The sequence below is a fragment of the Dendrobates tinctorius genome, unplaced genomic scaffold (assembly GCF_039654945.1).
Source record: "Dendrobates tinctorius isolate UK_male_01 unplaced genomic scaffold, ASM3965494v1 ptg000214l, whole genome shotgun sequence".
NCBI lineage: Eukaryota > Metazoa > Chordata > Amphibia > Anura > Dendrobatidae > Dendrobates > Dendrobates tinctorius.
Window position 1 is genome coordinate 10,619,437 of NW_027361881.1, and position 240,965 is coordinate 10,860,401.

The 240,965-nt window shown below is 44.8% G+C and overlaps 6 protein-coding genes and 1 long non-coding RNA gene across 8 annotated transcripts in view; 1 reads left to right on the plus strand and 6 right to left on the minus strand.

Annotated features, from left to right (window-relative positions):
* Positions 1 to 994, minus strand: part of POP4 (POP4 homolog, ribonuclease P/MRP subunit) — a 14,373-nt gene extending 13,379 nt beyond the window's left edge. The window contains exon 1 of the mRNA XM_073555033.1: positions 882 to 994. Coding sequence (XP_073411134.1) covers positions 882 to 888 — 7 coding nt within the window. The 5' untranslated portion in view covers positions 889 to 994. The remainder of the gene's footprint in view (positions 1 to 881) is intronic.
* Positions 995 to 71,288: 70,294 nt separating this feature from the next.
* On the minus strand, positions 71,289 to 71,534 carry LOC141058809 (small ribosomal subunit protein uS14). The gene has a single exon (XM_073555034.1). The coding sequence runs from the start codon at positions 71,481 to 71,483 to the stop codon at positions 71,313 to 71,315; it is 171 nt and encodes a 56-aa protein (XP_073411135.1). The 5' UTR covers positions 71,484 to 71,534; the 3' UTR covers positions 71,289 to 71,312.
* A 31,251-nt stretch (positions 71,535 to 102,785) lies between these two features.
* VSTM2B (V-set and transmembrane domain containing 2B) lies at positions 102,786 to 177,241 on the minus strand. Of its 2 annotated transcripts, XM_073555035.1 has the most exons (6): positions 176,683 to 177,241; positions 173,814 to 174,308; positions 173,143 to 173,327; positions 163,561 to 163,593; positions 157,507 to 157,882; positions 102,786 to 103,652 (listed from the first exon to the last, which is right to left on the minus strand). In XM_073555035.1, exons 2-6 carry the CDS (start codon positions 173,893 to 173,895, stop codon positions 103,564 to 103,566), a joined length of 765 nt encoding a protein of 254 aa, XP_073411136.1. In that variant the 5' UTR covers positions 173,896 to 174,308; positions 176,683 to 177,241; the 3' UTR covers positions 102,786 to 103,563. The 2 variants fall into 2 exon arrangements, with proteins under 2 accessions (XP_073411136.1, XP_073411137.1); XM_073555036.1 differs by lacking the exon at positions 176,683 to 177,241 and having other exon boundaries at positions 173,814 to 174,581.
* Positions 163,600 to 165,525, minus strand: LOC141058816 (uncharacterized; the record flags this gene model as incomplete). The annotated part of the gene is made up of 1 exon (XM_073555040.1): positions 163,600 to 165,525. A coding segment is annotated over one exon (1,656 nt), but the record flags the coding sequence as incomplete, so codon positions are not given.
* LOC141058811 (uncharacterized) lies at positions 167,284 to 168,475 on the minus strand (the record flags this gene model as incomplete). The annotated part of the gene is made up of 1 exon (XM_073555037.1): positions 167,284 to 168,475. A coding segment is annotated over one exon (1,068 nt), but the record flags the coding sequence as incomplete, so codon positions are not given.
* On the minus strand, positions 168,728 to 169,753 carry LOC141058812 (uncharacterized; the record flags this gene model as incomplete). Its single annotated transcript, XM_073555038.1, has 1 exon — positions 168,728 to 169,753. A coding segment is annotated over one exon (918 nt), but the record flags the coding sequence as incomplete, so codon positions are not given.
* A 29,511-nt stretch (positions 177,242 to 206,752) lies between the features above and the next one.
* On the plus strand, positions 206,753 to 239,646 carry LOC141058814 (uncharacterized). Its single transcript, XR_012222323.1, has 3 exons — positions 206,753 to 206,951; positions 238,551 to 238,604; positions 238,760 to 239,646. It is a non-coding gene; the product is annotated as an uncharacterized lncRNA (long non-coding RNA).
* The last annotated feature ends 1,319 nt before the right edge of the window (positions 239,647 to 240,965 follow it).

The window sequence follows — 240,965 nt, forward strand, 5'->3', positions numbered from 1 at the left end:
AGCAGAATAGTGAGCGCAGCTCTGGAGTATAATACAGGATGTAACTCAGGATCAGTAATGTAATGTATGTACACAGTGACTGCACCAGCAGAATAGTGAGTGCAGCTCTGGAGTATAATACAGGATGTAACTCAGGATCAGTAATGTAATGTATGTACACAGTGACTGCACCAGCAGAATAGTGAGTGCAGCTTTGGAGTATAATACAGGACGTAACTCAGGATCAGTAATGTAATGTATGTGCACAGTGACTGCACCAGCAGAATAGTGAGTGCAGCTCTGGGGTATAATACAGGACGTAACTCAGGATCAGTAATGTATGTACACAGTGACTGCACCAGCAGAATAGTGAGTGCAGCTCTGGAGTATAATAGAGGATGTAACTCAGGATTAGTAATGTAATGTATGTACACAGTGACTGCACCAGCAGTATAGTGAGTGCAGCTCTGGGGTATAATACAGGATGTAACTCAGGATTAGTAATGTAATGTATGTACACAGTGACTGCACCAGCAGAATAGTGAGCGCAGCTCTGGGGTATAATACAGGATGTAACTCAGGATCAGTAATGTATGTACACAGTGACTGCACCAGCAGAATAGTGAGTGCAGCTCTGGAGTATAATAGAGGATGTAACTCAAAATCAATGCAAACACTGGAGACTACAACTCCCAGCATGTGTAACCCTGCAGTGAAGGACTTGTAGGTAGTTTTCTCTATCGCTATGCCTTCTATGAAGCAGGAGTGGAAGAACTACAAGTCTGAGTTTTCCAAATGGCAAAAACGTTGATTGGTATGAAGTTAAACTGTCATTGTGTGGTGGTAAAGAACCACAAGTCCCAGCAGGCTGGTGGCGGCGCACCCCGCGGTCAGAAACTCACGCTCCATCTCTGCGGGTCACGTGCGGCAGAATTCTCCTGACTTCCGGGCGCACGACTGTGACGTCACGGGGAAAGTCGCGCGCTTTTTACCTCACCGCGTTGCCATGGAGACAGATTTCTTCATTATTTATGAGGCAATGTGGTAACAAGAACAATTCACAGAAAAGGGAATCACTGAGAAAGATGATGGGGGTGATAGTGCCCGGAGCACCCGCTGAGCGGCTCCAGGGAGGGGTAAAGAGGAGGTGAGGACTGCGCCATGTACAGAGGTGGCCTGTGACCTGAGGAGTTGTCATAGGATCTGTGCACCGAATATCCCATAACAGATCCCCCATAACAGAGCGTCACCCACAGATCCCCCATAACAGAGCGTCACCCACAGATCCCCCATAACAGAGCGTCACCCACAGATCCCCCATAACAGCATCACCCACAGATCCCCCATAACAGAGCGTCACCCGCAGATCCCCCATAACAGCGTCACCCACAGATCCCCCATAACAGTGCGTCACCCACAGATCCCCCATAACAGAGCGTCACCCACAGATCCCCCATAACAGCGTCACCCACAGATCCCCCATAACAGCGTCACCCACAGATCCCCCATAACAGCGTCACCCGCAGATCCCCCATAACAGCGTCACCCGCAGATCCCCCATAACAGAGCGTCACCCACAGATCCCCCATAACAGAGCGTCACCCACAGATCCCCCATAACAGAGCGTCACCCACAGATCCCCCATAACAGCGTCATCGACAGATCCCCCATAACAGCGTCATCGACAGATCCCCCATAACACAGCGTCATCCACAGATCCCCCATAACAGCGTCATCCACAGATCCCCCATACAGCGTCATCCACAGATCCCCCATAACCGCTTCATCCACAGATCCCCCATAACAGAGCATCACCCACAGATACCCCTTAACAACGTCACCCACAGATCCCCATAACAGCGTCATCCACAGATCCCCCATAACAGCTTCATCCACAGATCCCCCATAACAGAGCGTCACCCACAGATACCCCCTAACAGCGTCATCCACAGATCACCCATAACAGCGTCATCCACAGATCCCCCATAACAGCGTCATCCACAGATCCCCCATAACAGCGTCATCCACAGATCCCCCATAACAGCGTCATCCACAGATCCCCCTAACAGCGTCATCCACAGATCCCCCATAACAGCGTCATCCACAGATCCCCCATAACAGCATCATCCACAGATCTCTCATAACAGCGTCATCCACAGATCCCCATAACAGCGTCATCCACAGATCCCCCATAACAGGTTCATCCACAGATCCCCCATAACAGAGCGTCACCCACAGATACCCCCTAACAGCGTCATCCACAGATCACCCATAACAGTGCCTCACCCACAGATCCCCCATAACAGCATCATCCACAGGTCTCCCATACAGCGTCATCCACAGATCCCCATAACAGCGTCGTCCATAGATCCCCCATAACAGCATCATCCACAGATCCTACCCCTTTACGGATTGTAATGACCTTTTCTCTGGTCCTCGGGCAGATTCTTGGCGAGCCAGAGTGCTCAGGCCAGCAGCTGTGTTTTGATGGCTATATATAGCAGTCTCAGTGTCTCCTATGTTATGTATACAGCAGTAGAATAAGAGTTTAGCGTGCACTCTTGTCCAATAGCGAGGTGCAGGTGTAATGGATCAATAGGTCCTAATCCTAGATAAATCTGATTCACTACACACTCAAATAGGTTTCATCCGAATAAATGCCCATTTTATTAAAAATGGAATATGTGGGAGCCAAACAAGAATATATAGCATATAGCAGAAGCGGTATAAACAAGTCGTTTCGGCTCAGCCAGAGCCTTTATCACTTTATCGCTGATAATATGCTGTGTGTCTCCTATGTTATGTATACAGCAGTCTCAGTGTCTCCTATGTTATGTATACAGCAGTCTCAGTGTCTCCTATGTCATGTTTACAGCAGTCTCAGTGTCTCCTATGTTATGTTTACAGCAGTCTCAGTGTCTCCTATGTTATGTATACAGCAGTCTCAGTGTCTCCTATGTTATGTTTACAGCAGTCTCAGTGTCTCTTATGTTTACAGCAGTCTCAGTGTCTCCTATGTTATGTCTACAGCAGTCTCAGTGTCTCCTATGTTATGTCTACAGCAGTCTCAGTGGCTCCTATGTTATGTATACAGCAGTCTCAGTGTCTCCTATGATATGTTTACAGCAGTCTCAGTGTCTCCTATGTTATGTTTACAGCAGTCTCAGTGTCTCCTATGTTATGTCTACAGCAGTCTCAGTGTCTTCTATGTTATGTATACAGCAGTCTCAGTGTCTCCTATGTTATGTATACAGCAATCTCAGTGTCTCCTATGTTATGTATACAGCAGTCTCAGTGTCTCCTATGTTATGTTTACAGCAGTCTCAGTGTCTCCTATGTTATGTCTACAGCAGTCTCAGTGGCTCCTATGTTATGTTTACAGCAGTCTCAGTGTCTCCTATGTTATGTCTACAGCAGTCTCAGTGTCTCCTATGTTATGTATACAGCAGTCTCAGTATCTCCTATGTTATGTTTCCAGCAGTCTCAGGGTCTCCTATGTTATGTTTACAGCAGTCTCAGTATCTCCTATGTTATGTATACAGCAGTCTCAGTGTCTCCTATGTTATGTCTACAGCAGTCTCAGTGTCTCCTATGTTATGTTTCCAGCAGTCTCAGTATCTCCTATGTTATGTTTCCAGCAGTCTCAGGATCTCCTATGTTATGTATACCACAGTCTTGGTGTGTCAGGAGACCTGCAGTGTAATACAAATCCACCATTACATCAGGGGGCGGTAATGAAATGTTTGACCAAATACAGCAGGGTCATTTTTTAAGTTGATAATTTTGTGCTCCCCCCGAAGGATGGAAGAAATATCCAAATGGCAGAAAAAAGGGTCCTCATCCCTTCTGAATAGCAGGCATCCTGCCCATGGAGTCCTGCTCATGGAGCCCTGCCCATGAGGTCCTGCCCATGAGGTCCTGCCCATGGAGCCCTGCCCATGAAGTCCTGCCCATGGAGTCCTGCCCATGCTTTATTTGGGCTGCGCCCCTGCTCAGGTAGGACACACCTCTTATATACCATGGGAGTGGGAGGAAATTTGGACAGTTGAATTGGCATGCTGTTACCTGTAGTCCCACAACGTCTTTGCCTCTTGACCTGTAGTTATTTCTGGTATCGGCCGTCATGCTTATTAACCCTGTCCATTCCTTATTTGGGCTACACCCCTGCTTAAGGCGGAGACAGAATGCCAGTTCCTATGAACTGTCATGGTCACTGTGTGTCTGGGCGCAGGTGTTACCGCAAGGCGAACCCATAACACACGTGACCCTAGATACAGCGCCTCCACCTGGCGAATTTAGGTATTACACGTTAATAAACATTCTGGAAACCCCGCCTCCAGTATGGCGAATTTAAATAATAAGGGGGACCTGGGAAACATTAACAGTGGTGGGCCCTGCGATAGGGAAAAGGGAATTGGAGACCTCCTGAGCTCCCCTGAGCCAGTGTCCCTGCACTCCTGACATTCCCTATGCCGGTTTCGCACCGGGCGCCGCACGCGTACCTCAACGCCCTAGCTCACCCTGACCCTAAACCCTCACTAGGGAATAGGTCGGTGCGGAGACTAATCCCACCACTGCACTAATAACACACATGAGGGAAAGAGACAATACAGGGGGACACCACTTAGCTTTATGCTCTGTGCTTATGCTCCTGCAACAGAGCCCTCCACCTGTGTGCATCTTCTCCTCCACCCGGATCCATCACCATAACAGGATCCTGCACCATAGTGCAGCCTTGGAGCAGAGTCCACCACCAGTTGCTGCAGCTTAATAACAGAGTCCCAAAGATGAGTTCAGCTTCTGCCACGAAGGCAAGCATGCTTGAGTCCAGCTCAGCAGCCAAGTCCCACATGGTGAGTGCCACTCTCCATAGTAGCCACTCCACCAGACCATGCAGACACTTCCCGCTGACACCATCACTGCGACTCCACCACGCCATGCCAGCCCTTCGTCCAGACACCATCGCTGACACACGTCCCCCCTGGCTAAGCTGCGCCGGACTCCTCCTCAGCTCCATCCTTTCACCAGGCTCTCCAACAACTAAGCAAGGAATGAATCAGTATCACCAGCAGTGATTACACACCCTGAAACTCATTTATAGCGCCCCACACCTGGTTCCTAATTACGTGCACATTAAACTGAAACCTAAGGTGTGATACCACTAACCACCACCTGGGACAGTCAAAACACCTTTGAACTTAACCAAAGTAAAAAAAGTTCACTCTGTGCTATGTAGTAATTGGAGAAGCCACGAGTCACACACAGAGCTGTCACCCCTTTTTTGAGATATCATATAATGATATAATTCAATTGTGCGTCACATAAGGATTCTCTTAGTACTTTTGCTTCCCGCTGACTCCGCACCTTTCATGCATAAATACCTCTTTTATATTGGTTCAGATGTATGTAAACTGCCACGGTCCGGTCCAATGGGCGGGGCTTATTCACCTGCTCCCCCCCCCTGTCTTGCTCTACACAAGAAGAAATGCAGAGCAAGAAAGGAGGGGGGAGCAGGTGAATAAGCCCCGCCCAGCGGACTGGACAGCGGCAGTTTACATACATCTGAACCAATATAAAAAAGGTATTTATGCATGAAAGGTGCGGGGTCAGGAGGAAGCAAAAGTACTAAGAGAATCCTTATGTGACACACAATTGAATGATATCATTATATGATATCTCAAAAAAGGGGTGACAGATTCCGTTTAAGTTGTCCTGCTGTTGGTGACTAATTACAAGGATGCACTGCAAGCAGCCATGGGTGTTCTGCTGTTGTAGAACTACAACTCCAAGCATGCCATGACCCCTACAGACTGTATTGCACAGCATGATTGTCAAGTGATTGATCACTGCACGTCTACAGGACAGTTTTTGCTTCCTTGTGTCTTCATTTGCTGCTGGGGACTGCTCTGGACAGAATCAGTCTTCTTCTCCTTCTGGCAGCTAACTATATAGTCCCTGTAAGAGGAGTCGTCTCTGCTATATTGTCATGCTATTGTACAGCCTCTGCTCACTGCCTGACAAGCTACTTCTACTGGTTGTGAAAAACAGAGAATCACCATGTATAATCCTAGCTGTGGGGAGTGACTTAGCATGTGTGTCCTCCAGCACTCGGCGCATTAGGTGGAGGTGACTGAGTGTGTGTGTCCACCAGCAATCAGCCTATTAGATGGAGATGACTGAGCTTTTTTGTCCACCAGCACTCAGCTCATTAGGTGGAGATGACTGAGCTTTTGTGTCCTCTAGCACTCCACTCATTAGATGGAGGTGACCTGAGCATGTGTGTCCACCAGCACACGGCTTATTAGGTGGAGGTGACTGAATGTATGTGTGACCACCAGCACTACCACTCATTAGGTGGAGCTGACTGAGCGTGTGTGACCACAGCACTTGGCTCTTTAGATGGAGTGACTGAGCGTGTGTTGTTATGATTGGGTCACCGAGGAGGAAAACAAGACCAAGCTAAGCTACAGAAAACCAGAGAGGTTGGTAACTAAGCGGATTGCAGACCCCTGATCCTATCCACACAACTAGCAGCAGCCGTGGAGCATACCTACGATGATCCTAGACGCCTCGACACAGCCGGAGAACTAAATAAGCCTAAAGCAAGAAAAGGGGAAATCTAAACTGCCCCAGGGCAGACCCCAAAGGAATAGACAGCCCTCAAACATATATTGTCGGTGAGACAAGATGAAAACACAAACACAGGTAGGAAAATAGGCTGAGCAAACGATGGGGCCCACACTGACTAGAAAGGACAGGAAAGGAAAGACACTGTCTGCAATCACACAAAAAACCCTGCAAAAATGTCCAACACTTCTGATAGCAAAAACTCTGAAGTCACTAGACTACTCCCTGTTATGAATGAGTCACCGAGGAGGAAAAAACAAAAAGCAAGCTAAGCCCAGAAAACCGGAGAGGTTGGTAACTAGCGGATTGCAGACCCCTGATCCTATACACACAACTAGCAGTAGCCGTGGAGCGTGCCTATGGTGGTCCTAGATGCCTCGTCACGGCCGGAGAACTAAATAAGCCTAAAGAAAAAAAGGGAAAATCTAAACTGCCCCAGAGCAGATCCCAAAGCAATAGACAGCCCCCAACATGTATTGTCGGTGAAACAAGATGAAAACACAGACACAGGTAGAAAGATAGGCTGAGCAAACGATGGGGCCCTCACTAACTAGAAAGGACAGGAAAGAAAAGCTACTGTCTGCAATCACGCAAAAAACCCTGCCAAAAAATGTCCAACACGTCTTATAGTAAAAGGCCCTGAAGTCGCTAGACCTCAATTCCCTATATCAGCACTCAGGTATATTCTGAAGACAAAGCAAAAGAGATCAACTGATCAGAGACAGAATGGGGATTCAGCCCAGTCCCAGCCAGGGCTGGCTGAACACAAAAACTAAGTAAACCAGATGAAAACTCATATGAACAATAGCAGAGAAAACTTAGCTTTAAGAAGGCAGGAACCAAACTGGAACCCAGGAGCCAGAGTCAGGAGAAATCACCAGCAAGAAACTAGGGAGTCGGCTGCTGTAAATCCAATCAGAAATTCCTGATATCCGATCACAGTCCTCTTCCTCAGGTGGCCGGTCTCTGCCATTTAGATCAGCTTCATTACCTCCCTTCACCAACAGAGGGAGTCCAGATAGAGAACTCACTACTCCTCTGTCAGCACAGCCAGCTCCTTAACCCTCACCAGAGGCCAGAGGCAAACCCGAAAATGAGCTCACAACAACTCCCACTATATCAGCACTCTGGCATATTCTGAAAACAGAGCAAAAAGAGGCCAATCTAATAAGGGACAAAAAACAAACTGACACAAACAGTAACATAAGGATGGAAATTCAGCACAGCCCCAGCCGGAGCTGGCTGACCACACAATACTGAATAGACAAAACCAAATCAAATGTGAGCAATAGCAAAGAACACTTAGCTTGAGCATGCAGGGACTGAACTGGAAACTAAGACCTCAGGAGGCAGGAAAAATCACCAGCAGGGATAGAGGGAGTCGACTGTCTTAAATCCAGTCAGAGACTTCAGATGTCCAATCGTCGTCCTCATTATCAGGTGGCAGGCCTCTGTCAATTAGATCAGCTCCATTACCTCCTGTAACCACCAGAGGGAGCCCAGAAAGAGAACTCGCGACTCCTCTGTCAATACAACCAGCTCCACTACCTTCACTAGGAACCAGAGGCAGGCAAGAAAGTGAATTCACAACAGTGTGTGTCCACCAGCACTCGGCTCATTAGATTGAGGTGACTGAGCGTGTGTGACCACCAGCACTCAGCTCATTAGATGGAGGTGACTGAGTGTGTGTGACCACCAGCACTCGGCTCATTAGATGGAGGTGACTGAGTGTGTGTGACCACCAGCACTCAGCTCATTAACTGGAGGTGACTGAGTGTGTGTGACCACCAGCACTCGGCTCATTAGATCGAGGTGACTGAGCATGTGTGACCGCCAGCATTCAGCTCGTTAGATGGAGGTGACTGAGCGTGTGTGTCTACCAGCACTCGGCTCATTAGATCGAGGTGACTGAGCATGTGTGGCCGCCAGCACTCAGCTCGTTAGATGGAGGTGACTGAGCGTGTATGACCACCAGCACTTGGCTCATTAGATTGAGGTGACTGAGCGTGTGTGACCACCAGCACTTGGCTCATTAGATTGAGGTGACTGAGCATGTGTGACCACCAGCACTCAGCTCATTAGATGGAGGTGACTGAGTGTGTGTGACCACCAGCACTCAGCTCATTAGATTGAGGTGACTGAGCGTGTGTGACCACCAGCACTCAGCTCATTAGATTGAGGTGACTGAGCGTGTGTGACCACCAGCACTCAGCTCATTAGATGGAGGTGACTGAGTGTGTGTGTGACCACCAGCACTCGGCTCGTTAGATGGAGGTGACTGAGCATGTGTGACCACCAGCACTCGGCTCATTAGATCGAGATGACTGAGCATGTGTGACCGCCAGCACTCAGCTCATTAGATTGAGGTGACTGAGCGTGTGTGACCGCCAGCACTCAGCTCGTTAGATGGAGGTGACTGAGCGTGTGTGACCACCAGCACTCAGCTCATTAGATTGAAGTGACTGAGCATGTGTGACCGCCAGCTCTCAGCTCGTTAGATGGAGGTGACTGAGCGTGTGTGTCTACCAGCACTCGGCTCATTAGATCGAGGTGACTGAGCATGTGTGTCCACCAGTACTTGGCTCATTAGATTGAGGTGACTGAGCGTGTGTGTCCACCAGTACTTGGCTCATTAGATTGAGGTGACTGAGCATGTGTGACCACCAGCACTCGGCTCATTAGATTGAGGTGACTGAGCATGTGTGACCGCCAGCACTCAGCTCGTTAGATGGAGGTGACTGAGCGTGTGTGACCACCAGCACTCGGCTCATTAGATTGAGGTGACTGAGCATGTGTGACCGCTAGCACTCAGCTCGTTAGATGGAGGTGACTGAGCGTGTGCGACCACCAGCACTCGGCTCATTAGATCGAGGTGACTGAGCATGTGTGTCCACCAGTACTTGGCTCATTAGATTGAGGTGACTGAGCGTGTGTGTCCACCAGTACTTGGCTCATTAGATTGAGGTGACTGAGCATGTGTGACCACCAGCACTCGGCTCATTAGATTGAGGTGACTGAGCATGTGTGACCGCCAGCACTCAGCTCGTTAGATGGAGGTGACTGAGCGTGTGTGACCACCAGCACTCGGCTCATTAGATTGAGGTGACTGAGCATGTGTGACCGCCAGCACTCAGCTCGTTAGATGGAGGTGACTGAGCGTGTGCGACCACCAGCACTCGGCTCATTAGATCGAGGTGACTGAGCATGTGTGTCCACCAGTACTTGGCTCATTAGATTGAGGTGACTGAGCGTGTGTGTCCACCAGTACTTGGCTCATTAGATTGAGGTGACTGAGCATGTGTGACCACCAGCACTCGGCTCATTAGATTGAGGTGACTGAGCATGTGTGACCGCCAGCACTCAGCTCGTTAGATGGAGGTGACTGAGCGTGTGGGACCACCAGCACTCGGCTCATTAGATTGAGGTGACTGAGCATGTGTGTCCACCAGTACTTGGCTCATTAGATTGAGGTGACTGAGCGTGTGTGTCCACCAGTACTTGGCTCATTAGATTGAGGTGACTGAGCATGTGTGACCACCAGCACTCGGCTCATTAGATTGAGGTGACTGAGCATGTGTGACCGCCAGCACTCAGCTCGTTAGATGGAGGTGACTGAGCGTGTGTGACCACCAGCACTCGGCTCATTAGATTGAGGTGACTGAGCATGTGTGACCGCCAGCACTCAGCTCGTTAGATGGAGGTGACTGAGCGTGTGTGACCACCAGCACTCGGCTCATTAGATTGAGGTGACTGAGCATGTGTGACCGCCAGCACTCAGCTCGTTAGATGGAGGTGACTGAGCGTGTGTGACCACCAGCACTCGGCTCATTAGATTGAGGTGACTGAGCATGTGTGTCCACCAGTACTTGGCTCATTAGATTGAGGTGACTGAGCGTGTGTGTCCACCAGTACTTGGCTCATTAGATTGAGGTGACTGAGCATGTGTGACCACCAGCACTCGGATCATTAGATTGAGGTGACAGAGCATGTGTGTCCACCAGTACTTGGCTCATTAGATTGAGGTGACTGAGCGTGTGTGTCCACCAGTACTTGGCTCATTAGATTGAGGTGACTGAGCATGTGTGACCACCAGCACTCGGATCATTAGATTGAGGTGACTGAGCATGTGTGACCGCCAGCACTCAGCTTGTTAGATGGAGGTGACTGAGCGTGTGTGACCGCCAGCACTCAGCTCGTTAGATGGAGGTGACTGAGCGTGTGTGACCACCAGCACTCGGCTCATTAGATTGAGGTGACTGAGCATGTGTGACCGCCAGCACTCAGCTCGTTAGATGGAGGTGACTGAGCGTGTGTGACCACCAGCACTCGGCTCATTAGATTGAGGTGACTGAGCATGTGTGTCCACCAGTACTTGGCTCATTAGATTGAGGTGACTGAGCGTGTGTGTCCACCAGTACTTGGCTCATTAGATTGAGGTGACTGAGCATGTGTGACCACCAGCACTCGGATCATTAGATTGAGGTGACAGAGCATGTGTGTCCACCAGTACTTGGCTCATTAGATTGAGGTGACTGAGCGTGTGTGTCCACCAGTACTTGGCTCATTAGATTGAGGTGACTGAGCATGTGTGACCACCAGCACTCGGATCATTAGATTGAGGTGACTGAGCATGTGTGACCGCCAGCACTCAGCTTGTTAGATGGAGGTGACTGAGCGTGTGTGACCACCAGCACTCGGCTCATTAGATTGAGGTGACTGAGCATGTGTGACCGCCAGCACTCAGCTAGTTAGATGGAGGTGACTGAGCGTGTGTGACCACCAGCACTCGGCTCATTAGATTGAGGTGACTGAGCATGTGTGACCGCCAGCACTCAGCTCGTTAGATGGAGGTGACTGAGCATGTGTGACCGCCAGCACTCAGCTCGTTAGATGGAGGTGACTGAGCGTGTGTGACCGCCAGTACTCAGCTCATTAGATTGAGGTGACTGAGCGTGTGTGTCCACCAGTACTTGGCTCATTAGATTGAGGTGACTGAGCATGTGTGACCACCAGCACTCAGCTCGTTAGATGGAGGTGACTGAGCGTGTGTGACCACCAGCACTCGGCTCATTAGATTGAGGTGACTGAGCATGTGTGTCCACCAGTACTTGGCTCATTAGATTGAGGTGACTGAGCGTGTGTGTCCACCAGTACTTGGCTCATTAGATTGAGGTGACTGAGCATGTGTGACCACCAGCACTCGGATCATTAGATTGAGGTGACAGAGCATGTGTGTCCACCAGTACTTGGCTCATTAGATTGAGGTGACTGAGCGTGTGTGTCCACCAGTACTTGGCTCATTAGATTGAGGTGACTGAGCATGTGTGACCACCAGCACTCGGATCATTAGATTGAGGTGACTGAGCATGTGTGACCGCCAGCACTCAGCTTGTTAGATGGAGGTGACTGAGCGTGTGTGACCACCAGCACTCGGCTCATTAGATTGAGGTGACTGAGCATGTGTGACCGCCAGCACTCAGCTAGTTAGATGGAGGTGACTGAGCGTGTGTGACCACCAGCACTCGGCTCATTAGATTGAGGTGACTGAGCATGTGTGACCGCCAGCACTCAGCTCGTTAGATGGAGGTGACTGAGCATGTGTGACCGCCAGCACTCAGCTCGTTAGATGGAGGTGACTGAGCGTGTGTGACCGCCAGTACTCAGCTCATTAGATTGAGGTGACTGAGCGTGTGTGTCCACCAGTACTTGGCTCATTAGATTGAGGTGACTGAGCATGTGTGACCACCAGCACTCGGCTCGTTAGATGGAGGTGACTGAGCGTGTGTGACCGCCAGTACTCAGCTCATTAGGTGTGCACCCCGACCTGCGGCTCAGTGGATCCATCTCACCAGCCTGAACCCCTGGAGACATAGGAGTGATCTGCGCTGAGCCTCCTCTTGGGGGATGGATGATGAGACCCCTCCACCTCCCTCCAGACCGGGGCGAGTCGTATGTGAATCCTCTTTCTCGCCTTGGGCTGGCACCGCTCCAGAACGGCCATTAATTCCATCGCTCCCTGTCACTTTGGCGATATTCTCTGTGACAAAACACCAATACAATTTCTAGATTTCTTTTTCTCGGCTGAGTTTTTCCTGGGTGAAATATCTGCAGCTGATGTCCGGAGAGAAGCGAGTGTGAGGCATTTATAGCCTCAGACTATACATTAGTATGGGGGCCGCTGCCAGGCTAGTGGACTGGTTTAGCAGAGCCAAAAGTTGCATTGAAAGAGCGCCACCTCGTGGCTGACCCTATGAATGATCATTCATCAGTACTGCACTCAGCTGCTGTCAAAGTGATTGTGATCTCGGCTGCAGTACCAAGAACGGCCATTATATAGAGTGCGGTGCTGTGCTGCTCCGACTCCATGTGCTCTGCCATAGCTGACCCGTGGGGGTGCTGGGTGTCGGACCACCACCGATCTGATACTGATGACCTATCCTAAGGCAAGGTCATCATCATTATCAGTCGTGAGCAGCCCCTTTAGGTCCATTCCCCAGGCATGTGGCTTGCAGGTTGCGGTGTATCCCCACATACTGATATCTGGCGCTGTGCATTAGATATTCTCCGGATGGCGCTGTGACGGCGTTCAGCGATAAATCTCCGATTACTCACCGCTTCAGCAGTGGGTGCGGATCAGGACGCGATGCTACGTACGGAGGATTTATGATTTCTCCCTGGACTTGTCAAACAGGAGATGAGAACTGGAGATCGGGGAAAGCGGCAGCGCAAAACCAGAGAAGATATCAACCTCACATCCTCGGGGAAGCCCAAAAAAGAAGGAAAACAAGCGTACATTAACCATTGAGATGAGCGGTGCTTAGGATGGCCCAATCTATCTTCTACTCGTAGAAGCAGAAAATCATTGTATACTGAGGGGGATTCACCATTTCCAAATCCACCTTCAATAGCCTTTTAGAAAGATGTGAAAAAGAAGCATTTTGCACCACCACAGATTACCACCAGGTGGCACTGCAAAAAAACTTTGCCTTTAAATAATAAAAAGGTAGCAATATTTAGGGCAAAAACATAGGCCTTCTATAGCGGTCTTGGATGGTAGACCAGTGCCGATCAATTGTATAAAGCCTGTGCATTGGCTGAAATTAGGTCTAGTGCGCCAGCACTTTGCCGGGGGAGACGTGATGGCTAGAGTTGAGCGACTTTGGTCGGATCGGGTTTCGTGAAACCCGAATGAAACAAAATAAGTTTCAGATGAAACTCGTCCGACTAGAGCAAAACAAAGTCGGAGTTTCGTCCGAAACCCGACCCCAATGCAAGTCAATGGGAAATAAAAGTCGGACGAAACTCCGACTTTTTTTGCTCGAGTCGGACGAGTTTCATCTGAAACTTATTTTGTTTCATTCGGGTTTCACGAAACCCGATCCGACCAAAGTCGCTCAACTCTAGTGATGGCTACCGCCAATTAGAGGTCGGAGTTGGTCACCGCTGCGCAGACATGATGTCCGCCTCTGTGACTACTGATTGAAGATGGTCCAGTGATGGAGGAGCGGCAGGGGATCAGTAAGTGGTTAGATCAAGATGGTTCTAGTATTACAAAAAAAAAGAGGCAAAATAACCCCTCTAAACTGGTCATACGCATCAGCACGAATGGTCAACCGTCTGTGTATAGGATCTCCCGACTCATCCACCTTCCTGATAGGAAATGTCGGAAAAAAGAATTAGGCAGTTGGATATTAAGATTTCCATCTGGTGCCAGAGGAGGTGTCTGAGGAGGAGGTGGGCTACCAGAGGAGGCGTCTGGGGAGAAGGTGGGCTTCCAGAGGAGGTGCCTGAGGAGGAGATGGGCTACCAGAGGAGGCGGCTGGGGAGGAGGTGGTCTTCCAGAGGAGGTGCCTGAGGAGGAGGTGGGCTACCAGAGGAGGCGTCTGAGGAGGAGGTGGGCTACCAGAGGAGGCGGCTGGGGAGGAGGTGGTCTTCCAGAGGAGGTGCCTGAGGAGGAGGTGGGCTACCAGAGGAGGCGTCTGAGGAGGAGGTGGGCTACCAGAGGAGGCGGCTGGGGAGGAGGTGGGCTTCCAGAGGAGGTGCCTGAGGAGGAGGTGGGCTACCAGAGGAGGTGCCTGAGGAGGGGGTGGGCTACCAGAGGAGGTGTCTGAGGAAGAGTTGGGCTGCCAGAGGAGGTATCTGAGGAGGAGGTGGGCTACCAGAGGAGGCGTCTGAGGAGGAAGTGGGCTACCAGAGGATCTGTCTGAGAAGGGCTACCAGAGGAGGTGCCTGAGGAGAAGGTGGGCTACCAGAGGAGGTGTCTGAGGAGGAGGTGGGCTACCAGAGGGGCTACCAGAGGAGGCGTCTGAGGAGGAAGTGGGCTACCAGAGGAGGCATCTGAGGAGGAGATGTGCTACCAGAGGATGTGTCTGAGGAGGAGGTGGGCTTATAGGAAGAGGCTTCTGAGGAGAAGGTGGGCTACCAGAGGAGGCCTCTGAGTAAGATCCAGGTTGCCGTAGGAGGTATCTGAGGGAGAGGTGGGCTTCTGGAGGAGGCATCCGAGGAGCATAGCAGGAGGTGGTGTCTGAGGGGGAGGCAATCTCCTGTAGTAGGCATCTGAGGGGAAGGCGGGCTGCCAGAGGAGGTGTCTGAGGAGTAGTTGGGCTGCTGGAGGAAGCATGTAAGGGGGAGGCAAGCCTGCAAAGGAGGCAATTGAGATAGATTTGTACTGACAGGTATCTAAAGGGGAGGTGGACTGCCGGATGAGGAATCTGAGGGGGAGGCAGGCTGTCAGATGAGGCGTCTGAGGGGGAGGCGGACTGCTGGATGAGGTGTCTTAAGGGGAGGCGGGCTGCCAGATGAGGCATCTGAGGAAGAGTTGGGCTGCCAGATGAGGTGTCTGAAAGGGAGGCAGGCAGCTGGATGAGGCATCAGAGGGGGATGCGGGCTGCCAGATGAGGTGTCGGAAGGGGAGGAGGACTGCCGGACGAGGCGTCTGAAAGGGAGGCGGGCTCCTGGATGAGGCATCTGAAGGGGGGTGGGCTGCTGGATGAGGCGTCTGAAGGGGGCAGGCTGCTGTTTGAGGCGTCTGAAGGGGAGGTGGGCTGCTGGATGAGGCATCTGAAGGGGAGGCAAGCTGCCAGATGAGGCATCTGAAGGGGAGGCGAGCTGATGGATGAGGCTACTGATGGGGAATTGGGCTGCCAGAGGAGGTGTCTGAGGAAGAGTTGGGCTGCCAGAGGAGGCGTCCGTGGAAGAGTTGGGCTGCCAGAGGAGGCGTCTGAGGAAGAGTTGGGCTGCCAGAGGAGGAGTCCGTGGAAGAGTTGGGCTGCCAGAGGAGGAGTCCGTGGAAGAGTTGGGCTGCCAGAGGAGGAGTCCGTGGAAGAGTTGGCCTGCCAGAGGAGGAGTCCGTGGAAGAGTTGGGCTGCCAGAGGAGGTGTCCGTGGAAGAGTTGGGCTGTCAGAGGAGGCGTCCGTGGAAGAGTTGGGCTGCCAGAGGAGGCGTCTGACAGCTGCTTACTTCTCACTGTAAATACAAGCATTCTTGGTGGAGCTACGGATGCATCTGTACGGGGTCATTGGGGGGAGAGCTAGCTGTTGATGGAGCCAGTGGCTGCCGGCTATCTGTGGCCAGTGAGGGTCTGCCTTGGGCTGCCGTGTTTGCGACTTGGTGGGGTTTTGTAGCGCCTTTTTGTTGCACCTTTTAGCTCCTCTCGTCACTATCCCCTATTATTCAGGAGGATGCGGAGAGTCCTGCCGCCTGCCACCGCTGTGCACTTCTGTGATGTCATCCATTTTTGGTGGTCTCTTCCCCTTCCTCGTAAGCGGCAATACACTGCGACCATTAAGTAGAATTGTTTCAGTTCAGACAGTGGAGATCATGGAGTTAGTCTGCTCACAATTTCATTAAATGATGAAAGCACATGACACGGGACAATAAGTATGATAAATGGGCAATATTTCTGCATTTTGCCGGAAATAATGCGGAGACTGAATTGCCAGTGAATTAATTCTGTTATCTTTGGGTTTCGGGGAACAATTAAGCAGATACATCATCTATCACTGCAGCCGCATGAAAGCATCGCGGGGAAAACCGAATTTGTGGACAGCGGGAAGAGGTCACACGGTTTTAAGGAATTTTATTTCAATTGTGTAAAGATTAACCCCGAAGACCGTCGAGGGGGACAGCAGAAGATGGGGGCGGCGAAAATAAAAGAGGAGTTTCCACGAGTTGTCAGATGACAGATGTCAGTCCATCTACAGTGCCGATCACCGGGAATGGACGCTCGGTTCATGATAATCTTGGAGTCTAGACAAGCTGCCGATTACCCGATGAGCAAGCAAGACGCTCATTCGTTGGGTGTAATGATATTTTGTAATGGTCTTCTTTCTTGACAGCACATTGTCTTGTGTAAACAGGACCTGTGCTGCCGAGTTTAAGCGCAGTCTAAGGGCCCCGAACAGCTTATTAAATGGCCGCTGATCGGTATATATTTCTTGGTTATCTAGTGTCTCATGTTGACTTTGGTAGATCCACCGTTAGACTGCGTCAGTTGTCAGAAGTTGTCAAAGCAGCAGGCAACAATAATTGTCAGATGTTTTAGGATGGCACATGTTGTCGGTGGTTGTCAAACTCTAAGCTAGGAATCAAAAGTTGTCAGTGGTCGTCCATCTGAGTCAAACGTCAGATGTCCTCAGTGACTCAATCTCTGACTTTAAAGGGATTCTCCGGTGAAAACATTTTATCTCTGATCGGTGGGAGTCTGGCCGCTGGGAACTGCACCGATTGGCAGTATGGCAAGCTTTTATCTCCGTTACTCTAGAGCGGCAGCGTGTGTGCTCAACCTGCGCTGCATTTGTTCTACGTGGGGCTGACGAGTGAGGCGCTCGGCTTTTTCGGCTATAGAGAATGAAGGGAGCGGCGGTCAGGAGGCCGACCTGCTACTCCATTCTCTAACGGGGATATAAGTTTCACTTTTTATAATTTCCCCGCTGCAGGTCCTGGCTGTCGGACCTCCACCGATCAGCAAGTTATCACCTCTATCACGAAGAGTTGGTGACTTGTTTTCAATGGACAACGCCTTTAAGCCGGACATGAAAAGGTTTTAGTGATTGTCCATTTCTGATAATCACAGAGCGTCGTTCTCCAGGATTGTCAAGCTGTAAGCCAAATATCACAAGTTGTCAGAGATGGTTAAACATTAAGCCAGGCATCGAGAGTTCAAGGGTTTTTAATCTGTGTGTAAGACTTGGGAAGATGACTGGTTGACCATCTTTGGCTTAGAGATTGTTAAACTCTAAACCAGACATCAGAGGTTGGTAGACGGTATGTCAGACGCCAGAACTATTCAGAAGTTGTCAGTCTCTTAGATGCTAGAGGTTTCGGTGATCATCAGTCGTAAGCATCTGGAATACTGTGTCCAGTTCTGGTCACCACATTTTAAAAAATACATTGAAAAACTGGAGCAAGTTCAGAGAAAAGCTACCAGGTTGGTGAGCGGACTGCAAACTATGTCCTGCGAGCAACGGTTAAAGGATCTGGGAATGTTTAGCTTGCAAAAAAGAAGACTGAGAGGAGACTTAATAGCTGTCTACAAATATCTGAAGAGCTGTCACATTGTCGAAGGGTCATCATTATTCTCATTTACACATGGAAACACAAGAAGCAATGGGATGAAACTGAAAGGGAGAAGATACAGATTAGATATTAGAAAAAACTTTTTGACAGTGAAGGTGATCATGTCACGTGTACCTGTCCTGTGTGACATGACCCGCAGGTTGGTAACTGAAACAACAAGACTGTCACGTATTCCTGTCCTGGGTGACACGACCCGCAGGTCGGTAACTGAAACAGCAAGACAAAAAGGGGAACACCGGGGAAACAGTTACAACGGTGGGCCCTGCAATAGGGAACGGGGATGTGGAGACCTTCTGCACTCCCCTGAGGCAGTGTCCCTGAACACTCCTAACATTCCCTATACAGGCTCTTCACCTGTTGCCGACCAGGATATCTGAATCCCTCACTAGTCCTGCACTTATCCCTTACTAGGGAACTGGATAGTGTGGACACTGGTCCCACTGCTGCACTAGGAAAATACACCAAACGGGGGAAAACAACAAAACACTTATCTTTCTCTGTTGCAGTCACCGAGCAGCAGAGTTCATCACTGGATTAGCTTTCAGCAGTGGCTCGACACCTAAGAGCCAGCTGCTAGCTTCACCATGTTCAGCAGTGGCTCGACACCTAAGAGTCAGCTGCTACCTTCACCATCTTTCTCTGCTGCAAACACCGGGCAGCAGAGTTCAGCACCAGATCAGCTTTCAGCAGTGGCTAAACACCTCAGCGAGCTGCTAACTTCACCGTGGTTGAAATCCACCAAGGACCTGCTATAACCAACACCAGCTGATGCACCAGGTGACCTTATATAGGAAAGGAGGAGTGGTCACCATCAGCAGAAAAATCAAAGACATGTAATAACCCCAGTGACCACCGGGGGCAAAAAACCATATTAAGACCCCAAAGGCCTGAAAGGAAAAAAAAGGTTTAAATGAGGGAATCCAGAATCTGACACAGATCCAAGAATTGGACTATGACAGATCAATGAGCGGAACAGGCGGCCACGAGAGGTGGGGAGTTCTCCTTCAATGGAAGTCTTCAAATAGAGGCTGGACAGACATCTGTCTGAGATGGTTTAGTGAGTCCTGCATTGAGCAGGGGGTTTGACATGATGACTCTGGAGGTCCCGTCCAACTCTAACATTCTAGGATTCTATGAAGCCTGATGTTATATTTCCCCCATAGAGAGGATGGTTCGTACGGTCAGCCACCACTCCGGCCCAGCAGGGCATTTCACAGATTGGGATTGGTGGTGGTCATAGTAGTCGGACCTCTAGTGATCAGTAGATTTAGGTGATAAGTTGCCCACCTGGGACAACCACAAGTATATGGCAGTTCTAAGCTGGATGTCACGGACATTTAGAAGGGCCAGATCTGGGATTGAAGGACTATTTGTGAAGTTATATTTTCACGTTTTTGTCATTTCACGTCCAAATCAATTACAAGATGCTATATAGAATTGACCTTTAGAGGGCGCTCTAACATCAGCCACAGAGCACTGGGCACAGCAGCTCCACAGCTCCAGACGCCATTGCCCGCACCTCTCGCTTCTCTGTGTTTTTTGGTGCTTGCTCTTTATTTAAAAACCCGAACATTTGTTGCTGTTGATTGGTACATTGCATTAATCCGGTGCCCGCCGCTAACAGCCCGCGCTCTTCTGTTGCCTGCCTGATTGGCATTCATGGCTCTTATTCCTAATAAATGCGCAGATAAAAGCTCTGTTCTCCTCGTCGTAGGATCACCCACCTCCTGTGATGTCGGCGCCGGGCGTGGAGATGTTTCATTGAGATTCAGGGGGCTTCTCTTGTTACAGAGTCATGAACGCTTCTTACCGGCTGACAATACCGCCGAGATGAAAGGCGCCAGCTCACAAAGCACCGCGGCATCTGCATCCCGCGTCAGGGAAAGTGACAGCAAACAGCAGCCAATTGGCCCGGGCCGGCGGGTGCTCCTTCTTGTTGTCAGACTTCAGACACTTACTTCCCTCTCATACCCGAGATATTGCTCTTTACACCGAGGCTTTCATGTTTCCTTACAGTATTTTCTTGGTAACATCACATAAATCATCATCTCCATGAGGTCACAGCTAACCTACCAGCACTACAGGCAGGCTTGGACTGGCCATCAGGAGAATTCTCCGGTGGGCCCCTGTGCAAGAGTGAGCCACCACTGGGCACAATATGCATGAATCACTACAGACACAGGCGGCATCTTATTCATTTATCAATCTACCCAGTTCAGTGTTATAGAAATGTATGATTGAGGATAATGTCACATTTGTGGGTAGCTGAAAAGTGGGACCCTGGGGTTGGTTACTGGTGGGCCCTTGGCACCCCAGTCCGATACTGACTACAGGGGCAGAGACTATAGAACTGGACATGTCCGAACAACAGCCCAAGTGATATCACTGCCATCTGGATACGGAAAAGTGTAAAGCCACTATAGAAAAGGATAAATCCACTGTAATCCTGCCCCCTATGTACAAGAATATAACTACTATAATACTGCTCCTATATACAAGAATATAACTACTATAATACTGCCCCTATGTACAAGAATATAACTACTATAATACTGCTCCTATATACAAGAATATAACTACTATAATACTGCTCCTATATACAAGAATATAACTACTATAATACTGCTCCTATGTACAAGAATATAACTGCTATAATACTGCCCCCTATATACAAGAATATAACTACTATAATACTGCCCCCATGTACAACAATATAACTACTATAATACTGCCCCTATGTACAAGAATATAACTACTATAATACTGCTCCTATATACAAGAATATAACTACTATAATACTGCCCCCTATGTACAAGAATATAACTACTATAATACTGCTCCTATATACAAGAATATAACTACTATAATACTGCTCCTATATACAAGAATATAACTACTATAATACTGCTCCTATGTACAAGAATATAACTGCTATAATACTGCCCCTATATACAAGAATATAACTACTATAATACTGCCCCCATGTACAACAATATAACTACTATAATACTGCCCCTATGTACAAGAATATAACTACTATAATACTGCTCCTATATACAAGAATATAACTACTATAATACTGCTCCTATATACAAGAATATAACTACTATAATACTGCTCCTATGTACAAGAATATAACTGCTATAATACTGCCCCCTATATACAAGAATATAACTACTATAATACTGCCCCCATGTACAACAATATAACTACTATAATACTGCTCCTATATACAAGAATATAACTACTATAATACTGCTCCTATATACAAGAATATAACTACTATAATACTGCTCCTATATACAAGAATATAACTACTATAATACTGCCCCCTATGTACAAGAATATCACTACTATAATACTGCCCCTATGTATAAGACTATAGCTACTATAATACTGCCCCCATGTACAACAATATAACTAATATAATACTGCTCCTATATACAAGAATATAACTACTATAATACTGCCCCTATGTATAAGACTATAACTACTATAATACTGCCCCCATGTACAACAATATAACTACTATAATACTGCTCCTATATACAAGAATATAACTACTATAATACTGCCCCTATGTACAAGAATATAACTACTATAATACTGCCCCCTATGTACAAGAATATAACTACTATAATACTGCTCCTATATACAAGAATATAACTACTATAATACTGCCCCTATGTACAAGAATATAACTACTATAATACTGCTCCTATGTACAAGAATATAACTACTATAATACTGCCCCTATGTATAAGACTATAACTACTATAATACTGCCCCCATGTACAACAATATAACTACTATAATACTGCTCCTATATACAAGAATATAACTACTATAATACTGCTCCCTATGTACAAGAATATAACTACTATAATACTGCTCCTAAATACAAGAATATAACTACTATAATACTGCTCCTATGTACAAGAATATAACTACTATAATACTGCTCCTTATGTACAAGAATATAACTACTATAATACTGCCCCCTATGTACAAGAATATAACTACTATAATACTGCCCCCTATGTACAAGAATATAACTACTATAATACTGCTCCTATGTACAAGAATATAACTACTATAATACTGCTCCTATGTACAAGAATATAACTACTATAATACTGCTCCCTATGTACAAGACTATAACTACTATAATACTGCTCCTATATACAAGAATATAACTACTATAATACTGCCCCCTATGTACAAGAATATAACTACTACAATACTGCCCCTATGTACAAGAATATAACAACTATAATACTACTCCTATGTACAAGAATATAACTACTATAATACTGCCCCTATGTACAAGAATATAACTACTATAATACTGCTCCTATGTACAAGAATACAACTACTATAATACTGCCCCTATGTACAAGAATATAATTACTATAATACTGCTCCTATGTATAAGAATATAACTACTATAATACTGCTCCTATGTACAAGAATATAACTACTATAATACTGCCCCTATGTACAAGAATATTGGGGATATGTCAAAAGTAAAAGAAAAGTCAAAGATGCTATAGGATTTTTACAGGATGAAAATGATGAAATGGTAAGACAGGATGTTGAGAAGGCTGAACTTTTAAATTCCTATTTTGCATCTGTTTTCTCTCAGAAAGGAAATGTAACATCAACTGTTATTCACTGTCCTATTAAGGGAATAGAAGAATCCAGGATATCTATAAACAGAAAGATAGTGAGGAAACACTTAGCTAACCTAAATGAATTCAAGTCTCCAGGTCCAGATGAATTACACCCCAGAGTACTGAAGGAGATAGCAGAAGAAATTTTCGAACCCCTCTCCATAATCTTTGAAAATTCTTGGAGAACAGGAGAAGTGCCAGAAGACTGGAGAAGAGCAAATGTTGTTCCTATCTTCAAAAAGGGGAAGAAGGTGGACCCAGGCAACTATAGGCCGGTGAGTCTGACTTCTATACCAGGAAAGATCTTTGAACAAATTATTAAACATGTATGTCAGTACCTGGATAAGAATGAAGTGATTAAACAGAGTCAGCATGGGTTTGTAACTAATAAGTCATGTCAGACTAACTTAATTTCCTTCTATGATGGTATCACTGATTGGGTGGATCAAGGAAATGCTGTAGATATAGTATATCTTGACTTCAGCAAAGCATTTGACAAAGTCTCTCATACAATCCTTATTGAAAAAATGACTAAGTATGGAATGGACAAGGCAACTGTCAGGTGGATTCATAACTGGCTTAGTGATCGGACACAAAGAGTGGTCGTAAATGGCTGCACATCCAGTTGGAAGAATCTCTCAAGTGGGGTACCACAGGGCTCTGTCCTGGGCCCTGTATTGTTCAACATCTTTATCAACGATTTAGATGAAGGAATTGAGGGTAAACTGATTAAATTTGCTGATGACACAAAGCTAGGAGGGATAGCTAATACTAGAGAAGAGAGAGAGAGGATTCAAAAAGATTTAAATAAACTGGAGAAGTGGGCAGCAACTAACAGAATGGTTTTTAACAGGGAGAAATGCAAAGTACTACATCTGGGCAATAAAAATGAAAAAAGCATATATAGAATGGGAGGAATAGGGCTAAGTGACAGCACATGTGAAAAAGACTTGGGTATACTAATAGATAACAGACTGAATATGAGTCAACAGTGTGATGCAGCAGCAAAAAAGGCAAATGCAATTCTAGGATGTATTAACAGAAGCATACAGTCTAGATCACGTGAAGTCATTATTTCCCTCTACTCCTCTTTGGTCAGACCTCATCTGGAATATTGTGTCCAGTTTTGGGCACCACATTTTAAAAAAGACATCAACAAACTGGAGCAAGTTCAGAAAAGAGCGACCAGAATGGTGACCGGTCTGCAAACCCTGTCTTATGAGGAAAGGTTGCAGGATTTGGGAATGTTTAGTTTGCAAAAGAGAAGACTGAGAGGAGACTTAATAGCTGTCTACAAATATCTAAAGGGCTGTCACATTGTAGAAGGATCAACTTTATTCTCATTTGCACAAGGAAAGACTAGAAGCAATGGGATGAAACTGAATGGGAGGAGACACAGATTAGATATTAGAAAAAACTTTTTGACAATTAGAGTGATCAATGAGTGGAACAGGCTGCCACGAGAAGTGGTGAGTTCTCCTTCAATGGAAGTCTTCAAACAGAGGCTGGACAGACATCTGACTGAGATGATTTAGCGAATCCTGCTTTGAGCAGGGGGTTGGACCAGATGGCCCAGGAGGTCCCTTCCAACTCTACGATTCTATGATTCTAATATAACTACTATAATACTGCCCCCTATGTACAAGAATATAACTACTATAATACTGCCCCCTATGTACAAGAATATAACTACTATAAAACTGCCCATTTACCCAACTCCTTCTTTATTGGGAGGGAGAGGGGTGTGTGTTTCTATCCTGGGCAGCCTCGTAAGTGCTTTAAATGTGGCAAGGCAGGTCACCTGGCAAATACCTGTACTGTGGTGAAGTGCAACCTGTGTGGGGAGGTCGGCCATCTAGCTGCAGACTGCCAGAACATCAGGTGCAACCTCTGTGGGAAGATCGGTCACCCTCACAGGGACTGTCCAGACGCCTGGCACAATATCTGTAAGGACTTTCCTGACGAGGACTTGGTGGCAGGGGCAGAGATTCTGGAGGAGGCAGCATTACTGTCAGGGGAAATACTGTCCAGACCAGAGGTCCACCAGGGGTCTACTCAGCTAACACCAGAGCAGCAGGGTTCAGAGAGAGAACAGGGGAGTATGGAGGTTGTACCTCAGGAGCAGCAGTCACAGGAAGGCATTACTTCACTGCTACCATCTGTGTCTGACGAGTATAGCAATAATCAGAAAAGGAAGAAAAAGGACAAGGCCTCCCGTAAACCTGAGGGGTATGACACTGGCCAAGGAGCCGGGAAGAAATTCCAGAGTTCTGCAGGTGTAATGGTTGTATCTAACAGGTTTGATGTTCTGTCTGAGTCTGACGGCGATTTTGAAGATGACCTTAAAAGAATTGACGCAGAGTGTGATAGGGACGTAGAGGACTGTCCTCCCCCAAAGCGGAAGCCCTTACCTGAGGGCACTCGGGTAGAGTCTGAGATGGAGACCGGTGGTGAACAGAATAACTCCGACTCAGATCTGTGACGCTGTCAACCAGATAATGTCTGAACTCAGATAGGAAAATCATTAGGAGAAATTAGGAAATGAAGGATGAGTCACTGGGTAGGAACATGATGAGCTCTGTTTGCAAAGTGTTTTTTTTTTTTTTGTTTTTTTTTTTCCCTCCTCAAACTAGGAGTATGGACTCTAAGTTAATTTGATATGTATAACCTGGATATGTAATGAATGTATGTACAATCCTAGTGAATTCAGTTTTGTATTATTGGAGGAATGTTATTTGTATTTGTTTGGTTTTTACAATAAAAATTGCCCCTATGTACAAGAATATAACTACTATAATACTCCCCCTATGTACAAGAATATAACTACTATAATACTGCCCCTATGTACAAGAATATAACTACTATAATACTGCCCCCTATGTACAAGAATATAACTACTATATTACTGCCCCTATGTACAAGAATATAACTACTATAATACTGCCCCTATGTACAAGAATATAACTACTATAATACTGCCCCTATGTACAAGAATATAACTACTATAATACTGCCCCTATGTACAGGAATATAACTACTATAATACTGCCCCTATGTACAAGAATATAACTACTATAATACTGCTCCCTATGTACAAGAATATAACTACTATAATACTGCCCCTATGTACAAGAATATAACTACTATAATTCCGCCCCTATGTACAGGAATATAACTACTATAATACTGCCCCTATATACAAGAATATAGCTACTATAATACTGCCCTCTATGTACAAGAATATAACTACTATAATACTGCCCCTATGTACAGGAATATAACTACTATAATACTGCCCCTATGTACAAGAATATAACTACTATAATACTGCCCCTATGTACAAGAATATAACTACTATAATACTTCCCCTATGTACAAGAATATAACTACTATAATACTGCTCCCTATGTACAAGAATATAACTACTATAATACTGCCCCTATGTACAAGAATAGAACTACTATAATACTGCCCCTATGTACAGGAATATAACTACTATAATACTGCCCCTATGTACAAGAATACAACTACTATAATACTGCCTCCTATGTACAAGAATATAACTACTATAATACTGCCCCTATGTACAGGAATATAACTACTATAATACTGCTCCCTATGTACAGGAATATAACTACTATAATACTGCCCCTATGTACAAGAATACAACTACTATAATACTGCCTCCTATGTACAGGAATATAACTACTATAATACTGCCCCTATGTACAAGAATATAACTACTATAATACTGCCCCTATGTACAAGAATATAACTACTATAATACTGCTCCTATGTACAGGAATATAACTGCTATAATACTGCCCCTATGTACAAGAATATAACTACTATAATACTGCCCCCTATGTACAAGAATATAACTACTATAATACTGCTCCTATGTACAGGAATATAACTGCTATAATACTGCCCTATATATGGGTATGAGCAGGTTGGAGAATTTCCTGATCAGGAATTCTATCTTTCTTTGTACCTGACCTGACGCTGTATATGTATGTGTGTATATATTATATATATATAATTTCAGCCTTTGGCGTGGTGCGCTCCTTATCGCTCGGTGGGCAGTGTATAGACAGCGAGGTTCCCCTGAAATCTAAGTGTCTCCTTCCCGTCGTCATCTCCCAGGGGTGACATGGAAGTCTCTATCTATAAACACATTAAACGATTCAGCGCTCAACAAGTCGCCTGTTGTGCGGGCTGATTTGCATATGAAGAAGTCTTCTCCCTAATGATCCAATCAAGGTGAGGTCTAGCTGAGCCCTCAATTCTCATGTCTCATTAAGAAAGCCACGTGGAGAGGACCGAGGACACGACGCCATGCGCTCTAAATGGCTTATTGTTTAATGCAGCGCTGCTGTGGGTACAGGGCCTGATGTTCACACCGTGGGAGCGCTGAGAAAATGAGCGCTTTTAACCAGATAATAACACTATGTGTGAAACCTCGTTCTTCTCAAGCACTTACCACAGAGACTTGGTTATTTCTGGTTTCCTTTTTCCCTTGTGAACTGAATTAGTTAAGAAGAAGAACATTTCTTTAATTCTGCACCTGAAATACTGAAAATGCATGTAGAATCCTTGCAGTAGTCACAAAGCCACCATTCAATCATTTATTCTCGGACAGCGATGCACAGATCAGCTCTTGACCCCAAACACGACGGCCTCATATTTACAGAATTCATGTCGGCCCATGCGTCAGAGTCCATGAAACACAAGTGTGAATATGGCCTTATTCTTACTAAAAGGTATAATATTCTCATGCCGGCCTCCTCATAGCAGCTGGTAATTGTGCCGAGCTGTGCCGGTAGTCCTTGTGACGACACTGTGTCACCCTGGCCACTTGGGAGAGATAAATTGCTCTTAATTATGCCAGACATATTGTTCCTTGGTTCAGTAGGTCCAGGAACATGAGCCATTGTTGCATATGAGCCTGTGCATTGACTTGTTGTATGCTAATCTGCTGCATGCCTACTGATGACATATTGTATCAGGACAAATATTCAGGATCTAGTCTACACAACATGGAAGACAAATATGCAGGTTCTCGTCTACACACCTTGGAGGACAAATATGCAGGTTCTTGTCTGCACAACTTGGAAGACAAATATGCAGGTTCTCGTCTACACACCTTGGAAGACAAATATGCAGGTTCTCGTCTACACACCTTGGAGAACAAATATGCAGGTTCTAGTCAACACACCTTGGAGAACAAATATGCAGGTTCTAGTCAACACACCTTGGAGGACAAATATGCTGGTTCCAGTCACACCTTGGAGGAAAAATGTGCAGATTAATTGAACACTTGAACAATGAGGGATGTCCTCCCCTCACCTTTCCCCAATTCTATGGGAGAATGCCCTGAATATGAGCTGTGGAATATAAAAGGGGGCTACCTCTGTTTCCAGAGAAATTCTACAGGACAAATACGGATCTTCCTTACTGCCCATCACTGAACCCATGAAGACGCTTGGAGAATCCAGGTTGGGACGGTCAGGTCACCTGGCCACCTATAGTACCTCACTGTACTCGGTCAGTTTTCTAAGTTTTCCGATACCTCCTCTCTGTAGGTATCTGCCAAAAGCAAGGTGCTATTGGTGGGGGTAGTTGGCCCTGGAAGCCTCGGTCACAGAGGTTTTACTCCTTGGTGAGCCAGGAGAGGTGTTGTGAGTTCATTTTCCCCTTCACCGTCGATGTCTGATGAACTCTCCTGGTGAAGGAAGGTAGTGAGGCTGATTACCAAACACCTGATCTGGTAGATGATGACTGGGTAACAGGAAATTCTGACTGGATATAAGGCAGCCGACGCCCTTCTGAGTCGCTGGTGATTTCTCTGCTGGATTCTTGGAGACCAGTCTGATTCCTGCTTCCCAAAGATAAGTTTTTGCTCTGCTTTTGAACTTATTAGTTTTGTTTTGTTTACCTTGTTTTTTGGAGTTCAGCCATCCCTGGTCGGGGGTGTGCTGAGTTCCATTTTTGTCTCTGATCAGTTTGTCTCTTTGCTCTGTCTTCAGAATTTACCTGAGTGCTGATATAGTCTTTTTGAAGTCCTAGCGACTTCAGGGCATGTTTTTCCTATCAGTCAGTTGGGACATTTTTTGGTAGGGTTTTTTACGGATTGCAGACAGCAGCTTTTCTATCCTGTCCTTTTTAGTTAGCTTGGACCCCATCGTTTGCTCAACCTATCTTTCTATCTGTGTTAGTGTTTTCATCTTGCTTCACCGTCATTATATGTTGGGGGCTGCCTATTGCTTTGGGGTCTGCTCTGGGGCAGTTTAGATTTCCCCTTTCTTTCTTTAGGCCTATTTAGTTCTCCGGCTGTGATCGAGGGGTCTAGGGCATCATAGGAACCCCCCACGGTTACTGTTAGTTGTGATAGGATCAGGGGTCTGCAATCCGATAGCTACCAACCTCTCCGGTTTTCTGGACTTAGCTTGTATTTTTGTTTTCTCCTCTTTCGGTGACTCATTCATAACAAAATCACCAGCCATACCGCAGATCCTAGGGTACTCAATAGCAGGAAGGAATTGTAAAAAAAAAAAAAAAAAAGAGTTTATTAGAATTTTTTTTTTTTGTGTATATTTTCTCCTCTATGTCTCTGAGGCCGTAGGGAGAATTTTTTTTTTCTTTCTCAATGGAGATTGAGCAATTGTCTGATCATGTGGAGCAGGTCACTGCTGAAGTGCGGGGAATTTCCGCCTATCTTGCTCATTCACATGCTGCTGAACCAAAGATCCCTACTCCTGATGTGTTTTTTGGGGATTGGTCTAAATTTTTGAATTTTAAGAATAATTGTAAATTATTTTTTGCCTTGAAGCCTAACTTGTCGGGGAGCTCCGCGCAGCAGGTTAAAATTGTCATCTCTTTGCTGTGCGGCGATCCCCAGGATTGGGCGTTTTCTTTGAAACCTGATGATCCTATTCTTACTAATGTGAACGCATTTTTTCAAGCCTTGGGGTTGTTGTATGATGAACCTAATGCTATTGATCAGGCTGAAAAGGCCCTGTTGGCATTGAGCCAGGGTCGGGATTCTGCAGAGTTGTACTGTCATAAATTCCGAAAGTGGTCAGTCCTTACTACCTGGAATGATGGTGCCTTGGCAGCTCTCTTTCGGAAGGGTTTGTCAGAAACCGTAAAAGATACTATGGTGGGATTTCCTGTTCCCTCTGGTCTTGACGATTCTATGTCATTAGCCATTCAGGTTGATCGGCGTTTGCGTGAACGCAAAACCGCACGTTGCCACCTGTTGAACAAATGTCTGAACCTATGCAATGTGATAGAGTTTTGTCTAGGGCTCAACGTCAGGAGTTCAGAAGGCGTAATAAGCTGTGTTTCTTCTGTGGTGATGCCTCGCATATTATTTCTGTCTGCCCTAAACGAGAGAAACGTTTTGCACACAAATTTGCTGTGGGTGGTGTTCAACCTAAGTTTCTTCTGGCAATTACTCTGATCTGCTCCCTGTCCACATTTTCCGCTAAGGCTTTTGTGGATTCGGGAGCAGCTCTGAACCTGATGGACTTGGATTTTGCTAAACGTTGTGGATTTCCTATGACACCTCTGCGGACGCCTATCCCTTTGAGGGGTATTGATGCTACTCCTTTGGCAAAGAATAAACCTCAGTTTTGGACCCAGGTGGTAATGCGGGTCGCCCCAGACCATCAAGAGAATTGCAGATTTTTGGTGTTGCATAATTTGCATGATACCATTGTTCTGGGGTTTCCCAGGTTGCAAATCCATAATCCAGTTTTGGATTGGAAATCTGTGTCTGTGGTGAGTTGGGGTTGTCGGTGTGCCCTTAGTGACGCTCCTGTTTTCTCCACCTCTCCCCAGTCGCATGATGTTCCTGACTATTTGGCTGATTTTTATGATGTATTTAGTGAGAATGAGTCTGCGTCTTTGCCTCCTCATAGGAGTTATGACTGTGCAATTGAGCTGAGCCCTGGGTGTAAATTTCCCAAAGGTCGACTTTTCAATTTATCTGTACCCGAGCACGAGGCTATGCGATCCTATATTAAGGAGTCGTTGGAGAAGGGTCATATTAGACCATCCTCTTCACCCTTAGGTGCTGGGGTTTTTTTCGTGGCCAAAAAGGATGGTTCATTAAGGCCTTGTATTGACTATCGTGCCCTCAACAAAATTACTATTAAATATCAGTATCCGTTACCCCTGATTTCTGATCTATTCTCCAGAGTTAAAGGTGCTTGCTGGTTTACAAAGCTTGACCTCAGGGGGCGTATAATCTTATTCGCATTAAGCATGGGGATGAATGGAAGATGGCGTTTAATACTCCAGAGGGACATTTTGAGTACCTGGTGATGCCTTTTGGGCTCACTAATGCCCCTTCTGTCTTCCAGTGCTTCATGAATGATATTTTCCGAGACTTGGTGGATAAATTTTTGATCATCTATCTGGATGATATTTTGATCTTTTCCAAGGATTGGGACTCTCATGTGGAACATGTTCGGACTGTGTTCCGGATTTTGAGGGAGAATTCCCTGTATGTCAAGGGATCGAATGCCTTTTTGGTGTACAGAGGATATCATTTTTGGGATTTATTTTGTCTCCGTCAACTATTGAAATGGACCCGGCCAAGGTACAGGCCATTTATGATTGGGTTCAGCCCACTTCTTTGAAGGCCCTCCAGAAGTTTTTGGGTTTTGCTAATTTTTATCATAAATTTATAGCTAATTTTTCTGGTATTGCCAAACCATTGACTGATTTGACTAAGAAGGGTGCTGATGTGCTGAATTGGTCTCCGGAGGCTGTTTCTTCTTTTCAGGAGCTGAAGTGAAGGTTCACTTCTGCTCCGGTTTTGCGGCAACCTGATGTCTCACTCCCGTTTCAGGTAGAGTTGGACGCTTCTGAGATTGGTGCAGGAGCTGTTTTGTCCCAAAAAGATCCTGTAACATCTAAAATGAATCCCTGTGCTTTCTTTTCCCGAAAGTTCTCCCCATCCGAACGTAACTATGATGTGGGGAATCGGGAACTGTTAGCCATGAAATGGGCATTTGAGGAGTGGAGACATTGGTTGGAGGGAGCTAAACATCAAGTCGTGGTCCTTACTGACCACAAGAATTTGATTTACCTGGAGTCGGCCAAACGCTTGAATCCTAGACAGGCTAGGTGGGCCTTGTTTTTCACACGTTTTGATTTTGTGGTCTCTTTTCTTCTGGGCACTAAGAATGTCAAGGCAGACGCCCTCTCTATGAGTTTCTTTGCTGATTCTCCTGTTGTGACCAAGCCTGCTACCATCTTAGGTGAGTGGGTAGTTCTTTCTGCCATCTCGCCCGATTTGAGATGTGCTCTGGAAGAGTTTCAGGAGGACAAACCTGAGCGTTGTCCCATTGGAAAATTGTATGTTCCTGACCAGTGGAGGAAGAGAGTAATGTCTGAAGTTCATTGCTCTGCATTGGCTGGTCATCCAGGTATTTTTGGTACTAAAGATTTGGTGAGTCGGTCTTTTTCTGGTGGCCCGCCTTGTCTCGTGATGTCAGGAATTTTGTGCAGTCCTGTGGGACTTGCTCTCGGTCTAAACCTTGTTCTCGCTCTAGTGGTGTCACGGGGGCTTAGTTCAACTAAGGCTGAAATACCCGGGGCCCCTGTGGTGTCCCTTTACTAGGGGAAACCCTGTCTGACCCTCAACCCAGGGATTTTGCTGAAGGTGCAAATGCCTGAGCCTCCGACCTTTCCTTATCTCCTGCTCAGCCCTGCACTTAACCCTCCACCCTCCACCCAGTGAGAAGTCACCACCAAAGCTCCCACACAAATAATGACAGACAGGGAGAACTTAAGCTGCACTGCGCCGCACACACACGGGAATAAACAGTAATGTGAACAGGGCACAACTAAACACAAATATGGGAAGGAGAAAGGATAACGACGGATCATACGACACCAGATATGAATCTCTCTCTCTTGAACACCTCCACTCCAGACCGGAACCACTTGGTATGAAACACAAGCTATAATCGGCGACGCCCATAGGCCAGCATGACTATTTAAAGACCGTGGGCGTGACTAACCATCCAACCTGGTCTCCAGCAGGATTAACCCCCGAGAGCCTGAAGATCAGGCCGGCGCCACTGAGGCTATAGTGGCTGGAGGTGGAACTACCTCTGCCTGCCGGATGCTGTGGTGTGAACAGCGTCCGACATGACAGTACCCCGTCTTCTACGAGGGACCCCAGGGCCCTCAAGACTCATAGGACCCGGCTTGTCCGGATGACGACGGTGAAAAGAACTGACCAGCCGATCCGCATGTATGTCTGAGGCTGGAACCCAAGACCTCTCCTCTGGACCCTACCCCCGCCAGTGCACCAAATACTGAAGAGTACGGCGTACTACTCGAGAGTCCACTACCTTGGCGACCTCGAACTCTAACTCGCCATCCACCTTGACTGGAGGTGGCATCGGCGTCGTGTCCACCAAGCCTACCACCTTTTTCAATAAAGCCCTGTGAAACACGTTGTGTATCTTGTACACCGCGGGAAGTTCCAACCGATAAGCTACTGGGTTAATGATGGCAGAAATCCTAAAAGGCCCAATAAACCTTGGACCCAGTTTTAAAGAAGGGATTTTGAGTTTTATGTTCTTCGTAGCTAACCACACCCATTCACCCACACACAGGTCCGGACCTGGCACGCGTCTACTGTCAGCCACCCGTTTGTACCTGGCACTCATGCTCAACAAACGCTGTTTCACCCGCCTCCAGACTGATGACAATTGGGCTCCTAGCTGATCCTCCTCCGGGACACCCCCGGAGTCACCCTGACGTAAGGTACAAAACTGAGGATGTTGACCGTACACACAAAAGAATGGAGACTCTCCTGATGACTCTTGGCGGTGATTATTTAATGCGAATTCGGCCAGAGGAAGGAAAGTAGACCACTCCTCCTGGTTGTCGGACACAAAGCATCGTAAATACTGTTCTAGATTTTGGTTCATGCGCTCAGTTTGTCCATTAGACTGTGGATGAAACGCCGATGAATGTGACAACTTGATCCCCAACCTTGAGCAAAAAGCTTTCCAAAACCTCGCCACAAATTGCGTACCCCTATCAGATACTATGTCAGACGGTACTCCGTGGAGTCTGACCACCTCCTTCACAAATACCTGAGCCAACGTCTTAGCATTGGGCAAAGAGGACAACGCCACAAAATGCGCCATCTTTGAAAAACGGTCAACCACCACCAGGATGACCGTGTTCCCTGCCGAGGCTGGCAAGTCAGTGATAAAATCCATGGAGATTTCTGTCCATGGCCTATTGGGTACCCCCAGAGGCTGTAGCGTGCCAGCAGGACGGGTTCGGGGTGACTTAGCCCTAGCGCACGTGATGCAAGCTGCCACGTACGAGACCACGTCCTGCCGGATTTTGGGCCACCAGAAACGACGCGATACCAGCTCTAAGGTGCCCTTCACCCCTGGGTGACCAGCCAGTACCGAATTGTGGTGTTCCTTCAACACCTTAGGCCGAAGATGCAGGGGTACAAATGATTTGTTGGCGGGAAGTCCTGGTGGTACCTCCTCTTGGGCCTCGGCAATCTCCGCCTCTACCTCAGTCGTGAGAGCCGAGACCACTACCCCTTTCTGGAGGATGGGTACCGGCTCTTCCCGAGGTTCTCCCCCCGGAAAACACCTAGACAAAGCATCCGCCTTGGTGTTTTTAGCCCCGGGACGGTACGTCACAAGAAAATTGAAACGAGTAAAAAAACAATGCCCAGCGAGCCTGCCTAGGAGACAGACGCTTGGCCGACTCCAGGTAGAGCAGATTCTTATGGTCGGTGATAACTGTGACCTGGTGAGCCGCCCCCTCCAAGAAGTGTCGCCATTCCTCAAAAGCCAGTTTGATGGCCAACAACTCCCTGTTGCCGATATCATAATTCCGTTCGACCGGCGACAACTTCTTGGAGAAGTAGGCGCATGGATGCATCTCGCTCAAGGACGAGCCTTGAGACAGTACTGCCCCCACTCCCACCTCCGACGCATCAACCTCTACCACAAAAGGTTTAGACACGTCTGGTTGCACCAGAATGGGGGCTGAAGCAAAACTATTCTTCAGACGCTCAAATGCACGTATAGCCACCTCAGGCCAGTTCGCCAGATCGGCACCCTTTTTTGTCATGTCCGTGAGCGGTTTGGCGACAGTCGAAAAGTGTTTTATAAATTTCCTATAATAATTTGCAAACCCAAGGAACCGCTGGAGTGCTTTCAGACTCTCCGGCCTCTCCCATTGCAACACCGCTTGCACCTTAGCGGTGTCCATTTTAAAACCAGCTGCGGACACAATATATCCCAAAAAGGGCAACTCCTGGACAAAAAATAAACATTTTTCCAGCTTAGCATAGAGCTGGTTCTCCCGGAGCAACTGTAACACCTGCCTAACATGCTGCAAATGAGTGTCCCGATCGCTAGAATAAATGAGGATATCATCCAGGTATACAATCACAAATCTCCCCAGGACATGAGCAAAGACATCATTAATAAAATGTTGGAAAACGGCAGGCGCGGTGGTCAACCCAAACGGCATAACCAGACTCTCAAAATGACCCTCAGGAGTGTTAAACGCCGTCTTCCACTCATCCCCCTGACGGACCCTTATGAGGTTATACGCCCCCCTGAGGTCCAGCTTGGAAAACCATTTTGCCCCCGCTACCTGGTTGAACAAATCCGGGATCAACGGCATTGGGTAGGGATCACGGATAGTAATCTGGTTTAACTCTCGGAAATCCAGACACGGGCGTAACCCCCCATCTTTCTTCTTAATGAAGAAAAACCCCGCGGCTACAGGCGAGGACGAAGGCCGGATGTGACCTTTGCTCAGACTCTCCGCGATGTAGTCTTTCAGAGCTTGTCTCTCAGGACCAGAAATATTAAACATCCTGGCCTTAGGTAATTTGGCCCCGGGTTTTAACCTAATAGCACAGTCATAGGCTCTATGTGGAGGCAGTTCTGAGCAACCCTTCTCAGAGAAAACATCCGCGAAATCCTGCAAAGCCTCCGGCAGGCTGGGCGTCACGGCGGACACACATGTGGCCAAGCAATTGTCTTGGCAGAAACCACTCCATTGTACTATGTCCTGAGTTTTCCAATCAATTACCGGGTTGTGCCTGGACAGCCATGGAAAACCCAGGACCATTTGTGCTGGGAGATTACGGAGGACCCTACATGTAACCGACTCAGAATGTAGGACCCCAATGTGGAGTTTCACCTCTGCCACAAACTCAGTAATCTCCCCTTGAGGGAGGGGAACAGCATTAATGGTCACCACCTGTATGGGGTGAGGAAGTTTTTCAATCTTAAACCCGGCGGTGTGTGCAAACTCCTCATCTATGAGATTGGTGGCGGAACCGCTATCCACAAACACTGATATAGGTAGCTCTCTGCCGGCGACAATAACCTTGGCAGGGAGCATACATTGAGATACCATCATGGAGGATATGCATACGCTCAGTTGGGTCTCCTCCATACCCTCTGAGCTTAACAGTTTTCCGCCGGTGTGACCCTCTTAGGTAGTACCGGGCAAACGTTAACATAATGACCTCCTTTACCACAGTAGAAACATGCTCCGGACTTCCGGACTCCCGGAGCGCGAGGCTGAACCTGTGCCACGCCAGCAATCTGCATAGGTTCAGGGGACTCATCTACTTCAACCACACCTGCACCTCTGTTTTCCCCCAGAGGTAGCGTCTCCTGTGCCCCCTGACGAAAACGGCGATCAATACGTATCACCAAACTCATGGCAGACTCCAATGATGCCGGAGTCTCATACATCAGGAGGGCTTGTTTCACCCTCCCTGATACCCCATGAATAAACTGGCTCCGCAGTGCTGGGTCATTCCACTGTGTGTCTACAGCCCAGCGGCGAAATTCCGAACAATAGTCTTCTGCCAAGCGCTCCCCCTGGCGGAGGGCGCGGATTTTAGATTCCGCTAGAGCCAGTCGGTCAGGGTCATCGTAAATGAGCCCGAGGGCAGAAAAAACATTATCGACCGAATGAAATGTAGCAGAGTCAGGTGGTAAGGAAAATGCCCATGCTTGGGGGTCACCACTCAGTAATGACAACACCAGCCCTACTCGCTGGGCCTCATTACCTGAGGATATTGGCCGCATGCGGAAGTATAATTTGCAGGCCTCCCGAAATACGACAAATTTGCTGCGATCGCCTGAAAATCGTTCTGGCAGCGGAAACTTCGGCTCTGCACCGATACCTGCAGATGCCGTTTGCACCTTTGCTACTACCAGGCCCTGCTGCTGAACTGCCCCATTCAACTCGGAGACCTGTATGGACAGCGCCGCCAACTGGCGGGTTATGGAATCTAATGGATCCATGGACTCCTGAAAAAATGTGGGCCGATTATAATGTCACGGGGGCTTAGTTCAACTAAGGCTGAAATACCCGGGGCCCCTGTGGTGTCCCTTTACTAGGGGAAACCCTGTCTGACCCTCAACCCAGGGATTTTGCTGAAGGTGCAAATGCCTGAGCCTCCGACCTTTCCTTATCTCCTGCTCAGCCCTGCACTTAACCCTCCACCCAGTGAGAAGTCACCACCAAAGCTCCCACACAAATAATGACAGACAGGGAGAACTTAAACTGCACTGCGCCGCACACACACGGGAATAAACAGTAATGTGAACAGGGCACAACTAAACACAAATATGGGAAGGAGAAAGGATAACGACGGATCATACGACACCAGATATGAATCTCTCTCTCTTGAACACCTCCACTCCAGGCCGGAACCACTTGGTATGAAACACAAGCTATAATCGGCGACGCCCATAGGCCAGCATGACTATTTAAAGACCGTGGGCGTGACTAACCATCCAACCTGGTCTCCAGCAGGATTAACCCCCGAGAGCCTGAAGATCAGGCCGGCGCCACTGAGGCTATAGTGGCTGGAGGTGGAACTACCTCTGCCTGCCGGATGCTGTGGTGTGAACAGCGTCCGACATGACAAGTGGGTTGTTGATGCCTTTGCCGGTGCCCAGGAGGCCATGGACCCATATTTCAATGGATTTTATCTCTGATATGCCTGTCTCTCAGAGAATGACTGTTATTTGGGTGATTTGTGATAGATTCTCTAAGATGGTCCATCTTGTAGCACTCCCTAAGTTGCCTTCTTCCTCAGAGTTGGTGCCCTTGTTTTTGCAACAGGTGGTTCGCTTGCACGGTATTCCTGAGAACATTGTATCTGACAGAGGAGTTCAGTTTGTGTCTAGATTTTGGAGGACTTTCTGTTCCAAGCTGGGAATTCAGTTGTCCTTCTCCTCTGCGTTTCACCCTCAGACCAATGGGCAGACGGAGAGAACAAACCAGACTTTGGAGTCGTATTTGAGATGTTTTATTTCTGCTGATCAGGATGATTGGGTTTCATTTTTGCCCTTGGCCTAATTTGCTTTAAATAATAGAGCTAGTTCTGCCACTTTGATGTCACCTTTTTTTTGTAACTTTGGGTTTCATCCTCGATTCTCTTCAGGGCAGGTGGAGCCTTCTGCCTGCCCAGGTGTTGACACGGTGGTGGAGAGAATGCACCAGATCTGGGACCAAGTGGTGGATAAGTTGTCTCTCTCCCAGGAAAAGGCCCAGCGGTTTTCCAACCGACATAGGACCATTGGTCCCCAGTTTAAGGTGGGTGATATGGTTTGGTTGTCATCAAAGAATATCGCTATGAAGGTGGCTTCTCCAAAGTTTAAACCTAGATTTATTGGACCTTACAAGATTTTGGAGATTCTTAATCCAGTCTCTTTTCGATTGGCTCTTCCTGTTAAATTTAAGATCCATAACGTGTTTCATAAGTCTCTGTTAAAGAGGTTTGTTGAGCCAGTAGTTCCTGTGGTGGCACCTCCTGACCCGGTATTGGTTGAAGGTAATGTGGAATATGAGGTTGAGAAGATACTGGATTCTCGCCTGGCTAGACGGAGACTCCAGTATTTGGTTAAATGGAAGGGTTATGGCCAGGAGGACAATTCTTGGGTCCCTGCATCCGATATTCATGCCGAAAGATTGGTTCGTGCCTTTCATCGGGCCCATCCTGATCGCCCTGGTGGCATGGATGAGGGTTCGGTGACCCCTCTTCAAGGGGGAAGTACTGTTGTGAGTTCATTTTCCCCTTCACCGTCGATGTCTGATGAACTCCCTCTTCTGGTGAAGGAAGGTAGTGAGGCTGATTACCAAACACCTGATCTGGTAGATGATGACTGGGTAACAGGAAATTCTGACTGGATATAAGGCAGCCTACGCCCTTCTGAGTCGCTGGTGATTTCTCTGCTGGATTCTTGGAGACCAGTCTGACTCCTGCTTCCCAAAGATAAGTTTTTGCTCTGCTTTTGAACTTATTAGTTTTGTTTTGTTTACCTTGTTTTTTGGAGTTCAGCCATCCCCGGTCGGGGGTGTGCTGAGTTCCATTTTTGTCTCTGATCAGTTTGTCTCTTTGCTCTGTCTTCAGAATTTACCTGAGTGCTGATATAGTCTTTTTGAAGTCCTAGCGACTTCAGGGCCTGTTTTTCCTATCAGTCGGTTGGGACATTTTTTGGTAGGGTTTTTTACGGATTGCAGACAGCAGCTTTTCTATCCTGTCCTTTTTAGTTAGCTTGGACCCCATCATTTGCTCAACCTATCTTTCTATCTTTGTTAGTGTTTTCATCTTGCTTCACCGTCATTATATGTTGGGGGCTGCCTATTGCTTTGGGGTCTGCTCTGGGGCAGTTTAGATTTCCCCTTTCTTTCTTTAGGCCTATTTAGTTCTCCGGCTGTGATCGAGGGGTCTAGGGCATCGTAGGAACCCCCCATGGCTACTGTTATTGTTGTGGATAGGATCAGGGGTCTGCAATCCGATAGCTACCAACCTCTCCGGTTTTCTGGACTTAGCTTGAATTTTTGTTTTTTCCTCCTTCGGTGACTAATTCATAACAGAGAGGGGTGAGACTCTGTAATTTGCACTATCTTTTGCTATATGTTATTGTCTGTTGGTGGTCCAATAAAGTATTGCTCTTACCCTCACCCTGTGTTGTCTGAGTAGTATTCTTCCCACGAGGAAGGAGTGCGGGCGTTCAGTGGTATGAGCACTGGTCCATGTGGTCTTTCTAAAAAGCACCCACTGACCCACGAGAGCTCCCATTGACCCTCGTTTCTCCACAGTGCTTATGACAGGGGATTAGCCAATAAATATAGTGACAGGATGTTTCGCCTCCGTACACCAGGAAAGTGAATCTAGAACAAAGCTGTTGAAATGTGATCAGTGTGAGGGATTTCATAAAAATATCTTAATGCTATTTCGAAATTTACAGCCATTTTTAATATATCAGCTCCAAAAGATGGTAAAGGTGCCACTCACCAGAAAATATCCCTTTCGTTTAGCAGTGGCCATTTTGCAGCTTCATAGACCAGGAGATTTTGGAATCAATGTAATTGAAAACTGATGGATCACTGAGCAGCGTAGGGAGTATACACGATTGATGGTAGCTGAAGGAACGGAGACTGAAGATGCTGGATGGAGGAAATGAGACTGAAGATGCTGGATGGCAGCTGGAGGAACGGAGACTGAAGATGCTGGATGGAGGAATGGAGGCTTAAGATGCTGGATGGCAGCTGGAGGAACTGAGACTGAAGAGGCTGGATGGAGGAATGGAGGCATAAGATGCTGGATGGCAGCTGGAGGAACTGAGACTGAAGAGGCTGGATGGAGGAATGGAGGCTTAAGATGCTGGATGGCAGCTGGAGGAACTGAGACTGAAGAGGCTGGATGGCAGCTGGAGGAACTGAGACTGAAGATTCTGGATGGCAGCTGCAGGAACTGGGACTGAAGAGGCTAGATGGCAGCTGGAGGGACTGAGACTGAAGAGGCTAGATGGAAGCTGGAGGAACTTAGACTGAAGAGGCTAGATGGAAGCTGAAGGATCTGAGATTGAAGAGTCTGGATGGCAGCATTCTATTATGCTGTATTTCTGCCCCCAATCCGGCCCTGATGACAAGATAAAGTCCTTTTATTATACTCACCTGCGGGGTGGTCTGGTCCGGGGGGTGTCGCTGTCTCGGTCCAGCGCCTCCCTTCTTCTTGCGATGCCGTCCTCCTTCTGTGCTTCATGTGGATGACACTTAACACATCATCCAGACAGTCTCCCTGACATCGTGCTCCTGCGCATGAGTACTGCTCTGCCCTAAAGTTCTGCAGTGCGCATGCGCCAGGGCCCTTTGACCTTTACCAGAGCATGCGCACTACGGTACTTTACTCTGCCCTAGTCAGGGCAGAGAAGTACTCATGTGCAGGAGCACAATGTCAGGGAGACTGTTTGGATGATGTATGACGTGTCATCCACATGAAGCAAGAAGGAGGACGTCATCGCAAAAAGAAGTGACTCTGGAGGGCCCTTGCTTTGTGCTCTGGTTATCGATGGGTGCTCATCGGATTTGGGTCATTCTGTTGACAGACAGGTCCTCCTGGTCGCCCACCCGGTGGGGTGTCGCACTCTCACGGGCGAGTGAGCCCTACGTTTGTTGACAGCGATTACACTTTCTTTTTTCCGCCATTGATTCCTGGAGCGGAGAGCAGGATCTTTATACCGCGCCGTTTCGCTTATTGGTTACAGTGAAATAGGACATAAAGATTTATTGTCTGTGGAGGTAAATATTGAGTCACAAGACGGCCCTGCCAATATTTTCATTGCTACAATACAATATGTGCTCTGCTGATCCATCATTAAATCTCCCCGGAGTGAATTTCCTGTTATAAGGAGACACCGGTATTAACCATCTCATCTCAGGCCAACAAACATTGTTATTTGGGGAAGGGTTTTGATGTAGCGGGAATGAACCGGATGAGCATAGACCAACAGCATCACAGAGGATTCTATGGAGCATTAGATCAGATGTACTTTACAAGGTAAAATTGCCGCCTGCAACGCAAAAAAAGTGGCGCAAATTTACTAATCCTAATATGCCGTCATGGTGACACTCTTAAAATTGTTCCAGAACATCAAGGTTCTCAAGTCCTCAGACAGTTCTCTTCTCCTCTCTCTGTTCTCCATGCTTAGTGTGGCACACACAGACACAATGCAAAGATTGAGACAACTTTTTTTTTTATCTTGTATCAGGTGTGATTTTCATATTGGCCACACCTGTTACTTGCCACAGGTGAGTGTGAATGAGCATCACATGCTTGAAGCAAAGTTGTTTACCAACAATGTTGAAAACACGTCAACAATTTTATCCTGCACATTTTTGGGGGTTTGGTGTGAAATTATGTCCAATTTGCTTTTTTTTGTGTGTGTTGTTCCAACATATACAAGGGAAATAAACGTGTATAACAAAAACTGTGTAATCGTAGTAATGTTATAGGAGAAATGCATCATTTTCTGGAACAATTTCAAGGGTGCCAACACTTTCAGCCATGACTGTATAGACAGCGTAAACTTGCGGCCAATCTATCATAGCGGATGGATGTGAAATTTTCTGCATAGAGAGGACATTGGCGCATTTGAAGCTAAGCCATGCCCCTCTCCGCAAAGCCAGACCCATTTCCGAATGAGTCTCAACCGATAAGTAAAGTGTAAAACTGGATACAATTAGTTCTAAAATGCACCGGAATAGTCCATCTGCCCCCATCAGCCTACAGGTTGCAGAGCGCTTACTCCGCTGATCGCTTCTCTCCATTATCCGCTCATTACACAAACAGACAAAGGTTATTATAATAAACAAATAATTGGAAACAATCTGCATTTCCATTTTCGTGCTTTGCTTCCCGGCCTCACTTCTATAGACGAACATGGTTAATTGATGAGTAGCTACAAGGTGTAACGATCGGACTCTTGTAGCCTGCGGCTAGGATTAACCTTTCACGAGTCCTTTTTCATAGAAGATCCCCATTCATTAACTATTGATCAATGTGAACTTTATAATACATAATGATTCATTAGCGCGCTGGGGCTGCGGAGCGCTCCCCGAATAGCCAGACACACAAGCAGCAGCCATAGTTTACATCCATTAGTGACTGAGGTTTCGGGTAAATATGGCTGCAGCGCAACTAAAATACCGTAATAAGGAGGCGAACAAAGGTTTCATTTGGCTGAATGCTCACAGAGCACGGACACGGCAGGAGATAACCTGCAAAATGCCAGGTACAAGGCGAATTCAGCGAGCGCCAGGTGCAGACACCGGACTCCCCGCGTGCTGCCGAGCGTCAATCCGTCATTATATGCCTACAGAAAAGCCAAGCCAGAAAGAAAAACAGCCCTGCAAATTGTAAAGGGTAATTCCAACCACGATTAGCTGTTCGCACCAATGGTGTAAATATGGTAAACACGCTGTAAAGAAAGAGGATTTACTAAATGCCTTTTTTATTGCTCTAAATGTCACTGCCACAAAACCGCAGGATAAAACTGAGATTCCATGTTGTCGTCGTAAAGGGAGGAGCATTTCTGAGCGTAATGTCGCCTCCCAGCTTTATGGAAGGGAAACATGATAATTTTTAAGCTGATGAATATCATGTATTAAATTATAGTTATATTATAACACATAACTTTTATTTACAAAGAATAGCTGTCACAATACTGCCCCTATGTACAATGATATAACTACTATAATACTTCTCCTATCTACAAGAATATAACTACTATAATACTGCTCCAATGTACAAGAATATAACTACTATAATACTGCTCCCTATGTACAAGAATATAACTACTATAATACTGCCTCTATGTACAAGAATATAACTACTATAATACTGCTCCAATGTACAAGAATATACCTACTCTAATACTGCCCCTATGTACAAGAATATAACTACTATAATAGTGCCCCTATGTACAAGAATATAACTACTATAATACTGCCCCCTATGTACAAGAATATAACTACTATAATACTGCCCCTATGTACAAGAATATAACTACTATAATACTGCCCCTATATACAAGAATATAACTACTATAATACTGCCTCTATGTACAAGAATATAACTACTATAATACTGCCCCTATGTACAAGAATATAACTACTATAATACTGCTCCCATGTACAAGAATATAACTACTCTAATACTGCCCCTATGTACAAGAATATAACTACTATAATAGTGCCCCTATGTACAAGAATATAACTACTATAATACTTCCCCCTATGTACAAGAATATAACTACTCTAATACTGCCCCTATGTACAAGAATATAACTACTATAATAGTGCCCCTATGTACAAGAATATAACTACTATAATACTGCCCCTATGTACAAGAATATAACTACTATAATACTGCTCCCATGTACAAGAATATAACTACTCTAATACTGCCCCTATGTACAAGAATATAATTACTATAATACTGCCCCCTATGTACAAGAATATAACTACTATAATACTGCCCCTATGTACAAGAATATAACTACTATAATACTGCCCCTATGTACAAGAATATAACTACTATAATACTGCCCCTATGTACAAGAATATAACTACTATAATACTGCCCTTATGTACAAGAATATAACTACTATAATACTGCTCCCATGTACAAGAATATAACTACTCTAATACTGCACCTATGTACAAGAATATAATTACTATAATACTGCCCCCTATGTACAAGAATATAACTACTATAATACTGCCCCCTATGTACAAGAATATAACTACTATAATAGTGCCCCTATGTACAATAATAATAATAATAATCTTTATTTATATAGCGCCAACATATTCCGCAGCGCTTTACAGTTTAACAGTTTCAAAACACAAGTCATAAGTAACAACGCTAACAATACAATAATTAAAGCAAAATAAGACGAAATAAGACGACCCTGCTCGTGAGAGCTTACAATCTACAATGAGGTGAGGGAGATACAGAGTACAGGTGTGTATTTACAATGGTGTATTTTCAATGAAGGTCCAGCCATCTTGCGGGAGTGAAGGATGGATGGAGATAGTGAATGGGCTACACACGCACACTTACACAGAGAATGACTTTGATTAGTGAATGTGATAGGCCGCTCTGAACAGGTGTGTTTTGAGGGAGCGCCTAAAACTATGCAAATTGTGGATAGTCCTGATTTCTTGGGGTAGAGCATTCCAGAGGATAGGAGCAGCACGGGAGAAGTCTTGGAGTCGGGAGTGGGAGGTACGGATTAGTGCAGAGGTTAGTCGAAAGTCGTTTGCAGAGCGCAGCGATCGGCTAGGCCGATAGACAGAAATGAGAGAAGAGATGAAAGGGGGTGCCGCACTGTGGAGAGCTTTGTGGGTAAGAACAAGTACTTTGAATTGGATCCTATAATGAATGGGCAGCCAATGTAAGGACTGGCGAAGAGCGGACGCGTCCGAGTACCGATTACCCAGATGGACGATCCTGGCCGCTGCATTAAGTATGGACTGGAGAGGGGATAGTCGAGTGACGGGGAGGTCAATTAATAGAGCGTTGCAGTAATCCAGGCGAGAGTGGATCAATGCAACAGTGAGGGTTTTTGTTGTTTCCATAGTGAGAAAAGGGCGGATTCTAGAGATGTTCTTTAGGTGTAAGCGGCAAGAGCGGGCAAGGGATTGTATATGGGATGTGAAGGAGAGATTGGTGTCAAACATAACACCCAGACAGCGCACCTGCTGCCGGGGTGTTATTGTGGTAACACCCACGGAGAGGGAAATGTCAGATTTAGGGGGTTAGTAGACGGCGGGAGCAGAAGAAGTTCAGTTTTGGAGAGGTTGAGTTTCAGATAGAGAGCGGACATGATATTGGAGACTGTGGAGAGACATTCACTGGTGTTCTGTAGTACAGCGGGGGTAAGGTCAGGGAAGACGTGTATAGTTGTGTGTCATCAGCATAAAGATGGTACTGAAAGCCAAATCTGCTGATGGTCTGTCCAATTGGGGCCGTGTAGAGAGAGAAAAGAAGGGGGCCAAGGACTGAGCCCTGAGGTACCCCGACAGCAAGAGGAAGAGGAGATGACGTGGAGCCAGAGAACAAAACACTGAAGGAGCGGTCAGAGAGATAGGAAGAGAACCAGGAGAGTGCAGTGTCCTTAATGCCTAGTGACTGGAGCCTAGAGAATAGGAGATGGTGGTCAACAGTATCGAAAGCTGCAGATAGGTCAAGAAGAATGAGCAGAGAGTGGTCACCGTTACGTTTTGCTGTCAGAAGGTCATTGGTCACTTTGATGAGTGCAGTTTCAGTCGAATGTAGGGGGCGGAAGCCGGACTGTGAAGGGTCTAGAAGGGAGTGAATGGAGAGGTAACGGGTAAGGCGGGAGTAAACTAGGCGTTCCAAAAGTTTAGAGATGAAGGGGAGATTGGAGACTGGTCTGTAGTTGTTTGTGCAGGATGGGTTGAGAGCAGGTTTCTTTAGTAATGGAGTAACGATGGCGTGTTTGAAGGAGGATGGGAAAATGCCCGAGGAGAGGGAGAGATTAAAGATTGTAGTTAGGTGGGTTGTGACGACTGGAGAGAGAGACTGGAGGAGATGTGAGGGAATGGGGTCGGTAGTGCATGTAGTCGGACGAGAAGAAGAGAGGAGTCTGGAGACTTCTTCTTCTGTGATGGGATCAAATGTGGAGAGTGAGCCAGGGGAGATGTAGGAAGGGATGGGAGTCACAGCACTTGGTGGTTGGGAGCAGATTTCTTGACGGATATTATCTATTTTTTCTGTAAAGTGGGAGGCCAGGTCATCAGCACAAATGTCTGTGATAGGGGCTTGTGCTTTTGGCCTGAGGAGGGAGTGAAAAGTGTCAAAAAGTTTCTTGGGGTTGTTGGCTAGTGAGGAGATCAGGGTGGTGAAGTAGGTCTGTTTGGCAAGGTGAAGGGCAGCGTTATAGGTTCTTAACATAAATTTGAAGTGGATGAAGTCTTCTGGTGTGCGGGTTTTTCTCCATAGGCGTTCAGCACTCCTGGAGCATCGCTGGAGAAGTTGAGTTTGCGATGTGAGCCAGGGCTGTTTTACTCTGTGTTTGGAGGTTCTGAGGGTGAGGGGAGCTACTTGGTCAAGGGTGCTTCTAAGATTGTCATTGTAGTGATGAACAGCCAGATTAGGACAGGAAAGAGAGGAGATTGGGGACAGAGATGAGTGTAGGGAATCTGAAAGTGTCTGAGGGTTAATAGCTTGTAGATTTCTGACTGTGTGGTAGGTAGGAATGAGCTGGGGTGGGCGAGGATTTGTGAGCGTGAAGGAGAGAATGTTGTGGTCAGAGAGTGGAAGCGGTGAGTTGTTTAGGTGGGAGATTGAACAGAGCCGGCAGAAGACCAGATCAAGGGTGTTACCGTCCTTATGTGTCTCAGAGGTTGAAAGCTGTGAGAGGCCTAGAGAGGTGGTTAGTGATAGAAGCTGGGATGCAGATGTGGAATTAGGGCTGTTAATGGGGATGTTGAAGTCTCCCAGGATGAGGGTTGGTAGTTCTGAGGACATGAAGTGTGGCAGCCAGGCTGAAAAGTGGTCAAGGAAGTGGGTGGGTGAGCCTGGGGGCCGGTATATGACCACTACCCTGAGGGAGAGGGGACGGAAGAGCCTGATGGTGTGGACCTCAAAAGAAGGGAATAAGAGTGATGGGACTGGGGGGATGACCTGGAAAGTGCATTGTGGGGACAGGAGTATGCCAACTCCACCACCAGGTCTGTTTGTGGGTCTCGGGGAGTGAGAGAATTGTAAGCCACCGTAGGAAATGGCAGCAGGAGAGACAGTGTCAGAATCCTGAATCCAGGTTTCAGTGAGGGCCAACAGATTAAGAGAGTTGTTCAGAAAGTAGTTGTGTAGGAAAGGAAGCTTGTTACAAGCAGACCGTGGATTCCAGAGGGCACAATTAAAAGATTGAGATGAGGGAGTGCAAGTAATGTTAATCAGATTATTGTGGTTTCGATATGAGGTAGGGTAGGGGTTGAGGTTGGGGGATGGTGGACCAGGGTTGGGGGAGATGTCCCCAGAAATCAGTAGGAGAAGGAAGATAAAGAGCCAATAGTTGTTGGAATTGTAAGTAGTTTTTTTCTGCGATGTGTTTGGGCAAGATGGGCTGAGGTTTCTCAGGAAGGTGAGGAGTGTGTGGGAGCTGTACATGGGAGAAGGAAGTATAGAGGGGCTGATGTGCATGAGTCGTGATGGAGGGGGGATAGGGTGATGAATGTGGATGGCAAGGGAACACAGGAGGATAAAAATAAAGCACATGGTTAAAGGGGATGGCAAAGTGTGGGTTACCTGACTCCTGCCCTGACTAACTGCCATGTATAACTGCCGTTTTGCTGGATGCTTATCTTCTGTGATGCTTTGCTTATGGGATGCTTGCGTGCTGTACCCCACACTGCGTGCTTCCCCTTAGCAACTACTACATATATAGGCCACACTACAGGGTCAGGAGAGAGGGATTGCAAGAATATAACTACTATAATACTGCCCCCTATGTACAAGAATATAACTACTATAATACTGCCCCTATGTACAAGAATATAACTACTATAATAGTGCCCCTATGTACAAGAATATAACTACTATAATACTGCTCCCATGTACAAGAATATAACTACTCTAATACTGCCCCTATGTACAAGAATATAATTACTATAATACTGCCCCCTATGTACAAGAATAGAACTACTATAATACTGCCCCCTATGTACAAGAATATAACTACTATAATAGTGCCCCTATGTACAAGAATAGAACTACTATAATACTGCCCCCTATGTACAAGAATATAACTACTATAATACTGCCCCCTATGTACAAGAATATAACTACTATAATACTGCCCCTATGTACAAGAATATAACTACTATAATACTGCCCCCTATGTACAAGAATATAACTACTATAATACTGCCCCTATGTACAAGAATATACTATAATACTGCCCCCTATGTACAAGAATATAACTACTATAATACTGCCCCTATGTACAAGAATATAACTACTATAATACTGCCCCCTATGTACAAGAATATAACTACTATAATACTGCCCCTATGTACAATGATATAACTACTATAATACTGCTCCTATGTACAAGAATATAACTACTATAATACTGCCCCCTATGTACAAGAATATACCTACTATAATAATGCTCCTATGTACAAGAATATAACTACTATAATACTGCCCCCTATGTACAAGAATATGACTACTATAATACTGGCCCTATGTACAAGAATATAACTACCATAATACTGCACCCTATGTACAATATAACTACTACAATACTACCCCTATGTACAAGAATATAACTACTATAATACTGCCCCTATGTACAAGAATATAACTACTATAATACTGCCTCCTAGCTGTGAGGTTGTGTGTTTGTAGCTCTCCTGATGTCTGGAGCAAGCCCAGGGGGAGGCCACCCTGGGCGGGGTAACTCCCCAAGCAAGGCCCAGGCTTCCAGGCCTACACTTGGAAGTAACGCTCAAGTTGTGTCTAAGGCGGATGCAAGTCCCAAAGTTGTTTCTGAGGGAAAGAAAGCTCAGAATGGAAGTAGCAGCAGCAGCAGCAAGAAAGATGAAGCTGTGAAAGTGCAAAAAGTAACGGAACAAGGAAAAGCCATGGCTGTGGGTAAGAAAGTTCCAGTTAAGCAGTCGGCCAGCCAAGGCAAACAGAGTGAAGGACAACTAGGAGAAATCCAAAAGAAATCTACTGGTGAGAAGCTGAATGGAGGAAAGCAGCCTGCAGCTCAGGAGGTGCCATCACCAACTTCAGGTGTGCAGCTGACTCCCAGCAGACAGAGGAGAACCTTACTGGAGAGACAGACGCTCCAGGAGAACCTGCAGCAGAAGCATGTGGTGGCCAGCATGGCGAGCTCTGGGCGCACAAGGTCGCAGTCAGGTGGCAGCAGTAAAAGTGCTGTGGAGCCTGGAACCACGAAACCAGCGTTGGTGAAAGTTAAGGAGACGTCTGGTTTCAAGCATCCAGGGACATTGCTGAAAGCAGGATCCCAGGAGGAGACGCCATGTGCACCTGGGCTTCAGGTCGCAGAGGAGATCCCAGGACTGGTCAAGAGGCTCGGTGAGTTACAGCAGCACAAAGACTTGCTGCAGAAACAGATAGACATGGGCTATAATGTAAAGGCTGCTAATCCTGGTGGAGATCACACCTTTTGTGATCAGACTCTGAACATGCTTGGTATACAGCTGGCAAAAGTGGTGACGGACATGGACTGTGTCCTAGAGAGGATGGGGCCCCTGGCAGAGACTTATAGGAACCAGGAACTGTTTATGTCACACAAGCAGGACTCTGCAGGTTCCAGCTCAGACATTGTCCCAGGTGGGCCCCAGAAGCCGGTGCGGCAAGTGCTGCAGCCTGCAAGTTTCTGCTTCCAAAAGGGTCAAATACTGCAGCCGCAGCAGCCTGCGGCAGACCCCAAGCAGCAGCATGTTATGCAGATTCCAGCAGGTGTACCACAAATCTCAGAATGCCCAGCACAGCAGCCTGCAGCAGATTCCAAGCAGCAGCATGGACTGCACTTTCCAGCAGAGGGACTACAAGTCTCAGAATGCCAAGCACAACAGTTGGGCAGTGGACATGTGCCGGTCATTACTGATGTTGCCCAGCAGGGCTCTGATGCTGGGGATAACTGCACTGTATCTGGGGGGCTTGGGGGAGCACAGTATCTTTGGTGGACGCTGCACAGTCTGATAATGACATTGATGTTGATGATAACAATGTGCATGATAATGTCTGTGATTTCCCCCCTTTAATTTCAAGCACACAAGGTGTGGCTGCCCCTCCTGCTGCAGATCTTCACCCCGTCAGTCAACCCAATGTGACCCCGCACGGTCCCCCCAGTAATGCCTGGAGTCGTGGTGCTCCGTCCTTTACCTCTGGTACCAACTATACAGGCCAGGTGTTTAAACGGAGAAACGTGGTGCGTTTCCGGCACAGAGGTGCCAAGGAGGACCTGCCAGACAGGAGGTTTGTCGTCAGGGAGCTCTTGTGCCACCAGATGGGGTTTGTGCCAGTCAGCATCCTGGCAGTGATTAATCTTCCAGACAGGCAGGGCTATGATGTCAGCTTTAAGCTCATGTCTGACCTGGACAGATTCTGGTCTAGTTTCCCCAAGTTTAGAGACTCGGAGGGATGGAGTAAGTTCAGCTTTATTCCTATCTCTAAGCCAGATACTGTCACTGTAAGTGTCATCTTCTGGAATGAGTCTGTTCCCCCGCAGGACATTGTGGTGTGGCTCCGGAGGCATTGTGACCTGGTCTCGGACCTCACCAAAAGCAGAGACAGTGATGGTATCTGGACGGGAGGGTGGCGGGTTTTGGTGAAGCTGCGCCAGTGCAATAACATCACTGCCCATTTACCCAACTCCTTCTTTATTGGGAGGGAGAGGGGTGTGTGTTTCTATCCTGGGCAGCCTCGTAAGTGCTTTAAATGTGGCAAGGCAGGTCACCTGGCAAATACCTGTACTGTGGTGAAGTGCAGCCTGTGTGGGGAGGTCGGCCATCTAGCTGCAGACTGCCAGAACATCAGGTGCAACCTCTGTGGGAAGATCGGTCACCCTCACAGGGACTGTCCAGACGCCTGGCACAATATCTGTAAGGACTTTCCTGACGAGGACTTGGTGGCAGGGGCAGAGATTCTGGAGGAGGCAGCTTTACTGTCAGGGGAAATACTGACCAGACCAGAGGTCCACCAGGGGTCTACTCAGCTAACACCAGAGCAGCAGGGTTCAGAGAGAGAACAGGGGAGTATGGAGGTTGTACCTCAGGGGCAGCGGTCACAGGAAGGCATTACTTCAGTGCTACCATCTGTGTCTGACGAGTATAGCAATAATCAGAAAAGGAAGAAAAAGGACAAGGCCTCCCGTAAACCTGAGGAGTATGACACTGGCCAAGGAGCCGGGAAGAAATTCCAGAGTTCTGCAGGTGTAATGGTCGTATCTAACAGGTTTCATGTTCTGTCTGAGTCTAACGGCGATTATGAAGATGACCTTAAGAGAATTGACGCAGAGTGTGATAGGGACATAGAGGACTGTCCTCCGCCAAAGCGGAAGCCCTTACCTGAGGGCACTCGGGAAGAGTCTGAGATGGAGACCGGTGGTGAACAGAATAACTCCGACTCAGATCTGTGACGCTGTTAACCAGATAATGTCTGAACTCAGATAGGAAAATCATTAGGAGAAATTAGGAAATGTTAAGATAGAGAAGGATGAGTCACTGGGTAGGAACATGATGAGCTCTGTTTGTAAAGTGTTTTTTTTTTTCTCTCCTCAAACTAGGAGTATGGACTCTAAGTTAATTTGATATGTATAAACTGGATATTTAATGAATGTATGTACAGTCCTAGTGAATTCAGTTTTGTATTATTGGAGGAATGTTATTTGTATTTGTTTTGTTTTTACAATAAAAATTGCCCCTATGTACAAGAATATAACTACTATAATACTGCCCCTATGTACAAGAATATAACTACTATAATACTGCCCCTATATACAAGAATATAACTACTATAATACTGCCCCTATGTACAAGAATATAACTGCTATAATACTGCCCCTATGTACAAGAATATAACTACAATAATACTGCCCCCTATGTACAAGAATATAACTACTATAATACTGCCCCCTATGTACAAGAATATAACTACTATAATACTGCCCCTATGTACAAGAATATAACTACTATAATACTGCCCCTATGTACAAGAATATAACTACTATAATACTGCCCCCTATGTACAAGAATATAACTACTATAATACTGCCCCTATGTACAAGAATATAACTACTATAATACTGCCCCCTATGTACAAGAATATAACTACTATAATAATGCTCCTTTGTACAAGAATATAACTACTATAATACTGCCCCTATGTACAAGAATATAACTACTATACTGCTCCTATGTACAAGAATATAACTACTATAATACTGCTCCTATGTACAAGAATATAACTACTATAATACTGCCCCTATGTACAAGAATATAACTACTATAATACTGCTCCCTATGTACAAGAATATAACTACTATAATACTGCTGCTATATACAAGAATATAACTACTATAATACTGCCCCTATGTACAAGAATATAACTACTATAATACTGCTCCTATATACAAGAATATAACTACTATAATACTGCCCCTATGTACAAGAATATAACTACTATAATACTGCCCCCTATGTACAAGAATATAACTACTATAATACTGCCCCCTATGTACAAGAATATAACTACTATAATACTGCCCCTATGTACAAGAATATAACTACTATAATACTGCCCCTATGTACAAGAATATAACTACTATAATACTGCCCCCTATGTACAAGAATATAACTACTATAATACTGCCCCCTATGTACAAGAATACAACTACTATAATACTGCCCCTATGTACAAGAATATAACTACTATAATACTGCCTCGCTGTGAGGTTGTGTGTCTGTGGTTCTCCTGATGTCTGGAGCAGGCCCAGGGAGGGGCCACCCTGGGCGGGGAAGCTCCCCAAGCAAGGCCCAGGCTTCCAGGCCTACACTGGGAGGAAACTCCCAACCTTCTCATGTGGATGGAAATCCCAGAGTTGCCTCTGGGGAAATTAAACCTCAGAATGGAAGTCCCAGCAGCATGGAGAAAGATCCTGTGTTGAAGTTCAGCACAGTAAAAAAAACAGGACAAAGCTTTGTCTGTGTGCAAGGATGTTTCTGTTAAACAGTCGGCCAGTCAAGGCAAACAGTGTCCAGAGCCTGGAAGGAAATCCCAGAAGGCATCTTCTGCTGAGAACCTGAGTGCTGGAGGGCAGGTGGCTGCACAGAAGGTGAGGCAGAGTCCATCACCAGCTTCAGGTGTGCAGCTCACTCCAGGCAGACACAGACGGACATCTCTGGAGAAGCAAACACTCCAGGAGAACCTTCAGCTGGGACATGTGGTGACCAGCATGGCGAGCTCTGGACGCACGAGTTTGCAGGCTGGTGGCAGTGGTAAAAGTGTTGTGGAGGCTGGAGTCACAAAACCAGCGACATTAAAAACCAAGGAGTCACCCCCTAAAACAAGACCCCAGAGGGAGCCGCCGCGTGCCCTGGAGCTACAGCTGGCAGAGGAGATACCAGGACTGGTCAGGAGGATGGGTGAGTTGCAGCAGCAGAGGAATCTTCTGCAAATGGAAATTGACTGCATTTACAAGGTGAAGGCTGCTAATCCTGGGGATCACTCTGTTTATGACCAGAGACTGAATGCACTGGGGGTAGAGCTGGCGACTGTGGTGCGGGACATAGACTGTGTGCTGGCGAGGATGGGGCCCCTGGCAGAGACATATAGGAACCAGGAGCGGTTTAGGTCCTGCTCGCAGGACTCTGCTGGTTCCCGCACAGACATTGTCCCAGGTGGGACCCGGCAGCAGGTACGGCCGGTGCTGCAGCCCGCTAGCTTCTGTTTTAAGGAGGGTCAGATACTGCACCAGCAGCCGCAACTACCTGCGGCAGACCCCAAGCAGGAGCAAGAGGCTCAGATCCCAGCAGTACCACAAGTCCCAGCATGCCCAGCACAACAGCAAGACTGGACATGAGACTGCATCTGCTGTTGGAGCCCAGGAGAGCACAAATTCTGGGGATATTGATACTGTTCATGTGGGGTGGGGGGCTGAAGGGGGTACAGAGACTGTGGTGGACATTGCGCATCCTGATGACGCTATTGAGATTGATGATGATGTTGATATTAATGTGCAAAATGTCTGTGATTTCCCCCCTTTGGTTTCCAGCACACAAGGTGCAACAGGCCCCTCCGCTGCAGACCCTCGCCCTGTCAGTCAGCCCAGTGTGGCCCCACAGGTCCCTCCCAGTAATGTTTGGAGCCGCGGCGCTCCGTCCTTTACCTCCGGCGCCAATTACACCGGGCAGGCTTTCAAAAGGAGGAATGTGGTGCGGTTCAGGCACAGAGGTGCCAAGGAGGATCTGCCGGAGAGGAGGCTGGTGGTCAGGGAGCTTCTGTGCCGCCAGATGGGGTTTGCGCCGGTTAATATCTTGGCGGTCATCAATCTGCCAGACAGACAGGGCTATGACATCAGCTTTAAGCTTATGTCTGATCTGGACAGATTCTGGGCCAATTTCCCCAAGTTCAGGGACGCTGATGGCTGGAACAAGTTCAGCTTCATTCCAATATCTAAGCCGGATACCGCCACGGTTAACATCATCTTTTGGAATGAGGCTGTTCCCCCGCAGGACATTGTGGTGTGGCTCCGGAGGCATTGTGACCTTGTCTCCGACCTCACCAAAAACAGGGATGAGGACGGTATATGGACTGGTGGATGGAAGGTGCTGGTGAAATTGCGCCAGTACAACAATATCACGGCTCACTTACCCAACTCCTTCTTTATCGGGAGGGAGAAGGGGGTTTGCTTCTACCCTGGGCAGCCACGAAAGTGTTTTAAGTGTGGTAAAGTGGGTCACCTGGCAAACACCTGTACCGTGGTAAAGTGCAGCCTGTGCGGGGAAGTCGGCCACTTAGCGGCAGATTGCCAGAACATCAAGTGCAACCTCTGAGGGGAGGTCGGCCACCCTCACAGGGACTGTCCTGATGCCTGGCACAATATATGCAAGCTCCTTCCTGATGAGGAGTTAGTGACAGGGACAGAGGCTCAGGAGGAGGAGGCTTTAATGTCAGGGACAGTACTGACCAGGTCAGAGGTCCACCAGGGGTCCGCTCAGGTAACATCAGAGCAGCTTTGCACAGAGGGGAGCATGGAGGTCGTCCCTCAGGTCCAGCAGCCACATGTAGCCACCACTTCAGTATCACCATCTCTAGCTGAAGAAAGTGGCTGTAATCAGGTTAAAAGGAAAAAAAAGGACAAGGCCTCCCGTAAACCTGAGGAGGAGTATGTCACTAGCCAGGGTGGCAGGAAAAAAGTCCAGAGTTCGGCAGGTGTGATGGTTGTGTCCAATAAGTTTGATGTTTTGTCTGAGTCTGATGGGGACTTGGAGGAAGAGATAAAAAGAATAGAGACTGAGTATGACAGGGACGTAGCGGACCATCCCCCTACAAAACGGAAGCCCGTACTTGCTGACACTGAGATACAGTCTGACATGGAGACCGGTGGTAGTCAGAACATCTGTGACCCAGACTTATGATGGCGGCTTTTACATCTCTGCTCCTCTGTTGTGGTATTGTGATGGCGGATTTCTCATTAAAAATAACATCCAGTAATGTGAACAGCATTAAGGTGAGGAGGACGAGGCACGCTGTCTATGACCATCTCCGATACCTGGACGCAGATGTCCTCTTTCTGCAGGAGACGCGGCTGACGACTCAGGGGCTCATGAGGGAGGCTGAGAGGGAATGGCGGTCTGGTCCCTCTTTTTGGTCACTGGCTATGGAGCCGTACGCCGGGGTCGCCATTCTGTTTAACACCGGGCATGTCACAGTACATAGGATGACGGAGGTGGTAATGGGAAGGTGTCTGGTCCTGGAAGTCACTGTCCATGGGAGGCGTCTCCGGCTTATTAACATCTATGGGCCACAGACAGTGACTGACAGGATACAGTTTAATGATGCCAAGCCTTATCTGTTCACCTCTCTTCCAGTGATAATGGCGGGGGACTTTAATGCCATACTGACATCAGGTGACAGCTCCTCAGGTAGAACCGTGACGAGGGATGGTAGGATCTTGAATAACATAGTCCTGCAGGCCGGATTAGGGGACGTCTTTAAACGGGGAGGACGAAAGCCAAAATTAACCTATTCCTGCTCCAATAGAGGCAGTAGAATAGATCTGACTTTTGTAAGTCTCATGGAAGTCATTGGTGCCATGAGTGAGAGAGTCGTCCCATACTCAGACCATCTTGCCCTGTATTTCTGCCTGGGGGCCACTAAGCGAGCTGATGTTGTTAGGGGGTTATGGAGACTCAATTCTAGCCTCCTCCATGATGTCTCTGTCCAGAGTTGTGTCCATTCCCTTTTGCAGGGTCATCTACAGAGAGTGGACTTCTATGACAACATGGCCGACTGGTGGGAGGACGTCAAGGATGATATCAGATACCTCGTGAAGAGACTGTCAGTTAAGAAAGGCAGGAGTAAGTATAGCCAGTACCTAAGGCTGCGCAAAGAATTGGAGTCACTCTATTCGGAGGGCGGGCGTAACAAAGAGAAGATCGACCGGTTGAAATCTGAGATAAGGCAGTATCAGTACAGCAGGTATACCTCCTTGGTTCTCGAGCGGGATTATGGGGTCTTGGGGGCACCTGATCCCTTTGAGAATTGCCGGGAGCGGGTGGCCAATAAATTGGTCACAGGTCTCATTGACTCCCAGGGTGTATTGCAGGAATCTCGGGAGGGTATCCTGGGGGTTGTGAAATCTTATTATACTGACTTGTTTCAGAGGAAGGCTTTGGATAAACATAAAATGACTCAATTCTTGGAGGCAACTCCAACACCTGATATTAATGATCTGGACTTTTCTCCTTTGACAGCAGAATTAACGGTGGAGGAGGTTAAGGAGGCCATTGATAAGTTACATCTGAAGAAGGCACCAGGTCCGGATGGTATAACAGCAGAATTTTATAAGAAATTCAGAGACCTCCTGGCTCCAATTCTTGTGGATGTTTACAAAAATTGTCTAGAAAATCACCTGATGCCTCCATCCATGAGAGTGTCCTCATTAATTCTGCTGTCTAAAGGTAAGGCGCCGAGCGACATCAAGAACTGGAGGCCAATTGCCCTCTTGAATGTTGACAGGAAGATTCTGGCAAAGATCCTGTTTTCTAGATTAGTCTGTTTGTCCCCGGCACTGTTGGTAGGCTCTCAGTTTGGCACGGTAAAAGGGCGGAACATCTCTGGAGCAGTCATCTCGATACTCGAGATGTTTGAGAGATGTAAAGCTCTGCGGTGTGGGAGATATGTTGTTAGTCTGGACCAGGCTAAAGCCTTTGACAGAGTTGATCATGACTATCTGTGGGCCACTTTGTCAAAGTACGGTATTCCAGGACAATTTGTGGATTGGCTGAAGACTTTGTACAGAGAGGCGGTGAGCTTTCCTCTGATTAATGGTTGGCAGGGTGGCACTTTTGGAGTTGAGGCGGGGGTGAGACAGGGCTGCCCGCTGAGTCCACTCCTGTATGTTTTTGCCATAGACCCGTTTTTGAGGTCACTGCAGGAGTGTAACTTTTGGGGGGTGCCGGTCCCCCACTGCTTGCCTCTGAAGGTGGTTGCCTACGCGGATGATGTGACGCTGGTGATATCTAATCCTCATGAGGTGCAGATGTTGTCTGCGGCCATCAGAAGTTACTCAGAGGCCTCCGGGTCTCTGGTCAACCTTGAGAAGAGTCAAGCTCTGTGGACATTGCAATCTGTCCCAGACTTTGATCTGCCGCAGTTTGTTAAGGCCTCCACCCATATTAAGATCTTAGGGGTTAAATTTGGGAGGGACGATAATGCCAGCCTAAATTGGGAGGAAAAATTGGAGACCGGAAATGCAAAGGTTCAGCGATGGAAGAACTGGAGGCTGACTTACAGAGAAAGGGTTGCTATGTTGAAGACTTACCTGGTCCCCGTCTTTTTGTATGTCTCTGTCGTTTTTCCTTTGCCAGAATCTTTCTCAGCGAGGCTCCTCAGCCTGTTCTTCCAGCTCTTGTGGGGGAAGAGGATGAACCTGATAAAGAGGGGAATAACGTACCTACGGCGGACTGAGGGCGGGCTGGATATGTTAAATCCAAGGGTTTTCTTTGACTCCTTGTTTCTGAAAGTAAATTTTGGGAGCATGGATTCAAACAGTAGCTCCCTGTGGGCGAATAGTATCAGGTATTGGATATTGCCTTTTGCAGAATCTTGGGTGCGAGGCGGCAGTCTCAAGAGGAGGAGATGGACAGGTGACCACCTCCCCCAGTATCTGGAATATGGTCTGAAGTGTGTCAGGAAGTGGGGACTGGAGAAGTCCTACATTGAGAGTAATACGAGGAAAGATCTGTGTGCTCATATATGTAGGACTTTCTTCCACTCTCCACTGGCCCTAAGAGATTGTGCCACCAGGACCCTTCAGGACAGTCTCCGATTCCTCAACGGGAGGTGACTTCCAGCAAAGTTTTTTGACATTGCTTGGCTGTCGCTACATGGGAAGCTCTTTGTGAGGGGGGACTTAAAATATTTAAGTGTTTCGGATCGGAACTGTCCCCTTGGTTGTCAGCAGGAGGAAACCATGGAGCATTTTATTTGTGATTGCTGGGGAGGTAGGGAAATATGGACTGAAGTATCGACCAAGCTGAAAATCCCCAGACTGCTGTCCCTGAAATACCCTGACATTATCTATGGAGTCCCATCCACTGATGGTAACATCGACAGGGGGACAATGTACCTGATCATTACCACCATTAAATATTACCACTGGCACATGAGAACCCGAGAGTCCCTCCACAGCGAGCCCTTCCATCCCGTCACCGCAGCCACAAAGATACTGTCCGAGCTCAGATGGATAAGAGCGATAGAGATAAAGAAAAGTCAGAGTAATGAGAAACTATGGAGGAATGTGTCTGTGGGATAATAACATGATCGTGTTACTAAAAGTGTTTATTTCATATTCTTCCTTCCACAGGAGTGAACTCTAAGTTACCTTTATTCCTAATGTATTAATTTAGTTCTATAATTATTGTCTGATGCATTCATGAGAATTTATGTTTTGTATTAAGGAAGAATTCTGTTTATTTTAATTGTATTTGTTGGTTTTATACAATAAAAATTGCCCCTATGTACAAGAATATAACTACTATAATACTGCCCCCCCTATGTACAAGAATATAACTACAATAATACTGCCCCTATGTACAACAATATAACTACTATAATACTGCCCCTATGTACAAGAATATAACTACGATAATAATGCTCCTATGTACAAGAATATAACTACTATAATACTGCCCCCTATGTACAAGAATATAACTACTATAATACTGCCCCTATGTACAAGAATATAACTACGATAATAATGCTCCTATGTACAAGAATATAACTACTATAATACAGCCCCCTATGTACAAGAATATAACTACTATAATACTGCCCCTATGTACAAGAATATAACTACTATAATACTGCCCCTATGTACAAGAATATAACTACTATAATACTGCCCCCTATGTACAAGAATATAACTACTATAATACTGCCCCTATGTACAAGAATATAACTACGATAATAATGCTCCTATGTACAAGAATATAACTACTATAATACTGCCCCCTATGTACAAGAATATAACTACTATAATACTGCCCCTATGTACAAGAATATAACTACTATAATAATGCTCCTATGTACAATAATATAACTACTATAATACTGCTCCCTATGTACAAGAATATAACTACTATAATACTGCCCCTATATACAAGAATATAACTACTATAATACTGCCCCCTATGTACAAGAATATAACTACTATAATACTGCTCCCATGTACAAGAATATAACTACTATAATACTGCCCCTATGTACAAGAATATAACTACTATAACACTGCCGCTATGTACAAGAATATAACTACTATAATACTGCTCCTATGTCCAAGAATATAACTACTATAATACTGCTATCTATGTACAAGAATATAACTACTATAATACTGCCCCTATATACAAGAATATAACTACTATAATACTGCCCCCTATGTACAAGAATATAACTACTATAATACTGCCCCTATGCACAAGAATATAACTACTATAATACTGCCCCTATGTACAAGAATATAACTACTATAATACTGCCCCCTATGTACAAGAATATAACTACTATAATACTGCCCCCTATGTACAAGAATATAACTACTATAATACTGCCCCTATGCACAAGAATATAACTACTATAATACTGCCCCTATGTACAAGAATATAACTACTATAATACTGCCCCTATGCACAAGAATATAACTACTATAATACTGCCCCTATGTACAAGAATATAACTACTATAATACTGCCCCTATGTACAAGAATATAACTACTATAATAATGCTCCTATGTACAATAATATAACTACTATAATACTGCTCCCTATGTACAAGAATATAACTACTATAATACTGCCCCTATATACAAGAATATAACTACTATAATACTGCCCCCTATGTACAAGAATATAACTACTATAATACTGCTCCCATGTACAAGAATATAACTACTATAATACTGCCCCTATGTACAAGAATATAACTACTATAACACTGCCCCTATGTACAAGAATATAACTACTATAATACTGCTCCTATGTCCAAGAATATAACTACTATAATGCTGCTATCTATGTACAAGAATATAACTACTATAATACTGCCCCTATATACAAGAATATAACTACTATAATACTGCCCCCTATGTACAAGAATATAACTACTATAATACTGCCCCTATGCACAAGAATATAACTACTATAATACTGCCCCTATGTACAAGAATATAACTACTATAATACTGCCCCCTATGTACAAGAATATAACTACTATAATACTGCCCCCTATGTACAAGAATATAACTACTATAATACTGCCCCTATGCACAAGAATATAACTACTATAATACTGCCCCTATGTACAAGAATATAACTACTATAATACTGCCCCTATGCACAAGAATATAACTACTATAATACTGCCCCTATGTACAAGAATATAACTACTATAATACTGCCCCTATGTACAAGAATATAACTACTATAATACTGCCCCTATGAACAAGAATATAACTACTATAATACTGCCCCTATGTACAAGAATATAACTACTATAATACTGCCCCTATGCACAAGAATATAACTACTGTAATGCTGGCGTTTTCTCCTGTTTATAGTATCCAGCATTATGAATATTTGTCATCAGTTTCTCCTCCGTTCCTTTCCTTCTGGTAAATGAGCAGAGGACGCAGTGAGTGAGGAGAGACAGGGAACAGCTAATACCACACTCCAGACACATATACCTCCTCACAAACAGCTAACCTAATGAAAACAAATCGCTGGCTTCCGAGCAGGGGAGTCACTGACTAATTTTATCCCTGTCATTCAAACATATTACAATGTGAGTGACACCGCGGCTCGCTCAATACTCCGCACTATAAATACTTTCCCTCCCCAATCGAACGAATGGAAAACGTCTTCTGCTGCACTGAGAAGAAGGAGCTGACGCCTTACAGATCTGCCGCACTCTTAATTGCTTTATGCTTTCCCCCAGACAATGCAGCCGTCCTATAGATTGTACAGGCAGCGCCATTCCTGTAGACATATGACTGATTCTGGGGTCTGAGCAGTCAGGGAATATTAATGCTTGTAGCTTCAATCCTATCATACATGGTTCTGCTGTAAATCTGTGGACCAGGTGTATGTGAGGAGCAAGAGACAAAATTGTGCCCCCTACTGGTGCTGATTCTATTAATCTAGATGCTTCCAACCACTCCCCAGGCTTTAGAGAATGTGAGTGTCTGTAAACTTCTCACCACTGCTCCTGCTGGTTCTCTATAGAGGATGCTCTATCAGAGGTGTGATGGAAAAACACCAGAGGAGTACCTGTAAAGTGTGGTCCATGAGAGGAGTACCTGTAAAGTGTGGTCCACGAGAGGAGTACCTGTAAAGCGTGGTCCACGAGAGGAGTACTTGTAAAGCGTGGTCCACGAGAGGAGTACCTGTAAAGCGTGGTCAACGAGAGGAGTACCTGTAAAGCGTGGTCCACGAGAGGAGTACCTGTAAAGCATGGTCCACGAGAGGAGTACCTGTAAAGCGTGGTCCACGAGAGGAGTACCTGTAAAGCGTGGTCCACGAGAAGAGTACCTGTAAAGCGTGGTCCACGAGAGGAGTACCTGTAAAGCGTGGTCCACGAGAGGAGCACCTGTAAAGCGTGGTCCACGAAAGGAGTACCTGTAAAGCGTGGTCCGCGAGAGGAGTACCTGTAAAGCGTGGTCCATGAGAGGAGTACCTGTAAAGCATCCTCCACGAGAGGAGTACCTGTAAAGCATGCTCCACGAGAGGAGTACCTGTAAAGCATGCTCCACGAGAGGAGTACCTGTAAAGCGTGGTCCACGAGAGGAGTACCTGTAAAGCGTGGTCCACGAGAGGAGTACCTGTAAAGCGTGGTCCATGAGAGGAGTACCTGTAAAGCGTGATCCGCGAGAGGAGTACCTGTAAAGCATGCTCCACGAGAGGAGTGCCTGTAAAGCATGCTCCACGAGAGGAGTACCTGTAAAGTGTGCTGTGCCAGAGTAGTGCCCGTAAAGCATGCTCCACCAGAGGAGTACTTGTAAAGCATGCCCCACCACAGGAGTACCTGTAAAGTGTGCTCCACCAGAGGAGTACTTGTACAGCGTGCCCCACCAAAGGAGTACCTGTAATGTGTGCTCCACCAGAGGAGTACTTGTACAGCGTGCGCGTGCTCCACCAGAGGAGTACCTGTAAACTATTATCCACTACAGGAGTACTTGTACAGCATGCCCCACCAGAGGAGTACCTGTAAAGCGTGCTCCACCAGAGGAGTACTTGTACAGCATTCCCCACCAAAGGAGTACCTGTAAAGCATGCTCCACCAGAGGAGTACTTGTACAGCGTGCGCGTGCTCCACCAGAGGAGTACCTATAAACCATAATCCACTAGAGTACTTGTACAGCATACCCCACCAGAGGAGTACTTGTACAGCGTGCTCCACCAGAGGAGTATCTGTAAACCATTATCCACTAGAGGAGTACTTGTACAGCATACCCCACCAGAGGAGTACCTGTAAAACGTGTTCCACCAGAGGAGTACTTGTACAGTGTGCTCCACCAGAGGAGTACTTGTACAGCGTGCACCACCAGAGGAGTACCTGTAAACCATTCTCCACTAGAGGAGTATCTGTGAAGCAATTTCCAGAGGCACAGTGACAAAGCTCTGAGAGGCATGACAGAGACATCTAACTAATTTTATTTGACTATATAGTGCCACCATATTCCATAGCCCTGTACAGACATTATCATCACTGTCCCCATTGGGGCTCAAAATCTATATTCCCTATCAGTGTTGTAATAGAAAACGTATGACTTTATGTCAGGATCCTGACAGCGCCGGCGTCCAGCCCTCGCTGAGCAGGGACTCACCAGTGCTGTAGGGGTCCCGGGGACAGTAACAGCTGGAAAGTACAGACGCACAGGACCTGAACGCTGAAGTATTAGCAAGCAGGCACCGGACCTACGGTCATGTGACCACAAGGGGGCGGGGCTTAGCGTCCTGCTTGCTAAGATGGAAGAACACTCAGAGTCGGGCAAACCAGAGATCATACACAATACGGGCGAACGAGGCACAGGAGGGACAAGCAGATGGGAGGTCAGACGAAGCCAAAGGTCATACACAAGAGGGCGGTGCGGTACCAAAGGGACGAGCAGAGAGCAGTCGCGTCACAAGCAGAGGGTCATACACGAGAGGACAGTGCGGTACAAGAGGGTCAGGCAGAACTCGTAACAGGGATAGAATCGGATCACAACCAAACAAGCAACAAGTTATCAGGCACAAGGCACATTTATACAAGAGGTCACTTAACTCAGCCGAGGGCAGGAGTATAACTGACACCGGACCCAGGTCCAGTGAGCATTAAATAGCCACCCTCTGCCAGAGAGAGGCAGAAACAATTAACCCCCTGTCTGACCAGGACGGGCCAAAGCGAAACCCCGTCCTGGATCATGACACTTTACAGTGAAAATGTAGGACTACTAGTGTTATGATTGAGTCACCGTAGGAGGCAAAAACAGAAATGCTAGCTAAGTCCAGAAAACCAGAGAAGTTGGCAGCTATTGGATTGCAGACCCCTGAACCTATCAACACAACTAGCAGTAGCCGTGGGGAGTTCCTACGATGCCCTAGACCCCTCGATCACAGCCAGAGAATTAAATAGGCCTAAAGAAAGAAAGGGGAAATCTAAACTGCCCCAGAGCAGACCCCAAAGCAATAGGCAGCCCCCAACATATAATGACGGTGAAGCAAGATGAAAATACTAACACAGACAGAAAGATAGACTGAGCAAAGAGGGGCCCAAGCTAACTAAATAGAAAAGGACAGGAAGGCTGCTGTCTGCAATCCGTGAAAAACCCTATGAAAATAAGAGCCAACAGACTGACAGTGAAAAAGGCCCTGAAGACGCTAGGCTTCAAAAAAGCTATGTCAGTACTCAGGAATATTCTGAAGACAGAGCTACAGGCAAAAGGAGATTCAGCACACCCCAGCAGGGAATGGCAGAATACAGAAAAGCAAGGAAAACAAAAAACAAAACAAAAAGCTAACAGGCAAAACAGAAACTTAGCTTTAGAGGAGCAGGAATCAGACTGGTGTCCTAGAAGTCCACAGAGAAATCACCCGCAGGGCAGAAGGGCGTCGGCAGCCTTATATCCAGTCCGTGACTCCACTCAGCCAGTCATCCTCAGACTCAGGTGCCTGATAATCAGGCTCATTACCTTCCTTTACCAGAATAGGGAGTTCACCAGACCCCAGTGACGAAGGGGAAAATGAACTCACAACAGTACCTCCCCCTTGAAGAGGGGTCACCGAACCCTCAACCACGCCACCAGGGCGATCAGGGTGAGCCCGATGAAATGCACGCACCAATCTCTTGGCATGAATATCAGAGGCAGAGACCCAGGAATTATCCTCCTGACCATAACCCTTCCACTGAACCAAATACTGGAGTCTCCGTCTAGCCAGACAGGAATCCAGTATTTTCTCTACCTCATATTCCATGTTACCTTCAACCAATACAGGGTCTGGAGGTGCCACCCCAGGAACAACTGGTTCAACAAACCTCTTCAACAAGGACTTATGGAACACATTATGGATTTTAAATGTGACAGGAAGAGCCAAACGAAAAGAGACCGGATTAATAATCTCCAAAATCTTGTAAGGTCCAATAAATCTAGGCTTAAACTTAGGAGAAGCCACCTTCATAGCAATATTTTTTGATGATAACCACACCATATCACCAACCTTAAACTGGGGACCAATGGTCCTATGTCGATTGGAAAACCGCTGGGCCTTTTCCTGGGAGATAGATAACTTATCCACCACTTAGTCCCAGATCTGGTGCATTCTCTCCACCACAGTGTCAACACCTGGGCAGGCAGAAAGCTCCACCTGCCCTGAAGAAAATCGAGGATGAAACCCAAAGTTACAAAAAAAGGTGACATCAAAGTGGCAGAACTAGCTCTATTATTTAAAGCAAATTCGGCCAAGGGCAAAAACGAAACCCAATCATCCTGATCAGCGGAAATAAAACATCTCAAATACGACTCCAAGGTCTGGTTTGATGGGGTCCTGGGTTCGAATCCCACCAAGGACAACATCTGCAAGGAGTTTGTATGTTCTCCCCGTGTTTGCGTGGGTTTCCTCCGGGTACTCCGGTTTCCTCCCACACTCCAAAGACATACTGATAGGGAATTTAGATTGTGAGCCTCATCGGGGACAGTGATGAAAAATGTATGCAAACTGTAAAGCGCTGCGGAATATGTTAGCGCTATATAAAAAAAATAAAAATAAAGATTATTATTATTGGTCTGAGGGTGAAAAGCAGAGGAGAAGGACAACTGAATTCCCTGCTTGGAACAAAAAGTCCTCCAAAATCTAGACACAAACTGAACTCCTCTGTCAGACACAATGTTCTCAGGAATCCCGTGTAAGCGAACCACCTGTTGCAAAAACAGGGGCACCAACTCAGAGGAAGATGGCAACTTAGGGAGTGGTACAAGATGAACCATCTTAGAGAACCTATCACAAATCACCCAAATAACAGTCATTCTTTGAGAGACCGGCATATCAGAGATGAAATCCATTGAAATATGGGTCCATGGCCTCCTGGGGACCGGCAAAGGCATCAACAACCCACTAGAGCGAGAACAAGCTTTAGACCGGGAGCAAGTCCCACAGGACTGCACAAAATTCCTGAGATCATGAGACAAGGTGGGCCACCAAAAAGAGCGACTCACCAGATCTCTAGTACCAAAAATACCTGGATGACCAGCCTATGCAGAGCAATGAACTTCAGACATCACTCTCTTCTTCCACTGGTCAGGAACATACAACTTTCCACTGGGACAACGCTCAGGTTTGTCCTCCTGGAACTCTTGCAGAGCACGTCTCAAATCGGGCGAGATGGCAGAAAGAACTACCCCTTCGCCTAAGATGGTGGCAGGCTTGGTCACCACAGGAGAATCAGCAAAGAAACTCCTAGAGAGGGCGTCTGCCTTGACATTCTTAGTTCCAGGAAGAAAAGAGACCACAAAATCAAAACGTGTAAAAAACAAGGCCCACCTAGCCTGTCTAGGGTTCAAGCGTTTAGCCGACTCTAGGTAAATCAAATTCTTGTGGTCAGTGAGGACCACAACTTGATGTTTAGCTCCCTCCAACCAATGTCTCCACTCCTCAAATGCCCATTTCATGGCCAACAGTTCCCGATTCCCCACATCATAGTTACGTTCAGATGGAGAGAACTTTCGGGAAAAGAAAGCACAGGGATTCATTTTAGATGTTTCAGGATCCTTTTGGGACAAAACAGCTCCTGCACCAATCTCAGAAGCATCCACCTCTACCTGGAACGGGAGTGAGACATCAGGTTGCCGCAAAACCGGGGCGGAGGTAAATCTTCGCTTCAGCTCCTGAAAGGAAGCAACAGCCTCAGGAGACCAATTCAAAACATCAGGACCCTTCTTAGTCAGATCAGTCAATGGCTTGGCAATACTAGAAAATTTTGCTATAAATTTCCGATAAAAATTAGCAAAACCCAAAAACTTCTGGAGGGCCTTCAAAGAAGTGGGCTGAACCCAATCATAAATGACCTGTACCTTGGCCGGGTCCTTTTCAATAGTTGACGGAGACAAAATAAATCCCAAAAATGAAATCCTCTGTACTCCAAAAAGGCATTTCGATCCTTTGACATACAGGGAATTCTCCCTCAAGATCCGGAACACAGTCCGAATATGTTCCACATGAGAATCCCAATCCTTGGAGAAGATCAAAATATCATCCAGATAGATAATCAAAAATTTATCGACAAAGTCTCGGAAAATATCGTTCATGAAGCACTGGAAGACAGAAGGGGCATTAGTGAGCCCAAAAGGCATCACCAGGTACTCAAAATGTCCCTCCGGAGTATTAAACGCCGTCTTCCATTCATCCCCCTGCTTAATGCGGATAAGATTATACGCCCCCCTGAGGTCAAGCTTGGTAAACCAGCAAGCACCTCTAACTCTAGAGAATAGATCCGAAATCAGGGGTAACGGATACTGATATTTAATAGTAATTTTATTGAGGGCACGATAATCAATACAAGGCCTTAAAGAACCATCCTTTTTGGCCACAAAAAAAAAAAAACGGCACCTAAGGGTGAAGAGGATGGTCTAATATGACCCTTCTCCAACGCCTCCTTAATATAGGACCGCATAGCCTCGTGCTCGGGTACAGATAAATTGAAGAGCCGACCCTTGGGAAATTTATACCAGTCAAAGACACAGACTCATTCTCACTAAATACATCATAAAAGTCCGCCAAATAGTCAGGAACATAATGCGACTGAGGAGAGGTGGAAAAAAACGGAGCCTCACTAAAGGCACACCGACAACCCCAACTCACCACAGACACAGATTTCCAATCCAAAACTGGATTATGAATTTGCAACCAGGGAAACCCCAGAACAACGGCATCATGCAGACCATGCAATACCAAAAATCTGCAATTTTCTTGATGGTCTGGGGCGACCCGCATGACCACCTGGGTCCAAAACTGAGGTTTATTTTTAGCCAAAGGAGTAGCATCAATCCCCCTCAAAGGGATAGGCGTCTGCAGAAGTGTCATCGGAAATCCACAACGTTTAGCAAAATATAAGTCCATTAGGTTTAGCGCTGCTCCCGAATCCACAAAAGCCTTGGCGGAAAATGTGGACAGGGAGCAGATCAGAGTAATTGCCAGAAGAAACTTAGGTTGAACACCACCAACAGAAAACGTGTGTGCAAAGCGTTTCTCTCGTTTAGGACAAACAGAAATAATATGCGAGGCATCTCCACAGAAAAAACAGCTTATTACACCTTCTGAACTCCTGACGTTGCGCCTTAGACAAAACTCTATCACATTGCATAGGTTCAGAAGTCTGTTCAACCGGTGGCAACACCTCTCGTGCAATCCTGCGTTCACGTAAACGCCGATCAACCTGAATGGCTAATGACATAGAATCGTCCAGACCAGAGGGAACAGGAAATCCCACCATAGTATCTTTTACGGCTTCTGACAAACCCTTCCGAAAGAGAGCAGCCAAGGCATTATCATTCCAGGTAGTAAGGACCGCCCACTTTCGGAACTTTTGACAGTACAACTCTGCAGAATCTCGACCCTGGTTCAATGCCAACAGGGTCTTTTCAGCCTGATCAATAGCATTAGGTTCGTCATACAACAACCCCAAAGCTTGAAAGAATGCGTTCACATTAGTCAGAATAGGATCATCTGGTTTCAAAGAAAATGCCCAATCCTGGGGATCGCCACGCAGCAAAGAGATGACAATTTTAACCTGCTGCGCGGAGCTCCCTGACGAGTTAGGCTTCAAGGCAAAAAATAATTTACAATTATTTTTGAAACTCAAAAATTTAGATCGATCCCCAAAAAATACATCAGGTGTAGGGATCTTTGGTTCAACAGCATGCGAACGAGCAAGGTAGGCGGAAATTCCCCGCACTTCCGCAGCGAGCTGCTCCACACGATCAGACAATTGCTTTATCTCCATTGAGAGAAAAAAAAATTCCCCCTACGGCCTCAGAGATATAGAGGAAAGAATATACACACACCTTTTTTTTTTTTTTTTTTTTTTTTAAACACAATTCTTTCCTGCTATTGAGTACCCTAGGATCTGTGGTATGGCGGGTGATTCTGTTATGATTGAGTCACCGTAGGAGGCAAAAACAGAAATGCTTGCTAAGTCCAGAAAACCAGAGAAGTTGGCAGCTATCGGATTGCAGACCCCTGAACCTATCAACACAACTAGCAGTAGCCGTGGGGGGTTCCTACGATGCCCTAGACCCCTCGATCACAGCCGGAGAATTAAATAGGCCGAAAGAAAGGGGAAATCTAAACTGCCCCAGAGCAGTTAGAAGCAAGATGAAAATACTAACACAGACAGAAAGATAGACTGAGCAAAGAGGGGCCCAAGCTAACTAAATAGAAAAGGACAGGAAGGCTGCTGTCTGCAATCTGTGAAAAACCCTATTAAAATAAGAGCCAACAAACTGACAGTGAAAAAGGCCCTGAAGACGCTAGGCTTCAAAAAAGCTATGTCAGTACTCAGGAATATACTAACGACAGAGCTACAGGCAAAAGGAGATTCAGCTCACCCCAGCAGGGAATGGCAGAATACAGAAAAGCAAGGAAAACAAAAAACAAAACAAAAAGCTAACAGGCAAAACAGAAACTTCGCTTTAGAGGAGCAGGAATCAGACTGGTGTCCTACAAGTCCACAGAGAAATCACCCGCAGGGCAGAAGGGCGTCGGCAGCCTTATATCCAGTCCGTGACTCCACTCAGCCAGTCATCCTCATTAGACTCAGGTGCCTGATAATCAGGCTCATTACCTTCCTTTACCAGAATAGGGAGTTCACCAGACCCCAGTGACGAAGGGGAAAATGAACTCACAACATACTAGCTACGGAAAAAGAAACATTATTAAAGGAGAAATGGGAGAGAGAGCTGACACTTCTGTCTCAATTGAAGTAGGGATCTCCTGAAGTGACCAGGTAATTACAGCAGGGGGATTTGCTGGAAAGAAGACACCAAGGCTGAGATTTGTTTATGCAGAGGCAGGGATGTACACTTCCAAATCAAAGAGCTTCCTCTGATCAAAGAATCTTTCTGAATCTTTTTGTCTCTGGTGTCCAAATATGAATATTGGGGTTTGCATTGATCTAAAATTTATGGGAGATATATTTTGGGTGTCATAGGAAAGGGACGAACAGAATGCATTCACTCACATCACCTTAAAACCATTCTAATCCCTCCAACTTAATATTGATTCGATAGATGATGATACATGCCATATTTCATCTCTATCGAAAGGTAAAATCGCGGTAGGAAACATGACGACGATATCTACCACCTGTGACCTCCAGCGGCGAACACATCCTGAAAGTTGGGGATCTCATAAAATTCTGAAGGACTTGGAACATCCCACGACCTGCCCCAACATGACCTCATCAAGGGGAGGTATGAGGGCGTAACTTTGTTCTAATAAAGAGCAGAGTTTGTGTGTTTGTCATTCTGGAAAACATAGTTCACCGTGAGAGTGGTCCACTTTCCTAATCAGAGCACTTCCCACCTCTAAGCTCTGAGCCACTCCTGCAAAATCAGGTTTAGTAATTCTCTTCGTTATTCCTTTTTATGCTTTGTGATTGTATATATCATGATTGATAGGAATATGGGATAGTGTATTTGGATTATAAAGCAATATTTGACTGCAACCAACACGTTGCATTGTAAAGCAATAAACTGTATTATCCTTTGCACTATACCCAGTGAAATGACGTAGTGTCGTGCTTAATCCAACTTAACAAAGCCGATGTCCTTCGCGTACTGCCTGAAGCACTGGCGGCACATGTTCAGTCCGTATTTGCGGATCAGTCCGTGTCTATTAGAGCAAACACGGCAGGAGCGGGAGCCCTGGCCGAATTTCCTCGGGTGACTCCAGTACAGCTGCTGGTGACCCATCTCGTCCGACTGTCTGCTGCTCGCGAAAAGGACTGCGCCGCAGATTGGTTTAGACCCAAACTCAACTACGGTATAAGGTGCAAGCTTATATCTGGTAACCAGCTTTTCCAATCTCTGCTCTGAATCCACTCCTGTGTCTCCATTCAATGTCAGCAAGCAGTTAATCCTGAATGCTATCTATGTGTTTTCAACTCTGCAAGCTTATATCTGGTATATAGTTTTTTCAACTTACTCTGCTTGTCCCCTTATGTTGTGAGGTCAAGAAACTTTTCAAAGTGCTTTATGATCCATGTAGTGCTGGACATGTGTTTATTTGACCACAACATTTTATTGGGTCCTGGTGTCTCAATTTAGTGTGATTGATTAACGAGCAGAGAGAGCCACAAAAAAAAACAAAAAAAAAACTTAGCCTTAACCTCCTATATATTCAGACCTAGCTAGGGGGAGCATTTATGCAGGGGTGGCATTTATGCACATGTAATCTAAGTACATGTATCAAAGTACTTCTGGCAGTTATAACATGGCAGTTGGGCAGGAGACAGGTAAGACATTTATATACATCTTCTCCCTGTACATTTGGAGTACAACAAATATATACCATATGCATTTGTGTAATTTTTATCCTGGCCGCTGCATTCACACACATCCACCGCCCTGGCATTAACTCTCCACACTCCATCCATATTGGCCCCTCGCTTCTTTCCTCTCCTATGTATAGCACTCATGCTCTTTTCACATTGTTAAATTGCACAGATCCAGCCAGTCCCACCATTCAACACCAGAGACGCTCTCACAAATCACTTAACCATCTGCTCACTCTTTCTATCCTCCTTCTCCTAGTTGCAGGAGACATTGCTCCCAACCCTGGTCCCCCATGTTATAGAAAGTCAAACCCCCCCACTGCTACACTCAGAAACCCCTCTAATCTTATTAATATTCCCTGCATGCCATCTGTCTCTCTTAATTGTGCACTTTGGAATTCTCGCTCAGTGTGTAACAAACTCTCCTTCATTCATGACTTCTTCCTTTCTAATTCTCTTAACCTCCTGGCTCTTACTGAAACCTGGATCCAGCAGTCAGACACTACCGCTGCTGCTGCTCTTTCATACGGGGGGCTACACTTCTCTCATACCCCAAGATCAGACAATAGAGCTGGTGGAGGTGTTGGTCTGCTCCTATCACCAAAATGTACCTTTCAGGTTATCCCTCAAGTACCCTCACTTGTCTTCCCTTCTTTTGAGGTCCATGCCGTCAGACTCTACACCCCCTTCTCCATGCGAGTGGCGGTGGTGTATCGTCCTCCCGGCCCCTCCCATCAGTTCCTGGATCATTTTGCCACTTGGCTTCCACATTTTCTCTCCTGTGACATCCCTACCCTCATCATGGGAGATTTCAACATCCCCATTGCTCTTCCCCTCTCACCATCTGCTACTCACCTTTTATCTCTAACCTCCTCATTTGGCCTTTCGCAGCTTACTAATTCTCCAACGCATGAAGACGGAAACTCCCTCGACTTGGTCTTTTCTCGGCTTTGTGCAGTGGATGATTTTGCAAACTCCCCTCTCCTGCTCTCTGACCACAATCTTCTTTCATTCTCTATAAAGAACTGCCAGGCTGCTCAGGTCACCCCCACTGTCCAGACTTATAGAAACATACAGGCCATTAACACCCAGAAACTTCTGAAGAACTTGCAGTCTTCATTGGCCCCTATCTCCTCCCTCTCATGTCCTGATTCTGCATTGAAGCATTACAATGAAACACTTCAAACTGCCCTGGATGAATTTGCACCCCCTATAAATAGAACACCACAACGCAGACGGCGACAACCCTGGCACACGGTGCAAACACGTTTCCTGCAGCGGTGCTCCAGGTGCGCCGAACGTCTGTGGAGAAAATCCAATCTACACGAAGATTTCATCCATTTTAAGTTTATGCTTAGAACATACAACACTGCCCTTCACCTCTCCAAACAAACCTATTTCAACACCCTCATCATCTCACTGTCCAATAACCCGAAACGTCTCTTTGACACTTTTCATTCTCTACTCAATCCAAGAGTACAGGCCCCAACCACGGAGCTCCGAGCTCACGATCTGGCCAATTACTTCAAAGAAAAAATTGACCAGATCCGACAGGAAATTATCTCCAAATCCCCTCATACCATGCACTGTCCTCCCTCCCCCACTGCATCTAACTCACTCTCTGATTTTGAACCAGTCACAGAAGAAGAAGTAAGCAGGCTCCTTGCATCTTCTCGCCCAACTACTTGCACCAGTGACCCATTTCCGTCACATCTCCTCCAGTCCCTTTCCCCTGCTGTCACCCCTCACCTAACTAAAATATTTAACCTCTCTCTCTCTTCTGGTATTTTTCCCTCCTCATTTAAGCATGCCATCATACATCCACTACTTAAAAAACCATCCCTCGACCAAAACTGTGCCGCTAACTATAGACCTGTCTCTAATCTTCCCTTCATCTCTAAACTCCTGGAACGCCTGGTCCACTCCCGTCTTATCGGCTATCTCTCAGAAAACTCTGTTCTCGAACCTCTCCAATCCGGTTTCCGCTCTTTACACTCCACTGAAACTGCCCTCACTAAAGTCTCTAATGATCTGCTAACAGCTAAATCAAATGGTCATTACTCCATGCTAATTCTCTTGGATCTCTCTGCAGCATTCGACACTGTGGATCATCAGCTCCTCCTCACTATGCTCCATTCCATTGGCCTCAAGGACACCGTTCTCTCCTGGTTCTCCTCCTATCTCTCCGACCGCTCCTTTACTGTTTCTTTTGCTGGTTCCTCCTCCTCTCACCTTCCCCTTACTGTTGGGGTTCCTCAAGGATCGGTTCTAGGCCCCCTCCTCTTCTCCTTGTACACTGCCCCTATTGGTCAAACAATCAGTAGATTTGGTTTCCAGTACCATCTCTATGCTGATGACACCCAATTATACGCTTCTTCTCCTGACATCACGCCAGCCTTTCTAGAAAACACTGGCGATTGTCTAAACGCTGTGTCTAATATCATGTCCTCATTATATCTGAAACTGAACCTGTCAAAGACTGAACTCCTTGTGTTTCCTCCCGCTACTAATGTACCTACACCCGACATTGCCATTTCCGTCTGTGGTTCCACTATTACTCCCCAGCAAGATGCCCGCTGTCTTGGGGTCATACTTGATTCTGAGCTTTCCTTTGCCCCCCACATTCGATCACTGGCTCGCTCTTGTCATCTGCACCTCAAAAACATTTCTAGAATTCGACCTTTTCTTACTTTTGACTCTGCAAAAACTCTTACTGTTTCTCTTATTCATTCTCGTCTCGACTATTGTAACTCTCTTCTAATCGGTCTCCCTCTTACAAAACTCTCCCCTCTCCAATCTGTCTTGAATGCTGCAGCCAGGATCATATTCCTCACCAATCGTTACACCGATGCCTCTACCTTGTGCCAGTCATTACACTGGCTACCTATCCACTCCAGAATTCAGTATAAACTTATTACCCTCACCCACAAAGCCCTCCATGGCTCAGCACCACCCTACATCTCCTCCCTTGTTTCAGTATACCACCCTACCCGCGCCCTCCGTTCTGCTGATGACCTGAGGTTAGTATCCTCAATAGTCAGAACCTCCCACTCCCGTCTCCAAGACTTTACACGTGCCGCGCCAATTCTTTGGAATGCACTTCCCAGGTCAATACGATTAGTCCCCAATCCCCACAATTTTAAGCGTGTCCTGAAAACGCATTTATTCAGACTGGCCTATCGCCTCAACACATTAACCTAACCTATCCCTGTGTGGCAGAGCCAAAAGTTTTACCATAACCAGGTTCCCAGCATCATGTTCCCACATGCTTTATGCATCCATTAGCCCTCTGTGTCTGTACTGTTACACACTTAACATTATGGCTGGTCCATACAATCAGGGCAACTGTTACCACCCACCTTTCGTGTCTACCTCTTTCCTCATAGACTGTAAGCTTGCGAGCAGGGCCCTCACTCCTCTTGGTATTTGTTATAATCTACTGTATGTGATTATTGTTATGCTGTAATGTCTATTGTCTGTACAAATCCCCTCTGAAATGTAAAGTGCTGCGGAATATGTCGGCGCTATAAAAATAAAATTTATTATTATTTATTATTGTTTTGCTCCCATTTTGTATTATCTTGTAATCTTGTATATTTCTTATAAACACTGCCTACCTCTCTGAATTAAATATATAAAATGTAATAGTTCTGTTCCTTTTGCTCTGTAAACCACACCCCTGAAGCCATACGCTACCTGTAACAGGTGTCCAGTCAGCCTGTATAAATGATTGGTGGTGGCAGCTAGCAGTTCCTTTATTGTAGAGCTGGCAGTGACTGTATCAGGGTATATATATATATATATATATATATATATATTTCATGTGTTGGTATCAGAGGTGTACATACCTTACTCTCACTGTGAGTTCCCCAATAACCGGCCTAGTAGTGGAAGCGGCCTCGTCCTTCACTCGTCACCCGATTGGGTAATTGTCCTGATGATTGGAAGCAGCAAAGGTGCGTTCCCATGACAAACTAGTGGCAGTGGAGGGATCTGTGTGATCTCTATGATGTCATCCGTGACATATTTGTGGCAGTGATGGGATCTGTGATCTCTCCAGTGTCATCCATGACATATTGGTGACAGCGGTGGGATCTGGGTGATCTCTCCGGTGTCATCCATGACATATTGATGGCCGCAGTGGGATCTGTTTGAGCTTTCCGGTGTCATCTATGACATTGGTGACAGCAGTGGGATCTGGGTGATCTCCCTGGTGTCATCCATGACGCATTGGTGACAGCGGTGAGATCTGTGTGATCTCTGGTGTCATCCATGACGTATTGGTGACAGCAGTTTGATCTGGGTAATCTCTGGTGTCATCCATAATGTGTTGGTGACAGTGGTGAGATCTGTGTGATCTCTCCAGTGTCATCCATGACGTATTGGTGACAGCGGTGGGATCTGTGTGATCTCTGGTGTCATCCATGACGTATTGGTGACAGTGTTGGGATCTGTATGATCTCTCCGGTGTAAACCATAACATATTGGTGGCAGCTGTGGGATCTGTTATGATTGAGTCACCGAGGAGGAAAAAACAAAACACAAGCTCAGCCCAGAAAATCAGAGAGGTTGGAAACTAGTGGATTGCAGACCCCTAATCCTATCACACAACTAGCAGTAGCCGTGGAGTGTTCCTACGGTGATCCTAGACACCTCGTCACAGCCGAAGATCTAAATAAGCCTAAAGAGAGAAAAGGGAAAAACTGACTGCCACAGAGCAGACCCCAAAGCAATAGGCAGCCCCCAACATATAATGACGGTGAAACGAGATGAAAACAATAACACAGATAGAAAGATAGGTTGAGCAAACAATGGGGCCCAAGCTAACTAAAAAGGACAGGACAGAAAAGCTGCTGTCTGCAATCCAAGAAAACACTGCTATAAATATTACCAACACAACTGATAAGCAAAAAGGACCCTGAAGTCACTAGACTTCAAACTCTATATCAGCACTCAGAATATTCTGAAAGCAGAGCAAAAGAGAACACTGATCAAGGAATAAGAATCCAGCACATCCCCGGCCAGGGATGGCTGAACTCAAAAAATAAGGTAAACAAAACCAAAACTAATAAGTTCAATAGCAGAGCAAAAACTTATCTTTGGGAAGCAGGAGTCAGACTGGTCTCCAAGAATCCAGCAGAGAAATCACAAGCCACTCAGAAGGGCGTCGGCTGCCTTATATCCAATCTGAAGTTCCTGTTACCCAGTCACAATCCACCTGATCAGATGTTTGATTTCTTTCATCCAAATCAGCCTCACTACCTTCCTTCACCAGAAGAGGGAGATCCTCGGACACAAAAGGTGAATGTACAGATGAGCTCACAACAGGGATCTATGTGATCTCTCCAGTGTCATCCATGATGTATTGGTGACAGCTGTGGGATCTGTGTGATCTCTCCAGTGTCATCCATGACGTATTGGTGACAGCGGTGGGATCTGTTTGATCTCTGGTGTCATCCATGACATTGGTGACAGTGTTGGGATCTGTATGATCTCTCCGGTGTAAACCATAACATATTGGTGGCAGCTGTGGGATCTATGTGATCTCTCCAGTGTCATCCATGATGTATTGGTGACAGCTGTGGGATCTGTTTGATCTTTCTGGTGTAATCCATGATGTATTGGTGACAGCAGTGGGATCTGGGATCTATGTGATCTCTCCGGTGTTATCCATGGCGTATTGGTGTCAGCGGTGGGATCTGTTTGATCTCTCCGGTTCAATCCATAACATATTGGTGACAGTGGTGGGATCAGCGTGACCCCCCGGTGTTATATGTGACAAGTACGTCTTGGAGTGCGGGGGGAAACCTTAATGTGTGTTTTAGACTTTTCTTTGTCGTTATACGTTACTCCTCGCATCCATTCCACCTTTAATCATTAATAAACATCTTTAATTAACACCACAAATATTAGTTCCACCAAAATATTTCACAGTTCCAAAGCCGAATGTGTCGTCTGAGGAGAAACAGATAAGTCAAGGTAATTTCGTTTTAAAAACAATCCTATCCAAACAAGAATAATGATGTTTTCAGCGGCGCCGAGCTCATTACTCTGCACATAGAAACACCAACACTCATCACTCAGACTTGAGGCGATTAAAGGCACAGTACACCCCTAAATAAGGTGTAACTTATTGGAGAGAATTTATGAAAATAGTGCTAATGCAAAACAAAGTCTGTAGGTAGGAAAGGAGAAAGTTTGTACAACAAAACTTTTTTGGTTACGCCTAACTCAACACCTCTCACCCACCCTTCAGATATCGGGGTGGTATCTTCCTTTTCGCTTTTTTGTGAATCCAAACTTCACTTTATGGTAGCTCATTTACAATACAATGCAATTTTAGGGGGTGACCCCCTTTCCCCTTTAGGATATGTTCACATGAGACAAATCCACTGCAAATTTCCTGTAGAATTTAATGGGTAACTCTATATGGGTCATTCTCTTTGCATATATCATCCAGGTGCTGATTTACTCATTTCTTGTGTCATAGAGAAGCAAAAAACTTCAAATTTGAAAGGGTCACTCAGCTTAGAAATGGATGAAAAGGAAACTGGCTATCTGTTAGTCTATAAGCCTATACAAGTCCTCCTAAAATTAATAAAATGGCTAAGAAAGAGTCCTCTTCCATCTTCAGATGTAGTCTGGTGGGTGAGTCTTATCTTTAGGAACGGTCTTCCATGATTTGATTAAAGACAGAATTTTAGTGGAAAAAGAGCCTGGTCTACCTTGATGACAGCAGTTGAGCAAGAGAAGGACTTTCCTAGTCTCAATTGAAGACATAACAGTGGCACAAGGGATTGACTTGACTTATCTACTGAAAGATAGAGCAGAAGACTTTTTTTCTCTGGAGAAGTGGAGAAGCTGTGGAGAAGACTTACTTGGTCTTCACTGAAGATAGAGCAGAAGACTTGTCTGCTTTGGAGATGCGGAGAAGCTGTGGAGAAGACTTACTTGGTCTTCAATGAAGATAGAGCAGAAGATGTGTCTGCTTTGGAGATGTGGAGAAGCTGTGGAGAAGACTTACTTGGTCTTCATTGAAGATAGAGCAGTGGGATATTTACCTAGTATCCATTGAAGGCATACCAGTGTAGCAATAAAAAGGACTTCCCTAGTCTGTATGTAAGCAAGAGCATTGGCGTAAGTGAAGAGAATTGCTTGTCCTACTTAAAAGTAATAGCAATGGAGGGAAAAGGGATTGGCTTGGTATATTCTAAAGCTTGAGTAGCAGAGCAAGCGAAGAGACTTTCCTGGACTCTATCGAGGTAGAGGACTTGCCTGTGCTCTATTGAAGACACAGCATTGGAACAAAAGAATGGACTTGATCTGCATTGGAGTGGAGGCCTTGCTATGTATCTATTGAAGACACAGTCATGGAGAAAGAGAAGAGACTTGTGTGCTTGGTCTCTATGAAAGTCATAGCAGTGGAGCAAGAGAAGGGACTTGTCTGTTCTCCATTGGAGTGAAGAGCTTGCTTGGTACACATTGAAGAAATATCAAGAAATCAAGAGAAGGGATTTGTCTGTTCCATAATGGAGTGGAGGTCTTGCTGGGTCTCCATTGAAGACCTAGGAGTGGAGCAAGAGAAGGGACTTGCATGGTCTTCATTTAGAGTGGAGGTCTTGCTGGATCTCCTTAGAAAACTTAACTGTCGAGCAACAGAAGAAACTTGCTTGGTCTACATTGAAGTCATTGTGTCAGGAACACCGCACTACACTTGCTCACTGAGCCAGTGCGCATGTCCTGAGTACAAAAACCGTGCTCAAAGATACCTGTGGAGCAGGGCAGCAGCGGTGACAATGCGTGCTTCAAACTATCAGGACCTGAAGCATGTGACTGCTGGGGGCGTGGCCTAAGCTCCACAGAGCTAGGAGCTGCAGGGAAACTCCTAGAAAGGTAACTACGGGACAAGTTATCAAGGGGCATAGACAGGGGCGGAAACCAGATCAAGCCGGGGTCAATGCTCGAGATAGCAGGACAGTACCAAAGGGTTAGACAGAGCGGATAGTCAGGACGTAGCAATAGATCAGAAAATCAGAATGGGCAATAGACGGTACAATAGGGGCAAATGGTAGCGGAGTAACAATAGCCAAGCCAGGAGGTCAGAACCAGAGAAGACAATAGTACCAAAACAAAAGACGGAGTACAGAGTGAGGGGACAGACTGGGTCATATATGGGAATCAAACAAGCAATGCAGTATAAACACACACCAGGGGGGTCAGACACACAGCCAGAATAACAGTATAGCTGACAGAGAATGCTAGTCTGGAGTGAGTATAAATACCCCTCCCAGATCCAAAGAGAGGCCGGCAAAAGTTAACCCTGTGAGAACAGGACATTAACCATGTCCTAACCATGACAGTACCCTCCTCTTAATGGGGGGGCCACTGGACCCCCAGGTTTCTCAAGGTATCTGGCATGAAAAGCCCGCACCAGTCGATCAGCGTGCACCGAACTGGCCGGAACCCACGACCGATCCTCAATGGAATATCCCTTCCAATGGATAAGGTACTGAAGTCTCCGGCTCACCCACCCTGAATCAATGATGCGCCCTATCTCCTACTCCAGTTGACCCTCTACCAACACTGGTGGAGCCACAGATGAGGGATCTTCTATAACTGTCCCCACAGGTTTTAATAGGGATCTGTGGAAGACGTTAGAGATTTTGAAGGAGGTGGGCAACTGTAATCTGTATGCCACCGGGTTGATCACCTCTACAATCTTGCTTGGGCCAATAAATTTGGGGCCCAACTTCATAGAGGGTATTTTAAGTTTGATGTTACGGGTGGACAACCAGACTTTTTCCCCCACTGTCAACGCAGGAACCTCCTCCTCCTGTCTGCAAAATGTTTGAACTTCTTCTGGGCTTTGGAGATGTTCCCCTGCACCTCCTTCCAGAGGGTTTTTAATTGTTGTACCATCCCCTCGGAACCAAGGCACTCCAAATCCATACAGGAAAATTCCCCAAACTGCGGAACAAACCCATAATTGACCTGAAAGGGAGACTTTCCGGTAGACTGATTAATCCGACAGTTGAATGCAAATTCTGCCATGGGTAATACCTCACACCAGTCTTCCTGTCTGGAGGAGGCCAGTCATCTCAGAATTTGCTCCAACGACTGGTTGGTGCGTTCAGTCTGTCCATTGGATTCCGGGTGATAGGCAAAGGAGAATGACAACATGACCCCCAACTTCATACAAAACGCTCTCCAAAACCTGGCCACAAATTGCACACCCCTGTCCGACACCACGTTCACAGGCACTCCATGCAGTCGAACAATGTCCTGTATAAACAAGCGGGCCAAGGTTTCAGCAGATGGTAATGCAGGTAATGGCACAATGTGGGCTTGCTTAGAAAATCTATCAACCACTACCCATACCACTGAGTTGCCCTTGGAAGGTTAGTGATAAAGTCCATGGACAGGTGTGTCCATGGTTTATCTGGAATTGGCAAAGGCACCAATTCCCTGGCCGGCCGGACCTGAGAGCTTTTAGAGCGCGCGCACACCCCACAAGTATTCACAAACCTTTTTATATCAGTACCCATAGAGGGCCACCAAAAACCCCTAGCTACTGCCCCCCGGATAGCTGCAATACCAGGGTGTGCATTTAACACAGAATCATGAAATTCTAGAAGGAGTGTGGGATGGAATTGTTCGGGTACAAACAATTTACCTGGGGGTTTATTCCTGGGAGCTTGTGATTCCAGAATCTCTCTCTGTAACTCAGAGGAGATTTCGGCTACAACCACTCCCGGTTGAAGAATGGAGGAAGGAGGTTCTGGAGGGGACACAAAATCAAAACTTCGGGAAAAGGCATCCGCCTTTACATTTTTAGACCCTTGTCGGAACGTGATGGTAAAATGAAATCGAGAAGAAAAAAGTGCCCATCGAGCCTGTCTGGGGGTCAATCTCTTAGCAGACTCGATATAGGCCAGGTTTTTATGATCAGTGATGACCGTAATGGGATGAGCGGCCCCCTCCAAAAAATGCCTCCATTCTTCGAAGGCCAATTTAACTGCTAACAATTCCCTGTTACCGACATCATAGTTTCTTTCGGCCGAAGAGAACTTCTTAGAGAAAAAGGCACAGGGCTTGAGGTTAGTCAGGGCAGAGGGGCCCTGTGACAATACTGCCCCCACCCCCACCTCCGAAGCATCGACCTCGACGATAAAAGGTCTTGACGAATCGGGTTGTATCAACACGGGCTGTAGTAAAACACTTCTTTAATGCCAGGAAGGAATTTTTTGTGGCCACGGACCAATTTTTTACATCTGACCCTTTAAGAGTTAGGTCCGTCAAGGGTTTCACCACCTGCGAGAACCCTTTAATGAACTTCCTATAATAATTAGCGAAGCCCAGAAATCGCTGCAACCCCTTCAAGTGATAAGGCTGCACCCAATCTGTAATGGGCTGAACCTTCCTTGGATCCATGCGGAATCCCTCCCCGGATACAATTACACCCAGAAAAGATAGTTCTTGCATAAAAAATTAGCACTTCTCCAGCTTAGCATACAAATGGTTCTCCCGGAGTCTCATAAGAACCGTACGCAGATAGTGCAAGTGTGACTGACTGTCCTCAGAGTAAATCAAGATGTCATCCAGGTAAATGACTACATAACGCCCAATCAAGTCAGAAAAAACAACAATGAAATTCTGAAAAACAGCAGGAGCGTTAGTGAGACCGAAGGGCATAACCAGGTTTTCAAACAGCCCCTCAGTTGTCAGGAACACTGTTTTCCATTCGTCCCCCTTCCGGATCCTTATAAGGTTATAAGCCCCTCGTAGATAGAGCTTAGAAAACCATTTGGCCCCCGTGATTTGGTGGCATAGATCAGGAATCAACGGGAGAGGGTACGTGTTCTTAACAGTAATTTTGTTCAGTTCTCGAAAGTCGATGCACGGTCGCAACCCACCATCTTTTTTTTTTTTACAAAGAAAAATCCCGCTGCCACGAGTGAGACCGAGGGCCGAATATGCCCCTTGCGAAGGCTTTCTTTAATGTACTCTTTCATAGCTTGGCGCTCAGGCCCGGACAAACTAAACAAACGAGCCTTGGGTAATTTGGCTCCAGGTATTAAATCGATAGCACAATCATATGGTCTATGTGGTGGGAGCGCCTCAGCCTCGCTTTCGGAAAACACATCTTTAACCCCTTTACCCCCAAGGGTGGTTTGCACGTTCATGACCGGGCCAATTTTTACAATTCTGACCACTGTACCTTTATGAGGTCATAACTCTGGAGCTTCCATGGATCCTGGTGATTCTGACGTTGTTTTCTCGTGACATATTGTACTTCATGTTAGTGGTAAAATTTAATTCAAATAACTTGAGTTTATTTGTGAAAAAAACGGAAATTTGGCGAAAATTTTTAAAATTTCGCAATTTTCCAACTTTGAATTTTTATGCCCTTAAATCACAGAGATACGGCACACAAAAAACATAATAAGTAACATTTCCCACATGTTTACTTTACATCAGCACAATTTTGGAACCAAAATTTTTTTTTTTTGGAAGTTATAAGGGTTAAAAGTTGACCATCGATTTCTCATTTTTGCAACACCATTTTATTTTTACGGACCACATCAGATTTGAAGCCACTTTGAGGGGTCTATATGATAGAAAATACCCCAAAGTGACACCATTCTAAAAACTGCACCCCTTAAGGTGCTCAAAACCACATTCAAGAAGTTTATTAACCCTTCAGGTGCGTCACAGGAATTTTTTGAATATTTTTAAAAAAATGAACATTTAACTTTTTTTCACAAAAAAATACTTCAGATTCAATTTTTTTATTTTACCAAGAGTAACAGGAGAAATTGGACTGCAAAAGTTATTGTGCAGTTTGTCCTGAGTACGCTGATAACTGATATGTGTGGGGGAACCACTATTTCGGCGCATGGCAGAGCTCAGAAGGGAAGGAGCAACTTTTGACTTTTTCAATGCAAAATTGGCTGGAATTCAAATCGGATGTCATGTCACGTTTGGAGAGCCCCTGATGTACCTAAACAGTGGAAACCCCCCACAAGTGACCCCATTTTGGAAACTAGACCCCCCAAGCAACTTGTCTACATATGTGGTGAGAACTTTGAACCCACAAGGGCTTCACAGAAGTTTATAACGTACAGCGGTACAATTAAAAAATCATATTTTTTCCACAAAAATGATCTTTTCACCCCCAATTTTTATTTTTTCAAGGGTAACAGGACCCTAAAAGTTATTGTGCAATTTGTCCTGAGTACGCTGATACCCCATATGTGGGTGTAAACGACAATTTGGGCGCATGGCAGAGCTCGGAAGGGAAGCAGCGCCATTTGACGTTTTTGGCTGGAATTGAGATCGGACACCATGTCGCGTTTGGAAAGCCCCTGATGTACCAAAACAGTGGAAACCCCCCACAAATGACACCATTTTGGAAACTAGACCTTATCTAGAACTTATCTAGATGTGTGGTGAGCACTTTGAGCCCCCTCAGTGCTTCACAGAAGTTTATAACGCCTGGGCGTGAAAATGAAAAAATCGTATTTTTTCCACAAACATGATCTTTTAGTCACCAATTTTTTATTTTCCCAAGGGTACCAGGAGAAATTGGACCCCAAAAGTTGTTGTCCAATTTGTCCTGAGTTTGCTGATACCCCATATGTGGGAGAAAACTACTGTATGGGCACATGTCAGGGCTCGGAAGGGAAGTAGTGACGTTTTGGAATGCAGACTGTTGTGAGTTCATTTTCCCCTTCATTACTGAGGCCCGAGGAACTCCCTCTTCTGGTAAAGAAAGGTAGTGAGCCTGATTGTCAAACACCTGAGGCTGATGATTGTGACTGGCTGAGTGGAGTTACAGACTGGATATAATGCTGCCGACGCCCTTCTGCCCTGCGGGTGATTTCTCTGTGGGATCCTTGGAGACCAGTCTGAATTCCTGCTCCTCCAAAGCTAAGTTTGCTGCTCGACCTTTTGCTTTTGTGCTTTGACTTTGTTTTTGCTTTGTTTTTCTGGATTTCTGCCATTCCCTGCTGGGGTGTGCTGAATTCATTTAGCTCTGTCTTCTGAAAATACCTGAGTGCTGATTCAGTTTTTGAAGCCTAGCTGCTTCAGGGCCTTTTTCATATCAGCTGGTTGGCTTATGTCTTTGATAGGGTTTTGGCAGATTGCAGACAGCAGCCTTCCTTTCCTTTCCTATCTAGGTAGTTTTGGGGCCCCGTCTTTGCTCAGTCTATCTTTCTGTCTGTGTTAGTATTTTCATCTTGCTTCACCGTCATTATATGTTGGGGGCTGCCTATTGCTTTGGGGTCTGCTCTGGGGCAGTTTAGATTTCCCCTTTTCTTTCTTTAGGCCTATGTATTTCTCCGGCTGTGATCGAGGGGTCTAGGGCATCGTAGGAACCCCCCATGGCTACTGCTAGTTGTGTTGATAGGTTCAGGGGTCTGCAATCTGATAGTTGCCAACTTCTCTGGTTTTCAGGACTTAGCTTGTATTTCTGTTTTTGCCTCCTACGGTGACTCATTCATAACAGAATCACCCGCCAAACCGCAGATTCTAGGGTACTCAATAGCAGGTGAGAATTGTAAAAAAAAAAAAAAAAAAAAAAAAAGTGTGTATATTCTTTCCTCTATATCTCTGAGGCCGTAGGGGGAATTTTTTTTCCTCTCAATGGAGATAAAGCAATTGTCTGATCGTGTGGAGCAGCTCGCTGCGGAAGTGCGGGGAATTTCCGCCTACCTTGCTCATTCACATGCTGCTGAACCAAAGATTCCTACACCTGATGTATTTTTTGGGGATCGGTCTAAATTTTTGAATTTCAAAAATAATTGTAAATTATTTTTTGCCTTGAAGCCTAACTCGTCAGGGAGCTCCGCGCAGCAGGTTAAAATTGTCATCTCATTGCTGCGTGGCGATCCCCAGGATTGGGCGTTTTCTTTGAAACCAGATGATCCTATTCTGACTAATGTGAACGCATTCTTTCAAGCTTTGGGGTTGTTGTATGACGAACCTAATGCCATTGATCAGGCTGAAAAGACCCTGCTGGCATTGAGCCAGGGTCGTGATTCTGCAGAATTGTACTGTCAAAAATTCCGAAAGTGGGCAGTACTTACTACCTGGAATGATAATGCCTTGGCTGCTCTCTTTCGGAAGGGGTTGTCAGAAGCTGTAAAAGATACTATGGTGGGATTTCCTGTTCCCTCTGGTCTTGACGATTCTATGTCATTAGCCATTCAGGTTGATCGGCGTTTGCGCGAACGCAAAGCTGCACGAGAGGTGTTGCCACCTGTTGAACAAATGTCTGAACCTATGCAATGTGATAGAGTTTTGTCCAGAGAGCAGCGTCAGGAGTTCAGAAGGCGTAATAAGTTGTGTTTTTTCTGTGGAGATGCCTCTCATATTATTTCTGTCTGTCCCAAACGAGAGAAACGCTTTGCACACACGTTTTCTGTTGGGGGTGTTCAACCTAAGTTTCTTCTGGCTATTACTCTGATCTGCTCCCTGTCCACATTTTCCGCCAAGGCGTTTGTGGATTCGGGAGCAGCCCTAAACCTAATTTGGATTTTGCTAAACGTTGTGGATTTCTGATGACACCTCTGCAGACGCCTATCCCTTTGAGGGGAATTGATGCTACTCCTTTGGCTAAAAATAAACCCCAGTTTTGGACCCAGGTGGTAATGCGGGTCGCCCCAGACCATCAAGAAAATTGCAGATTTCTGGTGTTGCATAATCTGCATGATACTGTTGTTCTGGGGTTTCCCTGGTTACAGATTCATAATCCAGTTTTGGATTGGAAATCTGTGTCTGTGGTGAGTTGGGGTTGTCGGTGTGCCTTTAGTGAGGCTCCGGTGTTTTCCACCTCTCCTCAGTCGCATGATGTTCCTGATTATTTGGCGGACTTTTATGATGTATTTAGTGAGAATGAGTCTGCGTCTCTGCCTCCTCATAGGAGTTATGACTGTGCAATTGAACTGAGCCTGGGGTGTAAATTTCCCAAGGGTCGGCTCTTCAATTTATCTGTACCCGAGCACGAGGCTATGCGATCCTATATTAAGGAGGCATTGGAGAAGGGTCATATTAGACCATCCTCGTCACCCTTGGGTGCCGGTTTTTTTTTTGTAGCCAAAAAGGATGGATCATTAAGACCTTGTATTGATTATCGTGCCCTCAGCAAAATTACTGTTAAATATCAATATCCGTTACCCCTGATTTCTGATCTATTTTCCAGAGTTAAAGGTGCTTGCTGGTTTACCAAGCTTGACCTCAGGGGGGCGTATAATCTTATTCGCATTAAGCATGGGGATGAATGGAAGACGGCATTTAATACTCCGGAGGGACATTTTGAGTACTTGGTGATGCCTTTTGGGCTCACTAATGCCCCTTCTGTCTTCCAGTGCTTCATGAAGGATATTTTCCGAGATTTTGTCGATAAATTTTTGATTATCTATCTGGATGATATTTTGATCTTCTCCAAGGATTGGGATTCTCATGTGGAACATATTCGGACTGTGTTCCGGATCTTGAGGGAGAATTCCCTGTATGTCAAGGGATCTAAATGCCTTTTTTGGAGTACAGAGGATTTCTTTTTTGGGATTTATTTTGTCCCCGTCAACTATTGAAATGGACCCGGCCAAGGTACAGGCCATTCACGATTGGGTTCAGCCCACTTCTTTGAAGGCCCTCCAGAAGTTTTTGGGTTTTGCTAATTCTTATCGGAAATTTATAGCAAAATTTTCTAGTATTGCCAAGCCATTGACTGATTTGACTAAAAAGGGTGCTAATGTGTTAAATTGGTCTCCGGAGGCTGTTTCTTCCTTTCAGGAGTTGAAGCGAAGATTCACCTCCGCCCCGGTTTTGCGGCAACCTGATGTCTCACTTCCATTCCAGGTAGAGGTGGATGCTTCTGAGATTGGTGCAGGAGCTGTTTTGTCCCAAAAGGATCCTGTAACATCTAAAATGAATCCCTGTGCTTTCTTTTCCCGAAAGTTCTCTCCATCTGAACGTAACTATGATGTGGGGAATCGGGAACTGTTGGCCATGAAATGGGCATTTGAGGAGTGGAGACATTGGTTGGAGGGAGCTAAGCATCAAGTCGTGGTCCTCACTGACCACAAGAATTTGATTTACCTAGAGTCGGCTAAGCGCTTGAACCCTAGACAGGCTAGGTGGGCCTTGTTTTTTACACGTTTTGATTTTGTGGTTTCTTTTCTTCCTGGAACAAAGAATGTCAAGGCAGACGCCCTATCTAGGAGCTTCCTTGCTGATTCTCCTGTGGTGACCAAGCCTGCTACCATCTTAGGCGAAGGGGTAGTTCTTTCTGCCATCTCGCCCGATTTGAGACGTGCTCTGGAAGAGTTCCAGGAGGACAAACCTGAGCGTTGTCCCAGTGGAAAGTTGTATGTTCCTGACCAGTGGAAGAAGAGAGTGATGTCTGAAGTTCATTGCTCTGCTTTGGCTGGTCATCCAGGTATTTTTGGTACTAGAGATCTGGTGAGTCGTTTTTTTTGGTGGCCCTCCTTGACTCGTGATGTCAGGAATTTTGTGCAGTCCTGTGGGATGTGCTCCCGGTCTAAATCGTGTTCTCGCTCTAGTGGGTTGTTGATGCCTTTGCCTGTCCCCAAGAGGCCATGGACCCATATTTCAATGGATTTCATCTCTGATATGCCTGTCTCTCAGAGGATGACTGTTATTTGGGTGATTTGTGATAGGTTCTCTAAGATGGTTCATCTTGTACCACTCCCTAAGTTGCCGTCTTCCTCTGAGTTGGTGCCCCTGTTTTTACAACAGGTGGTTCGTTTGCATGGGATTCCTGAGAACATTGTATCTGACAGAGGAGTGCAGTTTGTGTCTAGATTTTGGAGAACTTTCTGTTCCAGGCTGGGAATTCAGTTGTCCTTCTCCTCTGCTTTTCACCCTCAGACCAATGGGCAGACAGAGAGAACAAACCAGACCTTAGAGTCATATTTGAGATGTTTTATTTCTGCTGATCAGGATGATTGGGTTTCATTTTTGCCCTTGGCCGAATTTGCTTTGAATAATAGAGCTAGTTCTGCCACTTTGATGTCACCTTTTTTTGTAACTTTGGGTTTCATCCTCGATTTTCTTCAGGGCAGGTGTTGACACTGTGGTGGAGAGAATGCACCAGATCTGGGACCAAGTGGTGGATAAGTTATCTCTCTCCCAGGAGAAGGCCCAGCGGTTTTCCAACCGTCATAGGACCATTGGTCCCCAGTTTAAGGTTGGTGATATGGTGTGGTTATCATAAAAAAATATTGCTATGAAGGTGGCTTCTCCTAAGTTTAAGCCTAGATTTATTGGACCTTACAAGATTGTGGAGATTATTAATCCGGTCTCTTTTCGTTTGGCTCTTCCTGTCACATTTAAAATCCATAATGTGTTCCATAAATCTTTGTTGAAGAGGTTTGTTGAACCTGTTGTTCCGGGGGTGGCACCTCCAGACCCTGTATTGGTTGAAGGTAACATGGAGTATGAGGTAGAGAAAGTACTGGATTCCCGTCTGGCTAGACGGAGACTCCAGTATTTGGTTAAGTGGAAGGGTTATGGTCAGGAGGATAATTCCTGGGTCTCCGCCTCTGATATTCATGCCAAACGATTGGTGCGTGCCTTTCATCGGGCTCACCCTGATCGCCCTGGTGGCATAGTTGAGGGTTCGGTGACCCCTCCTCAAGGGGGAGGTACTGTTGTGAGTTCATTTTCCCCTTCATTACTGAGGCCCGAGGAACTCCCTCTTCTGGTAAAGAAAGGTAGTGAGCCTGATTGTCAAACACCTGAGGCTGATGATTGTGACTGGCTGAGTGGCGTTACGGACTGGATATAATGCTGCCGACGCCCTTCTGCCCTGCGGGTGATTTCTCTGTGGGATCCTTGGAGACCAGTCTGAATTCCTGCTCCTCCAAAGCTAAGTTTGCTGCTCGGCCTTTTGCTTTTGTGCTTTGACTTTGTTTTTGCTTTGTTTTTCTGGATTTCTGCCATTCCCTGCTGGGGTGTGCTGAATTCATTTAGCTCTGTCTTCTGAAAATACCTGAGTGCTGATTCAGTTTTTGAAGCCTAGCTGCTTCAGGGCCTTTTTCATATCAGCTGGTTGGCTTATGTCTTTGATAGGGTTTTGGCAGATTGCAGACAGCAGCCTTCCTTTCCTTTCCTATCTAGGTAGTTTTGGGGCCCCGTCTTTGCTCAGTCTATCTTTCTGTCTGTGTTAGTATTTTCATCTTGCTTCACCGTCATTATATGTTGGGGGCTGCCTATTGCTTTGGGGTCTGCTCTGGGGCAGTTTAGATTTCCCCTTTTCTTTCTTTAGGCCTATGTATTTCTCCGGCTGTGATCGAGGGGTCTAGGGCATCGTAGGAACCCCCCACGGCTACTGCTCGTTGTGTTGATAGGTTCAGGGGTCTGCAATCTGATAGTTGCCAACTTCTCTGGTTTTCAGGACTTAGCTTGTATTTCTGCTTTTGCCTCCTACGGTGACTCATTCATAACAGCAGACTTTGATGGAATGGTCTGCGGGTGTCATGTTGCTTTTGGAGAGCCCCTGATGTACCTAAACAGTGGAAACCCCCCACTAGTGACCCCATTTTGGAAACTAGACCCCCTAAGGAACTTATCTAGATGTGTGGTGAGCACTTTGAACCCCCAAGGGCTTCACAGAAGTTTATAACACCCGGGCGTGAAAATAAAAAAAATCATTTTTTTCCACAAAAATATTTTTGCCCCCAATTTTTTATTTTCCTAAGGGTAACAGGAGAAATTGGACCCCAAAAGTTGTTTTGTAATTTGTCCTGAGTAGGCTGATATCCCATATGTGGGGGTAAAACACTGTTTGGGCGCATGGCAGCACTTGGAAGGGAAGGAGCACCATTTGACTTTTTCAACGCAGAATTGGCTGGAATTGAGATCAGACGCCATGTTGCATTTGGAGAGCCCCTGATGTGCCCAAACAGTGGAAACCCCCAATTCTAACTCCAACCCTAACCTCAACACACCCCTAACCCTAATCTGAGCCCTAACCCTAGCCCTAACCCTAACCCTAGCCCTAACCTTAACCCTAATGGGAAAATGGAAATAAATACATTTTCTTTTAATTTTATTATTTTTCCCTAACTAAGGGGGTGATAACGGGGGGTTTTATTTACTATTTATGCCGGTTTTTATGTTTGGCAGCTGTCACACGCTAAAAGACGCTTTTTATTGTAAAAATAGTTTTTGCATCACTACATATTAAGAGCTATAATTTTTCCGTATTTTGACCCACCGAGTCATGTGAGGTCTTATTTTTTGTGGGACGAGTTGACGTTTTTATTGGTATCATTTTCGGGCATGTGACATCTTTTGATCGCTTTTTATTCCAATTTTTGGGACGCAGAATGAATAAAAACCAGCGTTTCATGAATTTCTTTTGGGGGGTGCGTTTACAACGTTCTGCGTGCGGTAAAATTGATAAGGCGGTTTTATTCTTCGGGTTGGTACGGTTACAGCGATACCTCATTTAGGTCTTTTTTTATGTTTTGGCGCTTTTATGCAATGAAAACAATTTTATATAAAAAATAATTATTTTTGCATCGCTTTATTCTGCGAGCTATAACTTTATTTTTTTGCTGATGATGCTGTGTGGCGGCTCGTTTTTTGTGGGACAAGAAGACGTTTTCAGCGGTACCATGGATATTTATATGCGTCTTTTTGATCGCGCGTTATTGCACTTTTTGTTTGGTGGTTTGATAATAAATCATTATTTTTTGCTTAGTTTTTATTTTTATTTTTTAAGGGGTTCACTAAAGGGGTTAACTAGCGGGACAGTTTTATAGGGCGGGTCGTTACTGACGCGGCGATACCAAATATGTGTACTTTTATTGTTTGTTTTTTTTTATTTCCAAAAAATGAATTTATTCGGGAATATATATTTTTTTTCTTTATTTAGCGATTTTTAAAAAAATTATTTTTACACCTTTTTTTTTAACTTTATTACATTGTCCCATCGCTGATTTGTCACATCACAGATCACTGTGACATTGCTTTGCAGGCACTGAGGAAGCCAGCTCCCTGCAGGCCCCCAAAGGTCCCGGTTGCCATCTTGGATTCGAGGACCTGCAGGGATGGAGCCCCCCGCAGCAGCGCTGCACATTGCGCTGCTGTGGGGGGCTCAGGGAAGCACGGAGGGAGCACCCTTCCTGCCGATGCTTCCCTTTAACCCCCGGTACACCGCGATCATTTTTGATTGCGGTATGCAAGGGGTTAACGTGTCGGGGGCGGTCCGTGGGCGCCGCTGATCACTGTGACGTACTATCCCGTCCCTGGGAATTAAGTCCCAGGGCACATGGACGGGATAGTACGTCACAATACAGAAAGGGGTTAAAGTCTCTCAGGTACTCCGGAATACCCTCCAGACTGACAGATGACACAGATACAGATTTTATCGGATTGGCAAAAGGAACCGGGTTACAACACAGACCATTATCATTACATCCCCATCGGATGATCTCCCCCTTCACCCAATCAATGAGAGGAGTGTGGCGTTGCAGCCAGGGCATCCCCAATACCAGTCCTGCAGGCAGATTATTCATAATGAAACAACTTAAATTTTCCACATGAGTGGAACCCACTTTCATAGAAAAAACTTCAGACATAAACATAAAACAAATTCTATCCCGGGTAAGAGGGGATGAATCCACAGCCACAATTTTAACAGGGTCTTTTAACCTGACTGTCCCTATCTTATTAAGAGTCACAACTTGGGCATCAATCAGATTAATGGAGGAACCACAGTCGACAAAGGCGGTGGTCATAACAGGACCGCCAGCAAGTTCTAATTCAACCTGGAGCACCATTTTTATACGTGAGAAAAAATGTACCTGGGAGTCTGGACAACCTCCTCGATTGTTGCCCAGACTCAGTCGTTTCTCTGATGGTTTCTCTGAAGAAGGGCAGGAGGGGCAATTCCTTTTCCAATGTCCAGAGGCTCCACAGTAAAAGCATAGTAGGTTGTCTCTACGGTGCCTTCTCTCTTTCTCCTTAACTGAGACTGACCCAACCTCCATGGGCTCAGATACAGGTGCAGTGTCACACAATTTGGGGTACAAGGGAGACTCTTGTTGCATCATTCCTCTAGCACGGAGTCTCCGGTCCATACGGACCGCCTGCATCATGGCGTCCTCCAGGGTATCAGGAGGCGGATGTAATGCCAGAGCGTCCTGCAGACCTTCAGACAGGCCCCTGCGGAACAACCCATTCAAGGCAGCGTCGTTCCAGGATACTTCGGACGTCCAACGTCTAAACTCTGAGCAGAACCATTCAGCAGAGTGCCTCCCCTGTGTCACACTCCTCACCATATCCTCAGCCAGACGCACTCTATCAGGCTCATCATAAATATGCCCCAGAGCCTCAAAAAACAAATTCACAGACATACGTTCAGGAGCAGAGGAAGAGAGAGAAAGCCCATGCCTGTGGAGCCCCCCAAAGTAGGGAAATAATGACCCCCACCCTCTGGAACTCATTCCCAGAGGAGCGGGGCCTTAGAGAAAAAAAAAGCTTGCATCCTTCTCTGAAAGACCTGAACTCCTTTTTATCCCCTGAGAAAAGGTCGGGCAATTTGACCAGAGATTCGGGGGACACTAATGACACATCTCTACCCCCAGAACTAGGAGCCCCTGCATCAACAGCCCCCTGCACAGTAACCAACTGTTGCTGGGTATGAGCCATCGTGCAATGTTCCACATTGAGTTTATGGAACATTTGTGTCAGGTGCTTGACCTGATCAGCCAAAGCTTGTATGGGATCCATGAGGATAACACACCTTTTTTTTTCTTCAGAGAAAAAAAACAAAAACTGAAGCGGTCAGCTATAATGTCAGGAACTCCGCACTGCACTTGCTCACAGAGCCAGTGCGCATGTCCTGAGTACAAAAACAGTGCTCAAAGATACCTGTGGAGCAGGGCAGCAGCGGTGATGATGCGTGCTTCAGACTATCATCACCTGAAGCACGTGACTGCTGGGCGTGTGGCCTAAACTCCACAGAGCTGCAGGGAAACTCCTAGAAAGGTAACTACGGGACAAGTTACCAAGGGGCATAGACAGAGACAGAAACCAGATCAAGCTGGGGTCAATGCACGAGATAGCAGGACAGTACCAAAGGGTTAACCAGAGCGGATAGTCAGGACGTAGCAATAGATCAGAAAACCAGAACAGGCAATAGACGGTACAATAGGGGCAAACGGTAACGGAGTAACAATAGCCAAGCCAGGAGGTCAGAACCAGAGAAGACAATAGTACCAAAACGTGAGACAGAGAACAGAGTGAGGGGACAGACCAGGTCATACATGGGAATCAAACAAGCAATGCAGTATACAGGCACACCAGGGGGTCAGACACACAGCCAGAATAACAGTATAGCTGACAGGGAATCCTAGTCTAGAGTGAGTATAAATACCCCTCCCAGATCCAAAGGGAGGCCAGCAAAATTAACCCTGAGAAACCAGGACATTAACCATGTCCTAACCATAACACATTGCAGTGGAGCAACTGAAGCTCCCTGGCCTTCCCTAAAGGAACACTTTAGTCAAAATGCATACATTGGAGCTGTCCAACGTTTAGACAGTGCAAACCTAGACTAGACAGTCCTACAGTGTGCCAGCTTTAGAATTAGTGACTCATGCTCTTTCATAAATGTAACTGAACTTTGGACGGTCCAGTTTACTCCTTTAGGTGTCTCACTTTCGTCAACGAAATTACTCCAAAATAAATTTGGTGTCTACGGGATTGCAAATTAGATCAAACAACTGTTTTCCGCCCACTTTCCCACTTGTTTAAGACACATAATAAAGGTGGGGTAGGGCATGAAATATAGGTTTTTTTGCTGTAATCAAGCCAGAATTTTGGAGGAAGAAGCCTAATTAGTCGGCCTTGCTGTGTTAGGCGTAGTGGACATGTTTGGAGGACGGTGCATGATGCAGTCAAACAATAGCAAAGAGAGAAGTCGGGCCCATTAAACCCCACCATACTCTTCCTGGGAAACATTTACCTTCATGGAGCCACATAGCAATCCTATAGAAACGGTTTTCTTTTTTCATCTCGTTCTCTTTTGTATCCGGCGTTTCTCGAGAAGCACATTTGCACATGAATTAGCACCGTCTACCTTTGTCTGCCCATGTATAAAGATGAAGATGAATCTTTTTGCTCCAACTCATCGGACCTGAAATACATTTTCGGGTTTTCTGTCTTCCTCCCACCACTGTTTAATGGGCAGTAGATGTCAGGTCTTCAAGGAATGATTTTTTTTTTTTTTTTTTTTAGTTGTTGAAATAATGAAATCGAAAAAAAAAGAAATGTTCACATTTTTGTGATTCCTAAAAATAAAAACCTCTGTGACACACTTCTGCCAAGTGGCAGTCGGAGCATGACAGGAAATTATTAGAACAGAAAATAATGGGGATGTAATCAGGAATTGTTCAGGAGAAGAAAGAAAAATATTCCTGCACCTATTTATATCTCCACTCGTAGCAAAACGTTCCGGCGTTTGTTAAAGCCGTGAATTTCAAAACCCTTCTTGACATTTTTTTTGGGTTGTCTTCTGCAGTTTTGGAAATTGCGGCCATATTCAGATATTTTTCAGGTGTATTTTCCTACTTATTTTATAGTAGGTGATCTCTAGGTGTTGGATTAGACCCATTGGGGCAGGCAAGCTGGAGCAAGTTCAGAGAAGAGCCATCAGGATGGTGAGCGGACTGCAAACTATGTCCTACAAGGAGCGATCAAAGGATTTGGGAATGTTTAGCTAAAAGAATAATAAGAGTTTAGCACCGGACACTAAGTGTATGGTATGAAACCCAAACGTTTCAGTTTGGGTTCGCTCCTCTCTACTTGCACAATCTGCTGAGACTCCATCTCTGCTCTCTACCACATATCCAATCTCCTGTACCCCCTGGGATCTATGCCTGTATATGCTATATGAACCGGTCTCTATAACAAAGTATTCCTGGAATACGAGAGAACTTCTTGCATTTTTCTATACTTTGCATCTGAATTCTTTACAAACTCGCATCTGCTATTCTTGGGCGCCGCTTCCCTTCCACTTTCCTGAGCCGGACCGTAACAAAACTAAGCTCTGACCGTCCGGAAGTCGTATTTATTATTGCCGAGAAGTGGAAAAGAAAAATTAAAATATTGAAACACCGTTTTCTTTATCTTCTTAGTGAAAAAAAAAACCCTGTTTATATTTACAGACGAAAACTCCATTACCTTTACCCAATATACAAAAGCCACCGGCAGGATTGTAATTACTGCTCAGAAACAAGACCCAAGTTCTCAGAGCGCAGTTGCCCCGCGAGATCTCTTATTATCCACTTCTTTGAAAGTAATATAATTATGTTGTCAGGAACGAGCAATTTTTCACAATAGATTGAGCCAGCGAGCCCCTCCGAAAGGCTTCTGAAATCCTGCGCTCTCCGCACAGCCGGCGCCCGACTCAACACGCTCCATTTTAATTTAAATCATTACTAGCCACCTGTATCCTCGGAAAATCAGATTTTTTTTTTTATTTCTTTCTTAAAAAAAAAAGGGATTTAAAGGTGTCGCATGTTTGCAAAAAGGAGATTTACGGGGCTTAAAATGGAATATATACCGTACATCTGTGTGTATATAATATATACCGTACATCTCTGTGTGTATATAATATATACCGTACATCTATGTATATAATACCATACATCTGTGTGTATATAATATATACCGTACATCTGTGTGTATATAATATATACCGTACATCTGTGTGTATATAATATATACCGTACATCTGTGTGTATATAATATATACCGTACATCTCTGTGTGTATATAATATATACCGTACATCTATGTATATAATACCATACATCTGTGTGTATATAATATATACCGTACATCTGTGTGTATATAATATATACCGTACATCAGTGTGTGTATAATATATACCGTACATCTGTGTGTATATAATATATACCGTGCATCTGTGTGTGTATATAATATATACCGTACATCTGTGTGTATAATATATACCATACATCTGTGTATATAATACCGTACATTTGTGTGTATATAATATATACCGTACATCTGTGTGTGTGTGTATAATATATACCGTACATCTGTGTGTATATAATATATACCGCACATCTGTGTGTGTATATAATATATACCGTACATCTGTGTGTATATAATATATACCGTACATCTGTGTGTATATAATATATACCGTACATCTCTGTGTGTATATAATATATACCGTACATCTATGTATATAATACCATACATCTGTGTGTATATAATATATACCGTACATCTGTGTGTATATAATATATACCGTGCATCTGTGTGTGTATATAATATATACCGTACATCTGTGTGTATAATATATACCATACATCTGTGTATATAATACCGTACATTTGTGTGTATATAATATATACCGTACATCTGTGTGTGTGTATAATATATACCGTACATCTGTGTGTATATAATATATACCGCACATCTGTGTGTGTGTGTATATAATATATACCGTACATCTGTGTGTATATAATATATACCGCACATCTGTGTGTGTGTATATAATATATACCGTACATCTGTGTGTGTATAATATATATACCGTACATCTGTGTGTGTATAATATATACCGTACATCTGTGTGTATAATATATACCATACATCTGTGTATATAATACCGTACATTTGTGTGTATATAATATATACCGTACATCTGTGTGTGTGTATAATATATACCGTACATCTGTGTGTATATAATATATACCGCACATCTGTGTGTGTATATAATATATACCGTACATCTGTGTGTATATAATATATACCGTACATCTGTGTGTATATAATATATACCGTACATCTCTGTGTGTATATAATATATACCGTACATCTATGTATATAATACCATACATCTGTGTGTATATAATATATACCGTACATCTGTGTGTATATAATATATACCGTGCATCTGTGTGTGTATATAATATATACCGTACATCTGTGTGTATAATATATACCATACATCTGTGTATATAATACCGTACATTTGTGTGTATATAATATATACCGTACATCTGTGTGTGTGTATAATATATACCGTACATCTGTGTGTATATAATATATACCGCACATCTGTGTGTGTGTGTATATAATATATACCGTACATCTGTGTGTATATAATATATACCGCACATCTGTGTGTGTGTATATAATATATACCGTACATCTGTGTGTGTATAATATATATACCGTACATCTGTGTGTGTATAATATATACCGTACATCTGTGTGTATATAATATATACCGTACATCTGTGTATATATAATATATACCGTACATCTGTGTGTGTATATAATATATACCGTACATCTGTGTGTATATAATATATACCGTACATCTGTGTGAGTGTATATAATATATACTGTACATCTGTGTATATAATATATACCGTACATCTGTGTATATAATATATACCGTACATCTGTGTGTGTATATAATATATACCGTACATCTGTGTGTATATAATATATACCGTACATCTGTGTGTGTATAATATATACCGTACATCTGCGTGTGTATATAATATATACCGTACATCTGTGTGTGTGTATAATATATACCGTACAACTATGAGTGTGTGTATATAATATATACCGTACATCTGTGTGTGTATAATATATACCGTACATCTGTGTGTATAATATATACCGTACATCTGTGTATATAATATATACCGTACATCTGTGTGTGTGTATAATATATACCGTACTTCTGTGTGTGTATATAATATATACCGTACATCTGTGTGTGTGTATAATATATACCGTACATCTGTGTATATAATATATACCGTACATCTGTGTGTGTGTATATAATATATACCGTACATCTGTGTGTGTGTATATAATATATACCGTACATCTGTGTGTGTATATAATATATACCGTACATCTGTGTGTGTGTATAATATATACCGTACATCTGTGAGTGTGTATAATATATACCGTACATCTGTGTGTGTGTATATAATATATACCGTACATCTGTGTGTATATAATATATACCGTACATCTGTGTGTGTGTATATAATATATACCGTACATCTGTGTGTGTGTATATAATATATACTGTATATCTGTGTGTATAATATATACCGTACATCTGTGTGTATAATATATACCGTACATCTGTGTGTATATAATATATACCGTACATCTGTGTGTATAATATATACCGTATATCTGTGTGTATAATATATACCGTACATCTGTGTGTGTATAATATATACCGTACATCTGTGTGTATATAATATATACCGTACATCTGTGAGTGTGTATAATATATACCGTACATCTGTGTGTGTATAATATATACCGTACATCTGTGTGTATATAATATATACCGTACATCTGTGAGTGTGTATAATATATACCGTACATCTGTGTGTATAATATATACCGTACATCTGTATGTGTATAATATATACCGTACATCTGTGTGTATATAATATATACCGTACATCTGTGTGTATATAATATATACCGTACATCTGTGTGTGTATAATATATACCGTACATCTGTGTGTATATAATATATACCGTACATCTGTGAGTGTGTATAATATATACCGTACATCTGTGTGTGTGTATATAATATATACCGTACATCTGTGTGTGTATATAATATATACCGTACATCTGTGTGTGTATAATATATACCGTACATCTGTGTATAATATATACCGTACATCTGTGTGTATAATATATAACGTACATCTGTGTGTGTATATAATATATACCGTACATCTGTGTGTATAATATATACCGTACATCAGTGTGTGTATAATATATACCGTACATCTGTGTGTGTATAATATATACCGTACATCTGTGTGTGTATATAATATATACCATACATCTGTGTGTATAATATATACCGTACATCTGTATGTATATAGTGTATACTGTATATGCACTAAGGGAGGGTTTTTTAATGAAAATATATTTACAAATATGATACTTGGACCAAATGCCGTATTTCTGCAGCCCTGGTCGATTTCCAAGACGTATCTGGAAGAAATGAATATAAATCGTGAAATCGCTGCACAAGATGCATCTGCATGGGGGAGAAGCACTGGATCAGCGGATGGCGCACCTGTGGCTTTACAGGGGTTGTCCGCTACTGGGTTAGTCCCAAAAATGATGATAAAAAAAATAATGATAAAAATTAAAAATCTTGTGAGGGGTTGACTCACTAAACCTGGCCTTTCTGGCATAACGGCAAAACAAAAAGAGGGGGATTCACCTGCTCAGACCACCATATCTCCACCTGGACCCCGGTCTGGAGTCTCTCCTCTCCAAACCACAATCCATCGCCACCTCTCAGGTCCAGCTATTTAAACCCAGACCATGTGACTGATCACATGACTGTGACATCACTCAGGTCCTGTCGGCTGTGCCAGCTCTGCAGGTGGAGATAAGGTGGACTCCTTCCCACCCACTCTTTAGATGTCCACATAAAACCAGCCCATGTATGCAACTTTAGTTTAATTCTCACAACTTGTAGTGGCGGAAATGAGTCTGGTTTCATATCACTGCCGCCATCATGCGCACACATCTCCCCTCATATACCGGGTCACAGTATATAGAGATTGTGCATTGCTCAGTGTCCAATGCGGCTGAGAAGGGTTTTCTGTAGTGATGGGCGAACATGCTCGGACAGGCACGGCCGGGTGCGTGATGTGAGGCCGCGGGGACCAGAAGCCGGTGATGTCACCTCTGCCGCCTCCTCTACCACTTGCTCCGTCTTCTCTACCCTTGTATGGCAGAGATAATACTTTGAAACGTCGGCTCATTGGCATCTGCATATATTTGCCATCCCTCCTTCCTCTCACTTTAATCCCCCGCTGCGCTCCCCGCTTGTTGTATTGTCATTCACTTCTGCAGAATGGGATTTCTTGCTTTTTTTTTTTCCAAATTCCCAGGTACGAAAATCTAAAAATACCCGGTAATGGTCCATGCTGAGAGCTCTTTTTTTCTTTTGGCATCTAGTGGTACAATATGCAATGTTTTCCTTAAGTGCCGCAAATCGCGGGGTGTCGGAAACTTGCTGCGAGCTCCAGCGTGTTCATACAGCGACGCTATCAGTCTGTTTACAGGTAACTTTATCGGAAAACGTTCCTCGGGGAGAAATGAAAGCATTACGGGGACCCCGTGAACATCCTACAGAGCAGAGAGCTCTTGGGTTTGGATTGGAAAAGACGTCCTGGGCCGGGAGGAGGACAAAAGAAAAGTCTGCAACTCTAGCAAAAATCCCTATAAACAACTGAAAATCTTCGGCAATTTATCAAGACTGGCATTTCATAGCCCCCCAGAATAGGACCACTACATCTATGCAAAGGGGCATGTTTTGGGTTGTCTGTGTAAAAGAAAATGAATTCTATACCAGCCTTGATCACAAGGCACCCCTCACCCTTCATGGGGTCCAGTCCTTCACTTAACCCCTATTTTGTAGTAATACGATGTGCCAGTGATGAGAATCTTTGAAGTCACATGCAGATTGGAAATTACACATCATAGTTGGGGGTCCTGTTGCAATTTTTCCTGGGGTACAAAAGCTTTAAACTGGATTTGTCACCAGATTTTGCAATATAAGCCATTTACATAGCAGATAGATCTGTTAGACCTGATGAGACTGGTGTACTTTCTGTGGTTATCCATATCAAAGTAAGTTGATTTTATGTGCATTTGATGAGACCAGTTAGAGTGAGAGAGCTCATGAGTCCAAGTGTGTTCAGTCTCTGCCAACTCCGCCTAACTGACAGCTTTACAGTCTCCACCCACCCAGACTGACAGCTATTCAGTATCCACCCACTGAGACAGATATACAATCTCTGCCCACCCAGACTGACATCTATTCAGTCTCCACCCTCTCAGGCTGACATCTATTCAGTCTTCACTTACCCAGCCTGACAGCTATTTAATCTCTGCCCACCCAGCTTGACAACTATACAGTCTCCACCCACCCAGACTGACAGCTATTCAGTCTCCACCCACCCAGACTAACAGCTATTCAGTCTCCACCCTCCCAGACTGACAGCTATTCAGTCTCCACCCACCCAGACTGACAGCTATTCAGTCTCCACCCAGCCTGACGGCTATTCAGTCTCCACCGACCCAGACTGACAGCTATTCAGTCTCCACCCACCCAGACTGACAGCTATTCAGTCTCCACCCACTCAGACTGACATCTATTCAGTGTCCGCCCAGACTGACAGCTATTCAGTCTCCACTCACCCAGACTGACAGCTATTCAGTCTCCACTCACCCAGAATGACAGCTATTCAGTCTCCACCCTCACACCCTGACAGCTTTTCAGTCTCCACCCTCACGCCCTGACAGCTATACGTTCCTGCCACCCAGCCTGACGGCTATTCAGTCTCCACCCACCCAGACTGACAGCTATTCAGTCTATGCCATCCCAGACTGATTGACAGGTATTTAATCTCTGCCTTCCCGGCCTGATGCTGCAGCTTGTACTGAACAGTGAGAGATTTCAGTAGTGGTTTAAAGAAGGGACACTGAGGATTTGTCAATTAAGCTGGGTGGGTGGCAATTCCGCTTGGTTACCCCTGTGGACAGATTCCCTTTATTTTTCTCGTTCTTTTGCATAAATTGTAGACAATTCCAAAGTTTTTACCAAATATAAAATATTGGTGTCTTATCTCAAAATCATTTTATTCAACTGTTATTCAGCATTATACAATACAGTATTTATTTTTTTTCGTTATAAACAAATTTTCTTTTCATGTTTCCAATCTTTATTTAAAAATAAATATTATCGATGGTGATTAATAACGATGGATCTGACATGTGCCTTCTGACCAAGAAAAAAAAAATTACTGAAATTAAATAATTTAATTAAAAAAAAAAAAAAAAGGTAAAAAAAATCCGGAACGTTCAGCACATTCTAATTAAAAATATTCTTTTTTTTTTTCTTCTTCCGGGAAAACGTCACTGGCAACTCAATAAGTTTACAGGTCATCGTAAAAATAACTGATCAACAGTTCGTGCAAAAAGAACGAAAAGAATGACAACAATTTTTTTTTTTTTTAATTATTATTATTATTTTTTTTTAAACAGAAATGCCTGATACGTTATGGATCTCAAAGTCATGATCAGAAATCATAACGGGCCGTGCGCGCAGCAAGGCAGAGACCAGACTTTCATTGGAAACTTGTGGCGTCTTTTTGGGAGGTCCATTTCTTATAAGTTTCTCCAAAAATATGTTTTTTTTTATTATTATTATTTTTTTAATTACATTTTATTTATTTTTTTCACCGTGAAGTATTTGCCATGCTTCATTCAGTCTTTTTTTTTATTTTTTGTTTCCTGTCCTTTCTAAATTTGCAGCTTTCATTAAAGGGGAGGGGGGATTTGGATAAAGTTCATATGGGCTTGTTTGGTTGGTTCAGGAATGATTCACAAAATGGTCCATCAGTGATTGAGTAGTAAGAAGACGAGCTGATGAAGTACCAACAGGAACGTGTAGAGGATTGGATCGCTGGCAAGATTTGGTCCCGTTCCTGCAAGACAAGAGATATTCGGATTAGAATTTCGCTTCTATCATGCGCAATACCAAGACTGACCCAATAGGTGGCAGCAGTGAGATAGTAGATAGTAGATTGCAGCTTTGGATGTGATTGGAGTATAACGACCGAGATTTGTGCAAGATAAGTAATTAAAAGTATGCGTCAATTTACAGGTTTTTTTTTCCATTTCAAAAGTGAATAATCCCTTTAAAGATCCCAGAAGGGGCTTCTTTAATGAAAGCTTCCTGATCACTACAGGTCCGACTGCTGGGACCGATACCAAGAATGGAGCTCTGAAGAGCTTCATCTGAACAGAGGCCAATTATGCGCTGCATAAGTTATGGATAGGGGATAGCTTGCAAACTTAGTTCAACCCCTGTAAGGTTAAACCAATGTTTACCCCGCATTAATACATTTCTCGATATAGTTTCATCTTGACAGCACCTTCATTGACATAGACTTTGAGAAGAACCAGTCACCAGGGAAACACGGGGCAGTTTTTGCTCTCATTTTATGCCCGTTGCGCCCCCTGAGTATTTAAAAAAAAAAATTCGCCATACGGTTCAATACATGTGAGCCCAATTTTTATGGTTTTTACAAGATGTTGCTCACAGGATCCTCAGGGGCGTGGCTTTGTGTTGTTCTGTATAATTACCCTGTAAGGATTGCCACCCTTGGTAAAGACCATAAAAATTTGCATATTGCGCACACTAAGTAAAAAGGCACAAATAGCTAAAACGGTATGGAGAGTTTTCTGTACCATAGGCATCTTAATAACTAATACTTCCACACTGTATCTCCAGTGCTTATTTTATATAATGTACTTTCTCTTCACCACCCTGCTGAGATGTAGAAATGGCTCCTGGTATACCTTGGTTTGCTCACACTTGGTCATGTCAAGGTTGGAAAACTATTTTCCTAGATGGCTTAAAGTCAATCATACTGATTGGGTGGGAGGGGCAAAAATGGGAGAAGCAGAAAGGAGACTGGAGGGACATAGTGAATTGGGAGGGCAGAGAGGAAAGTAGGAGGGGCATAGAAGAAGAGATGGAGCAAGAAGGAAAGTAGGAGGCACAGTGGGGAATAGATGGAGCAGAGAGGAAAGTAGGAGGAGTAGAGAGGAAAGTAGGAGGAGTAGAGGAGAAGAGATGGAGAAGAGAGGAAAATAGGAGCAGAGGAAAATGGAGCAGAGAGGAAAGTAGGAGGAGTAGAGGAGAATAGATGGAGCAGAGAGGAAAGTAGGAGGAGTAGAGGAGAATAGATGGAGCAGAGAGGAAAGTAGGAGGAGCAGAGAGGAAAGTAGGAGGAGCAGAGGAGAATAGATGGAGCAGAGAGGAAAGTAGGAGGAGCAGTGAAGAATAGATGGAACAGAGAGGAAAGATGGAGCAGAGAAGAAAGTAGGAGGAGCAGAGGAAAATAGATGGAGCAGAGAGGAAAGTAGGAGGAGTAGAGAAGAGATGGAGCAGAGAGGAAAGTAGGAGGAGTAGAGGAGAAGAGATGGAGAAGAGAGGAAAATACGAGGAGAATAGATGGAGCAGAGAGGAAAGTGGGAGGAGCAGTGAAGAATAGATGGAACAGAGAGGAAAGATGGAGCAGAGAGGAAAGTAGGAGGAGCAGAGGAGAATAGATGGAGCAGAGAGGAAAGTAGGAGGAGCAGTGAAGAATAGATGGAACAGAGAGGAAAGATGGAGCAGAGGAGAATAGATGGAGCAGAGAGGAAAGTAGGAGGAGCAGAGGAGAATAGATGGAGCAGAGAGGAAAGTAGGAGGAGTAGAGAAGAGATGGAGCAGAGAGGAAAGTAGGAGGAGTAGAGGAGAAGAGATTGAGAAGATAGGAAAATGCGAGGAACAGAGGAGAATAGATGGAGCAGAGAGGAAAGTAGGAGGAGCAGTGAAGAATAGATCGAACAGAGAGGAAAGATGGAGCAGAGAGGAAAGTAGGAGGAGCAGAGGAGAATAGATGGAACAGAGAGGAAAGATGGAGCAGAGAGGAAATTAGGAGGAGCAGAGGAGAATAGATGGAGCAGAGAGGAAAGTAGGAGGAGTAGAGGAGAAGAGATGGAGAAGAGAGGAAAATATGAGGAACAGTGAAGAATAGATGGAACAGAGAGGAAAGATGGAGCAGAGAGGAAAGTAGGAGGAGCAGAGAGGAAAGTAGGAGGAGCAGAGGAGAATAGATGGAGCAGAGAGGAAAGTAGGAGGAGCAGTGAAGAATAGATGGAACAGAGAGGAAAGATGGAGCAGAGAGGAAATTAGGAGGAGCAGAGGAGAATAGATGGAGCAGAGAGGAAAGCAGGAAGAGCAGTGAAGAATAGATGGAGCAGAGAGGAAAATAGGAGGAGCAGAGGAGAATAGATGGAGCAGAGAGGAAAGTAGGAGGAGCAGAGGAGAATAGATGGAGCAGAGAGGAAAGTAGGAGGAGCAGAGGAGAATAGATGGAGCAGAGAGGAAAGTAGGAGGAGCAGGGGAGAATAGATGGAGCAGAGAGGAAAGTAGGAGGAGCAGAGGAGAATAGATGGAGCAGAGAGGAAAGTAGAAGGAGCAGAGGAGAATAGATGGAGCAGAGAGGAAAGTAGGAGGAGCAGTGGAGAATAGATGGAGCAGAGAGGAAAGTAGGAGGAGCAGAGGAGAACAGATGGAGCAGAGAGGAAAGTAGGAAGAGCAGTGAAGAATAGATGGAGCAGAGAGGAAAGTAAGAGGAGCAGAGGAGAATAGATGGAGCAGAGAGGAAAGTAGGAAGAGCAGAGGAGAATAGATGGAGCAGAGTGATTAAAGGGAATGATGTAGAGGCGAGTGGGAGGGAAATTGAGGAGAGTGGAAGTGTTTGAAAGGGGAATGGGAAGACTATGAGGAGCAGAGAGGAAAATATGAGGAACAGGGAATGGGAGGAGAATAGGAGCAGCAGAGAGATGAAAAGGAAGCATACAGAGGAGTGGGAGCAGCTGAGGAGAATGGGAGGAGCTGAGATGAAAGTAGGCAGAACATAGGAGAATAGGAGGAGCAGAGAGGTGAAAGGGAAGAATAGAGAGGAAACTGGAATTATGGACTTGATATCGGGGGGTGGGAGTGGGAGGAGTTGAGCGAAGAATGAGTGGAATATGGAGGAGAGTGGGAGGGATATAAAGAATGAGAAGAGCAGGAGGAGAATGGGAGGAGCAGAGTGAGGTGGAGAGGGACTTGTTGCAGGACATGTCCTAATTTAGTTTGTGAGAAATCAGGGAAGCAGGAGGAGAATGACTTCTCACAAATCCAGTGACTGTTGTAACTGGTGATCGGTTACGTTACAAGTTACATTATGCAATAGGTGTAAATAAAAGATGTATAAAATAGAGGAGAAAATGAGCAACAGAAATACTATTTACACTCCCCAAACCGTACAAAAAAAACAACAGGAACAGAGAACTTTAAACAATCCTATTCCGTCTATGTGCAGCCACCACTAGGGGGAGCTCACTGCATACTTCTTATTATGTTTAATGCATAAGTAGGGAGCGCCCTCTAGTGGTGACTGCAGGCAGAAGAAATGTAACTAGGAGCTCTCAAGTTCTGCCTGACACAATCTGCGCTCCGATCGATATAACATAAACCTGCGGAGAAGATCAGTCCTGGAAATGTCTACAATCACTTTCGGGTTCATGTCCCTTTAACACCCCCCATTGTTTTATTTTAAGAGCGGTGATTACGGGAATAGACAGATGTAATGTATACCTGTGTCACGATGCGGCTTCCTATATATTTGTCACAACAGCTGTAACATATTGCGCCTACAGATGCAATTTCCATTTGTGCAGCCAGCCGGCCCATGTGTACTGGTTTGCGAAATCCCATTATATTCCATTCCCCTCCTCCACGTGCCCCCCGTATAGAGCGCTGTGTACACCGCCAGGCGGAATTACCCAGCTGAGCCTTGTAATGAGGAGTAAACGTGTCGCGATCCTTCCCCGCATCTGTGTATTCATGGAATTGCAGATGAGATGTGATCAGACTCCTGCAGACCCCGCTCCTCCGAGACCCTCGAGGCTGGAGAAATAGAAATGTGCGCATCTCCCCGGCCCCTTCGTTATAATAAAGGATCAATAGTAGGAACATCGTCTCTGGCCTCATTACAGGGGCTGGGGATGAAACCATCTGGAATGATACATTGTGGGGAAAGAGATCCAATTGATTGATAGGGCTTCTATGACTCAACTTAAAGGGGTTCTCCTCCTCTTAGCACAATCCCTGCTTCTTAGAAGGATCCTTTAATAATGAGCCGATCAAAAAAAAATACCCTAGTGATCGGCGGCGATCTCTGGGCAAAGTGTTGTATTTTCCTGCAATGCCACCAGTGGCGAAATGAAGTATTGCACAGTTTATATGTGCGACAGGACAGGACAGGTCCTCCAGAGCGAGAGAAGCTCTGGATCTCAAAAAGGGGACCCCTCGACTATTAAAATGGGGTTCCTAAATTGGGCAACCCCTGGCCCTTGCGACAATGTATTTGATAAATGTGACTTATAACTGTGGACTATTGATGTTAGAATCAATCCTCTTTGGAATTAGGCTTTAGATTGACGGTAAGTAAATTCACTGGGTTAAAGTTTGGGACAATCCGATATAGTGGATCCATCCCAAAACGCGCAGCGCAAATTTATTGTAAATAAACCGCTATTCCATAGACAGCCTCCAGAGGGCAGCGCTGCCTCCAACATGTCTATGATTGAAGCGGCATCGGTCACACTTGGTTGCTCGGACATTGAGCAAAGCAGAAATATCTACCATGGCCGGCCTGCTCTGTATTCTGCACGGATTCTCTGCTCAGAAGGGTTTCTTAATCTTGCATGTATTGTAACGTGCATGGAGGCATCCTGCTGTGCTGCTACAAACCCTCAATGCGGCAGTTTCCATGCAAAAAATCAATACAAATATATTCAGATAGCATTAAGGGCAAATCTAGGCGGAGGAGGAGTAAACAGGTGGAGACAGAAGTTTTATACTTGAAGGAGTTGCCTAGTATTATTTATTGATGATTCTTTAAATAGGGGTGGATCTGCAGTACCCGCCTGCGGCCACTATACAGTTGGCGGAGCTATGGAGTCCATCAGCAACAGCTGATTGGTGGAGGTTTCGGGTGTCGCACCCTCTCCCACCTGATATTGATGACCTATGCTAAGGATATTAGTACTGGACAACCCGTCATGTAAAATATTGGTGCCAAGGAATGTAACTTAAAAAAGTCACCGTGTAATAAATTCTGTAAAATATCACAATATTAATATAATCATTAAATTCTAAAAGATAATAAAAAAAGAAAAATAATAAAAGATAATACATGAAAAATAATAAAAGATAATCAAATATATAAATAATAAAAGATAATAAAAATCTAAATATTAATAAACAGTGATAATATAATAAAAATGAAAAATAATAAAAGATAATAAAAATATATAAATAGAAGATAAAATAATTAATAAGTAATAATAATAAAAATAATAACATAATACAAAATAAATGAAAATAAAATAATAATAAAAGATAACACAATAATGATAACAATTAAAAGCTAATAGAAAAATAAAAAAAATAAGAAGTAAATATAAAAAATAATAAGATAAAAATACATTAATAAAATATAATAAATATTGATAAACAATGATAATAAAAAATAGCAATAAAAAATAAATGATAATAAAAGATAATAATACAATAATCATACATAATAAAATATTATATAGAAATAAAAATAAATAATAATAAAATATAATAATAAAAAAATAATAAAAGATCATTTAAAAAAGTGCTTGCTACTTCCTTGATTCTTTCCCAGGTGTTTACAAAAAAATATAAAAGCGAAAAAACATTGGGTAATTTGGTAAACTGGAGGCCGCCTTTGTTAGCGCCCCTTCCTCCTGCGACTGTCAGGCACTTGATCCATGGTGTCTCCAGAAATGTCATCACTCCTTCAGGAAGAACGTGAGGAGCGCGGGGCAGAAGGGCAGCCGTGACACTGATGAACACACAGCCGCCGTCCGGGCTCGCCTGGCGCCTGCTCGCTCGCGCCTGTTGATTAGCGGCGGCTATTTTTTAAGAACCAATTGTCAGGAATGAATATTTGCAGCTTTTGATTTCAGTGACTTTTTGACGGCTTGATTTGATAAATTCTTTTTTAGCCGACCTGGGATAAGAGGAAGAACTTTCTGAAACTGAGAATGATCCGGAATATGTGATTTGCGCAGTTTCCTTCTAATATTTAAAAGTATTAGAAAAAGAGAATGTGCGATCTATCAGCGTATACCGTATATGGCAGGGATGATGGTGCAAATCTGGGCACTAGGTGGCAGTATGAGCCTTTATATCGGGTGGGCAAATCATTTTCCCGAGGGGCCACAGGAGAGACCATGACTGATGTGGAGGCCGAACCATTAAATATATTAATTCTAATTATTTTATCATATTAACGGTATCACATAATATTGAGCAGAATTAAGTATGCTGACATCCCCCATATACTGTGTGACCCTTCACACCATAAACAGTATGAGCCCCCACATAGCACCCTATACCGTGTGAGCCTCCACACAACCCCTCCGTAGACAATATGAGCCCCCACATAGCCCCCTATATACAGTGTGAGCTCCCACAAGACCACTGTCTACAATATGAGCCCCCACATAGCCCCCTATATACAGTATGAGCTCCCATAAGGCCACTATCTACAATATGAGCCCCCACATAGCCCCCTATATACAGTGTGAGCTCCCACAAGACCACTATCTACAATATGAGCCCCCCACATAGCCCCCTATATACAGTGTGAGCTCCCACAAGACCACTATCTACAATATGAGCCCCCACATAGCCCCCTATATACAGTGTGAGCTCCCACAAGACCACTATCTACAATATGAGCCCCCACATAGCCCCCTATATACAGTGTGAGCTCCCACAAGGCCACTATCTACAATATGAGCCCCCACATAGCCCCCTATATACAGTGTGAGCTCCCACAAGGCCACTATCTACAATATGAGCCCCCACATAGCCCCCTATATACAGTGTGAGCTCCCACAAGACCACTATCTACAATATGAGCCCCCACATAGCCCCCTATATACAGTGTGAGCTCCCACAAGGCCACTATCTACAATATGAGCCCCCACATAGCCCCCTATATACAGTGTGAGCTCCCACAAGGCCACTATCTACAATATGAGCCCCCACATAGCCCCCTATATACAGTGTGAGCTCCCACAAGGCCACTATCTACAATATGAGCCCCCACATAGCCCCCTATATACAGTGTGAGCTCCCACAAGGCCACTATCTACAATATGAGCCCCCACATAGCCCCCTATATACAGTGTGAGCTCCCACAAGGCCACTATCTACAATATGAGCCCCCACATAGCCCCCTATATACAGTGTGAGCTCCCACAAGGCCACTATCTACAATATGAGCCCCCACATAGCCCCCTATATACAGTGTGAGCTCCCACAAGGCCACTATCTACAATATGAGCCTCCACATAGCCCCCTATATACAGTGTGAGCTCCCACAAGACCACTGTCTACAATATGAGCCCCCACATATGCAGTATGAGCCCACATACAATATGTGGCCCCATACAGCCGCCCTCTATGCAGTATGAGCCATCACAGAGCCCCTATACACAGTCTGTGTCCCAGCATAGCCCTATATACATTATGAGCCCCTAAACAGCCCCCTTTATGGAGTATGATCCCCCACATACCATTCTATATGCAGTGTGAGCCCCTATATAGCCTCTTATATACAATATAAGCCCCCCGTATATGCAGTATGAGCCTCCACATAGCCTCTCTGTGTATAATACTTGGGAGATGTTCCAGCAACTTCGACCAAAGGATGGTTAAAATCAAAAGACTTTATTCCAAAAAAATGATTAAAAACAGAATAGATGCATAAAAAACATATGGTTCACCAATGTGACAGACGCTTACGCGTTTCGGACTAGAGGGTCCTTACTCATAGCTTAACATCTTACAAATAAGCATATACCTATATACACTTGCTGGCTGAAGTAAAGTGGGAGGGAAACAAAATGGGCGGAGGTCCACAATAGCAGGAAGGGAGGATTTTCTCCACAAAAAAAAAAAAAATAGCCTCCTATATACAATGTGAGCCCCTATATATGCCATATGAGCCCTGCATAGCCCCCTACATACACCCACATGCCTTGCTTCCATTCCCCTGGCGTTCTGCTCCAGTCTTTGTGGTGTACACTGACACATGGTGGCACAGCCAGCACAATGTAGTGACATCATCCAATCTGCTGTCTCAGTCATACACGCTGAATGGTGGAAGAAGGATCTGGCGGCCTCCTCCTCCTCCACCATCATAGTCACCCTGCAGATAGCGGTGATACTGGAATGTTGGGTGGTGCGGCCCGTGGACCGGTGTGTTTAGCCCTTCGGCTGCCTCGGCCTGGAACAGCCAGCGGACAGATGTGGCCCCGGTCTGCTTTATATCACTAGGTGGGCAACTGCTTAAAGGGATGCTCCACATTTCACTGCCATCTATTGCCTTCTATAGTCTCCAGAGTTCATTTTCCGCTCTCCTATGAAGAAGCCATCAACAAGCAGGGGAACCGCTGTTTATGGAACTTAAACTCCGCATAAGTAGTTTTTATTTATTACTATGAGTGCACCCAATGGGTCTGATGGAAAAAATGGGAACATTAGAGGAATGGAACTAAACATGTCTCGGTACAGCCCTGCCAGGGCCTTCTTCCCCACCAATAATACTATTCGTTGACCTCCTTGGTGTGAGGGATCGCAGCATCCTGTATCTCTAGCCTTCTGGATATGTCTCAATGCATTCAACGGAAGGGTTGTCCTAGGGGGACGTGCTGATACAGTCACACGGGCTTATAGGATGAGAGGGGGATGGGGAGACCAAAGGGAAACACAATGGTGAAGACTAGCTTCTCTCTATTAACTCTGCATTCAGACTCAACCAACTGTTCTGTTATCAGTAGAGATGAGGGAACCCCAACCTAAAAGTCCGGGGTCGCATCGGTCAGTTAGTGGCTGTGGTAAATGCCAAACACGGACTTCTCCCTGAAGCCCATTGCAATGTTCAGAGAAGTCTGGGAGGAGGAGGAGAAAGTGGAGGAGGAAGAAGAAGGTGGAAGCAGAAGAAGAAGGTGGAAGAAGAAGGAATAGAAGGAGGAAGAAGAAGAAGAAGAAGAAGAAGAAGAAGAAGAAGAAGGTGGAAGAAGAAGGAATAGAAGGAGGAAGAAGAAGAAGAAGAAGGTGGAAGAATAAGAAGAAGGTGGAAGAAGAAGAAGGTGGAAGCAGAAGGAATAGAAGAAGGTGGAAGAAGAAGAAGAAGGAATAGAAGAAAGTGGAAGAAGAAGAAGGTGGAAGAAGAAGAAGGAATAGAAAAAGGTGGAAGAAGGTGGAAGAAGAAGAAGGAATAGAAAAAGGTGGAAGAAGAAGGTGGAAGAAGAAGAAGGAATAGAAGAAGGTGGAAGAAGAAGAAGAAGGTGGAAGAAGAAGAAGAAGAATGAATAGAAGAAGGTGGAAGAAGAAGAAGGTGGAAGAAGAAGAAGGAATAGAAAAAGGTGGAAGAAGAAGAAGGTGGAAGAAGAAGGAATAGAAAAAGGTGGAAGAAGAAGAAGGTGGAAGAAGAAGAAGGAATAGAAGAAGGTGGAAGAAGAAGAAGGAATAGAAGAAGGTGGAAGAAGGTGGAAGAAGAAGAAGGTGGAAGAAGAAGAAGGAATAGAAGAAGAAGAAGGTGGAAGAAGAAGAAGGAATAGAAGAAGGTGGAAGAATAATAATAATAAGAAGGAATAGAAGAAGGTGGAAGAAGAAGGTGGAAGAAGAAGGAATAGAAGAAGGTGGAAGAAGAAGAAGGTGGAAGAAGAAGGAATAGAAGAAGGTGGAAGAAGAAGAAGGTGGAGGAAGAAGGAATAGAAGAAGGTGGAAGAAGAAGAAGGTGGAAGAAGAAGAAGGTGGAGGAAGAAGAATAGTATGAGGAACAGGAAAAAGAGAAGGAAGAGAAGGAGAAGGAGCAGAAAGAGGAGGGAGAGGGTGAGGGAGAAAGATTAAAAGTTTGGCTCTTCATTGTTTTTAATGAGGTTCGGGTTCTGGTTCAGGTAAAGTTGTGGCACTTTGGAATATAGTTTGGGTTGGAACCAGAACCTGAACTTCCACGGGTGGGCTCATCCCTAGCTATCTGCCATTATCCTAATCATTACCTTACCTCTGAGCTGCTGTTTTTTCAGTTATTGGATGCTGCTCGTCCATTGTATATCACTGTCAGAGAGGTCTTTGTGTAATGGGGGTCCTCTGGGTCAGCTCTGCAGCTTGAGCAGCGAATCCCCCCCGCCTTGAGATGCGGCCCACACTAGCGCTCTTCTATCTTGAAGCGACGCGCGCTCCACTTATAATATCTAATCAGGGCTATTTTGCTGGGCTGATTGGCCGCAGTCTGCAGCTTTCCGCGCTCGCATTGTGCGCTTTATGCAATCAGGGTTACATGGTGAATGTACAGAGGATGGAAATGAGCGGTGGCCTCAGGGGTTTCTATACCGGGCAGCTGCACGGGGGACGGTAATCAGCGATGAGCAGAGCGAAATCTAATCACAGACATTATCAGAAGCGCACAAAGAGCTGCAGATAGCGCCTGGTGGGCAACGACGTCCGGAACCCTGGCCCTGCAGGATGTGCGTCCGTGCAAGGACTGAATGCTGGCAGGGCTGCAGGATAAGGTGGCATTCACACCTCCATTTTCAAAAACATCTGGTGGAAAAAAAAAAGAAAATGATGTTTTTGGGGTGCAGACGTTTAGCCAGAGCAGCGGTGAGCTGGAGAAGAGGTTGGCTGTGACATCACCTATGTTCTGCACATGCTCTGTGACCTGTGCAGGAGTCCTTGTGCAGGGAGGGGGGAGGAGATGATGTAAAAGTTGATTTGTACAATGAGTCATTGTGTACTGATATCATTAATGACTGAATAGGCTACTAGAGCAGGGTGAGTGGTAAGCCGGCGTGCTGCCGTCTGCCCATGTTGTCTGTGCCACCTGCTATGGGCAATGCAACAGCAGGCACTGGGCAGATCCAGACATGCCAGGTCTGTGTCATTACCTGACTATTCCAGAGCTCCCCTCTGCGGGCAGATAACCTGGCACGCAAGAATCCTTGCACACAATGACGCCGACCACTTAGGGCCCAGGATTTGGCTGCTACTGTAAATGCACAAAGCTCTGGTGAGAAGACGGAAGTCTCAGCCTCTGACCCCATGAGACAGAAGATTTTTTACTTTAGGTGAAAAGAATGTGAAATGCGTTGGAGGAGGGTCAGACTCCGTAATTAAAGCGCACCTGTACCTTCAGAATAAGCTACTGCGGTACAATGCCATTTTAGGACTTGTAGCCTGCATTTTTTCTTGTTTTCCCTTCCTCTATCTTTAAATTTTCAGTTGCCTCTAAGCTAGTGGATGGAGACTAGATATCTGCCCTACAAAGCACAAACAGACATGAGGGATACTTTACCTCCTGTCTGTACCGTGCAAAAGTAGCAGCAGCAGCAGCAGAATGGGGGATATTATGCAGTAGTACTGAACAGTGCAGATTTGAATCCAGCTCTGGAGTGAGACAGAACACTTAGTAGAAAGCAGAAGTGAAGTTTCACATTTTACTACTTCTTTTCCTCCCAACTTCATATATTTTCATAGGCAGCTGTCCTCAGGGAGCTGGAAGTCCATTTTGTTTTGACCAAGATGGATTTTAGCAGTTTTTTAGCATGAAGGATGATGCAGATGTAGATGTGAATCCAGATCTGGAGTGAGATAAAACACTTAATAGAAAGCAGCAGCATCTGTATTAGAGTCCAGTCAGAATGCAGTATTGCTCGCACAAGGATCCAATAGTATGGCAGCCTGACTGCACCCTTACTTTTCCTCTGGCTCCCTCTCTTCTCTTACTGTGCTTCTCTCCCACTCTCAAGTCCATTGACTTTAATAGGCAGCTGTAATCTGATGCCACAGTGGGTTTAGAGTCAATTATTATCTCACAAGGACGCACAGCAGCTGATTTGAAGAGTTAATAATGACTTTGAGGAGTAGAAGTGGCTCATAAGAGGAGAAAGAAGCAGATATGTATTACAAAGTTTCTTAAGTTTACTATAAATACATGCGCATGGAGTTTTTTTTGGAACATCTGATTCAGGGAGATCCAGGTGGTAACAAGTATGGCAGTTATCGCCCCCAACAAGGTGGTCGGGTGGTCGGTAAATGTCCCTTGTTATGCAACGATACGGCTCCTGCTCCCATAATGTTAAAGGGGCTGTCACAGGGTCCTTCTCTGGTATCACACAATCAACAGATCAAGCGAAGAGTGAACGATTCCAAGACCTTTATTCAGGCAAAAATGCGAAAAGGTCCATATTCAGTCCACCACACAAAGGATAAGATAGTCCAGAATAAGAATGCAGTTCAGTATCAGGATAAAATGTCCAGGGAAACGAGATTCCAAAACTCTAGCATTCAGAGGATAAAAATGGGTCCTTCTCTCTGAAATGCAGCCTTTTCACCATCATGTCTATACCGGAACTGACCTGTCCAGCTGCCGTTCTTCCCCCCACCCCCTTCCTTGTCCAGGGGTAGTCCAACAAGTTGCCTCCCAGAGGAGAACAAAAGGCCTTAGGGATTAATGCACTACAGGGGGTCATCAAGAGATAGATACAGTGAGGCTGTAGACTTACATTGTAATAAGAAAAACACTATGAAAATAACTGGAATTGTTAAAAATAGGAATATACAAAAAATGACATCCACATAACATATCACACCATCACAACCTCTCCCCCCCATAATAAGTGAGCACGCCATGAGGTCTACACACACCTCTGGCCTGCTCACTTTAGTCCACATTGCTCAGTTATTTATAATTCCTTGTACAGTGGCAGGGGTAGGTCGGCCTGGGGAGCCTATGGCTCTTCTTGTCGAGACAGTCCATCGGCGTTCTGGTGTTGGCTTCCCCGCTTGTATTGGATGGAGAAGCTGTAGGGTTGTAAGGACAAGCTCCACCGCGGCAATCTTCCATTGTCCCCTGATACGCGGTTCAGCCATGTGAGGGGGTTGTGGTCTGTAACAATTGTAAAGTCTCTGCCATACAAGTAGGGCTGCAATTTTTTTAGTGCCCATAGGATGGCAAGGCACTCCTTTTCAATAGTGGCATAGGCAACTTCCCGATCCAGTAGTTTCCGACTGCCAAAAGCAACAGGATGTTCTTCTCTGGCGGCATTCACTTGGCTAAGTAATGCCCCAATCCCAAAGGTGGATGCATCTGTCTGCACGAGGAACCTGCGTTTATAATCCGGGGCAGCCAAGACAGGAGCAGTGACGAGGGCAGTCTTTAACGCTGAAAAGGCATTCTCACATGCCGTCATCCACGTCACATTCCTAGGCATGTTCTTGCGGGTCAGGTCGGTTAGGGGCTTGGCCAAGGTGCGACTCTGATGCGGTTCGTGGTGGTTGCTCCCCGGTGGGGTCCGGATGACGTAGTGCTTGAAGGGCCTGTAGTCGGGTGACTGCTCCCACAAATTGGCACTGTAACTCCCCAATGTCGTTCCCAAGGAGGATATCTGCAGGAAGTCCTCCCATAACTCCAATCCAACACAGTTTTTCTCCACAACCATAATCCAAACGCACAGAAGCTCGCTGTATATATTTGCGGGCACCCCCCGCCAGGACAATGGGAATTCCCGGACCCTGGTAAATTGCCTCGGGTCGAACCACACTGGGGTCAGCGATAGTCAAGAATGCCCCCGTGTCTCTAAATCCTGACACTTTGTATCCATCAATAAAGACATCCTGCAGGTGGCGCTGCCGTTGCTCTGAGTAGCTAAAGGACAGAGGCCGGAGTCCGTACACTCCAGGAGGGGTATCTATGGTGCTGTGGTCGGTGGTCCACTCAGGTGGGGGTGGTGGTAGCTCTTCCTCAGGTGTGGTGGAATGTACAAGATGCACTGGACGAGGTGGGGCTGCGTGGGGCTCCCTCTGAATCCTGGAGGGACAGCCAGACTGCAAATGTCCAGGTTGCCCACACCCATAACATCTCCTCTCTGTGATACCCCCAGGTCGTGGTCGGAACTGTTGGGGACTAGGATTGTGAGGTGTGATTGTCATCGGCTTGCGACTAGGTGGAAGGGCAGATATAATTGGAGGGGGACGGGGCGCGGGAGCAGGCCGTGGTTCATTGTCCAGAAGCCTCCTCCATTGCGGCCGGATAGTACGGGCTTCATCGGCCAGGACTGCAGCTCTATCCACGGTACACGGCGTGCGCTCCCGGACCCATTCCCGTACCTCTGCAGGGCACTTGGCAAGAAATTGTTCTATAAGGAACGCCTGTATAACATCTTCCACAGTAAAGGCGTTTTCTGCTTCCAGCCATCTCCGACATGCCTCGGACATCTTATGTGCATACATCCTAAACGATCCCCTCGTGGTGCATGGGAGGTCTCGGAACTTGGCCCTATATGAGTCTGGGGTGATAGCATGGTAATCCAGGATAGTCCGCTTTACAATGTTATAATCCCGATTCCGAGGTGCGTCAATGGTTCGGTAAGCCTCCGCCATGCTTCCGTTCTGGAGCCCCACTAACAAACGCATCCAGCTAAAGTGGGGCACCTCCATCACAGCACACTGCTGCTCAAAGTCTTTGAAGAACCCCTCCACATCTCCGGAAGCCTCATCAAATGGCATAAACTCTGTCCGGGTGATCCGTACAGGCTCCCGGATTGTTGGGGTTACACTCCACATTGCGTTACTCCCTTTATCAAGCTCCATTGCTTCCTGTCTCCGCTGTGCCCGGCGGGCAGCCTCCTCCTTGTGCTCCTGAGAGACGCCGGGGACCAGAACCGCCATCTCTTCTTCATACCACACCTTCAACTGGCTTTTCTGGATGGGGATACCGGTCTCCAGTGCTCGTCCTTCAGACATCTGGGAGGAGGTGGCCGGGCTAGCGCCCACCAGTAGATCGATTAAGGCCTCTTTAGTCAGTCCCTGGTAGTTCAGGCCCAGGTCTCTGGCTCTCTCCTGTAAACTGCATACAGTCCAATTTCTGCACTCACTCTGTGGGTGGTTCTCCATTGGGTGACGCTCTGTTGATCCCACTGCTGCCACCAGTTGTCACGGGGTCCTTCTCTGGTATCACACAATCAACAGAGCAAGCGAAGAGTGAACAATTCCAAGACCTTTATTCAGGCAAAAATACGAAAAGGTCCATATTCAGTCCACCACACAAAGGATAAGAGAGTCCAGAATAAGAATGCAGTCCAGTATCAGGATAAAATGTCCAGGGAAGCGAGATTCCACAACTCTAGCACCAGAGGATAAAATGGGTCCTTCTCTCTGAAATGCAGCCTTTTCACCATCATGTCTATACCGGAACTGACCTGTCCAGCTGCTGTTCCCCCACCCCCTTCCTCGTCCAGGGGTAGTCAAACAAGTTACCTCCCAGAGGAGAACAAAAGGCCTTAGGGATTAATGCACTACAGGGGGTCATCAAGAGTCAGATACAGTGAGGCTGTAGGCTTACATTGTAATAAGAAAAACACTATGAAAATAACTGGAATTGTTAAAAATAGGAATATACAAAAAATGACATCCACATAACATATCACACCATCACAGGGGCGTTCTGGGACTATGATAATACCATACCCATAACTGATAGTGGGGTCCACCGCACTGATGGTAGTGGTGGTCCTTGGCACCGAACTGCGCTGTCGGGTGAAATGATGTTGGAATGAAGGGTATTTATTTTTCTCATCAAAAGACAAAAAAAATGCAAATGGTCGTGGTAAAGAATGATCAGCAGGAGCCGCGGAGTGCTGGGGAGGCGCGGAGTGCTGGGGAGGCGCGGAGTGCTGGGGAGCCGCGGAGTGCTGGGGAGCCGCGGAGTGCTGGGGAGCCGCGGAGTGCTGGGGAGCCGCTCTGATCTCCGCATTCATTATCAGGAACACGACTTTCATTTCAGAGCATCATTTACTTTAGCAGAAATAAAATATTATGTCTACTCAAAATATGCCAAGTCCTCCACATCCTGCGGCACGGGAACAATCTGAGCATGTTATCTGATCACCGCCCAACGCGAGAAGGAGATTATACCCAGATTATACCAGAGGATGTATGACATACCAGCTGGACATGTATCAGGATATACAAGAGATGCCCAGGTTATATCAGCTGGACATGTATAATTAAATACAGGAGATGCCCAGGTTATACCAGATGTACATATATAATTACAGACAGGAGATGCCCAGGTTATACCAGCTGCACATATGTCATTATATACAGGAGATGCCTATGTTATAGCGGCTGTACACATATAGTTATATACAGGAGATGCCCAGGTTATACCAGCTGTACATATTGTAAGGATTCGGACTCGCTTAGGTGCGGCGGGAGTCAAACATGAGGCACGTTCCTTTAAAATTTCACAGGGTTTATTACTCCATAAACCAGAGACAGCACATAAACAGTCCTTAGCTGGGCTGTGTTCCCTCAGGTCCTGTGCACACAGGTCAGGGCAATGTCCAGAGCAGCGCTCTATCTGCAGCCGCAGACACAGGAAGGCTTCTCCTTCCTTGGAACACAGACCACTCTCTGTAGTGTCGCACCTGAACACATGGAAGTCTGTCCACACTCTGCCAGACTTCCTCACAGACTCCCTCACATGTGCCAAACACCTTAATTACATAGCCCTGTAACCACACCCATAGCTGAGGTATGGAGCACATGAGCTGGTCACATGGTCAGGACTTCACCACAGGTCCTGAACATACACATATCTTCAGGCAAAACGGAGAACATTCCGCACCCAGTGCACTAAATGACATCTTTAGTGCTCATGTACACTATAGGCAAAATACTCCGGGTTGCATCGCAGGGAGCATCCCTCCATGTGACATATCTCCCATTAACCACGCGATCACCTGTCACACCACAATATATAATTATATACATGAGATGCCCAGGTTATACCAGCTTCACATATATCATTATATACAGGAGATGCCCAGGTTATACCAGCTGTACATATATCATTATATACTAGAGATGCCCAGGTTATACCAGCTGTACATATATCATTATATACAGGAGATGCCCAGGTTATACCAGCTGTACATATATCATTATATACAGGAGATACCCAGGATATACCAGCTGTACATATATAATTATATACAGGAGATACCCAGGTTATACCAGCTGTACATATATAATTATATACAGGAGATGCCCAGGTTATACCAGCTGTACATATATCATTATATACTAGAGATTCCCAGGTTATACCATCTGTACATATATAATTATATACAGGAGATACCCAGGTTATACCAGCTGTACATATATCATTATATACAGGAGATGCCCAGGTTATACCAGCTGTACATATATCATTATATACAGGAGATACCCAGGTTATACCAGCTGTACATATATAATTATATACAGGAGATGCCCAGGTTATACCAGCTGTACATATATAATTATATACGGGAGATGCCCAGTTTATACCAGCTGCACATATATAATTATATACTAGAGATGCCCAGGTTATACCAGCTGTACATATATCATTATATACAGGAGATGCCCAGGTTATACCAGCTGTACATATATCATTATATACAGGAGATACCCAGGTTATACCAGCTGTACATATATAATTATATACAGGAGATACCCAGGTTATACCAGCTGTACATATATAATTATATACAGGAGATGCCCAGGTTATACCTGCTGTACATATATAATTATATACAGGAGATGCCCAGATTATACCAGCTGTACATATATAATTATATACAGGAGATGCCCAGGTTATACCAGCTGTACATATATAATTATATACAGGAGATGCCCAGGTTATACCAGCTGTACATATATAATTATATACGGGAGATGCCCAGATTATACCAGCTGTACATATATAATTATATACTGGAGATGCCCAGATTATACCACCTGTACATATATAATTATATACGGGAGATGCCCAGGTTATACCAGCTGTACATATATAATTATATACAGGAGATGCCAAGGTTATACCAGCTGTACATATATAATTATATACGGGAGATGCCCAGTTTATACCAGCTGCACATATATAATTATATACTAGAGATGCCCAGGTTATACCAGCTGTACATATATCATTATATACAGGAGATGCCCAGGTTATACCAGCTGTACATATATCATTATATACAGGAGATGCCCAGGTTATACCGGCTGTACATATATAATTATATACAGGAGATGCCAAGGTTATACCAGCTGTATATATAATTATATACAGGAGATGCCCAGGTTATACCAGCTGCACATATATCATTATATACAGGAGATGCCCAGGTTATGCCGGCTGTACATATATAATTATATACAGGAGATGCCCAGGTTATACCAGCTGTACATATATAATTATATACAGGAGATGCCAAGGTTATACCAGCTGTATATATAATTATATACAGGAGATGCCCAGGTTATACCAGCTGCACATATATCATTATATAAAGGAGATGCCCAGGTTATGCCGGCTGTACATATATAATTATATACAGGAGATGCCCAGGTTATACCAGCTGTACATATAAAATTATATACAGGAGATGCCCAGGTTATACCAGCTGTACATATATAATTATATATAGGAGATGCCAAGGTTATACCAGCTGTATATATAATTATATACAGGAGATGCCCAGGTTATACCAGCTGCACATATATAATTATATACAGGAGATGTCCAGATTATACCAGCTGCACATATATAGTTATATACAGGAGATGCCCAGGTTATACCAGCTGTACATATATAATTATATACAGGAGATGCCCAGGTTATACCAGCTGCACATATATCATTATATACAGGAGATACCCGGGTTATACCAGCTGTACATATATCATTATATACAGGAGATGCCCGGGTTATACCGGCTGTACATATATCATTATATACAGGAGATGCCCAGGTTATACCGGCTGTACATATATAATTATATACGGGAGATGCCCAGGTTACACCAGCTGCACATATATAATTATATACAGTAGATGCCCAGATTATACCAGCTGCACATATATACTTATATACAGGAGATGCCCAGGTTATACCAGCTGTACATATATAATTATATACAGGAGATGCCCAGGTTATACCAGCTGCACATATATCATTATATACAGGAGATGCCCGGGTTATACCAGCTGTACATATATCATTATATACAGGAGATGCCAAGGTTATACCAGCTGTACACATATATACAGGAGACGCCCAGGTTATACCGGCTGTACATATATAATTATATACAGGAGATGCCCAGGTTATACCGGCTGTACATATATAATTATATACAAGAGATGCCTAGGTTATACCAGCTGTATGTATATATATATATATATATATATAATTATAAACAGGAGATGCCCAGGTTATACCAGCTGTACATATAGAATAATTTACAGGAGATGCCCAGGTTATACCAGCTGCATATATATAATTATATACAGGAGATGCCCAGGTTATACCAGCTGTACATATATAATTATATACAGGAGATGCCCAGGTTATACCTGCTGTGCTTACATAATTATATACAGGAGATGCCCAGGTTATACCAGCTGTACATATATCATTATATACAGGAGATACCCAGGTTATACCAGCTGTACATATATCATTATATTCAGGAGATGCCCAGGTTATACCAGCTGTACATATATAATTATATACAGGAGATGCCCAGGTTATACCAGCTGTACATATATAATTATTTACAGGAGATGCCCAGGTTATACCAGCTGTATATATATAATTATATGCAGGAGATGCTCAGGTTATACCAGCTGTACATATAGAATAATTTACAGGAGATGCCCAGGTTATACCAGCTGTACATATAGAATTATATACAGGAGATGCCCAGGTTATACCAGCTGTACATATATCATTATATACAGGAGATACCCAGGTTATACCAGCTGTACATATATCATTATATTCTGGAGATGCCCAGGTTATACCAGCTGTACATATATAATTATATACAGGAGATACCCAGGTTATACCAGCTGTACATATATCATTATATACAGGAGATGCCCAGGTTATACCAGCTGTACATATATCAGTATATACAAGAGATGCCCAGGTTATACCAGCTGGACATACATCAGTATATACAAGAGATGCCCAGGTTATACCATCTATACATATATAATTATATACAGGAGATGCCCAGGTTATACTAGCTGGACATATATAATTATATACACGAGATGCCCAGGTTATACCAGCTGTACATATATAATTATATACAGGAGATGCCCAGGTTATACCAGCTGTACATATATAATTATATACAGGAGATGCCCAGGTTATACCAGCTGGACATATATAATTATATACACGAGATGCCCAGGTTATACCAGCTGTACATATATCATTATATTCAGGAGATGCCCAGGTTATACCAGCTGTACATATATAATTATATACAGGAGATGCCCAGGTTATACCAGCTGTACATATATCATTATATACTGGAGATACCCAGGTTATACCAGCTGTACATATATCATTATATTCAGGAGATGCCCAGGTTATACCAGCTGTACATATATAATTATATACAGGAGATGCCCAGGTTATACCAGCTGTACATATATAATTATTTACAGGAGATGCCCAGGTTATACCAGCTATATATATATAATTATATGCAGGAGATGCTCAGGTTATACCAGCTGTACATATAGAATAATTTACAGGAGATGCCCAGGTTATACCAGCTGTACATATAGAATTATATACAGGAGATGCCCAGGTTATACCAGCTGTGCTTATATAATTATATACAGGAGATGCCCAGGTTATACCAGCTGTAAATATATCATTATATACAGGAGATACCCAGGTTATACCAGCTGTACATATATCATTATATACAAGAGATGCCCAGGTTATACCAGATGTACATATATCAGTATATACAAGAGATGCCCAGGTTATACCAGCTGGACATATATCAGTATATACAAGAGATGCCCAGGTTATACCAGCTGGACATATATCATTATATACAAGAGATGCCCAGGTTATACCAGCTGGACATATATAATTATATACAGGAGATGCCCAGGTTATACCAGATGTACATATATCAATATATACAAGAGATGCCCAGGTTATACCAGCTGGACATATATCATTATATACAGGAGATGCCCAGGTTATACCAGCTGTATATATATCATTATATACAGGAGATGCCCAGGTTATACCAGCTGTACATTTATAATTATATACAGGAGATACCCAGGTTATACCAGCTGTACAAATATTATTATATACAGGAGATTCCCAGGTTATACCAGCTGTACATACATAATTATATACAGGAGATACCCATGTTATACCAGCTGTACATATATCATATACTGGAGATGCTCAGGTTATACCAGCTGTACATATATAATTATATAAAGGAGATGCCCAGGTTATACCAGCTGTACATATATAATTATATACAGAAGATGCCCAGGTTATACCAGCTGGACATAAATTGAAATTCAAAGAAGCTTTATTGGCAGGACTAAATGCACATTAGTTTTGCCAAAGCAAGTGTACAGAAGGAAATGGGGATAGGGTCTGTAGGGATGTTGGGTAGGGGTTATATCAAAGGTGGATGGGGGCAGAACCAGGATGGGGCTGTAGAAGTCCATGGCATATCATAGTTCTTTTTCTCGCAGTCTATGACATTATATACAGGAGATGCTCAGGTTATACCATCAATACATATATAATTATATACAGGAGATGCCCAGGTTATACCGGCTGGACATACACTCACTGGCCACTTTATTAGGTACACCATGCTAGTAAGGGGTTGGACCCCCTTTTGCCTTCAGAACTGCCTCAATTCTTCGTGGCAGAGATTCAACAAGGTGCTGGAAGCATTCCTCAGAGATTTTGGACCATATTGACATGATGGCATCACACAGTTGGCGCAGATTTGTCGGCTGCACATCCCTGATGCGAATCTCCCGTTCCACCACATCCCAAAGATGCTCTATTGGATTGAGATCTGGTGACTGAGGAGGCCATTTGAGTACAGTGAACTCATTGTCATGTTCAAGAAACCAATCTGAGATGATTCGAGCTTTATGACATGGCGCATTATCCTGCTGAAAGTAGCCATCAGATGCCTGTTCTTAGCTGAGAGGAGTGGTACCCAGTGTGGTCTTCTGCTGCTGTAGCCCATCTGCCTCAAAGTTCGACGCACTGTGCGTTCAGAGATGCTCTTCTGCCTACCTTGGTTGTAACGGGTGGCAATTTGAGTCACTGTTGCCTTTCTATCAGCTCGAACCAGTCTGCCCATTCTCCTCTGACCTCTGGCATCAACAAGGCATTTCCGGCCACAGAACTGCCGCTCACTGGATTTTTTTTCTTTTTCGGACCATTCTCTGTAAACCCTAGAGATGGTTGTGCGTGAAAATCCCAGTAGATCAGCAGTTTCTGAAATTCTCAGACCAGCCCTTCTGGCACCAACAATCATGCCACGTTCAAAGGCACTCAAATCACCTTTCTTCCCCATACTGATGCTCGGTTTGAACTGCAGGAGATTGTCTTGACCATGTCTACATGCCTAAATGCACTGAGTTGCCGCCATGTGATTGGCTGATTAGAAATTGAGTCTTAACACACAGTTGGACAGGTGTACCTAATAAAGTGGCCAGTGAGTGTATATAATTATATACACGGGATGCCCAGGTTATACCAGCTGTACATATATAATTATATACAGAAGATACCCAGCTTATACCAGCTGTACATACAGTATATAATTATATACAGTAGATCCCCAGGTTATACCAGCTGTACATATATAATTATATACAGGAGAGGCCCAGATTATACCAGCTGTACATATATAATTATATACAGAAGATGCCCATGTTATACCAGCTGGACATATATAATTATATACAGGAGATGCCCAGGTTATACCAGCTGTATATATATAATTATAAACAGGATATGCCCAGGTTATACCAGCTGTACATATATCATTATTTACAGTTTACAGGAGATGCCCAGGTTATACCAGCTGTATATATATAATTACATACAGGAGATGCCCAAGTTATACCACATGTACATATATAATTATATACAGGAGACGCACAGGTTATACCAGCTGTGCTTATATAATTATATACAGGAGATGCCCAGGTTATACCAGCTGTGCATATATAATTATATACAGGAGATGCCCAGGTTATACCAGCTGTATATATATAATTGTAAACAGGAGAAGCCCAGGTTAAACCAGCTGTATAAATATAATTATATACAGGAGATGCCCAAGTTATACCACATGTACACATATAATTATATACAGGAGACGCCCAGGTTATACCAGCTGTGCTTATATAATTATATACAGGAGATGCCCAGGTTATACCAGCTGTGCATATATAATTATATACAGGAGATGCCCAGGTTATACCAGCTGTATATATATATAATTGTAAACAGGAGAAGCCCAGGTTATACCAGCTGTACATATATAATTATATACAGATGTCCAGGTTATACCAGCTGTACATATATAATTATATACAGGAGATGCCCATGTTATACCAGCTGTACATATATAATTATATACAGGAGATGCCCAGGTTATACCAGCTGTACATATATAATTAAATACAGGAGATGCTCAGGTTATACCAGCTATACATATATCATTATATACAGGAGATGCCCAGGTTATACCATACCAACTGTACATATATCATTATATACAGGAGATACCTAGGTTATACCAGCTGTACATACATAATTATATACAGGAGATACCCATGTTATACCAGCTGTACATATATCATATACAGGAGATGCCCAGGGTATACATGCTGTACATATATAATTATATAAACGAGATGCCCAGGTTATATCAGCTGTACATATATAATTATATAATGGAGTTGCCCAGGTTATACCAGCTGGACATATATAATTATATAAAGGAGATGCCCAGGTTATACCAGCTGGACATATATCAGTATATACAAGAGATGCCAAGGTTATACCAGCTGTACATATATAATTATATACAGGAGATGCTCCGGTTATACCCGCTATACATATATAATTATATACAGGAGATGCTCAGGTTATACCAGCTGTAGATATATAATTATATACAGGAGATGCCCAGGTTATACCAGCTGTACATATATAATTATATACAGGAGATGCCCAGGTTATACCGGCTGTACATATATGATTATACGCAGGAGATGCCCAGGTTATACCGACTGTGCATATATAATTATATACAGAAGAGGCCCAGATTATACCAGCTGTACATATATAATTATATACAGGAGATGCTCAGGTTATACCAGCTGTACATATATAATTATATACAGGAGATGCCCAGGTTATTCCAGCTGTAAATATATAGTTATATACAGGAGGTGCCCAGATTATACCAGCTGTACATATATAATTATGTACAGGAGATGCCCAGGTTATACCAACTGCACATATATAATTATATACAGGAGGTGCCCTGGTTATACCAACTGCACATTTATAATTATATACAGGAGATACCCAGGTTATACCAGCTGTACATATATAATTATGTACAGGAGATGCCCGGGTTATACCAGCTGTACATATATAATTATATACAGGAGATGCCCATGTTATACCAGCTGTACATATATAATTATATACAGGAGATGCCCAGGTTATACCAGCTGTACATGTATAATTATATACAGGCGATGCCCAGGTTATACCAGCTGTACATATATAATTATATACAGGAGATACCCAGGTTATATCAGCTGTACATATATAATTATATACAGGAGATGCCCAGGTTATATCAGCTGTACATATATAATTATATACAGGAGATGCCCAGGTTATAGCAGCTGTACATATATAATTATATACAGGAGATGCCCAGGTTATACCACCTGTACATATATAATTATATACAGGAGATGCCCAGGTTATACCACCTGTACATATATAATTATATACAGGAGATGCCCAGGTTATACCGGCTGTACATATATAATTATATACGGGAGATGTCCAGGTTATACCGGCTGTACATATATAATTATATACAGGAGATGCCCAGGTTATATCAGCTGTACATATATAATTATATACAGGAGATGCCCAGGTTATAGCAGCTGTACATATATAATTATATACAGGAAATGCCCAGGTTATACCACCTATACATATATAATTATATACAGGAGATGCCCAGGTTATACCACCTGTACATAAATAATTATATACAGGAGATGCCCAGGTTATACCAGCTGTACATATATAATTATATACAGGAGATGCCCAGGTTATACCACCTGTACATATATAATTATATACAGGAGATGCCCAGGTTATACCACCTGTACATATATAATTATATACAGGAGATGCCCAGGTTATATCGGCTGTACATATATAATTATATACAGGAGATGCCCAGGTTATACCAGCTGTACATCTATAATTATATACAGGAGATGCCCAGGTTATACCACCTGTACATATATAATTATATACAGGAGATGCCCAGGTTATATCGGCTGTACATATATAATTATATACAGGAGATGCCCAGGTTATAGCAGCTGTACATATATAATTATATACAGGAGATGCTCAGGTTATACCAGCTGTACATATATAATTATATACAGGAGATGCCCAGGTTATATCGGCTGTACATATATCTTTTGTGGTGTAGTAACCACTGTGTCCACTAGGGGGCGCTGTGTGGCTGTCCCAAGAGAGAGGATGAGTGACAGATTCCTGAAGGACCGTTATGTGGGTGGCCTTGAGATGGAGACTTGTGTATGTATGTTGATCAGCAAGGACATCGCTTAGGTTTTGCTTCAAGGTGTCAGGGAGAAGTCTCCAGGTAACTAGAGAGATGGGTGGTCCTGGTTACCTACAAACCAACAAAGGGGGTGTGATTAAAGAACACTGTTGTAAAGAGTGTGAGTGGTTGAAGGACCTGTGATGAGGTCAGTCATGTGACCCGGTGGGCGTGGCTATGGACCATATAATGTGGCCAGGGTAGGTCACATGTGGGGAATGCTGGGACCTAGTTGTTCCAATGTGAAAGGTCCTGTTAGGAGAAGCATCTCTTGGCTAACAGCCTGTGTGTGGCTGTGTGTCATGGCTGCCAGCGTCTGAGTGTCCCAATGAAGAGAGTGGATGTCTGCAGCGTGGGGAAACAGCCATGAGGAAACCCTGACGTGGGTGAGATAATGATGAGGCTGAAGAGCCTGAGTATGGACATTGAGTAACCTGTGTGACCACAGGCATAACCAGAGTGAAGCTATAATGGACGCTATGCTGTAATGCTGTTTATGTTGCTTCTATGGGTTTATGAAGGAGGAATAAACCGCATGGACTGTGATTGTTTTGTGGAAAATCTGTGCCGGATCTGATTTTGTGGCTGCTGGGCGAGTATCCCCTACTTGAATGACAGCGCTACCTCACACATTATATACAGGAGATGCCCAGGTTATACCGGCTGTACATATATCATTATATACAGGAGATGTCCAGGTTATACCAGCTGTACATATATCATTATATACAGGAGATGTCCAGGTTATACCAGCTGTACATATATCATTATATACAGGAGATGCCCAGATTATACCAGCTGTACATATATCATTATACACAGGAGATACCCAGGTTATACCAGCAGTACATATATAATTATATACAGGAGATGCTTAGGTTATACCAGCTGTACATATATAATTATATACAGGAGATGCCCAGGTTATACCAGCTGTACATATATAATTATATACAGGAGATTCCCAGGTTATACCGGCTGTACATATATAATTATATACAGGAGATACCCAGGTTATACCGGCTGTACATATATAATTATATACACGAGATACCCAGGTTATACCGGCTGTACATATATAATTATATACAGGAGATGCCCAGGTTATATCGGCTGTACATATATCATTATATACAGGAGATGTCCAAGTTATACCAGGTGTACATATATAACTATATACAGGAGATGCCCAGGTTATACCAGCAGTACATGTATCATTATATACAGGAGATGCCCAGGTTATACCGGCTGTACATATATAATTATATACAGGAGATGCCCGGGTTATACCGGCTGTACATATATCATTATATACAGGAGATGCCCAGATTATACCGGCTGTACATACATCATTATATACAGGAGATGCCCAGATTATACCAGCTGTACATATATCTTTATACACAGGAGATACCCAGGTTATACCAGCTGTACATATATAATTATATACAGGAGATACCCAGGTTATACCAGCTGTACATATATCATTATATACAGGAGATGCCCAGGTTATACCAGCAGTACATATATCATTATATACAGGAGATGCCCAGGTTATACCAGCAGTACATATATAATTATATACAGGAGATGCTTAGGTTATACCAGCTGTACATATATAATTATATACAGGAGATGCCCAGGTTATACCAGCTGTACATATATAATTATATACAGGAGATTCCCAGGTTATACCGGCTGTACATATATAATTATATACAGGAGATACCCAGGTTATGCCGGCTGTACATATATAATTATATACAGGAGATACCCAGGTTATACCGGCTGTACATATATAATTATATACAGGAGATACCCAGGTTATACCGGCTGTACATATATAATTATATACAGGAAATGCCCAGGTTATACCGGCTGTACATATGTAATTATATACAGGAGATGCTCAGGTTATACCGGCTGTACATATATAATTATATACAGGAGATGCCCAGGTTATACCAGCTGTATATATATAATTATATACAGGAGATGCCCAGGTTATACCGGCTGTACATATATAATTATATACAAGCAATGCCCAGGTTATACCAGCTGTACATATATAATTATATACAGGAGATGCCCAGGTTATACCGGCTGTACATTCATTTTTCTACACTGTTATGACCAGGTGTTGCTTTGTATGATGAACACATTGGTTTCCCGGTAATATATCACTGGTCTCTGAATGGACCAATCAGTAGCAATCAGTTTTGCGCGCTGCTCCCTACTGCTAGAGTGAATGGACCCGCGGTTTCCTAAATCGGCCGGCAGCTCGTCTCGGGGTTGTGGAGACTAAGCGCATCTGACAAACTGGAAGATATTTGTCCTTGGAATCAGAATCATCAGGTTTATTTACTTGATGGTCAAATTAATAAAAGTATTAAAAAATGATCTGCCCCCCAATGCCATCCCTCACATCTCCCACAACCATCCCCCACCTCTCCCTGGGCCTCGGCAGAGAGTGCAGCAAATGTTTAATACCGGCTCAGGCTCCTAGATTGGAAAGATTTCTGACTACAAATCAGGGGGAGCCATTAAATCAGCGCTTAGTCACACTTTCTATTACTAGTATTTTTCCTTTTACCTGAGCTGACCTGTGAAGTGTTTCTTTTCCTTTCGTAAACGTACTGCAATTGTTTCTTTATCTCCTTTTTTCTTTATCAGTATCCGGAAAAGCTGGGTGACAACTCTGAGTCATATCAGAGCTGTACATAGAAATCATGGGGGCCCATAGCAGACGCTCTAATTGGGCCCCTCGCCCCTCAAAAACACATAATATTCGGCGGGGTCACAGAAGAACACGTCTCACAACTTTGCAGCCCTTACAAAGTCATTTTCCTCCTATTGAAGCCCCTAGATTGTCCTTTCACTGCCCCCATAAAGTATAATTCCAACTATAGTGTGCCCCCAAAACACAGTATAATGCCCCAACTGTGATTGCCACACAGCCCTCCATTCAGTATAATGGGCCTCCAAACAGCATAATGGCCACCACACCCCTCCACTCATCAACACTGTATAATGGCCCCCACTTGCCTTCCAAACAGTGTAATGGCACCCACCCTGCCTTCGAAGCAGCATACTGGCCCCTTCACAGTCCTCTACACAGTATTATGGACCCCACAAAAACCTTCATACTGTATACTTGCTTGCATACATTATAATGACCCTCACTTATCCCTCCAAACAATATAACAGCCCCCACATAGCCCTCTAAATAGTATAATAGACCCCACATAATCCTCCAGACAGTATAATAGACCCCACATAACCCTCCAGACAGTATTATAGACCCCACATAACCCTCCAAACAGTGTAATAGACCCCACATAACCCTCCAAACAGTGTAATAGACCCCACATAACCCTCCAGACAGTATAATAGACCCCACATAATCCTCCAGACAGCATAATAGACCCCACATAACCCTCCAGACAGTATAATAGACCCAACATAACCCTCCAGACAGTATAATAGACCCCACATAATGCTCCAAACAGTATAATAGACCCCACATAACCCTCCAAACAGTGTAATAGACCCCACATAACCCTCCAGACAGTATAATAGACCCCACATAATCCTGCAGACAGTATAATAGACCCCACATAACCCTCCAGACAGTATAATAGACCCAACATAACCCTCCAGACAGTATAATAGACCCCACATAATGCTCCAAACAGTGTAATAGACCCCACATAACCCTCCAAACAGTGTAATAGACCCCACATAACCCTCCAGACAGTGTAATAGACCCCACATAACCCTCCAAACAGTGTAATAGACCCCACATAACCCTCCAGACAGTATAATAGACCCCACATAATCCTCCAGACAGCATAATAGACCCCACATAACCCTCCAGACAGTATAATAGACCCCACATAACCCTCCAGACAGTATAATAGACCCCCATAACCCTCCAGACAGTATAATAGACCCCACATAATCCTCCAGACAGCATAATAGACCCCACATAACCCTCCAGACAGTATAATAGACCCCACATAACCCTCCAGACAGTATAACAGACCCAACATAACCCTCCAGACAGTATAATAGACCCCACATAATGCTCCAAACAGTATAATAGACCCCACATAACCCTCCAAACAGTGTAATAGACCCCACACAACCCTCCAGACAGTATAATAGACCCCACATAATCCTCCAGACAGTATAATAGACCCCACATAATCCTCCAGACAGTATAATAGACCCCACATAACCCTCCAGACAGTATAATAGACCCAACATAACCCTCCAGACAGTGTAATAGACCCCACATAATGCTCCAAACAGTGTAATAGACCCCACATAACCCTCCAAACAGTGTAATAGACCCCACATAACCCTCCAGACAGTATAATAGACCCCACATAATCCTCCAGACAGCATAATAGACCCCACATAACCCTCCAGACAGTATAATAGACTCCACATAACCCTCCAGACAGTATAATAGACCCCCATAACCCTCCAGACAGTATAATAGACCCCACATAATCCTCCAGACAGCATAATAGACCCCACATAACCCTCCAGACAGTATAATAGACCCCACATAACCCTCCAAACAGTGTAATAGACCCCACATAACCCTCCAGACAGTATAATAGACCCCACATAATCCTCCAGACAGCATAATAGACCCCACATAACCCTCCAGACAGTATAATAGACCCAACATAACCCTCCAGACAGTATAATAGACCCCACATAATGCTCCAAACAGTATAATAGACCCCACATAACCCTCCAGACAGTATAATAGACCCCATAACCCTCCAGACAGTATAATAGACCCAACATAACCCTCCAGACAGTATAATAGACCCCACATAATCCTCCAGACAGTGTAATAGACCCCCATAACCCTCCAGACAGTATAATAGACCCCCATAACCCTCCAAACAGTATAATAGACCCCACATAATCCTCCAGACAGTGTAATAGACCCCACATAACCCTCCAGACAGTATTATAGACCCCACATAACCCTCCAAACAGTATGAAAGACCCCACATAACCCTCCAGACAGTATAATAGACCCAACATAACCCTCCAGACAGTATAATAGACCCCACATAATCCTCCAAACATTATAATGGTCCACAAAGTAGCATTGCAAACAGTATAATCCCCTCCCACGTAGTCCTGCAAACAGTATAAGACTGGTTTTACACTTACCGTTTTTCTTGCGGTCCAGTATTGCGGCCCGTTTCTGCGGGCCGTATCGACACATTTTTTGTGGGTTGTACCACATTAACGGGCTGCAAAAAATGCTTGCGGATCGCCATTTTTTTTTCCAATACTATGGAAATAGTATTGGAGAAAACAAAACGGCGTTCCGCAAAACCGGGAGTGACGGCGGGCCACAAAAACAAACTTCCGATTTGTTTTTGCGGCCCCATTGATTTAAATGTGCGCCGTGTCCGTACGCCATGAAAAATGTCGAGCAAGCTCAATATTTTTTCACTGCCGTATATATGGCCCGTACGGCACACGGTGCACCATTGAATTTTTGCCGGCCGATTTTGCAGCCCCATAGAAAGCTATTGGGGCCGCAAAATCGGCCCGCAAAAATACGGTAAGTGTAAAACCACCTTAATGGGTCCCACATAGCCCTCAAAATAGTATAATGCCCCCACATAGCCCTCCAAAGGCTTGGAACAGCCCCTGATCCAAAGCATAGCCCATCCTCTGTAACACATGGTGGAGGCAATGTGATGGCGCGGACATGCATGGCTTCCTATGGCACCGAGTAACTAGTTAACTAGTGTTAATTGATGATGAGACTGAAGACCGAAGCAGCCGGATAAATCCTGTGTGTACAGGGCTGTACTTTTTCACAAGATCCTCACTAAATGAAAACTTTATAAAGTCGTTGCTCTAAGGGACACGGTGCATCAATCCCTTTGTTCCCCAGTGTTTGTCATCCGAGGACAGTGTATCACTCCACACCACAGACCTGACTGCGGATCACTCCTCATTCCCGAGTCACAACTTAGCCTTTAAGTTTAAGAAAAACAGATGAAAACACTAAAAATTAGACAAAATAAGGTGAAAATCTAATAACGATTCTGGACCATTATGTTTGTTTTACAGACTAATGACTATAGACCCATGCACAGTGGCCAAAATAAGACCGCCATAGAGAGCACTCAAAATACTGCAATATACTGCTCACATACCAATTTAAATGGCCATACCAGCGCAATTAAGAAACTTCATAACTTATCAGAAAGATCAACCTCTTCACTTAAGAGACACTTTTCCATTGCCTTCTAAATTCATCACACACTCTAAAACACTGCTAAAATCCATCTTGTTCAAAATAAAATAGACTTTCAGTTTACTGAGGACAGCTGCCTATGAAAATCTATGAAGATGGGAAGGGCAGAAGTAGCAAAACACGAGACAGTGCTTTTGCTTTCTAGTAAGTGATTATTTCGACACAGCGCTGGATTCACAGCTACACTGCACAGTTCTAGGTATAATGTCTTCCATGCTGCTGCTGCTGTTTCTGAACATTTTCTTCATGAAGACAGGAGAGCAGGAATCCATCATTTCCTTGACTTGTGCTGTGTATGGGAAAAATCATAGCAGCCAATTTCTACCCACCAGAGACAACTGAAAATTTGAGATGGAGCAAATAGTAAAACTGGTGAAAATGCTGGATACAGGTCATAAAATGTCCAGAAATAGTGTTATTCCTCATGTACACACAGGACGGCTTATTCTCAAAAGACAGATATGCCTTGAAGAGAATCCACCCGTGACGGGGTGTGTGACAGAGCAGGCCGATGAACAATCCAACTTTTATTGAGACCGGGAGACTATAACATCAAACGTAGATATGGTTCCTTAAGTTCTGCAAGATGGTCATGCAAAAAAGGACAAATCCGGGGGCGCCACCCGGTAATCCGACGCCAAGGAATATGCAACAACAGTCTTTAGGTTTGGTCCTCAAATCCAGCAGGGTGGAGAGACCTCACAAAGTGGCAAATGATCTCTGATCTCCATTCATGGCACCAGGATCTGGCCACAGCAGCAGATCCTCGCCCTTCCCAAGACACAACATCAACTAACTAACCAAACATGTGGCTTATTGGTCCTACCTCTCTTGGGATCAGCCCCCTTGTTGGGCAGAGATACTCACACTTACCCCCTTAAACATAGCTCAAATGATGAAGAATGTTCCAGAAGCGCTGTCTCGGCCTGTCTGCAGAGAGGAACAAAGACACACATGCCCCCACCAGATGCAGGACCAGGAATGCTAATGTAGGCTTGATTACAGTATGGTCCATGAAAACAGGTAGCGAGCGGCTGCAGGTAAGATATAACTTCATTTTGTCCCTCTAACTGCTGCTTCAGTAAGCCAGCTACACAGGAGTAAAATGCTATTTCCCTGCAGATCAACCCTATATCTGCAGGTACATAGAGTTTCTGGACATGACTGGTCCCCTTTAAATTACCTTGCAGACGTCCGGAATTGTCAGCTTCTCACATCTGGGACTTCAGCTTGAATCTTTGGATCCAGAAGATGGAATACCTCATGGCACAGATGAAGAGGATGATGGAGCAGCGCGGCCAGCAGTGGATGAAGGAACAGCTGCAGCGATGGTCTGGTGATGGCGACGGCGGAGAAGATGGGACCCCTCTGCCTCCGAAGCGGCAGCGACGATCACGGCCTCCTGAGCACCTCAGCCCGGAGTTAAGTTTGCAGCGGAGGATGAGCCCCATTAGCAGACCTGTTGCAGAAGACATCGCGGGGCCGGAGCCAGAAGTCGAGAAGCAGGCAGCAAGGTAACGGGGCGGTGAGTGACGTGGCCGGCCTCCCCTCCATTTCGGAACGAGTTATACAGTGGTGACGCGCACGTCACGGCCACGTTACCCGGCGTGGTCACCTGACCCGGCGCGGTCATCGGCATCAGTGGACGGCGGTGACGTGACGCGGCAAGGAGCCCGGTGGCGAGGTGGTGTGTGACTTCACCGGCCTCATTTCCTTTCTCGCGGCGCTGGGGGGAAGCGGGCGGTGGCTCGGTCATGTGGCCACCCTTCAGCTGCCAGGGGCCACAGGTCATGTGGTCCGGCGTCGCGTTCCCCCGGTGTTGGGTGCCAGATTCAGGAGGTGTTGCCTGCGGCTGGAGCGCCAACCTCCCCCCCCCCTGTTTGAGGCTCCGAGCCAATAACTTTTTGCCATGCGTTCCCGGACGGACAATCGGTCTGGGCGCTGGCGCTGCGGCCCAGGAGGGCTGCAGTCGGCGTAGATCCATGGAGAAGATCGCAGTTGCGGTGCTCGACGCGGAGGACACGTGACGGCTGTTCCGTGGGGTTCCACGGAGTCAGCCTAGTAAGTAAGGCTCACTTAAACCTTTATTAATGTCTAGATTATATTGGTTGGGAAGGGTGTTGCTACGTATGGTTTCGGGTGTTTGTCTGGGGGTTCGGAAAGATGCGCGGCTGGTCCATGTGGACAGCGTTCGAATCTGTGAGGGAATGGTTGCTTTGTGGTCCAGGAGGCTGTTTTGTGCACTTCATGAGTGTTGGGAGGTATTTTTTAATTTCATGCTAGTTTGCTTTTATGATAGTGGGTATATCTATAGGTGACGACATCATTTTATTTTGGTTAGTATAATTGTGCATGCATTCTCTGGGTGTTTGTGTATGACTGGTGGTGATTCCATGGCGGTTTGTGAGTAATTCAGGTGGTGATACGGATATTGGCAGAGCGGTGGTGGATAGCCATATCCATGCCAGTTTTATGGTTTATTGTTATAGGCATGGGGTCTTTGGGCTGGAGGATTATCGCCGCGCCAAGTATTTGATAAGGGTTTGATGGTAGTTCACTGATGTGGTGAGCTGTTTTATCGCCGCGCCTAGTATTTGATAAGGGCTTGATGGTAGTTCACTGATGTGGTGAGCAGTTTTATCGCCGCGCCTAGTATTTGATAAGGGTTGGATGGCAGTTCACTGACGTGGTGATCTGTTTGGGTAGTGCATCGGGCGGCTTAATCTTTCACGTTACAGTGGGGTGTGTTCTATTGCTGGTCAGAGGTGAGGGGGTAGGTGGTCGAGTTTTCATTAGGGTGTGTTTTATTTATATGCCGGGTTTGGTTCTCCAGTAGGGGCTTTGAGTGTACTAAGGGTTTTCATGTTCACTAGGGGCATTTTGGTTTGTTGTGGCAGACGTTCTGGTGAGGTCGAGATGCTTGGGACGGCAGATCTTTCGGGAACCTGCCTTTCTGGCAGCAATGGATGACATTTCCCCCGGGGGGCTTGGAGTTGACCTTTTACCTGATTTGTTTTCCTGGTTAATTTCTGGGGGTACGTAGATATGGCGTGGAGCTGGGGTTATGGTTGGTCAATATCCGGTTGTTGAGGTCCGTGGTTTGGTTTCTGTGTGGTAGTCGGGGATTATCTGGTATTAGGGATGGTGCAGTGCTTATTTTCTGTTCATGGTCCAACCTGGGACTACTATCTGGTATTAGGGAAGGTGGTGTGCTTATTTCTGTTCATGGTCCAACCATTGACTACTTTGGGTTTCTTCATGCTCAGGGCGTTGTTGCGGTTATCATGTGTTTGGATAAGTCAAAGTGTTTGATTCACCTGGGGCCCTATGTCTAAGTCAGGTTAGGTTAACGAGTACATCGTGTCAGGTCGGGGGTCGTTATTAGGTTCCCGTGTATATCGCGCTGCTGTTTTGGGGGGTTGATTTTGGTTACTGAATACGTGGGGCTACGATCCACTGGGGTTTTTTGCATGATCTGCAGTCATATGGCATTCTTACGGTAATTTGCTGGTCGTGGCTGCCCTGGGGCAGTTTTAACAACTTTTGTACGTAAGGACTGGTGGGTTCTCACTGTGGTTCTTTAGGGTTGCCGATTGAGCTTTTGGCAGACTGTATCGGGTGGTATTTGTTACAGCCGTTGATTGCACCTACGTAGGAGTTTATTATACAGAGTGGATAGTTTTTCGTTACAATGGGCTAGGAGGTTTATTGTGGGTGCAGCTGGTCCTGCTTTGCCTTCTGGGTATACAGCTCTCCTTAGAGTCTTTTCTTTTTGGGTGCCCCCGGACGGGGGGGCCAGGGTGAAGTGTTGCGCAAGGATGATGCAACATTTGAGTTGGGTAACCCAGCGTGTGCTTTACTGGTCTCGGGGGTCCTGGTTGGTGAACGGTTTGTTTATCCAGCGGGTGTTGTTCCATTTGTCAGGAATTCTGTATAGAGCATGAGGCAGGACATGTTGTTTCGATGGCCGTGTGAATGGTCTCCCGCGTGGGTGTAGCCCGTCCGGCAATACATGGCTATGTCATTTATTCCGTTATGCGCACTTGTCAGGACCGGCTGGTATTATGGGGACACGGTTGTGGTGCAGCGCTGCTGCGGGGGAGGTGTACTTTAGGTAGTGGGTGAGCAGGTTGCAGCTATAACATTACTTTCATTAATGTCGGGCTGGTGGTACGCTGTGGCATGGGAAGCTAGTGCGATGTGCATTGACTTTTAATGATTCTAAGGACCTGGTAATCATCTGGGGCTGTGCTCCGTTTGGGGGTGCTTTAAGGCTGAGTGGTGGACAAGCATCGGTGAGTGCAATGTTTTGACGGATGGCCCGGGTTTATGGTGTCTGGGGTTTTCGGGAGACTTGATGTGTGTCTGAGTTTTCCTGGACTTCAGGTGGTGTGGAGTCGCTTTTCTTTCTTTTGTGAGTAGTGTCGAATCCGCAGTTCAGCGGGGAATGGGTGCGGAGTACATCTCACTTTTGGTAAGAGGGTGGCAACAATAGTGTTGTGATTCTGGGTTCGAAGTGCACGGGTGATGCACACAATTAATTCGTTCCGGGTCGTGGTGATTACGGGGTGGATTGGTTTATGTTTTCTAGTTGGGTGGATATTTTAAGATAGATGCTATCACGCAGGGTTGACGGGACCAACAGCGTTTTGGTACTGCACGTGTATGGTGGAGACTTGGTCGCTGGGGCGTCAAGGAGTTTGATCTGAGACATCGGGCCTGAATGCTCCTGCCTGGGAGCCATACTCGTGTTGTTGTTCATGACTATATAGTGGGGCACGTTTTTCAAGAATCTGTCGGAGGTTGGGGAACCAGTGTAGGTTCTGTTGTTACGTCTATAATGGTTGGCTTTGATTATTATCAGGTGGAGTGCAATTTTCTGCCTGGGAGCCGTGCTCATGTTGGTGTCCATAGGGGCTCCTGTTTGGAATGACAACATAGTGGGTTTTACTGGGCACATTTTCAAGAATCTATCGGAGGTTTGGGGAACCAATGTAGGTTCTTTTGTTCACGGCAATAATGGTTGGCTTTGATTAATTATTAGGTGAAGTATAATTTTCGGAGGCGCCTGCAATGTTGCAGTCTCAACGAGGCAGAGGCGGCGGCTCAGGTTGGGGACTGGTCGCGCAGGCGGTGCATAGGATTGGACGATGCGGTTGGCTAGTTGCAGGTCTTGGGTGTGGCTGACTTTGTTGTACTGGTATTTTGGTGTAGGTTGGCATTGTGAGGTCTAATGGGGATCAGTTTTGATTGATTGGTCTTGGTACAGAAACATTGGTTACTCGAGCCGCAGAGTCGGCTCGGGTTGGGTTTTTGGTGGTGGTACTCGCACGTACAAGGTGTCATACGTGCTCGCGGTGGCGGAAAGGAGGGGGGTATTTGAAGTCGGTGGATTGCACAAAGAGCGGGGGGGGGGTGAACCCAGTGCAGGAGTGGGTTACCCCTGGTGGTGCAATGGTATACTTGGTTAAGGTGGGTCCCAGCTGTGCTGGGTCACAGCGGGACATGTTAACGTGGGACCCTGCTGTGCTCGGTCACAGCGGGGCATGTTAACATGGGTCCCTGCTGGGCTGGGTCCCAGCAGGACATTGGTTGGGCAACACTCGGCTGGGTGTCCTCGAGCCGGTGTGGTGCGGCTGAGGGCACGTGGTGGAGCTGGTGTTGCAATCATGTACAATGGGTTTTGCAACACTCGGCTGGGTGTCCTCGAGCCGGTGTGGTGCGGCTGAGGGCACGTGGTGGAGCTGGTGTTGCAATCATGTACAATGGACTCTTCATTTACCCCCCCTCCTTTTGCTGGTGGTTATGTTTATGGAATATTTCTACGTTTATGGATAAAATGTTATTGCTTGTTTGGTGTTAATAAACGGGGCTGCTGTGGCCTTTTACATCCAATGTCACGCAGTCGTGTCTTATTTAAGTGAAGAAGGGGTAAGTGTGGGTTTTGGGAGGGGTCATAACAGTGAAGCCGTCAGTCAGACTTTCCTAAGTCATGTAGGCTTGATTACAGTATAGTCCATGAAAACAGGTAGCGAGCGGCTGCAGGTAAGATATAACTTCATTTTGTCCCTCTAACTGCTGCTTCAGTAAGCCAGCTACACAGGAGTAAAATGCTATTTCCCTGCAGATCAACCCTATATCTGCAGGTACATAGAGTTTCTGGACATGACTGGTCCCCTTTAAATACAGTATCAATCTAAAATGTCTGCATAATACTGTCACGTTCTTCCCACTGTGTCTAAATAACGGGATATAGTTAACAAAATTACACTAACTTGCAGCGCTCACATATGTTGTCCGCCTAAAAATATCATACAATGTCAATATACAGAATAATGGCACCATACATGCAAAAAATTGCCAAATGCAAGAATAATACTGATATGCAGATCCTATATAGTAATATCGTATTTGTCACGACTGTATTGTCAGGTGTCCCGTAACCAGGATCTCCTTCCCTATCCCTTCCCTAGCTCGCCCTGTTCCCCGGTTTACTTCTGATGGTGAAGACGCCAAGGCCACGTACCTTTCCTTAAGTCTTGAATCTGCCCTCCGTCTGTACCCTTCCCCTACCCAGGGAGGAGGGAAGTAGTATACTGTAGTACACAAACCAGACAAAGAAGGAAATACAAACAGGGATAACGAAAAATACCAAACATACAAATATACACACCCAAATAACAGAGGTAAACACCGGGGAGTGGAGGATGGGGTTAAACCAAAGTACGAGAAGGGAATTATTATACACTTAAAACCTAGCAACAGTCACAGATAAATCGACCTCCTCCAACAAACAACCACTGACAACCTCCAGCCATGCCGCATATGCTACCTCTGACAATGAGTGCTAACCAGGGCTCAGATTATGTAGGAGATGGGAGTGGGTAACCATGCTCAACTGAGAGGCTAAACTCTCCAGGGGCGCTCAGCAGAGCCGATTAACCGCTGCACTACCCAAAGAAATTTACACCATTTAATAAGAAGGTGAAGTGCTTCTAATCAGTGCAGGAGTAGGAGAAATGCTGAAGACAACGACAGTTGGATCCCCAAACGAGTGCGACACACCATCCAAAACTTGGAAATAAACTGCACCCCCCCAGTCAGAAACAATATCAGGAGGGATCCCATGTAATTTTACAATCTCTTTGATGAAAATTTGCGCCAAGGTCTTGGCGTTAGGTAAAGCGGGTAGCGCAATAAAATGAGACATTTTACTGAATCTGTCCATGACCACTAAAATTCCAGTGCTACCTGCTGACACGGGTAGATTAGTGATGAAATTGACCTGTAAATGAGTCCAAGGTCTACTGGGAATCACCAATGGTTGCGAGACCCAGACGGACGAGCATGAGCTGTTTTAGCATGCGCACAGCACTGCAGGCGGCCACATACTCCTGGACATCCCGATGTACCCCTGACCACCAAAAATGCAGAATAAGAAGATCAGGGGTGGCTTTATTACCAGGATGTCCAGCCAAAACCGAATCATGATGTTCACTAACAACTCTCAGAGCCTTACAGGCACAACCAGTTTACCTAACGGACAAGCAGCTGGGGCGTTCTCCTGAGCGGGAACAACCTTTTTCAAGATCGAAGCACATAGATACAATAACCACCCCTTTTTGTAGTATAGGAACCGGTTGACAATTATCTCCACTCCCAGCAAAACAACGAGATAAGGCTTCCGCCTTAATGTTCTTGTTCCACGGCCTATATGTGACAAACAGAGTTAAACCTGCTGAAGAACAAAGCCCATCTTTCCTGTCGATGCGGTAGACATTTTGCAGACTCTAAATATACAAGATTCTTATAATCTGTGATTACTATAACTGGATGACCTGCTCCCTCCAAAAATAACGCCACTCTTCAATGGCCCACTTGATTGCCAAGAGTTCCCTGTGACCAATGTCAAAATTTCTCTCTGCAGATGCCAGTTTTTTCTAAAAATAAGCACATGGACGCCATTTACCAGGAGACGCACCATGCGACAACACAGCGCCCACCCCTACCAAAGACACGTCAGCTTCGATGAAAAAAAAGGCTGAGTGACATCAGGTTGTATGAGAATCGGCACATATGGAAAACACTCCTTCAAAGTATCAAATCCCTGGCTGGACTGGACCACTTGGAAAAGTTTGTCCCCTTCCTGGTCATATCCGCCAGAGGTTTGGCCGCTACCAAAAAGTTTTTGATGAACTTACGGTAGTAGTTGTGGAAACCCAAAAACTTTTGTAACACCTTCAAATCTTCAGGACAATGCCAATCCAGTAACACCCGGACTTTGGCCTGATCCATCCGAAAACTGGTGGACAATAAAACATATCCTAGAAAAGGGATCTCTTCAACTGAGAACATTCACTTCTCTGGTTTGACAAGTAATTTATTGTCTCTGAGTATGTGTAAGACCTGCCTGACATGTACCTGATGTGACTCAAAGTCAGGTGAATACATTAATATGTCATCAAGATAGATTACCACAAATCTACTTACCAGGTGACTAAAGATGTCATGTACAAGGTGCTGAAAGACGGCAGGAGAGTTCGATAACCCAAATGGCTTCTCAAGGTTCTCATAGTGTCCCTCAGGCGTATTGAAAGCTGTTTTCCACTTATCCCCCTCTTTAACGCTAATGAGATTATATGTCCCCTGAGATCCAGTTTAGAAAACCATTTTGCTCCTACAATCTGATTAAAGAGGTCTGGGATAAGAGGTGGATGAGGATTGTCTGATATGACCCTTTGCCAAACTTTCCGCGATATAGTCCTTCATGGCCTGTCTCTCTGTACCAGAGATATTATATAGTCTGCTCTTAGGCAACTTGGCCCCAGAAACAAGATTAATGGCGCAGTCATAAGGATGATGAGGAGGAAGCTTTTGGCAGCCCTGCTCCGAGAACACATCACTAAAGTCAGACAGGTATATAGGCACAGACTGGGTATGCACTCTTGCCAGCTGGGTGCCCAAACAGTGTCCTTGATAATACTCCATTTTACCAACTCCCGAGTCTGCCAATCTACCACAGGGTTGTGCCGAGTGAGCCAAGGAAGTCCAAGAACCACAAGAGAGGGCAGACCCTCTAGTACATAACAGTCAAGCAACTCAGAGTGCATGGCCCCTACCTGAAGATGTAAACCTCGGATGACTTGAGTAAAATACCCCTGAGTCAATAGAGATTATGGGTATAGGTCTGAATAGTGTATGTGGTTTGAGGCCCTGGACCTGGACGAACCTAGTGTCGATCAAGTTAAACCCCGCGCCCCACTGTCCACAAACGCAGAAATAACCACCTTATTTTTGCCCAGATGTATTTTGACTGGCAGAAAAAATTGTCTCCCACTCACGGAGGTGATATGTACCACCCAGGTTGCTAACCTCCCTGCAATCCGGGCTCCTTAATTTTCCGGCGGCTGTTTACCGAGAGATAGTGAAGGACACATGCCCACGAAATGGCCCTTTATACCACAGTAAAAACATGCTCCCCCTTTAAGTCGAACTACAGACTGCTTTCCAGAACGAGTTGCCGTACCAAACTGAATAAGTTCCTCACATGACTCAGACCAGATTTCCCTTGGCCCCGGACCTCCCGCACATTGGGGTGTCTCCTTATGTCTCTAGCGAAGAGGGCGATCCACCCGGATAGCCAGAGACATGTCCACCTCAAGGGAAACTGGAGTCTCATACAGAGCTAAGGCATCCTTCAGCCTTACTGTAAGCCCCTAAAAGAACCGACTACGGAGTGCATTCCACTTATTGTCAGTGGACCACCTCCGAAACCCGGAGTAATACTCCTCCGTCAGCTGGACTCCCTGCTGAAGCTGACGTAGTGTGGACTCAGCCAGGGAGATGTGGTTGTGATCATCGTATATAAGACCCAGTGCCAGAAAACATTCCTCATTCGTCTGGATCGACTGGGAGTGAGATGGGAGAGAGAATGACCATGCTTGGGCGTGACCCTGAAAGGGAGAGGTTATTATCTGCGCCCGTTGCTCCTCAATTCCTGAGAAACAAGGAAATAACTTGAAGCATAGCTTACAGGCCTCCCCGAAAACAACAAACTTGTCACGCCCCCCCTTCAGAGAACATGTCAGGTATAGCGATCTTGGGCTCCACTAAGGGTTGCCTGGGAGTCATGGTCTCCAAACCTGATGAGTTAGGGTGCTGCAAAACAACACTTTATGCCACTTTCAGGCTGAGCTGCCGCAGTTGCCCTGTCAGAGCAGTCATAGAATCCATGATGGATCAAAAAATGGTTTCTGTCAGAGATAATGTCACAACTCTGTGGTCGGGTTTCCCGAACCAGGGGCTCCTTCCCTTTCCCTAACGCTAGAGGGCGCCCTAGCTCACCCGGCTTCCTGAATTACTTCTGAAGCTGAAGACGCCGAGGCCACGTACCTTGCCTTAGCTCCTAAATCCGCCCTCAGTCTGTACCCTTAACCCACCCAGGGAAGAGGGGAGTAGTAGTGTGCCGTAATACACCAACCAGACTAACAAGGTAATACGAACAGGGGTGATAAAATACCAAACATACAAATATACTTATAACAGAGGTAAATACCGGGGAGTGGAGGATGGGGTTAAACTAAAGTAAGAGAAGAAAGGGAATTATCACACACTCAAAACCTAGCAACAGTCACAGATAAATCCACCAAACGCCTTCTCCAATAACAACCAACAACAACCTCCAAGCCATGCAGCAAAAAAAATCTTTCTCTGACAATGAGTGTTAGTCAGGACCCAGATTATATAGAAGATGGGAGTGGCTAACAGTGCTCAGCTAAGAGCCTCATCTCCAAGAGCTCTCCATACTTCTAGGGCTAGAAGTGTAAAGTGTAATATCAGGGATAAAAAGGAGTCATTCTGCAAGTCCCAGCAGTTTGCAAATGAGAGTGGCTTACAACTTTCACACAGTACTGATATACGTTGCTCACATAGTTCTACCATACATTGCCCCAAAAATAGTACTATACTACTACTACTACCATGAAGAGCTTACATTATAAAGATAATCCCAAAAATAATACACAACCATACCGTGCTCATAGCTTAGTGCCGTACATTTTCCACACTGCAGTACAGTATTATGTCCAAATGCAATTTCAGGCTGCGCTCACATAGGACAATTACTCTGCATTTGTCTTCAGTGGGAATTTTATATAAAACTCAATTTTGATTTATAGTACTAGTATTAATCCCGATATTATGGCAATACTCCAACCACTGTGTGCCAGGGCACAAGTCTCTGTTACAACAAGAGTATCAGGTACAGTGTTGTTCTATGACCTTGTGGCCCTCGTGGCCCCAGTCAGGTTCCTTATTCTCCCGCACTGGATCTGGTCTACGGCTGACTGCAGGTGGCACATTAATAATGCTGATAACTGATAAAGATTTGCCATCTGAGGCTTCGGATCTACATTTACCCTTGATAGATCTGTACTTTTATTCTCAGTGTGGGGAATACATCGCTGCGTTGGTGTAAGCACCCCCCAGGAAGGTGGAAATGGCATCAAATCCATCCGACATTGCGGATGATTACTGACGTCCAAGTGTAACACATTCACTGTACGATATACTGGAGTAATACATTGTACGCAGTATGATATATGTCAGGGAAATATGAATTATTTCCTATGGTCTTAGGTACACATACAGAGCTGTCTGTTACTCCTCCCTCCATTGGTTTGTGAAAAACCCAGTATCCATGGCTGGAGCCCCCTCAGTCTGCCTCTGTGAAATTCTATCCACTGGTCACTTCTATTGCATGCCAGCTCTGGCAGAGTGAAGTGTGGTTTCTTTTCCCTCCAAAAGATTCCTTTGTCTATCAGAGTTAATGTTCCAGGTCGAATTCCATAACACACGATAGTCCTAGAGACAGGAAAAGTAGATTTCCTGGACCAGGGTGATTGGGGCTATGCATGGCAACGTTTTTCGGCCTGTTGGGCCATCAGAAACCTGGGAAGTGAGTTTCTGCTCCCAGGAATATGCCGTCATGTCATATTTGGTCTCAAAAGAATGGGCACATCGCAGGAGAAAATGTAATGTCCCTATCATCGCCCTGCATTGAGCAGGTGGTTGGACACGATGACCCCGGAGGTCCCTTCCAACTCTAACATCCTACGATTCTAAGACCCTATGGAACCAGAAAACCCCAGTTGTCAGGGTAAGTTTTATACAGTTAGAAAGGTTAAAAACAAGTACCCAAGTTCACATAAGAAACACGCTTCACTTAAAGTCGTACATGCGTATTCAGATGCATTCCAATAAAGAATGTGTTTCCCCTTTAAATCCTCCCTTCAGGGCTCTCGGTCCGAGCCGCAGCGGCCGATCTCATTGAATAGACTCCAGAGTCAGTGCTGCTTTCATCTCATCACCTCCGGCTGCTGGGACTCACAAGGAGAGCGGATAGGCTAACGACACTGTTTGCGGTATTAATTATTAATTTTAAATACTGTCTGGCTGCACTTTGTGCTCCGCCGGGGGCCTCCAGGGCCGACAATTCCATCACATCAGTGGAGATTTAAAATTTAAATAGACAAAAAGTGACTTTTTCGGCACTTGCTCAGAGCTGCGGTTGTCTGATCTCCACTGGCAGAGAGCCCTGTACACACTCTTTACCGCTACGCTACTGTACTGAGGGGACCATTAAAGGGGACCTGCAGAGGAGACCCACTACATCACTCCCTGGGGAGTATCAGACAGTATGCTACCTGCTGTTGGGGATATTGAGTACGATGTGACCACAGTATAGCAGTGTTACCTAGTGAGCACTATATGGCAGGATTTTGTATACACGGTTTGGTGATATTAAGTAGTCAGGGCCAGTTTCAGACAAAGTGGGGCCCCAAATGCTCCCATATTGCTGCATCACACAGAAACATGTCAGGTGTATTTACATGCGTTGATTTCAGGCCACTAAACGAGTGTGATCGACAATACTGAAGTCGTTCAATGCTTGTTTCCCGGCCTCTTTACACCATATAGTATAATGTGCCTCATATCCCTCCATATACTTTAACCCCTTTGCTACGTTGGGCATAATAATACGCCCACGTCGGGCTCCCCCTGTTTGGTGCGGCCTCCGTCACTGAGCCCGCACCTTTCCGGGCACATGTCAGCTGATCTATACAGCTGACATATGCCCGCAATAGCTGCGGGTGGAATTACGATCCACCCACGGCCGTTAACTAGATAATCTCTGACAGCGGCAATTAACTTGCTCTTGCTGGAAGCACGTCCTTTATCCCGCCCATCAGTGACCCCATCACATGGTCGCAGGTCACCGATGAGTTGGCATGACACTCAGAGGTCTCCAGCAGACCTCTATGGTTGTCATAGCCGGATTGCTATGAGCACTGCTCAGTGGTCGGCGCTCATATCAAGTGAGCATTTCTGCTACATACAGGCGATCAGATCATTGCCTGTGTGTACCAGAGCCGATCAGACAAATGCAGCTTCTAGTCTCCCATGCAGACTATTGAAGCAAGCTCAAAGTAAAAAAAAAAGTTTTTAAAAATATTCAAAAAAATACAAATGTTCAAATCACCCCCCTTTCACCCCATTCAAAATAAAACAATAAAAATAAACCAAACATACACATATTTGGTATCGCCACGGTCAGAATCGCCCGATCTATCAATATGAAGACAGAATTAACTTGATCGCTAAACGGCGTAGCGAGAAAAAGAATCAAAATACCAGAATTATGTTTAATTGGTCCCCACAACATTGCATTAAAATGCAATAACTTGTATCTGCACCAAGATTGTATCAGTAAAAATGTCCGCCCAGCGCGCACAAAATAAGCCCTCACCCAACCGGAGATCACGAAAATTGGAGACGCTACAGGTCTTGGAAAATGGCGCAATATTTTTTTATTTTTTTTTTTAGCAAACTTTGGATTTTTTTTCACCACTTAGATAAAAAAAAAGAACCTAGACCTGTTTGGTGTCTATGAACTCGTAATGACCTGGAGAATCATAATGGCCGGTCAGTTTTAGCATTTAGTAAACATGGCAAAAACAAAAAAAAACAACTATGGAATTGCACTTTTTTTGCAATTTCACCACACTTGGAATTTTTTTTAATCTTTTTCCAGTACATGATATGTTAAAACCAAAGGTGTTGTTCAAAAGTACAACTGATCCCGCAAAAATACAAGCCATCGCATGGCCATATTGACAGACAGTTATGTCTCTGACAAGAAGGAGAGCAAAAAATGAAAATGCAAAAACTGAAATACCCCTGGTTAATACACTCCCCACAGTCCTCCATGTAGTATAATGCATCCTATAGTCCACCACATTGTATAATGCACCCACTATAGTCCTCCATATAGTACAATACACTCCTCATAATTTAATGAAACCCATAGTCCTTTATATAGTATAATGCATTCCTCATAGTCTTTGATACAGTATAATGCAGATCCCATATAGTACATATAGTATAATGCACTCCCCATGGTCCTTGATACAGTATAATGAAGCCACCATATAGTATAATGCAACCCATAGTCCTCAATAGAGTATAATGCAGACCCCCTCAGAAAATAATGCAGCTCCCCTCTGAGTATAGTGCAGCCCAACTCAAAGTATAATATAGCCTCCCTCATAGAGTACAATGCGGCCCTCCATAGAGTACAATGCAAACCCCCATACACTACAATTCGGCCCCCCACACACATACAGTATAATGCACCCCACACACAGCATAATGCAGCCACACCCCCTACATACAGTATAATGCAGCCACAACCCCTGCACATACAGTATAATGCATCCCTACACACAGTATAAGGCAGCCCCCCCACACACAAAGTATAATGCATCCCTACACACGCACAGTATAATGCAGCCTCACAGTCGAGCAGTATTACACACAGAATAATGCAGACACACATAGTATAATGCAGACACACAGTATAATGCAGACACACATACACAGTATAATGCAGACACACACACTATAATGCAGTCACATAGACACACAGACACAGTATAATGCAGACACAGCAGACACACACACAGTATAATGCAGACACACACACAGTATAATGCAAACGCACACAGTATTATGCAAACACACACATACAGTATAATGCAAACACACACATACAGTATAATGCAGACACACACACAGTATAATGCAGACACACACACAGTATAATGCAAATGCACACACACAGTATAATGCAGACACATACACAGTATAATGGGGGCACACACAGTGTAATGCAAACACACACAGTATAATGCAGATACACAATATAATGCAGACACACAGTATAATGCAGACACAAACAGTGTAATGCAGATACACAGTATAATGCAGACACACAGTATAATGCAGACACACAGTATAATGCAGATACATAATATAATGCAGACATACAGTATAATGCAGACACAAACAGTGTAATGCAGATACACAATATAATGCAGACACACAGTATAATGCAGACACAAACAGTGTAATGCAGATACACAATATAATGCAGACACACAGTATAATGCAGATACACAATATAATGCAGACATACAGTATCATGCAGACACACACAGTATAATGGAGACACACACAGTATAATGCAGACACAAACAGTGTAATGCAGATACACAATATAATGCAGAGACACACAGTATAATGCAACCACACACACACAGTATAATGCAGACACAAACACAATACTTACCTCTCCCCGTTCCCCCGCTGCTTTGGCTTTTACAGCACATCACATCTGCTCCACTGCTGGCACAGCGTGGCGTACAATGAATCATCATCATAAGTAATTGTGCACCCACTGCGACAGAAACAGAGGGGGAATGATGGGAGAGGCAGCGTCATCTGACGCATTCTCCTCCATCACCGCTTTCAACTGTATTGCCGTCTACAATGCTGATAAGTTTAATGTGCGATGGGGGGTGCGACCCCAGGTCCCCCTGACTCATGGGCCCCATAGCAGCTGTGTGGTGTGTCGCTAGTGGCGTGCTATTAGCGGCACACCACTGGCTGGGGGCCCCTGGGGGAGCGGGGGGACCTAGGCAGCTGCCTAGTTTGCCTGCCCATAACGCCGGCCTTGTAAGTAGTATGTTCTATTTGGCAGTATTTGTAGACACTGTATGGTAATTTTAAGTGAGCACTATATGGTGGTATTATGTAGATGCTGTATGTGGCAGTATTTGGTAGATACTGTATGGTGGTATTGTGTAGGCACTATATGGCAGTATTTGGTATACACTGTATGGTGGTATTACAGTGGGTACGGAAAGTATTCAGACTCCTTTAAATTTTTCACTCTTTGTTTCATTGCAGCCATTTGGTAAATTCAAAAAAGTTCATTTTTTCTCATTAATGTACACTCTGCACCCCATCTTGACTGAAAAAAAAAAAACAGAAATGTAGACATTTTTGCAAATTTATTAAAAAAGAAAAACCGAAATATCACATGGTCATAAGTATTCAGACCCTTTGCTCAGACACTCTCATGTAAGTCACATGCTGTCCATTTCCTTGTGATCCTCCTTGAGATGGTTCTACTCCTTCACTGGAGTCCAGCTGGGTATAATTAAACTGATAGGTATCATGCCGCTGCAATGCAGGTAAGTGCAGGCTCCACAAGATGGCAGTAGAGTGGAAGCAGAACTGCACCTAAACAGAGCTGACCTGCAGTGCAGCAGCAAGACTACCACAGGTGGCAGTAGAATAGTCAAACAAGCCAGGTCAAATCCTAGACTGTAGCACAGTACCAAAGGAGTAAGCAAACTCATGGTCACAAACAAGCCAGGGAATCAGCAACAGTAGGAAGCATGCAAGCCAAGTCAAAACCAGGGAGTCATCACACTAACGGGAAACACTAAGTCAGGATGGGAACGGGAAAACAGAGACACGGCATCAGATAGCAAGTGTAGCAGGACCAATCAGAGCAATCAAAGTCAGCTACAGCAGCCCTAGGCAAAAACTATAACTGACATCGCCTGCAAGAAGCAGCAGAGATAAATAGCAACCCTGAACCCAGACTGAGGCTGAGAAAGGTTATCCCCCTACATGACCAGACCGGGTAAAAGGAAAAACAGGACTCAGATCACGGTCTGGATCATGACAGTACCCTCCTCTTAAGGGGGGCCACCGGACCCCCAGGTTTCCCGGGATACCGCGCATGAAATGGCTGAACCAGTCGATCGGCATGAACTGATCGCGCTGGGACCCAGGATCGATCCTCTGGACCGTAGCCCCTCCATTGGACCAAATACTGCAGGGAACTGCGGACCATGCACGAATCTACAATCCGTTCCACCTCCTACTCCATCTGCCCATCCACAGAAACCGGAGGCAGAGGGGATGGAGACCCATCAGCGGAAGATACGAATGTCTACAGGAGAGACTTATGGAACACATTGGGGATCTGAAGCAACAGAGGTAGACGTAGGCGAAAGGCAACTGGATTGACAACCTCAATAACCTCATAAGGACCTAAAAACCTGGGACCTAGCTTAGCGGAAGGAACTTTCAGCCGAATGTTCTTGGTAGACAACCATACTTTATCTCCCACCAGGAATATGGGTCCTGTAGATCATCGCTTATCCGTAAACAGTTTATGTTTGCCCTGATCTTATCCAATGTTCCTCTGGACCTCCCTCCATACCTCCCTCAGCCGCTGAATGGCTGAATCAGCCCCAGGACACTCCGAGTCCATCCTGGAAAGCTCACCAAAATGGGGGTGAAAGCCATAAGTACAATAGAACGGAGAGGTGTCCGTGGACTGATTAATACTATTTTTAAAGGCAAACTCAGCCACTGGCAACAAAGAACACCAATCATCCTGCTGGGACGTGGCAAGACACCGAAAAATTTGTTCAAGAGACTGATTGGTCCTCTCCATCTGACCATTGGTTTCAGGATGATAGGCCGAGGAGAAGGCCAAAGTAGTACCCGACCTTTTCCAAAAAACCCTCCAGAATTTGAACACAAATTGTACCCCCCTATCTGAAACCACATTCAAAGGCACGCTATGCAGCCATACAACGTGCTCAACAAACATCCTAGAAAGTGTTTCAGCATTAGGCAGTCCCGCTAAAGGTACAAAATGCGCTTGTTTACTGAATCTATCCACCACCACCTAGACCACAGTTTTACCATTAGAAAGAGGGAGATCAGTGATAAAGTCCATAGACAACTGACTCCAATGTCTATCCGGAATTGGCAATGGCACCAATTCCCCGGCCGGCCGGTTATGAGAGCTTTTAGCATGGGAACAAGTATCACATGAAGACACAAACACGGCGACATCAGAGGCCATAGAGGACCATGAAAACAGCCTAGCAATAGCTCAACGAGTCACCGAGATACCAGGATGCCCACTAAGAGCAGAATCGTTGAACTCCTGGAGCACCCTCAACCAGTACTGAACCGGGACAAAGAGCTTGTTGTCAGGCAATGACGGAAGAGCAAGAGACTGAGCCTCACAAATCTCCTGCTCCAATTCTGAGGATACCACTGACACAACCACCCCGTGCTGAAGAATGGAGGAAGGAGGTTCGGGAGGTGATATCGGATCCAAGCTGCGAGACAAGGCATCCACCTTGACATTCTTGGAACGAGGCCGAAAAGTGATAGAAAAATTAAAGCGTGAAAAAAAGCAACCACCTAGCCTGTTTGGGAGTCAAACGTTTGGCTGACTCAATATAAGACAGATTCTTGTGGTCCCTAATCACCGTGATCCGATGAACAGCCCCCTCCAAAAAGTGCCTCCAATCTTCAAAGGCCAGCTTGATAGCTAAAAGCTCCCGATTCCCAACATCTTAATTCCTCTCAGCAGGAGAGAATATTTTCGAGAAGAAGGCACGGGCCTCAAGTTATTCAAAGTGGCAGGTCCTTGGGACAACACCGCCCACACTCCCACCTCCAATGTGTCCACCTCAACGATGAACAATTTAGACGGATCAGGCTGGACCAAGACAGGGGCAGACATAAAGCATTTCTTTAATAAAGCAAACGCCTCCACAGTCGGAGCCGACCAGTTTTTGAGATCAGCCCCCTTAAGAGTCAGATCAGTGAGGGGCTTGAGCACCTGTGAAAACCCCTTAATGAATTTCCTATAATAGTTTGCAAACCCCAAAAAAACGTTGAAGACCCTTTAAGTCTCTGGGTTGCACCCAATCCACAATGGCCCGTACCTTCCCAGGGTCCATGCAAAACCCCTTGTCAGACAGAATGAACCCCAGAAAGGACAATTCTTGGGCAAAAAATGTGCATTTTTCAGGTTTTCAGCTACAGCAGCACTAGGCAAAAACTATAACTGACATCACCCGCAGGAAACAGTGGAGATAAATAGCAACCCTGAACCCAAACTGAGGCTGAGAAAGGTTAATCCCTACATGACCAAACCGGGAAAAAGGAAAAACAGGACTCAAACCCCAGTCTGGATAATGACAATAGGACTTGATTTGTAAAGGCGCACACCTGTCTACAGTATATAAGACCTCACAGCTCACAGTGCATGTTAGACCAAATGAGAATCATGAGGTAAAAAGAACTGGCCAAGGAGCTCAGAGACAGAATTGTGACAAGGCACAGATCTGGCCAAGGTTACAAAATAATTTCTGTAGCACTCAAGGTTCCTAAGAGCACAGTGGCCTCCATAATCCTTAAATGGAAGAAGTTTGGGACCACCAGAAGTCTTCCTAGACTTGGCCGTCCAGCCAAACTGAGCAATTGTGGGAGAAGAGCCTTGGTGAGAGAGGTAAAGAAGAACCCCCAAGATCACTGTGGCTGAGCTCCTACAGATGCAGCAGGGAGATGGGAGAAAGTTCCACAAAGTCAACTATCACTGCAGCCCTCCACCAGTCGGGCCTTTATGGCAGAGTGGCCCGACGGAAGCCTCTCCTCAGTGCCAGACATATGAAAGCCTGCATAGAGTTTGCTAAAAAACACATGAAGGACTCCCAGACTATGAGAAATAAGATTCTCTGGTCTGATGAGATGAAGATACAACTTTTTGGTGATAATTCTAAGCGGTATGTGTGGAGAAAACCAGGCACTGCTCATCACCTGCTCAATACAATCCCAACAGTGAAACATGGTGGTGGCAGCATCATGCTATGGGGGGTGTTTTTCAGCTGCAGGGACAGGACGACTGGTTTCCATTGAAGGAAACATGAATGTGGCCAAGTACAGAGATATCCTGTATGAAAACCTCTTCCACAGTGCTCTGGACCTCAGACTTGGCCGAAGGTTCACCTTCCAACAAGACAATGATTCCAAGCACACAGCTAAAATAACAAAGGAGTGGCTTCAGGACAACTCTGTGACCAGTATTGACTGGCCCAGCCAGAGCCCTGACCTAAACCCAACTGAGCATCTCTGGAGAGACCTGAAAATGGCTGTCCACCAACATTCACCATCCAACCTGACGGAACTGGAGAGGATCTGCAAGGAAGAATGGCGGAGGATCCCCTAATCCAGGGGTGAAAAACTTGTTGCATCAATCCCAAGAAGACTCATGGCTGTACTAGCTCAAAAGGTGCTACTACTCAATACTGAGCAAAGGATCTGAATACTTATGACCATGTGATATTTCAGTTTTTCTTTTTTAATAAATTTGCAAAAATTTCTACATTTCTGGGGTTTTTCTCAGTAAAGATGGGGAGCAGAGTGCACACTAATGAGAAAAAAGATTAACTTTTTTGAATTTACCAAATGGCTGCAATTAAACAAGGAGTAAAAAATTTAAAGGGGTGTGAATACTTTCTGTACCCACTGTATATAAGCACCATATGCCACTATGTGGTAGACACAGTATGGTGGTATTTGGTAGATGTTGTGTGGTGGTATTGTATGGGCACTATATGGCAGTATTTTGTGAATTCTGCAGTAGAAAATGGAGGTTCTTCCTTTATAATTGTAGGTACTGGCAGATTACCTGCTTCACATCTCCCATGATATTAAATGTTGGGGTCCTCTCCACTTGCCTCGTCTAGCAGACCTCCTAGAAGTCTCTATTACCCTGTTGAGCTGTGGCGGCCGCCTGACGATTGATGTGAAGAGTGATGGCAGCGCTCTGAGGATACGGCCAGCCATGAGTAGTGGTATATATATGTATATATCTGAGTATGTATATATGTATGTGAGTATGTATATATGTATGTATATATATATATATATATATATGTACCGCCACATTTCTGGATTCTGTTGGACTGATTTGCTTTTAGGAGGGGACCAACCATTTTGCTGCAGGAACTTTACATTTTTCCTTTAAAAATAGCCATAGAATAAAGGCAATGAGATATGACATCAGTGCTCAGGCACCCGCCAAGGAATCCGAACGCGCAGAGCCTGATAGACTCCGGAGAACAGAATGGCCCTGGTGACAGATTTACCCCCACAGGAGTGTGCATTATAAAGAGACTCACGATTCCTGATGGCTTCCCATTATACTGTATGGATATTTCTTTTTTGTATTTGTTTGGGTTTGACACAAAAGTATCCAACATGCCATAGAATTTTGGTCACGCAGTACCCAGTAGAATCCACTAGATGGCAGTGCAGATCCACAGATAACTCACCGGTGCCGTGCTGCTGCCGCAGAATAGCCGCTTTCCCAGGCGCAGGGGAGGCTGAGGAGGATGCTGCAGTGGCCGGGGAGGAGGCCAGGCTTCCTCCTGCGGGGTTGGGGCGCTTGTTTCCAGGTTCTGGAGTTGCTCTATTCCCCAGGTTATTCCTGCGGGGTCCGCTGCTCTGGATGTGGGACACAGCCTCGGCCGCCTGCATGTCCGGTGGAGAGTAGCGGGAGATGACCCGGAGCATTGCCTGGGCCTTGTGTTCCTGAGTCTCATCGTCCCCATAGTCCGACACCCGGCACTCGTACACCCCTTCATCCAGCTTCCTGACATTGGAGAGCCGCAGCCGGTGGGAGATGTCATTGCCCTGGACCCGAACAGTCTGCAATGAGAACCAGATGTTAGAGCCCCTCATATTCCCCGATACCCCACCAGCGAGCAGAAGAACGCAAAAATCATCAGAAATTATATTACATTTATTCCAATCTCTAATTCATTTCCAATATATCTGCTTACTGCCAGTGATGGAAACATCCCTCCATCCATCCATTCCTCCATCCCTCCCTCCCTCCATCCATCTATCCATCCATCCCTCCCTCCATCCCTTCCTCCATCCATCCATCCCTCCATCCATCCATCCCTCCATCCATCCATTCATCCATCCCTCCATCCATCCATCCATCCATCCATCCCTCCATCCATCCATCCATCTCTCCCTCCCTCCCTCCATCCATCCATCCCTCCATCCATCCATCCCTCCATCCATCCATCCCTCCATCCATCCATCCATCCCTCCATCCATCTCTCCCTCCATCCATCCATCTCTCCCTCCCTCCCTCCATCCATCCATCCATCCATCCATCCCTCCATCCATCCATCCATCTCTCCCTCCCTCCCTCCATCCATCCATCCCTCCATCCATCCATCCCTCCATCCATCCCTCCATCCATCCATCCATCCATCCATCCATCCATCCCTCCATCCATCCATCCCTCCATCCATCCATCTCTCCCTCCCTCCATCCATCCATCCCTCCATCCATCTCTCCCTCCCTCCATTCCTCCATCCCTCCTTCCATCCCTCCCTCCCTCCATCCATCCATCCATCCCTCCATCCATCCATCCCTCCATCCATCCATCCCTCCATCCATCTCTCCCTCCATCCATCCATCTCTCCCTCCCTCCATCCATCCATCCATCTCTCCCTCCCTCCATCCATCCATCCCTCCATCTCTCCCTCCCTCCATCCATTCCTCCATCCCTCCCTCCCTCCCTCCATCCATCCATCCCTCCCTCCATCCATCCATCCATTCCTCCATCCCTCCCTCCCTCCATCCATCCATCCATCCCTCTATCCATCCATCCATCTCTCCCTCCCTCCATCCATCCATCCCTCCATCTCTCCCTCCATCCATCCATCCATCCATCTATCCATCCATCCCTCCATCTCTCCCTCCCTCCATCCATCCCTCCCTCCATCTCTCCCTCCCTCCATCCATCCATCCCTCCATCTCTCCCTCCCTCCATCCATCCATCCCTCCATCTCTCCCTCCCTCCATCCATCCATCCCTCCATCCATCCCTCCATCCATCCATCCATCCATTCCTCCATCCATCCCTCCCTCCATCCATCCATCCATCCATCCCTCCCTCCATCCCTTCCTCCATCCATCCATCCATCCATCCCTCCATCCATCCCTCCATCCATCCATCCATTCCTCCATCCATCCCTCCCTCCCTCCATCCATCCATCCATCCCTCCATCCATCCCTCCATCTCTCCCTCCCTCCATCCATCCATCCCTCCATCTCTCCCTCCCTCCATCCATCCATCCCTCCATCTCTCCATCCATCCATCCCTCCATCTCTCCCTCCCTCCATCCATCCATCCCTCCATCTCTCCCTCCCTCCATCCATCCATCTCTCCCTCCCTCCCTCCATCCATCCCTCCCTCCATCCATCCCTCCCTCCATCCATCTCTCCCTCCCTCCATCTCTCCCACCCTCCATGTTGCTCTGTTATATTCCACCTTCCGTCTACTTTTCTTGCTCTTGTGGTTCCTACATCCTGAGCACATAGATAATTTATGATCTGCGGTGGGAGGGGGGTTATTATATCGTCGGAGGGGATTTCCTGGGGGCTTTGTAATAAAATGAATGCTGAAAGCCGCCTGATAGTGATCCTGCTCCAATCACACCCGAGTCATCTATTCTCATTGTTGCCTTGTAATCTGTTAAATATTTCAGTATTGGGCCCTGTGAGTCCCCCATGCCCCCAGCTTTGTGGCCGTGTGAGCCCCCCGAGCCCCCCAGCTCTGTGAACTATGTCTGCATTTTGAAAACTAGAATTTCCATGTAAATATACATCTGCTTGTCCACAGTGATGAGGACGTTCTTCGTTGCCCCTCCGGTGGGGTCAGTATAGGCTTAGTTCCTTATGGCTCCCTCGGTCGGAGTGAGTACAGGCTTAGCTCATTATTTCCCCCTCGGATGGGGTGAGTACAGATTAGCTCCTTATGGCCCCCTCTGGCAGGATGAGTATAGGCTTAGCTCATTATGGCCCCCTCGGACGGGGTGAGTAGAGGCTTTTACTCCTCAGACGGGGTGAGAATAGGCTTAGCGCCTTATGGCCCCCTCGGACTGGGTGAGTATAGGCTTAGTTCCTTATGACCCCCACGGATGGGGTGAGTACAGGCTTTGTTCCTTATGGCCTCTTCGGATGGGGTGAGTATAGGCTTAGTCCCTTATGACCCCCACAGATGGGGTGAGTATAGGCTTATGACCCCCACGGATGGGGTGAGTACAGGCTTAGTTCCTTATGGCCCCCTCGGACGGGATGAGTACAGGCTTAGTCCCTTATGACCCCCACAGATGGGGTGAGTATAGGCTTAGTTCCTTATGGCCACCTAATGGGGTGAGTACAGGCTTAGTTCCTTATGGCCCCCTCGGATGGGTGAGTACAGGCTTAGTTCCTTATGGCTCCCTCAGACGGGGTGAGTACAGGCTTAGTTCCTTATGGCTCCCTCGGACGGAGTGAGTACAGGCTTAGTTCCTTATGGCTCCCTCGGACGGAGTGAGTACAGGCTTAGTTCCTTATGGCCCCTTCGGACGGGGTGAGTATAGGCTTAGTCCCTTATGACCCCCACAGATGGGGTGAGTATAGGCTTAGTTCCTTATGGCCACCTAATGGGGTGAGTACAGGCTTAGTTCCTTATGGCCCCCTCGGATGGGTGAGTACAGGCTTAGTTCCTTATGGCTCCCTCAGACGGGGTGAGTACAGGCTTAGTTCCTTATGGCTCCCTCGGACGGAGTGAGTACAGGCTTAGTTCCTTATGGCTCCCTCGGACGGAGTGAGTACAGGCTTAGTTCCTTATGGCTCCCTCGGACGGAGTGAGTACAGGCTTAGTTCCTTATGGCTCCCTCGAACTGAGTGAGTACAGGCTCAGTTCCTTATGGCCCCCTCGCATGGGTGAGTATAGGCTTAGCTCCTTATGGCTCCCTCAGACGGAGTGAGTGCAGGCTTAGTTCCTCATGGCCCCCTCGGATGGGTGAGTACAGGCTTAGCTACTTATGGTTCCCTCGGACGGAGTGAGTACAGGCTCAGTTCCTTATGGTCCCCTTGGATGGGGTGAGTATAGGCTTAGTTCCTTATGGCTCCCTTGGACGGAGTGAGTATAGGCTTTGTTCCTTATGGCTCCCTTGGACGGAGTGAGTACAAGCTTATTTCCTTATAGCCCCCTTGGATGGGGTGAATACAGGCTTAGTTCCTTATGGACCCCTGGACGGGAAGAGTATTGGCTTAGTTACTTATGGCCCCCTCGGACGGTGCGAGTACAGGCATAGTTCCTTATGGCCCCCTCACACGGGGTGAGTATAGGCTTAGTTCCTTATGGTCCCCTTGGAAGGGGTGAATACAGGCTTAGTTCCTTATGGACCCCTGGACGGGATGAGTATTGGCTTAGTTACTTATGGCCCCCTCGGACGGTGCGAGTACAGGCATAGTTCCTTATGGCCCCCTCACACGGGGTGAGTATAGGCTTAGTTCCTTATGGTCCCCTCACACGGGGTGAGTATAGGCTTAGTTCCTTATGGTCCCCTTGGAAGGGGTGAATACAGGCTTAGTTTGTTATGACCCCCTTGGATGGGGTGAGTACAGGCATTATTCCTTATGGCCCCCTCGGACGCGGTGAGTACAGGCTTAGTTCCTTATGGCCCCCTTGGACGGGGTGAGTATAGGTTTAGTTCCTTTTGGCCCCCTGGGATAGGGCGAGTGCAGGCATAGTTCCTTATGGCCCCCTCGGACGGGGTGAGAACAGGCTTTGTTCCTTATGGCCCCCCAGATGGGGTGAGTATAGGCTTTGTTCCTTATGGCTCCCTTGGACGGAGTGAGTATAGGCTTAGTTCCTTATGGTCCCCTCACACGGGGTGAGTATAGGCTTAGTTCCTTATGGTCCCCTTGGAAGGGGTGAATACAGGCTTAGTTTGTTATGACCCCCTTGGATGGGGTGAGTACAGGCATTATTCCTTATGGCCCCCTCGGACGCGGTGAGTACAGGCTTAGTTCCTTATGGCCCCCTTGGACGGGGTGAGTATAGGTTTAGTTCCTTTTGGCCCCCTGGGATAGGGCGAGTGCAGGCATAGTTCCTTATGGCCCCCTCGGACGGGGTGAGAACAGGCTTTGTTCCTTATGGCCCCCCAGATGGGGTGAGTATAGGCTTTGTTCCTTATGGCTCCCTTGGACGGAGTGAGTATAGGCTTAGTTCCTTATGGTCCCCTCGGACGGGGTGAGTACAGGCTTTGTTCCTTATGGCTCCCTTGGACGGAGTGAGTATAGGTTTAGTTCCTTATGGTCCCCTCGGACGGGGTGAGTACAGGCTTTGTTCCTTATGGCCCCCCAGATGGGGTGAGTACAGGCTTAGTTCCTTATGTCCCCCTCGGACGGGGTGAGTACAGGCTTTGTTCCTTATGGCCCCCCAGATGGGGTGAGTACAGGCATAGTTCCTTATGGCCCCCTCGGACGGGGTGAGTATAGGCTTAGTTCCTTATGGCCCCCTCGGAAGGGGTGAGTACAGGCTTATGACACCCTCTAGAGGCACCAGGACATAGATGCAGGGTCAGGGGGACAATTCTGTGCTTGGCCTGAATGGTGGAGGGGTGGGGGGCTGTAAGTAGTTTTCCCTATGATGATGCATGCAGCAGGGCCCCCGTAGAGGATAAAGCCCCCATTGTGCCGGACTGATTGCTTCTTCATCTAGTTTTTTTCTTAATCTCCGTCATTTCCAGTCTTCCCAATTGTCACCCATTGTGGTTTAAGCCTCCCATAAAGGACTCGTCGCCGGCCTTTATTACAGCCCCGACACTGATACATTTCCACCTAAAACATCCTGGACTTTAAGCTGAACTCATTCACGATCGATCCCGAGTCAGAGAATGAAGCATCGAAGATAAAACAACCCATCACCGGCGATTCCGGCCGCAATCACATAATCTGCAGCTTATCCTCCAGTCTTATTAATCTCATCCCGTCTCCCTGGGGACAAAACGCCATGGGGGTCCCTGCTGGAAAGAAGCAACGCAGGGGAGGTCATACAAGCGCACAGGGGCCCAAGAGGTCCGGGGGACCACATCCGCCTCCAAAACAGGTGGGATTGTGCACTGATGAACTGCAGAGGGTCCAGAAAAAGCTCATGTTCCATCTGGCTCAAAGCATGGTTGTGCTATTTGATTTTACATAGGACTGCAGGTCAATCTACTACTTGGAGTTAGGATTTTTTTTCATCTAGGTTTCGCTTTGCTTCCTCAGTTGTGCACCAGGCCAAAGCAGAGTGACTTGTTGGCACCCACCAAACATGACCAACTCTACTACATCTGAGATGAGCGGTTTCGCCAGTTTGTGATTTGACTCCCTATTTGCCCACCATTATGATCACGCAACATCGCATTTAATGTACCGGAGCGAAACCTTTGGTCGAATGAGTCTCCATTGACGTCTACGGCTGTGACACTTCATTTGTGCTAATTTTTACAAATAAGATGAAATTAAAGAAGAGATCCGGCGACTTACACTGATTTTTGTCCCGTCCTTATTGGCAATGACCTGAAAAAATGAGAGAGAAACAGAAGTGAGTGGACAGCAGTGTTACATTGTGGGACCAATGCGCCATTATTTGTCCTTTCAGCATTTGCCCCATTTGGATGGCCACACCTGCGCAATAATACCGCACAAATGAGGCTTTCATCGGCCATCTGGGGGCCATGACGGTAATCAGCATTTTGTAAGCAGGAGCTCGGTGCTACCCCCCGACGCGCGTCCGCCTCCGTGAGGTTTACACATACAAGTAGCAGGGATAAATGGCCGATCTCTGCTACGTCCTCAGATCCGTCCTCCCACACAATGTGCAAACGTTTCATGCAATGGCGAGGAGGAGAAAGTGGAAATATTGTGCAGAAATGTGGAAACTAGTACAGGGGGCATCACAGCACTCCAGTAAATCTCACATTGGGGTCTATAGAGGACGGGCAGTAATAATACTTGTAATATCAGAATATCTGCACAAACCAAGAGGAGCAAATGCAGAATCACAGCAGATAACTCTGCACAAAGAGAAGCAAGTGGGAACCCAAATATTAGGGAAAGTAGAGATTGATCTGCAGGATGAGGCAGAGGAAGGAGAGTTTGCACCTTGAGAAATAACAGGTGAAAGAAAGTCAAGAAAAATAAAGAAAAAAATGTGGTAAAGAAAGAAAATAACAGAAAAGAAAGAAGGAGAAAGATGTGGCAATAAGGTGAGGCTGTGAGAGAGGCAAAAGAAGGAGAGAAAATGAAATAATGTAAAGGGGGAAAGATGGGGAGTAAGAGGCAAAGAGAGCAGAGGTGAGATGTGGAGAGGGGAGAGATGGACAGGAGTGAGATGCAGAAGGGAGAGGGAGGACGAGGTGAGAGATAGAGAAGGGAGAGGGAGGATGAAGAGAGAGATGGAGAAGGGAGAGAGGGAGGACGAGGGAAGAGGGAGGACGAGGGGAGAGATAGAGAAGGAAGAGGGAGGACGAGGGGAGAGATAGAGAAGGGAGAGGGAGGACAAGGGGAGGGATGGAGAGGGGAGAGGGAGGACGAGGGGAGAGATAGAGAAGGGAGAGGGAGGACGAGGGGAGAGGGAGGACAAGGGGAGAGATGGAGAAGGGAGAGGGAGGACGAGGGGAGAGGGGAGAGGGAGGACGAGGGGAGAGATAGAGAAGGGAGAGGGAGGACGAGGGGAGAGATAGAGAAGGGAGAGGGAGGACGAGGGGAGAGGGAGGACAAGGGGAGAGATGGAGAGGGGAGAGGGAGGACAAGGGGAGAGATGGAGAGGGGAGAGGGAGGATAAGGGGAGAGATGGAGAGGGGAGAGGGAGGACGAGGGGAGAGATAGAGAAGGGAGAGGGAGGACGAGGGGAGAGATAGAGAAGGGAGAGGGAGGACGAGGGGAGAGATGGAGAAGGGAGAGATGGAGAGGGGAGAGGGAGGACGAGGGGAGAGATGGAGAGGGGAGAGGGAGGACGAGGGGAGAGATGGAGAAGCGAGAGGGACAGGGAGGATGAGGGGAGAGATGGAGAGGGGAAAAATAGAAAGGGGAGAGATGGAGAAGGGAGAGGGAAGTCGAGGGGAGGGATGGAGGGGGGAGAGGGAGGACGATGGGAGGGATGGAGAGGGGAAAATAGAGAGGGGAGAGATGGGGAAGGGAGAGGGAAGTCGAGGGGAGAGATGGAGAGGGGAGAGATGGAGAAGGGAGAGGGAAGTCGAGGGGAGAGATGGAGAAGGGAGAAAGAGGACGAGGGGAGAGATGGAGAGGGAAAAATAGAGAGGGGAGAGATGGGGAAAAATGTAGAGGGAAGAGAGAGAGGAGGAGCAGAGAGATGGAGAAGGGAGAAGGAGGACGAGGGGAGGGATGGAGGGGGAAAGATGGAGAAGGGAGAGGGAGAACAAGGAAAAAATGGAGAGGGAGGATGAGGAGAGAGATGGAGACGAGAGAGAGGAAGAAGAAAGAGAAAGAGAGTGATCAGAGACAGATGTGCAGAGGGCAGAGGAGGGGCAGGAGATTATCTGCAGAGTCCAGTATGAATGTCCCTTACATGTGTAGATATCTGTGTGTATCCCCTCCATGTATCACCTGTACACATCTGCTGTATATATGTATCTCCTCCTGTATACAGAACTCCTCCATGTGTCTTCTCCTCCAGCCTCTTTGGACAGATTGATCTCCATATTACCAGAGTATAACCCAATAAATCAGACCACTCTCCTCTATACTTGGACCTCTCCTCTGCAGCCTCCTCCAGCCTTCTCCTCTATGTACTTGGTCTCCTTTGCAACCTTTTTCTCTATATACTTGGCCTCCCCTGCTGCTCCTCCGCTATATACTTGGCCTACTCCTCTATATACTTGATCTCCTCTGTAACCTCCTCCTCTATATACATGGTCTCCTCTGCGGCCTCCTCATCCATATACTTGGCCTCCTTTGCAGCCTCCTCCTCTATATACTTGGCCTCCTCTGCAGCCTCTTTCTCTATATACTTGGCCTCCTCTGCAGCCTCCTCTTTATACTTGGCCTCCTCTGCAGCCTCTTTCTCTATATACTTGGCCTCCTCTGCAGCCTCCTCTGTATACTTGGCCTCCTCTGCTGCCTCCTCCTTATACTTGGCCTCCTCTGCAGCCTCCTCTATATACTTGGCCTCCTATGCAGCCTCCTCTATATACTTGGCCTCTTCCACAGCCTCCTCCTCTCTATACTTGGCCTCCTCTGCTGCCTCCTCCTTATACTTGGCTTCCTATGCAGCCTCCTCTATATACTTGATCGTCTATGCAGCCTCCTCTATATACTTGATCGTCTCTGCAGCCTCCTCCTCTTTATACTTGACCTCTGCAGCCTCCTCTTTATACTTGGCCTTCTCTGAATTCTCCTCTGTATACTTGGCCTCCTCTATATACTTGGCCTCCTCTTTATACTTGGCCTCCTCTGAATTCTCCTCTGTATACTTGGCCTCCTCTTTATACTTGACCTCTGCAGCCTCCTCTATATACTCGGCCTCCTCTGCATTCTCCTCTGTATACTTGGCCTCCTCTAGATATTTGGCCTCCTCTGCAGCCTCCTCTCGATACTTGGCCTCCTCTGCAGCCTCCTCTCTATCCTTGGCCTCCTCTGCAACCACCTCTCTACACTTGGCCTCCTCTTTATACTTGGCCTCCTCTGCAGCCTCCACTCTATTCTTGGCCTCCTCTGCAGCCACCTCTCTATACTTGACCTCCTCGGCAGCAGCGTGATCTCTGTACTTGGCCTCCTCGGCAGCAGCCTCCTCTCTGTACTTGGCCTCCTCTCTATACTTTGTCTCCTCTGCAGCCTCCTCTCTATACTTGGCCTCCTCTGCAGCCTTCTCTCTATACTTGGCCTCCTCTGCAGCCTCCTCTCTATACTTGGCCTCCTCTGCAGCCTTCTCCTCCCTATACTTGGCCACCTCTGCAGCCTCCTCCCTCTACTTGGCCTCCTCTGCAGCCTCCTCTTGATACTTGGCCTCCTCTGCAGCCTCCTCTCGATACTTGGCCTCCTCTCTATTCTTGGCCTCCTCTGCAGCCTCCTCTCTATACTTGGCCTCCACTGCAGCCTCCTCTTGATACTTGGCCTCCTCTGCAGCCTCCTCTCGATACTTGGCCTCCTCTTTATACTTAGCCTCCTCTGCAGCCTCCTCTCTATACTTGGCCTCCTCGGTAGCAGCCTGCTGTCTGTACTTGGCCTCCTCGGCAGCAGCCTCCTCTCTGTACTTGGCCTCCTCTGCAGCCTCCTCTCTATACTTGGCCTCCTCTGCAGACTTCTCTCTATGCTTGGTCTCCTCTGCAGCCTTCTCCTCCCTATACTTGGCCTCCTCTGCAGCCTCCTCCCTCTACTTGGCCTCCTCTGCAGCCTCCTCTCTATACTTGGCCTCCTCTGCAGCCTTCTCCTCTCTATTCTTGGCCTCTTCTGCAGCCTCCTCTCTACACTTGGCCTCCTCTGCAGCAGCCTCCTCTCTATACTTGGCCTCCTCTGCAACCTTCTCCTCTCTATACTTGGCCTCCTCTGCAGCCTCCTCTCTATACTTGGCCTCCTCTGCAGCCTCCTCTCTATTCTTGGCCTCCTCTGCAGCCTCCTCTCTATACTTGGCCTCCTCTGCAGCCTTCTCCTCTCTATACTTGGCCTCCTCTGTAGCCTCCTCTCTATACTTGGCCTCCTCTGCAACCTTCTCCTCTCTATACTTGGCCTCCTCTGCAGCCTTCTCCTCTCTATACTTGGCCTCCTCTGCAGCAGCCTCCTCTCTATACTTGGCCTCCTCTGCAGCAGCCTCCTCTCTATACTTGGCCTCCTCTGCAGCCTTCTCCTCTCTATACTTGGCCTCCTCTGCAGCAGCCTCCTCTCTACACTTGGCCTCCTCTGCAGCAGCCTCCTCTCTATACTTGGCCTCCTCTGCAACCTTCTCCTCTCTATACTTGGCCTCCTCTGCAGCCTCCTCCCTATACTTGGCCTCCTCTGCAGCAGCCTCCTCTCTACACTTGGCCTCCTCTGCAGCAGCCTCCTCCCTATACTTGGCCTGCTCTGCAGCCTCCTCTCTATACTTGGCCTCCTCTGCAGCTGCCTCCTCTCCATACTTGGCCTCCTCTGCAGCCTCCTCTCTATACTTGGCCTCCTCTTCAGCCTCCTCTCTATACTTGGCCTCCTCTGCAGCCTTCTCCTCTCTATACTTGGCCTCCTCTGCAGCCTTCTCTCTATACTTGGCCTCCTCTGCAGCCTTCTCCTCTCTATACTTGGCCTCCTCTGCAGCCTCCTCTCTATGCTTGGCCTCCTCTGCAGCCTCCTCTCTATACTTGGCCTCCTCTGCAGCCTTCTCTCTATTCTTGGCCTCCTCTGCAGCCTCCTCTCTATACTTGGCCTCCTCTGCAGCCTTCTCCTCTCTATTCTTGGCCTCCTCTGCAGCCTTCTACTCTCTATACTTGGCCTCCTCTGCAGCCTTCTCCTCTCTATTCTTGGCCTCCTCTGCAGCCTCCTCTCTATACTTGGCCTCCTCTGCAGCCTTCTCCTCTCTATACTTGGCCTCCTCTGCAGCCTTCTCCTCTCTATACTTGGCCTCCTCTGCAGCCTTCTCCTCTCTATACTTGGCCTCCTCTGCAGCCTTCTCCTCTCTATACTTGGCCTCATCTGCAGCAGCCTCCTCTCTATACTTGGTCTCCTCTGCAGCCTTCTCCTCTCTATACTTGGCCTCCTCTGCAGCCTTCTCCTCTCTGTACTTGGCCTCTTCTGCAGCCTCCTCTCTACACTTGGCCTCCTCTGTAGCCTCCTCTTAATACTTGGCCTCCTCTGCAACCTTCTCCTCTCTATACTTGGCCTCCTCTGCAGCCTTCTCCTCTCTATACTTGGCCTCCTCTGCAGCCTCCTCTCTATACTTGGCCTCCTCTGCAGCCTTCTCCTCTCTATACTTGGCCTCCTCTGTAGCCTCCTCTCTATACTTGGCCTCCTCTGCAACCTTCTCCTCTCTATACTTGGCCTCCTCTGCAGCCTTCTCCTCTCTATACTTGGCCTCCTCTGCAGCAGCCTCCTCTCTATACTTGGCCTCCTCTGCAGCAGCCTCCTCTCTATACTTGGCCTCCTCTGCAGCCTTCTCCTCTCTATACTTGGCCTCCTCTGCAGCAGCCTCCTCTCTACACTTGGCCTCCTCTGCAGCAGCCTCCTCTCTATACTTGGCCTCCTCTGCAACCTTCTCCTCTCTATACTTGGCCTCCTCTGCAGCCTCCTCCCTATACTTGGCCTCCTCTGCAGCAGCCTCCTCTCTACACTTGGCCTCCTCTGCAGCAGCCTCCTCCCTATACTTGGCCTGCTCTGCAGCCTCCTCTCTATACTTGGCCTCCTCTGCAGCTGCCTCCTCTCCATACTTGGCCTCCTCTGCAGCCTCCTCTCTATACTTGGCCTCCTCTTCAGCCTCCTCTCTATACTTGGCCTCCTCTGCAGCCTTCTCCTCTCTATACTTGGCCTCCTCTGCAGCCTTCTCTCTATACTTGGCCTCCTCTGCAGCCTTCTCCTCTCTATACTTGGCCTCCTCTGCAGCCTCCTCTCTATGCTTGGCCTCCTCTGCAGCCTCCTCTCTATACTTGGCCTCCTCTGCAGCCTTCTCTCTATTCTTGGCCTCCTCTGCAGCCTCCTCTCTATACTTGGCCTCCTCTGCAGCCTTCTCCTCTCTATTCTTGGCCTCCTCTGCAGCCTTCTACTCTCTATACTTGGCCTCCTCTGCAGCCTTCTCCTCTCTATTCTTGGCCTCCTCTGCAGCCTCCTCTCTATACTTGGCCTCCTCTGCAGCCTTCTCCTCTCTATACTTGGCCTCCTCTGCAGCCTTCTCCTCTTTATACTTGGCCTCCTCTGCAGCCTTCTCCTCTCTATACTTGGCCTCCTCTGCAGCCTTCTCCTCTCTATACTTGGCCTCATCTGCAGCAGCCTCCTCTCTATACTTGGTCTCCTCTGCAGCCTTCTCCTCTCTATACTTGGCCTCCTCTGCAGCCTTCTCCTCTCTGTACTTGGCCTCTTCTGCAGCCTCCTCTCTACACTTGGCCTCCTCTGTAGCCTCCTCTTAATACTTGGCCTCCTCTGCAACCTTCTCCTCTCTATACTTGGCCTCCTCTGCAGCCTTCTCCTCTCTATACTTGGCCTCCTCTGCAGCAGCCTCCTCTCTATACTTGTCTCCTCTGCAGCCTTCTCCTCTCTATACTTGGCCTCCTCTGCAGCCTTCTCCTCTCTGTACTTGGCCTCTTCTGCAGCCTCCTCTCTATACTTGGCCTCCTCTGTAGCCTCCTCTCTACACTTGGCCTCCTCTGTAGCCTCCTCTTAATACTTGGCCTCCTCTGCAACCTTCTCCTCTCTATACTTGGCCTCCTCTGCAGCCTTCTCCTCTCTATACTTGGCCTCCTCTGCAGCAGCCTCCTCTCTATACTTGTCTCCTCTGCAGCCTTCTCCTCTCTATACTTGGCCTCCTCTGCAGCCTTCTCCTCTCTGTACTTGGCCTCTTCTGCAGCCTCCTCTCTATACTTGGCCTCCTCTGTAGCCTCCTCTCTATACTTGGCCTCCTCTGCAGCCTTCTCCTCTCTATACTTGGCCTCCTCTGCAGCCTTCTCCTCTCTATACTTGGCCTCCTCTGTAGCCTCCTCTCTATACTTGGCCTCCTCTGCAGCAGCCTCCTCTCTATACTTGGCCTCCTCTGCAACCTTCTCCTCTCTATACTTGGCCTCCTCTGCAGCCTTCTCCTCTCTATACTTGGCCTCCTCTGCAGCAGCCTCCTCTCTATACTTGGCCTCCTCTGCAGCCTTCTCCTCTCTATACTTGGCCTCCTCTGTAGCCTCCTCTCTATACTTGGCCTCCTCTGCAGCAGCCTCCTCTCTATACTTGGCCTCCTCTGCAGCCTCCTCTCTATACTTGGCCTCCTCTGCAGCCTTCTCCTCTCTATACTTGGCCTCCTCTGCAGCCTTCTCCTCTCTATACTTGGCCTCCTCTGCAGCCTTCTCCTCTCTATACTTGGTCTCCTCTGCAGCCTCCTCTGTATACTTGGCCTCCTTTGCAGCCTCCTCTGTATACTTGGCCTCCTCTGCAGCCTGCTCTCTATACTTGGCCTCCTCTGCAGCCTCCTCTGTATACTTGGCCTCCTCTGCAGCCTCCTCTGTATACTTGGCCTCCTCTGCCGCCTCCTCTGTATACTTGGCCTCCTCTGCCGCCTCCTCTGTATACTTGGCCTCCTCTGCCGCCTCCTCTGTATACTTGGCCTCCTCTGCCGCCTCCTCTGTATACTTGGCCTCCTCTGCCGCCTCCTCTGTATACTTGGCCTCCTCTGCCGCCTCCTCTGTATACTTGGCCTCCTCTGCAGCCTTCTCCTCTCTATACTTGGTCTCCTCTGCAGCCTCCTCTGTATACTTGGCCTCCTTTGCAGCCTCCTCTGTATACTTGGCCTCCTCTGCCGCCTCCTCTGTATACTTGGCCTCCTCTGCCGCCTCCTCTGTATACTTGGCCTCCTCTGCCGCCTCCTCTGTATACTTGGCCTCCTCTGCCGCCTCCTCTGTATACTTGGCCTCCTCTGCCGCCTCCTCTGTATACTTGGCCTCCTCTGCCGCCTCCTCTGTATACTTGGCCTCCTCTGCAGCCTCCTCTCTATACTTGGCCTCCTCTGCCGCCTCCTCTCTATACTTGGCCTCATCTGCAGCCTCCTCTCTATACTTGGCCTCCTCTGCAGCATCCTCTGCCGCCTCCTCTGTATACTTGGCCTCCTGTGAAGCCTCCTCTGTATACTTGGCCTCCTCTGCAGCCTCCTCCCTATATTTGGCCTCCTCTGCAGCCTCCTCTGTATACTTGGCCTCCTCTGCCGCCTCCTCTGTATACTTGGCCTCCTCTGCCACCTCCTCTGTATACTTGGCCTCCTCTGCCGCCTCCTCTCTATACTTGGCCTCATCTGCAGCCTCCTCTCTATACTTGGCCTCCTCTGCAGCATCCTCTGCCGCCTCCTCTGTATACTTGGCCTCCTGTGAAGCCTCCTCTGTATACTTGGCCTCCTCTGCAGCCTCCTCCCTATACTTGGCCTCCTCTGCAGCCTCCTCTGTATACTTGGCCTCCTCTGCCACCTCCTCTGTATACTTGGCCTCCTCTGCCACCTCCTCTGTATACTTGGCCTCCTGTGAAGCCTCCTCTGTATACTTGGCCTCCTCTGCAGCCTCCTCCCTATATTTGGCCTCCTCTGCAGCCTCCTCTGTATACTTGGCCTCCTCTGCCGCCTCCTCTGTATACTTGGCCTCCTCTGCCACCTCCTCTGTATACTTGGCCTCCTCTGCCGCCTCCTCTCTATACTTGGCCTCATCTGCAGCCTCCTCTCTATACTTGGCCTCCTCTGCAGCATCCTCTGCCGCCTCCTCTGTATACTTGGCCTCCTGTGAAGCCTCCTCTGTATACTTGGCCTCCTCTGCAGCCTCCTCCCTATACTTGGCCTCCTCTGCAGCCTCCTCTGTATACTTGGCCTCCTCTGCCGCCTCCTCTGTATACTTGGCCTCCTCTGCCACCTCCTCTGTATACTTGGCCTCCTGTGAAGCCTCCTCTGTATACTTGGCCTCCTCTGCAGCCTCCTCCCTATATTTGGCCTCCTCTGCCGCCTCCTCTGTAAACTTGGCCTCCTCTGCCGCCTCCTCTGTATACTTGGCCTCCTCTGCAGCCTCCTCTCTATACTTGGCCTCCCTGGTTCTGCTCTTGGACAGCAGATCCTCTTCACATCCTGGGCCAAATGACATAAACGTAAATTATTGCAGTAGCACAGAGCTGCCCCTGTATTAAAAAGGGGTCAATTGACTTCTATCTCCAAAATAGCGAGTGGTGTTTTCGCAGCGCGGGGAGCGGCTCATCCTGTGCACTGCTTCTTGGCAGCTCCTTTCCTTGCATGCATTTAGCTCAATAACTCCGCTTGTCAATATCTATTTACCTCCATTTAAATAACTAATTGTAGGGCTGGGAGTTGAATCGGTGGTACCCCTATACCCATGGCTCCTGCAGTTCCTAATGGATGTGGGGTCTCGTCAATCATGTGTCCGGTGTTGCATCGCACATGGAGCGTAGTCGTAGTCGGATCGTTACCTTGTTCCTGCTCCCGGGGGCAGTGAGTGACAGTTCCAGTGCAGTCTCCCTGGTCGCCTCCTTTAGGTACCACCATTGGATTTCCAAAGAGAACGATGAGGACCCGCTGGCACGAAAAGCACAAGGCATCTCTATATCATCTCCCTCCCTTATAGTCACATCTTTGGGGACTTCGGTGAATGTGGCTGAGAGCAGAAGACAGAATTTACAGGGGGGGGTAATGTGGTTGGGTAACAGCAGAGATTAATAGACAAGATCAGACTGTTCTGCTCTAATCTGATCTGGCTTTACTCTGGGGTCTGTTCAGTGAGACTCCGGCGGATTAAAGAGTAACATAATGCAATCCCTGGCTACTTTCACTTAGAATGACATCCCCCCCCATCAGTGCAGACCCCCAAGGACCAATCCACCAGCAATTGTGCAAATCAAAGCAAACCCAATGCACATCACTCCCCCCATACGATCACCGGCACAATGACCCATTTACATCCCCCCTACACTTGCATCCATATTCCAGGCAGATGTTACATTATTGGAAATTCTTTTTTTTTGGGGGGGGGGCTTATATTTAATGCTGCACCTGTCTGTCCCTAAAAATGGCTAAAAATGGTGCAGGATGCAAAAAAACCCCCAAAGGAGCAAAATCATCCACGATAATAGAAGGTACTCACCGTGTACAGTGAAGAGGAGCGGGGAGTTGAGCATCAGGTAACAGAGGGCGCTGAACAATCCTTGCTTTTCCATCTCATACATCTCACGGAAAACGAAATACACAACTGGTTTCTGACAAGAGAATTTAGGCAATTTCCAATCCCATGGCAAATGTGCAGAACACGTAGGAGGTGGAAAGTTATCAGCGTTATTTCCTTCACAAATGGAAACCCGATTATAAAATCCACATTGAGGCTGCTGGGATCAACTGTGATCCAGTGGACACCAGATCCTTCCAAAACCCATGCCAAGAACCAAAAAAAATGAAATCTGGTGGAGACTCAAGGAAAGGTCCTCTTCATTTCACTCCTGATCACTGGAGCAATCGATTCCTCGTCGTTTTCTGATCTGGATTTTGAGATATTTTTTTTTGGGGGTGTTGGGGATCAGAGAATCCAGATGAGATCACCCCTCTATCCTTTCTCCTCTCTGGATCCAATCTGAGTAGGACAGACCTGCAAGGAGAACCAAAAAAGGTTTGGAGATTCGTGTTTACACTCGAAAATCCACATCAACATGAAAGACCCGAACAAGTGCAAAATAGGGAGGAAAAACTGGAAAACAGGGGGTCCCCATCATCCTGAGCATCCAGAAAACCAAGACCCCCCCAAATTCTGCAAAGGTCCTTCGGGGAACATCAAATGGCAGAGGGAGTGGAAAACAGCATCCACTATGGCCAAAAAATGCTCCTCGTCACTTCATCTGCCTTGGTCTCCACTTCACTAAAGCCAGAAGGGGAGGGATGTGATGGAGCACGTCTGTTTAACCCCTCTAAGCCTGGAAGCACCTCCATATAGTGCTCATTGCGTCTCCTACATCCACCTACCTCCAGGACTGGAGACTATAGGACAACCCTCTTCCCCTTTCCTTTACAATAGAAGAAAATTATATAGAGACTGTATTGTATACAGGAAGAGAGGAAGAGACACTATAGGGGATCTCATAAATCGAGGGGAAGAGACTCTATAGGAGATATAGTGAATCGGGGGGAAGAGACATTATAGATTTCTCATGAATCGGGGAAGAGCCTCTATAGGGGATATCGTGAATCGGGGGAAGAGACATTATAGAGCATCTCATGAATCAGGGGGAAGAGCCTCTATAGGGGATATAGTGAATCGGGGGAAGAGACATTATAGAGCATCTCATGAATCAGGGGGAAGAGCCTCTATAGGGGATATAGTGAATCGGGAGGAAGAGACATTATAGATTTCTTATGAATCAGGGGGAAGAGCCTCTATAGGGGATATAGTGAATCGGGGGGAAGAGACATTATAGATTTCTCATGAATCGGGGAAGAGCCTCTATAGGGGATATAGTGAATTGGGGGGAAGAGACATTATAGAGGATCTCATGAATCAGGGGAAGAGATTCTATAGAGGAGCTCATGAATTGGAGGGATAGACACTATAGGGGATCTCATGAATTGGGGAGAGACTATCAGGGATCTAATAAATTGGGGGAAGAGACTCTATAGGGGATATTGTGAATTGGGGGGGGGAAGAGACTCTAGGGTATCTCATGAATTGGGGGAGAGACTCTACAGGGGATCTCATGAATTGGGGGAGAGACTCTACAGGGGATCTCATGAATTGGGGGAGAGACTCTACAGGGGATCTCATGAATTGGGGGAGAGACTCTACAGGGGATCTCATGAATTGGGGGAGAGACTACAGGGGATCTCATGAATTGGGGGAGAGACTCTACAGGGGATCTCATGAATTGGGGGAGAGACTCTACAGGGGATCTCATGAATTGGGGGAGAGACTCTATAGTATGATCTCATGAATTGGGGGGAAGAGACCATCAGGGATCTTGTGAATTGGGAGCAAATAGACTCAATAGGGGAACGCATGAATCAGGGAAAGAGACTCCATAGGGGAGCTCATAAATATGGGGGAAGAGACTCTACAGGGGATCTCATTAATTTGGGGGTGAAGAGACTCTATAAGGGATCTCATGAATTGAGGGGAAGAGACTCTATGGGGATCTCTGAATTGGGGGAAGAGACTCTACAGGGGATCTCATGAATTGAGGGGAAGAGACTCTACAGGGGATCTCATGAATTGAGGGGAAGAGACTCTACAGGGGATCTCATGAATTGAGGGGAAGAGACTCTACAGGGGATCTCATGAATTGAGGGGAAGAGACTCTACAGGGGAGCCCATGAGTCAGGAGAATGCAGTCGTCGCAACAATAGGGTCATTAAAATCTCTTATTGAGTCGAATGAGAACCCAACTGATGGGAACAAAAAAATCCTCTTGGGCAGCTTCCTGTCTGCCTCAGGAGCTGAAAGCAACTGTATCTAATCGAGAGGTTATCACGCTTTAAGGATTAAAATGCAAATTAAAATAATCTCCCCCCCATCTCCTATTAGAATTTAACCCATTGAGTACAGATCTTAAATCTACCGCCCCATTAAATCTCTTCCCCCGTTACCTGCATGGGTTAATACCTCTTATATACGCATTTCATTTTCATTGCACATGATTGCAAAAATCCCCAACTCCCCCCATTTAAAGCTCCTTACAATGAATTAGTGTATAGAGGAATATGGTGAAGGACACGCAGATAGATTTCGAGATCTACAGATTCAGTGTATAAGAAAACTTATATCCTATGCCCCCCCTCCCCTTCTATAAGCCACCTACACCATGGATATAATGAAGTCCTACTAGTCATATTTTTATGCAATGACTTCATTCTCTCTGTTCATACAGGAGTAACCGAGATCAGCAGAGGGGCGCACTGTTTTGGGTAAGAAGGGGGGTTCAGGTACCCTACAAGTGTATTATCAGGAGCAGCAGCAGACGAAATAGATTGCTCACCTCTCAGCTCTGCCATGCAGTCTGAAGATCATGCACAAGAGCATTGGTGTCTGATTCAGAGAAAATCCAAGAACTGCAGGGGACGATGACAGGAGCTGGGGACAGCATCCTTCCAGGGCTCCTCAGCTGGCAAGCCTGCCTTTCTGTGCACTATTTCAGGAATAAGGTGGCTTCCAGTCTTTGGCTTCTCTCCTTTCTGCAAAGTTAGCAATCAGAGCTGAATCCAGCTTCCCCTGCTCCCCAGCCTATGCAGTCAGATGGAACAGGCTTGCTGTAAGCTTAGCAGGCAGTATAGGGAGCAAATTAACCTGTTCCTACGTGGATTTCACATCATCCCCTTGCAGGCGAAGGATGGCTCACGGCGCAGATCTGTGCCAAGGATGAGGGACCAATGCCCACTGCTTACATGCGATTCCTCTCCTTACATTTCCCTTTGCATCCTCATAGATGGAGGGAACGCACTGCAGACTAAACAGAGATGGATCTTAGCCTCCCAAACAGCTGTGGACTGGGAAAATCCAGGCAGTGGCTCTGTCACAGAGAGGGGGCGTACTGCCTCCAAGTTTCCACTGTCTCACCCTCATGTGAAGCTGCTGGAAGAGGGTCCCATAGATTGCAAGAAAAAGGGAGGGGGGATGTGATGGGAAGGAAGAGGAAATGGAAAAAGAGAAAGGATTGTAGAGCGAGATGTAGAGTATTTAGAGCAACAGTAGTCAACCTGTGTCTCACCATGTTGGGACTTTTAGTTCCCTCAGCAGTATATTTTCCCAATTTTTCTTCGACTATTGGACTAGGTCAAAGTAAAGAGGGCTAAAGTGGCTAAGCACGCACCTCATTGAGGTGTCAGGGGTGCAGCATGTTTTCAGCACTTTCTATTTATGAGACTAGATTGTGCTGCTATATATATACCACCAATATCTATAGGAGGTGCCCAGTTATCATGTATTACACAGCCTGTGTCAATTTGGATAACTGAATGTGTCCCATTGTGCAAGAATCCTGCACCTGTTGTGCTGCTGCAGGAAGCCATTGTTTGTTTCTATGTGCTGCCTGCATCCTCCACCACTTGATTGCTCCAAATGTGGAAGATAAAGAACCTTATACATGTATCACATCCATAGGGTAATGGTAAACACAATGCGTCCCTGCACATCTGCTGACAATATGAGCTCAGGGGGCAAATTGTAACCCATTCTGCAAAAGCAAGAAAGCCATGATTGGTTCTTATAGACCTATATACTTACAGCACCAAAGAGCAGTGGCGGTGATAGGACTCTTTGATGCCAGATTACAGGATTTCTGCTATTGAACTAGATTTACTGATAATGCAGCATGCCCTGTCTCTCTCCATTAACTTGTTGTCAAGTCTCACCAGTATTTTTAGAAAAATGCTAAAACCCCCAATAGAAAAAAAGAATTAGTAATTTATGCCAGATCCTCCTGGTGACATCAGTACAGACTAGCTCTTCATACGCTTAGTGTATGAACTTGATGAGCACCTCCTAGGACATAGTTATACCTAAGAGCAGATCTGAATGTATGAGGTTTTGTACCATTTTCCATTATAATAAATTGGAACACCAATTGCGTGCCCAACCTTCATCTGTCCACCACTTTCATACTTGCCCAACTTTATGCTGTGCCCCACTTTCATCTGTGCCCAACCTTCATACCTGCGCAACCTTATCCTGTGCCCCACTTTCATCTGTGCCCAACCTTCATACCTGTCCAACCTTATCCTGTGCCCCACTTTCATCTGTGCTCAACCTTCATACATGCCCAACCTTATGCTGTGCCCCACTTTCATCCGTGCCCAACCTTCATACGTGCCCAACCTTATCCTGTGCCCCACTTTCATCTGTGCCCAACCTTCATACCTGTCCAACCCTATCCTGTGCCCCACTTTCATCTGTGCTCGACCTTCATACATGCCCAACCTTATGCTGTGCTCCACTTTCATCTGTGCCCAACCTTCATACGTGCCCAACCTTATGCTGTGCCCCACCTTCATCTGTATCCAACCTTCATACATGCCCAACCTTATACTGTGCCCCACTTTCATCTGTGCCCAACCTTCATACGTGCCCAACCTTATCCTGTGCATCACCTTCATCTGTGCCCAACCTTCATACCTGTCCAACCTTATCCTGTGCATCACCTTCATCTGTGCCCAGCCTTCATATATGCCCAACCTTATGCTGTGCCCCACCTTCATCTGTATCCAGCCTTCATACATGCCCAACCTTATACTGTGCCCCACTTTCATCTGTGCCCAACCTTCATACGTGCCCAACCTTATCCTGTGCATCACCTTCATCTGTGCCCAGCCTTCATATATGCCCAACCTTATGCTGTGCCCCACCTTCATACATGCTCAACCTTATCCTGTGCCCCACCTTCCTCTGTATCCAACCTTCATACATGCCCAACCTTATGCAGTGCCCCACTTTCATCTGTGCCCAACCTTCATACGTGCCCAACCTTATCCTGTGCATCACCTTCATCTGTGCCCAACCGTCATACCTTCCAACCTTATCCTGTGCATTACCTTCATCTGTGCCCAGCCTTCATATATGCCCAACCTTATGCTGTGCCCCATTTTCATCTGTGCCCAACCTTATGCTGTGCCCCACCTTCATATGTGCCCAGCCTTATTCTGTGCACCACCTCCATCTGTCCCCAACCTTATGCTGTGCACCACCTCCATCTGTCCCCAACCTTATGCTGTGCCCCACCGTCATCCGTGCCCAACCTTGTGCTGTGCCCCACCTTCATCCGTGCCCAACCTTATTCTTTTCTCCAGCTTCATCTGTGCCAAACCTTCATACATGCCCAACCTTCATCCGTGCCCAACCTCAGCTCTTCAAGCAAAAGAGTGGATGTCTATTAATGTCCAGACTTTTTGATTGAGATGGGTTCAATGGTACAAGTTGTGACAATTCTTTTAGAATTCGAAAATCTAAAAGTGCAAATTGCCCAAAGGAAGAAAGGGTGTCATGAATGAAGTGTTTAACCCTTCCAAGTACTTTAGATTAAAGGGAAGTAGTGATCGGAAAATGACCTATTGTGTAAATCAGGTTTTTATGTATTTATATTTTTGGCTATTTTTTTCATACCTCAATCTAGTAGAAAAAAAAAGTAATGTTACAATTTTCACACCGGCCACTGGGGCTTTTTTTAGACTCTAACATTCTGTTGTTTCAGGAAATTCACATGTACATTAGCAGCAATAAACTGAGTCTGGCCCTATGGAAGCATCTAATGAGCGTGTACAGAGGTCATTTTGAAGGGAGGAGGGGGAACTGTGGCATCGCCTATTGAGATTGGCGGATCTTGAGTAAGGATGAAGGGACCTGTGGAAGATGAGTTCTGGTACCCTACCAAAGTTCGGTTCGGGTATCTGAACTTTACCCGAACTTGACCCTGAACCCGAGCCCCATAGAAAAAAAAAAGAGGACCCAAACATTTGAGCTGAAAAAATTCTCTCTGCAACGGACACCGAATAATGCAGCAGACTTCCGGGAGAAATCAATGTTCGATGTTTAGCACCAGACACCAACTGTCCAGTACGAACCTCGAACTTTTATGTTTGTTTTCGCTCATCTCTAATCCTGCATTATCAGCTGTTTATAGAAGTGTTTTCAGCCATCATTATGCTGCCTGTGGTGATAAGGAGACTGCTGAAAACTCTTCCTGAAAAGGCAGAAAATATGACTTAAAAAAAAAAGCCCTGGTGGCCGGTGTGAAAAGTGCAAGATTCCAATAAGTTTCATGAAATGAAAAACAAACATTTTTTTTAAAAAAATGTAACACAAAACATGTAAGAATGGGTAATTTTCTGATGACAGGTTCCCTTTAAGAATATAAGTTTATGGCGCTGGAAGCGGCAGGAATAGACGAGATTCGCGAGCAGGACGGCGAGGAATCTGCTGCATACTTGGCCTTGGTACTTCAGGCGCATCAAGGATTGTATCATTTGCTGGAAAAAAATGCAATACTGTAAATGTCTCGGTTGTGCTGACATGAAGATAGATGGTGATGGAGCTGAAGTTGACCAGATAATGCAATAGGTGAGCGAAGCTGCATTCATAAAGCCAGGACAAGCAAGATTTAATTAATCCCATTAGAGGAAGAGATATTCGACAAAGCAGAGAGCTCATAAAAGGGCACAAAGCTGAGAAAATAGCAGAGTTGTTCTAAATATGTAGTCAGTTCTTCCAAAATGTATGAATTTAAGAGGTTTGAGTCACCCATAATGGTAATTGTGGGCTTTTTTTTCGTCCTAGCATGTGGAAAGAAACATAAGAATAAATAGTATTCTTTGTCTTGCTAGCGAGTAGCTGTTTCTTTACAAGTTGATATCCATTATATTGATTTACTATATTTCAGAAGTCTTCCATGAGAATTCCCAGATGAAGGTTAGGCAGCTACCTAGAGTGCTTGGTAGGCTCACTAGGTGAGGTGGATCCTTAAATCACAAGGTCTGGTTGGGCACATGGCCACAGACGTTGGTGCACCAGGCAGCTGAGGCACGCAGGAAACAGGTAGCAGAGGCACGGGAGATCACAGACAGATAGGAGTCCAGAAAAAAGTAACAGAGGTTCTGGAGACAGCAGACAAGTAGCAGAAGTCCTTGAAGAATGGGGAAAGGTAGCAGAGGTCCTGGAAGACTAGGAACAGGTGGAAGAGGTACTGGAATTCACAGGCAGACAGGAGACATCCTGGAAAATGCAGGTATACACATAGTAGAGGTAATGAAAGTCCGGGAACAGGTAGTAGAGGCTCTGGAAGCTGCAGGAGGACAGGAGACATCCTGAAAGCTGCAGGCAGACATGTAGGAGAAGTCATGGAAGATAGGAAATAGGTAGCAGAGGTACTGGAAGCTGCAGGAGGACAGGAGACATCCTGAAAGCTGCAGGCAGACACAAAGCAAAGGTCCTGGAAGACCAGGAACAGGTATCAGAGGTAGTGGAAGCTGCAGGCGGACAGTAAACATCCTGGAAGTTATAGGCAGACACAAAGCAGAGGTCCTGGAAGACCAGAAACAGGTAGCAGAGGAACTGGAAGCCACAGGTGAACAGAAAAAAAATCTTAAAAGCCGCATGCAGATAAGTAGCAGAGGTCCTGTAAGATCGGGAACAGGTAGCAGAGATACTGGAAGCCGCAGGCAGACAGGAGATTCTGGAAGCCACAGGTATACACATAGCCAAGGTACTGGAAGACCATAAACAGCAGAGTTACTAGAAAGTCTGATAACTAAGAAACAAGTGTGTGTTTTGGTAGGCCATATATAGGCTCAGGCAGATAATATGGGAGCATGCCAGGCCATCTGCAAAGCCACAGGTGGACAGGAGACATCCTGGAAGTTGCAGGCAGACACATAGCAGAAGTACTGGAAGCTGCAGGCGGAAAGGAGATGTCCTGGAAGGTATAGGGTGACACGTATTCGACCAAAATCAGATAGCAAACAGAACTCCGGAGAAGCTAGAAAGTCTGAATACCAAGATACTCACAGGCGTGTGTCTTAGTAGACCATGATAGAACATCTGCAAAGTCTGACGTGGAACCCAACAGAGTTCAACGGACTAGGATGGGTGGAACAAAGACCTGATTCGACAAAGGTGTGTAACCGCATTATTAGGACTGTCACACTTTATGGTGCCACTTGGTTTAGGAGGGCCTTATATATAAGGTGAGGTTTAATTGGACAAAGGGTCCCCACTGTCACGCCACCCAAGGACCCTCATAAACTTGAAGCTACATGCTAGTGGTGCATTGGTGCTCTGGCCCCAGACTGCAGATACTTCAGTAACCCTACACAGCTGAGGTTTTGTGGACTATAATCTAATAATTCACCTTTTCCATTTATGAAGTCCCTTGAGGGCCAGTTTATATAGAAATAAGTAGAGTGTGCAGCGAATTCTTCTAATATAGTAATTTGCTTGTTCCATTGGGTAATTGAATGTACCGGTATATAATCTCGTATTTCTATGTCTTCTATGATGTCTGTGCAGGAATCACTGCAGCTACAGAATAAATGTGCAGAACGGTCCAGTCTCCAGGAAGACAAGAAGCCTCGGGGCTCCAGCAAGGTCTCAATTCCCAGGTGAGAAAAGACGGATTGGTTGTCCACAGATTCACGTGCTAGTCCTGAGACACAAAATACTTTACACAAAGGTCTCTGGGGAAGGAGGCGCCTGAGCTAGTGATGTAAAATGTGTGACTGATCTAAGGTGTGTAAAAATAGGAAGAGTACAAGGAAAGCACGAGAAGAGTAAGAAAGGATAGAAATTACAATAAAGGAGGTCATCTCATCTCATATACTGTATATTATGCTTATGTGTGAAAAGTAATCATAAGGCCCCCTATGTACAATAATATACTATAATACTGCCCCCTATGTACAAGAATATAACTACTATCATACTGCCCCCTATGTACAAGAATATAACTACTATAATACTGCTCCTATGTACAAGAATATAACTACTATAATACTGCCCCTATGTACAAGAATATAACTACTATAATACTGCTCCCTATGTACAAGAATATACCTACTATAATACTGCTCCTATGTACAAGAATATAACTACTATAATACTGCCCCTATGTACAAGAATATAACTACTATAATACTGCCCCCTATGTACAAGAATATAACTACTATAATACTGCCCCCTATGTACAAGAATATAACTACTATAATACTGCACCCTATGTACAAGAATATAACTACTATAATACTGCCCCTATGTATAAGAATATAACTACTATAATACTGCCCCTATGTACAAGAATATAACTACTATAATACTGTCCCCTATGTACAATAATATAACTACTATAATACTGTCCCCTATGTACAGGAATATAACTACTATAATACTGTCCCCTATGTACAGGAATATAACTACTATAATACTGCTCCTATGTACAAGAATATAACTACTATAATACTGCTCCTATGTACAAGAATATAACTACTATAATACTGCTCCTATGTACAAGAATATAACTACTATAATACTGCCCCTATGTACAAGAATATAACTACTATAATACTGTCCCCTATGTACAGGAATATAACTACTATAATACTGCTCCTATGTACAAGAATATAACTACTATAATACTGCTCCTATGTACAAGAATATAACTACTATAATACTGCTCCTATGTACAAGAATATAACTACTATAATACTGCTCCTATGTACAAGAATATAACTACTATAATACTGCTCCTATGTACAAGAATATAACTACTATAATACTGCCCCCTATGTACAAGAATATAACTACTATAATACTGCTCCTATGTACAAGAATATAACTACTATAATACTGCTCCTATGTACAAGAATATAACTACTATAATACTGCCCCCTATGTACAAGAATATAACTACTATAATACTGCCCCTATGTACAAGAATATAACTACTATAATACTGCTCCTATGTACAAGAATATAACTACTATAATACTGCCCGTGTACAAGAATATAACTACTATAATACTGCCCCTATGTACAAGAATATAACTACTATAATACTGCCCCATATGTACAAGAATAAAACTACTATAATACTGCTCCTATGTACAAGAATATAACTACTATAATACTGCCCCATATGTACAAGAATATAACTACTATAATACTGCCCCATATGTACAAGAATAAAACTACTATAATACTGCTCCTATGTACAAGAATATAACTACTATAATACTGCCCCTATGTACAAGAATATAACTACTATAATACTGCCCCATATGTACAAGAATAAAACTACTATAATACTGCTCCTATGTACAAGAATATAACTACTATAATACTGCTCCTATGTACAAGAATATAACTACTATAATACTGCCCGTGTACAAGAATATAACTACTATAATACTGCCCCTATGTACAAGAATATAACTACTATAATACTGCCCCATATGTACAAGAATAAAACTACTATAATACTGCTCCTATGTACAAGAATATAACTACTATAATACTGCCCCATATGTACAAGAATATAACTACTATAATACTGCCCCATATGTACAAGAATAAAGCTACTATAATACTGCTCCTATGTACAAGAATATAACTACTATAATACTGCTCCTATGTACAAGAATATAACTACTATAATACTGCCCCATATGTACAAGAATAAAACTACTATAATACTGCTCCTATGTACAAGAATATAACTACTATAATACTGCCCCTATGTACAAGAATATAACTACTATAATACTGCCCCTATGTACAAGAATATAACTACAGATAGTTTAGTGATGGATTCAGCCCTACCTTCCTCAGTGATTTGCTGACTATTACCATGTTTCGGGGTGAAGCTTCCTTTTTATGAAGTCAGGATAGTATCACGTCTCACACTGTATTGATCATTTCATTATTACACCGGTAGTTTTATACTATTTGCATTCTGCTATGGATAATCACAGCAGGAGCATGGGGAAGGTCACAGCCCGGCATTGTCTCCTGCCTGGAGTAAGTCATCAGTGCGGTATTTGTGTCTCTGTACATTTACTAACTTTGCCCTTAAATGTTTTCTATTGGCTTCAATCTCATAAATAAAATAAATCACTATACAATGTGTATTAGAAATAATATCTTCCAATTTACATCTGTATCTGCGGGCCCTGAATACGGTGGGTGTAGCTCCTCAGGTCCACAATTTGATGAGAGCTGTATCAAGATGTAGAGTGGGTGCAGGATGAAGTCAAGTCTATGAAACCTTGGGGAGCTGGAAGAACAAGACTTTTGGATGATGGCGGCCCCTACACATTTTCTGTTTCCTTCTTTATAATCTTGACCCGTTTTAAGTTTTCTTACTTTGGCAGACATAGTTGTCTGTTTATCCCTTTTGACGACAAAAATCCAAAAACCTTAGTGAACCTCAAAATGAGTTATCAGGCTGAGTTCGGTGTAATTTGGATCATCCTTTGCCAAATCTGTCACAGCTTTATGAGCCTTATCCAGATTTTTCTAGATAACTTCAAGGAATAATGCCAAAACCATGGCATGAGGAGTGTTCCTGATGACCTCAGGAGGATGAGGGTTAGTGTAGACCATGTAGGGTGAGATGGGCCTACGAACATTCCCTAATCTGGGGGACAAATATTTGGATTGATGCCTCAATCCACGATCTCAATACCCTTTCCAAGGTAGAGTGCCTTGTCGAAGTCCCATCTGACATCAAGCATCTTCTAGGTGCACCACCCAATGTTCCTCACGTGTTATCCGGCTTTAAAGAGTTGTTCCTCAAATATCCAGTTACCCTTTATTCATGTGATGATTGCTGACCAGCCAAGACTCAAGACCATGATGTTGAAACTCCAAGAACAGAACTCTCCAGCCCCTTCTTGAATGGAGTTGTGGTGAGCATGTTTGGTATGCACTCAACTAATTGTCCACGGGACTGATGGAATTAACACTTCACCTCCTTTCAGGACAGGTCGGCAAAGCTCCATTCTCAGGGCTCCAAAACTCTGATCTCAGGATTGCTGCGGGTCCCCTTTGGATAGGGATGTTTTGAATTTTTTTGGAGGGGACATCACTATTAGCAATCGACTGACAAGTCACATCTGGAACAGATATCTAAATTTGACTGTTTTGGGTCTACCCAACGATGAGTCAGTGCCTTGTGAACAATTGCAGCCAGATATATTTTTCTCTGATGTTCCAGAGCAGCAGGTGATTGACTGGTCTCTTCCATAGCGAGAGACCTGTCAATCACCTCTTCCAGCGCTGTGAGTAGCCGGCTAGACTAATCTCCCAGATCTTCAAAGAATGCCTGACTGACAGGTTCTCTTTAAACATATATATATATAGTCTCTCCTATCCCACCGCTCAGCCTCACTCCAATTTGGTCATCTTTTTTGGTTTGGTGACCCTTCAGTCTTCGGCATCTTCCAGTGTCACCCTTCAGTCTTCAGCATCTTCCAGTGCCCAGAAACCTCTGCATCTCCCGGCAATGATTAGAATGTGATGCTATGATGGTGCGCAATGCAGTAAGGTGGGGCAGTCTGTGCAGGAGATGCCAAAGATGCCATGCGTCAGAAGATGTCAAAGAAGAGCCGGTGAAGACTACACCGTTGACCGGACCTAAGAAGACAACCGGACCTGAGCAGAGCTGATCGGTGACACTGTGAATGCATCTATGGACCGAGTCATAGGTGAATGATGAGCTGTGATCCTCCATTAAAGGTTCGGTGGTAGCATTTTCCTAAGGGACCGGATTCATCGTTTGCAATTTTTCTCTTTTTTTGCCTCGTATTTGTTGATGGATCTTCTGCCACATTGTTGAAAATGGCGCTCAGTAAAAAATGTTCTTTGTTTTTGACCTGCTTTGCCCAATGGCTCAAAATTTGCACCAGATATCTGCTCCAAGGAAGGGGGGATGTAGAGTGGAGAACATTTCCAACAAATTAAAGATGAGCTAGGTGAAAGCATCTGGGAACCCCAAACCCCGCCCACAAAGAAAAGGCCAGGTGATCATATAAATAGATAACATAAAGTGCAAATAAAAAGCCAACAAAAACTTCCAAAACTATCCGAAAAAAGCGCTAATGCATCAATGATTGGGGCCGTTACTTCCTGAGTGTTACTCTCGCCCAGTATCCGATCATCGGTGGATTCCTCCCCTTCTTCCGCCAACTCTTTCCTTTCAAGCCTTCGACCTGAGCGGAATGAACACATAAGACTTCCAACATGTCATTAAATAGATATGATGTGTTGTGCTCGCAGGTGACAGCCCGTTCTGTAATTTACGGCTCCTCTAAGTAGTAAGGTCTGGGACGTGATCTCTCCTCGCGGCGTTCAGTCTCTATGGAAACCATCGCGTTTCAGACCGCGTCCTTTGTCTAGTTAATTCTTGTTATGCTGCTTGTAATTACATTGTGTTGCACAGGAGGCGTGCGTGATCGCTCCAGTGATGGACGAACTGCTCGAGGAGTCCTATTAACCCACCGAAGGCGATTTTTTTATTTTTTATTTGTATCCATATTTTTTTTATGTCGATTGATTTGTTTAATCGGCTAAAAGTGTAGAGTTTCTGTTGTTTTCTTCATCTGCTGTAAGTTTGGGAGGCGCTTGTTTAAAAGGGGAGGGGATAGAACACCACGTAGCCAATCAGAACCTGGAAGGAGTAGAAGCAGCAGGAGACAAGAGAGTTGATCTTGTCAGGAGAAAATGACCTGTCTGGTCATTAAAGGCACATCATGATGTGAGGAGGGTAACGGAGATATTTGGAAGGTCATAGATACAGTGGGGCAAAAAAGTATTTAGTCAGTCAGCAATAGTGCAAGTTCCACCACTTAAAAAGATGAGAGGCGTCTGTAATTTACATCATAGGTAGACCTCAACTATGGGAGACAAACTGAGAAAAAAAAATCCAGAAAATCACATTGTCTGTGTTTTTTTCATTTTATTTGCATATTATGGTGGAAAATAAGTATTTGGTCAGAAACAAAATTTCATCTCAATACTTTGTGATATATCCTTTGTTGGCAATGACAGAGGTCAAACGTTTTCTGTAAGTCTTCACAAGGTTGCCACACACTGTTGTTGGTATGTTGGCCCATTCCTTCATGCAGATCTCCTCTAGAGCAGTGATGTTTTTGGCTTTTCGCTTGGCAACACGGACTTTCAACTCCCTCCAAAGGTTTTCTATAGGGTTGAGATCTGGAGACTGGCTAGGCCACTCCAGGACCTTGAAATGCTTCTTACGAAGCCACTCCTTCGTTGCCCTGGCGGTGTGCTTTGGATCATTGTCATGTTGAAAGACCCAGCCACGTTTCATATTCAATGCCCTTGCTGATGGAAGGAGGTTTGCCCTCAAAATCTCACGATACATGGCCCCATTCATTCTTTCATGTACCCGGATCAGTCGTCCTGGCCCCTTTGCAGAGAAACAGCCCCAAAGTATGATGTTTCCACCACCATGCTTTACAGTAGGTATGGTGTTTGATGGATGCAACTCAGTATTCTTTTTCCTCCAAACACGACAAGTTGTGTTTCTACCAAACAGTTCCAGTTTGGTTTCATCAGACCATAGGACATTCTCCCAAAACTCCTCTGGATCATCCAAATGCTCTCTAGCAAACTTCAGACGGGCCCGGACATGTACAGGCTTAAGCAGTGGGACACGTCTGGCACTGCAGGATCTGAGTCCATGGTGGCGTAGTGTGTTACTTATGGTAGGTCTTGTTATATTGGTCCCAGCTCTCTGCAGTTCATTCACTAGGTCCCCCCGCGTGGTTCTGGGATTTTTGCTCACCGTTCTTGTGATCATTCTGACCCCATGGGGTGGGATTTTGCGTGGAGCACCAGATCGAGGGAGATTATCAGTGGTCTTGTATGTCTTCCATTTTCTAATTATTGCTCCCACAGTTGATTTCTTCACTCCAAGCTGGTTGGCTATTGCAGATTCAGTCTTCCCAGCCTGGTGCAGGGCTACAATTTTGTTTCTGGTGTCCTTTGACAGCTCTTTGGTCTTCACCATAGTGGAGTTTGGAGTCAGACTGTTTGAGGGTGTGCACAGGTGTCTTTTTATACTGATAACAAGTTTAAACAGGTGCCATTACTACAGGTAATGAGTGGAGGAAAGAGGAGACTCTTAAAGAAGAAGTTACAGGTCTGTGAGAGCCAGAAATCTTGATTGCTTGTTTCTGACCAAATACTTATTTTCCACCATAATATGCAAATAAAATGAAAAAAAAACAGACAATGTGATTTTCTGGATTTTTTTTTCTCAGTTTGTCTCCCATAGTTGAGGTCTACCTATGATGTAAATTACAGACGCCTCTCATCTTTTTAAGTGGTGGAACTTGCACTATTGCTGACTGACTAAATACTTTTTTGCCCCACTGTAGATGAAGATGTAGGGCCCTTCAGCAGCACTAATATTTCACCAGACAAGTGTGCTGATTTTGTAAGGGAGCAGTGACCTGTTTACTTATATGGTGACATTATTGACGAAAGGGATGTCCGTGTGAGAGAATGAAGAAAACAGAAGGTGATGTAGACTGACCACGGTCCCCCAGAGGGACAGAGTATTTCAGGTCAGGAGTAGGTTGATTTTGTAGGGAGCAAGTGACCTATCCACTCAAATTATGAGCTAATAATAGGACAAAAGGTGCGTATGATAGAAGCAATGTCAGGATCTGAGGTGTAGACTGTGGATGAGTGATAGGACAAGAGTCCGCAGCAGCACAAATATTTCTCTAGACAAGTGCGCTGATTTTGTAAGGGGGCAATGACCTGTTCACGCACGTGGGGACACTAGTAATGACATTGTTGTGTCTATGAGTAGGGAATAATGACAGACCAACTTCCCCCAGAGTAACAGAGTATTTCAGGTCACGACAGAGTATGTTGTCTTTGTAGGGTGCAGTGACCTATCCACTCAAATCATGCGCCAATAATCAGACAAAGGTGCGTGTGATAGAGGCAATGTCAGGATCTGAGATCGGAGTCCACAGCAGCACAAATATTTCACCAGACAAGTGTGCTTATTTTCAAAGGGGGCAGTGACCTGTTCACTCAAGTGGTGACATTAGTAAGGAAAGGGATGTACAGTATGTGTGAGGAGGGAATGAAGGTGATGTAGAATGATCATGCTCTGCCAGAAGAACAGAGTATTTCAGGTCAGGAGTATGTTGAGTTTGTAGTGAACAGTGACCTATCCAATCAAATTATGAGCCAATAAGGTGCGTGTGATAGGGGCAATGTCAGTATCTGAGGAGTGGACTGTGGACGAGTGATAGGATTTCCTGTTTTTTTCATAAATATCCAGGCACCGTTGTGTGGGTGGACGTCGTTGTTCCTGGGATCACTTATTCCGCTCGCCCCCTACTTTTTCCAGATCCCCCTTTTTACATGTTCAGAGTAAAAGCAGGAGCTTCAGAACATAGAACGAGGCGTCGGCAGAGACCGGCTGCACGCAGCATTTTACAGTGCGACTCCTCGCTGAGTCTTTCTTTGGGGTTTTTATGTCTACAACGCACACGCCTCATTGCGCTCCGGAAAATAATGCGAGCCCTGACACGTGAGGTCATGCGGAGAATGTGGAAACCTCTTATTGGGCTCCTAATACGGAGGCTGTGAAGATTAACCTGTGCGGCTCTGCATGCGGGGGACCCGTGCCGCCATGGAATGCCACAACCAGATTTAGGGTCACGTTCAGAGACAGAAAAAAAAACCTTTTTTTTTAGATTTTACTTACTAATTAATGGCGTAATTATAACAATATAAGACGTGTACATATGGTATAAAGGGGGTCAGATTTTAGGGGGCGCTAAAGACCCCTGTCATGCCCCGGGCCCCACCTTGGAGAGACTGGTGGAGTTACAAGTCTTGTGATTAAAACCTCAGAACCTGTTATCTAGACATTGCTCATAGGTGTTCTTTAGGCACAGTATAGCGGTATTTTCAGAGCACGGTATGGACAGGTGGTATTATTAGCACCCGATATTGCGTTATAACTTAACCACTGAACCATCATATTTCTGCACTGTACAGTGTCACTATCAGGGTACTGTAGAATATTATTTAGGTGTTACATAGTGGTGATGTTTGGACACTTTATGGCATTATTACTCCTGGACTACATGGTAATATTATTAAGGCACTAGATAGCATTATTATTGCAGCAAAATATAGCCTTTTATTAGGTAACTACAGGGCACTATTATTAACACACTACATGGTATTATTAGGACACTGTATTATTATTATTATTATTATTATTATTATTATTATTATGCATTTATATAGCGCCATTTATTCCATGGCGCTTTACATGTGAAAAGGGGAAATATAGACAAGTATAATAAACATGTGTAAGACAAGGGACACACAAATACATAAGGAGAGGGGACCCTGCCCGTGAGAGCTCACAGTCTACAGGGATGGGTGAGGATACAGTAGGAGAGGGTAGTGCTGGTTGTGCGGTGGTTCAGTAGACAGAGGATCATTGCAGGCTGTAGGCTTGTCGGGACAGGTGGGTCTTCAGGTTCTTCTTGAAGGTTTCCGTTGATGGTGAGAGTCTGATATTTTGCAGTAGGGAGTTCCAGAGTATGGGGGAAGCACGGGAGAAGTCTTGTATGCGATTGTGGGAAGAAGAGATAAGGGGGGAGTAGAGAAGGAAATCTTGGGACGATCGAAGGTTGCGTGCGGGTAGGTACCTAGAGACCATGTCACAGATGTATGGAGGAGACAGGTTGTGAATGGCTTTGTATGTCATGGTTAGGGTTTTGAATTGGATCCTCTGGGCAATAGGAAGCCAGTGAAGGGCCTGGCATAGGGGGGAGACAGGTGGATTAGTCGAGCAGCAGAGTGTAGGATGGACTGGAGCGGTGCTAGAGTGGAGGCCAGAGAGTAGGAGGTTGCAGTAGTCGAGGCGGGAGATGATAAGAGCGTGCACTAGTGTTTTTGTGGTTTCGTGGTTGAGGAATGAGCGGATCCGGGAAATATTTTTGAGTTTGAGGCGGCAGGAGGAGGCGAGGGCTTGGATATGTGGTTTGAAAGAGAGCACAGAGTCGAGGATCACCCCAAGGCACCGGGCATGCGGGACTGGGGAAAGAGAGCAGCCGTTGACATTGATGGATAGGTCTTGTGGAGGGGTAGAGTGAGATGGGGGAAAGATGATGAATTCTGTTTTGTCCATGTTCAGTTTGAGAAAAAGAGCAGAGAAGAAGGCTGAGATAGCAGACAGACATTGTGGGATGTCAGTCAGTAAGGAGGTGAGGTTGGGTCCAGATAGGTAGATCTGCGTGTCATTGGCATAGAGGTGATACTGTAAACTATAGGATTCTATGAGCTGTCCCAAGCCAAAGGTGTAGATGGAGAATAGTAGGGGTCCTTGGACAGAGCCTTGGGGAACACCGACAGACAGGGGGCGAGGTGAGGAGGTGGTGTGTGAGAGGGAGACAGTGAATGTACGGTCCGTTAGGTATGATGAGATCCAGGATAGGGCCAGGTCTGTGATGCCAAGAGATGAGAGAGTCTGTAGCAGGAGGGAATGGTCTACGGTGTCGAAGGCAGAGGACAGGTCCAGGAGAAGGAGGACAGAGTAGTGTCGCTTGCTCTTGGCGGTTAGTAAGTCGTTAATGACTTTAGTTAGGGCAGTTTCAGTTGAGTGATGCGGTCGGAAGCCAGATTGTAACTGGTCAAAGAGGGAACAGGAGGAGAGGTGGGAGGACAGTTCAAGATATACAAGCTGCTCCAGTAGTTTTGAGGCGTAAGGGAGAAGAGATATCGGGCGATAGTTAGACAAAGAGGATGGATCAAGGGACGGCTTTTTGAGGATGGGTGTGATTGAGGCATGTTTGAAGGATGAGGGAAAGACACCATTTGTAAGTGAAAGGTTGAATAGGTGTGTTAGAGATGGGATGAGGACTGTGGCCAAGTTAGGGATGAGGTGGGATGGGAGTGGGTCGAGGGCACAAGTGGTGAGGTGTGATCTTGACAGAAGAGTGGAGAGCTGATCTTCTGTCATGGTGGAGAAGCTGGCTTTTGCAGAACAGAGCTGAGCGGTTAAGGCCTCTTTCACACATCAGTTTTTCGCCGTCAGGCGCGATCCGGCTTTTTTTTGTAAAACCGGATCCGGCGAAATGCAATGCCGGATCCAGTTTTTCCCCATTGACTTGCATTAGCGCCGGATCGTGCCAGATGGCATTGCGTTTCATCCGTTTTTTGCTGGATCCGGCTACTTGTCTCATTCCGGCGTCTGGAAAAAACGGCTACTGTAACGTTTTTTGTCTCCGGCGAAAAAGCCGGAAGCGCCGGATCTGACGCTTCCAGCTTTTTGCCACAATGAAAGTCTATGGGCGCCGTAATGCGCCGGATCCAGAAAAAGACGGATCCAGCCACCGGATCTGTTTTTTTAAGTCTGCGCATGCTCAGATCCAATTGGCCAGCCGCCAGGAACAGATATAACCTGCTAGATGGATCAGGCAGAAAACGGATCCGTTTCTACAGTTCTCCAAAATTTATGCCGGATCCGTTTTTTCTAAAAATAGCCGGATCCTGCCTGATGGCAAAAAACTGATGTGTGGAAGTAGCCTAAGAGGGGCATTGGGGGCTGCGGGCCAAAGTTTTGTCTGATAGTGTCGATCTTCTGCTTAAAGAAGGAGGCAAAGTCTTCAGCAGAGATGAGAGGAGGGGGAGTAGGTGCTGTAGAGTGGAGTAGAGAATTGAAAGTGTTGAAGAGCTGTTTAGGGTTGTGAGACAGGGAGGATATGAGAGATGCGAAGTAAGTTTGCTTTGCGGCAGAGAGCGTGGACTTAAAGCTGGCAAGGGACTGCTTGTATGCGCTGAAGTGCTCAGTAGAATGGGTTCTCTTCCATCTCCGCTCAGCGGCCCTGGAAACCCGTCTCAGTTCTTTGGTCAGGCTGGTCAGCCAGGGCTGCCTGTTGATTGTTCGAGTTTTGCTCTGCGTGAGGGGGGCAGCCGAATCAAGTGTTGCTGTTATTGTGGTGTTATAAAAAGTGGCAGCAGCATCTGTGTCATGAAGGGAAGCTATGTCTGTAAGGGGGAGAAGGGACTCAGAGAGTGATTGTAAATTGAGGTGTTTGAGATTCCTGCGAGGGTGAGCGAGTTTATGGAGCGGGGGTTGCTCAGTGGGAGAGGAGAGGGAAGAGAATGTCAGTAGGTTGTGGTCAGACAGGGGGAGGGGTGAGTTATTGAGATTAGTCAGGGAACAGAGACGGGTGAAGATAAGGTCCAGCGTGTGACCATCTTTGTGAGTGGCCGCAGAGGACCATTGAGTGAGGCCAAGGGAAACCGTGAGCGATAGAAGTTTAGAGGCAGTTGGGGTGGAAGTGTCAATGGGGATGTTGAAGTCGCCCATGATGATGGTGGGGATGTCAGCAGAAAGGAAATGGAGTAGCCAGGGGGTGAAGTGGTCGAGAAAGGTGGAGATGGCTAGTTCTGGGGGGCGGTAGATGACAGCCAGCTGGAGGTTGGAGGGGGAGTAGATGCGGACGGAGTGCACCTCGAACGAGGGAAGAGTAGCGGAGGGTGGCAGAGGAATTGGGGTAGAGGAGCAGGTATCAGACAGGAGCAAGCCAACTCCTCCACCACGTTTGTTGCTGGGGCGAGGGGTGTGAGAGAGATGGAATCCGCCATAGGAAAGCGCAGCTGGAGAGGCTGTGTCAGAGGGAGTGAGCCAGGCTTCAGTGATGGCGAGGAAGGAGAGTTTGTTGGTGCTGAAGAGGTCATGGATAAATGATAGCTTGTTACAGACAGCGTGCGTTCCATAGGGCTCCAGGTAGGGGGGTTGGGGGAGTGGGGGCTGGATGGATGGGTATGAGGGTATCATGGTTACGAAGACGTGTAGAGGATCGTGGCAGGGTGATAGAAGTGAGTGTAGGGATGTGTTGAGGAGGGCCAGGATTTGGGGACATGTCGCCAGCAATGAGGAGTAGTAGACAGAACATTAGAAGGTGGGAGGAGGATAGGACATGATGTGGCCGTGCATGTCTGGAGGAAAAGGATTGTATGGGGAGGAACAGTTGTGAGGAGAAGGTTAGGTGGCTGGGGAGGATGGAGGGGGAGATGACAAGTTCCTTACTAGGAGGGGGGATTGCAGGAGATAGGGAGAAATAGAGTAGTATGGGGGTGATAGTAAAAAGAAGGCAAAACATTGTGGTGGTGTTATAGTCCGTTACCTGTATGACATTATTATGTAAGCACCACATGGCAATATTATTTTAGCACTGTATGGTGGAATTATTTAGGAACTACTTGGTGTAATTATTAGAACACAATATGGCAATATTATTTAGACATTACATGATGTTAATTTTACAGCCCTGTATTATGGTATTATTAAGGCACTATTTGGTGTTTGTCACCCTATGGTGGTAGTTAGGCACTACGGGATGTTGTTTTATTGGCACTGTATGGAATTTTTATTTATGCAGTACATGGTGTTTTATTGGCACTCTATGGCATTATTATTTAGGCAGTACATGGTGTTTTATTGGCAATCTATGGCATCATTATTTATGCAGTACATGGTGTTTTATTGGCACTCTATGGCATTATTATTTAGGCAGTACATGGTGTTTTATTGGCACTCTATGGCATTATTATTTAGGCAGTACATGGTGTTTTATTGGCACTGTATGGAATTTTTATTTAGGCAGTACATGGTGTTTTATTGGCACTCTATGGCATTATTATTTAGGCAGTACATGGTGTTTTATTGGCACTCTATGACATTATTATTTAGGCAGTACATGGTGTTTTATTGGCAATCTATGGCATCATTATTTATGCAGTACATGGTGTTTTATTGGCACTCTATGGCATCATTATTTAGGCAGTACATGGTGTTTTATTGGCACTCTATGGCATTATTATTTAGGCAGTACATGGTGTTTTATTGGCACTCTATGGCATTATTATTTAGGCAGTACATGGTGTTTTATTGGCACTCTATGGCATTATTATTTAGGCAGTACATGGTGTTTTATTGGCACTCTATGGCATCATTATTTATGCAGTACATGGTGTTTTATTGGCAATCTATGGCATTATTATTTAGGCAGTACATGGTGTTTTATTGGCACTCTATGGCATTATTATTTAGGCAGTACATGGTGTTTTATTGGCACTCTATGGCATCATTATTTATGCAGTACATGGTGTTTTATTGGCACTCTATGACATTATTATTTAGGCAGTACATGGTGTTTTATTGGCAATCTATGGCATTATTATTTAGGCAGTACATGGTGTTTTATTGGCACTCTATGGCATTATTATTTAGGCAGTACATGGTTTTTTATTGGCACTCTATGGCATTATTATTTAGGCAGTACATGGTGTTTTATTGGCACTCTATGGCATTATTATTTAGGCAGTACATGGTGTTTTATTGGCACTCTATGGCATTATTATTTAGGCAGTACATGGTGTTTTATTGGCAATCTATGGCATTATTATTTAGGCAGTACATGGTGTTTTATTGGCACTCTATGACATTATTATTTAGGCAGTACATGGTGTTTTATTGGCAATCTATGGCATCATTATTTATGCAGTACATGGTGTTTTATTGGCACTCTATGGCATCATTATTTAGGCAGTACATGGTGTTTTATTGGCACTCTATGGCATTATTATTTAGGCAGTACATGGTGTTTTATTGGCACTCTATGGCATTATTATTTAGGCAGTACATGGTGTTTTATTGGCACTCTATGGCATTATTATTTAGGCAGTACATGGTGTTTTATTGGCACTCTATGGCATCATTATTTATGCAGTACATGGTGTTTTATTGGCAATCTATAGCATTATTATTTAGGCAGTACATGGTGTTTTATTGGCACTCTATGGCATCATTATTTAGGCAGTACATGGTGTTTTATTGGCACTCTATGGCATCATTATTTATGCAGTACATGGTGTTTTATTGGCACTCTATGACATTATTATTTAGGCAGTACATGGTGTTTTATTGGCAATCTATGGCATTATTATTTAGGCAGTACATGGTGTTTTATTGGCACTCTATGGCATTATTATTTAGGCAGTACATGGTTTTTTATTGGCACTCTATGGCATTATTATTTAGGCAGTACATGGTGTTTTATTGGCACTCTATGGCATTATTATTTATGCAGTACATGGTGTTTTATTGGCACTCTATGGCATTATTATTTAGGCAGTACATGGTGTTTTATTGGCACTCTATGGCATTATTATTTAGGCAGTACATGGTGTTTTATTGGCACTCTATGGCATCATTATTTATGCAGTACATGGTGTTTTATTGGCACTCTATGACATTATTATTTAGGCAGTACATGGTGTTTTATTGGCAATCTATGGCATTATTATTTAGGCAGTACATGGTGTTTTATTGGCACTCTATGGCATTATTATTTAGGCAGTACATGGTTTTTTATTGGCACTCTATGGCATTATTATTTAGGCAGTACATGGTGTTTTATTGGCACTCTATGGCATTATTATTTAGGCAGTACATGGTGTTTTATTGGCACTCTATGGCATTATTATTTAGGCAGTACATGGTGTTTTATTGGCAATCTGTGGCATTATTATTTAGGCAGTACATGGTGTTTTATTGGCAATCTATGGCATTATTATTTAGGCAGTACATGGTGTTTTATTGGCACTCTATGACATTATTATTTAGGCAGTACATGGTGTTTTATTGGCAATCTATGGCATCATTATTTATGCAGTACATGGTGTTTTATTGGCACTCTATGGCATCATTATTTAGGCAGTACATGGTGTTTTATTGGCACTCTATGGAATTATTATTTAGGCAGTACATGGTGTTTTATTGGCACTCTATGGCATTATTATTTAGGCAGTACATGGTGTTTTATTGGCACTCTATGGCATTATTATTTAGGCAGTACATGGTGTTTTATTGGCACTCTATGGCATTATTATTTAGGCAGTACATGGTGTTTTATTGGCAATCTATAGCATTATTATTTAGGCAGTACATGGTGTTTTATTGGCACTCTATGGCATTATTATTTAGGCAGTACATGGTGTTTTATTGGCACTCTATGGCATCATTATTTATGCAGTACATGGTGTTTTATTGGCACTCTATGACATCATTATTTAGGCAGTACATGGTGTTTTATTGGCAATCTATGGCATTATTATTTAGGCAGTACATGGTGTTTTATTGGCACTCTATGGCATTATTATTTAGGCAGTACATGGTTTTTTATTGGCACTCTATGGCATTATTATTTAGGCAGTACATGGTGTTTTATTGGCACTCTATGGCATTATTATTTATGCAGTACATGGTGTTTTATTGGCACTCTATGGCATTATTATTTAGGCAGTACATGGTGTTTTATTGGCACTCTATGGCATTATTATTTAGGCAGTACATGGTTTTTTATTGGCACTCTATGGCATTATTATTTAGGCAGTACATGGTGTTTTATTGGCACTCTATGGCATTATTATTTATGCAGTACATGGTGTTTTATTGGCACTCTATGGCATTATTATTTAGGCAGTACATGGTGTTTTATTGGCAATCTATGGCATTATTATTTAGGCAGTACATGGTGTTTTATTGGCACTCTATGGCATTATTATTTAGGCATTACATGGTGTTTTATTGGCACTCTATGGCATTATTATTTAGGCAGTACATGGTGTTTTATTGGCACTCTATGGCATTATTATTTAGGCAGTACATGGTGTTTTATTGGCACTCTATGGCATTATTATTTAGGCAGTACATGGTGTTTTATTGGCACTCTATGGCATTATTATTTAGGCAGTACATGGTGTTTTATTGGCAATCTATGGCATTATTATTTAGGCAGTACATGGTGTTTTATTGGCACTCTATGGCATTATTATTTATGCAGTACATGGTGTTTTATTGGCACTCTATGGCATTATTATTTATGCAGTACATGGTGTTTTATTGGCACTCTATGGCATTATTATTTAGGCAGTACATGGTGTTTTATTGGCACTCTATGGCATTATTATTTAGGCAGTACATGGTGTTTTATTGGCACTCTATGGCATTATTATTTAGGCAGTACATGGTGTTTTATTGGCACTCTATGGCATTATTATTTAGGCAGTACATGGTGTTTTATTGGCAATCTATGGCATTATTATTTAGGCAGTACATGGTGTTTTATTGGCACTCTATGGCATTATTATTTATGCAGTACATGGTGTTTTATTGGCACTCTATGGCATTATTATTTAGGCAGTACATGGTGTTTTATTGGCAATCTATGGCATTATTATTTAGGCAGTACATGGTGTTTTATTGGCACTCTATGGCATCATTATTTAGGCAGTACATGGCATCATTTAAACACTATATGACGTTATTATTTTGACACTGTATGGCGCTGTTATTTAGGTTTACGGTAACTACAAGTTTTTTAGAGATAGAGACCACTTGTGAAAACGCTCCTTTTTTGGGGGGGGAGAAGGTGGGTGAATTCCTAGAGGAGATTTTTATATTCTGAAGCCGTTTTGTTAGAGTTTTTCCTCCTGACATAAACATCATAGTGGATTTTCCATAAAAATGAGAAGGAGGAAGCGTCTTTCCCAGAATTTTCGCAGTGGTTTTTGGAGGAGGCTCTGCGACGTCGGTCCTGTCCATGCAGGGCTTGCTCCATGCACGAGGCCTCTCCCGCCTGCGCGGTGGCTCCGGCGCGGGGCTTCTTATTACAAGATATTTATTTCACTTACAAACAAAACTGGAGACAAAATGGGAGAAAGGAAGACAAAAGGCTTTTCCTTGGGTCTCGCCCCCCGCTGAGATTTATGCAAGGTAGGAAGCTGATTTGTGCCGTGAGCGGAAGATTAAAGAGTTTTAATATTGTTTGCATTCGGAATATTGCTTACCGCCAGAACGTTCACACTTATTCCTGCGACGGAACGTGATGATTTATACATCTGACTGCGCGATGGAAAGGCGTTTATGCTCTTTGCATAAAATAATGATACGCTGCCCCCCTTCAATTATACAGCGGGTGTACGGCATGAAATATTACTGATCATTTCTCAGGCGCGACCCGCGCTATTTACATATATTCCATATTTATGTGTTCCGGACTGCGCTAGCCTCCATTTACCTAATGGAAATATTAAAGGGTATGAATTCTTTTGCAAAAAAAATTATCCATTTTATCCTTAAACTATTTTTTTTTGCAAATTATTTTTGTTCAAACATTTGCACCGTTTGGCTTTTTTTTTTCTCCTTTGCAGAATGAGTTAACTGAGAATCAGGCAGTGAGCTCCTTCTGAGATGAGAGCTTATAAAACCATTTTATCTGTCTTTTCCTAAACTCCCCCTGTGCCGACTGATGAGCGGACTGATAAGCGCTGACCACATCGATTTTGAACAGAACTTTAATTTGCTCATAAATCAACTGAAAAAAAAAGAATAAGAAGAAAGTTAGAAATTACTTGTCGGAATGAGCTCACTGACAGATTCTCAGTTAACTCATTCTGCGGCCGGCAAACGGTGCCAAATTTTTAATGTGACCCAATTGCAAAAATTATTTTTAGCCCAAAATATATGCACTTCAATAAAAAAATGACCCCCCCCCCCCCACAAAAAAAAGGTGTTTGCATGTTATTAATACTCCCGAAAAACTTGCAGAGTGTAAGGGAAGAGTCAGTTGGTCGTAGAACTCGGACACGGATCGTAACACAATGCTCTCCCAACCACTGCATAGAAGATATGGTGTCACGCTTGGGCCTGCCAGTCCGAGCATTGCGTAGCATTCCTCGTCCAAGTTATGTGGCCATGTTTCATCAAAGGATATTGTACAAGAGTTGAAAATCATGGAAGCTTTTTCCCCTGAAAACAGCGCCACTTGTATGCACTGGCTGAGTGCGGTATTGCAGTTTTTCCCTAATTAGCTCCTCATAATGAACTTTTCAGCTTTTCTTCTACCCGTCAACATAGTATAGCAACATAGCATGGATTTCCTGGAATATTACACCTCCGGAGGAGTTAACTCTTACCTCCTGCCAGACTACCAACATCCGGAGGGAGGAAAAAAAAAAAAAAAAAAAGTGAAATTGCACATCACAAAGCATCAGACTAACACCTGAGATCCCGGCTGCTGCTGCAAATGTCAGAGGTCTAACATCCGTGCCCATAGCGGTACCATCAATTTTTATTCCCCCCACAAATACTAATGAGAATTGGTCTCCAATAAAAAAAAAATGCTAAAAAGTGACACAACATTTGCCTCCCCATAGAGAAAAACAAAGGTGGTGTGTGAACAGGGTTCAAAGGGGCCGGCGTCACTTCCAATATACACAATTGCTTCTTTCCAGATTTCGAGTGCGGCGCGGTCTCAAAGCAATTTCATGCAGGAGAGGTAGAAACACGGCCCCGAGCGGGCGACAGCTTATGTTATGGCATAATAAGATTATTATTATTATTATTATTATTATTATTATTTATTGTTATAGCGCCATTTATTCCATGGCGCTTTACATGTGAGGGGGGTATACATAAAAACAAGTACAATAATCTTAAACAATACAAGTCATAACTGGTACAGGAGGAGAGAGGACCCTGCCCGCGAGGGCTCACAATCTTCAAGGGATGGGTGATAATACAGTAGGCGAGGGTAGAGCTGGTCGTGCAGCGGTTTGGTGGATCGGTGGTTACTGCAGGTTATAGGCTTGTCGGAAGAGGTGGGTCTTCAGGCTCTTTTTGAAGGTTTCGATGGTAGGTGAGAGTCTGATATGTTGTGGTAGAGAGTTCCAGAGTAGGGGTGATGCGCGAGAGAAATCTTGTATGCGATTGTGGGAAGAGGAGATAAGAGGGGAGTAGAGAAGGAGATCTTGTGAGGATCGGAGGTTGCGTGCAGGAAAGTACCGGGAGACGAGGTCACAGATGTATGGAGGAGACAAGTTGTGGATGGCTTTGTATGTCATGGTTAGGGTTTTGTAATGGAGTCTCTGGGCAATTGGGAGCCAGTGAAGGGATTGACAGAGGGGAGAAGCTGGGGAATAGCGGGGGGACAGGTGGATTAGTCGGGCAGCAGAGTTTAGAATAGATTGGAGGGGTGCGAGAGTGTTTGAGGGGAGGCCGCAGAGCATGAGGTTGCAGTAGTCAAGGCGAGAGATGATGAGGGCATGGACTAGGGTTTTTGCAGATTCTTGGGTGAGGAATGAACGGATGCGTGAAATATTTTTGAGTTGAAGTCGGCAGGAAGTGGAAAGGGTTTGGATATGTGGTTTGAAGGAGAGATCAGCATCAAGGATTACTCCGAGGCAGCGAGCTTGTGGGACTGGGGAGAGTGGGCAGTCATTTACTGTAATTGATAGGTTCGTAGGGGGGGTCACGTGAGATGGGGGAAAGATGATGAATTCTGTTTTGTCCATGTTGAGTTTCAGATATCTAGTGGAGAAGAAGGATGAAATAGTGGACAGACATTGAGGGATTCTGGTTAGTAGGGAGGTGATATCTGGTCCAGAGATGTAGATCTGTGTGTCATCAGCATAAAGATGATACTGAAAGCCATGAGATTCTATGAGCTGTCCCAGGCCAAAGGTGTAAATAGAGAACAGCAGGGGCCCTAGGACTGAACCTTGTGGGACTCCGACAGATAGGGGGCGAGGTGAGGAGGTGGTGTGTGAGTGGGAGACGCTGAATGTCCGGTCTGTTAGGTATGATGAGATCCAGGAGAGGGCCAAGTCTGTGATGCCGAGGGATGAGAGGGTCTGTAATAATAGGGAATGGTCCACTGTGTCAAAGGCAGCCGACAGGTCCAGGAGGAGGAGGACAGAGTAGTGTCGCTTGCTCTTGGCAGTTAAGAGGTCATTGGTGACCTTAGTAAGGGCAGTTTCAGTGGAGTGGTGTGACCGGAAGCCAGATTGTAAGCGGTCGAAGAGGGAGCAAGAAGAGAGATGGGAGGACAGTTCAAGGTAGACGTGTTGTTCCAGTAGCTTGGAGGCGTATGGGAGAAGTGATATAGGGCGATAGCTAGATACAGAGGATGGGTCAAGAGAGGGCTTTTTGAGGATAGGTGTGATGGAGGCATGTTTAAAGCTTGAGGGGAAAACACCAGTTGTTAGTGATAGGTTGAAGAGATGGGTTAGGGTTGGGATGAAGACTGTGGTGAGGTTTGGGATGAAGTGGGATGGGATCGGGTCGAGTGCACAGGTGGTGAGATGTGATCTTGAGAGTAGAGTGGAGAGTCGATCTTCTGTAATGGTGGAGAAGTTGGTTTTGAAGGTGGAGGGCTGGGAAGTCGGGAGGAAGGGCTCTGGGGGTTGTTGACCAAAACTGTCCCTGATGTTATCAATTTTCTGCTTGAAAAATGAGGCAAAGTCTTCAGCTGAGATGAGTGGGGAGGGAGGAGGTGCTGGGGGGCGGAGGAGAGAATTGAAGGTGTTGAATAACTGTTTAGGGTTGTGAGACAGGGAGGATATGAGAGATGAGAAGTAGGTTTGTTTAGCTGTGGCGAGTGTGGTTTTGAAAGTAGTGAGGGACTGTTTGAATGCGATGAAATGCTCGTTGGAGTGGGATCTTTTCCATCTGCGCTCAGCAGCCCTGGAAGCTCGCCTCAGCTCTTTGGTCAGGCTGGTGTGCCAGGGCTGTCTGTTGATTTTGCGAGTTTTGGTATGTGTAAGTGGGGCAGCGGATTCCAAAGCTACAGCTATTGTGGTGTTATATAGAGCGGCAGCGTCATCCGCATTGTGTAAGGAACTTATATCTGTAAGAGGGAGGAGGGATTCGGAGAATGAGTGTAGGTCAAGGTGTTTAAGATTCCTGCGAGGGTGTGAAAGTTTGTGGGGTGGGGATTGTAGACATGGAGTGAAGAGGGAAGAGAATGTGAGCAGGTTGTGGTCAGAGAGAGGAAGAGGTGAGTTAGAGAGGTTAGATAGGGAGCAGAGGCGGGTGAAGATGAGGTCCAGTGTGTGGCCATCTTTGTGGGTGGCTGTAGAAGACCATTGAGTGAGGCCGAAGGAGGAAGTGAGAGATAGAAGTTTAGTGGCAGCTGAGAGGGAAGTGTCAATGGGGATGTTGAAGTCGCCCATGATGATAGTAGGGATGTCCGCGGAAAGGAAATGAAGTAACCAGGTGGTGAAGTGGTCAAAGAAGGTGGTGGCTGGCCCTGGGGGGCGGTAGATGACAGCCAGTTGGAGGTTGGAGGGGGAGTAGATGCGCACAGAGTGCACCTCAAAGGAAGGGAGGGTAACAGAGGGTGGCAGTGGGATTGGGGTGAAGGAGCAGGTATCTGACAGGAGAAAACCAACTCCTCCACCATGTTTGCTGCTGGGGCGGGGGGTGTGAGAAAGGTGGAAGCCGCCATACGAAAGTGCAGCAGGAGAGGCTGTGTCAGAAGGGGTGAGCCAGGTTTCGGTGATGGCGAGGAAGGAGAGTTTGGTAGTAACAAAAAGATCATGGATGTAGGAAAGCTTGTTGCAGACAGAGCGAGCGTTCCACAGAGCTCCTGTTAGTGGGACTGGGGAAGCGGGGGCTGGGTGAATGGGTATAAGGTTGGAGAGGTTACGGAAGGTTGTGATAGAGTGTGGATGGGAGGTAGAAATGACTGTGGGAATGTGGTGAGGAGGACCAGGATTTGGAGAGATATCACCAGCAGTGAGAAGGAGCAGAGAAAGTGTTAGCAGGTGGGAGCAGGAGAGGGCATGAGGGGGCTGTCTGTGTTTGGAGACAGAGGATTGTATGTTAAGGAACAGTTTTGAGGCGGAGGTGAGGTGGATGGGGAGGATTGAAGAAGAGATGAACAGTTCCTTACTAGGAGTAGGGATTAGGGGAATTAGCAGAAAGTGAAGGATTATTGGGGTGAAAGTGAAAACAAACAGAAACATTGTTTACAGTAACTGTGTCCAGTTACCTTCAGTTCCCTTCTGGTTCCCTTCTGGTTTTAATTCTTAAATTAATCTTCACACTTCTAGCACACACTTATAGCAATCACAATGCAGACTGAAGTCTATGCAGACTTGTGCTCTGCAATATATGTACAACTAAGTGCAGTCAGGTGTGAAGCAGAGAGGAGTGGTCTCTGCTCATCTTGGCCAGACAATTAAGAGTGGACCAGATGTATATGATCAAGCCAGAGTAAACAAGGTCATAAATAACACTGGGGTAAGCTGGGGTTAGCTGAAAGGCATACCATGTGAATGCTAGGTGCAGAGGCAAGTCTATGTGCAAAGCTGGGTGACGCACTGTGTGTCCTTCATAGACAGACAGCAGGAGAGCAGGAGAGCTGGGTGGATTGAAAGTCATCTCAGCAAGCGCGGCGACCGGATAAGTGTCTGCAGAAAAGGGTCAGCCTTCCGACAAAGAAATATGAGCATCAGATCAGGAGTTACCCACGATCAGGCTACACTGAGAAAAGGGGGTAAGAAGAGATCCGCTTTCTGCAAAACTAAAATATTTCACTAACATCAATTAAAACGTAAGCAGTTTTCTGCAACGATAAAAATGAGGCTGCTTTCAGCAGCCGCCTGACGTCAGCACTCAATGAACCAGAATTGTAACATGATGCTACCGAGCGCCATTTTCATGGGCCACTTCTTACACCAATGTCTTCCTATAGGCGCCCCCCATAGGAGCAATCTTGTTTTGTAATTGCCTAGAGCAGAAGGTCCTGGGTTCTCATTCCCCTTTTTTTAGTTCAATATTCACTTTCTTGTCCAATCTCATGATTATCTAAATAGTCTGAAGATATAAGAAAATCGAATGTGTGAGAAGTCAACCTCAGTCCTGTTACATCCGGAGACATGGAAGGACCTGAGACAGGTGAGTACAATGTGTTTTATTAGTTTTTTTAACGCCTTCAGGGTACGTGCACACGCTGCGGATTATCTGCATTTTTGCCTGCGGTTTGGTCCTGCGGATTCACTATCTCCACATTGACATGCAATTCTTTCTGCGGATTCAAAACCGCAGCAAATCCGCGCGGATTTTTCCGCAGCGTCGGCACAGCGTTTTTTTTTCCCCATTCATTTGAATGGTACTGTACACGGCAGCTAAAGCTGCTGCGGGTCCGCAGCGGCCAAAACCGCTGCGGAAACGCAGCGGAATCCGCAGCGTGTGCACGTACCCTCATTCCCCTGCGATTACTATAGTTTGGGGCCTGGAGGAGCTGCATAGCACAATAAATGGCAATTAGGGCACCACTGATCGAATCTGCTGGCCGAATTGAGCTAATCTTCCTGATAAGAAAAAATTAGACCCTAGATAATACCGCCTTTATAATAAACAAAATGGTTTCCAAATTATGCAACCTGTCACGGTCATGGTTTGTGGAACCACTATGCCACGGAGAGCCTAGCGGGGCGTGATGGGGAGGTTAGACTTGGCTCCCGATGAATGCCGAGTGCCACACCAGGGCAGAACAATGGTCGCGCAGCAGCTGGATAAAGCAGCAGGTGGAGCTTTTATCAGAGTGCAGCTGACAGAGTTTGCATCCGAGTGCAGCAAGTGGCGTTTGCACTTAGTATACTATAGGCAGGACTTGCACTGGTATGCAACCTTACACAGACTGAAACAGGAATGTTGCTCAGCCACCTCCACAGTGGAGAAGAAGCAATATATACATAATACCTCAAAACCATTGGCTGGGGAGGAAATAGCAAGTATACGCGCTGGCCCTTTAAGAGGGCGGGAATGCACACGCGCATGCCCTAAGGACATGGCCAGAGTGCTGCTGGGACCATGCGGAGCATGAGGAACCAACTGCAGCGCGGGTGAGTGAACTGACACGCTGGGTACCCGGCGTGGTGCTGACAGAACCATGTGGAGACCATAATACCACAATATACTTGATAAATAGTCTTGACATTATACTGCTCAAGTAAATCTAATAGTCTCTAAATAATACCACCATATAATGTTCTAATACCACCATATGCTTCCTAAATAATACCTACATATAGTGCTGGAATAATACCACCCTATGGCATCAAAATAATACTGCCATGTAGTGCATTAACATTACCACAGTATAGTACCTAAATATTACTATCATGTGGTGTCCTAATAACACCGCCATATGGTACCTAATACTGCCATGTATTGTTCTAGTAATACCACCATATAGTACCTAATACTGCCATGAAGTGTTGTAATAATACCACCATATAGTACCTAATACTGCCATGTATTGTTCTAGTAATGCCGCCATATGGTACCTAATACTGCCATGTATTGTTCTAGTAATACCACCATATAGTACCTAATACTGCCATGAAGTGTTGTAATAATACCATCATATAGTACCTAATACTGCCATGTATTGTTCTAGTAATACCGCCATATAGTACCTAATACTGCCATGTATTGTTCTAGTAATACCACCATATAGTACCTAATACTGCCATGAAGTGTTGTAATAATACCATCATATAGTACCTAATACTGCCATGTATTGTTCTAGTAATACCGCCATATAGTACCTAATACTGCCATGTATTGTTCTAGTAATACCACCATATAGTACCTAATACTGCCATGAAGTGTTGTAATAATACCATCATATAGTACCTAATACTGCCATGTATTGTTCTAGTAATACCGCCATATAGTACCTAATACTGCCATGTATTCTAGTAATACCACCATATAGTACCTAATACTGCCATGTATTGTTCTAGTAATACCGCCATATAGTACCTAATACTGCCATGTATTGTTCTAGTAATACCACCATATAGTACCTAATGCTGCCATGAAGTGTTGTAATAATACCACCATATAGTACCTAAACACTGCCATGTATTGTTCTAGTAATACCACCATATAGTACCTAATACTGCCATGTATTGTTCTAGTAATACCACTATATAGTACCTAATGCTGCCATGAAGTGTTGTAATAATACCACCATATAGTACCTAATACTGCCATGTATTGTTCTAGTAATACCGCCATATAGTACCTAATACTGCCATGTATTCTAGTAATACCACCATATAGTACCTAATACTGCCATGTAGTATTGTAATAATACCACCATATAGTACCTAATACTGCCATGTATTGTTCTAGTAATACCACCATATAGTACCTAATACTGCCATGAAGTGTTGTAATAATACCATCATATAGTACCTAATACTGCCATGTATTGTTCTAGTAATACCGCCATATAGTACCTAATATTGCCATGTATTGTTCTAGTAATACCACCATATAGTACCTAATGCTGCCATGAAGTGTTGTAATAATACCATCATATAGTACCTAATACTGCCATGTATTGTTCTAGTAATACCACCATATAGTACCTAATATTGCCATGTATTGTTCTAGTAATACCACCATATAGTACCTAATACTGCCATGTATTGTTCTAGTAATACCACCATATAGTACCTAATATTGCCATGTATTGTTCTATTAATACCACCATATAGTACCTAATGCTGCCATGAAGTGTTGTAATAATACCACCATATAGTACCTAAACACTGCCATGTATTGTTCTAGTAATACCACCATATAGTACCTAATACTGCCATGTATTGTTCTAGTAATACCACTATATAGTACCTAATGCTGCCATGAAGTGTTGTAATAATACCGCCATATAGTACCTAATACTGCCATGTATTGTTCTAGTAATACCACAATATAGTACCTAAACACTGCCATGTATTGTTCTAGTAATACCACCATATAGTACCTAATATTGCCATGTATTGTTCTAGTAATACCACCATATAGTACCTAATACTGCCATGTATTGTTCTAGTAATACCACTATATAGTACCTAATGCTGCCATGAAGTGTTGTAATAATACCGCCATATAGTACCTAATACTGCCATGTATTGTTCTAGTAATACCGCCATATAGTACCTAATACTGCCATGTATTGTTCTAGTAATACCACTATATAGTACCTAATGCTGCCATGAAGTGTTGTAATAATACCACCATATAGTACCTAATACTGCCATGTATTGTTCTAGTAATACCACTATATAGTACCTAATGCTGCCATGAAGTGTTGTAATCTAATAATCTAATGTTGTAATCTAATAATAATAATAATCACTAATAATAATCTTTATTTTTATATAGCGCTAACATATTCCGCAGCGCTTTACAGTTTGCACACATTTTTCATCACTGTCCCCGATGGGGCTCACAATCTAAATTCCCTATCAGTATGTCTTTGGACATATAGTACCTAATACTGCCATATAGTACCTAAACACTGCCATGTACTGTTCTAGTAATACCACCATATAGTACCTAATACTGCCATGTATTGTTCTAGTAAAACCGCCATATAGAACCTAATACTGCCATGTATTGTTCTAGTACTACCGCCATATAGTACCTAATACTGCCATGTATTGTCCTAGTAATACCGCCATATAGTACCTAATACTGCCATGTAGTGTTCTAGTAATACCACTATATAGTACCTAATGCTGCCATGAAGTGTTGTAATAATACCACCATATAGTACCTAAACACTGCCATGTATTGTTCTAGTAATACCACCATATAGTACCTAATACTGCCATGTATTGTTCTAGTAATACCACTATATAGTACCTAATGCTGCCATGAAGTGTTGTAATAATACCGCCATATAGTACCTAATACTGCCATGTATTGTTCTAGTAATACCGCCATATAGTACCTAATACTGCCATGTATTGTTCTAGTAATACCACTATATAGTACCTAATGCTGCCATGAAGTGTTGTAATCTAATAATCTAATGTTGTAATCTAATAATAATAATAATCACTAATAATAATCTTTATTTTTATATAGCGCTAACATATTCCGCAGCGCTTTACAGTTTGCACACATTTTTCATCACTGTCCCCGATGGGGCTCACAATCTAAATTCCCTATCAGTATGTCTTTGGACATATAGTACCTAATACTGCCATATAGTACCTAAACACTGCCATGTACTGTTCTAGTAATACCACCATATAGTACCTAATACTGCCATGTATTGTTCTAGTAAAACCGCCATATAGAACCTAATACTGCCATGTATTGTTCTAGTACTACCGCCATATAGTACCTAATACTGCCATGTATTGTCCTAGTAATACCGCCATATAGTACCTAATACTGCCATGTAGTGTTCTAGTAATACCACTATATAGTACCTAATGCTGCCATGAAGTGTTGTAATAATACCACCATATAGTACCTAATACTGCCATGTATTCTAGTAATACCGCCATATAGTACCTAATGCTGCCATGTATTGTTCTAGTAATACCACTATATAGTACCTAATACTGCCATGTATTGTTCTAGTAATACCACTATATAGTACCTAATGCTGCCATGAAGTGTTGTAACAATACCACCATATAGTACCTAAACACTGCCATGTACTGTTCTAGTAATACCACCATATAGTACCTAATGCTGCCATGTATTGTTCTAGTAATACCGCCATATAGTACCTAATACTGCCATGTATTGTTCTAGTAATACCGCCATATAGTACCTAATGCTGCCATGAAGTGTTGTAGTAATACCACTATATAGTACCTAATGCTGCCATGTATTGTTCTAGTAATACCACTATATAGTACCTAATGCTGCCATGAAGTGTTGTAATAATACACCATATAGTACCTAATACTGCCATGTATTGTTCTAGTAATACCACCATATAGTACCTAATGCTGCCATGAAGTGTTGTAATAATACCACCATATAGTACCTAATACTGCCATGTATTGTTCTAGTAATACCACCATATAGTACCTAATGCTGCCATGAAGTGTTGTAGTAATACCACCATATAGTACCTAATGCTGCCATGAAGTGTTGTAATAATACCACCATATAGTACCTAACACTGCCATGTAATGTCCTATTAATATTAGCATGTATTAATGAAACTGCCATGCATTCCCCCAATAATACCACCATATAGTACCTAATACTGCCATGTATTGTTCTAGTAATACCGCCATATAGTACCTAATACTGCCATGTATTGTTCTAGTAATACCGCCATATAGTACCTAATACTGCCATGTATTGTTCTAGTAATACCGCCATATAATACCTAATACTGCCATGAAGTGTTGTAATAATACCATCATATAGTACCTAATACTGCCATGTATTGTTCTAGTAATACCGCCATATAGTACCTAATGCTGCCATGTATTGTTCTAGTAATACCACCATATAGTACCTAATGCTGCCATGAAGTGTTGTAGTAATACCACTATATAGTACCTAATGCTGCCATGTATTGTTCTAGTAATACCACCATATAGTACCTAATACTGCCATGAAGTGTTGTAATAATACCATCATATAGTACCTAATACTGCCATGTATTGTTCTAGTAATACCGCCATATAGTACCTAATACTGCCATGTATTGTTCTAGTAATACCACCATATAGTACCTAAACACTGCCATGTATTGTTCTAGTAATACCACCATATAGTACCTAAACACTGCCATGTATTGTTCTAGTAATACCACCATATAGTACCTAATACTGCCATGTATTGTTCTAGTAATACCACTATATAGTACCTAATGCTGCCATGAAGTGTTGTAATAATACCGCCATATAGTACCTAATACTGCCATGTATTGTTCTAGTAATACCGCCATATAGTACCTAATACTGCCATGTATTGTTCTAGTAATACCACTATATAGTACCTAATGCTGCCATGTATTGTTCTAGTAATACCACTATATAGTACCTAATACTGCCATGTATTGTTCTAGTAATACCGCCATATAGTACCTAATACTGCCATGTATTGTTCTAGTAATACCACTATATAGTACCTAATGCTGCCATGTATTGTTCTAGTAATACCGCCATATAGTACCTAATACTGCCATGTATTGTTCTAGTAATACCGCCATATAGTACCTAATACTGCCATGTATTGTTCTAGTAATACCACTATATAGTACCTAATGCTGCCATGTATTGTTCTAGTAATACCGCCATATAGTACCTAATACTGCCATGTATTGTTCTAGTAATACCGCCATATAGTACCTAATACTGCCATGTATTGTTCTAGTAATACCACTATATAGTACCTAATACTGCCATGTATTGTTCTAGTAATACCACTATATAGTACCTAATACTGCCATGTATTGTTCTAGTAATACCACTATATAGTACCTAATGCTGCCATGAAGTGTTGTAATAATACCACCATATAGTACCTAATACTGCCATGTATTGTTCTAGTAATACCACTATATAGTACCTAATGCTGCCATGAAGTGTTGTAATCTAATAATCTAATGTTGTAATCTAATAATAATAATAATCACTAATAATAATCTTTATTTTTATATAGCGCTAACATATTCCGCAGCGCTTTACAGTTTGCACACATTTTTCATCACTGTCCCCGATGGGGCTCACAATCTAAATTCCCTATCAGTATGTCTTTGGACATATAGTACCTAATACTGCCATATAGTACCTAAACACTGCCATGTACTGTTCTAGTAATACCACCATATAGTACCTAATACTGCCATGTATTGTTCTAGTAAAACCGCCATATAGAACCTAATACTGCCATGTATTGTTCTAGTACTACCGCCATATAGTACCTAATACTGCCATGTATTGTCCTAGTAATACCGCCATATAGTACCTAATACTGCCATGTAGTGTTCTAGTAATACCACTATATAGTACCTAATGCTGCCATGAAGTGTTGTAATAATACCACCATATAGTACCTAATACTGCCATGTATTCTAGTAATACCGCCATATAGTACCTAATGCTGCCATGTATTGTTCTAGTAATACCACTATATAGTACCTAATACTGCCATGTATTGTTCTAGTAATACCACTATATAGTACCTAATGCTGCCATGAAGTGTTGTAACAATACCACCATATAGTACCTAAACACTGCCATGTACTGTTCTAGTAATACCACCATATAGTACCTAATGCTGCCATGTATTGTTCTAGTAATACCGCCATATAGTACCTAATACTGCCATGTATTGTTCTAGTAATACCGCCATATAGTACCTAATGCTGCCATGAAGTGTTGTAGTAATACCACTATATAGTACCTAATGCTGCCATGTATTGTTCTAGTAATACCACTATATAGTACCTAATGCTGCCATGAAGTGTTGTAATAATACCACCATATAGTACCTAATACTGCCATGTATTGTTCTAGTAATACCACCATATAGTACCTAATGCTGCCATGAAGTGTTGTAATAATACCACCATATAGTACCTAATACTGCCGTGTATTGTTCTAGTAATACCACCATATAGTACCTAATGCTGCCATGAAGTGTTGTAGTAATACCACCATATAGTACCTAATGCTGCCATGAAGTGTTGTAATAATACCACCATATAGTACCTAACACTGCCATGTAATGTCCTATTAATATTACCATGTATTAATGAAACTGCCATGCATTCCCCCAATAATACCACCATATAGTACCTAATACTGCCATGTATTGTTCTAGTAATACCGCCATATAGTACCTAATACTGCCATGTATTGTTCTAGTAATACCGCCATATAGTACCTAATACTGCCATGTATTGTTCTAGTAATACCGCCATATAATACCTAATACTGCCATGAAGTGTTGTAATAATACCATCATATAGTACCTAATACTGCCATGTATTGTTCTAGTAATACCGCCATATAGTACCTAATGCTGCCATGTATTGTTCTAGTAATACCACCATATAGTACCTAATGCTGCCATGAAGTGTTGTAGTAATACCACTATATAGTACCTAATGCTGCCATGTATTGTTCTAGTAATACCACCATATAGTACCTAATACTGCCATGAAGTGTTGTAATAATACCATCATATAGTACCTAATACTGCCATGTATTGTTCTAGTAATACCGCCATATAGTACCTAATACTGCCATGTATTGTTCTAGTAATACCACCATATAGTACCTAATGCTGCCATGAAGTGTTGTAATAATACCACCATATAGTACCTAATACTGCCATGTACTGTTCTAGTAATACCGCCATATAGTACCTAATACTGCCATGTATTCTAGTAATACCACCATATAGTACCTAATACTGCCATGTATTGTTCTAGTAATACCACCATATAGTACCTAATGCTGCCATGAAGTGTTGTAATAACACCACCATATAGTACCTAATACTGCCATGTATTGTTCTAGTAATACCGCCATATAGTACCTAATACTGCCATGTATTCTAGTAATACCACCATATAGTACCTAATACTGCCATGTATTGTTCTAGTAATACCACCATATAGTACCTAATACTGCCATGAAGTGTTGTAATAATACCATCATATAGTACCTAATACTGCCATGTATTGTTCTAGTAATACCGCCATATAGTACCTAATATTGCCATGTATTGTTCTAGTAATACCACCATATAGTACCTAATGCTGCCATGAAGTGTTGTAATAATACCACCATATAGTACCTAAACACTGCCATGTATTGTTCTAGTAATACCACCATATAGTACCTAATACTGCCATGTATTGTTCTAGTAATACCGCCATATAGTACCTAATATTGCCATGTATTGTTCTAGTAATACCACTATATAGTACCTAATGCTGCCATGAAGTGTTGTAATAATACCACCATATAGTACCTAATACGGCCATGTATTGTTCTAGTAATACCACTATATAGTACCTAATGCTGCCATGAAGTGTTGTAATCTAATAATCTAATGTTGTAATCTAATAATAATAATAATCACTAATAATAATCTTTATTTTTATATAGCGCTAACATATTCCGCAGCGCTTTACAGTTTGCACACATTTTTCATCACTGTCCCCGATGGGGCTCACAATCTAAATTCCCTATCAGTATGTCTTTGGACATATAGTACCTAATACTGCCATATAGTACCTAAACACTGCCATGTACTGTTCTAGTAATACCACCATATAGTACCTAATACTGCCATGTATTGTTCTAGTAAAACCGCCATATAGAACCTAATACTGCCATGTATTGTTCTAGTACTACCGCCATATAGTACCTAATACTGCCATGTATTGTCCTAGTAATACCACTATATAGTACCTAATGCTGCCATGAAGTGTTGTAGTAATACCGCCATATAGTACCTAATACTGCCATGTAGTGTTCTAGTAATACCACTATATAGTACCTAATGCTGCCATGAAGTGTTGTAATAATACCACCATATAGTACCTAATACTGCCATGTATTCTAGTAATACCGCCATATAATACCTAATGCTGCCATGTATTGTTCTAGTAATACCACTATATAGTACCTAATACTGCCATGTATTGTTCTAGTAATACCACTATATAGTACCTAATGCTGCCATGAAGTGTTGTAACAATACCACCATATAGTACCTAAACACTGCCATGTACTGTTCTAGTAATACCACCATATAGTACCTAATGCTGCCATGTATTGTTCTACTAATACCGCCATATAGTACCTAATACTGCCATGTATTCTAGTAATACCGCCATATAGTACCTAATGCTGCCATGAAGTGTTGTAGTAATACCACTATATAGTACCTAATGCTGCCATGTATTGTTCTAGTAATACCACTATATAGTACCTAATGCTGCCATGAAGTGTTGTAATAATACCACCATATAGTACCTAATACTGCCATGTATTGTTCTAGTAATACCACCATATAGTACCTAATGCTGCCATGAAGTGTTGTAATAATACCACCATATAGTACCTAATACTGCCATGTATTGTTCTAGTAATACCGCCATATAATACCTAATACTGCCATGAAGTGTTGTAATAATACCACCATATAGTACCTAATACTGCCATGTATTGTTCTAGTAATACCGCCATATAGTACCTAATACTGCCATGTATTGTTCTAGTAATACCGCCATATAGTACCTAATACTGCCATGTATTGTTCTAGTAATACCGCCATATAATACCTAATACTGCCATGAAGTGTTGTAATAATACCATCATATAGTACCTAATACTGCCATGTATTGTTCTAGTAATACCGCCATATAGTACCTAATGCTGCCATGTATTGTTCTAGTAATACCACCATATAGTACCTAATACTGCCATGAAGTGTTGTAATAATACCATCATATAGTACCTAATACTGCCATGTATTGTTCTAGTAATACCGCCATATAGTACCTAATACTGCCATGTATTGTTCTAGTAATACCACCATATAGTACCTAATGCTGCCATGAAGTGTTGTAATAATACCACCATATAGTACCTAAACACTGCCATGTATTGTTCTAGTAATACCGCCATATAGTACCTAATACTGCCATGTATTCTAGTAATACCACCATATAGTACCTAATACTGCCATGTATTGTTCTAGTAATACCACCATATAGTACCTAATACTGCCATGAAGTGTTGTAATAATACCATCATATAGTACCTAATACTGCCATGTATTGTTCTAGTAATACCACTATATAGTACCTAATGCTGCCATGAAGTGTTGTAATAATACCACCATATAGTACCTAATACTGCCATGTATTGTTCTAGTAATACCACTATATAGTACCTAATGCTGCCATGAAGTGTTGTAATAATACCGCCATATAGTACCTAATGCTGCCATGTATTGTTCTAGTAATACCGCCATATAGTACCTAATACTGCCATGTATTGTTCTAGTAATACCACCATATAGTACCTAATGCTGCCATGAAGTGTTGTAATAATACCACCATATAGTACCTAATACTGCCATGTATTGTTCTAGTAATACCACCATATAGTACCTAATGCTGCCATGAAGTGTTGTAGTAATACCACCATATAGTACCTAATGCTGCCATGAAGTGTTGTAATAATACCACCATATAGTACCTAACACTGCCATGTAATGTCCTATTAATATTACCATGTATTAATGAAACTGCCATGCATTCCCCCAATAATACCACCATATAGTACCTAATACTGCCATGTATTGTTCTAGTAATACCGCCATATAGTACCTAATACTGCCATGTATTGTTCTAGTAATACCGCCATATAGTACCTAATACTGCCATGTATTGTTCTAGTAATACCGCCATATAATACCTAATACTGCCATGAAGTGTTGTAATAATACCATCATATAGTACCTAATACTGCCATGTATTGTTCTAGTAATACCGCCATATAGTACCTAATGCTGCCATGTATTGTTCTAGTAATACCACCATATAGTACCTAATACTGCCATGAAGTGTTGTAATAATACCATCATATAGTACCTAATACTGCCATGTATTGTTCTAGTAATACCGCCATATAGTACCTAATACTGCCATGTATTGTTCTAGTAATACCACCATATAGTACCTAATGCTGCCATGAAGTGTTGTAATAATACCACCATATAGTACCTAATACTGCCATGTATTGTTCTAGTAATACCGCCATATAGTACCTAATACTGCCATGTATTCTAGTAATACCACCATATAGTACCTAATACTGCCATGTATTGTTCTAGTAATACCACCATATAGTACCTAATACTGCCATGAAGTGTTGTAATAACACCATCATATAGTACCTAATACTGCCATGTATTGTTCTAGTAATACCGCCATATAGTACCTAATATTGCCATGTATTGTTCTAGTAATACCACCATATAGTACCTAATGCTGCCATGAAGTGTTGTAATAATACCACCATATAGTACCTAAACACTGCCATGTATTGTTCTAGTAATACCGCCATATAGTACCTAATACTGCCATGTATTCTAGTAATACCACCATATAGTACCTAATACTGCCATGTATTGTTCTAGTAATACCACCATATAGTACCTAATACTGCCATGAAGTGTTGTAATAATACCATCATATAGTACCTAATACTGCCATGTATTGTTCTAGTAATACCACTATATAGTACCTAATGCTGCCATGAAGTGTTGTAATAATACCACCATATAGTACCTAATACTGCCATGTATTGTTCTAGTAATACCACTATATAGTACCTAATGCTGCCATGAAGTGTTGTAATAATACCGCCATATAGTACCTAATGCTGCCATGTATTGTTCTAGTAATACCGCCATATAGTACCTAATACTGCCATGTATTGTTCTAGTAATACCACCATATAGTACCTAATGCTGCCATGAAGTGTTGTAATAATACCACCATATAGTACCTAATACTGCCATGTATTGTTCTAGTAATACCGCCATATAGTACCTAATACTGCCATGTATTCTAGTAATACCACCATATAGTACCTAATACTGCCATGTATTGTTCTAGTAATACCACCATATAGTACCTAATACTGCCATGAAGTGTTGTAATAACACCATCATATAGTACCTAATACTGCCATGTATTGTTCTAGTAATACCGCCATATAGTACCTAATACTGCCATGTATTGTTCTAGTAATACCACCATATAGTACCTAATGCTGCCATGAAGTGTTGTAATAATACCACCATATAGTACCTAAACACTGCCATGTATTGTTCTAGTAATACCACCATATAGTACCTAATACTGCCATGTATTGTTCTAGTAATACCGCCATATAGTACCTAATACTGCCATGTATTGTTCTAGTAATACCACTATATAGTACCTAATGCTGCCATGAAGTGTTGTAATAATACCACCATATAGTACCTAATACGGCCATGTATTGTTCTAGTAATACCACTATATAGTACCTAATGCTGCCATGAAGTGTTGTAATCTAATAATCTAATGTTGTAATCTAATAATAATAATAATCACTAATAATAATCTTTATTTTTATATAGCGCTAACATATTCCGCAGCGCTTTACAGTTTGCACACATTTTTCATCACTGTCCCCGATGGGGCTCACAATCTAAATTCCCTATCAGTATGTCTTTGGACATATAGTACCTAATACTGCCATATAGTACCTAAACACTGCCATGTACTGTTCTAGTAATACCACCATATAGTACCTAATACTGCCATGTATTGTTCTAGTAAAACCGCCATATAGAACCTAATACTGCCATGTATTGTTCTAGTACTACCGCCATATAGTACCTAATACTGCCATGTATTGTCCTAGTAATACCGCCATATAGTACCTAATACTGCCATGTAGTGTTCTAGTAATACCACTATATAGTACCTAATTCTGCCATGAAGTGTTGTAGTAATACCGCCATATAGTACCTAATACTGCCATGTAGTGTTCTAGTAATACCACTATATAGTACCTAATGCTGCCATGAAGTGTTGTAATAATACCACCATATAGTACCTAATACTGCCATGTATTCTAGTAATACCGCCATATAGTACCTAATGCTGCCATGTATTGTTCTAGTAATACCACTATATAGTACCTAATACTGCCATGTATTGTTCTAGTAATACCACTATATAGTACCTAATGCTGCCATGAAGTGTTGTAACAATACCACCATATAGTACCTAAACACTGCCATGTACTGTTCTAGTAATACCACCATATAGTACCTAATGCTGCCATGTATTGTTCTAGTAATACCGCCATATAGTACCTAATACTGCCATGTATTGTTCTAGTAATACCGCCATATAGTACCTAATGCTGCCATGAAGTGTTGTAGTAATACCACTATATAGTACCTAATGCTGCCATGTATTGTTCTAGTAATACCACTATATAGTACCTAATGCTGCCATGAAGTGTTGTAATAATACCACCATATAGTACCTAATACTGCCATGTATTGTTCTAGTAATACCACCATATAGTACCTAATGCTGCCATGAAGTGTTGTAGTAATACCACCACCATATAGTACCTAATGCTGCCATGAAGTGTTGTAATAATACCACCATATAGTACCTAACACTGCCATGTAATGTCCTATTAATATTACCATGTATTAATGAAACTGCCATGCATTCCCCCAATAATACCACCATATAGTACCTAATACTGCCATGTATTGTTCTAGTAATACCGCCATATAGTACCTAATACTGCCATGTATTGTTCTAGTAATACCGCCATATAGTACCTAATACTGCCATGTATTGTTCTAGTAATACCGCCATATAGTACCTAATACTGCCATGAAGTGTTGTAATAATACCATCATATAGTACCTAATACTGCCATGAAGTGTTGTAATAATACCACCATATAGTACCTAATACTGCCATGTATTGTTCTAGTAATACCACCATATAGTACCTAATGCTGCCATGAAGTGTTGTAGTAATACCACTATATAGTACCTAATGCTGCCATGAAGTGTTGTAATAATACCACCATATAGTACCTAATGCTGCCATGTATTGTTCTAGTAATACCACCATATAGTACCTAATGCTGCCATGAAGTGTTGTAGTAATACCACTATATAGTACCTAATGCTGCCATGAAGTGTTGTAATAATACCACCATATAGTACCTAATACTGCCATGTATTGTTCTAGTAATACCACCATATAGTACCTAATGCTGCCATGAAGTGTTCTAGTAATACCACTATATAGTACCTAATACTGCCATGAAGTGTTGTAATAATACCACCATATAGTACCTAATACTGCCATGTATTGTTCTAGTTGTCGGGATCCCTCAGATTACTCTTTCATCTGAAGGACCGATGTTCTTGGGTGTGAAGCATCATATGTCTCTAATTAAATCAGCTCCGTGGAGAAGAACTACACAGACACCAGCTGTATGGTACAACTCAGGATGCCTCCAAGACGCCTCTGGCTTATCAGTTAGGCTTCCGTCTTTTATAGTAAAGAATTTAAACATTTTACAGACATGCGCAGTACAAATGATTTTACAACTTGTTTTCGACAAAGAAAGTCATTTAGGCGAAAAAGCAGAGGTATTTGACCTTGGTTCACAAGGGAGATGTCTGAGATGACATCTCGAAGAACAGATAAGGTTTTAAACAAGAGAATGCAACATAGACAGAACTCAATTTAACTCCTTCAGTTCCTATCATTCCCCCCTTTGACATCTTCATTTTCCACAATCTGGAACACTGGATCCTGCAACAACAGCGGATAGTGGCTCGTTCACCAGGTACTATCCCAGGCCGACGGGTTGCCCAAGGGAGACAGGTCTTCTACCTTCTCCATCCCCCAGATACTGAAGCCACGTCCATCATTGCAAGAGTACGCTCCTTCATGCCAGAAATGAGATGTCAATCTAGGACTCAAAGGAATAATAGTTAAATTCTTGTTGTTTACAGTCAAACTTCCTTATCTATTTCTACATCTTTTCTTGCATACAGAGATACACCAAAAAACAAGTTTCAATAGCACATATATTACGAAGATACAAACAACAATACGTAATAGACTTAGTATAATCCCAGCTATCCAGCCTCCAATACCCTTAAACCAATTAGCTGGATTAAGAAAGGAGAATGTATCTGACCACCAACTATCCTTAGTACGATCATTGTCTTTATCGTACTGATCTCTAAGTTTTTGAACATCCTCTATTTTTGATCTTAACTTTAAACTACTGTTGGGATCTATATAATGACAGCAAGCTGGTCCGATGACTTGACACATACCTCCTTGCGCTGCAGTTAAATAATCTAATACTATGGTATGCTGATTAGTGACTATGATAAGCTGATTTTGGACAGCAACGGTGGTGTGCAATATCTCCAATATATCCCATATTTGGTCATCTAAGTAATCTGTAGCCCTGACTAATTTATCCCACATTTGAGTGATCATAGGATAAATAAAAATAGAGCTGACAATTTTATTGGCCACACTCATCTGCACTATATGTGGTCTCCCAGAGAGGCGAGGTGTATTGTCAGCAGCTCTTTTGTACAACGTGTGTTTAGGTATGCTCTGAGTACTCAACTGGTCATTCGGAATAACAAAGGTAGCTGGAGTCAAACGACCCAGAGTACAAGCACCTTTTACCCCTACTGGCAACCATTTATATGCATTGTCTCCACATACCCAGAACATGTCACTAGGTAGGTCCCATAGGGCTGAATGTTGTAATACCAGTCTATGAACTAAATCTATGAACGCAGATACATTCTGAAGCATACACCAATTTGGAAGTTGTCCTAAAGGGCTACAATACCCTACATCGGGATTTCCACAGGTGGGAGTTCCTTTCTCATATCCAGATGACTCGTTGCAAGGTATATTACCTGAAATATTAAAACAAGTTTCATTATTGCCCTGGGGAAATAAATTGGAATACTCCCAGGACGTGTTATGCAACCTTCTTTCTAGCAGTATTGGTTTGAAGGCATCAGTAGAGTGGGAAGTTACATTAAAACTAACTTGTAGGCCATACATTGGAATTTGCCCCAGGTAGGTTAATCGAGTTCTATTCCTGGGTACCCAAGCCCCCCCTTTATATGCCAGATATTGAAGGTATGTATTACTTCCTGAAAGATTACCCTGCCACCAAGGGTATCCTACCCATCCCACAATAGGTATTCCAACAGTTGTGTTCCATAACTTCACATTATTTGTGGCATTATTAGCAAGTGTATCAGAACAACTGGTCCAGGCAAATAATTCCTCAGGTGGCACAGGAATAACAAGGAACGGAATACTAGTGGCTGATACTGGTGAATGTGTGCAGATCCAGCAAATGATTTGACCAATCATTTAGTATTTTTTCATGATGTTGTATAAACTTATTATTCAAGGACATTGGAGAATTTAGACTATCCCACGCAGCTACCATTATTACAGATAATGCAACAAAACCAAACCAAAACATTATGCACTCTTATGCTTTGTTAATTCCTGTGGCTAGTTTGCAATGCGATGCGTGGATCCAGGTTGGTCGTCCTTCCAACTTAACAGAAGTAGGCGTTGTTAGGAGTACTTAGTAAGGTCCTTGATATCGGGGTTCAAGGGTCTTTCTGGAGTGTTTCTTGACATATACGTAATCACCAGGTTGTAGACAGTGAGTTCCTTCCACACTATCTGGATCTCTGTCTGATTCAATTGTTTCAGGGACACCGAATCGTGGTACTAGTTCCATCACCAGTTTCTTTGCAGTGGCTCGAGCTGTAGCCGTTTTCACCGGGTAGGCCTCTGGCCATCCAGAGAAGAGATCTACACATACTAGGATATTTGCATACACTCCTACCTTGGTAGCTGTATGTCGTCAATCTGCCGTCTCTGAAACGGGTAGAGAGGCCTAGGTGTCGCTTTCTTAGGGACTTTTACTGTTTTACCTGGGTTGTGCTGTGCACAGATGAGGCATGATTGTACAAGTTTCGCGGCTGCGCAACTGAAGCCAGGAGCGATCCAGAAGGCATCTACCATGGCACACATGTGACTTTTTGAGGTGTGATTGGGGCCATGTGCTGCTTGCGCCATGATTGGGAACAGGGACTTTGGTGGGCACATTTTATCCTTATTCTCCCATACTCCATTTGAGTTCAGCTCAGCTCCCAGTCTCCCCCGGTGTACCTTCTCTGTTTGGGCAGCCTTTTGCTGGAGGGATTTCAGGACATCTAGACCCAATGTGGCTGGAATACGCTGACTCCCCGCCACCGTCCACTGCTCTCTCTAGGCCGCCTTGTGCTATTTTAGCAGCCTCGTTCGCCCTTCTATTGCCCTCTACCTCCACGGAGTCACCTTTGTGTGTGCTTTTACCTTGACAATGCCAACCTGGACTGGTAACATCAATGCCTCCATCAATTGTTTCACCAGCTCTGCATTTTTAATGGGCTTCGAATCTGTGAAAATATTAGCGACTTTACCTGCAGCGGCTCTACACGCCTCAGTGAGTGCCTTCAACTCTGCCTCCTGCGCCGACATGTGAGGAGAGAGTGGTTCCGCTCGGATTACCTCATGTGAGGATACTACTGCATATCCAGTGTAGAATCGTCCATCCTGGTGGTATCTGGGGCCATCTACAAAAAAGAAACTCAAAGTCTGCATTAGGAACAGGTTTTTCATGAATGTGTGCAAACCCCACCGTCTCCTGACTCATCAGTTCTATGCAGACATGTTCATGCGTCATGTCAAAGTATCCTTCCTCACTTGCCAACACGGTCACCAATTCCCCCTTTTCTGAATCCACAGGCAGGAGGGTGGCTGGATTCAGAACGTTACATCTTTTGAGGAGTGACATACTCAGGAATTAGTAGAGCACACTCAAGTCGGAGCTGTCTGGCCATAGACAGATGTTTTGGTTGAACTTGTAGGAGTATGGCATGGATGTCATGTGGGGAATAGATTGTCAAAAGAAACGTCAGTGTGATCTCACATGCCTTCCCTATTACGTCTCCACTTTTTTCCTTGTGCTCCAGCATACATGACAGGTCGTTTTATTGTCCTTGTTTGCTCAATTTCTTTAGCTACCTTAAGGAGGTCTTTCGGATCTACATGTCTCCATTCAGGTCTGGCTGTCTGTACTGCGTCTCGTAAGTCTTTGTTCATACCGTCAATGAATGCATCCACCAGTATTCTAACATCAAGTGGGTTTATGCAAATGTACCCCATGTCTGCCCATTTCAGCTGTAACCGTCCAAGGTATATCTCTACTCTCTCTCCTCTTTGCTGTGTCACATTAGTCAGGAGTACAGACTGCTCTGATTGTTCCACTGCAGCCCATTGTCTTAGTGACTCACAGTACGTCTCCCCAGATCGTGCAGATTTATCATCCATGCCCCAAGCCTGATTCTTTGTCACATCTGTGTGTCTTAATTATATGATCTAGTGCGTCACCTGCCTTTAAACTCACCAACCTCTCTAAGTCTGCCCAGGTACACTTATATGTCTGCTGTACTTCCTTTATGTGTCTGTAAAACGGGAATGGTTGGTCTTCAGGGGCAGGCAGCTGCTTCAGCAAAGCTAGCTGGTCAGAGGGGCTCCAGGGATAATACACCTGTATCTTTCTTATTCTAGTCACACTTCTAGGTCCTGATGGGGTTGGCCGTCTGATGTCTACTGTCAGCTTACTCCTCAAGGGCCAATGTCCCCACTACCCACTATCCGCACTATTATGTCAGCTTCTTATGATCTTGTCTGGATAAGATTTAGTGCAATTCTCTTAGGTCAGTAGCACAGGTCACACAAGTAGCTATTCAGTCTGGGTTTGTCTGAGTCTGACCACAGTGTTTACAAGTCCATCTGTTTTGTCTGGGTCTCTGGTTACACTTTGTCAATCAAACATTCATAATACACCTTCCACACTGCTGCACATTCTCAAGCATCATTTATTCACTTGCTATTTTCTTCCCTTGTCTGTGCCTTTTTGTACATCCAAACATTCACACTCTGGTATTTTTGCCTTTTTCAATATTTGTCCCACTTGTTTTACTGCTTCCTTCCTTCTCTGTCTCTTGTAATTTGACACAATTTGCTATACAAATCAATCACACAACTAGAAGCAGGTTCAAACACATTAATGACCAAGCAATCACTTACAATTCCCTTCTAAATTAGGCACCATATCTTACTTTTAACTTCCAATCTTCAATTAAGTACTGTTGCTTTAAAATGCACAAATCTTTCAGCGTGTACCTTACGGATAGAATTACAGAGAATTTTGAGCACAGCTCACACTCAGCAGAGATAAGAGCGAAGGGAGAAGAAAAACTGCGCAGCGCCATCCTTCACCCCTCCCATCAGAATGCAGCGTCGTCCTTCACAGAATTCTGTAGTTCTTTAGACTTATCAAAATCAATTTCTACAAAGAAACTCAAAATCACGGGATTTCACTGTAAGGGCAGATAACTGTATAATGAGATTAACCATGCCTTGCCCTTTTTCTGGCCAAATGCATTCAGGAAACTTTACAATGTAATGCCACATATAACACGAACTATATCATTACTCAATTCATTCAGTCTCAGATGTAGATTTGAAATATCTATAACGTATCTGTCCGGGATTCCACCACAACTAGAAAGGTCACAAATCTCTTGACACAAAAATGATGTGTGATGATTCATTCATACGTGCTCATTCACTGATTTTTATTTTTTTTTTTTTTTATACTCAATTACTCATCTCTCATCTTATTCAGAGGTTCTCATAGACATATATACAAGGATTCACACAGCCTGCCTATCTTGCACTTTGGATTTGATTAATACTTTTTCCAGGTTCTTTGCTGCACTACTTCCATATCTATCCTCAATTATATCACATAACCGATTTCCTTCTTCAGGTGTCTTTCCCTGACTGTTCCCCATCTTATCTTTTATTCTTATCCTGTCTCTCTTGTTGTCTTCCTGTTAGTCCCCTGCCTTAGGTGGTGTATTGGGTAAGCTCAAGACTAGGCTATACTATACCTCGTTACCTTCTTCCTAAGGTGCTAACAGGCTAAATGGAGTGTCTGTTCCTCGGTGTACTACGTGTTTCGTGTACTTATATGCTATGTAGCATCCGAACAGAAATACTCCCACAACACACAGGATTGTAAATAAAGTGTCCATCTACTGGGGTTCTTCAGTCATATCCTGTCACAGGCTCATTTCACGGTCCTGTGCTCATTCGGTCACACTCTTATCTGTCACAAGGTTTATTCGTAAAGGGTGTTGATTTAAGCTTAGGCGGTGACCTCCCCGAAAGGACGCTGTCACATGACCCAGTTAGGCAATATCACCACTCTTTGAACTAATACCTACTGTGCAGCTTATTTTTCTACTTTCCACAACCTTTCAAATCAAAGTAGCCATTCAACAACCTCCTCTATTCCTAGTGCGGAATCTTCTATTGTGAAAAACTTGTCCGTCCGGGCTGCGCAGTATGAACTGTTCACCCAGCCTTATATTCCGTAATGTCAGACCTCTCCCATTTTGATTTGCATCAGCTCTTTTTCTAAAAATAGCTGTGCACAGACAGAACCTACAGTAACCTCTCATTCGAGCAGAAATTACATATGCGTGTCACACCCGATTTCCTCAGAGTTCTTATATGGACCTGATTTTACGGCCCCCTCCTCTACTAGATTCCCCTTTATACGGACCTTAGTTATAATGATAGATTATGAAGAGCAGAGAAGAGAAAAATCGATCTCTTACCTGGCCAGGTGTTTAGGTCTGCTGTTCACAATTTCATCAGTAACTGGAGTGGTCTGTAGATCGGGTAGTCTTGGAGAGGTGCCTATATCAGGTCCCTGTTTCGGGCGCCAGGAAACTGTCGGGATCCCTCAGATTACTCTTTCATCTGAAGGACCGATGTTCTTAGGTGTGAAGCATCATATGTCTCTAATTAAATCAGCTCCGTCGAGAAGAACTACACAGACACCAGCTGTATAATACCACTCGGGATGCCTGCCAAGACGCCTCTGGCTTATCAGTTAGGCTTCCGTCTTTTATAGTAAAGAATTTAAACATTTTACAGACATGCGCAGTACAAATGATTTTACAACTTGTTTTCGACAAAGAAAGTCATTTAGGCGAAAAAGCAGAGGTATTTGACCTTGGTTCACAAGGGAGATGTCTGAGACATCTCCTCGAAGAACAGATAAGGTTTTAAACAAGAGAATGCAACATAGACAGAACTCAATTTAACTCCTTCAGTTCCTATCAAGTAATACCACCATATAGTACCTAATGCTGCCATGAAGTGTTGTAGTAATACCACTATATAGTACCTAATGCTGCCATGAAGTGTTGTAATAATACCACCATATAGTACCTAACACTGCCATGTAATGTCCTATTAATATTACCATGTATTAATGAAACTGCCATGTAATGTCCTATTAATATTACCATGTATTAATGAAACTGCCATGCATTCCCCCAAATAATACCACCATATCAGTCCTAAAAAAATGCAGACATGCATTGCCTAAGAAATCCTACCACATTGGTCCTGATCTGCAGCCCTTCCTCATGGCACACCCCGGATGACTCTGCCGCCTTCCCTACAGTATTGATTGGGGGGCGCACCCCTCTGTGCTCAGGACGGGGGAGGGGTGCATACATAAATGCTTTGACACCTGGGAGCGTCTTATTTTTTGGTCCTGAGTGGTATAATACTATTACGGTAGGTCTCAACTCTGAATAGAGCAAAAAGCCAGTGTGAACAGGTGCATAATATAACGATACAGCCGCCGGGGTGTCTGACACTGGATACATATCGTATCTGTTCTATTTGGACCTTGTGGCATAGAAGCGCCCGCGTCCCTCTGTGCGGGATTCCTTATACCCGTCCTATTATTTGTAAATAAACCCCATAAATAATACCGCGTGTCGCAGAGTAACAGTGTATGGTTACACCACATGTGTCCACGCGTTGGTGTCTTGCGTTCTCTATTCCAGGTGTTTTCTGCTTTTTCCATCCTCTTATGGTGAGATAACAGTGAATAGTCCGTGCCAGAAGTAAGGTCACCCGGAGACACCATACTGTCACCGCACACGTATACAGCATGTGAGGATGTGAATATACGGCTGCTCTAATAGCCTGGCGTACAATGGGAGCCATCGTGCGTAGCGGGTGATGTTCTCATTATCTAGGGCTGCAGGCAAATGAATAGGAAATCCTGGCTTCTCCATTTTCACCACTCGCCGTGAGATGCACGAGTCCCAGCCCCAATATTTATATCGCTCTGAAATGCATTGACCTGACAGCGGAGTCTGAGATGACGAGCGACGATCGCTGGTGACGCCATTAAGGGCCCACTATCCCCCTGATGTGCACACACATTGTTCACAGACGACAGAGAAGCTGCGAGGGCTCAAACAATTTATGGCAATGCCTCTCTTTTGTTCGGATGGAGCTGGCATATCGGATATTATTGTACTTTTCATCTTTTATAGGTCCAAGTGTAAAACCTCATTTGGAAAACAATGAAGAAAACAATACCACCATAATTGCTTTATAGTACTGCAATATAGTGCCTAAATAATACCACCACACACTGTAGATCCTAAATAACACCGTTATATAGTTCTTAAATGTTACTGCCATATAGTGCCCTAATAAAACCGTCTTATAATCTCTGAATAATACCACCATGTGCTCTTCTAATAATACCACTATATGCTTTATGAATAATATTGGTATGTAGTGTCCTAAAAATGCCACCATATAGTCTCTAAATACAACTGCAATTTATTGACCAAAACAAACCACATAGTGCCCTAATCTAGATCCTAAATAATACTACTATGTAGTTTCTTAGTTATACCACTATGTAGTACTGTCAAAATTTCATCAGATGGTACATAAAAATTACTGCCATATAATTCTCTAAAAGTACCACCATATAGCTCGTAAATGAAACACCATATAGTATCTAAATAATACCACTATGTAGTTCCTGAATAATGTCACGATATGGCCCCTAAATAAAACCACCATACAGCATCTAAATAAGACCACTATATAGTTTCTTAATAATGTCACCATATAGCCCCATAAATAAAACCACCATATACAGTGGGGAAAAAAAGTATTTAGTCAGTCAGCAATAGTGCAAGTTCCACCACTTAAAAAGATGAGAGGCGTCTGTAATTTACATCATAGGTAGACCTCAACTATGGGAGACAAACTGAGAAAAAAAAATCCAGAAAATCACATTGTCTGTTTTTTTTTCATTTTATTTGCATATTATGGTGGAAAATAAGTATTTGGTCAGAAACAAGCAATCAAGATTTCTGGCTCTCACAGACCTGTAACTTCTTCTTTAAGAGTCTCCTCTCTCCTCCACTCATTACCTGTAGTAATGGCACCTGTTTAAACTTGTTATCAGTATAAAAAGACACCTGTGCACACCCTCAAACAGTCTGACTCCAAACTCCACTATGGTGAAGACCATAGAGCTGTCAAAGGACACCAGAAACAAAATTGTAGCCCTGCACCAGGCTGGGAAGACTGAATCTGCAATAGCCAACCAGCTTGGAGTGAAGAAATCAACTGTGGGAGCAATAATTAGAAAATGGAAGACATACAAGACCACTGATAATCTCCCTCGATCTGGTGCTCCACGCAAAATCCCACCCCGTGGGGTCAGAATGATCACAAGAACGGTGAGCAAAAATCCCAGAACCACGCGGGGGGACCTAGTGAATGAACTGCAGAGAGCTGGGACCAATGTAACAAGGCCTACCATAAGTAACACACTACGCCACCATGGACTCAGATCCTGCAGTGCCAGACGTGTCCCACTGCTTAAGCCTGTACATGTCCGGGCCCGTCTGAAGTTTGCTAGAGAGCATTTGGATGATCCAGAGGAGTTTTGGGAGAATGTCCTATGGTCTGATGAAACCAAACTGGAACTGTTTGGTAGAAACACAACTTGTCGTGTTTGGAGGAAAAAGAATACTGAGTTACATCCATCAAACACCATACCTACTGTAAAGAATGGTGGTGGAAACATCATGCTTTGGGGCTGTTTCTCTGCAAAGGGGCCAGGACGACTGATCCGGGTACATGAAAGAATGAATGGGGCCATGTATCGTGAGATTTTGAGTGCAAACCTCCTTCCATCAGCAAGGGCATTGAAGATGAAACATGGCTGGGTCTTTCAACATGACAATGATCCAAAGCACACCGCCAGGGCAACGAAGGAGTGGCTTCGTAAGAAACATTTCAAGGTCCTGGAGTGGCCTAGCCAGTCTCCAGATCTCAACCCTATAGAAAACCTTTGGAGGGAGTTGAAAGTCCGTGTTGCCAAGCGAAAAGCCAAAAACATCACTGCTCTAGAGGAGATCTGCATGGAGGAATGGGCCAACATACCAACAACAGTGTGTGGCAACCTTGTGAAGACTTACAGAAAACGTTTGACCTCTGTCATTGCCAACAAAGGATATATCACAAAGTATTGAGATGAAATTTTGTTTCTGACCAAATACTTATTTTCCACCATAATATGCAAATAAAATGAAAAAAAAACAGACAATGTGATTTTCTGGATTTTATTTTCTCAGTTTGTCTCCCATAGTTGAGGTCTACCTATGATGTAAATTACAGACGCCTCTCATCTTTTTAAGTGGTGGAACTTGCACTATTGCTGACTGACTAAATACTTTTTTTCCCCACTGTAGTATCTAAATAAGACCACTATACTGTATAGTTCCTTAATAATGTCACCATGTAGCCCCTAAATATATCCACCATATAGTTACTGAATAATGTCATGATATAGCCCCTAAATAAAACCATCATATAGTATCTAAATAATACTATCATGCAGTTCCTGAATAATATCACCATATAGCCCCTGATTAAAACTGCCATATATTGCCAAAATAATATCGCCATATCACTCATAAAAAATGCCCCAATATCACTACCATATAGTTAATAAATAATACCACAATGTAATATATGAATAATATCACCATATCTACCCTAAAAATACAGCTCTGTAGTGACCTTATATCCTCACCATAAAGTTCCTAAACAATACCGCCCTATAATACCTTGAAGGCCTCAGAGGTTTATTTGACAACATTAGGGATCAAACAGCAACATGAAAGGCAAGGAGCCCACCAGACAGGTCAGGGATAAAGTTGTTGAGAAGAGTAAATCAGGATTAGGTTATAAAAATAACCCAAGCTCTGAACATCTTACAGTTCGTTCCATCAGTCAAAAATGGAAGGAGTCTGGCACAACTGCAAACCTACCAAGGCGTGGCCGACAACCTACCACTATATCACTATACCGCTATATAGTTCTTAATTAATACCAATTTATACAACCTCAATTCTAAAAAACGTTTCTTTGTAGCAAAAAAGACAGCACAAAAGCATAGCTTCTGTAAATCCCTTTAACGCTGTATCCGACAAGATCTCTTTGGTTCAATATTTGCAGAAAGCAATGACCATTGAATGGGCTCGCTACAGCCTTAGAGCCCATACTCTCCCAGCCTCATGACGTTTTGCGACTTCGCCTTTCATCTGTCGCTCAATCTCTTCTCTTTGAATAGTTTTCAGTGGAGGCGACTATTTCATTTCCTAATTTCGCTCCTTGTGTCTAGTCTCCGCTTCTTTTGTGAATACTAATACCTGTGCAATTAAAGGTCAGGTAGCAGCTGGAAAATACGGATGAAGGATGCACTCTCTAATTAAGTTAGTGTCGGAGCTGAAAGAATCATTGTAATCAGACGGAGCGCGACAATGTAACCGCGTCAGCGTAAGTGATAATTATGATGATGATGATGATGATGGGACTGGGCGAGGGAGGCACTGTCTTCACATTGCCATCTCTGTGTTATGTCTGAGGTATAGAACCATGATGATTGGTTTTCTCATTATTTTCCAGCTTTCAGATGATAACTAATTGGTTTCTTCCAGTGTTTAAGCTGCAAGCGCAGTAGGTGAGATATAAACACTTCATAGTGAGTCTCATCATGTCATTTGGGCCTGGGCACCTTGCTGTCGACTTCATAGTGAGTCTCATCATGTCATTTGGGCCTGGGCACCTTGCTGTCGACTTCATAGTGAGTCTCATCATGTCATTTGGGCCTGGGCACCTTGCTGTCGATGCCTTGCGGGGTTTAAGTAGCAATTTTCAACCAGACCATCAATGTCTGATGGGAAGAGTAAGAAAGCACAAGCAAGGCAGAAGAGTAATGATCACTATATTGATTGAGGGCCACCGTCGATGTAGCGCAGCAAGCAAGTCACATAAAGTTGTAACCAGTTGTATATTGTTTCTTGCTTGCCTCGGTACAGGCGGGTCACAATAGGACCCCATTTACTTGCAATATGCTACAATGTAGCAGCGATTTTTGGCTGCTCAACCTGTATCACAGATAAGTTCGCAGTGTGGCCCAAGCCTTAAAATAGATTTTATCAGTTATGGTGCCTCATGAGATCCAGGATCCTCAGCTGGTGATCCACCACAGCAGTAAAAATTCAATCGGAATCTTTAGAAATAGGTCAAAGCATCAGGACAGAAACTAGACATGAGAACAACTTACATTTTTACTTTTCTATTGGAAAGTTGTGAATGTTACAGGAAGGAAAATGGAGGCTAACGTGTGAACCTGTCATTGCCTCGTACGGCTCCATAGTAGAAGAAATGATGGCAAGAAAAATGTGGAGTCAGAACCTTTCCTTGCCCTCAACTTTCTCATTACAGTTGATCTATGGCGGAGTGCTGATCAATATAATCACTGTTAGACTCAACAGGTGTGGTGGATCCTCCACGTCCAAGGTCTGGATGGACACATGGGCCAGGGGCGTCACTGCTGCAAATAGGTGGATCATGCATGATACAGACAGTCAAGAGACAGGAGATTACAGGCAGGTAGACGGAGTGCAGGAAACTGCAGGCAGGCAGAAGAGGTCTGGGAGACTGCAGTCAGGTAGGCAGGAGTCGTAATGAGTCAGCAAGCAGGCAGGGTAAAGGGAACTGCAGGCAGGCGGAAGACTTCCAAGAGACTGCATGCAGATAGGCTGGAGACGTCAGGACACTACAGCAGATAGGTGGGTCAAGTGGAATATAAACAGTCGAGTGACAAGAGACCACAGGCAGGTAGGCAGAGTGCAGGAAACCGCAGGCAGAAGAGGTCTGGGAGACTGCAGTCAGGTAGGCAGGAGTCGCAATGAGTCAGCAAGCAGGCAGGGTAAAGGGAACTGCAGGCAGACAGAAGACTTCCAAGAGACCGTATGCAGATAGGCTGGAGACATCAGGACACTACAGCAAATAGGTGGGTCAAACGGAATATAGACAGTCGAGTGACAAGAGACCACAGGCAGGTAGGCAGAGTGCAGGAAACCGCAGGCAGAAGAGGTCTGGGAGACTGCAGTCAGGTAGGCAGGAGTCGCAATGAGACAGCAAGCAAGTGAAGTACAGGGAACTGCAGGCAGACAGAAGACTTCCAAGAGACCGTATGCAGATAGGCTGGAGACGTCAGGACGCTACAGCAGATAGGTGGGTCAAGCGGAATATAGACAGTTGAGTGACAAGAGACCACAGGCAGATAGGCAGAGAGCAGGAAACCGCAGGCAGAAGAGGTCTTGGAGACTGCAGGTAAGTAGGCAAGAGACATAAGGAGACAGCAGGCAGGCTCAGTATAGGGAACCACAGGCGGACTACTTTCAAGAGACTGTAGGCAGATAGGCGGGAGATGTCACAACACTGCAACCAGGCAGGTGGAGTACAGGGAACCGCAAGTGGGCAGAAGACGTACCGGATGACATCCTGGAGACTGCAGGCAGGCAGGAGTAGTACAGTGAACCGCAGTCTGTCAGATGATTTCCAGGAGACCGCAGACAAGTAGGTGACATCCAAGAGGCTGCAGGCGGCAGTTGAGCAGGTCCAGGTGTATAGAGCAAGCAGGGACTAGCAATATTGAAGATTTAATACCAAGACACAAACGTATGTCTCGACGAGCCTTATGTAGATCCGGATGGATGATCACATGAGATCACGTCGGGCCATCTATGAAGCCTGAAGTGAAGCACAACAGCATCTAGTGGACCTGGGGTGAAGACAGCAAGGCACGGATCTGGGACAGGTGCGTAACCGTCACGTGCAACATAGTAGCACTGCATTGTACTCAGGTATGTTAGGGAGACCCTATAATCATGTATCTTTCTCATTTTACACTGGGTTATGCAGTCACCAATTTGCAAAAATAAAAGCAAAATGTTGAATTTGCTTAATTGGTATATCTGATGGCTCCTTGCCGAGAGTAAGAGATGCTCAATGCCCAGTCCGAGACTACGAGATCAGAATTCTGGAGTAAGGCTGGTTTCACATTTGCGTTTTTTAGCGCTGGAAAAAAACGCACACCTGCGCATGCGTTTTTTCCCCTATATTTAACATGGGTGCGCATACCTGCGCGCTGGTAAGCTCATGTATGCGATTTTCATGCGCTGCGTTTTTTTGGGGTGTGCGTTGGGATTTTCCAGACGCAGCATGTTGCATTTTTTGGCTCTGCAAAAAAGCGCATGCGCACATATGCGCACGTTTTGCGCTAAAAATGGCCATTATAGCCTATGGATGCGCATATGTGCGCACTGGCATGCTCATGTATGCGTTTTTTTGCATATGCGTTTTTTTTTTTTTAAACCATGGAATTTAGGGGTTTGGGTTAGAGTTAGGGTTAGTTAAGGGGGTTTAGGGTTAGGGTTATGGTCAGGGTCAGGGTTAGGGTTGGGGTTTGGGTCAGGGTTAGGGTTAAGTATGGTTTTGTTAAGGATTAGGGTCATGGTTAGGGTCAGGATTAGGGTTAAGTATGGTTTTGTTAAGGGTTAGGGTCAGGGTTAGGGTTAGGGTCAGGGTTAGGGTTAGGGTTAGGGTCAGGGTTAGGGTCAGGATTAGGGTTAAGTATGGTTTTGTTAAGGATTAGGGTCAGGGTTAGGGTCAGGATTAGGGTTAAGTATGGTTTTGTTAAGGGTTAGGGTCAGGGTTAGGGTTAGGGTTAGGGTTAGGGTCAGGGTTAGGGTTAGGGTCAGGGTCAGGGTTAGGGTTAGGGTCAGGGTTAGGGTTAAGTATGGTTTTGTTAAGGATTAGGGTCAGGGTTAGGGTCAGGATTAGGGTTAAGTATGGTTTTGTTAAGGGTTAGGGTTAGGGTTAGGGTTAGGGTTAGGGTCAGGGTTAGGGTCAGGATTAGGGTTAAGTATGGTTTGGTTAAGGGTTAGGGTCAGGGTTAGGGTTAGGGTTAGGGTCAGGGTTAGGGTTAAGTATGGTTTTGTTAAGGGTTAGGGTCAGGGTTAGGGTCAGGGTTAGGGTCAGGGTTAGGGTCAGGGTTAGGGTTAGGGTTAGGGTTAGGGTTAGGGTTAGTTAGGGTTTAGGGTTTGGGTTAGGGTTAAGTATGATTTGGTTAAGGGTTAGGGTCAGGGTTAGGGTTAGGGTTAGGGTTAGTAAAGTCATGGTTTGGGTAGTGTGAGGGGCCACCTAAAAATGTTGGAAAAAAACGCAAACGCGGTAGAAACGCGCTAAAAACGCATACAAACGCGCAAAAACGCTGCGTTTTTTCCTGCATGCGCACAAAAATGCTTGAAAAAAACGCAGCGTTTGTATGCATTTGTATGCGTTTTTTTAATGCGTTTTTTTGCGGGAAAAACGCGCTGCAAAAAAAAGCAAGTGTGAAACTAGCCTAAAACTGTTTGAAAAATCATCAATTTTTCGGCATCTTGAAGTTTTGCAACATTTTTGCGACTTTTGGTGATTTTATGCCAGTTTTGGTTATTTCCCCTAACTTTTTGAAAGTTGGTTAGAACTTGACCAAGAGGTGACCCGTCTGTGCACAAAATCCATTAATAGGTCACGAATTGACGCACTTTTCTCCAGTTTCATCACAACTGGTGTATAAAAGTCTTGTAGTCTGAGAAGAAGACTGGAAGACCACACCATAACGTTTTATGCAACCGTCTTGGTTTTGAACTAATGGACATTGACAGATCTGGAGGGAAAATGTCTAAACTACGGAGCAAAAAGCTTCACAGTCTGCAGATGTGTATCGTGGAGCTCAGGGGGAAAGGTTCATTTGACAGGAGGCTACTTATTAAATAATGCAAGATGTCTAATATTTGCATGAAGCTCCTCCGCAGATTTGCCGACAGAACTTGGATCTGGAGTTTTAGGATCTCCGGTATCTTAAGGACGGCAGAGATGTTCTGAGGACTTCTAGGCTCTGGTGTGTAATTTGTCTCACACCACGTCTCCTGCTGAAGACTGATTTACTTCCCTCCTGCAGACATATCATTGCTCGTGCCCACATACTGCTGGGATTCTGCTTCGCTAGAGGTCGGTGTGTTTGGTGACACGCATAATCCTATCACAGAGACATTATCGAGACAATAAGCTCTCTCTCGCTCAATTCTTTTGGTATTAATGCCTGCTATGAATTATCTCCAAAGGTATATTTTCTGGCTAATTGCTTTAGCAGGGGTGCCAGCCTTACAATAAGTCTATTTTAATTAGCCTTTGCTAGGGAAGAGTGTCTCCTGTATGGTCTGCCTGCTCCTGGGTGATCATATTCTCCCAGCTTGCCCAAGTACCGTTGGAATCAGCCAGATTTTACCAGTCGATTTTAATGCAAGGATTTTTTTCTGCTCTGAAATGAGCATCGGCACGTCATTAGCTTATGTTTAGATGTACAGTCTAATGGGCAAATATTACTATTAATCCATGGCGTGAAAACTTGTGTAAATGTGTTTGCAGCGTGCACAATGGGAAACCGGCTGCGGAGATGCCGGAGAAATGTCACAGTCCTAATTGATCTTGGCAGCGGAGGAACTTTGTAAAGCAGAATTGGGAAAATGCTACATCATATGTAGAGCCAGAATGGAAAGAATCACGATAGGTGGGCTATGAGTAGCCTTGGAGCTTCAGATAATTGCCCCTCGCTAGAGTTCTTCATCTTATGTAGAGCGACTCCGACAGAGTCAGTGGAGGCCACATCAGAAGATGACCTAAGATTGGAAAACCAGCTATGATTCTACTCATGGAGCTAATACCAAAGCGATCCTGATCCTGTCCTTCCACCAGATGGATGAGACATGTCCACCTTCTCCATAACAATCTTGTAGGGATCTGGACCGACCTCGAAACCAAACCTCATAAGTGGCACTGGTAACACTGCTCCCACAACCCCAAAAGTTAGCGAGCTTAACTTTACCTCCCAAACTGCAAGGTGGATTCTTGTGGAGCTCCTTATGGCCAGAAGCTCCATACAGACATGTCCACCATTGTCGGTTGAAATTGGGTAATCACTTCAGGTTCTTCCAATACTAATTAGATATTTATGACAAGCTTGTAAATGCTTCTATTCACATAACTACTGAGTGACCACGTACATATCATAACTATCTGCATGTAGAGTATTGAGAAGAAGTTTTATCCAAGGCTGATGATCTCGTGCAACACACCTAGGGATATGTTAAGGCCAGCTAGGACAAAGCTGCCACATATGCATCCAATAGGCTCGGTTATGGTCTATGTATGGTCACACAGCCTCTTCACCATTTCTATATCCTTACCTGATCTGTTAGTGCTAGAAGTGGAGTAAGTGGCATTGATGGCATCACTGGGCAGCGCAGGTGACTTTCATCTAAGAATACTGATGTAGTTGTGCCACCAAGCTTGGGTCATCAGCCCCCTGTTGTGACCCACTGGGGCAGCACCACACCCTATTTAATCTCCCAGCAGTCTGCTGGAAGTTGCCAGTTTGGTCTGGTTTACCTTCTACCTCCCAAGCACTGTTTATCTGCTGGTCTCCTGTTCCTGATCCGGCTTGATTATGACCTTGATTTCTCCATAATCCCATTCTGACTTTGACCTCGGCTTGTTTGGCGTCCCTTCCGATGGTCCTCTTTCTCAAGTTGTTTTTTTTTAGCTGATTTTGTCCCTGGTTCCATTCCTCCATTTACTAACTAATCTAGTTTGACTGCTTTTGTTTCAGGTTCGCTCCACCGAGCAGCAGCTACCCTATGGATGCAACCCAGGGGACCCAGCTGTAAGTCTATATCCCTATATAATGATTTTAGGAAGAAGTTCGGAGTTCCTCTGATACCTGATAGATGGAGTGACTAGTGCCAAGTCTATCCGAAGTAACCAGACGGTATCAGACAGACTTAACCGCCATTACTTCTACAGATGCTTCTCTTACAGGTCAACCTCTCGGTCAAACATCACGAATGACGGTGACGATGCCAATCCCAAAGGTTGGATGTAAAAATTAGAAAAAATCTAAAAGTCCATCCTTTGTGTCAAGATTAGGATTATACACTTGGGGGATATATCATTATATCAGGAATAGACCGGAGGTGGTAAGTGATCGGCGCAAAGTCCCCTCCAAATGGGGTTGTCTTCTACGGGACCATTGGAGTCAATTATTGGTGAAACCTCTGATGGACCTTTCCAACCATGGATGAAATGATACCCTACCTTAGTAACATATTTTGTTTTAGTTTTTTTCTGATGTCCACATGTGAAAACCTTTCCCTTCTTTGGGTTGAACGTGGCTCGTGGCACCGCTCCCTATTGTGCGCCATCGCTTCTCTTTTCTACTTCTCACTATGACTCATCCAGATATCAGATCTCCTGGGACTACGAATGTTATCCAGGATTGGGAATTCTCACCGTAATATGCATATATTATCCAAAAGACACATTTATATGGAACATTCCATTAAAAAAAGTCCCTTTTTCCGTCTTTCCTTGAATTGAAAAATTGTAAACTTCCAATTACCGGTGGATGTATCGAGCGAAATACTTGACACTTATCTCAATATGTTGCCTGCTGAATGCGACGCGGTGCCCGGGGCGGCCGGTACACGGGAGGGACGTCAGGTTCTCGTAGGTGGCTAAATTGCTGTGATATCCGAAGAGTCAGAAATTGAATTCACCCAACTTTAATCGGTTAATTCCCTGCGAGCACCCTGCAGCTGCTGAGCCTGCACACACATATATATATATATCCCCTCTCCAAGAAGCCCATTCATCACCTAACACCATTAAACCAGCCGCGTGTACGCTAATCACCGCTTTTCGCTTCGCAGCAAAAAAAATGTATTTTCTAAATATCTAGCAAACAAAAGGAAGGATGAGATCTTAGGAGAACAATACATAAAGCCGTAGAGCAGATGGTCAATATTTACTTTTGATTTTTGCTCATTAAATGAGTATTTGGCCGAACCTGACACAGTCATTTTGAGAAAATTAGCTTGGCGCACGTACAGATCACACCACCGCCGGGCGGTTTGGCGGCCCCGCTATTTGCTGATCCGGGAGCTCTTTAGAAGACTTTCGAGCCGGGATGTTTGACTAATCTCCCATACGATATGGCCGCTTCTTCTTGTATGGTCATTTGAAGTCTCCGGTGCGGTGAATGCGGTCACCTGGTATAACGAGCCTTAGATTTAGGTTTTACGACTTCAGGTTTATTATTTCTTTAATTTCTTAAAATAAAAGGGAAGAAAAGTACTAAACCTGATGTCACGAAAACGGCTCAAACCTTATTGGAGGGAAGTACAGAACCTGTACCTTCCAGGACCAAAACCAAGTACCTCCACTTAGTGAGGTCCTATGGGGGGCCGGTCGTGGGATGTGCTAGGCCTTTTAGAAGTTCCCTTTATAACTTTACCTCCTTCCCTGACACTTACCGTATTTTCCGCTTTGTAATACGCACTTTTTTCCCCCAAATTTGAGGGGAAAATGGGGGTGCGTCTTACAAAGAGGATATACCTTTCTGTGCTGCCACTGAGAGTGTCCAGTACTTGCCGTGGAGCTGTCCCCCGGTGCTGCCACCGTCCTGTCCCCCGGTTCTTACTGCCACCGCCACGCTCTGTCCCCCGGTGGTTGCCGCCACCGCCGCGCTCTGTCCCATTCAGTGTGGGGGGTCTGGGCCGCTCCATGCCTGCTTTCCTGTGGATTTCTTCCTGGAAAATGGCCGCCGCACATGCGCAGATGGAGATCTCGGCACTGAAATCTCGGGAGACAGAGCACGGCGGTGGTGGCAGGCACCGTGGGACAGAGCGCGGCGGTGGTGGCAAGCACCGAGGGACAGCGCCGGGGCAGCAAGCATCGGGACAGAGGGCGGCGGCAGTATCAGACACCGGCAGCGGCACACTGCACATCAAAACACCCCCTCATCCCAGCAGCAATGTTCCACTCCGGCCTCCTCCATCACCACCCCCCGGTAAGCAATAAGCCGCATGGATTATAAGATGCACCACCATTTTATTAAGAAAAGTTTTTTTCCTATTTTTCTCCTCAAAATTTGGGGTGCGTCTTATAATCCGGAGCGTCTTATAAAGCGAAAAATACGTTATGTCTTAGTTTTCACTTTGTTTAGGACATGAAATGGTCACAGAAA

What these genes read in the sequence shown, in the direction of transcription:
- LOC141058809 (XM_073555034.1), bottom strand. Translation starts at nt 71,483, where the DNA reads ATGGGTCACCAGCAGCTGTACTGGAGTCACCCGAGGAAATTCGGCCAG.
- VSTM2B (XM_073555035.1), bottom strand. Translation starts at nt 173,895, where the DNA reads ATGTATGAGATGGAAAAGCAAGGATTGTTCAGCGCCCTCTGTTACCTG. An exon ending in CCCCCGGGAGCAGGAACAAG is followed by an intron (nt 163,594 to 173,142) that starts GTAACGATCCGA and finishes TCATTTTTTCAG; the next exon opens with GTCATTGCCAATAAGGACGG. An exon ending in AGGACGGGACAAAAATCAGT is followed by an intron (nt 157,883 to 163,560) that starts GTAAGTCGCCGG and finishes TTCTCATTGCAG; the next exon opens with ACTGTTCGGGTCCAGGGCAA.